Source organism: Diceros bicornis, chromosome 10, assembly GCF_020826845.1.
Source record: "Diceros bicornis minor isolate mBicDic1 chromosome 10, mDicBic1.mat.cur, whole genome shotgun sequence".
Taxonomy (NCBI): Eukaryota; Metazoa; Chordata; class Mammalia; order Perissodactyla; family Rhinocerotidae; genus Diceros; species Diceros bicornis.
Genome location: NC_080749.1, coordinates 68,992,880 through 69,281,237, shown reverse-complemented (window position 1 = coordinate 69,281,237; position 288,358 = coordinate 68,992,880). Strand labels below are relative to the sequence as shown.

General features: G+C 38.0%; 4 protein-coding genes across 10 annotated transcripts; 2 read left to right on the top strand and 2 right to left on the bottom strand.

Annotated features, from left to right (window-relative positions):
• Positions 1-24,646: 24,646 nt before the first annotated feature.
• Positions 24,647-59,352, bottom strand: INPP1 (inositol polyphosphate-1-phosphatase). 3 transcript variants are annotated; one of them, XM_058549431.1, is made up of 6 exons: positions 59,200-59,352; positions 37,601-37,868; positions 34,994-35,054; positions 29,831-30,031; positions 26,975-27,149; positions 24,647-25,390 (listed from the first exon to the last, which is right to left on the bottom strand). In XM_058549431.1, exons 2-6 carry the CDS (start codon positions 37,802-37,804, stop codon positions 24,823-24,825), a joined length of 1,209 nt encoding a protein of 402 aa, XP_058405414.1. In that variant the 5' UTR covers positions 37,805-37,868; positions 59,200-59,352; the 3' UTR covers positions 24,647-24,822. The 3 variants fall into 3 exon arrangements, with proteins under 3 accessions (XP_058405414.1, XP_058405413.1, XP_058405415.1); XM_058549430.1 differs by lacking the exon at positions 59,200-59,352 and adding an exon at positions 52,340-52,620; XM_058549432.1 differs by lacking the exon at positions 59,200-59,352 and having other exon boundaries at positions 29,831-30,047; positions 37,601-37,665.
• Positions 59,353-68,627: 9,275 nt separating this feature from the next.
• HIBCH (3-hydroxyisobutyryl-CoA hydrolase) lies at positions 68,628-165,691 on the top strand. 4 transcript variants are annotated; one of them, XM_058549425.1, is made up of 14 exons: positions 68,628-68,707; positions 75,258-75,300; positions 91,886-92,023; positions 93,533-93,617; positions 99,269-99,349; positions 108,749-108,801; positions 131,064-131,142; positions 138,826-138,971; positions 141,795-141,881; positions 146,732-146,790; positions 147,502-147,583; positions 158,587-158,706; positions 162,603-162,636; positions 165,558-165,691. In XM_058549425.1, exons 1-14 carry the CDS (start codon positions 68,673-68,675, stop codon positions 165,671-165,673), a joined length of 1,158 nt encoding a protein of 385 aa, XP_058405408.1. In that variant the 5' UTR covers positions 68,628-68,672; the 3' UTR covers positions 165,674-165,691. The 4 variants fall into 4 exon arrangements, with proteins under 4 accessions (XP_058405408.1, XP_058405411.1, XP_058405409.1 ...); XM_058549426.1 differs by lacking the exon at positions 68,628-68,707 and adding an exon at positions 74,960-75,029; XM_058549427.1 differs by lacking the exon at positions 68,628-68,707 and adding an exon at positions 82,944-83,084 and having other exon boundaries at positions 75,259-75,300.
• Positions 165,692-167,302: 1,611 nt separating this feature from the next.
• C10H2orf88 (chromosome 10 C2orf88 homolog) lies at positions 167,303-252,061 on the bottom strand. Of its 2 annotated transcripts, none has more exons than XM_058549424.1 (2): positions 252,009-252,061; positions 167,303-171,881 (listed from the first exon to the last, which is right to left on the bottom strand). In XM_058549424.1, exon 2 carries the CDS (start codon positions 171,721-171,723, stop codon positions 171,436-171,438), a length of 288 nt encoding a protein of 95 aa, XP_058405407.1. In that variant the 5' UTR covers positions 171,724-171,881; positions 252,009-252,061; the 3' UTR covers positions 167,303-171,435. The 2 variants fall into 2 exon arrangements, with proteins under 2 accessions (XP_058405407.1, XP_058405406.1); XM_058549423.1 differs by lacking the exon at positions 252,009-252,061 and adding an exon at positions 187,096-187,549.
• Positions 252,062-270,185: 18,124 nt separating this feature from the next.
• MSTN (myostatin) lies at positions 270,186-275,190 on the top strand. Its single transcript, XM_058548651.1, has 3 exons — positions 270,186-270,558; positions 272,396-272,769; positions 274,810-275,190. The coding sequence occupies exons 1-3, from the start codon at positions 270,186-270,188 to the stop codon at positions 275,188-275,190; spliced, it is 1,128 nt and encodes a 375-aa protein (XP_058404634.1).
• Positions 275,191-288,358: the final 13,168 nt, after the last annotated feature.

The window sequence follows — 288,358 nt, the reverse complement described above, 5'->3', positions numbered from 1 at the left end:
CGCCACAGCATGGCCTGACAAGCAGTGCATCGGTGTGCACCCAGGATCCAAACCCGGGCCACCAGCAGCGGAGTGCATGCGCTTAACCACGACACCATGGGGCCGGCCCCATGAATTTTAAATATATAAACAGGATAATTTTGCCATGAACTTTGCCAAAATATCTTCTAAAATCAATCCTCATGTTAGTTGCTTCATGAACTTATTTTTTTTAATAGTGGTAAAAAATGTATAACATAAAATTTACCATTTTAACCATTTTTAAGCATATAGTTCTATAGCATTAAGTACCTTCACATTGTTGTGACACTATCCCCACTATTCATCTCTAGAACTATTTCATCTTCCCAACTATGTACACATTAAACAACTCCCATCTTCCCCTCCCCCCAGCCCCTGGAAACCATTATTCTACTTTCTGTGTGAATTTGACTACTCTAGGTACCTCATATAAGTAGAATCATACAGTATTTGTCTTGTGTCTGGCTTAGTTCACTTAGCATGTCTTCAAGGCTCGTCCATGTTGTAGCATGTCAGAATTTCTTTCCTTTTTTAAGGCTGAACGATATTCCATTGTATGTATATAGCACATTTTGTTTATTTCTGTGTCTTTTTGATACGCCTATTTATTTATTTATTTATATTTTTTAGGGGCTTTGTCATCACAAGATGCTCTAAGCTCGTCTTATATATTCTCTATCCCAACATTAGTATCAAATCCTTCTCCAAAGAGCTCTGGTTCTTTTTATTGGAGGATGGTATTTAGAAACCAACTGATTGCACTCATCATAACTGGCATGTCACAGCTTCTAGGCCCTGTCAGTGGACAGAGTAGGAAATGTATGTATGTATACTAACCCATTTATACATACATATTTGTATTTATTTCTGTACCTATTGAACTATAGATATAATTAAAAACAAAACAAAACATGAGTACATACTGATACTTCCAACTCCAATCCAGAATCAGAGTGTTCATTCTAGCATTCTACCTTTGCTTATTTATAACTTTTCTCTACCAGTGAGAAAACTGGCTTGCATTGTCTACAATACATTTACTTATTTGTTCAAACCCCCATACATGTCAAGTAGTGTCAGAATTGCTCACTAATATCCTTGTGATAAATAAATTTACAAAGTAGAGTACAGTGTTTTAGAATTTTCTTTTAGCATAACAATATCCAGTCAAAATACTGTTTTCCAAAGCTACTTAGGTCAGCTCCTTTCTAACCCAACCCTTCAATGTGGTCACTCATGTGTAATGCAATTAGATTAATTTGTAATGCAGTTAGAGTCATTGCCAAAATTCTGCATTTCTTCTTGATTGCCAATCCCACATCCTGTCTATTTTTTATTTGCACACAATAAAATTCACTGATTTTGGTGTATTGTTCTGGGAGTTTTACAAAACACATGGAGTCATGAATCTAGCGGCTTAGTAACATAAAGTACAATTCTATCACCTAAAAAATTCTCTTGTGCTGTGCCCCTGTGTAGTTAACACCCCCAACTCCTGGCAACCACTTATCAGTTATCTGTGCCTACAGTTTTCCTTTTCCAAAATGTCATATAAATGGAATCATGTAAAATGTAGCCTCTTAGGTGTGACTTCTTTCACTTTGCAATATTCATTTAAGATCCACTGATACTGTTGTATGAATCAATAGTTCATTCCTTTTTATTGCAGAGTAGTATTCCATTATATAGACAGAGCAGAATTTTTTATCCATTCACTGATTGAAGGATATCTGGTTGTTTCCAGTTATTGGTTGTTGTTAATAAAGCTTCTATAAATATTTGTATACAGGTTCTGTGTGAACAAAAGTTTTCAGTTTACTTGAGTAAATACCTAAGAGTGAGATTGCTGGGGCACGTCATAAATGTATGTTTAACTTTTTAAAAAACAGCCAAACTGTTTTCAGTGTAGCTGTAACATTTTGCATTCCCACCAGCAATCCATGGCAGCGCTGTGCCAGCACTTGTTATTTACAGTGTTTTGATTTTAGCCCTTCTAATAGGTGTACAGTCGTATGTCATTGTGGTTTTCACTTGCCTGTCCCTGATGACTAAAAATATTGAACACCTTTACATATGCTTATTTGACATATATCTCCTCTTTAGTAAAGTATCTATTCAGATATTTTGTCCATTTTTATTGGGTTGTTTATATTCTTATGGTTGAGCTTTGAGGGTTCCTTATACATTCTGGATACAAGTCCTCTACCAGATATGTGATTTTCAAATATTAGTCTAAATCCATGGCTTGTCTTTTCATTCTCTTAACAGTACCTTTGCAGGGCAAAGGTGTTTAATTTTGATAAAATCCAACTTATCAACTTTTTTTATTTTGTGAGTAACACTTTTGGTGTCAAGTCTAAAAGATCTTTCTCAAATCCGTAAAATTAAAGGCTGGTTCTTTGAAAAGATGAATAAAATTGAGAAACTTCTAGCCAAACTGAGCAGGAGATAAAGAGAGAAGATACAAATTACCAATAAAAAAAAAAAAAAAAATGAGAGAGAGAATATCACTACCAATTCTACTAAAAGGATAATAAGAAAATATCATGAACAATTTTGTACTAATAAATTTGTCAACTTAGATGAAATGCACAAATTCCTTCAAAGATATAAACTATCAAAGCTACTTCAACAAGAGATAGGTAACATGCATAGGCGTATATCTACAAAAGAAATTGAATTTGTTGCTTAATACTTTTACATGAAGAAAACTCTAGGCCTACATGGCTTCATTGGTAAGTCCTACCAAACATTTAACTAAGAAATAATACCACTTCTATACAAACACTTCCAGAAACTGAAGAGGAGGGAACTCTTCCCAATTCAATTTATAAGGCCAGCATTACCCTGATCTCCAAACCAGACAAAGACATTATAAGAAAAGAAAACTATAGGCCAATACCCCTAACATAGATGCAAAAATTCTTAATGAAATTTTACCAAATTGAATCCAACAATATAGTAAAAACCATAAGACACCATGACCCACTGGGGTTTATTCCAGGAATGCAAGGTTTATTTTATTTAAAATTCAATCAATGTAATTCACCATGCTAACAAAGTAAAAAGGAAACATATGATCATCTCAATAGTTACAGAACAAACATTTGACAAAATCCAATGTCTATCCAACGTTGTACTAGAAGTTCTATTTAGTATCATAAAGCAAGAAAAATAAATAAAAAGCATCCAGACTGGAAGAGAAAAAGTAACTGTCTTTATTCACACATAACATGTTTGTCTATGTAGAAAACCATAAGCAATCTATAATAAAAGCCGCTAGAACTAATAAGTGAAATATCAAGTTTGTAGGATACAAAAATCAATTTAAAAATCAATTATATTTCTCTGTACAGGCAGTGAACAAGTAATTTAATTTTTAAGACATTATTATTTACATGACATCAAAAATATAAGTATTTTTGACCTGTTATATTTTTGACCTGTTAAAAAGTTTTAGTCGAAAAAAACTTTTTAGTGTTAAAAACTACAAAACATTGCTGAGAAAGTAAAGCCTAAGTAAATACAAGTGATCTACTATAATACAGGATTAGAAGTCTCAAGATTGTTAAGGTGTCAGTTCTCTAATCTACAGATTAAACACAATCCCAGTCAAAATCTCAGCAAGCTTTTTTGTGGGAATTGACACACTGATTCTAAAATTTACATAGAAATGCAAAGGGTCTAGTAGGCAGAACAACTTTGAAACAGAATAAAGTTGGAGGACTTCCACTATCCAATCTCAAAACTTATTATCAACCCACAGTACAGTGGTTCCCCCTTATCCACTGGGAATATGTTCCAAGACCCCCGGTGGATGGCTGGAACTACGGATGGTACCCAACCCTGTCTGTACCATGTTTTTTCCTATCCATACACACCTATGATAAAGTTTAATTTATAAATTAGGCACAGTAAGAGATTAACAACAATAACTAATAATAAAATAGAACAATTATAACAATATACTGTCATAAATGTTACCGTAGATCTTAGCAACCTCAGCATAGGATGTTTTTTCTTTCCTTTTTGTGTTGAGAACTTGCACCTTTTCGTTTAATGGAAGCACTTTACGGCTTCTCTTTAGCACATCCAAATTGCCAGCATTGCTACCTTTGTGCTTTGGGGCCATTATTAAATAAAATAAGGCTCACTTGAACACAAGCACTGCCATACCCCAACAGTCAGTCTGATAACCCAGAGGGCTACTGAGTGACTAACAGGCGGGTAGTGTATGCAGCATAGATACGGTGGACCAAGTGATGATTCACGTCCTGGGTGGGATGGAGCCAGACGGCTCAAGATTTCAAATGTTCATTGTCTTGATTGTGGTGATGGTTTCAGGAGTGGTTTATATAAACTTATCAAATTGTACACTTTAAATATGTGCAGTTTATTATATGTCAATTATAACTCAGCAAAGCTAGGGAGGCAGGGAGGCTGTAGCTCATGCGCTGTGTCAGTGAGTAAATCACCCCTTCCCTCCTGGCCACTACTGACTGGATCACATCTTATTTCGTAAGCCAAACACAACTCTGCAGTACTGGACTACAAGGAAATCAGTGCCTCGGAGCATTCCGGACCTAAAACTCTGCCCAGTAGGAGTGCCCCATTTTGGATGCTAACAAAGGACCAAGATATTGTAGAGCAAATTAGGAAATTTCCCTTCCTTGTTATATAAAGTTACTGTATATTTTTATAATAAACTCTCATTACTAGGGATAATCTGTGCATGTTAAGGAGCTGGAAAAGTACACCTACTTACACTCATCCTCCACACACTTGAAGCATTCTTCCAGAACTTTTAGCCAATGCAATAAGAAAAGAAAAGATGGGTTAAGTTGGAAAAGAAGAAACAAAATCATGTTATTTGTACTGTTTGGTTGTTTACCTAGAACATTCAAGAGAATCAAACCAAAGATTTATTAGAATAAATAATAGGTTTATGTAATATGGCAAGGTACAAAATTAATATACAGAATTCAGTATTTCTCAAATATCATGTAAAAAACAAATACGATAGGATGGGAGGGAAAATGACATCAGGCAGAATAATAAGAAAATCTTTACCATCCTGGTCACTTCCTTTGAACATTTTCTAGTTCTTCAGTATCCTTCTCAAAGTGTTATCTTGGGAATCAACTAAAATGTGTTTACGATCATGATGCCTTTCCAGAGAAGCTATCACTGTGGTATCCAAAGTGTCTCATTTCCTCTTGATTCAATGTAATGCCTTGGTTTCTATTTCATCAGCAGATCAGTTGAAAACAATGTTCTTCATGCCACGAGCATTGGCCTGATCCCTCTTAGCATTTAGTTGTCTAGGAATTTACTAATGAGTTAATTTACACAAAATGATCCTTCTTCACTGGATATTTTTCTATATGATAATAGACTCACATAATTTGGGAGAGCTGTGTGGGTAAATAATGTGTTTGTAATTGTAGATTTAAGTTAAAAAAAACAAGGCCAATGAGGAAATATTTGTGTACTCACCGACTTGTACAAATAGAATTTAAAACTTTTGCTGTATGGCATTTAAAAATATATCTCAAAATAAAAGTATGAAAAAATTAAAATGTTTTTGATTATTTAAAGTCAAATAGTGTTTATGTATTTATTTTTTTCAGTGAAAGATTCGCCGCCCTGAGCTAATGTCTGTTGCCAATCTTCCTCTCTCTCTCTCTTTTTTTTTCCTCCCCAAAGTCCCAGTACACGGTTGTATATCTCAGTTGTAAGTTGTTCTAGTTCTTCTTTGTGAACTGCCACCGTAGCATGGCAACTGACAGACAGGTGGTGTGGTTCCAAGACCAGGAAGTGAAGCCCAGCCGCCGAAGCGGTGAGCACCGAACTTCAACCACTAGCCAGTAGGGCTGGCTCCAAATAGTGTTTGTTATTAAAAACATCCCAACTGTTCACTGTGGGCCCCTGAGTCCTGAGGGCACTGAGCTCCCTCACTGTGTGCAGATTATTGAACCTCTCTAAGTACAAGAGTCTCTTATATAAAATGAATGAACTGGAAATTGGTAATTTTAGGTCTGTTTAGCTAAATATTTTTGTGATTCTCTATAATCTGTACATGTCAAGTGTTTTCATCTTCTGGCTTTTAAAATATTATGCAGTAAGCAAAGTTTCCCTTTAAAGCAAAAAGCACTATGGGGTAAACATAAGTTTTTGTGCTGCTATTGTTGAAAATTTGATTGTAATATTACTATTCTTCTATGTATCCTATATTAAAAATATTATGACATGGTACATAGAGAAAGCAAAAGGAACCATAACTCTATCTTCACTTAACTAGATTGAAATTTGACTCTCTACTAAATCTGATATTGCTAAAATAAAATGGGAATTAAGTTTACATCTTTAAATACCAGGTCATCATTTTTATCATTAATAATGAATAAGTAATGAAATATCAATAATTGAGCGATTATTCAGTTAATATTTATGAGGCACTCAAAGTCCTGGTACAGTCCTTATTGAAATGAAGTGATAAAGAGCAAAGAAAGACCAGTCCATGACGTTAAGGAGCTTGCAGTCTTAGCAGAGAAATAAATATATTTAAAGCACATTTCAAGAATGTATGTTATTTGAGGAAAAGTACATGTCTATATTCAAGCAATATCCCTTGAAATAGTTTTCCATGATACCATATGCAATACTCCTTTGGAGATAACTAGATATAGGAAACTAGCTCCAGTGTCTTAACATTCATGTCAAATATTTTGGGGCATATTTATTCGGTCAACCAATATTGACTAACGCCTGCTTTGTGACTCACACTGTTCTAGGCACTGGGAACACAGCCTCATATAAAAAAAGACCTAGTCTCATCAAGCCTACATTTTAGAGGGTATATATAACTTGTAGCCCAAATGTTACTTTTTTCCTTAAAGAAATGTATCAACTTTATTTCATTGTTTTCCTTAGTTATAAGAGTAATTCTTGTATATTGGAAACAAACTACAATGATACAGAAATGAAGATCCTTTTGTATCCCTTGGTATAATTACCATGAATAGTTTGGTGTACATACTTCCAGACTTTTAAAAGTATTTTTGAAATTTGCAAACTGGATCACTCTTCTGTAAATTGTTTTTTTTACTTAGCAATACAGTATATTATTACAGTATACCATGAGTGTGTTTTCATACCAATGCATCTAGACCTAATGCTTCCTTTTTATTGGTTGCATAATATACCATTATATACATACTACATTTATCTTAACCGTTCTTCTGTTGATGATCGTTGAGGTTATTTCCAGTTTTTCCATTATGATTGGTGTTTTGTTTAAGAAATCTTTGCTTAGCCCAAGGTATTTTCAAATTCACATCGTAGGACCTAGAGACAGAGAGAGCTCCAGCTTGCAGCTGTCTCACGGGACTGGGGAGACGGAAATGGGAGTTTCAATACTTTGGGCAGCCATGTCTGAGAGCTTAAGATCCCAGGGAAAAGAGGAACATAGAGCAGTGAGCCTGGTGCTCTGTATGCAATCTCCCTGCAAGGCTTTTCCAGTTCCTAAGTCGTTCCAGTTCTAACTCAGAGTAAAAGGCCGAGAAACTCAGCAAAAAGCAGCTAGGTGCTAAGAGTCTCAAAAATCTAAGGAGAGCTTTTGACAGTCTCACTTGTTTTTCTTTCCTCATTTCCTTTGTGTGTGTGTATGTGGGGGGGCGTAGATTGGGGGAACCAGCAAGAAGAAGGCCTTAAATGCCAAGCTAAAGCCTAGGAGCTAGTAGAAAGTCACCAAAGGGTTTTAAGGGAAATAAGGGCCTGACCAGGAATCAGTTATACAATGTTGGCTCTGGAAGGGCCCCTTGTGACTATCCTGCCAGTGAAGAGACTGCAGCACAGGGAGTTGTACCCCACTACAGTCACACACAACCCATAGCAGCAGAGCTAAGACTACGACCCCTGGTCTAGGCTTTCTTAAACTACCACAGGTACCTCAAAGCCATGTTGGCAGTGTGTGTGCAAGAGCTGTTCAGAGGCAAGGAGAGGTCTGGCCAAAAGTGGTGACTTGGAAGTTTGAAGGATGAAAGGATATTGGAGGCCAGGAAACGAGGAGAGAGCGGGGAGAAAGAACTCAAGCATGAACAACAGGACCCCAGAGTTTTCTCTCAGAGAAGGATGTGGAAGAGGAGACCTAGAATCAGAAAATTAGAATGCTGGAGGAGTCTAATGGAGGAGGGAGGGGGCAGGATGGGAAAGATGATGACTTTGGGAGCTGTTGAGTTTCGTGGACTGGCAAGACCTATGAGTCTGAAGTTTAAAAGAGATTAGGGCTTTTCCCTATTCCATTCCTTGCCTTCCTTTATTCCTTCCTCTTTTCTGTCTTTATAAATTTGAGAATCAAATATATAGTTGAAGTTGCAGAAATGAATGAGATCTTTAAGTGAAAAAGTGCATAAAGAAAAGAATTTCCTAAAAGCATGGTATATTAGAATTTTACAATTAAATAAAAAAATCCCAGGGGCTGCCCAGTGGCATACTGGTTAAGTCTGCATGCTCCGCTTCGGCACCCTGGGGTTCGAGGGTTCAGATCCTGGGCGTGGACCTACACACCGCTCATCAAGACACGCTGTGGTGGCGTCCCACATACAAAATAGAGGAAGATTGGCACAGATGTTAGCTCAGGGCCAATCTTCCTCACCAAAAAAACAAACAAACAAACAAACAAAACAACACCCAGTATAGATAATCTGTCTCATCATGACAACTAGATGTCATGGCTAGAATCCCAGAAAAAGGGTCATCTAGATTTTACTGAACCTGTGTCATGCCTGTGGGATTAATAGTAGTTAGAATGCAGTTTATTCCATGGCCAGACATCTCAAATCCTTTGAAAACTTCTTGTATTGAGTTGAAACTTGCTTCTCTATAATTTTTGCTCATTGGTTCTGTAATATAAATACTCAAACTTTTATCTACTTTCCATGATAAAATGGTACAATTCAAGGAACACAGTAGGTCTCACTAATTACTTACAATTGGCCAACTAATCATCAGCATATAATTAGATCTATAAAAGAGCAACAGAATATTAAAACAATCTGATCTACAATTTTCACATATTAGATTTGAAAGATTGATGCTACCTAGTGTTGGCAAGGATGTAGAAAAACATTCTTATCCTCTGTTGATGAGGTATCAATCGGTACACCTTTTCTGGAGGACTCTTTGTCAAATAGATACCCAAATTTTAAATGTCCATTTTTGATGTAGCAATTCCACTTCGAGGAATTTATCTTAATGACATAATTAAAGAAGTGTTTAAGTATGCACATTCATCAAGTATATTCATTGGCTTATTTTTTATTGTAAATGTTTTAATTGAAATATACATATAGTAAAATATACAAGTCTTAAGTGTGTAGCTCAATGAATTTTTACAAAATAAATACTCCTGTATATCTGCCATCAAGATATAGAACATTACTGGCACCCCAGAAAGCTCTCTCCTACCCTTTTCCAGTCATTACTTCCCCAAAGGTACTCACTACTCTGACTTCGAAGATTAGGTTCTCAGGGAAACAAACTCTGAGATTACGGTGCAGCTGGGGCCAATACTTCTGGGAGAGAAGAAAAGAGGAGGGAAGGGGTGGAAAGAAGCACAATTGGGCAAAGGTAGAGGTTGGGCTGAATTGCAATATTAACAGAATCTTCAACTACCTCTATAGGGAGCTATGAAGCTGGGATGGCCCTTCACAGTTATCCCAAATTGGGATGAGGACCTTTATACCAAGCCCCAGGGTTAGGGATATAATCTTGGGCCAGGTAACTCTCTTCAGCTGAGATACTTTCTAAGACCTTTATTCTGAAGGGGGATCTTGATGGTGCATTCCATTAATTCTGCTTGGTTTTGAACATCATGTAAATGGTAGCATAGAGTATATACTCTTTTGTGTGTAGCTTCTTTCATTCAATGTTATGTATGTGAGATTAATCCATATTGTTTCATTCTATTTTGGTATACCATCATATATTTATTAATTCTCTTGTACTTGAGCATTTGCTTAATTTTCAGGTTTTGGCTATTATGAATACTGTTGTTACTGAACCCAAACACACATTCATTTACCCACCACACAGTAGGGCCAATAAGGAAAAAAACTGAAACATCAGGCTTGTGGCAAGGAAAGAGGTTTACTATCAAAAGGCAGCCAGATGAGGAGATGGGAGCTAGAACTCAGATCCACCTCCTCAAAGGCAAAAAGGTAGGGGTTTTTATCTGGGGTTTTAGGTAGGGGAGGGAGAGCATGTGCTGGGGTTTTGGTAGGGGAGGGGGAGCATGTGGCCGTGCTGGTTGGCACCTTCCCACCAGCCTGTGTTTGGCCTTGAAGACTGAATTTCTTTTCCCTTGACTGTCTGGACTTTTCTGGTTACTTTTCCTCTTCAGCCTGCTTTTGGCCTCGTGAGGCTGAATCTTGAGGTCTGGACCTTGACTTCTTGGGAAAGATAGCTCACTCATATGCTGAGGAGGAACAGAAAGATCTGGTTAGTTTTAAACAACAGTTGATTACGCTGAATATGCACAGGTGCAGTTAGCAAAGCTTATCTCAAAGTTTTTTGCTCTAGCGAAGATTTTTTAACTTCTTCATGCTCAGCTTCAGTGTTGCTATGGATATTTTTGTACATGTCTTTTTTGTGTTTGTTTTAATTTTATTTATTTATTTTTTTCCCCCAAAGCTCCAGTAGATAGTTGTATGTCATAGCTGCACATCCTTCTAGTTGCTGTATGTGGGACACGGCCTCAGCATGGCCGGAGAAGCGGTGCGTCGGTTCACATCCGGGATCCAAACCAAGGCCGACAGCAGCGGAGCGCGTGCACCTAACTGCTAAGCCACGGGGCCGGCCCTGTACATGTCTTTTGATGTATATTTATGTGCATTTCTGTTGGGTATATACCTAGAAAAGGGTCATAGAATAAGCATATGTTCAGCTTTATTAAATATTGCCAAATAAAAAGTAGTTGTACAAATTTATACTCCCACCAGCAATGTAACAGACTTTTAGTTTAGTTCAAGTATCACCAATACTCAATATTAAGTTTTAGCTATTCTGGTGGGTGTAATGGCGTCTCTATGTGGTTTTAATGCATTTTCCTGATGACTAGTGATGTTGAGCTCCTTTTCATGTATTTATTGATCATTTAAATACTCTTTTTAGTAAAGGGTCTTGTGGCCATTTTTTAATTGGGCTTTCTGTCTTTTTCTTGTTGATTTTTAGGAGCCCTTTATATCTTCTGGATACAGGGCCCTTGCTATATATATATTACACGTATCTTCTCCTATTCTGCCACTCATGTTTTCATTCTATTATGCGTAGAAGGAAAACAACTCTAGGGAAATTGACTAAAATGTCAACAGTAGTTTTATTTGGATGTTGGATTTTCCTCCTTTTCACTTCACATTTTCTAGTTAAGAAGCATGTGATGAAAAGAAAAATTAAAGCACAATAAAAGGAATGAGTTGTTTAAGGAAAATGGCATACGTAAAACATGATGATGTAGTTGAAAAGCAACTCATTGGAAAAAGTCAAGACAGGAACCCGGCCACAATTTGCCTTTAATGTTACCTACATGCCTACTCAAATCTGCTAGAGACACCTGGTGGAGAGTGTTAATAATTTTACAGCAAATGTTTGAATATGCTGAAATGTGCTTGAGATGTGACAGCATAAAGGGCCAGCTTACTCATCAGGTGAGAAATGTACGCAAAACACACTTCGGTTCTCTTAACATCTCAGTTCTCATATAACTAAAAAGACCCTTCAACTCCCAGTTGGGGTAGACCTAGCTCACCAGTGGGCTGGGTTTAGGCCTGAGCAGCAAATATGACAAAAATTCAGAAAGAACATGTGAGATTAGAAGTAGAAATGGGACCAGTTCAGGGTTGGCTATATAATTTGCAGCACCCAGGCAAAATGAAAACGCAGGGCCCCTTGTTCAGAAAGCAGGAGAAAAGGTGCCATTAAATATACTGAAGTAAAAAAATTTTTCCTTTCTTCCACAATCTCTCTCTCAATCTGTCATGGTATTATTTGCTATTTAATGTCATTCTAGGTAAAGAAAATTTTAAAACTTAAATTATTAGCATGAATTTTACCACTCATCTTTATACTGCACAATGCCAGTTTTAAGTGTAGATATAAGGTGGAATCACCAAAATTACACGATTCATTTTTCATAGCTCGTACATGGGTATGTATTTTATTCTTAACAGAACAGTGGAAACAGTGCACAAAACTAACTCAACTGTTTTTATTTTGCTTCTTGACACACACACATTCTGCCAACCCTCTCTACCTTCAACTTACTGGCAAGGAAGGACTGGAAAGAGAAGGAACTATGAGTGGCCCTATCTTTCCCTTTCCTTCCACGCCATCATTTTCAGCCTATGTGATTTGTTAATACAGGAAAATAGCACAAATAACAAGGGTGTGTTAGGTTTCTTCGGTCGTTCGTTTTCTTAGAATACCATTGCTTTCTTTTTTTGTTTTTTTTTGTTTTTTTTCCCCCTTTTCCCCCCAAAGCCCCAGTAGATAGTTGTACGTCATAGCTGCACATCCCTCTAGTTGCTGTATGTGGGATGCGGCCTCAGCATGGCCAGACAAGTGGTGTGTCGGTGCTCACCCAGGATCCGAACCTGGGCCGCCAGTAGCGGAGCACGTGCACTTAACCGCTAAACCATGGGGCTGGCCCCCTACCATTGCTTTCTTTTTGCATTGGAAGCAAGTTCTGATCCTGCGGGCTGTCAGTACCCCCACTTCGTGATAAATGTAATACACTTACCTTGTGCTTGCTTTGAGTCTCATCGAACTCAATCCATCACGAGTCCAGGGGAATTCTGTGCTCACCGGGCACTGTGACCACTACGTGAATGGAAAGGGGCTGCAGGGAAAGGGGGGGACACATATTGTACATCGCGCCTCCGTTCACGCGCACACTCCACTGTCCTTTCGACTTAACTTACACATTCAAAGATAAAATTTTTAAGAATGTCAAAATGGCAATAGCCGAACCAATCACAGTGAGCTTCTGAGTGAGGAGCCTTCCGCAACTGTACAAGTCACAAGTCAATGAAGCCAGCCCGGGAATGGTTGTTTTTCTTCTTTTAATGAGTAAAGGGAGACAGCTCTTAATCCTGCGTGATCATGGCTCTTTTAGGATCAGGAACATTGAAAATACAGCCTAGAAAAGACAAAATGATATTTAAAATTATAGGCATTTTGTTACAGAGCCAGAATTTTGGCTAGCCTGATTATCAGGTAGTAATAATAAGCAAATAAAACTTTTTAAGAAAGAGGTCAATTCTCAAAACAGCCGCTTCCCCTGGAGCAGTTTCAAAGATCTCTTTGTGCACATACTAGGCTTTAATTGAGTTCCTGCCATTCTGCGGGGACATTGCAGTTGTGTAGGCTTGCTTTACAAACATGTGTTTCAACCAAGTACCAAGCCAGACACAATTAGAGGTGTTAACTACTGATGTGAAAGGTTACAACTTGCTGTTTCTACTCTCTCTTTGCTTTTAGCACTTAGAGAAAAAAATGGAAAAAAAACTAAAGGACAAGAAGGAAAGTGTTGGAAATTTTGTTTGCGTGTTTCCCCTCTGGGAAAGCAGCAGATGTGTGCATCCATGTTTGACTTTTTCTGCCGTGGAACGGGCAGTGCTGTTTTTGTGCAGTAGCTGTGTTTAAGGCTGGTTCCAGTAACAGACTCGGGGCTAGGGATGCAGGACAAGGAGTTATGACCAGCTGCTGTGGACTGGGCTGAGCAGGCTCTGTAAGTGGAATGGCTAAGCAGGGTCTATAAAGCAGACTTGACACAAGTGTGTCTGCATGCTGAGCACTAACAGACAGAGGCAGAAGGTGTGGTCTGATAAGAGGGGTCAGTAGGCCTCTGGGTGAATTGGCAGGATCAAGAATGCCAGAGATTTCTCACAGGTCTCAGGAGAGGAATAACTGTGCTTATGTTTGTCTTATATTTTCATCTGTACTTTTGCTGGCAGGATTCCCTTTCTTTATCATCTTGATGAATGTATGTATTTATGGCACTTTTAATTATTTGGGGGATGAGTGGGTAAGTACATCATAAGTAGATAAGTGGGTGTGGCTAAGGGTTGGAGTAATCTGGCTATGAAGGTCCTGAGACCTTAGTGATAAGAACAAGGGCTGTACGATCAGAGGTCAGACCCAGGCCATGGCCTGGACAGCTCAGGTGGACTGGGTGATAGAGATTGCTGGTTGTCTACCAATACCTGTTTCCCATCTTCCAGGGGGATAAAGTGCATGATTTTTGTCTGGGTGCATGGCTGCCCAAAATAGAGACTACATTTTCCAGCTTCCCTTATATGTGTAGTCAAATAACTAGGTTCTGGTCAATGAGGTGAGAAATCACTCATCCTTTCCTTTTTCTGTCTTTTCCTCTATCTTGCTGCCTGAAATGCAGATCCTGTGGTCTTAGACCATGAGAAGAAGAGCCATAGTCTGGGGATGGAGGAGCGGTGAGAGGGAAGGAGGCTGGGTCCCTGAGGACTTTAGGGTGGAGCCCCCTTTCAGCTCTGGACCACTTACCAAACCACTTTTATCTTATCATGCCATTGTTATTTTGGCATTTTGCCGCTCATGGTTAAACCTAATGCCTACTGATGTAAAGTGTTACCGCAGACATCTGGCTGGATTTCTTCTGGACAGAAGGGCTAGCTTATGGATTTTACACATAGGTGCAAAAGTCTGTTTTTTATACGCCCATCATTATAACATAGCAGAAAGCTCTTTATAGAATACTCATCCCTCGGCACTTCAAAATCTCATGCAGGGAGCCTATAACTAAGAGGTCAGAAGCCAGAGCAGAAGATTGACAACATACAAAGTGCATTACAAGGGAATGATCTTTAGGATCCTACTCAATGTGGGAGCCAATCCTTAAAAACAGTTGGGTTGAGTAGAAGGTGATGGTAAATGGAAGCAAACGGCTGACGTAGAGAGTAACAGGTGAAAGGAAACTGTAGTAAATGCTTTACAAAGCAGATCTTGAAAAATTATTTTATTCATTAACTACTTTAGATTTTTAAAATGCAAGCAAAACATCTAGTCAGGAGGAAGAGACAGTGTTATGCCATGGCAGCTGGGGATACACAAATTTTGCTCATTATTTTAAATAAAATAATGCAAGTAAATGTCTAACACAGCACTTGGATTATAGTACTCAATATGTGTTGGCTGTTAATATAATATTATATATGTTATTATATTACAATAAAAGAATTAAGCCTATTAACAAATTGTCTGAATTACTGACTGAATAAAATGAGGTCTCTTTTAACTTATTTTGTCATGATTTTGTTTCCTGATAATTTTTAGGCTGACTACATTATACATGAATAATAAAAGTACCAGTAGCTATGTTTTATTGAGCATCTACTATGTTAGAGGTGTTTTACATACATTATTTCATTTGCATCTTACAAAGTTCCTGAGAGATGGCATAAATCATTTTACCAGATGAAGAAACTGGGATTGAAAAAGGTTACATGACTTAGTATCTAACTTAAGATCACATCACAGGTGGCAGTGAATCCAGGTCTGTTTATGCCAAAACACATGCTCTTTCTCTTACACCAGTTCTTACTCTTTCCTTGGTAGCAAGGTATATGTTAAGTTTCATTTGTGGTTCACTGTGGCCTATTGAACCAAAATGATGGACAAGAATTTTCCTGTAGTCATGTTGTTTTTAATAGATTTTTAAATCAGTGAAGATACTGATATCTTCACTGATGCAAGTAGTATATGCTTGAATGAATCAGTAGTTATAACATGGGAAATGTGAGAAAAAAACAACAAAATGTAAATGAGTAACTTACAGATACGGCCTAGGAAATAAAACTATTATTAAATATTCACTAATTGCTTTTATTAGTGAACTTAGTGCCTTAGTGAACTATTGCTTTGTTATAATATTCATCAAGTGGCAAGTCAAGGTATTTTATTCCAAAATTTAAAACTATTATCCCATTGCAAAAATTGAGTTCTAGAGATGTCTACAATGAATTATGAATATTTTAGGGTTTTTTTTCCCATAAAATTCAGTATGCATTTCTTCTTACAGCATATCTAAATTCAGACTAGCCACATTTCAAGTGCCCAATAGCCACCTGAGGCTAGTAGATGCCATTTGGGCAATACAAGTCTAGACTACCTACAGATTGGATCATGAATCTCAGAATAATCTGGATAATTAGATCATAATCATTAGAATTTATTTTAAAAAAACAACTGTAGAACCAACCTGCCACATGCATGACCTAGTTTATGATATATTAGTATGATAAATTGATAAAAAATATCTGTCCTGGGGAAAAATAATATCCAAGCTACAAATTTCCCACTTAATGGCACTCCTTCCTATGTCCTAAGGATAAGAATACATTAACTCTCCCTGGCTTTTCATTATTTTGCCTTCGTCTATACTCCAAGCCTTGCTATATCAATTTAACCATGTGATAAGTTTGTCCCCGCAGCAAGCTGTCCTAATACACCATGGGCATATTAGGTTGGGCTTGTTTGAAAGGGTGAGGTTGATAGGCTGTCCTGGTATAGATCTCCATGCTTTTAGAAATACTTGCCCTAAGGCAGACGCATCTACACAGCATCGAATCTCAAGCTACTGATTCCCAAACCCAGTTGAAAGGGCTTAGCTTTTGCTGTAGGGAGAGGTGGCCAGTTTCCTTCAGATTCTAGCTATTGCAAGTTCTCTTTCCTGCCCTATTATCAAAACGACATTAGAGTGAAGGAAAAGTGACTTAACCGTTATTTTCTCCCTTAATGCCTAATAGAGTCGATATCCAGGACTTGAGTATGAGCTTGGGAAATGTTTCAATGTTTATTCTCTAACACAGGAGTCTTAGGTTACTTCAAGCATTAAAGTGATTGTTTGAGAATTGAACCAACCAACTATAAGGACTAATTCTCAGCATTGCAGCAAAATTTTCTGAAGCCTTTTGGAAATAATTGATATTAGATTTGGAAATAGTTGATAATGCATATTAATTCTTGTCCAGTTTCTGAGCCCAATTCATTCATTAAATCAACATTTAACACTCGTTTTGTGCCCAGGTGCTTTTCTAAGACAAGGCGATATATGATACATGAAAATCCCTGCCCCTGTGGAGCTAACATTCAAGAGTGGGGACACAGATGAAACAAATTCTACCTTGTGTTAGAAGGCAATAGGTGCTATGGAGGGGAAAAGGGAAGCGGAGAAGAAGTGTGGGATGGGTGTGGAGAATGTGGGTTGCAATAGAGTGATACGTAAAAATCATACTGACATAGTGACATTTGAGCAAAGTTTTGATGGAGATAAAAGAGGAACCATGCCAGTATCTGGAGAAGAGCTTTCCAGTTAGAGAGAACAGCAAGGGCAAAGAACCTGAGGAGGGCGGAGCATGCTTGCCAAGTTCAGGGCACAGCCAGAAGGCAGTGTGGCTGGAACAGAGTGAGCAAGGGGGAGAGTAAGAGCAGATGAGTTCTTACTCCACAAAGGAGCAGGAAGGGCGGATGGTGGGCCTGAAAGGCTAGGAAAGGACTTTGGCTTCTCCCCTGGGATTGTTGAGGAATTGTTGGAAGGTTTTAAACTGAACAGAGACATGAGCTGATCTACGTTTGAAAAGGATCACTCTGGCTTCTGTGTTGTGAATAGACAGTACGGAGGCAAGTTATTGGCATAGTCCAGGTGAGCTTAAAGAGGGCCTGACACAGGGTGAGGGTAGCAGAGTGATGAGGAATTGTTGAATTCTGGAGCCAAGAGTGTTTCCTGAGCGATTGGATGTGGGTTGTGAGAGCAAGAGAGGAACCAACATTGACCTGGCTTCCCAGAGACTGCTCTTAATGATGTGTAGTGGAAGCTCCCTTATCACCCTCCATCTAAGTGACCTGACAGATTCATCTCTCTATCCAGTCTCCCGTAAAACACATTGGCTGATGCACAAGACACCTGATCTTCGTGACCAATAGGTAACTCGCTGGAACACCATCACTACCTGGAACTCCCATTCCCATCAATTCAGTTGTATGTTTACCAAGAGCTTTTGACTTCTTTCCAAAACTGCATATTCTGATTGTACTTTTAATAGTAGATTAATTAAAAATGTAAAATAATGGAACATGAGTTTGAAAACAAAGAATTGAAGGCCTTGGAAAGAGTCGATAAAAGCAAGTCAAAAAATTACTATCTTTTTTTTATTGATTCCTTAATAGTTTATAGCATTGTGAAATTTTGGTTGTACATTTTTGTTTGTCCATCACCACATATATGTCTCCCTTCACCCCTTGTGCCCACCCCCCACCCCCAATGCCCCTGGTAACCACAATACAGTTTTCTCTGTCCATGTGTGGGTTTATATTCCACATATGAGTGAGATCATATGGTGTTTGTCTTTCTCTTTCTGGCTTATTTCACTTAACATAATACCCTCCAGGCCCATCCATGTTGTTGCAAATGGGATGATTTTGTCTTTTTTTATGACTGAGTAGTATTCCATTGTATATATATACCACATCTTCTTGATGCAATCATCAGTCGAGGGACACTTGGGTTGCTTCCACTTCTTGGCTATAGTGAATAATGCTGCAATGAACACAGGGGTGCATAAGCCTCTTTGGATTGTTGATTTCAGGTTTGTTGGATAGATTCCCAGTAGTGGGATGGCTGGATCATAGGGTGTTTCTATTTTTAATTTTGTGAGGAATCTCCATACTGTTTTCCATAGAGGCTGCACGAGTTTGCATTCCCACGAGCTGTGTATGAGGGTTCCTGTTTCTCCACATCCTCTCCAACATTTGTTGTTTTTTGTCTTGGTGATTATAGCCATTCTAATGGGTAAGGTGATATCTTAGTATTGTTTTGATTTGCATTTTCCTGATGATTAGTGATGTTGAACATCTTTTCATATGCCTATTGGCCATTTGTACATCTTCTTTGGAGAAGTGTCTGTTCATTTCCTCTGCCCATTTTTTTTTTTTTTTGTGAGGAGATCAGCCCTGTACTAACATCTGCCAATCCTCCTGTTTTTTTTGCTGAGGAAGACTGGCCCTGGGCTAACATCCGTGCCCATCTTCCTCCACTTTATATGGGACGCCGCCACAGCATGGCTTGCCAAGCAGTGCGTCAGTGCACACCCGGGATCCGAACCGGCGAACCCTGGGCCTCTGCAGCAGAGAGCACACGCACTTAACCACTTGCGCCACCAGGCCAGCGCCCTCCTCTGCCCATTTTTTGATCGGCTTCTTTGTTTTTTTGTTGTTCGATTGTGTGAGTTCTTTATATATTATGGAGATTAACCCCTTGTCAGATATATGTTTTGCAAATATTTTCTCCCAGCTGGTGCGTTGTCTATTCATTTTGATCCTGTTTCATTTGTCTTGTAGAAGATCTTTAATCTGATGAAGTCCCACTTGCTTATTTTTTCTTTAGTTTCCCTAGTCCGAGTAGGCATGGCATCCAAAAAGATTCCTGTATGACGAATGTCAAATAGTGTGTTGCCTCTATTTTCTTCTATGAGTTTTACAGTTTCAGGTCTCACCTTCAGGTCTTTGATCCATTTTGAGTTAATTTTTGTGAATGGTGATAGCAGATGGTCCACTTTCATTCTTTCGCATGTGGTTGTCCAGTTTTCCCAACACCATTTATTGAAGAGACTTTCCTTTCTCCGTTGTATGTTCTTTTAGCTCCTTTGTCGAAAATTAGCTGTCCATATATGTGTGGTTTTATTTCTGGGCTTTCAATTCTGTTCCATTGATCTGTGTGTCTGTTTTTGTACCAGTACCATGCTGTTTTGATTACTATTGCTTTGTAGTATGTTTTGAAGTCAGGGATTGTGATGCCTTCAGCTTTGTTCTTTTTTCTTAGGATTGCTTTAGCTATTCGGGGTCTTTTGTTGCCCCATATGAATTTTAGTATTCTTTCTTCTATTTCCGTGAAGAATATCATTGGGATTCTGATTGGGATTGCATTGAATCTGTAGATTGCTTTAGGTAATATAGACATTTTAACTATGTTTATTCTTCCAATCCTTGTCCATTTCTTTATGTCATCATTGATTTCTTTCAATAATATCTTGTAGTTTTTATTGTATAGGTCTTTCACCTCCTTGGTAAGATTTATTCCTAGATATTTGATTCTTTTTGATGCAGTTGTACATGGTATTATCTTTTTGAGCTCTCTTTCTGTTAATTTGTTATTAGCATACAGAAATGCAACTGATTTTTGTAGGTTGATTTTGTACCCTGTGACTTTGCTGTAGTTGTTGATTATTTCTAATATTTTTCCAATGGATTCTTTAGGGTTTTTTGTATATAAAATCATGTCATCTGTAAATAGTGAGAGTTTCACTTCTTCATTGCCTATTTGGATTCCTTTTATTCCTTTTTCTTGCCTGATTGCTCAGGCCAAAACCTCCAGTACTATGTTGAATGGCAAGAGTGGGCAGCCTTGCCTCGTTCCTGTTCTCAGAGGAATGACTTTCAGACTTTACCCATTGAGTATGATGTTGGCTGTGGGTTTGTCATAAATAGCCTTTATTATGTTGAGGGACTTTCCTTCTATACCCATTTTGTCAAGAGTTTTTATCATAAATGGATGTTGGATCTTGTCAAATGCCTTCTCTGCATCTATTGAGATGACCATGTGGTTTTTATTCTTGGTTTTGTTGATGTGGTGTATCACATTGATTGATTTGTGGATGTTGAACCATCCCTGTGTCCCTGGTATAAATCCCACTTGGTCATAGTGTATGATCTTTTTAATGTATTGCTGTATTTGGTTTGCCAATATTTTGTTGAGGATTTTTGCATCTATGTTCATCAGCGATATTGGCCTGTAATTTTCCTTCTTTGTATTGTCTTTGTCTGGCTTTTGTATCAGGGTGATGTTGGCCTCATAGAATGAGTTAGGAAGTGTTCCATATTCCTCTATTTTTTGGAAGAGTTTGAGAAGGATGGGTATTAAGTCTTCTTTGAATGTGTGGTAAAATTCACCAGAGGAGCCATCTGGTCCTGGACTTTTATTTTTTGGGAGGTTTTTGATTACTATTTCAATCTCTTTACTTGTGTTTGGTCTATTCAGATTCTCTATTTCTTTTTGGTTCAGTTTTGGGAGTTTGTATGAATCTAAGAATTTATCCATTTCTTCTAGATTGTCCAATTTGTTGGCATATAGTTTCTCATAGTATTCTCTTATAATCCTTTCTATTTCCTTGGTATCCGTTGTAATTTCTCCTCTTTCATTTCTAATTTTATTTATTTGTGCCTTTTCTCTTTTTTTCTTAGTAAGTCTGGCTAAGGGTTTGTCAATTTTGTTCATCTTCTCAAAGAACCAACTCTTTGTTTCATTAATCTTTTCTACTGTGTTTTTGGTCTCAATTTCATTTATTTCTGCTCTAATTTTTATTATTTCTCTCCTTCTGCTGACTTTGGGCTTTGGGCTTTGTTTGTTCCTCTTTTTCTAGTTCTGTTAGGTGTAATTTAAGGTTGCTTATTTGGGCTTTTTCTTATTTGTTAAGGTGGGCCTGTATTGCTATGAATTTCCCTCTCGGGACTGCTTTTGCTGCATCCCATATGAGTTGGTATGGTGTATTTTCATTTTTGTTTGGTTCCACATATTTTTTGATTTCTCCTTTAATTTCATTGATGATCCATTGGTTGTTCAGTAGCATGTTGTTTAATCTCCACATCTTTGTCACTTTCCCAGTTTTTTTCTTGTAGTTGATTTCCAGTTTCATAGCATTATGGTCTGAAAATATGCTTGTTGTGATTTCAATCTTCTTAAATTTATTGAGGCTTGCCTTGTTTCCCAACATATGGTCTATCTTTGAGAATGTTCCATGCGCACTTGAGAAGAATGTGTAGTCAGCTGCTCTTGGATGGAGTGCTCTGTATATGTCTACTAGGTCCATCTCGTCCAGTTTTTCATTTAAGTCCACTGTTTCTTTATTGACTTTTTGTCTGGATGATCTATCCATTGATGTAAGTGGGGTATTAAGATCCCCTAGTATTATTGTGTTGTTGTTAATATCTCCTTTTAGGTTTGTTAATAGTTGCTTTATGTACTTTGGTGCTCCTATGTTGGGTGCATATATGTTTATAATTGATATGTCTTCTTGGTGGAGTGTCCCTTTTATCATTATATATTGCCCCTCTTTGTCTCTCTTAACTTGTTTTATCTTGAAGTCTACTTTGTCTGATATGAGTATGGTAACACCTCCTTTCTTTTGTTTGTCATTAGCTTGGAGTATTGTCTTCCATCCTTTCACTCTGAGCTTCTGCTTGTCTTTAGAGCTGAGACGTGTTTCCTGGAGGTAGCATATTGTTGGGTCTTGCTTTTTAATCCATCCTGCCACTCTGTGTCTTTTGATTGGAGAGTTCAATCCATTTACATTTAGAGTAATTATTGATATACCAGGGCTTAATGTTGCTATTTTATTGCTTATTTTCTGGTTCTTTTGCATTTCCTTTGTTTCTTGTCCCATGTGTTTCAGACTGCCAATTCAGTTTGGTTGTTCTGTCTTATGACTCTTTCAGTTTTCTCTTTACTTATCATATGTGATTTTGTTCTGATTATTTGTTTAGTGGTTACTTCGAGGTTTGTATAAAAAATCTTGTGTATGAGATAGTCCACTATCTGGTGGCCTCCTATTTCCTTATACTAAGTCAACTCGATCTCTTTCCTCTTCCCCTTCTAAGTTATTCTTGTCACAACTTATCCTATCTTGTGCTGTGAGTGTGTGTTTAAAGTGATGAGGTTATATTTATTTTTGGTGTTTTCCTTCCTTTGATCTTTGATTTTGGTATTTAAGTGGTTGCTAATCTATTGCAGTAAAGATCTACTATTTTTCTGATTTTTTCTACCTATTTTTCTCCTTGCTCCAAGCTTTGTGTTCCCTTTCTCTTCTTTTTTTCAGGCCTGAGGGCCTTCTTGAGCATTTCTTGTAGTGGGGGTCTCGTGGCCATTACTGAGTATTTTTAAGTTTTTCCTCTAAAGAAATCAAAACTAGGGGCTGGCCTGGTGGCATAGCAGTCAAGTGTGCGCGCTCAGCTTCAGCGGCCGGGGTTTGCAAGTTTGGATCCTGGGTGTGCACAGAGGCACCATTTGTCAAGCCATCCTGTGGTGGCATCCCATATAAAGTAGAGGAAGATGGGCATGGATGTTAGCCCAGGGCCAATCTTCCTCAGCAAAAAGAGGAGGATTGGCAACAGATGTTAGCTCAGGGCTGACCTTACTCACACACACACAAAAAAAAGAAATCAAAACTAGAGATCACACTCACTTGGGTATGGTTTATGCAAGAAAAACAATGCAGACCTATCAGCAGACACATGCTTAAAGAAGGGCCTTGGCTGTCCTGCAAAGATTGACAGTGAATGTGTATAATAGATGTTCACAGAATAGATGCGATTCCCTGTCCTACCCAGCTTTTTCCCCAATTGACAAACTGCCTGTTCAGATCACATTGAAGATGACTGTTTTCACTGCATTTTATCGATAATTTACATACTTTATAAATGTTCATGTTGACAAAAAATGCTTTTTTCTTGAACTATATTCTATTTCTCCATTCTGATGCATATGAGCAAGACTAGTTTGTGGACTTTCATTTTTAGTGTGTTTTGTAAAGAATGAACTTGGACTTAAAATCAACCTTTAAAATTAGACTAAGTGGTAAGAACATACAGCTTGAAGAGCCCACAATCAATCACGAAGAACAATGAAGATTTTAAAAACTATAACCCTATCACTAAACAAATCGTTAATCTGCTGTATGCAAGAAAACACTATTAAAAAAAGTTTGTTATTTTCATCCGTTTGTAGAAAAATAGAGGATGCTGCAGAAATACCCTTTGGCCCCCAGAGGGCGCAAGGTGGAAAGAAGTCAGAGCTGAGTCCGATCCCTCCAGATGGCAGCACTATCTCCTTACTGGGGCTGCTGAAGAGAATACCAAAAGTGGTTGATGTCCACCTCAGAGGATATTCAATATGGGATTCTGCTAGACACAACAACTGTATATATTTAACTCTACCTCTGGTTTTTGAAGTGTAATAAAAATGCAAAAATTGCAGAAACCTCTTTATCCCCTTCTGCCTTGCCTACAGAAATGGAGTGTGTATGTGAGCGTATGAGAGAGTATTAGAATGTGTGAGAGTATTAGTGTGTGTGTGTATGTGTGAGAAAGTGTGTGTGTGTGTGCGTGCGCATGAGAGAGAGAGAATGTGAGAGAAAGTAGGAGGGAGCCCACAGTGCTCCAGGCTTTAATTCTTTTAAGAAACATAAGAATACTGTTGAAAGTACATGAACTTGGCTGGATTATGCATCAGATTCACAGTTCTAAATGTTCTGCCAAAGGCTAAAGCTGCAGATTTTTCCTTCAAGACAGGAAACAAAACCCAGGCACAGCCCCCTCGGTGCTCTCCCTAATATTTCAGTAACATTTTACTCATCGCTTAGATGTTTAGAGGAGTTTTACTACTTGAGCAGGAATTTTTCCTCTTTCTTCAACATTTTATTGAAGTGTTTCAAGCAGCTCTAATAGCACAATATCCACTATTAAGAATTTCATACATCTATTTAATTGCTGCATGAATATCATTTATTGAAATTAATATTATTATGAACACATAATGGAAAAATACTCCTCAAAAGAGGAGGTGAATGTTGACCATCAATAGGACAAAGCTATCTTCAAAAGATAGAGATGTGGGAGATAGTTTCACAGCTTGGTTTACAAGTACATGAGGACAGAGTCCATCTATGTATGTGTATCCACAGCTGCCAGATTTTGGATGAGGAGGCTCAGGAACATCTCCAGCTGCTTCCTTGATCTGTATGCAATCAGTCCTCCCTTGTTGGCCCAGCGATCCACTCCAGTAGCACCTTCGTTTTCCATGTGATATACCAACTGTGGTAAGTCAAGCCCCGCTTCTGGATTTCTTTCCAAGCATTCTTTTAAATCTACCATTCCCCCACCCATGGCCCTGAGTATGGCATGAGCAGCACACGAGTCCCACTTGAAGGTGGTGTCTTCTGAAAAGATATAAATGTCAACAAGGCCTTGGACAACACAGAGGCTCTTGTAACCCGCCCCGGCTGCCGAGAACACGCGCTCTCCACACACACGTGACAGTGCGGCTTTGATAGTCTCCTTTTCACTAGTACTGATGACGGCTGAAAACAGGCAGGAGAATTCCGCCTCAGACCCGGTGTTTGCGGTCAGCTGGCTCTGTGCGTCACTGCTGTATTTTTTCGAGTTGGGAGGCTGAGGGGAATAGATTTGGGTCTCCATGTAAGAAAGGCCCCAGTAGCACTGTCCTTTCCACCTGTGGAAGAGAACTTTCCGTTAGTGGTGGTAGGTTATCACATTTGTTTATTGCTCATGTTGCTTTCTAACTTAACGATATGAAAAAGATATAATGAAATGAGTTTCAATGTCCTTAAGCCTAGAAATGGATGTCAAGTAGCTAATTCATTTCTAAAAGGTACTCCTGTGCATGCAGCTGCCTGTGTTGTTGCAGGTTAGGAATGCTTTGAGCTCTACGGCATTATCACACAGATCTAGGACAACGCAAAAATGTGTGGGATTTCCGGCCTCCCGGAACACAGCAAAATGTCATTGCCACTTTTGGCATTTAAACTTTAATAGGGAAAAAGATGAACAGAGAAATCATCTCTCTTTTCAATCTGCAAATCTTTTACAATCCTTACAAGCTTTTCTTCATTTGGTTACCTCCTTTTCACTCTCTTCTTCACTAGCTCCACTCTGGCTTTTACACCAAGAAAGATGGACTTGTTATTTTTGGCAACAACAATAACAGCACCTATCATTTCTCAATGTTTAAATTACCATATGTGTTGGGTAATTTACTCTATTTACAGAGGAGGAAACTGAGGCGAAGACAACATAAGGGTGAGAATGTCAGTCAGTGGTTGAATCTCCATTCAAACCCAGGAAGTCTCACTGCAGAATCTGTGCCCCTAACTACTTGATCAACCACTTCTAGGCCACGATTATGTCTGTGTCGTCTCTTACTGAGAGTCCCTTTAAAGAGAACAGAAACACATTTTCATTTGGAAGAAGACAGGTGTAGAGGGAAAATGTCAAAATTCCAGAGGTGTAGTTTATGACTATTAAAGAGCAAATAATTCTCAGTTGCCTACAGCAACTCAAAGTTTAATAAAAATATTTAGTCCTATACAAATGGAAAAATATGATCTATTTCAATAAAAACTGAAACCATAGGAGAAAAGCTGCTTGCTTCCTCTTGGACTCTGCCATGCCCTGGAGTGAACCAAAGCCCAGGCCATGATCAGAGGCAACTGGTGGCCTGGCCACCCTCTATGCTCTGTGCAGAAGTCCACGGAGGGCTGAGGATGGAGGAGGCAGAAGAGGAAGTGATGCTGACAGTATTTATAGGAAGAGCACCTCATAGGCAGGTTCTAATCCTGGCCATGCCTACTCATCTTTTCACTGGATAATTTTCACATTTTGTTTTGAATTTCTTCTACAACTGTATAAATGTTCAACTGGCTATATAGTGATGGCATCTATCTTGTTCCAAATGTATTAGAAGATAGTGTTACCACTGCTCTATTAATCTGGTTGTGAGTGGATTCTAGAAAACAGGGAACAGGACTGCTATATTCCAAATGCAAAACTATGATTTCTCCAAGGTAGTATTTCTTTTAAAAGTTTCTACCAGCATGCACCTAGCCCCAAATAAAATTATGCCAAACCCAAGATTGAAAATAGAAAGAACTTTAATTCGAACATGTAGACTTTTAGTAGAAACACCCCAATGTACTGAGCCACAGGAATGTCACGTAGAGTGGTAGTCTTGACAAGAAGCAAAGCTGAGGCTATAAATTCTAAAAACCATGATATACCAAAAACGATCATTTTTTACCTGAGGGTGTTTAAGTCTTGTGATACAAAAGGTTGGTTGATGACTCCCATCAGGGGCACCCCTGTCTGTATGTCATAGACACCAATTAAAATGGTGACGCACTGAAGTCCACTGGGGAAGATTCCTTGGTTGGATTCAATGTCTGACGAACCTTTTATATATTGATAAGTTGAATCTGAAAAACGAAGCAAATTTGTTTGGATTCATGCAATGATTATTTAGAAGATAATGATGAATACATCTATAAACTCTGTCCTATATCGTCTCTGTCTTCTACTAATTTGGTAACTGCTATGGTCTGAATGTTTATGTCCCCCTAAAATTATGACCCCCAAAAGTTGATGGTATTAGTAACTGGGGCTTGGGAAGTACTTAAGTCATGAAGTGGACCCCTCATGAATGAGATTAGTGCCTTATAAAAGAGGCTCCTGAGAGATCCTTAGTCCTTTCCACTATGTGAGGACATGGTGAGAAGGTGCCAGCTATGAACCAGGAAGAGGGCCCATGCTGGCACCTTGATCCTGGACTTCTCAGCGTCCAAAACTGTGAGAAATAAATTTCTGTTGCTTATAAACTACCTTTGTTGTTAGGGTTGTCAAGTCAATTCTGACTCCTAGTTGATTCCTAGTGACCCTGTGCACAGCAGAGGGGAACCCTGTCCGGTCTTTTTGCACCATCCTCTCACCTTCTAGTGGTATATCAGACAATGCTCCACTGCTATTCACATGGTTTTCATGGCCAATTTTTTCAGCAGTGGGTGGCCACGTCCTTCTTCCTAGTTTGTCTGAGTCTGGAAGCTCTGCTGAAACCTGTCCACCATGGGTGACCCTGCTGGTATTTGAAATACCGGTGGTACAGCTTTCAGCATCACAGCAACATGCAGCTGCCACAGTATGACCACACACAGACGGGTAGTGTGGTTCCTTGAACAGGAAATGAACCTGGGCCAATGCAGTTGGAGCACTGAAACTTAACCTCTACATCACCAGGGCTGGCTATAAGCTACCTGGTTTGTGGTATTTTGTTACAGCAGCCTGAACAGACTAACTCAGTAACCAATCAAGTTTTACCGTTGGGTGTCAGTTGTACTGAATTGTTATTTAACCTCTTGTACTTCACTTTTAAGCTGCTTGTGTTTCATTTTCCCAACTATATGGGAACTCTTGAAGGAAGAGGACATGTCCATAGTTCCTGTGGCATCTAGCATAGCACCTTGTATATGATAAGCACTCAAATATCCATCACATGTCAAAAGCATTTAAAAGCTAATGACTCAGGATAAGTGGTGGGATTCTTTAGAGCTCTTACTCATCAGAGGACAACTCCAATGTGGGTGGGAAAGCCTCCTTCTGGAATCTGTCAGGAGTGGAATTACCTTTTTTTCTGTCCCTCAAATTAGAAGGAGGCAAGAGACAACGATGGCGGCACAAAAGGAAGAAATTGATGGTACTCTTGTGAAAAAGAAGCCAAGGAGCTAGGTTTCTCCTTAAGAGATGTACACGCCAGCAGCTGACCGCCAACATCCAGTGAGTTAACACCCAGTTAAGGATGTGCTGGGCAAAAGATCCAGAGAGCTGGCTAACAGAATCAATTCAGGATAGAACCAAGAAACAGGAGATCATTGTCCCTCAGCAACCTTAACTGAGGCTGATTTACCCTTAAGTGATAAGAGATTTGGGGAAAGGTTCTTAGTTTGCATACATAATCCATTGGCTGGATGTTCATAATTCTCTGATGATTAAAGGCATTTTTTTTTTTTTTTTTTGTGAGGGAGATCAGCCCTGAGCTAACATCCATGCTAATCCTCCTCTTTTTTTTTGCTGAGGAAGACCAGCTCTGAACTAACATCTATTGCCAATCCTCCTCCTTTGTTTTTTCCCCAAAAGCCCCAGTAGATAGTTGTATGTCATAGTTGCACATCCTTCTAGTTGCTGTATGTGGGACTCGGCCTCAGCATGGCCGGAGAAGCGGTGCGTCGGTGCGCGCCCAGGATCCGAACCCGGGCCGCCAGTAGCAGAGCGCGAGCACTTAACCACTAAGCCACCTGGCCAGCCCATAAAGGCATTTCTATAATGTGCTTGTAGGAGGGGGAGGGTGGGAGGAGTTTACCTGTTCAGCATAATGAACGGTCTCAGTTGTGTTGGGTGGATTATGCCAGGCAGGTGGGAAAGAAAAAAAGAAGAGACTTCTGAAAATTAATATCTAGGGCATTGTATTAATAGCATCATTGAGATAGGCCCATCCTTTTAAAACAATGAGCTATAGATTATGGTTCTACCACAATCATGACCAAAAAAATAATGAGTGAGGTTTACACGGGGTTCACAAACTGACTGCTAATGAGTCACATTCAACTGTGTTTTACCTGACCTGTACAGTGGTTTTGATTGTTTGCTTCTTTAATTGAATTAGTAGCCAGTGGTTAAAAATTGGGAGATCTCACTTAAAAACCTGGATTTTGGTTTTCCCTTTAAAAATCTGAAGATCTGGACTGTACTCCCATATGGCAACAATCTGCTGGAGTGGAGTGTTCTTTAAATGGCACGTGTACTCAATTAGTTATAGCTACTATCACTGTACTCTTCTCTCATATTTACCAGTCTGACCCGTGAAGTCTTTCAAAGATGAGTTAATTCAGCTTTGTATATGTGCCTGTATATGTGTGTATGTATATCTATAGTACACATCATAACACATACACTTCAACACTTCATTTATCATTTTAAAACTTTAAAATTTTAAAAACTTCTAGAAGAGTTAAACTACACTTTCAATTTTTATTTTTCTAAGCCCCTCCTCCCCCAAAAATGGATTACTAATAAGAATAAACAAAAGCAAATGCTCTCCTCTACTTACCTATGGGATCCACCCAAATTCCCAAAATGTCCTGTGGAATGTTGATCTCCATCGAATCCAGAGTTGGGTCAGTAAAGGCGACATCCTGGTGAACCACCTTGGCTAATGCTTCGGATGCCAACTTGTTACCATTAAGGACTTTGCTAAGAAGCTCTACTGTTTCTTCCTCTGTTGGACACAGTCTCAAGATAATCTTTTCCCCTAGAGTAAAGACAAACTAAAAGCCATTACATTTCAAGAGTTTCAGGGGAGAAAGAACCACAGAGCAGTGGGAGGAGCAGAAGCCGTGCACTTCGACTAGGGGAGGGCAATATATCCAGGGCAGGGGGTCCTAACCTGGCCGACCACCAGCAGCACCCAGGGGGCTTCAGAAAGCCACAGCTGCCCAGTGGTCACTCAGGCACCTCATGTGAATAGTGAGAGATGGATTCCAGGTATCAGAGGAACTTCTCCCCAGAAAAATGTCCACATGGGCACATGCACACAATTTTGTATCCAGTTTAAGGGGGCTCATGGACCAGTTGAGAACCCCTGAATGCTGAGTTCTTGATAACTAATCTTTTATTTATGTTTTTTGCCTTTTGCCTTTTAATATACATAGGTCACAAAACTGAATCAAGAAGAAATAGAGAACCTGAATAGAGCAATCACAAGTAAAGAGATTGAAACAGTAATCAAAAAACCTCCTAACAAATAAAAGTCCAGGACCAGATGGCTTCTCTGGAGAATTTTACCAAACATTCAAAGAAGACTTAATACCTTTCCTTCTCAAACTATTCCAAAAAATAGAGGAAGATGGAACACTTCCCAACACATTCTACCAGGCCAACATCACCCTGATACCAAAGCCAGGCAAAGACAATACTAAGAAGGAAAACTACAGACCAATATCCCTGATGAACATAGATGCAAAAATTCTCAACAAAATATTGGCAAACCGAATACAACAATACATTAAAAAGATCATACACCACGATCAAGTGGGATTTATACCAGGGACACGGGGATGGCTCAACATCCGCAAATCAATCAACGTGATACACCACATTAACAAAACGAGGAATAAAAACCATATGGTCATCTCAATAGATGCAGAGAAGGCTTTTGACAAGATCCAACATCCATTTATGATAAAAACTCTCAACAAAATGGGTATAGAAGGAAAGTACCTTAACATAATAAAGGCCATATATGACAAACCCACAGCCAACATCATACTCAATGGGGAAAAACTGAAAGCCATCCCTCTGAAAACAGGGACAAGACAAGGGTGCCCACTCTCACCACTCTTATTTAACACAGTACTGGAGGTTCTGGCTAGAGCAATTAGGCAAGAAAAAGGAATAAAAGGAATCCAAATAGGCAACGAAGAAGTGAAACTCTCGCTGTTTGCAGATGACATGATCTTATATATAGAAAACCCTAAAGAATCCATCAGAAAACTATTAGAAATAATCAACAACTACAGCCAAGTGGCAGAGTATAAAATCAACTTACAGAAATCAGTTGCATTTCTATATACCAACAACGAACTAACAGAAAGAGAACTCAAGAAGACAATCCCATTTACAATTGCAACAAAAAGAATAAAATATCTAGGAATAAATTTAACCAAGGAAGCAAAAGACCTACACAATGAAAACTATAAGACATTATTGAGCAAAATCAATGATGACATAAAGAAATGGAAAAATATTCCATGCACTTGGATTAGAAGAATAAACGCAGTTAAAATGTCCATACTACCTAAAGCAATCTACAGATTCAATGCAATCCCAAGGAGAATCCCAATGACATTCTTCACAGAAATAGAACAAATAATACTAACATTCATATGGGGCAACAAAAGACCCCGTATAGCTAAAGCAATCCTGAAAAAGAAGAACAAGGCTGGAGGCTTCACAATCCCTGACTTCAAAACATACTATAAAGCGATAGTAATTAAAACAGCACGGTACTGGTACAAAAACAGACACACAGATCAATGGAACAGAATTGAAAGTCCAGAAATAAAACCTCATATCTATGGGCAGCTAATCTTTGACAAAGGAGCTAAGGACATACAGTGGAGAAAGGAAAGTCTCTTCAATGAATGGTGCTGGGAAAACTGGACAGCCACTTGTAAAAAAATGAAAGTAGACCAACCTTCTTTTGCCATACACAAAAATTAACTCAAAATGGATCAAAGACCTGAAGGTGAGACCTGAAACTATAAAACTCCTGGAGGAAAATATAGGTAGTACACTACTCGCCATCAGCCATAACGGGATCTTCTTGAATTCCATGTCTACTTAGACAAGGGAAACAAAAGAAAAAATAAACAAGTGGGACTGCATCAGATTAAAGAGCTTCTACAAGGCAAATGAAACCAGGATCAAAATGAATAGGGAACCCACCAGCTGGGAAAAAATATTTGCAAACCGTATATCTGACAAGGGATTAATCTCTATAATATATAAAGAACTCACACAACTGAATAACAAAAAACAAACAACCCAATCGAAAAATGGGCAAAGGAAATGAACAGACACTTTTCCAAAGAAGATATACAGATGGCCAATAGGCACATGAAAAGATGCTCATCACTAATCATCAGGGAAATACAAATCCAAACCACACTAAGATATCACCTTACACCCCTTAGCATGGCTATAATCACCAACACAAAAAGAAACATATGCTGGAGAGGCTGTGGAGAGACGAGAACCCTAATCCACAAAGAGGCTTATGCACCCCTATGTTCATCGCAGCATTATTCACTATAGCCAAGACATGGAAGCAACCCAAGTGTCCCTCGACTGATGAATGGATAAAAAAGATGTTGTATATATATACCATGGAATACTACTCAGCCATAAAGAAAGCCAAAATCGTCCCATTTGCAACAACATGGATGGACCTGGAGGGTATTATGTTAAGTGAAATAAGCCAGAAAGAGAAAAACAGGGCATGTTTTCACTCACATGTGGAAGATAAACCAACACACGCACAGATAGAACTGTTTGGTGGTTACCTGGGACTAGGGGCTGGGGGGTGGGCACAAGGGGTGGAGGGAGGCACTTATATGGTGACTGATAAACAATAATGTACAACAAAAATTTCACAATGAAAAAAAAGAAAAAATATACACAGGTCACCCTGTTCGTGTTTTGAATGTTATTGAAAAGAATGGGGGTTTTATCAGCACAGTAAGTGCTTCTACTTCCCGCGGTGATACTGCTTTTAACTACAAATCGTTTATGCTCAGTGAAGTAATATCAGATGAAATTTACTAATCTTTAAATGTGGTGAAACTGTATGACTCTCAACAACAGACGTAGAAACAGCTCTCCTCTGGGGAACCCACTGGAGATCAGGAAGTAAGCAAAGCTGCTTCTCAAAATGAAACCACGAGTTACCAAGTCCAGGTGATTTACCATCACTTTAAACAGGCTTCTTAGACCCATGGCTAATTTGGTTTCCAGCTCCCAATAAAAGCGAGGGAAGAGGTTGGCAAAAATAGGCAAACTAATAGCAACAAAAAGTGACAGCAATGGAGAATATAAACTTCTAAAAATTAAGAAAACATGGCACTTCGGGGCTTTTGAGGTATATAGACAAATACTCCTAGCTACCCTAGCCATTCCAGGGACCAGCGGCTCCAGCATCACCTGAGAGCTTCTTAGAAAGTCAGGGCTGCAGGCCCCATCCCAGACCCGAGGAGTTTTAATAAGATCTCCAGGTGACTCATACAACCGTTAAAGTTTGGGAAGCACAGTATGAATCTATTACAATGAGGACTGTGAATCAGCAAGAAACATTCAATTACGTTAAGTTAAATTCCAATTAAATTAGACTGTTCAAGTTGGGGATAATAATGCTAATCACTGCCCCTGACGAGGCATCTACACTGGGCTCAGTAAAACTCATGGGATCATTCAAAGGAGCAAATCATATCACAGCACTCCTTTGCTTAAAATCCTCCAGTGAATTCCCAACACACTTAGAGAGAAATCCAAACTCCTTCCTACGACCTCCCACCATCTGTTCCTGCCTGCGCTCACCTCATCCACCAGTCCCTCCCCTTCTCTTCACATGTCTCTGCCCCTCCAACACGCTAACCCCATTCTCTCCTTCAGTTCTCAGGAAAATGGACGTGGAATGCCTTTTTGCCTCTATAATTCTAGATGAATGAAATATTAAAATAACTGTTTACAAAGTAGTCAAACGTAGGATTTTAAGTGTAGGATTTCTTATGAGTAATCACAAGTTTTGTTTTGTTTTGTTTTTTTTAACTTTAAGGAGTTTGAATGAAATTTCTCTCTCTTCTTACTGAGTGTCATAGAACTAACTGCATCTTAATACAAAGCCCATGGAGGAGACAAAAAATTTTCCAGAGTTAATCCAGAAATTAGTTTTTTTCCTTTGTAAACTTGCCTCTAGACATTTAACTATTTGTCACTTGATCAGTGTTTCAAGTTCACTATTTTAATTTTCTACCATTAAACAAACAAAATACCCAAACTAAAAATAATTTGTTTCTCTGAAGAGAGTCATAGATTTTGATATTTTTCCCTCTACCACAAGGGAACATGGAGGTCCATCAAAGGAGAATCTGGCCTACAGGAAACTCATTAAATAACTTAAAACTTGGTACTGAAAGGAACTTTTAGTTAGTCCAACTCCCTTTACAGAGGTTCTGAGGCCAGAGGAGAGGTGAGGTGATTTGCTCAAGAACATACAGTATTTCAGGGAGAGGGCCCCCTCTGCATTCTCAGCCAAGGCCTTGGACTTCCCAGGGGGTCCACGAATGGGTTTAAACCTTGGACCTGCAATTGTCTGCACAATTGTGAAATGTGAATCTTTCTGGGGGCATCAGGAACTTCCATCAGATTCTCAAAGGGCCGTGCAACTTTCCCAAAGGTTAAGTCACACATTAAATACTACAGATTTATATCTAAAATAATACACGTAGACTTGCTATATAATTCTAAGACATCACACCTCTCTCACTTAAATGGCATGATATTCTGAGGTACTGAATGAAGCTTAACGTTCAAATAGCATATTATGTTATTTACATGAAAGGCTTCCAAACATCCATTTATTTCATGATATAAGTGGAAAATTAGAATATCATATGATAATTAAGTTATAAAAACACATTAAGATTCTTATACTTACCCAAAGCATTAGTAAACTCATTGGATTCTTCTCCAAAAATTTTTTTTTCCAAGCCTGGAAACTGAATGATTCAGAGTATGACAAAAAACCAGAAATAACCACCACCACAAAACCCGACATACATGTTCAGTTCTGAACAGATTTCCATTTTATATTTCAAATTAAATAGCACAATTAGATCTGAAATTTACAATTCTAGAAATCGATCCAAGTATAAAAAGTGAAGTCAGCTTAGTTCAGTACTTAGTTGTCTAATATTTTCCTGTTCCTTTGCCCATCTAGAAAGTCCAAATCATAGAAGTCTGGTTTCCTCATGTCCTGTTGAGTTTGCAGAAGTACTTCTAGAAACTTCAGCCTTCTACTTACGGGCCATAGAACTAGAATGTTTATAAAGGAGATATCTTAACTGTTGCTCTTAAGCAGCACCCTAGTAGCTTATATGAGTCAATATTATTGACCAAGTACCTAAATTATGACTTGAGACTGGAGAGAAGGGATTAGAGGATAACATTAGATTTTGTTTTCATTTTCAGGTGTGTTTCCTGCAGCTGTTGGAGGTATCACTAGCCTTCAGGCTAAGAAGGTAATACAGCAAAAAAAGAAGGGAAATATTTTATTGATGAAAAGAATGGAGCTAAGTAAGAATCTTCTCTCATCTCCATATGACAGGAAGGTTTCAGATATACTTTGCTTCTGATCCTCTCTGTAGTAAAGATAATTTTTCTCAAAATATGTATTAAATTATGATATGCGTGATGTTCTCAGGGAACAAAAGTAAGGAAGAGCTTCGAATATTTGAACTCAGTCATTAGCAGACAGTCAATAGCTTTAATAGTGCCCACAACCACTTGTTATTTTTTCCTCTTATGAAGAGCAGTGCAGGTCAAAAGGGGCTGCAACGAGCCTATTCATCGAGGGCTGAAGCTCAGTCTCCCAGGCCTGCTTAAAGGCCTGTTTCTGAGGCTGCAGGACGTAAAGGGCATGAAACAAAGATATTTTATACAGCCAAAAGTGAATATCATTTATTTGTTCATAAGTCCTGGCGTATACTTCATGAATGAACAATTGCCTGAACTTGTTATAATGCTTTGGGGAAAACATTAGCCCATAAAAATTAACGTTGAGGCCTGGCCCCATGGCTTAGCGATTGGGTGCACACGCTCCGCTGCTGGCGGCCTGGGTTCGGATCCCGGGCGTGCAGCGATGCACCGCTTCTCCGGCCATGCTGAGGCCGTGTCCCACATACAGCAACTAGAAGGATGTGCAGCTATGACATACAACTATCTACTGGGGCTTTGGGGGTAAAAATAAATAAAATCTTAAAAAAAAAAAAATTAACGTTGATACATTTCTAATCCAGTTGCTCAACCATCCTTTGCACCCAATTATCTTGATCAGTAACAAAAATAAACTTGCTTCACTTGGTTTATTGGAGCCAGATATTATAGGGCATGAAAAAGTATAGTTTGTAGAGATTTCAAGGAGTCCTTTATTCTCTCTTCCTGCCTGTGGTCAAGAATTCACTTAATTCTAAATGATTCCCAATATTTTGAGAATTTCTTGGAAACTATTCTAGTATTTTGTAGTGCTTTCTGTCATAAAGTTCTATCCTTCCAAATCTAAAAAAGCAGGTAATTATTAGCTCATATAAAAGGCAATGTAATATTGCAAAGAGCACAGACTCTGGAGCCAGTTGGCCTGTGATCAAAAATTGGCCCTGCAATTCACTAAGTAACCTTGGGCAAGTTACTTACCCTCTCTGCGCCTCCCTTTTCTCATGCACTACATTGGCATAAGAGCACTTACCTCATAAAGTTGTTATAAGAGTTAAATAAATTAATATATTTAATACCCTTAGAAGAGTGCCTGGCACACAGTAAGCATTCATAAGTGTCTGCTAGTGCTATTGTTTGCTATTAATACTTATGAATATAATTTCTCTTCCCCAGTCAGCTTAAGAAACCTGAATCACAATCATCGTTAGTTATAAACATAAACAATGTTTTTCTACTAAAATAAAGGGGGACTTTTAAGCTCCAGGACTGTATGAGCCCATCACAGAGGCAGCCACCAGATAAATGATTATGTCAAAAAGGTGGAACTTAATATAGAGAGTGAGGAAAAAAAAAAGGTTATAGAACAGCATGTTCTCATTTCTGTTGAAATAAATTAAATGTGCCACGCACACACATACACATAGAGGGAAAACGTTCTAACAATATTTAGCAAAACATAGCTGTGCTTTTCTCTAGTGGTGGGATTAAGAGGATTCTTATTTTTGCTTATTTTCCAGAGAACATGTATTATTTATTAAAAAGAAACTCATTAATAAATAAAAAGTTCTACACCAAAATGTTTCTCTCTACCTTTAAAATTGTGAATGATTTTTATTTGCTTTTCTGTCTTTTTTAAATTCTTCTGCAATGAACATCTTAGTAATATTGTACTCAAAACAAGGTGTAGGGGGGCACCCCAAGGTGTTTATTTGGGTCTAAGGTGCTCGTATTCTGAAGGGAGAAAGAAAGGAAAAGGCATGCTATTCTATCTGCGGACAAAAACCACAGGGGACAAATATTTTGCAGTTACCTTGGCTGTGACCTTTCTTACCTTGTTCTCCATATTCTGTTTTATAACTTCCTGTACCAGTACATCAGCCAGGGTCTTGAAGTCAACTGCAAACTTCTTGTTCTTGTCTCCCTCTTTCTTTTCTTCTATCAGCAGCTGGAAGAGGGCTTCCTGCTGCCTGCACGCCCGGGCGATATTGGCAGCTTTCTCAGAGACACGGAGCAGCTCCCGGAGGATAGCTGACATTTCTGAACCTTGCTGTTCAGTTGCAGCTGCTGGTGGAATCAGGACCCACCCTCTGGGCCGTCAGCTGGAAAAGTACAAGAATGTGAAAGAGAAAGCAGTTCAGAGAGTGTGGTCAGGATGCTCCAGCACACTACTAACAACTCATCTGGCAGCCAACCTGGTCAGCACGGCTGAACAGCTAATATTACATCACAGTCTCATCCTCAGTGTGGAAGACTCGAGATCATCTAAAGTTTGAAACATTTTTTTTTTAAATCTTAAATATTTATAGCCTCAAAAGTCCATTATGCAAAGAATTGAATTCTCAGTGAAAGAACGTCTTTGAGAATCTACAGTATATTTATAAATCCCTAAACAGACAGGCAGGTGGACACACAAGCACCGTATTAAAAGGAAAGTCAAATTCTTGTAACGACCTTAGAATGACCACACGGGCTTAGTGGCGGTATTGAAGTAGTGCTCTTTCTTTTACCCTAAGAAGGGAGAGGTGGGAGAGGATTTATCTTATTAGTCCTGGTCCTTAGCACTTTCTAAAGACTAAGCACCACACTAGCAAGCACTGTTGTGTCCTGCAAGACTCTGAGGCCACTCTTGGGCTAGCAGCCCAAGCAAGCTCCCAGCCACCTCCCCCCATTAAAAAAAAGTCCCACTCTCTGTGCTGCTCTTCTACCAAGTTTAAACAATAAAATGAAGTAAAACATGCAACTTATTGGGATTTGAAAACATCGGGCTCTGCAAGTGTTATGCAATCATACTTTGGTATAGCTACTGTATCTATTTTGCAATTAAGAGAGAAACATTTCTCATTTTTGCATAGTAACTTCATTTTATCGAAAGCTTTAATAATTCCTATCTTATTATTGTGAGGATTATCAGCCCTGTTTTACAGTCGAGGAAACTGAACCTTAGAGAGGTTAAGTAACTTCTCGAGTTACATAAGACTAAACGGCAGGGCTCAAAATAGGTCTTGCACAGAAGCCCACGCTCTTTGTTATCAGAATCGACAGTTTATTTCTTTTTTAAAAAGTTCCCTTAATGGACTCTAAGAGGCTGAGAATTAGTACAACTATGAAGATGTCAATGCAATGGAGTTAACTGTGAATTGTCATAGCTGGTTTGTCTTAAATAAGTTTGCTGAAAAATTTGCTATCTTTTTAAGATGATGAGTCAACCACCATGAGAAAAAAAGTCCAACCTCAATAGTTATAAAAGGAAAGTGAATTAAAACAATGAGACAGCCTCCTTCACTATTAGATAAACAAAGCTGTTTTTAAAGTAAACATTCATTCTTGGAGAAGCTGTGATGAAACAGGTGCTGATACTCTGCTAATAGGCATGCAACCAAGTGTGTTTCCTGAGGGCAACTTGAGATAAATATATCAAGATCCCTAGAGCTGTCACTACCTTTTAGCCAGTAACTCCAGTCTTACCTTATTTTATGTTAAGATAGTCAGAGTTAAAATATTTCTGCACAAGAATGATTAATATTATTTACAGTAGCAAAATGTTGAAAATAATTTTAACCATTGGTAAAATATAAGATAGACTACTATATGGTCATTAAAATATTTTTTTTTTTTTTTTTTTGTGAGGAGATCAGCCCTGAGCTAACATCCGCCAATCCTCCTCTTTTTTCGCTGAGGAAGACGGCCCTGGGCTAACATCTGTGCCTATCTTCCTCCACTTTATATGGGACGCCGCCACAGCATGGCTTACCAAGCAGTGCGTCGGTGCGCGCCCGGGATCCGAACCATCGAACCCCGGGCCGCCGCGGCGGAGCGCGCGCACTTAACCGCTTGCGCCACCGGGCCGGCCCCGGTCATTAAAATATTTTTGAAGAATATTTAATAAATGGAAATATGTTAATGTTGTAATGTTAAGTGGAAAAACGACCTATGACCATATATACAATATGATAGTATGTTACCACTTTGTGTTTATATACACACATATACTCTCTATATACATATATAGAGAGAGAGATTGAAAGACTAGTAGGTGATGTTTTAATGGTAGTTAAACAGATGTTTAATGGTAGTTATCACTGAGTACTGGAATTGTGGATGGCTTTTTTTCATTATGCTTTTCTATAATCTTCAAATATTTTACAATAAATATATACTGCTTTTTTGTGTGTGTGAGAGGAAGATCAGCCCTGTGCTAACATCTGCCAATCCTCCTCTTTTTTTGCTGAGGAAGACTGGCCCTGGGCTAACATCCGTGCCCATCTTCCTCCACTTTATATGGGACACTGCCACAGCATGGCTTACCAAGCGGTGCGTCGGTGCATGCCAGGATCCGAACCAGCGAACCCTGGGCCAGCGCAGCAGAGTGCCCACACTTAACCGCTTGCACCACCGGGCCGGCCCCAAATATATACTGCTTTTATAATTAGAAATGGCATTTTAAATTAACTTCGGATAATTAAGCACGAAGGACAAGAATTCCTCAATTCCTGGAGACAACTGTCCAAACAAAGTGGTACTATGGTAATAACACAAAAAGCCGCCAGGTGGTACAGAGTATGGAGTTAAAGACTAAACAGAAACACCTGCCTACCTAAATGCCTTTTTTTCTGGAATGAATATGTTCAAAGATTCACTTTGGTTGACTTGAACCTAAACACTAAGAAAAACAGTTACATTAATATAACTGGGGCACTTTGACATAGAAATGCTTTATGGCATCTGTATGCTATAAATTATGAGTTATATATAATATATACACACATGGATGCATGCATATCTTAGTAGAATACACAAGTCCCAAGAGTATAAATTCAATAACCATAATTTTGATTTCTTAGTAAATGTTCTGAGGCTATAAGTGAAGGGAAGAGAATCAATGAACCACAAGTATCTAAATAGCTGCTTATCTTAAAAACAGCACGAAGATTTTAAGGAGTCCAATTTGAAAGCTTTCTAGGTAAACAATATCAGTATCGTCATTTTTCACTCAATTTTGTTAAAACCAATTAAATTTTTTCCCTAAAAGAAACACTGTACTGTTACACTGTGGCTACCCCAGAAACTCCCCCTATGATTAGCCGTCAGAACGCTCAGGTGAGCTACTCACACCGGCCACAAGCTCCGGGAACCACCCCCACCTCTTCCCTCACATGGAAAGCTCGCCGTCTTAGCCTTGATAAGTTTCCACACAGCTGCCCCAGGGATCGAGCGGTTTCTGCCCTTCGGATGGGACCTTTATTTCCTCAGTAATGACCATTCTCACCCCACTTGAGCACTGCAACTTGACCCCTGGGAAAGAAATATCAGCTATGAACTGCAGCCTCTAATTAGCAGGTGTACCAACTTCAGGAATTTGTCATAACGCAAAGTTTTTCAGTTCCAAAATTATCCCCGAGTTCAACCTTAATCACTCTTCCTTCTGACCCTAGGGAACACTATCGTGTTTTGTCAAGCTCCAGGCAGAACGCCCCACTTCAGCTTGGGACTAAGCTTTCTCTCTCATCCTGTAGAACCCAGCTCTTCTTCAGCTATTTACCTTTCTCCAGGGTCCCAGCTCCCTTAAAAAAAAATCTCTCACAGCTTTCTCCTCAACGTGCAAGACTTTCTAATTAATTTGCATGGCTAGCCTGCTACTTTCTGACTGAATGGACCATTTCCTCCAAACGAATGGAACCCTCATTCTCTGTGCTCCTCTGTAAGCTACTTCTGTCTCTCTCTCTGTCCCCACTTCACTCAGGCAGGCCACAACCCCGAGGGGAGCAGTGGACAACGCATCCTCACCTTGAATGACTCAACTTGAGATACATTGTCGACAGAGCAACTGTGGGCTACATCCAATACAGAATTTCTTCAGTTTTATTAATAGCTCTTATTAACACTCGGGGAAATTATCTTTCAGACGATTTTTAAAAGCAAGACTGCAGGGGCCAGCCCAGAGGCACAGTGGTTAAATTCGAGTTGGCGCGCTCTGCTTCAGTGGCCCAGCGTTCGCAGGTTTAGTTCCCTGTTGCGGCCGACGCACCGCTTACCAAGCCATGCTGTGGCGGCGTCCCATATCAAGTGGAGGAAGATGGGCATGCCTGTTAGCCCAGGGCCAGTCTTCCTCAGCAAAAGAATAGGAGAATGGGCAACAGATGTTAGCTCAGGGCTAGTCTTACACACACACGCACACACACAAGTTTGCAAGCTCATTATTGACTTGTTAGTTTTATTTAAATATTTCAAATACTCTAAATGAAAATTATTGTAGACTCATGATTGGTAAGTTATGACATTTATCATAACAATAGCCTTGAATATAGAAGAAATTCCTTTTGATTAGTATTTCTTTCTTTTTTTTTTTTTTTGGTGAGGAAGATTAGCCCTGAGCTAACATCTGTTGCCAATCCTCCTCTTTTTGCCAAGGAAGATTGGCCCTGGGCTAACATCCATGCCCATCTCCCTCTACTTTATATGTGGGATGCCTGCCACAGCATGGCTTGATAAATGGTGCGTAGGTCCACACCTGAGATCCAAACCTGCGAACCCCGGGCCCCCAAAGCAGAGTGCATGAACTTAACCACTATGCTACCAGACCTGCCCCTTGATTAGTATTTCTTAATGCACGTTCTGAGAACCTCCTGTATCAGAATTACCCAAGGTGCCTACTAAAAAGACAGATTCCTTGGCTCCATCCCAACTTAGTGGATCAGAATCTCTGGGGACAGGGCGGAGGAATCTGTATTTGTGTCAGCTTCCTGGATGATGCTAAACACTGAGATTTAACAGCTACTGTTCTTCATGCTGCTTGTTCTTCTTTCACACTATGCTGGCAATTTTGGGGGGGCTGGCACCTGGTGGCAGATGATCTTGGTGGAACCACGTAGGTGCAATGTTTCTGCCATCAGTTATCCATGTGCAGAGATAGGCCCAAGTTAAAACAGTAATAGCTAACATTTATTAGGTGCTTACTGCATGCTAGGTATCCTTCTAAGCACTTTATGTATATTAACTCATTTAATTCTCACACAACCCTATGAAGAAGGTACTATTATCTCCATTTTACAGGAAACTGAGGCATAGGAGGTTAAGTAATTTGCTACAAATCACACAGCTAGGAAGTGGTTGGGGCAAGATCCAAGCCCAGCCAAGCTGGCAGAAGCCCACACTGTTAGCCGGTAGTCTAGCCAATAAAATTCTTTCATAAATTGTTAGCTGCTAACTAAAGGAAGAAATGAGTAATTATTGGATAAATAATCATAAGCAGGTTATTATTATGAGGTATATTATATAGTAAAAAGTAGAGAAACACACACTGAAAGCTGTGGCTAGTTTGACTATTACAAATCACTATTTAATTGACACCTGACTTCCCTTCTACTCAAAAAAACTGTTCTCCTAGCTGGTCCTCAGTCTCACTGCAAACTGTCTTTGCTGGATGGTAAAAGCTCACCCATCACGTTCTACTGATGTCTCTCTTAACTGGCTGTCATGGCATCAGTGCAGGGGGCTCAGCTCATGCCGAACATCTAATACCTCTTGTATTAGTTTGCTAGGGCTGCCATAACAAATACCACAGACTGGGTGGCTTAACAACAAAATTAATTTTCTTTCAGTTCTAGAGGCTGAAAGTCCAAGACCAAGGCGTTGGCAGGTTTGGTGTCTCCTGAAGCCCCTCTCTTTGGCTTGCAGATGACTGCCTTCTTGCTATGTCCTCATATGGCCTTTCCTCTGTGCGTTAGCCTCCCTGTCTCTCCCTCTTCTTATTAAGACACCAGTCAGATTGTATTAGGGTCCGCCCGTATGACCTCACTTAATTACCTCTTTAAAGGTCCTATCTCCAGATACAGTCACATTATGAGGTACTGGGGGTTAGGGCTTCAATATACAAATTTTGGGGGAACACAATTCAGCTCACAACACTTCCCCTGAAAGAGAGACCTTGATAATCTTAGCAAATGCCAACACAATCTATTCCTTTGTCTTTTATTTTCTGGCCAAATAGTAAAAACAGGGTAGGGTTCTCTTCCTGATTTATGTGGTCACTTTAAGAGCCAAATCATTAACGATGCAGTAAGCATTGAAATAACCTCTCATAAGCCTTGCTTTGTGACAACCTATTTCAAGCTACATTTGAGCAGAACAGGTTTGAAGAAGTTACATTCCTCACCATCTCAGACCAAATGCATATCTATATTTTAACATAAGATTGTATCACAATGTTAGATAGAAATATTCTCTCTAGCTTTTGTGGAATATTCACATCCAGTTAAAGAAATATTGAATAAATCGAAGTAGGTCAGAAAAAAAAAATGCTCTTAAGACTTTTCCTGAAAGGCCAAATCTCTCTACAAAGACAAAAAGAAATGAGATGACCATTCCATCATCTCATCAGAACGAACACCAGAATTTTCAAAATCATATCTAAATAACTTACACATATTTCAGACATGATAAACAGTGTAGTGGGAAAGACACAGGTTTTAGAGTCAGATAGACCTGGGTTCAAAACCTGGCTCTGCCATTAACTAGCTGTGTGGCATCAGGTAATTTACTTACCCTCTCTAAGCCTCTCTCCTCATGTGTAATATGAGGATAACACTTACCTTGCAGGGACATTGTGAAGATCAAATAAGATATTTCTAGAAAAGTACCCAGCACAGAGACTTGCATATAGCAGATAACAAATGACAGCTATGACCATTAATTACAACTTCACAGAAACCACAGTCACATGTCCTTACTTGAGAAAATAAGAGGTTGGCAACTTTATATGGGCCACTGAAATCTTTTTTGAAAATTTACCAGTCCATTAAATCCAAAAGACTGGGAACTACTTGTAATTCTCAGAATGACCCTGAATAAATTTCCTTTATGCAGGCCAGTTCTGATTGCTTCAGTTTCTGGGCATCTGGGTGGAAACTTTGACTCCTGGAGGCTGCAAGGCTACTCTGGCTTCATGGTAGACCATTTATGGACGGCTTGGGAGGGTCACTATCCTGCCAAGGGGGGGGTATTTTGTCAGGAGATTTTGTGGATATTCTACGGCCAAGGGTGTCCATTCTTGTGTGCAGAGCCTGGTTGTACCAGAAGCTGGCCATGCCCTTTTGTTGTTCACAGTGACAGACGTGTGACAACACAGTTGAGGGCCCTCAACAAAACAGAACTGCTCTCTAATGAATAGGCAACTGGGTCAAAGCATTTCCCGTTGACATTCCTTTCTTCCTGCAGATAATCTGCTACTTCCACCGAGCACATATTTTTGCCCATTACACAATGACTCCAGCCCAGCCCCACCATTCATATCCTGAATCCAGTCTTCCACTCATCCCCCAAGGACTGGCGATTAGAAGCTATTGTGTGGTCGCCCTGCCTGATAGCTATTGCTGTTGGGGGGAAAGGCCGGACTTCCATGAAATACCTGGGTGTTTTACAAGAAGGTGTTTGTGGTGACTTCTCAAGCAAGTGGAGCTGTCCAGGAGTGTCCCTAGGTGGGCACAGGCTGAGGGGCTGGCCAAGGCTCTGTTTAGCTCACATTGCTGTTGTAGGGGAAACACAGACCTCGTTCCCCTTCCCTTTTGCTCCATACTTAGGGCTGCTTTAAGGAGTAGTTTAAAGAATGGAGGCTGCCCTGGCAGAAGGGACAGGGGAACACAAGTGGGCCCATACAAAATGTCGGGGGCTCAATTTGCTCAACTTCTGGAGCAACCAGGGATGGCTGAAGTGCAACCTGCCAAGAGTAGCGTCCTCTGACATCCCTCTGAGATGCTCATCTGCTCACCTGATTACCTAGGCAGAGGGAAACTGGACCACAAGAATTACTAGGGCCTTACAAATACTACCTTTTAGCTCACTGGAAACGAAATTGTCCTTCAAATGTATAAGCCTTGTTCAATTTTCAGGTATTTGACTGTCAAAGATTTCTCAGAATCCACTAAGTAGTACAGTATGGGACTGCTGGTACTTTTTTGGTGTTATCTTACTTTGATCTGTGTGATATTGCTGTCATCACTTCATAGGCTCTGATTAAGTTTAGCATTTTAGTAGCTGATTGCCCATTATCTGTCTACTTACTCCCATGCTCTGGGCAGACCATTAATTTGCACATGCTGTTCCATCCGGTTGACATGCCCTTCCTCCTGCCTTCCATCCCTAATGTGTCAAGTCACTTTCTCAGAATCAGCTCAAGGGCAAGAAACTTGAACACATTTTCACAAAAGAGGATATTCAAATGGCCAATAAACATATGGAAAGACAGTCTACCTGATTAGTAATCAGGAAAATGCAACTTAAAATCACAACAGGATACCACTGCATATCTAGTGGAATAGCTAAAATTTGAGACTGAAAATTTCAAGTTTTGGTCAGGATATGGAGCAATGAGACTCTAATACAATGCTGGTGTGAATGAAATTGGTACAACCATGTTAGAAAACTATTTGTAATTTGTTGAATATAAGCATCACCTATGATCCAGCAATTTACCTTGTAGACATATACCCAACAGAAATTCATACACATATACATTAAAAGACTTGTACAAGAATATTTAGGAGCAGCATGATTTGTAATAACCTAATACTAGAAATAACCCAAAAGACCATCAATAATAAAATGGAATAAACTGTGGCATAGTCACATAATACTATACAGCAGTGAGAATGAATGAATTACTGCTGTAGGCAACAATGTGGATGCATCTCACAAAAACACACTGTTGAGTGAAAGAAGTCAGACACAAAAGATATATGCTGTGCAATTTAATTTATTTGAAGTTAAAAAACAGGCAAAACTCACTTGTGGTGTTAGAAGTCACAATGGTGGTTACCCTTGGAGAAGAAGGAGGGGTTATTGACGGGAAGATATGAAGGGGGCTTTTAGGCACTGGTAATGTTCTGGATCTGAGTGATGGTTACATTCATCAAGCTATACATTTTGGACTTGCATACTTTTCTGTACATATTTCTAATTTGAAAAAAAGTTTTTTAAAAGGTGTGTGTGGGGCCAGCCCCATGGCTTAGTGCTTAAGTGTGCACGCTCCGCTACTGGCGCCCAGGGTTCGGATCCCAGGCGCACACCGACGCACCGCTTCTCTGGCCATGCTGGGGCTGCGTCCCACATACAGCAACTAGAAGGATGTGCAACTATGACGGAAAACTATCTACTGGAGCTTTGGGGGAAAAAAAAGGAGGAGGATTAGCAATAGATGTTAGCTCAGTGCTGGTCTTCCTCAGCAAAGAAAAGAGGAGGATTAGCATGGATGTTAGCTCAGGGCTGATCTTCCTCACAAATAAATAAAAAAATAAATAAATAAATAAATAAATAAATAAATAAAAGGGGTGTGTGTGTGTCTGTGTAGAGGAGAGTCAGTTCAACAGTTGGCTCCCCCAGGAGCCATTCCCGACTCTCCTTCATCTTGGGTACCTGGCCATGGCAGAACAGAGCAGGCCAAATCTCGATCCCAGCTCTCCAACACATTGTCCATTGGTTTGTTTATCTATGCTCTGTCTGGCAGGAGATTTAAACGTGTGTGGTTTCTTATGACTCTTAGTGCCTACTTCAGAGGTGTTCAATATGTGTTGGCTGATGAATTTCCTTTTAGCTTTGTAAATAGAGTTCATCCTTGCCATATTGTTTATTGCACTTGGATATTATCAGCATTACCCAGGTGCTGTTAGGCATGTGGGCCCATATTTATTTATATAAAAGTCTACATATATACTGTATTCATTTACAAAAACAAACCAAAGCTGTATCTGGATGACTAGCACTGAACTACATTTTTTGAGCACCAAATCAAAATTGGAATCCTAGCTATTAGACCACTAGGGAACTGTTCAGAATCTGAAATTATGCTCTGTCATCTAGAGGTGAACTATCTTGACAAGATTAATTTAGTTGATTAAATAACCAAAAATAGTAAGTTTAATTTTGTTTCATAAGAAAAGACATTAAATATGGGATATATAAATCCATCTATTTAACCTTAACCTTTCTCCCTCCCTCCTTCCTAACCTTTAAATGACATACATGCCATTTCTAAGCTGATCAGTCTACCTCACCCTAGCTTCATAAAAGGTGATTTTGCACAGCAATCCCACTGGTTTTTAATACTTAGATTGCGTCTTTACATACAGAGATTTGGGTGTGGGTGGAGGGGTTAATGAACATTCTGAGAAGGGCTAAGCCCCCCAACCAAGCCAGCTCTTGGGGCACCACAATTCTCTCACTAATAAGCTATAAGTTCCTTGAGAACAGGATACACATTTTTTCCATCTCCTCATGACATACAGTGGGAGTTCTGTAAGTTCACTGACTGATTTTCATTCCATTAAAGATAAACATGTTTAACAGGATTTTCTTGTAACAAAATTAATCTGTAAGGGATTGTTCATTATGCAAATTTTAGGATTACAAGTTAGAAAATGTGATTCAAAGTTCTTTACAGAGCTTTTTAGAAGATGGTTATTATTATTTATTTCTGCAATGATAAATTACACGATCTAAAATATATTCTCTGAATATTATAATAAGAAAGCAAAGCAAACGGCTGGCCTGGTGGCATAGTGGTTACGTTCGTCCACTGTGCTTCGGCGGCCGGGGTTTGCAGGTTCGGATCCCACATGTGGACCTACGAACCGCTCGTCAAGCCATGCTGTGGCAGGTGTCCCACATATAAAATAGAGGAAGATGGGTACGGATGTTAGCCCAGGGCCAATCTTCCTCAGCAAAAAAGGGGAGGCTTGACAACAGATGTTAGCTGAGGGCTAATCTCTCTCACAAAAAAAAAGAAAGCAAAGGGGCCGGCCCGGTGGCGCAAGCGGTTAAGTGCGCGCGCTCCGCTGCGGCGGCCCGGAGTTCGCTGGTTCGGATCCCGGGCACGTACCGACGCACTGCTTGGTAAGCCATGCTGTGGCGGCGTCCCATATAAAGTAGAGGAAGATGGGCACCGATGTTAGCCCAGGGCCGTCTTCCTCAGCAAAAAAAAAAGAGGAGGATTGGCGGATGTTAGCTCAGGGCTGATCTCCTCACAAAAAAAAAAAAAAGCAAAGGTCATAGATTACGTTATGTATCATTTTGGCAGACTGGGTTTAGCAGTATATCTCTTATCATTCTACTTCCACTTTGTAGGGACAAATGTTTATTTTTAACTGATATTTACAAATGTGGAATACAGCAATATAGAATACTGAAAGTAACATTTGCCATTAAAGGAACACAAACTGATAAAACAATATTTATAGTACCTTTTACTTGAAAAGGTCAAAGTACTAAAAAGATATAAACAGCTCTTAAAGCCACACCAATATATAAATGTACTAAACTCTCTTGCATTCTTACTAATCTTGCAACCATAGATAAATGTCTAAGCTGGTTAATATTTATCTTCTTGATCTGATTCTTTATTTCTGTTTCTCCTATTCTTTGCTATTCATGAAGTTTACAATCAGCCATATTTTTAAAATAGACCTTTCATTATTCCCAGATCAAACTGGGATTATATGTGATTATACATGATTCTTGCAAATTCCCAAGAACTAACTAGAGGGGCTCTCTAGAACTTGGAAGATCAGATCCTATTTAAACAGCTACTGATAATGAAAAATTACGGCATCAATTTAACTAAATTAGAGTTTCCTTAAACAATATTAAAACAACAGTTTCCTTTGGTCATTTGAATTTAACTCCTTTGCCATTAATTATAACTCTCATTAGCATTGAGGGAAACCAACCATCATCACTCAGTAAAGAAAAGAACAAATTTAAGAGCCAGCCCTGATGGCCTAGTGGTTAAATTTCAGCGTGCTCTGCTTTGGTGGCCTGGGTTTGGTTCCCGGGCGTGGAACCACACCACTCGTCTGTCAGTAGCTATGCTGTGGTGGCAGCTCACATAGAAGAACTAGAAGGACCTACAACTAGAATATACAACTATGTACTGGGGTTTTGGGAAGGGAAAAAAAAAATTTAAGTATCTATTGATAAAGTTAGCAAATATTTACATTAATTTAAACTTGGATAATTAATTTAGGAGATTTTAAATATTTAGTTGATGAAAAATTAAATAAAAACAAGCAAGCGAACAACCCCCCACACCTTTGAAAAAAAAGAAAAGGAATGAAGAGAGAAGGAAAGGAAACTCTGTGCAAATTCATCTTAATGAATTATTTCATAGATGTTTAATACTCTCTTTTATTAATTTGTTTTATATATAATTGACCATGCTTTGTGCCCAGGTAAAGTTTTTTTTTTTCTTTTTAGGATGGAGTTGGGTCATTTTAATAAAAGCTATAAATAAGTTATTAAAATTTGCATGCTTGTCTTCCCTAATTAGGAACACAAAAGAGGTAACAAACAAATCTGTTATATGAAAGAGAAATGATCGGGTACAATATTTTGCTGTGGATTACTAGTCACAGTAATCTGCATTAAAATTCATTAATAAAATGCTTTTATAACATTAAAGGATTTGAATTAACATTGCACACTACGTAAAAGAGACTAAATACAAAAAAGTGCTCAATAACCAGAAGGCTTGCTTACAAAAGGAATAAATGACTTGCTAAATGGGTGACATCATCATACTAGTAAAACCATAGCTTCCATTTAAGAACATTTTATGTACAGGAATGCTAACAGGTTATGTCAGCTATTCATTCCAGCAACAGTTATTTCTCACCTGTGTTTCCCAATCTTGCCTTTTTCATTTGTTTTGATTTGCCCTTTTTAAATATTATCATTTTGGCCTATTTTCAATATCTTCTTTCCCTCAGAAATTCCGATTCAGGAAGGCCCAAGTTGCAACCTGGGAATCTTTTTAAACCACTATTTTCCACCCCCCACACACTCGCCCACCACTGTAGGTAATTTTTAAAATTAGACAAGTCTAGGAAGCACTATTCTACACTAATCCAGAGAGATGGGTAGCAAAGTGCTGTCAATTCTGCTTTTATTTCTAAACTCCAAACCAGACAAAAACATCAATGTAGAGGATTTTATTAGCTTCATTACAAGATTCAAAATATTTTAAGAAGGACATTTAAGGACACACATCCAGAAAAAGTTCTCATATACACCATCCTTACTTTTAATAAATGAAGACACTCATTTTTATTAATCACTTTATATAACATAATTATCTTTTACGAAATTTATCTACAAGATGATATAGAATAAGACATTTTCAAATTGCTGTCAGAGACAGAAATAAAAGAGGAGATACATATACAATGAATAACTTTATAACTTTTGTTTCACAGGCCTTCTATGTCAAAAAAGACAAATTTTCATTATTTTCAGGACCACAAGGATAGCTATAATTTAAATCTGTAATATTTCACATTAAATGGCACGAGTCCAAGCTGCAATTTCCAAGCAAGTGGTGGTTTAGTTCACAAGCTTGAAAAGAAATGGTAGCTTATTCCACGCAAAAAGTAATGTGTAACTTTACGTATCTTACATAATGCTCTTCATAACTAAGAACTAACTGCCAGAGTAGTATAAAAATCCATAAAAGCTTAAAAATAAAGTAGGTTCTAAATAAGAATGCAAACAAATATCTGTCTTGAAAAAATGAACGCTTCCATTGCCTTTATTTTTCCCCTTATATTCCATATTTTAAAAGGTAAAACTGAGGTCCTTAGCTAATTCATCAGTTGACAGCAGTTCAGGGGGTTATTTTCATCATTAGACTATTATCAGGCTGAGCAGGGCTGATCTTTATCAACTTCTTTGGTTTCAAAGCTAGGAATCACAGGAAAAGGGCCAAAAAATGTTTTATTCAACATGTGAGATGCACTTAAGTAGTCTGTCCATACAGCCTTAACCCACTGCTCTTCTGAAGTGAACACCATTCACACAGTGGGCAAACTTCTGCTTATTCAACGCCTTAAAATTAGCTTTAAAACTGGAAACCTCCAAAATACACACCTTGATTGTTTACACGTATTCTTCATGAATGTACTAAATACTCTAGAGATTTTCTTTCAAGCTCTTTGTGTCTAACAGTATACATGATTCAGCCAAACCCATGTTAAATATTTTTTCCCACCTACTACCCTGGCTACACCAGCTAACTATGCACATCTCACAAAACCACCTTTCAAAATGCAGAGAATTACAAGCAAGGAGGTAGACTTTTCTAAATATAGTCCCATCATGTTTATTTTACACTCATCTAGTAGGTCACTAGCGGCAGCCAACAACTATGGACACTTAAAAAAAAGCACCTCTCAAAGCAAAACCAAGGGGCGCCTGACAGCTCAGCCATCTACCTGTTGAACCTGGGCCACCGCTCTCGACAACTGCCAGATCCCAGCTTCTACGACCTAGAAATGCTAACGATTGATTTTTTTTTTTTTTTTTTTTTTTTTTTTTTAGTTGTTTGCTAATCTTTCTTCCCACTCGCTATTTCTTTCAGGTCGTTTCTGCAGAGCCGAAGGAGCCGCAGGAGCCGCGAGCTCCTCCGCCTGGCTGGTTGCAGCAGCGATGCGGGGCGGGGTGGGCCGGGCGGCAGCCTCGCTGCAGCGGACAGAGGTCATCGCAGGCCGGGCGGAGAGGCAAGGAGCCCTCCCAGGCCAAATTTACTCACCTAGGGTCCGGAGAGGCGATGGGGTGCGGGCTGTTCGCCCAGCCCGGGGATCCAGATCCGAGGAGGAGGGACGCAGTGGCGTCGCGGCGAGGGGGGCGTTAAGCAGGAAAACGTATTACCTAAGCCGGGGATGCGGAGCCGAGAAGGAGGTTGCAGCCTTCCCCTCCAGAAACGGAAGAGGCGTGGGAGGAGGAGGAGGAGGAGGAAAATGCGCAGGAGGAGGTGGCCGGGCGAGGGAGGCTAGCAGAGGGGCGCCAGGCGTCTGGCCGCAGGCTCAGCCCGATGGCGAGGGGCGGGGAGCGCGGCGGCGGTCATCGGAGGGGAAGGCGAGGCCGGCTGGCGCGCTGCCTCGCTCCGCCCTGGATCGCAGACCTCAGCATCCGCCGGGCCGCCGCCCCCGCCTCTCCCCCGGGACCGCGGCGTGGAAACGCGGTGACGCCTCGAGGCTCCCGGGTTGGGCGAGGGCATCCCACGCCTGCCGGAGCCAGGCGTTTGCGACGTCACAAGTGGAGCGTGATGATTAAGAGGGGAGTGCCAAGAAGAAAAGGGCTCTAGGGTCACCTAATCCACTGTTTTTGTTCTTTTCTTGTAGCCGCCCACAAATTCGTTTTTAGAATCTTCCTCCTCCATTCTTCCGCACTCTTTTTTGGGGATTACGGGTTTGACGGACGGGTTGGCAGCTGTGAAGATGGGCCTGCTGCCGGTGGCAATCGGGTCCCATTGTTCTAATAGAAATGTCAAGTGGGCTGGTTGTTCTTCAAACCGTAGCAGTGTCTCCTGGGAGCTTACCTTACAAGGTGTGGGCCACCTTGACAGGAAGCACACCATGGGTAGGGAACTCCTCTCTTCAACCCTTTAAACTGTGGTACTTAGTGTTCCTTAAAGATGGTTTTGGATGGTGGGTGGGGATAGGAAGGGGAGATGATGGGGGGAAGGGTAGAAATTAAAAAGGGCAATATAAAGTTTTGCGTGCAGAGGCCTGGCAGCTGGCCCAGCAGGCTGAATGTTGTTTGTGAGTGCACTGGGCCTTCTAAAGCAGTGCTTCACACACCCTTTCACTTCATGGCACACCTAGGAAATAACCATGTCTGCAAGGCCCAGAATGGGGTAAACAGAAGAGGCGGGAGTGGCTGGGCCCTTCCACCTGGAGGGCCAAGGAGACCAATATCTACATACTTGTAACTCATTCCATGATATGCAATTGGAAGCTCTGCTTAGAGTTCCAGCTGGCAGGTTTTCTCATCTACATTTTCCCAAACCACCCAAGACTGGCTCCTAAGTGGTCAACACTTCAGTCCTCAGGGCAGTGAGGAACCACCAAGACAGAAGCCTGGGGCAATACTCAACTTGTCATACTCCAGGAAGTGGTGCTTAAAACTTTACAGCTCCCACAGTGAACTCATCTTTCTGCTCCCAGCCTGCTTCTGTGGTCTCTAACTTGAGACAGCTCCACTCGCCAACCCCATCCCATTCCCCTGCTTTCACTCACTAGCAAGTGTGCTTGACTCTATCTTCTCTGTCAGATTCATCTTTTGGGTCCATCCCCGTTGCTGCTGTTTATTAATTAGTCTCATAATTGTATCTATGACAGCAAAATCAAGAAACAGTTTAAACATGATATTTAGAAGTAAAGAGGCAGATACCAGAAGAAATAATTAGGGGTGAAAGAATTTGCCTTTAGGGAGCAGGAATTGGGGGAGGGGAGGCTGGAGCAGGGGACTGCCATTTTTGTGACGTTTTTCATACTGCGATATGAATCTAGTCCATTTTCCACTTTACTACCATAGAGATCATCCTACCTCACACATCTCAATGGGTTTCTTGCTTGCCTAAACGCAGTCATTGGCTGCCAATCTCTGATAAGATCAAGAGCAAGCTCCTGGGCATGGCTTTCAAGGCCCATCTCCCCCTCCCATCTGTCAACCCTGCCCCTCACACTTGACACCTCATTTTACCACACCACATCTAGTTTCCTAAATGCACAAACTTGTTTCATACGTTTGTACCTTTATACATGTTATTTCTTTCGCCTAGGGTATTCTCTGGCTGCTGTAATAGCTAATGGCACTATGCTAAGTGCTTTTGTGTTTTATGGCTGTTCATTCTTACCTCAACACTATGGTATTACTGTTATCTCCACTTAATAAAGAATAAAACTGTAACTAGAGAGGTTAAGTAATTTACTCAAATACGTAGTATGTGGTGAGGCCAAATTTGAACTTAGCAATATGACTCATATTATATTACCTATTCATGCTTTAAAAACCTTTCTCAGACACTAAATTGGAGCAGGATTAAAAGATTTAAATTTTTTAAAAGTCCTCAAAGTGCAAGGAGAAAATATAAGTGAACTGCTTTTAATCTCAAAGCAAGCTTGGAACAAAGGGCAAAATTACAGAGAAAAAGTGACAGATTTGACTATAGAATTTTTAACTTCTTTCTTCAAAAAGACCCACAGAAAAAAACTAAAAGACAAGTAAAAATTATTTAAACATTGGCAATATATATGAAAGATAAGAGAGTAACATCCTTATTTAATAAAGAGATCTTACAAAGAAAATATAAATATCTTGTTTAAAAAAATGGGCAAAAATGTAAATTACTTAAGTCATGAAAGAAAAATGTAAATGGTCAAATATATTTTTAAGGGAAGTGAAAACTTAAAACAATAATGCACTGTCAAGGTGACTGAGAATAAAAGAATACTCAGAGGTAGTGATTTGGGCCAGAGACCTTTGAAGCAGGATGCATGGTGAATGACCAGGCTCAGTACTGAGAAGGGCATAAACTGCTTCAGTGTTTCTGGAGGGCAATTTGGCAGAATGCAGTAAAAGCCTCAAAAATGTTCACACCCTTTGACTCAGAAATTACATTTCTGGGAATTCATAATACACGGATTGACAAATGTTTTCCATAAAAGCCCAGATGGTAAACACTTTAGGCTTTGCAGGCCACATATGTCTCTGTTGCTTTTCTTCTTTGTGTGTGTGCTTTTTTTAACCCTTAAAAAATATGAAAGCTATTAACTTGAGGTCTGTAGAAAAACAGGCTGTGGCCTGAAATTTGCCTGAGGGCAGTAATGTGGATAAAAAGTACACTACAAGGAAGGTCATCACAGTGCATTCAGTAATAAAGAAAAAAGAAAGCAAACTAAATGTCTGAGGCTAGAAATTAATTACAACCAAATATGAGGAAACAAGTTTTTAAAAAGTTTTGAAAAGTTACAGAATGATATTTATTGCATGAAATAGTATGCATGATTTAGTAAGTGGAAAAATACGTTCACAAAAAGATATCTCTGTTATCATCCCCTATACAACGTAATCGTGTGTATATGCATAGAAAAAGATCTGGAAAGATAAACACACGAAGATGTTGATAGTGGTCTTGGGGTGGGGTGCGATTGTAGATATTTGGTTTTTTGTTGTGTGTATGTGTTTCCTTTAATGAATATGTATTGTTTTTGTAATAAGTTTTTGTAATAAGCAAAAATACAAGAAACTTCTTGGGCAACAACAAAGCACCTTAGTTGTCAATGTAAGAACATCTTCCCTGAACCCACTCTCCCTGGTGGAGTTGGTCTCTCTCTCTTCTGTGCTCCCTGAATATATAATGGTCTTTTGAGTACCATTATTTACTTAATTGGAGAAGGGTTGATACCATCTTTTAGTTAAGCATTTCCTATATTGGACATTTCGGTTTCCAACATTTCACTATTATAAGTATGCTGGTCATTTTCTCCTTGCTGTCTGCCAGATCCATTTTCCATCCTTCGCTGGTAAACTCTGTGCCTCGGAAGGCAAAACTTTCTAGACTATTGCCTCTGGGCTCTCTTGCCATCTGGCTTCCAGGTAGGATTGACCAATGGGTGACATCAACAATAGCTTGGATGGTAGAAAAAGAAAAGTTTGGGTTATTTCTTCTCACCTCTTTTCCTGATTTGGACCTCCTGATTTTGGCTTCTGCAAGGCAGCGTCCCCTCCACTGTTCTGCTAATTTGATCTCCTCCCCCTATCCTTTCAGTCCTGGCAGTGGTAACAGCTTCTTACTGTTGCAAGAGCCTGGGTACCTCCATGTCTCTTGTCGTCTCCATGTCATGTTGCTTCCCTTTACCCAACCCTAAACCTAACCCGGAACTTCTGTAAATAGTTCCTTCAATAAAATCTCTTCTGTTGAAATCTCTGAGTGGAAGTTGGTTCCTGTTAGGACAGACTGATATATTAAAGAACACTGGGGAACATCATAGAACACAAGTCTTTTATTTCTTATGCAACAGGCCCTGGATATTCTCAGATTTTACCTCTGAGCTTTTGACTTTTTGCAAAGTAATTATAGAATGATTTACAAGTTTCCTGAAGCAGGAATTTGAATTACCAACTGTGAGGCCCGTGTTTGGGAATGTAGCACTCTGACTATTGTTCTCCACTTCTCCAGCAGTTTTTGAGAAGTAACACTCCATTGCATTAAATTGAAGAAATCATATACTACAGTATAGTGGTGGTCAAATTTTGATGTTTTCAGTGGAATCTTTAAGAAAATATTCTTATATCAAGTCAACATGTAAATGAGATAAAAGTCACACGCAGAGTTAGGGGAAACTTCTTCCTCATCTTTGAGGCAGACTTTGGGACACCCTGCAGAATCCAAGGGCTCCTTGGAACACAGTTTGAAACCACAGATTTGGAGAGTCCAAGAGTCTAGGAGATATATTCTTGTAAATATCAGGGGTCTATTGTATTTCTTTAGGTTGGATTCCTAGAATTACATGGTCAACAATGTGACTTTGCCAATTGCCCTTCAAAACACTCCTCACTGTGAATGATGGTGCCTATCTCATTACCGCATCAATTATCAAATACACACAAATAAAAAACCTCTCCTCATTTCTCATCATAGTTTTAATTGCATTTTTGTTATTAATGAGAGAATTTTTTTTCATGTCCACTTGGTCGCCATTTATATTTCCTTTTCTCCTCTTCCTCCCCGCCCTTTTTAGCTGCCTTTTCATGTTTGACAATTTCTCTGTTCATTCAATATGTGTTAATTCCTTGTATTGCATCTGGGCATTATGCTAATGGATATAAAAGGTAAACAATACAGTTATGCCTCTGCCCTCACGGAGCTGACAGACCAGCAATATTGTAGTCTTGTTATTTATCTTATTTAATTCAATTAACATTAGAGTAAGTATGGTAACGCTTTGTCACATTTGTTATGAATAATTTTCTTAGTTTGCCTTGTAATTTTATTGAAGGGTTTTTATTATTTACAAAATTTAAAATTTTCTATGTTGTTAAATCTATGGATCTTTGTTTTTATGCCTAGGAAATTCTTTTTAAACCAAAGATCAGATCAATATTCACTTATATTTCTCCTAATATTTTTACTATTTGATTCTTAAGATTTAAGTCTTTAATAATCTGGAAGTTATTTTGAGAAGCTCTAAATTGATTTCCTCCCCAAATATCTAGCCAATTTTTCTGACAGCGTTATTGAACAAACATCTTTTTCCCACTAATCCGTGATGACCAATGCATCATATGTTAAGTTCTTTTATGCACTAAGGCCATATTTCTGGGTCCTCTATTTTCTTTCATTTATCCTCCTTTGGATTACTGTGCCAATGGTATAGCTTTTTAATAGCAATAGGGTAACTCTCCCCCAAAATTCACTTTTTCAAAATGTTCTTAATATTTATGCTTTCAGATGAAATTTATTAACTATGTCTAATTGACTTTTTTCTGGTTATAAAATTAATGCCATGTGAAGAAAAGTTTGTGGAAACTCTGAAAAAATGTGAAAAAATATAAAGAAGGAAACAAAACTCACCCCAAATAATACAACTGTTAACATTTTCGAGTATAACTTTCTATCCTCTCTCTGTTTGTATGTGTGTATTATTTTTACAAATATTACTAAACATATTGTTTTGTAAACTGTTGTTTAATCATCATATATGAGTATTTTGCCACATTACCAAATATTCCTTTGAAATATGATTTTTTAATGACATTAGCCAAGGCCTCTAGAATAAGGGTCAATAGTAGCAGCGTCAGCAGGCAGCTCTCACAGTCTTTCTAGACTCAGTCATATCCTTTACTCAGTCATATTAAACTAGCATTGAAGTCACCAATTGCTGTTACATAGATCAACATTGCACAGCTGTCACTGCCACACCTCATAATTTGAAATCAGTTGCTGGAAACCTGAAGTTGGGTTTAACTGTAGTTCACTGGGTTACAATGAGTTTTGCAGCATTTGCCACCTACATCTCTTCTGTTAGGCATATGTAACAAATGATTTGACCATAGGATAACAAATACAGGAAAATGTGGGTTACCCACAAAAGGACTAGATTTGAATTGATTTAGTTGTAAGAGATTCCTAGCACCATATTGCACAATCTTATATTTGTGTTCCTTTAAATCATTAACTTAATATAAATCATTTATACTTGCCTTAGAAAAGATTGAATAACTCTCATGAAAACAAAGCATATCTATGATTTTTAAAAAAGATCTGGGAAGGAATCCTTAACATTTGTTATAAAATATTTAAAGCTCTGAGTTTTTCTTAAGTTACCAGTGCAAGTTTATTAAACTATATAAACTAGGGGGAGTTGAATGTAGTATTGAGGACTACAAGTAGCTGAGATATCACAAGCAAAGGATACACTTCTAGAACAAGTCATGCAGATATATTTATAGTCACTTCCCAAGGCATGGGAGTATAGGCTTGTCTCTAACAAGGTTTCACTGGGTCTGAGTATTTATCTTTATTCTATCACACTCTACACACACACACACACAGTGTACATATGTTAAACTTCATAAAAGGGGAATTATCTTTTTCTCACTTACCTTTCCACAGAAATGTTGCTTACTGAATTCCCAGATGTAAAATATAGTAAATGTCAAAGCCTTGAAGTATACGGATTCTTAGGATCTGAGTTCCCTTCTGTCTGAAGTGAATTAAAGGCTGGAAATCTGAGAGCAAAAAGTTCAGGGAAGGGACACTGGATTGCCTTCCCCTGCGCCTCATCTGAACATTCCTTAGTAAAGGGCCCAGCCCAGCCCAGCCACTGCTGATTAGGTGTAGAGTTCTCTGCTGTGCAGTACAAAGGTTACCCTCTGGAGCAGGCGTATTATCAGAGTCACTTCCTTCAATTCTTAAACTTTCCTGAATATTTTCTCGTTTATTTTAGCTATCCATAGAAAACCCTAAAATCAACTAATTGTTGGATCCTCCCTGATACTCTAGTTTGTAAAATCATTTTATTGCATACTTTCTTTTCTCGAATATTTACATTCTGATTGTTTATTCCTTTTGTGTGTTTTGCTTAGGAATAAGTTTGCCTACATTATTTTTAGAACTGTTAATTTTGTATTCTACCTTTTTGATGTTATTCGGCAAATATGAAAATGAAATTAATTTCGTAGGGTATAGTGTGTTAAAAGTCTTTTAATTTCTTAAGCATTCAAAAACAGAACTTGACAAGTCTTCTTTGAAGTGTCTAATACACAGAATCAAATTCTTTTCCTAAACCACACCCATTGTGTTGCCTCCACACCTCACATTACCAAATCATTCTGGTAAAAACTTCAGCCAACAAGAGACTGGAAAGGCAAGAGGAGACAAGAAGTAGATCTCTCATGTGCTGATTATACTGTGTTTTTAATTCGTTAAGTAACTTCCTTCTGTGATATATAAAGTGTCTCATTATTTAGGTAATATTTGGAGACATACTAAATATATTTAAGCATAAGGGACTGTACTATTACTCCTAATACCTTACAACAAAAAAATAATTTTAGCTTTCAAAATGCCATCACACAATGAATCTTTGATCCTAAATTCTTTTCACGAGTTTTTTTTATAGAATATTCTGACACTGAAATGTTTGCTTATTGTGATTAGTCTCAAGTTTCCACAAATGAAATGTGATAAATGGAAAGAAAACATTGGAAAATTAGAACATATACATGTCTCCTGGTTGTATTTTTTTTTGTACTTATTTCACATAGTTTCTTTCTTTATGCACATCTTCCCCCTCTTTTTCCACAAGAAAAGTTAAATATATTACCTGACATATATGGTTAAATTTTATCTTGGAAACAGCAACAAATGCGGTTCAGCAGATGCTTCCGTGAGGACCAAGGAGTTAAATGAAAGTTGCAGACCGTTGCTTGATATCAAGATAAGGAAAAAGAAGTGAATTCCCAGTCACCATTCACTTCTCCACTGCCATGTCTGGTCTCCTGCTCTCCATCCCTTTAGACAGTCTTATCTTCTGGGTGAGTATGGAGGTTTTGACCTCAACATACTCCAAAGTCTAGGAGAACATCAGCATTCAGCAGCAGCTGTCTCTAATTTGTTGTTGTTTTTCCTGTTAAAGTCAAACTTAAGACTTGAAAAAAAGAAATCTTGAACATTACCATTTACCATATACCTTTCATAGCATTAACCTTCCTCATCCACTTAGAATCTTAAAAAGACATACCAAATGTTGTCTTGCCTTCTGCTATCTTTTTGCTCTAAGTGACTCTTGTGCTCCTAAACGTAGGCGGAAATTATACAAGTTTCAATTGATTTTGCCACTAATATCATGGGATGAGAATTTTCTCTTTCCTTAGCTCTTTCTTTATCTTCCATCAGGAAAGCCAATAGGACATTAATAGTAGAAAGCCTCACCAACAAACACCAGAACAATATAAAAGTGATGCTGGAAAGGACTCAAAGTTTTCCCATATGAGGGGAAAAACATACTATCTTGACACTCATTTGATTTTATTTGTGTTCTCCATAATAAATATCAAATTTTAAGGAATCTAATGTTCATCAAAAGGAAGTGTATGCATACTTTACAACAAATTTTAATCTACTTACATATTATTATTGCTATGTACACATGTACGCATACATACAAACAATTCTAGGGAAACCCAGAAGAGTTTAAAGGCCATAATTATTACAAAAGATCTTCCTGATTACACAGTTCCCTGTGGGACTTGCTAACATCACAGAATTTGTAACTCAATTTACCGTATGTGGTAGGATAGGTCAGTTTACTCATTTGGGGATGTTTTAGTGGTAATTTTAAATATTTATTGCTAAAATGAGGTCATCAAGACTGTATCTATATAATATGCATGTTAGAAAATAATGAAGATAATTTGACATTGCATATTAGAAATATGCCCATTATTAGAAACATACAAATAGACATTGTACTATTACTATGTACCAAGGCTTATATTCTTTGAAAATACAGTGCAAAGTCTTTATAATATCAGTGTTATTTCTTAGGTTGTGTCTGTGTTATGTATATATTTTTATTTTAATTAGTAAGGACTCGGGCCGGCCCCGTGGCTTAGCTGTTAAGTGCACGCGCTCTGCTGCTGGCGGCCCGGGGTTCGGATCCCCGGCGCGCACGGACACACCGCTTCTCCGGCCATGCTGAGGCCGCGTCCCACATACAGCAACTAGAAGGATGTGCAGCTATGACATACAACTATCTACTGGGGCTTTGGGGGAAAAATAAATAAATAAAAATCTTTAAAAAAAAATTATTAAGGACACTATTTGGCATGCAATATATCCAAATCAGGCAGTGTATTACAGCTTTTTTCTAGGAAATCTGATCTGGAAGGACTACCTTACAGAAAGACATAAGCCTTTCAATCTTCTTTGATGCAATATATTCATCTCCTGGTGACAACTCAATGTAGTAAAGAAAAAACTTGTCCAAAAGGGAATTACCTATAAAGAAAAAGACAGTAGGTTTTGTGTAATGTTTTTTATTTCCTCAAAAATCACTTTTATTTTTGTTATAAAACAATTATCTATTCTCAAGATAAGCAATAGAAAATATAAATAATTTGAGAGGAGTAGTAAGTCTCTCTTATTTCCACCACCACCCAAGGATAACCACTGTTAATATTTTGGGTAGATATTCTTCTAGAATATTTCTGTGCATATATACACACTTTTTTTTCCTAACAGAAACCATCTTTGTTTTAATAAAATTTCCTGTTTTATTAATGCTGCTATCTTTATCAGCTGCTATTTGAATCAATACTCTCAGCATGGATACTGATTGATGATCTGACAAATAAGCCATCATTGCCTGCCAAACCCACATAATTTTGGAATCCATGAACATCCCCAGTATGCAAAGAGATGATTAAACCCCATGGCCTCTTGATTCAAGGTGGCCCATTCATAGCTCAAAAAAGTTAAATAAGGCTAATCAGAGTGCTCTGCTGAGTTCAGAAAATAAGAAACAGATTGGCCAGTTAGCAAGTGTGACAAAAGCAAAATAAATAAGTAAATAAATAACTATTTAAAAGCCATATTGTGAGATGATGTCATGAAGTAGAGTTGGGATCAGACGAGCCAAGGCAAGTCAATACCTCTTTAAGGTGAAGTTAGTATGAAGTGCAAAAAAGATATAGGAAGGGGTATGGGGAGCCAGATATGTTTTCTCTGATCCACTGGCCATGCTTCAAAGTGATACTGATATAATTCTAATCTGATTATGTCATATTTCTGCTTAAATACCCTTAAAGTTTGCTTCATAGGCCCTTTGTGATCTGATCCCACCCTACCTTTGCAGTGCCATTATCAGAATGCTGGAGTCCCATGTTTTGCTCCATCTATGCAGAGTTTTTCTATATCTAAAACATTTACTTCTTTTGAGAAGACTTCTCTGGTTCCTAGACTATGACAGGTGGTCCTACTACTTGCTTCCATAGCACCATGTAACCTCCAAGGCTGTAGGGCCCAACATCTAACACAACACCTGGATCACAATAGGCCCTCAAGGACTTGACAACACCAAGAGAAAAGCAGACATTCCACAAGTCTGCATGAGATTCCATATGGCCAAGGAGAGAGAGAGAGAGAAGAAATGGCACCCACATGTGGCTCAACCTCTAAGGGTTTTCAGATCCAATTTTGGTCTATGTGATCCTTTCAGTAACTCTGCTATAATGAAGATGATCCAGTCCTGTTTGCTGGGTTGAACACAACGATTAGCACAAGTGCACAAAAGGGCAAGTGTAAAACTCAAAATATTGAACAGCTGTCGTACACTGCAGTGCTGTGAGGGCAACTCTAGGCATGCCAGCCTGCAGCAGGCAGTCTCAGCCAAGGGAGGAGCAACCTGATGGGCACCAGGCAGATGCCTTCTGATACGCAATCACTATTGCCCGGGTTATATCTTCCCTAAAAGGACCTGGCCCACTGTGAACACATGGGGATATGGTCTAGTGTAGATAACTGTGGCCAACTGGCTGGGGTACCAGGTTGGTTTCGTCAGCAGTGCCCACCTGGAGCTCCTTGGGGCCAGAGTGACTGGGTTGGCTGACAGTGGGTAGTGGGTGTTTACTAATTGGGTTTTCAATATCTTAACAATCATACAGCCATACTGATGGCTACTCACTTGCGGAAGGCTTATTGAACTTGCTTTGTGTATTCAGCACAAGGGAAGAGAAAGGATCCAGATTTCATTACTCAATCTTGGTCATCTCCAAAACCTTGGGGTCCATAAAGCCACTCATCCATGCTTGTAATACATGGGAGAACATGGTAAATGCCTTAAGAGAAGGGCTGTTGGGTCAAAGGCCCCACAGTATCCCATACTGCCCACCTTGTTCCATATAAGAAAGGGTGTTGATACCCTTTTGGGATCCATAAGTTGAGATCAACATTGTCTTCTGGAGTCATTGGGTCAAGGTCTTTTTTCTGCACTTCTTGTTAGTCATAGTCAAGTGATGCCTTATTTCTTGGCCTCCAATTATATGACCCAGTTTCTTTTGTTGGGGAAGACACCTGGGACTTCAAGTAGGTGGTCTACGTTCTGTGCATCCTGCAGTTGGCCCTGGCCAAAGGGGTACACTGAGACCACCACACTCACAGCCTTGAGGTAGGGACCGATGAGATCGTTGTAGGCCAGGATCTTGCACTAGGGCTTTGGCAAAGAAGAACACTGGTGTCAGAACGCTCTTCCCACTTTGCAAAGTTTTGGGAAATTCAAGTGTGAAAAGAAGGTGAAATAGGCAGGCTTCGGCACCCTTCCAAGGGGTGTGAAAGAAAGGGGTAGAAGGTTGAGACTTAAGACTTCCAATATTTCATTTCTTTTAATTGCTAAATAATATTTCATTGTATGGATATACTACTTTAAAAAAAGTCAATCAGGGCCGGCCCGTGGCTTGGTGGTTGAGTGCACGCGCTCCGCTGCTGGCGGCCTGGGTTCGGATCCTGGGCCCTCACCGATGCGCCGCTTCTCCAGCCATGCTGGGGCCGAGTCCCATATGCAGCAACTAGAAGGATGTGGAACTATGGCATACAACTATCTACTGGGGCTTTGGGGGGAAACATAAATAAAGTTTAAAAAAAAAATGTTAAAAAAAAAAGTCTATCAGTTGATAGACATTTGGGTTATTTCCACTTTTTGGCTATTATGAATAATGCTGCTATAAATATTTGTGTGGACTATGTTTTCTTTTCTCTTGGCTGTACATCTAGGAATGAACTTGCTAGGTCTTATGGTAATTCTATGTTTAATCCTTTGAGGGGCCGGCCCGTGGCTTAGCGGTTAAGTGTGTGCGCTCCGCTACTGGTGGCCCGGGGTTCGGATCCTGGGCGCGCACCGACGCACCGCTTCTCCAGCCATGCTGAGGCCGCGTCCCGCATACAGCAACTAGAAAGATGTGCAACTACGACATACAACTATCTACTGGGGCTTTGGGGAACAAAAGGAGGAGGATTGGCAATAGATATTAGCTCAGAGGCAGTCTTCCTCAGCAAAAAGAGGAGGATTAGCATGGATATTAGCTCAGGGCTGATCTTCCTCACACACACAAAAAAATCCTTTGAGGGACTGCCATACTTTTATTTTGAAATGGCCACACAATTTTACATTCCCATCAGCATCGTATGAGGATTCTAATTTCTCCACATCTTCATCAACTGTCTTTTTGATTATAGTTATCCTGGTGGGTATGAAGTGATATCTCATGAAGTTTTTGATTTGCATTTCCCTGATAGCTAATCATGTTGAGCATCTTTTCGTATGATTATTGGTCATTTGTATATCTTTGGAGAACTGTCTATTCAGATCTGTTGCCCATTTTTTAATTGGCCTATTTGTCTTTTTTATTACTGAGTTCTAACAGTTCTTTACATACTCTAGGTACAAGCTCCTTATCAAATATATCATTTGCAAAATTTTTTCCCATTCTGTGGATTGTGTGCAACTAGAATTCTTTTTTTTTTTTTTCCTAAGGAAGAGTCACCCTGAGCTAACATCTGTTGTCAACCTTCCTCTTTTTTTGCTTGAGGAAGATTTGCTCTGAGCTAACCTCTGTGCCAATCTTCCTCTATTTTGTATGTGAGTAGCCACCACAGCAGGGCTGATGAGTGGTGTAGGTCTGAGCCTGGGATCTGAACCTGCAAACCCAGGTTCCGAAGTGGAGCATGCCAAACTTAACCACTACACCATGGGGCCAGCCCTACAACTAGAATTCTTAATCCAAAATGATATAAACACTTTTGAAAAAGGTCTTGTGTTCCATGATTTGCCCAAGGTTGTGAAACTAGTAGCGTGCTAGAGACAGGACAGGACTGACCACATAATTTGCAGGGCCTAGTGCAAAATGAAAATGCAGGGCCTCTTGTTCAAAAATTATTAAGAGCAGAGCATTAAACCAAACACAGGGCCCTTCTATGCACGGGACCTTGTGTGACACATGTTGTAAGCACATGAAGCTAGAGGGACAGGGAAGATTTGAACCTCGGGCCAAGCTCTTTCCAATAAAATGCTGGGTCAGATGATTTGTACGTTTATTGTGCACACTGAATGAGACATGATGGCGATGTCAGATGGTGATGTCAAATAGCGATGTTCCATAGCCATTTAAAAACTGGATTTTCGAGCCAGCCCTGATGGTCTGGTGGTTAAAGTTCTGCGCTCTCACCCCCTTGGCCCAGGTTCATTTCCTGGTCTCAGAACCACAACACCCGTCTGTCCAATGCCATGCTGAAGCGGTGGCTTACATAGAGAACTAGAAGGACTTACAACTATGATATACAACCACGTATTGGGGTGCCTTGGCAAGAAGGAAAAAAAAAAAAAAAGAGGAGGATTGGAAACAGATGTTAGCTCAGGGTGAATCCTTCCCTGCCAAAAAAAAAAAAACCCCTGAATTTGCAAAGAAAAAACTACTTATCCTTCAAAGCTCAATGTGTGATACTTTCTCCAGAGGTCTTAGCTAGAATCTCCACAATATTCTAAGAAATTACTCTTCTTTTTTTTTTTTTAAAGATTTTATTTATTTATTTTTTCCCCCCAAAGCCCCAGTAGATAGTTGTATGTCATAGCTGCACAGCCTTCTAGTTGCTGTATGTGGGACGTGGCCTCAGCATGGCCAGAGAATCGGTGCGTCGGTGCACGCCCGGGATTCGAACCCGGGCCACCAGCAGCGGAGCGCGCACACTTAACCGCCAAGCCATGGGGCCGGCCCCGAAATTACTCTTCTTAAAATCATTTTTAGGGGCTGGCCCAGTGGTGTAAGCGGTTAAGTATGCACGCTCTCCTGCGGTGGCCCTGGGTTCGCCGGTTCGGATCCCGGTGCGCACCGACGCACTGCTTGGCAAGCCATGCTGTGGCGGCGTCCCATATAAAGTGGAGGAAGATGGGCACGGATGTTAGCCCAGGGCCAGTCTTCCTCAGCAAAAAAAGAGGAGGATTGGCGGATGTTAGCACGGGGCTGATCTCCTCACAAAAAAAAAAAAACTTTTTTATAACATTTTTAAATCTCCCCATCCTTGAAATGAGTAAGAGTTTAAGGACTTATGAAACTTGTTAATATATATTTTCCTTGAAAATTGCATTTTGATCCATCTCACAACTCATTTGATATGTGATGTTTATCATATCTTGACACGTCAGTCAAAACTTTCAATTTAACATTCTGTCACAGTAATTATCCCAGGGAGAATAATTTATCCTTACGCATGCCTGTCTTATCCACCAGACTACAGGCTGGGACTGTCTCAACTGTCTTCACTTTGCTCAGGTTATCACTAATATACCGCTGTCCCAGAAAGGCCTTTCCTGACCACCTTATCCAAAGTAGTGTTCCCAGTCAACCGACAGAGATAGAGATAGTAAATCAGAGTGGAATATAAATTTCACAACGGCATCATTTACTTTCTGTTCCTTCTGGTATTTCTAGCCCCTTACATTTCCTAGCATAAGTTACAAAAAAAAAAAAAGAAACCCAAAACCAAAAAAACAAAACCACATTGCAGGTCAGGAGTTCCTTCTGTGATGCTTATCGTTTGTGTTCTGTTCAGTGGGTATTTGGTGATTATATCTGACCTAGCTTAGAAAAGCAATTTTTGATCGAAAACTTGACAGTAACTTCCTAAATGTCAAGGAACTAAGACTAACTCCTTTAACTTCTTTCTCTCCAAAATTTCTCACTGAATTCCTTCTTTCTGATGTGTCAATACTTTAGTGGTGATGAAATGTTTGCTGCTGGACATCTGGGTGTATCTGGATGCAGAGGAACATTCTTCTGAATCAACTTAACAGTGGATCCTAGTGGATGGGTTAAATCTTGGTTTTATTTAAGAATAAGCTACTTTCTGAATGTAATTACGCTTTCACTATAACAGTAATTTTTAGTTTAGCTTGTGAAGACGTGATATTACCTCTTAAGGAGACAATTCTTGTCCATCATTGAGGAAGAATGGGGGATTTATAACTTTTCCAAAAAACTGGAAATATCTCAATCCTAACATGAAAGGAGTTCTGCTGTGTTGGGTTAGGAATAAACTACATCAATGTCCTCCTGTTATCAAGTGTATTTCATCTGTTTGATTCTCAAAGAAAAGAATACTAAGTTTATATTTTTAATTAAAAAATATTAAAATTCCATAAAGGTCCTTCAGGTCAACCCCTGCTAGTCAAATTAAGCAGCCCAAGCCCAAGGCTTTTCCTAAGAGAGCCTCCAGAGGGCAATCTCTTACCTCCCAATCGGCTCGCGTCTGCGCTCTGGGGCTCCTTCAGCCCTGCCCCGACGTTGGCCCCGCCCCGCCCCATCTCCCTTCCCCCGCCCTCAACCCATTTCCTCAGGTAGCTGTTCTCGCTCCGCCCCTCAGCGCCGCTCAGCGGAAAATCCCGCCGTGGGCCGCTCTGGCCCGCTGGAGGACTTGCCCTCTGTGTCCGGCTGCGCACGCCGGCGGTGGGCGGGTCTGACGTGAGGCGCGCGGAGCCTGTCAGAGGCGCTGCGTCGGGCGCCCTTAGGTGGCGAGTATTTTGGCCATGGGGTCGCGCGAGCTGTGCAGGCTCATGTCGAGGTGAGTGAGCGAGCGGCCTAGGGCACGCTCGTCAGCTGCGCTCGCCGACGTGGAGAAAGAGTCGGGGTGGGGCCGGCCTGTCCTCGAAGTTTCGAGTCGCCCTTGGAGGCGCAGCTCTCGGACCCGCGCCCCGGCCGGCCCGGAGCACCCCCGTCCCGCCTCCGTGTCTCGCCCTTACTCCTTCTAGCACCTTCTTTGAAGCACCACCTTCGTTTTCTGCCGCTGTAGCTCTTAATCAGCCTTGAGCCCCATTTCTTTCTTCAAAGTTGAGTACAGTTTGGGGGACACGCAGGGTTTCAGCGTGGAGGGATTTTGTGGCGTGTTGTGTGCAGCTCACAGACGCTGGAGCGTTGCCAGTTGTTGCAGCTGTGCTCGGTGTGTGACTTGATCGTTCCATCGATCGGATGGCCCCGCCTTAATACAGGTGTCTGGAGATTTCAGCCCCGTGTTGCGGACACACAGCGCGGCGTGGTGCAGCAAGCGTGCAGACGTCCTGTTGGACTTGTGAAAGGGCTCCTCGATGCGGCCTGCGCTCAGCTGAGGAGGCCTGGTAGCAGTCGAGTTAGGAAGTTAGGCTGCATCAGTCTTGAAGTCTGCTGCCTGCCCCCCTACATTACCAGGCCGAGCTGTGACCACGTGAAGGGAGAACCGTCTTATTTCCTCGACAACTTAAATTCCTCGGTTCTTTAGCTCACGGAGACACTTGGTAAATACCAAGAAAACCAGGGCATGTAATCATTGCTGCTGCTGCTTTGAAATTGTGAGCAAATGCCAAATTATTTGAGAAAGAAATTGGAAGACATGTTTGTTAACGAAGTTAACTGACCCAAGAAAGAATCTGTCATTCCCAGAGTTCAGGCTGGCTCTATTCCACCCCGCATTTCAAGGGGTAGACTGGCTGGGTGAGTCCTGGGCCAGTTTGGGAGCTTTGATCAGAGAGGCCTTTTTCAGGGCCTGCCATTACCCTAGCAAAACAGGCGCCCGAGACCAAGGCCATCCAGTCCACAACAGCCTAACCTACAAGTGTGTTAAGGAATAGGGGGCCGCAGAGAGTGTTTCTGAGAGGAAATAATGCCTCTGTGCTGTGGTTGACATGGTTGGGTAATCCGTCTTGAACTCCGGCCTTCCGTGGCTTCTCTGACACAGTCTTACTTTCCTCCTCCCACTCTCCACTGCGTCTTATTTTGCCACAGTGCCGGTTCAGCTCTTGGACATTTTCTTGTTCCCAAATAAAGCACGTCTCTCTGAAGATAACTCTCAAATTGGTATGTTTGGCTTTGACTTATTCTGAGCTCTAGTGCTCGTCACAACCACCTGAATGTCTCATTTGCACCTCAAATATAAATTTGCTCATAAGTGCAACCGTTACACCTCATATGCTCTTTCAGCTTCTTAGCACTATCATTCTTCTAGGTTCCTAAAGTTTTCTAAGTTCTCCCACACTCCCAATCCTGATCGCTTCCTGCAAATTTGAGTTTTAACAATCCTCTCAAAATTATCACTTGTTCATTTTGCAGGGTGGACTTAGATCTTCCCAGTTTGAGTAGGTCCTGCACAGGACTGCCAGGTTAATCTTGTTCAAGTTTACCTCAGGGCCTGCCATTCCTCCGCTCAGAAGCTCTTCGAGGTGCCCTCCTGCCTGTGGAATTAAATAAAAACTTTCCAGCCTGACTTGCAAAGATTTGGCTGCAATTTACTTCATGAATTCAACGATGCTTACTGTCGTGTTCTAGCTTCCGGGGGTACTGTTCTAGGCACTTCTGTTATCCTGTAGCCAACCTGGACTACTTGATGTTCTTACTGTTTCTAATGTAAGGCCCTCGAAGGCTGAAAGGAGAGCAGCCATGAAACAAATATTTAAGCAAAAGTAATACTTAGTTGCCAACTCTGATAAGTGTCTCAAAGGAAAAGTACAATTATGAGACAGCCAGATTTAGAGAGGAAGAGGGGATCAGGGAGCCTCTTCAAGGAGGCTGATCTTTAAGTTGTTAATTGTACTCATTCCCTTCTCCATCTCCTCTGTACTCTGCCAAACTACACTGTTTTGGTTCTTGCTTCTTGGTGGCTGCCTCTTTTACTTTTATGTGTTGTTTCTGAAGGCTTAATATTTGATTTTCTGTTAAGTTTTTTCCTGTGCTGGGAGTCACAAACCCAAAAGCAGAGGCATTGAGTGATACTGGCTAGATGGCAGCAGTGGGGACCAGTGGGGGCCTAGGAAGCTACAGAGAGCGCTCTGTCGAAAGGAGGTGGCTTCTCAGCCCCAGGCATTGTTGCCGTTATAGAATGTAGATCCACAGTTTCCATAACTACCAATTTTTTTTAGAAAAGCTGAAAAACTGCACTTTTAGATGAGATCTCTTGATTTTTAAATGTTTGTGGTTTTAAAACACTGCTGACCAAGCAAAACACAGTTGTAGACCCGGGTAGCCTTCAGGCGTCTAGAGAGCTGAGTGGTTCTTACGCCTCAGTGTCTCTGCACGTGACTTCCTGATGTGTCATAGCTTTACTTTCAAGCTCATCTCTCTTCTCCACTTGTTGTTGAATATTTCTACTCATGTCACTATAAACTCAAGAAATTTAGAATCGAATTCGTAGTTCATCCTACAAACCAAGTAGTTTCCTTCCCAACCTTTTCAGTACCTGTATTCTCTTAGCTGTCCTGGCTTGAAATCTTGGAGTCGTTTTTGACATAATTCTTTTCCATTGAGTTTTTACTTCATAATAACTTGGTAAGTCATGCCTTTCTGTTTCCACAGCTGCTGTTCATCAGTTCATGCCTGAATTTTTTGGCCTTTGATTTGATTTTCTGCTGTGTTCATTTTCTACCTTACCTACTTCTGCTGTAATAATCATTAAGCACTGTTTTCATTATGTCATCTTCTTAAACAGTTTCATGAAAAGTTGTTTAATTTTGTAAGCCCATGTGTGTTTTATTGGATAATTGCAAAAATCTCCTAAATGATAAGGTTCTCATTCTTCTGAGACAGTTGTTTTTAACTTTAGCATGTATCAGATCACCTGGAGAGCTTGTTAAACACATTTCTGGGCATCACCCCGAAGTTTCTGATTCAGTAGGTCTGGGATGGGGCCAAGAATTTCCATTTCTAATAAAGTCCCAAGGGACGCCCCTGGTGCTGGTCCAGGAACCAAACTTGGAGAACAACTGCTCCATGCAGCCAAGCTGACCATCATCTGAAGGAAATAAGCCTTCAGATGATGAAGTGAACTAGTAAATTAGCAGCAGCTGGGATGTGCATGCTCTCTTCCCCTCCACCAGATGGCAGTTTTGGAGCCAATAGGAAAGAGAAGCCCAGAAATTCAGAATTGCTTGGGGACTCTGAATATGCAAATACATTTTTGAGATATAAAAGTTAATATCAGATTTTAAATAACAGCTGAGTATGAATTGGAACAAATAGAAGCAATATGATTATATAAAATCTGGCAAGGAATTTAGTTGTATTTAGGTTTGTTTGTTTTCTCTTTTGTTTGTAGTAATGGGTCCAGGGATTTTTGTGACCTATAAATGCCATGCACGGTGCTTTGCCCTTGGATTTGGTAGGTTTACATTGACTTTCTTTGAATGAAATAAAATTCTATCTCATAAATGAAACTGGGACTTGAAGCTAGGCCTGTGTTTTCTCTCTCTCTATTCTTTATGCTGCAGGTAGTACTTAAACTGTTATGTAAGAGTTGTCAGTCTGGCAGCACCGTCTTGAACCTTGAACTGGCATTTGGGTACTAGCCTCATTAAGGAATTCAGAGTTATTCTGGATCTAAAGAAACTAGCACTTAAATTTTTTGATACTTGAAAAAAATACCAAAAAGATAAAAGTGAGTTAAATTGAAAAAATTTTTTAGAAATGGTGCTTCAGGGTAAGTATAGTTCACATTTTAAAAGTCTATGAAATCCCTATTTAGAAAATACTCCTAGATAAGGTAGGATCTGTCACTTCAGGTTACTTTTTAAAGTATTGATTTTAATGACAACTGGCCTGCACTTTGGAATCATTTGGGGGAGCTTCAAATAAAATACCTATGTTTGTGTCCCACCTCCAGAGTTTGATTTAATTGGTCTTGGAGATGACCTGGGCTTTGGAATGTTTACAAGAGCCCTCAGGTGATTCTAATGAGCAGACAAGTTGTGGAATTAATGGGCTATGATAAAAATAGGTTACTTGTGGTAAGGCAAATTCAAAATATGCTAGTCTAGGAATGTGAAGTGTGACTGATTTAGACAAATTAGTGATTTCCCTCTTTTTTGTAGTAGTATTCAATTTGAATGTAATATAAAAGGGAAGTAATATAAATTTTGAAAAGTAAATTTTATTACAAATATTTTTATAAATTCAGTCATCTAAGATGTGGTTACAAGTAGTAACAATGGTCATATTGCCTTTTTAGAAAAATGCCTTAGCTAAACTATTGCCCCTCAAATAATGTCAAAATATTCTTGAAAAATTAATAAGTTGGTAATTTATCAGTGCCATCAGATAGTGTATGTATCTACACACGTGCACAGTCCTTATCGGGCTGCTGCTGCTACTTATTCCAACTTGGACCTCTCTCTATACATCTTCAATTTCACTTCTTATTTAGCTTGCATCCCAGTATATTCTAACTACAGTATTTTTGTATGCCTCTCTCTCACTATACTCTGAGTTTCTCAAGGGCAAGAGTCATTTCTTTTTGGGAAAATTTTAAAAGTCATTTCTTTTTGGGAGCATAAAGATACAATCTGATGAGTTTTCACAAACCGAACATACCCATTTCACTGGCCCCTGGATCAAGAAACAAGATAGTACCAACATCCAGAATCCCTTCTCATGCTCCTTCCAATCACTACCCTTCCTGTGTTGCTTTTACGTACTTAGTTAATTATAACATACATAAAGTACTTAAATGTGCTATTCTGAAGTCTATAGCTTAGTGAACTTTTACTTGTGTATACAGTCCTGTAACCATCATCTGGATGGAGACAATTTCCAACAGTCCGCGTTTCGTCATGCCCCTTCTCCACTTCCCCCCTCCACTATTCTTTTTTTTTTTTTATATAATTTTATTTATTTTCCCCCAAAGCCCCAGTAGATAGTTGTATGTCATAGCTGCACATCCTTCTAGTTGCTGTATGTGGGACGTGGCCGCAGCATGGCCGGAGAAGCGGTGCGTTGGTGTGTGCCCAGGATCCAAACCCGGGCCGCCAGCAGTGGAGCGCACGCACTCAACCACTAAGCCACAGGGCCGGCCCTAGATGACAGTTTTTAAATTATTGCTATATTGTTAGATATTTACTTCATTTCCACTTTTTCCCTTAGGTAAATAGTTGTGAACATCTTTATAAATCAAACTTTGATCATATCTCTGAGATTTCTTTAATACAAATGCTTGCGTAATTATTAGGTCTAAGGGTATGATCATTTTAAAGGTTGTGGATCTGTATTTCCAGATTGTCTACTGGAAAGACAATACCAATTTACATCTGACAACAATATCTGAGGATGCTGTTGCATCTTTACCAAACTTTTTTTTTTTTTTTTTGTGAGGAAGATCAGCCCTCAGCTAACATCCAGTGCCAATCCTCCTGTTTTTTGCTGAGAAAGGCTGGCCCTGGGCTGACATCCGTGCCCATCTTCCTCTACTTTATATGTGATGCCACCACAGCATGGCTTGACAAGCAGTGCGTTGGTGCACGCCTGGGATCCGAACCTGCGAAGCCCCGGCCGCTGAAGCGGAGTGCACGCACTTAACCACTGTGCCACCGGCATGGCCCCTACCAAACTTTTTTTTTTTTCAATTAATGGATTTATTTTTTAGAGCAGTTTTAGGTTTACAGAAAAATTTAGCAGAAAATTTTGACAAATGTGTAATGACATGTCTCTGCCATTACGATCGTACAGACTAGTTTCACGGCCCTGCATATTCATGTGCTCCACCTGTTCTTCCCTCTGTCCCTTCCCCACACCACTGGCAACCACTGATCTTTGTACTGTCTCTAGAGTTTTACCTTTTTCAGAATTCTGTAGTTGGAATCATATAATGTATAGCCTTTCCAGATTGGCTTCTTTTGCTTAGTATGCATTTAAGTTTCCTCTGTGCCTTTTTGTGGAATGATAGCTGATTTGTTTTTATTGCTGAGGAATATTCCGTTGTATAGATATACCACAGTTTGTTTATTCACCTATTGAAGCACCTCTTGGTTACTGCCACATTTTGGCTATTATGAATGAAGCTGCCATAAATATTCGTGTGGAGGTATTTTTGTGGATGTAGGTTTTCAGCTCATTTGAGTGAATGCCACGGAGTGCAATCGCTGGATCATGTGGTAAGGGTATGTTTTAGTTTTGTAAGAAACTGCCAAGCTGTCTTTCAAAGTGAATGTACCATTTTGTGTTCCCACCAGCAATGGAGGAGAGTTAAACCCTTCTTTTTTTTTTAAACTTCTGTTCTACTACCGTTTAGAAGATGCTAAAGTGAAAGGGAATATAGTATGTATAGATTGAGACATGACTACCCACATTATTGTGTTCATTGTATTCTACATTTGTTTCAGGTTTAATTCCTTCAGAAGGACTAATATCGTACTGCAACATTTGGTAAGTTTGGACTTTGTTTTGCTGGCATTATTAGGTTATGATGTATAACTTAAAATGTCGTTGTTAGGGAAGTAGAAATACTGGCATGTTTTCTTGACCTTGGTACACTATGGTTCCCAATTTTATAGGGTCAAGACACACATAAGTGGTAGGAGGTGACGTAAGGTTATGGATAAGAGCATAGATCTTCAGGTCAGAATGGCTGGGTTTAACAATGGGTCCACTACGTAATCTTGGGCAGATTACTCAGTCTCTCTCAGCCTTCTTTTTTTTTGTGTGTGAGGAAGATCAGCCCTGAGCTAACATCCGATGCCAATCCTCCTCTTTTTTGCTGAGTAAGACTGGCCCTGGGCTAACATCCGTGTCCATCTTCCTTTACTTTATATGGGATGCCGCCACAGCGTGGTTTGACAAGCTGTACATCAGTGCATGCCCGGGATGCGAACCTGCGAACCCTGGGCCGCCGAAGTGGAGCACACAGGCTTAATCGCTGCGCCACTGGACCAGCCCCTCAGCCTCCTTTTTGACATATATAAAATATGGATAATAGTATCCACCTTAGAGTGCTTATGGATAATAAATAAGATAATTCATTAAAAAATCTAGCACAGTGTTTGGTAAATAATAATCATTTTATACGTGTTAGCTACAATTGTACTAACAGTACCCTTCCAAAGCTTAGGTGTCCTTAGTTTATCACATTGCAAGGAAGACATAATTTTTATTTTTGTATCTCTCTGCTGCAGACTGGATTTTTGTGTCATCTCCAAATTCCTATGTTGTAATCTAATCCCCAGTGTGATGGTATTTAAAGGTGGGGCCTTTGGGAGGTGATTAGGTCAGGAGGGTGGAGCTCTTATGAATGGGATCAGTGCCCTTATAAAAGAGACCCTGGAGAGTTCCCTCACTTCTTCTACCTTGGGAGGAAGGACACAGTGAGAAGATAGCCATCTGTGAACCGGGAAATGGGACCACACCAGACACCGAATCTGCAGATCCCTTGATCTTGGACTTCTCAGCCTCTAGAACTGTGAGAAATAAATGTATGTTTTATAAGCCACGCAGTCTGTGGTATTTTTGTTTTAGTAGTTCCAGTGGACTAAGACACCCTCATACAGCCTGACAAGTACCTTGAACAAAAAAGTGACAGGTCACTCTGATATAGCACTTACTGCATGCTAGGTGCTATTCCAAGTACTTGATATGGATTAGCTCAGTTGATTCGCATTAAAGTTGTATGGAGTAAAAACTACAGATCTTTTATCTGCAATTCTGAAACCTCAAAACTAAAAGTTTGATTGCCTGGCAAAATCTCAGCTAAACATACTTGAAGCTCTTTTTGTCTTTATCCTCACTAGTGCAAATATTCATGGTTTGGTGCAGAAGTATTAAAGCATTTGATTACAGTGTACTGACCCAGACTCCACTTGAGGTGTTTTACATAGTATGTAATATGTACTGTGTTAGCTTTTGAAAATCTAGAAAATTTTCTGAATTCTGAAATGCATCTGGACCCAAGAGTTTTTTTTGGTTAAGAGATTATGGCCTTATCCCTATTTAATGGATCAGAGATTGAGGGACAGAGAGGCTAAGTAATATGCCCCAATGTCACACAGCTAGTAAATAGATGAGATTTGAATCCAGGCGATCTGGCTCCATAGACTTACCTTCTGCACTCTACAGCCTCTGGTAGCGTGGGCACTAAGTGACTATGCAGACTGTTTCTCAGGTAAGCCTAAGTAGAGATGGGCATGTGAAGACTGGGATATCCTTTCCTACCCTTATTTATTTTAGTCAGCTGATATACATGGGGGCTGAGGAATTTCCTGGAAAAAGAACTTAAAACAATGTCAGTGATTCATATTTAGACATATGCACACAGATGAAATAGAAAGCCATAACAGAATCCAGATCACTTGGGGGCTCTGGTGACCTGGGGCATAAACCACACTGAGGGAAGGAAGATAAACCTGACTCTCATCGACAGCCTGAGGACTGAGTGGTTCTAGGTCCCAATGTTGGTTTTTCACATGTACTTCAGAGATAGAGAGGCCATATCCCAAACAGTCCTTCTGTGACCCTTCTAAGAGAGCCAGTAGAGAGCAACAGCCCTTTTTATTTCATAGTGGAGTGATGGAAATGTGGCATTGATGGCAGTATTGTAGGCAGACTTATGATTTGTGATAATAGTGTGACATTTCTTGTGACCCTTCCAAGATACTAGATGAAGAATAGAACCTTAAAAGGAGGCCAACATTCTGCATTTCTGCAGATGGGGTTTGTCAAGCTAATGCAAAGTAGTGGAACCTATTAAGGAGGTGTCATTTGTATCCATAGCGGATCTGGAGGTATTTTTACTACAAAGATATTCACAGAAAGACTTCTTTCTCCATAATGTTCTATTTTAAACTCTTATACAGCATTTTAATTTAACTTGCAAAAGCTCATTCCTTCCACATAGTTTTGAACTGGACATGGAGAAAACTTCTTTTTTCTTTCAGAAAGTAGTTCTCTTCAGTATGAAAGTATACCGATTGGACTCATGAAATGATACTGCACATATTTTCATGACAGCAATCGTGTTCTTATGCTCTATGTCCAGATGATGATCTAGAATCAGTATCAACCAATTTATAATCTGTGCCATCTGAACAGACATTTATTGTTTGTTTCGTGTATGCAAAGAACTTGACTAAGCACTTTGAAATACTGTTATGGAAAAGACAGTTCCTGACCCTAAGAAATGAATAGTCTAATGAAAGAGAGAAATATGTACTAATAAAATGTGGTAAAAAGGCCAAATACATAAATTAAAGGTGTGAACAAAGGTGGGATAGACTGATGTTGACTTTGAAACCAATGAAAGCTTACTGGAGGAATATAATTTATTTCGTCTGGGCCTTAAAGCATGATCAAGGGTTTCAACAAGTAGGGATGGGAGGTAGTGGAAATTCATATAGTAACCCTAAGAGTTGATTCTGTTATCTCCATTTTACAATTGCAGAAATTGAGGCTCTGAGAGTAACTTGCCTGAGGGTGTACTGTAGTGAGTGGCAAAACTAATGTTTGGGTTCATCTGACTCCAAAATGTGTTTTCTTTCTATTACACAATATGCTTATTCTTTGGTGGCAAGAACTGCAAGATAGGAGAAAGGAGGTCACATTCAGGGCTTTCTGAGTATCCATTATAAGGAATGCAGTGAGTGTGGCAGTGGGCCGAGAGAGTTTACCTGGGCAGATGTGGAGAGACTTGAAGCCCATGTCAGGTAACTTGGATGTTTTTGAAGTTAGTGGGGAGTCACTAAATATTTTTGATTGGGAGTGACAAGATTAGAATTGTGCTGTAGCAAAATTTCTCTGATGGCAGTGTGAAGGATAGACCATTGGGCAAAGATTCTGGAAATCTGCAAAAAAGGAAAATTATAATGCTGTGTGGCTAGGGCAATGAGAATGGAAAGTAATGGATAGATAACAGAGTCATTTTAGAAATAAGATTCTTTGGTACTTGGTAACTGCCTCAAGTTGTTGGCAGAGAGGAAAGGAGAACAGGTAGAAATCAAAGACCAACATTTTGAGCTTTGTTGACTGAGAAAATGTGATGCCTTTAGTTGTGATGTGTTACCTTAGGGAACGGAGGAGGAGAGAGAGATTTTGTGGAGAGAGATTTGTGGTAAATTTGGCTTTTAACAAGTTGAGTTTGGGGTGCCGTCTAGTGACTCCCGTAATTATAGCAGGTATTTGGAAATAAGGGATTGGGCCTCTGGAGAAGTAAAGATATAGATGCAGGTTTGGACCAGCTGCTTACAAGTAATAATTGAGGATGGAAAATAGGTGATATTACAAAAGGCGAGAAAACAGAGCCCAGCTAAGGACGATTTGAGAGACTCTCTAAACTAGTGCCGCGTGGAGGACTTCACTGACCCAGTTTGAAGTCAGGAAGGATTGAGTGAAGCTTGAGTAATCAGCATTTATTAAATGTTTTTTGATCCTAAGAATCATACTTGTGCTTTGGTGTGTCATATTTGTGTTATAATAATTTAAATTTAATGGTATTCTTCAATATTGGCTAGAAGTTGATGAAAATCTTAGTAGTAGGAAGGATATGAGACTGGATAAAGAGGAAAGTCAGTAAGATGGGTTAAAAGAAATCATGTTCTGCTAAACGTAGAATATTTCCCTGAGTATGTCTTTGAGTTGCAACCCTGTTCAATGGCAGTGGATGTTATATATCGTGAAAGGTGTATGCTTAAGATTGGGACTTGGGTATCCACAGTGTAAAGCTTGTCTCAGGCTTGTGTTACAGCAGGACTGCATCAGTAAAATGATGGATTATTCATTCAACTTATTAAGCATTTTTGGGATACCTGTTATGTACCAGGCACTGAATTTTCCTCAATGGAAAGGTTCATTTCTCACAATGTTTTTATGAAGTCTCTAAAGTGTTTTCCAAAATATAGCCTGCAAAATGCAAGTCCCAAGAGAGATTCCATGAAAAAAAAAGAAAGTTCTTCGATCAAGTAAGAAATATGCTGCTTATTGTATTTTAAAAGTTTGCATTGTGTATTTGCATGTTGAAGACTGCAAAGTCTTATAGGAATGAAACTTATTTATATTGGTTTAAGTTTGTCCCAAAATGATTTGACCATGAGTTTTTTTCCTCCTTCCACGTAGCAGCAATAAACATCTTTTTGTACACTTCGGGGAACGTTACTACTGTGCATTTTGCCAGAATAGTTCCGTGTTCCAGCAGAGTAGATATTCCAAGTTATGTGTGTCTCATGGATTTTATTTTGGCAAACTTCGTGCATTCAGTTCAGCACAAAGCTGTGTGTTGATGGTGTCCATACATTTTAGCAAGTTTCCTTCACATTTCTTCTTTGAATGGGTGGAAATAATGGGTTACCCAGTCATTACAGGAGTGGAAAAGGTTCTGTGGAGTGGGTGACAGTAGGTGGGATTATATAGTTTGAAGAAGATAATTGGGAGAGTCAGTTTATGACCCTTAATAATACTTAGAGCATTGGCTTTGGAATGAGATAAACCTAGATTTGAATCCTGCTCCTGCCCCAAAGCTGTGTGAGGACAGGCAAGTAATTGAACTTTTCCCGGCCTTAGTTTCCTTATCTGTGGAAAGGAGCTCCAGGTATTGAACTGATAAAGTTGTTTTGAGGATTAAGTGAAAAGTTTTTATGTCAACCTCTTAGCATAATGCCCATGGAAAACCTTAAATGGTAAGTTAAAATAAACAGTTTTTTCTAATTAAGAAAATATAAGCAAATGTGAACCTGTTGTCTTTCCTTAATGTCCAATAAAGATTTAAGCAAGCCTTAATTTCCACCTTAAATCTCTTTTCCTTCTTTAGAATATAATGGCTCTGGCTAGAAACACTTTGTCTTTTCTTTCTCTGTTTTCCTTACCCATTCTGTCCTCCCCCCTTCCTCCCCCCCAACACACACACACTTTGGATTATATGAGAAGTTCATTTCTGACTCTTGTCTCTATAATCTTTCCTAATATGATAAATTTCTCTTCATGGAAACCTTTTCTAGGTTTTAGTTAAGAGTTTGTGATATTTTCAGAAAAGAGGTTTAATTTTTCTGTAGAATTAATGAACATATATATAAATGAGGCTAATACTAGAGACTTCATCTTTTTCCCTTCTGTCCTTTTGCATGAATGGTTTTGATTAATGAACCAATAGTTGTTTTCAGGCTTTGAGAAGGCCCTGAATTTTTTAGATAGGAAAAAAAATCATTCTATTCATTCACTCATTTACATCATTCTATTGGCATTAACAGTAGAAGATTCCATAATAGTCTTTAGTCAAAGTCTGGCCCTCTGTAATTACATACTTGGCCTAAGTGCTCAAAGAGCCCTGCTTAGAGATATTCCTGCATCACCGTTAATAGCAGAAATTGGAAATTACCCAATGCTTATCAGTAGGGGACTGATTAAACTGATATTTAAGAATGCATAGCCGTTAAAAATAAGTGGGTAGCATGAGTGTGCAATCAGCAAAATTCATACAGGGAAATTGTATAGGTTAAATGGTTTTTCCAATAAATTGTGAGGAAAAGAAAGGGATGGAGGGAGAACCTGTAGATTAAAAGACTTGAAGATATATCCAATTTTTAAAAATGAACAGACTGTGTTTATGGATGCACACTGCATTTTTAATTAAAAAATGGATAGTTGTTACTGTTGTGGGGAAGGAGAGGGCTGTGATTGGGATGGGGCAAGTGGAGGGCTTTTGGGCTGCTGGACAACATTGGATCTGGGATTTGATTTTATCCCAATTACAAGCTCATGGTTAGGCTGTTATTATTTCATGGATACTGGCATAAGACACACAGCTCTTGAGCTAGAGACAAAGTTAGAGACTTGGCTTCTCCTTAGCAGCCAAGTTGGAAATAGGGTCATTGCAGATGTAGTTAGTTCAGATGAGGTCATATTGGACTAGGGTGGGCCCTTAATCCAATATAACTGTTGTCCTTATAAAAAGGGAAAACTTGGAGACATACCCGGAGAGAAGGCCATGTGAAGATTGGTGTTATGCTCCCACAAGCCAAGGAACTATCAGAAACTAGGAGAGGGGCCTGGAACAGATCCTTCCCTAGTGCCTTCAGAGGGAGTGTGTCCTGCTGACATCTTGATCTCAGACTTATAGTTTCAGAACTGAGAGATAATAAATTTCTGTTGTTTAAGCCACTTAGTTTGTGTTACTTTGTTACGACAGCCTTAGCAAACCAATATGATTATCATGATACATTTGTCAAAACTAAGAATGTTGGTGTATATTAATATTAACTTGAGACTTTATTTGGATTTCACCAGGTTTTCCATTAATTTCCTGTTCCAAGATCCAATCTAGGATACCACATTGCCATTTCCTTGTCATGTCTGCTTAGTCTCTTCTGGTCTGTGACAGTTTCTCAGTCTTATTTTTCATGACCTTGACAGTTTTGAAGAGTACTGGCCAGGTAGCCTGTAAAATATCCTCTATCTGCCCTTGTGTCTGGTGTTTTTTTTTATAATTAGACTGTAGTTAAAAGGTTTTTGGAAAGAAGATCACAATGGAAAAGCCCCCTTCTCATCACATCGTATCAGGGAGTATCTGTGAGTTTTGACACAGGTATCAGGGAGTACGTGACATCCACACGGCATAGCTGGTGACATTTACCTTCATTGCTTGGTTAAGTTGGTGTTTGTCGGGTTTCTCTGCTCTAAAGTTACCATTTTTCCCTTTTCATACTTTATTCTTTGGAAGCAAGTCATTAAGTTCAGCCCATGCTCAAAAGTTGAGGGGAGTAAGCTCCACCTCCTGGAAGGGTGATATCTACATACATTATTTAGAGTTCTTCTGTGAGGAAGATCATCTCTTCTCCATTTATTTATATATTCAGTTATTTATATCAACGTAGACTCATGGATATTTATTTTATTCTTTGGGTTATAATCTAATAGCATATTATTTATTTTGTTACTCAGATTGTTCCGGCTTTGGCCGTTAGGAATTCCTTCATTTTGACTCCTGTGTCCCTTTGATATGACCCCATCCTTTTAATTTTTAATTTTTTTTAACACCTCCTTACTTTCTGATAGAAGGTATGTTCTGATCTCATCTTGTGTTTTCTGTATCCTAGCCCTGGAATCAAGCATTTCTCCAAGAAGCCCTGGTTGCCTTTATTGGAGAATTGCATTTAGAAATCAGGATCTGAGCTCTGGGAGTGCTCTTTGCTACTGGGATGTCATGGCTTTCTCTCCAGGAATAGAGCTAGAGTAATGTATGTATGTATATGGTAGAACATATATATGCTGTATGCTAACTGACATGTACATACATATCTATAATTGTTTCTGTATTTATCCTACGTATATATATTAAGCTAAACGTGAGTTCATACTGATTTCTCTGACTTTAATCCAGTACCACAGGGCAGAGTTCATTCTAGCTTTCCCTTCTTATCTGTGACTGTCCACCATCCGTTACTTATTTAACCCCAGTATACATGTAGAGCAGTTTCAGAATTGTTAACCACTCCCTAGGAGAAATAGATTTACCAACTAGAGCACAGTGTTGATGTACAGTTCTTTTTGTATTTATTCTTACCGTTTCTAATCAAACCACTGTTTCCCAAAGTTACTTAGGTCCACTCCCCTGCCACCACCACTACCACAATCACTTCAGCGAGGTTATGCCATATGTGAGTAATTTAGTTACATTCATTTGTCACAGTCTGCATTCCACGTTGGAATCCCCTGACATCCTGGCTGATTTTTAAAAAATATAATTTGTGTACATTAAGTTCACTCTTTGTTATGCATGTTTCTGTGAGTTTTGACAAATGCATAAATCGTGCATCCACCACCCCAAGACCATGTAGAGCAGTTCCATCACCCTACAAATTCCCCTGTATTTCCTCTTTGTAGTCAACCACTTCTCCCACCCCCAACCACTGATCTGGTATGCCCATATAGTTTTGTCTTTTACAGAAAGTCATATGAATGGAATCATACGTTATATAGGGTCTGGCTTGTTTCACTTGGCAAAATGCATTTAAGATTCATTTATGTTGTTACATGAATTGATAGCTCAGTCCTTTTTAACACTTAGTAGTATTCCATTGTATGGACGTGCTACAGAGGTGATCCATTACCCTGTTGAAGAGCATCTTGGTTGCTTCCAGTTTTTAGACAATATGACTAAAACTGCTAAATATTCATGTATAGGTTTTTATGTGAATATAAGTTTTTAATTCACATGGGTAAATACCTGGGAGTGTGATTGCTGGGTTGTATGGTAAGTCTACATGTAACTTTACAAGAGTTTGCCAAATTGTCTTCCAAAGTGGGTGGACCATTTTGCATTCCCCCCAACAATGAATAAGAGTTCCTGGGGGCTGGCCCCATGGCTTAGCGGTTAAGTGCGCACGCTCTGCTACTGGCAGCCCAGGTTCAGATCCCAGGTGCACACCGACGCACCGCTTCTCTGGCCATGCTGAGGCGGCGTCCCACATACAGCAACTAGAAGGATTTGCAACTATGACATACAACTATCTACTGGGGCTTTGGGGAGAAAGAAGGAAAAAAAAGAGGGAAGGTTGGCAATAGATGTTAGCTCAGAGCCAGTCTTCCTCAGCAAAAAAAGAGGAGGATTGGCATGGATGTTAGCTCAGGGCTGATCTTGCTCACAAAAAAAAAAAAAAAAAGAGTTCCTGTTGGTCTGCATATTTGGCAGCATGTTATTGTCTCTTTTTGGATTTTGGCCATTTTAATCTGTGCATAGTGGTATCTCATTGTGGTTTTAATTTGCGTTTTCCTAATGGTAAATGATATTGAGTGTTTCATGTGTTTATTTGCCATCCCTATATCTTCTTTGATGAAGATCTTCAGGTTTTTTTTTTTTTTTTTTTGGCTGAGGAAGATTAACCCTGAGCTAACATCTGTGCCAGTCTTCCTCTACTTTATATGTGTGTCGCTGCCACAGCATGGCTGGTGAGTGGTGTAGGCCCGCACCCAGGATCTGAACCCAGGCCACAGAAGTGGAGCATGCTGAACTTAACCACTACACTGTAGGGCTGGCCCCAAGATCTTCCGATTTTTCGGTCCATTTTAATACTGGGTTGATTGTTTTCCTATTGAGTTTTAAGAGTTCTTTATATATTCTGGATACAAGTCCTTTATCAGATATGTGATATGCAAGTATTTTCTTCCAATTTTTGGCTTGTCTTTTCATTCTCTTACTAGTATTTTTTACAGAGCAGAAGTTTTTAATGTTGATGAAATTCAGTTTATCAATTTTTTCTTTTATAGATCATGCTTTTGGGGTTGTATCCCATTAAATGCTTTCATATTTGGAAGACACTGTGAACCGGAGTCTCAGGGGTGTGGCCTTCAGAAGTGTTCCTGTCCTTTCTCTGGGGATGGGCTACCTTTGCCCCCTGTTCTCCCCACCCCCTGGCCACCCTCCCCCCGCCCCCCATGTGGTGATTAGTAAACACTAAGGTCCTTAGGCTATGGTTTTGAAGTGCTTCCCCCTTGAGATTAAGGCTTTTATTTTATAGGCCTCCGTTCACTTCCCTCACTGTAGTGGGACTCCACCAGAACCCTGGGCTACAGGCTTTGAAGTCATTTCTTCTTCCACTGTAGGTTTAGCCTTTTGTTCTGTATGGAATATGAGGGGAGAGGATTTAGCTGTGCCTGCAGTTTCCCTCCCCAAGCCAGCACCATGCAGGGGAGCTTTCTCCAATCTTCTCTGGGAGAGCCTGGTTGGGTTCTAGGAGGAAAAGGCGACCAGAGTAGGAAATCCCCATGACTGTGAGTCTCAGGAGTTTCCTCCTATTACACTTGCCCACACTAGGCCTGCAGCAAGTCATCAAAATTCTGATTATTCTTCTTTAGGGCTTCTTGCCCAAGTAAGCAAATATTCTGTTCCTGTGTCTCCATGAAGGCACCTCTCTCTAGATTTTATGATGTCTGTTTGCCCTGAGACAGTTTTCTGATTGAGTTCACCAGAAGTCTGTTCAGCCTTTTTTCTTGTTATAAGGTCAGGAGGAGCATCCTTTCAGCTCTCAGCGTCTCTGAGCTGACACCAAATAATCGAGTTTTAAAGGATTGCCTCTGGTATTGGGTGATTATTTATGTAAAGTTGTTCAGTGAAATAGTCAAGAAGATTTTTTTTTTTGACGGGCTAATCTGACTTGGTTCAAGCAAAAAAGAAATTTACTGACTATGGAAAGAGATCAAAGTTTATTAATACTTGTATGTGTGGGAGATCAAAATTGGCCACCTCAAAATGTGTCTCTTTACCTTGATTATTTTTTCTGACGGACATTTGACCTCCCCCACTAGCTGACTAAAGAGTTTAACATAGAAGGCGTGTTACAGGAAGGAGCCACTACCATATGATGGCTGTTGTATAATGTAGAATAGAGGGTGATAAGAAAGGCACCAACAAGCCTATCTTACCAAAAATTCTGTCTCTCCAGCCACATTCTCTATAGGTGGCCCTATAAAGAGTTGTGTGACAAACATTTGCATTTCCATCTCCATGTGAGATCCCAAACCACTACCCCCCAGCACCTTCCTTGCCTTTAGCTGAAAATACTTAAGTGAGCAGCTTAGTCAAAACCATGAGTTGCTCAGTTTCTGTTTTCTGAGTTTCTCCCATGTATTATACATGTTATTAAACTTTGATTTTCTTCTCCTATTTGGTCTCATGTCAGTTTAATTTGTAGCCCAGCCAGAAAGGACCCAGAGTGGGTAGAGGATAGTCGTCTTCTTCCCCTTCATATGTAACGTGTTTGTATAACAAGAAAACTTTTATCTGTGTTTTAAAATTTAGAATGATGTAGGTATCTGAAAATGCACCTTTTGTCTGTCATCTGTCATCTTATATGAGTCAGAGTTTAATCAGGGAAGTAGAACCCCTATGAGTATTGAAGGGGAACAGAATATGCCACCCCAAAATGTGCCACTTTGACATGTGGATTATTTTAAGCTGAAGGCAGTCATGATCCAGCAGACTCAGGAAAATCTTTTTACCTCTGCCTTAACTGCCTAAAAGAAATTAGAAAGGGGGCCTGTACCGGGAGGAGAGCTATTACCAGAGATAACTTTTTATATTTGAGAGACTTAATCTGCGTGGCAGGGCAAACATTTGTTTACCAGACGTCTACTCTTCTCACCTTCCTGTGAATTATCTTCCTCCCCGTTGAAGCCCAAGACCCCTATCCCTTTCCTTAGTTCAGGATGGCATATAAGCCTCAGTTGCCTGAATGCCTTTGAGTCTCATATCTTTGTGGGGGCCCTGTATGTACAAAATTAAATTTGTTTTTCTCCTGTTAATCTATCTTATTACAGCGGGTCTCAGCCAAGAACCTAGAAGAGTAGAGGAAAAATTATTTCTCCTCCCCTACAGTGTCATGTAATAAAAGATTTATTATGGGAACAAGATCTTCAATACTGACCAAAGCTATGAAAGGGTCTAGAGGAGGAGTTGTTGTAGGAACTTACAAGAAAATCTGTGAAGCCAGGCAGTTCCAGCTGCTGGAGTGAGACTGTGAAGGAGAGGTGGTGGGTGAGTCTGTGGAAGGCTGTATTGGCTGGTGGGCCTGGTGTCTCTGTTGGTCAGCAGGGCTGGCAAGAAGAAGAACTGGACATAGAGCATGAGAGTAAAAGGACAAGCTGGAACTTGCCAGCACTTTCAGAGTAATGGCTGCTGCTTCACTTCTATTTCCAAAGTTCACTTATAAGTTTTTTTTTTTTAATCAACTAACTCATAACCAATCAGAGAAGGAGATTCCAGGAAATATAGTTTGTGTACCCAGGTGCTCACAGTACAAAATGACCACGGCTCACTTTCTGGCCTGGGCTTGCTCTTTGCTGTGGTTTTTCTCTTGGCACACTACTTTCTTGTAGGCTTCGTTTTGGTTATAGGTTATGGCACTACCTAGGCTGGGACTGCATATCTCCCTAGGGGATGTGGGGAAGCTTCAGACTTGGTCCTATAGACCTGGGATGGATTTGAGTGATACTGAAATAGATGATATTAATTCTGCTGTCTTGGAGATATTTCCTATACTGTTGTAACTATAAAAAAAGTCATGACTGATACTACCTATGTATAGAGATTTCCCTTTGTTTTTTTTTTTTTTCTGGTGAGGAAGATCAGCCCTGAGCTAACATTCATGCTAATCCTCCCCTTTTTGCTGAGGGAGACCGGCTCTGAGGTAACATCTATTGCCAATCCTCCTCATTTTTTTTCCCCAAAGCCCCAGTAGATAGTTGTATGTCATAGTTGCACATCCTTCTAGTTGCTGTACATGGTACGCGGCCTCAGCATGGCCAGAGAAGCTGTGCGTCGGTGTGCGCCCGGGATCCGAACCTGGGCCGCCAGTAGCGGAGCGCACGCACTTAACTGCTAAGCCACGGGGCTGGCCCGAGATTTCCTTTAATTGGGGTAGAATTTATCTGCTAAATTCCATGAAATGAGAAATTTTCATAATATTCTAGCTGTCTAGTACAGGGACCAGAAACATCATCCAGAACTAACTAATAGGTGGTCACTTTTAACCTAATTTTCTTAGCAGTGTTAGTTCTGAAATCTTTCCCCAAGTCATTTAGGTTATGTTTTGCTACACTCATTTTTTAAAAATATTTTTCTGAAAAGTTACAAAGTGACCAAGGTTGTGTATTGAAATGGGTATAACTCCTAAAAACAACATTAAAATTATTTTAAAATTGTGTGAAAGATCACTGCTGAAAATTCAGAAATAAAGCATAGTACAAGGGAGAAAAATTAAAATAACCAATAATCCTATCCAAGTCTAATCAGTAAACATTTTGGTATATTTCCTTGTGATTTGTCTCATCTTATGTATCTTTGCTGTTTTGACTCTTCTTTTTTTTTTTGTGAGATCAGCCCTGTGCTAACATCTGCCAATCCTCCTCTTTTTTTGCTGAGAAAGACTGGCCCTGGCCCATTTTCCTCTACTTTATGTGGGACACCACCACAGCATGGCCTGACACGCAGAGCGTCAGTGCGTGCCCGGGATCCGAACCGTCGAACCCCGGGCCGCCGCAGCGGATCGCGCGCACTTAACCGCTTGCGCCACTGGGTCGGCCCTTGACTCTTCTTTTTTACTTTGCATCATATTATGAAGCTTATTATTACCATTAAATATTCAAACACATGTTTTCCAATAACTCTACAGTATTATCATATGAGTAACATGAATTAAATCATATGAATATCATATATTAAGTATTGTGTATTTTTGATATTATAAATAATTGTGTCAAGCATCCTTTTTTTCCTTTTTTGTTCTTTGAGGCATTCTTGAGTAACCAAATATTCATTATGCTTATGGCAGAAAATTTGAAAAATACAGAAAATCACCAAGAAGGTGACCCCAAATCATTGTTTATCATTTGATGTATATATGGCCATTATTTTTATTTCTGCGTATGTGTATATATTTTTAACAAGATTATACTCTAAATATTTCACTAGATTTCAGCTTATTTTCTGAGGATAAATTTCTAAAGAATTATTTCTTCAACATTAGAATATTTAAAAGACTCTTCCTACACATTGCCAAATTGCTTTCCACTTACACTTTCCCCTGTAAATGCTTTCACTTTTAAAAGTTATTTGTTGTCAGTTATGTGGCCAGTGCAGTTTGCATTTGTTGACATAAATTATAGTTCCTTGTATCCTGGACTGTATCTGTTTTGGATCTATTCTCCTTTAGCTGGTCAGTAAACTTGGCTCATATGTTTCATCAACATTACAGAAAATGAAGCTAGACATTTGAAAGTCTGGTTTCTTTTGTGATTTTTGTGTATAGTTTTCTTTTATCATAAATTTTTCTTTAGTATCAATAAGGTAGGAAAATGAAGAATACAGTTTTCTAAGTCATATAGTTTAGTACCTTTTAAATGTAATCTATTGCCCTTTTTAGAAAAAATTATTTAAAATATTGTTTTGAATAGGAAGTGAGTACATATGGTACAAAATTCAAAAAGTTCCTTGGAGCCATACAGTAAAAAGTCTTCCCACCTCTGTCTCTCAGATGCCTGATTTTCTTTCCTGGAAGCAACTATTTTGGCAATGTCTTACATAAGCATCTAGAGATAGATTCTCTCTATAAATTTGTGTGTGCCCATGTACACGGTGGGTGGCATAGTAAACACACTGTCTGCACTTGAGATTGTTCCATCACAGTGTATGGAGAGGTAGCTGCCTCATTTGTAAAGGCTCCATAGCATCATTTGTATGAATGACTATTATTTAACTAGTCTCCCACAGATAACATTTAGGTCATTTCTAGTCTCTTGCCATTAGAAATGACAATGCGGTGACTATCCTTGTGTGTATTTCATTTTGCCTGTATGTAAAAATATCTAGAGGGTAAATTTCTGGAACAAGAATTACGGTGTCAGCAAGTATGCTTTTAAAAATGTGTTGTCAGATTGTTTTTCCTGGGTTCTGTAATGGTTTATGCTCCCACAGTATGTTTGTTTCCTCATACTGTAGACATCACAGGATATCAGACTGTTTGGTATTTGTCAATTTGGTTAAAAAAATAAGATCTTACTGTAGTTATAGTTATAAGTTTTAATCTGAATTGTGAAAGGATGCAAACGTTTCTGTTTTCCTGTAACCCTTTTAAGTGAATATAAATTATTTTTATTTTATGTGATAATGAATTTTAGTAAAAATTAACTCTAACATTAAATATGCAACATTATTTTATAAAAGAGGACTCAAACACTGTGTAAAGATGTTGCTTAATGTTATCAAAATATGGACTTCTGGGTTTTATTAGATTTTAGTTAATAAATGTGTTGTTGAATTTTAATTGGCATTCTCCAGTTAAAATTTTCCAATTTAAACTGACTTTGAATTTTACATTGCACACTGTCCCAATGTGAGGTTTAAAGTATTGTCCTTAGATAAAGGAATGTATTAAGTATGGTGGTGCTATTAGCCCTGATAGTTGTGTATAGCAGTGTCCTGGGAAACTGCTGTGTAGTTTAAAATGTTTCCTTAGGGGCCGGCCCAGTGGCGCAAGCGGTTAAGTGCGCGCGCTCCGCTGCGGCGGCCCGGGGTTCGCTGGTTCGGATCCCGGGCGCGCACCGACGCACTGCTTGGCAAGCCATGCTGTGGCGGCGTCCCATATAAAGTGGAGGAAGATGGGCACAGATGTTAGCCCAGGGCCGTCTTCCTCAGCAAAAAAAAGAGGAGGATTGGCGGATGTTAGCACAGGGCTGATCTCCTCACAAAAAAAAAAAAAATAAAAAAAAATAAATAAATAAAATAAAATGTTTCCTTACAGCTGTTATATTAGTATTTTATGTTACATGAGCAGTGAGACTTGATGATTAAGTTATGATGTGTGAGGCCCTAAGTGAGTGTCTAGGCAACTTCTTCACAACTATATGATATGTAAGTTTGTCATTTTATAATCTGGCCTCAAACTACTTATTCTGCCTACCTTCCCATCATTTTCTCAACCCACCTTTATTCCATTCATTTTTAACATCTTAATATTTCCAAATATTCATTGCTTGTGTTTTAGCATGTGCTATTCTCTAGGATTCTCACAGCCGTTTTTCTTGGCATACATTAAGGCCCAACTCAAGTGTCACCTTTTTTTTAAATTGTCAGTAGCTACTATAGTCAGAATTATTTGCCCTCTCTGTTCATCTTTGCTTTCCAAGCACCTAACATATTGCTTGGTATACAGTAATAAATGAAAAGATTTAAGAGTATTTCATAGTCTGGGTAATTCTAGGATTGGGTTCTATTCTAAATCAGTTGACTCAGCTTACTCAGAAATAAAAATCAAAAGATTTAAGAGGTATGTATAGTTTGCTTTGGAACTGTCCATCTACAGTCTAGATGACTTGAGAAACCTTTGTCAGATATACCTAGTTATTCATTCAATTAGTTACCATTGTTATTATACTTTTAATGTACCATTGTGTAAAAGATTTGCATTCGATGTATATGTTTTGATGTTGGCTTGTGACAAAAACTTAATGAATTTTATCCTCAAGTTATTCTTTGTTTACACAGAGAATGTCAAAGCACACGGATGCAGCAGAAGTACTGTTGGAAAGAAAAGGTTGTGCAGGAGTGATAACACTAAACAGACCAAAGTTACTAAATGCACTGACTTTTAATATGATTCGGCAGATTTATGCACAGCTAAAGGTTTGTAATTTTCTTAAAGCAATTATATGGATCCTTTTAGTAGTATATCTTCATAGAACATTTCTGTTATCTCTTCCATAGAATCGCTGGAGTCTCTGGGATCAGTGCCCAAGCCCCATCGATTTTTGAGTCCTCAGTGCTTTCCCTATGTGGTTTTTCTGGAGCATCCCTAGTGACAGGGAGTTCGTTGTCTCATGAGACAGCCCCTTCCACTTTTACATAGCTCGAAGTTTCTTCTTGTGTTCTGCCGCTCTTTATTTCTCTGACCTTTTAACCAGTGATACTGGTTCTGCCTCTTGGGACATAAGTGTACTAATCTAATCTGCTTCCACATGACAGCTTTTTGGTTTGAGGACACCAGTTTTTGAACTGCGTGCCCAACGTTATCTTAGAGAAAGCCGTAAGCTTTTCTATTCTAAGCGAACTGCATGGTGCAATGGAAAAGCATGACTTAAAGTCAGACTACTTATGTTTGAAATTTGGATTTCTATTTATTAACTGTGTAGATTGGGGACATCCATCTCTCAGTGCCTCACTTTCCTCAGCTGTGAAATGGGGATGATATTTCCTAGGATTTTTGTGAAAATGAAGTGAAATAGTGTACCTAATATTGTCAGCCACATAAGTGTTAAGCAAATAATAATTCTCCCCTGGTCACCAGTTCCTTAATTCTTCATTTGATGAGTTTCTTTTCCATTCTGCTGTGTCTGTTTGGAACACCTTATAGTATGTCCTTAAGTGTGATATAGAGAAATAAGCCAAGTGTTCCAGATTAGAGTTGGATGAGAGTGGAAGAAAGTAGAAAATTCCATGTTAGTATACCATATTTCTGTTAATGTAATCCAGTATTCCATTAACCTTTTGAACAACCACATCTGTCCAGCTACTTCTCTTCCTTGTACATGTGTTTTTATTCTCGAGTGTAGAATTTATAGAGCCCCTGGTAATTTTTCTCTGTCTGGTTAACTAGTTTTTTATTTGGTCCTTTGTTCTAGCCTTTTGAATTTTCATTGGCTCTTGATTCTTTCATCACTTCCAGATTTGATCACTATAGGTGGTTTCACTGTTAATTGTAAATTTGTCGGTAGGACAGAGCTCTATTTCACCACAGTAGAAAGGTTAATGCTCTGTTTATCAACTATCTTTGGGTTGGGTTGATTTATTCACCAGATTTATAAGCTTATGTAACATAATATTATTAAGCCCATATTTTTTCATGTTGGTCTCAAAGTGATTTCAGATGCCGTCATGAAATTTGAATTGCAAAGTGTACTCATCTAGCAACTTTGTTGGAATTGCCTCTAATTTATGTCAGAAAAGAAAATGAAGTCGAGATCTATTCTTCTAGATATGCTTTATAAAGTTTATGCTTTATATATGTATATCCGTATAGATCTATATATATACATAGATGTATATGTGTATATATGTGTATATGTACATATGGATATATCTTTAATGAGTTTGTATTTATAATATGCTTATACATCTTCTTTTGCATTTGGATAGAAGTGGGAACAAGATCCTGAAACTTTCCTGATCATTATAAAGGGAGCTGGAGAAAAGGCTTTCTGTGCTGGGGGTGATATCAGAGGTAAAAACTTTTTTCCCTCTCACCTGAATGCTTTTTTTTCCAATAGAACTGATAAAGTGTTAGCAAATTTTTGTAGTACTTTGTAATTTTTTAGAATTGTTTTTGTTATAAAGTTAATACATTCTTATGTAGTTAACTTAGAAAACGGAAAAATTTAAAGACTTACCATTTGTAGTTAATATTAGAAAAATGAGGAGAATAATGATTTTTTTTAACTACTTATATGCCTTTCAAATATCTTGTCTCTCTCCATTCATTCTAAACAAAATGTCCGGTTACGGTATGAATCCACTTTTTATTTTAGAAAAGCTGATATGAAGCAGTTCAGTTTGTCACCTCACCTGACAATCTGGCCATGTTGAGTTACTTGCTGTTCTCCAAACATAACATGCTGTCACGTGTTTCTGTGACTGCCTGTGCTTTTCCACTGTTCATGGTCCCAAAGCAGAATGTACTTAATTATAGCATTTATCCTATTTTATTGTCAGTATATTTTTACATAAGTTTAAATAAACATGCTGAGATAAAAAGATTAATTCTTCTTATCTTTCTAATCATTTAGGTCAGTCTGTCTGTACACATTTAACTATTAAAGACAAAAGAAAGAAATGTTTGTTCTCAGGATCAAAGTCATGTACTTATTATTACCACCACTGGTTGTCAGTATTTTATATATACTGAAAACTATTTTTACTTTTTGTATTTTGTTTCTTATGGAATTGGTAGAGTCCACGTATGGTTTTTCCCTTGTGTTTTTATTTTGTATATTTGGTTTTTTGTATTGTGTTAAGATAATAATGTTTGGGTTGATCTGTTTACCAAATTAAAAGTTTATGTAAACCATTATATTTGGAGTAGGAAGAAACAAGCTTGATTCAGTACATAATTTCAAATACCTATTAAATTTAAAGTAACTGAATCTTAAAATTGCAACTAAAATTTTTTGATTGCTTAGACTGATTTGTTAACTGAATTGTTTTTGAATTTATTGTTTTGCCCACAACATGAATATTTTTAAAACATCACTTTTCGGCCTGGGATTAGCCTTTCCTCTGGAGTTGAGCCTATGATCTTATCAGTTTACAGATGGGCAGAGCCTTATGTATTGATTTTAGCTTATTCTGACTTTGAGCTATTTTTGCATATAGGCCTAACTTCATATTGATGTTAGAAATACACTTAGAAATTCTAGAATTATTCCTGTTTACATGTATAAAGCAATGGCAATTCCAGGAAATGTAGGTTTTTTCTTTTTTTTGCTGAGGAAAATTAGCCCTGAGCTAACATCTGTTGCCAGTCCTCCTTTTTTGCTTGAGGAAGATTAACCCTGAGCTAACATCTGTCTCAATCTTCCTCTATTTTATATGTGCATCGCCACCACAGCATGCCTGGCAGTGGTGTAGGTCCGCGCCTGGGATCCAAACCCACGAAACCTGGGCCGCTGAAGTAGAGTGTGCCAAACCTAACCACTAGGCTGTGGGGCCGGCCCCTAGTTTCTTTAAAGATTGTAATCTGAGACAATAAGTGGGTACTCTGAAAAATTTTTTTAAATGATATGAATGTCATTTAATTTCAGTGTATATGGAACTAATTGATTAGAATAAGATTAGAAGGAAACCTAAGAATATTTTTGAGGTAAAAGAGCTTCATTTCACAGGCAATACAATTTGCATTCCTTTCCTTTTAAAATTGGTAAGCAGCTGTAAGGATTGAATAAAAGGCAATAGACTAGGGGGGTTTTTTTGGGCATATGTCAGTGAAAGCCTCATAATGGCAAAACTAGATATCAAATCTTTCTTTTAAAAATGAGGAAAAGAGGTCAACATTTGGAACATTTTGAAGGAAGCTATATCAGAGTTCTAGAGTTAGTTTAAAAATCTATAAATAGTCAACAATTTATTTTTTATATTTTATTTTTTCATTGAAGTCACGTTGGTTTATAACTATATAAATTTCAGCTGTACATCATTATATTTTGTCTTCTGTATAGACAGCATCGTGTTCACTACTAAATGTCTAGTTGCCATCTCTCATCATGTGACGTGCACCTTTACCCCTTTCGCCCTCCCTGTATACCCTCCTTCCCCTTTGGTAACCATCATTTGTTTTCTGTATCTGTGTGTGTGTGTGTGTGTGTGTGTGTGTGTGTGTGTGTATCTTCCACATATGGGTGAAGTCATATCATAATTTTCTTTCTCTGGCTGACTTATTTCACTTAGCATAATAGCCTCAAGTTCCGTCCATGTTGTTGCAAATGGCAACATTTCGTCTTTTTTTGGGCTGAGTAGTATTCCATTGTATATGTATGTACCACATCTTCTTTATCTGTTCATCTGTTGATGGGCACTTACTTAGGTCACTTCCAAGTCTTGGCTATTGTGAATAATGCTGCAGTGAACATAGGGGTGCATATATCTTTATTCGTGTTTTCATGTTCTTTGGATAAATACCCAGAAGTGGAATAGCTGGATCTTATGGTATTTTTATTTTTAATTTTTTGAAGAATCTTTATAATGTTTTCCAAAGTGGCTGCACTTATTTACATTGCCACCAGCAGTGTACAAGGGTTCCTTTTTCTCCACATCCTCTCCAACACTTGTTATTTCTTGTCTTTTTAATAATAGCCATTCTGACAAGTGCGAGGTAATATCTCACTGTAGTTTTGATTTGCATTTTCGTAATAATTAGTGATGTTGAACATCTTTTCATGTGCCTGTTAGCCATCTGTGTATCTTCTTTGGAAAAACATCTGTTCGTATCCTCTGCCTGTATTTTGATCAGGTTGTTTTTTTGTTGTTGAGTTGTATGAGTTCTTTATATATCTTAGGTATTAACCCCTTATCAGATATATGATTTTCAAATATTTTCTCTCCCAGTTGGTAGGTTGTCTTTTTGTTTTGTTGGTGGTTTCCTTTGCTGTGCAGAAGCCTTTTAGTCTCATGTAGTCCCATTTGTTTATTTTTTCTTTTGCTTCCCTTGCCTGAGGAGACATGATATTCAAAAAGATACTGCAAAGACCAGTGTCAAAGAGTATACTACCTATGTTTTCTTCTAGGAGTTTTATGGTTTCAGGTCTTACATTCAAGTCTTTAATTCATTTCAAGTTAATTTCTGTGTATGGTGTAATATATTGGTCTACTTTCATTCTTTTGCATGTGGCTGTCGAGTTTTCCCAACACTGTTTATTGAAGAGACTTTCCTTTCTCCATTGTATATTCTTGGCTCCTTTGTCAAAAATTAGCTGTCCATACAGAGAGAACAGTTTGGTGGTTACCAGGGGGAAGAGGATTGGGGAGTGGGCACAAGGGGTGAAGGATGCATTTATGTAGTGACTGACAAACAATATAATGTACAACTAAAAGTTCACAATGTTATAAACTATTATGACATCAATTAAAAAAAAATTAGCTGTCCATAGATGTGTGGGTTTATTTCTGGGCTGTCAGTTCTGTTCCATTGATCTGTGTGTCTGTTTTTGTACCAATACCATGCTGTTTTGATTACTATAGCTTTGTAGTATATTTTGAAATCAAGGAGTGTGATACCTCCAGTTTTGTTCTTTTTTCTTAGGATCGCTTTGGCTATTTGGGGTCTATTGTTGTTCCGTGTAAATTTCTATGAAAAATGTCATTGGGATTCTGATTGGGATTGCATTGAATCTGTGGATTGCTTTGGGTAATATGGACATTTTAACTGTGTTAATTCTTCTATCCGTAGGTGTGGGATATCTTTCCATTTCTTTATGTCTTCTTCAGTTTCTTTCAACAATGTCTTATAGTTTTCAGTGTATAGGTCTTTCACCCCCTTGGTTAAATTTATTCCTAGGTATTTTATTCTTTTTATTGCGATTGTAAATGGGATTGTATTCTTGATTTCTCTTTCTGCTAATTTGTTGTTAGTGTATAGAAATTCAAATAGTCAACAATTTTAATATAACTCTTTCCCCTAAAAGAAGAAATATATATATTAGGCATTTAATTTGTATTTTAGTATATAATTGTCATAGGACTTAAGGACAGGAAAGGCATATGAGCTTGCAGTATATGAAAGAGAAAGGTTTGATAGCAGTCTTGACATTGACTCGAGTAGGAGTACAGTAGATGTGAACTCTGGATAATAGGAAATTGCAATAGAAATGAAAGCATTTGATAGTATTTATTGTTAGATATTTACTGAGCACCTGTTTATTAAGCCAGGCAGTAGTATGCTGTAGCAACATCTTTCAGAAGTTATATTTCCATTGATATTATTAATAAGTAAAGATATTGCAATCTCATTTACCTCTCTATCCTTGAAATTCATTTTTTTTCAATTTCTTTTTCTTTTGTGAGGAAGATCAGCCCTGTGCTAACATCTGCCAATCCTCCTCTTTTTGCTGAGGAAGACTGGCCCTGTGCTAACATCCATGCCCATCTTCCTCCACTTTATATGGGGCGCTGCCACAGCACGGCTTGACAAGCGGTGCGTTGGTGCGCGCCCGGGATCCGAACCGGCGAACCCCAGGCTGCTGCATTGGAGTGCACGCACTTAACTGCTTGCGCCGCCGGGCCAGCCCCCTATCCTCACCTTTTATCATTCTCCTTTAGTCTTTTAAAACTGCTTATTTCTTGTTTTATTCTTTCTTGCCTGTGTGCCTTTGTAGGTATTCCTTCCTCTAGTTGGAACTTTTCCTCCTGTCGTTTTCTAGGAAATCCCTACCTATTGTTTGAACTTGGCTCAGATTATCTCTTCTAGGAAGCCTTCTTTTAATTACATCTCTCCTGCTTCCATTCCTACAGCATCTCAACCTTATAGTGGGCATAGCACAGGAAGTATATTTTAATAGTTTGTCTTGTTAGTTTGAACTTCAGGGCAGCCATTTTACACTGCTGTCTTGTTATCTGCAGCACCTAAAACAGTGTGTAGTACCTAGTAGATGCTCAATAAATGTTCCATGGTGAAATTAATGTGGCAGAAACATTTAATTAGATGGAAGATACTATAGAACTGTGTGTGTGTGAACTCATGTGCATATATTTCTGTGTGTGTGTATGTATAATGTACTTTGTGTTAAGATATGTTACCAAAGGATATATATATCCAGCAAATGTTTATTCAGGTGCTGCAAAAAACAGTCAAAAGAAAATGCTTTCTGTAGCAATATATAACTTCTTTTTTTTTTTTTTTTTAAAGATTTTATTTATTTATTTTTTCCCCCCAAAGCCCCAGTAGATAGTTGTATGTCATAGCTGCACATCCTTCTAGTTGCTGTATGTGGGACTCGGCCTCAGGATGGACGGAGAATTGGTGCCTCGGTGCGCGCCCGGGATCCGAACCTGGGCCACCAGCATCGGAGCGCGCGCACTTAACCACCAAGCCACGGGACCGGCCCTATAACTTCTAATTTAAGTGTAACACTTTGTAAGAAGTTCTTAATAAGACTTTTGCCCAGAGGTTTTGACATTGGACTATGGATCTGGGGCTAAGTATAATATATATGTGGCATGGGCAACTTCAAAACTTTAATAAATCATTCTAGAATTTCCCCCTGGTACTTAATGTCACAACATGTTAAATTTATTCTATTTGCCTGTATTGAATGGAAAACACTTCTTTTGATTTGTAATCCCGTCTTTTATTCCTTTTCTTTTCTTTTTCTTTTTTTTTTGTAGTGATCTCAGAAACTGGAAAGACAAACCAGAAGATATTTCAAGATTTCTTCAGAGAAGAATATATGCTGAACAATGCTATTGGTATGTCTGCTCTGCTGAGGGCTTTGAATATGGAATCAAGATATAAGCTACATGGGCCGGCCCCGTGGCTTAGTGGTTAAGTGTGCGCGTTCCGCTACTGGCGGCCCGGGTTTGGATCCCGGGCGCGCACCGACGCACCGCTTGTCCGGCCATGCTGAGACCGCGTCCCATGTACAGCAACTAGAATGTGCAACTATGACAACTATCTACTGGGGCTTTGGGAGAAAAAAAGGAGGGGGATTGGCAATAGATGTTAGCTCAGAGCCGGTCTTCCTCAGCAAAAAGAGGAGGATTAGCATGGATGTTAGCTCAGGGCTGATCTTCCTCACACACACAAAAAAAAGATATAAGTTACATAGTATGAATTGTTAAAAATGTAGTCAAGAGGCATTCTTATTTATTCTTTTATATACTTTGTGTCAGACATAAATAAAGTTGATTAAACTATTCTGACTGCTCATTCCAGAACAATTCACACTTTAATATTAGTAGGCTATACTTAACTACTGCTTGTCATACAATCAATATGAAAACATGGATTCTGATGATATGTCTAGCTTTCTTGGAAAACATAAGACTTGGGTCCCAGTTTTCTCTATAAAGTGAAGTATCATTTCCTAATTTTTGAGGAACTCTGAGATGAAAATTTCTTTATAATTGCTGTTCCAGGTTTCCCTGGAAGTGAAGCAGTACTTTTTTTTTTTTTTTTGTGAGGAAGATCAGCCCTGAGCTAACATCCGTGCTAATCCTCCTCTTTTTGCTGAGGAAGACCGGCTCTGAGCTAACATTTATCGCCAGTCCTCCTCCTTTGTTCCCCCAAAGGCCCAGTAGATAGTTGTATGTCATAGCTGCACATCCTTCTCGTTGCTGTATGTGGGACGCGGCCTCAGCATGGCCAGGGAAGCAGTGTGTCGATGCACGCCCGGGATCCAAACCCGGGCCGCCAGTAGCGGAGCCTGAGCACTTAACTGCTAAGCCATGGGGCCGGCCCCGTGAAGCAGTACTTTTAGCAAGCATGTGTTTCAGATGTTAGATAACAGGGAATAATCTAATGCATACTTGTGTAGCCACCAGCCCAGAGTGAATAGACACCAATATTTTGTTTTTGCTTGATGTTTTAAAAATTTATTTAAAAGAAATATAATACTACATGTTTTTTTTTTTTTTTTTTGTGAGGAGATCAGCCCTGAGCTAACATCCGCCAATCCTCCTCTTTTTTTTGCTGAGGAAGACGGCCCTGGGCTAACATCGGTGCCCATCTTCCTCCACTTTATATGGGACGCCGCCACAGCATGGCTTACCAAGCAGTGCGTCGGTGCGCGCCCGGGATCCGAACCAGCGACCCCGGGCCGCCGCAGCGGAGGGCGCGCACTTAACCGCTTGCGCCACCGGGCCGGCCCCAATACTACATGTTTTAAAATTACCGTTCCTCAGTGCAACCCAGAAGCAACCATTGTCATTAACTTGTAGAGTGTATCCTACTAGGTCATATTTTATATTTTTACTACATATTTATGAACAAAAATAGTATTACCTTGTGTTTTTGAAATTTACATGAATACTCTTACCATATATACCATTCCATAAGTTGTTTTTAATAACATGGAATGTAACTGTTCCACATTATTCAGTATTATGAATATACCCCGCATTACTTATCTATTCTATGTTAATGAATAGGTTATTTAAAATTTTTGCTAACACAGATTGTTGCACCCTTATATATGCCCTCTTAATGCCCATGTGCAAAAGTTTCTCTAGAAATAATAGAAGCAGAATGGGTGGATCATAGAGTTTATACATTTTCAATTTGTTTCCAAATTTTTCTCTAAAGTACAAGACTTTATTTTCTGCATGTCTTTTCATCATTTTTTGTTTTTAAACTTTGCATATTTAACATATTATTGTGGCTTTAAGTAGAAGGTGTTTTCTTGTGTTAATCGTTTAGATTAGATTTTCTTTTCAGTTTTATCTTTTTCATCTTTTTATTGGATTATTTGTCTTTTTGTTACTGATGTTGTAGGTCTTTATGTATTCTGGATTCTTCACTTTTGTAGATTATACATATTACAAGGACACTTCTCTCAGTCTGCTAATTTGTTATCTTCTGATACATACAAGTTGTTTTTTATTGTGAAATTTTTGTTGTACATTATTGTTTGTCAGTCACCATATAAATGCATCCCTCCACCCCTTGTGCCTACCCCCACCCCCTTGCCCCTGGTAACCACCAAACGGTTCTATCTGTCCGTGTCTTGGTTTATCTTCCACGTATGAGCGAAATCACGCAGTGTTTGTCTTTCTCTTTCTTACTTATTTCGCTTAACATAATACCCTCCAGGTCCATCCCTGTTGTTGGGAATGGGACGATTTTGTCTTTTTTTATGGCTGAGTAGTAGTCCATGGTATATATATACCACATCTTCTTTATCCAATCAGACAAGTTTTTATTTGATGAGATGAAATGTTTCCATTCTTTTCCCTTTATGATTTCTGATTTTTGCATTAAAAAAACCCCGCTTAATAACACTGAAGTTATTAAGCTTATATTTTAGTAGTTTGAATATTTTGTTTCTTTATACTCTAATTCTTTAATGTACTTGGAATTTTTTTGCATGTGACATCATCTAACTTGTATTTTCCAGCAAGAAAGCCAAATGTTGCAATGTCTTTTATTGAAAAGTCCATGCCTTCACTGATTTTAATGATACCTCTGTCATATATCAAGTTCTTGTATGTGACTAGGTCTGTTTCTGGGCTACTTGGTTCATTGGTCTGTTTGTCTCTAGTACTTATGTTAAAACTTCAGTGTCAAAATTATTATAGCTTTAAGATATGTCTCTACCTGGTAGGACAAGTTGCCCTTGTTTTCTTTTACAGTTGTCTTGGCTACTCTTGGACTTTTGATCTTCCATATGAATTTTAGAATTATTTTGTCTGGTTCCACAAAAGCTTCTATTGAGATTTTGATTGGAATGACAATGAATTATAGATCAATTTGGGGGGAATTGACATCTTTTCTATTGAGTCTTCTCATCTACGAATGTGGCATATCTCTGTTTATTCATGTAGACTTAAAGAAAAAAACTTATGGAATTATAGTTTACATACCGTAAAATTCACCCATTTCAAGTATATAGTTCAATGATTTTTAGTCAAGTTGTGTAGCCATCACCATAAACCAGTTTTAGAACATTTTCGTCAGATTGACTTGCGTGTCCTTTCATAATGTTTTGTAATTCTCCCCATAAAGATCTTGCTTCTTTTTTTTTTTTTAAAGTTTTATTCTTAGGTAGTTTATTTTTTTTTATGACTACAGTTAATGGTTATTTTCCTATTACGTTTTCTATTGACTATTTCTGGCATATAGAATTTTTTTTTCCTGAGCGTCTGGCGTACCATAAAGTGTAAGGAAAAGTGATTTCATTACCCATTAATTCATTATTTATAAAGTAGAGTTTGTTCAGGCATGTCTTTCTAAGGCATAGGTAGGCTAATTATATGGCTTGACCAATTTTTCTACTAAATTTTTGTATATTTAACATAGGACATCTGAACTGTGCAACAGTTATCTCACACTTACTGAGAGACCTTTGCTATATTATTTTATCTTCTGTTTCATGATATTCTTATTAAGAAAGATTATAATTTAGAAGTGCATTTTTTTGAAAATAGCTTTTCTGTTGACACAATTATTATATGTTCATGAAACCAAATTTGGAAACTACAAAAAGGAGAAGAGATAAAAATTGCTGATAAACCTATCATCCAGAGATAAGAACTGTTAATCTTACATCTTTCTAATCTGTTGTTTATTTATACTTTTACTGCATATGTAATTAAGAAGGAATTTAGCTGCAAGTAACAGAATACCTAACTAACAATGGCTTAAACAGATAAAAGTTGTATTTGCTCAGCAAGTCCAGAGATTGGTAGTCCTGGGCTGGTGTGGCAGCTCTGTAATGTCACTGAGGACTCAGGTTAGCCATCCTTAGCTTAAGGTTTTTCTTTTTTTCTATTGTGACATGCTTAATTTTCATGTGTATGTATGTGATGACATTTTGAGACAATTCTTGGTGTTCTTGTTCAAGTCTCAGTGACACTGGGTTTGAGTTATACCTAAAGCTTTTCCTTCCCAAATTACAACTTTCCATATATAGAGAGTCCTCTGAAGGAAAGGAAGACTATCCTCTACCCACTCTGGGTCCTTCTGGCTGGGATAGGAATTAAATTGACATGAGACAGAGTAACAGGAGAAAATCAAACAAAGCTTTACAACATGTATACGTGGGAAAGACCTAGGAAATTGGGTAACTCGACAAAATGGCGGAGGTTCTCTTCTTAAATAGCATATTCAGGTGAAGACAAAGGAGGATGTTGGGGGTGGGGGGAGTCAGCTTTGGGAGATTACCAGAAAAGCACAGTAAACAAGAGTAAGTTTATTATGTGGATTTAAGGCCTTGCCTTCTACATTGACAAGTTTCTAGAGGTGAGATCATCCCCCCTCTTTCCAGTACAGTGAAGGAGAGTCCTTTACAAATGGAGATTTCCCTTAGAAATGTAAATGTTTGGTAAACAGAACTTGGATAAGAATGGGCTTAGCAAGGACCCTCCCAGTCTATCTGGACCCAGCGTTATCTATGGTGATGGCCTGTCCTGGGGACAGGCCTTCTATCTTAAATCTTTTTTGACAGTTAGTTGAGGGGAAGGTCAAAGTTTCTTTCAGAGTCTTCTGAGTCTTTATTGTCTTCAGCTCAAAATAATCTGCATATGAGAGTGGCACATCTTGGGGCAGCCTGCCCTGAACTCCATCACCTCTAAGCAGGAGAAGTATATAAGAAAATAAATTGAGTTCATTCATTCAATAAGTATTTAGAGCTTATTTTCTCTTAATAAAGAACTTTTTTTCATTACAAAAGTAGTACATGTACGTTGTAGGAATTTGGAAAATACTCTTTAGAACACAGAAGAATATACACTTCATAATTTTACCATCCAGAGATTTCAACATTCATATTTTGGTAATTTATTAATATTGGTTGATGTATTTCTAGTTTTTGCATCTATCTAATTTAATCTATATCTATACATATATCTGTCTATAAATTGTGATCATGTTGTGCATACTATTTTGTAAATGACTTCTCTCCCATTTTTCCTTGCAATTATATATTCTTCTACAATATAATTTTTAATGGCATAAAAGTGTTTTGTTGTTTGGACAGTTTTGTGTTGGTTTTTTTTTTTTTTTTGATGAGGAAGATTGACCTTGAGCTAACATCTATTGCTGATCTTCCTCTTTTTGCTTGAGGAAGATTGTCCCTAAGCTAACATCTGTGCCGTTCTTCCTCTATTTTGTATGTGGGACATCTCCACAGCGTTGCTTGATGAGTGGTGTGTAGGTCCGTGCCCAGGATCGGAACCCGTGAACCCAGGCTGCCAAAGCAGAACACACGAACTTAACCACTATGCCACTGGGCCGGCCCCTGCACAGTTTTTAAAACCAATCCCCCGTGTTTGGACAGTCTTGTAGCTATCACATCATGTACATTCATAATTAGTTCTTTAGGATAAAAATTGTAAGTGAAATTTTTAGGGTCAAGAGTATGACTATTTTTAAGGCTCTCCGTTTTGCAGATTACCTTCTTATCTTTTAAAAGTCGGTTTACACTTATTTCTACCAGCAGTACACAAACATTCCTGGGTCTTTGCAGTGTTGCCTTAGGAATCTTTTTTTGTGTGTGTGAGGAAGATCAGCCCTGAGCTAACATCTGATGCCAATCCTCCTTTTCTTTTTTCTGAGGAAGATTGGCCCTGAGCTAACATCTGTCTCCATCTTCCTCTACTTTATATGGGACGCCGCCACAGCATGGCTTGACAAGCAGTGTGTCAGTGCGCCCGGGTTCCGAACCAGCGAACCCGGGGCCGCCGCAGTGGAGCACGCGCACTTCACTGCTTGTGCTGCCAGGCTGGCCCCCTTAAGAAGATTTTTATAGTGACTTCCAATGCTTTCCCCTAATCTTCTTAGTAAAAAAAAAACAAACAGGTTTGTTTTGTATCAGCCTTAAGATAAATGCCTTAGCACATCAGTAAAGGAAATCTTAGATTAAAGGAAGAGCAGATAAACAATAAAAAGTAATAGTATTGTATCTATAACTTTGTGCATTTATTAAAACAGGAACAGTTTAGGGGCCGGCCCGATGGCGCAAGCCGGTAAGTGCGTGTGCTCCGCTGCGGCGGCCCGGGGTTCACCGGTTTGGATCCCGGCATGCACCGATGCACTGGTTGGCAAACCATGCTGTGTCGGCGTCCCACATAAAGTGGAGGAAGATGGGCATGGATGTTAGCCCAGGGCCAGTCTTCCTCAGCAAATAAAGAGGAGGATTGGCAGATGTTAGCACAGGGCTGATCTCCTCACCGAGGAAAAAAAAAAAAAAGGAACAGTTTAGTTTTAATTACTGGCAATAAATACTTCATAATCTACTAATAAACATCCTGCACTATATCTTGAAAAATGGAGTAAACTCTTTGTCAGGTGAGAATTCACTTTAGTTCTTGGCTTCTAAATCTCTGTTGAAAAGAAGGATAAAACTACCATTTTTCCTGTGAGAATTATTGGAAAGACTGATAAGGAAGTGAGAATTAACAAGGTTCTGAAATAATTACTGTCATCAGGACAAAACTGGGAAAATACACCTGCATATTAATGTAGCACTAATATTAGGTCAGTGCTTTTTTTTTTTTAAAGATATTTAACAAAACCAAAAACCAATTCCCCCATTTCTCCCACCTCCCCAAATGCTTTTGATTTTAATATTTTGTTCTTATATCCAGCAACCCTGCTGAGATTTATTAAGTTTAATGATATTTCTGAAGATTCTCTTGGCTTTTCTACATAGGCAATTCTACCATCTGCACATAATTTTTTCCATCTCTTTCCAATCCTTAAATATTTATGACTTTTTTGTTATATTTTGCCTAGGACCTCTATTATAATGTTGAATGTAGTGTTGTCTTATTTCTGATATCCATGGGAAAGCTTTTAAAATTTTGTTCTTTAGCATAATCTTTTTGTAGACCCTTTTTAACAAATTATGGACATTACTTCTGTTCCAAGTTTGTTAGGCATGTTTTGTTTTGTTTGTTTAGTGGTAGTGGTGGTGGTTGGTGTCTAGTGCTTGAGCATCTACTTTTCTCTGGCTTTTTCTCTCCTCTCCTGGGCAGGACCTTATTAAGTTCCTGGATCAGCAGGTGGAGTTTTCTAGTCATGTTTTACAAATTGAATAGCTCTTGCTAACATGAGGCTTTATGTAGGTAGCTCATTGCATAAGATATGCATGGCTTTTTTGTTGTTGTTCGTGACTGCAAAAGATACACAAACTCACTCATAATCTTTGGCTGTAGCTTCCATTCAGCTATTGACTTGGAGTTTCTTATTTGTTTCTGGCACCTGGAGATTTCCCTTGTTTGGCTTTGAACTTGGATGTACATTAAAAAAAATTGGGGGGGCTGGCCCAGTGGCATAGTGGTTAAGTTTGCACCCTCCGCTTCAGCACCCTGGGGTTTGCAAGTTCGCATCCTGGGCGCGGACCTACACACCACTTGTCAAACCATGCTGTGGCGGCATCCCATATAAACTAGAGGAGGATGGGCACGGATGTTAGGCCAAGGCCAAGCTTCCTCAGCAAAAAAAGAAGAGGATTGGCAACAGTTGTTAGCTCAGGGCTAATCTTCCTCACAAAAAAAAAAAAAAAAGAAAAAAAAATTTTCCAGAATTTCTGTCTTTGAGGTAGGAGTGGGGAAAAGAGGCTGTTTCCCACTTTAGCTCATTAAGCCAAATTGAATGGGTATCTTTCACTTCTTTAGGTCTAGAATTCTACACATGAAATTTACGTAGACTGTTTTCTTTATTCTGAAAATTTGTACCAGCACTGTCCAATAGGATTTTCTGCAATGATGAAAATATTCTGTATGTCTACTGTCCAGTATAAGAGCCGTTAGCCACATGTGGCTAATGAGCTCTTGAAATGGGGCTAGTGTGTTCAAGAAACTGAATTTTAAATTTTATTTGAGTTAATTTTGATCTAAATAGTTACATTTGGCTACTATATTAGTGCAGTTCTATACTAGATAAAGGGAGGTGGGAAAAAAACCTCTAAGCAGTTTGAACAGAGAATTTGGTAAAATGTTAACATACAGAGAGAAAGTCTTCAACGTATAATTTCTGTACGTTGTAATGTCATATTTTAGTCAGTAAGGAATTTGAAAGATTTATGTTCTGCATTATTAGCTTCTATTTTATGTCTGAAATATATGTATTTATAGCTGGAATGGTGTGTGTGTATGTGTGTGTGTGTGTGTGTGTGTGTGTGTGTGTGTGTATGTATGTATCTCCATCCCAGTCAATAGAGAACTTTCCATAGTTTCTAGGGAATTATAGCTCAGAATTGAGGGCTATGGAAATCCTTGTGAATGTGAAATTAGAGTTGTGCTTTGGTGGCTCATTTGGCAAATTGGGAATATTTACAGAATTGCTAGATGGATCAAAACTGCAGTTTTATATTGGTCTACCCTAAGGAAGTAATAGTGGCAACAAGCTGTAACAGAAGCTCAGTGATTTATGGTTTTGTGTTGTGGGCAGTTGCCCCGCTTAGAGGAAAAACAAGAACGGGAAAGGAACAGAGTAAAAGTTTACAAAAATTTTTGAGCTGGAAAGGACTTCTGAGGTTATATATTAAGTCTGGCCATTTAATAGATGAGGAAACTTATCTGTATAATGTATGATAGACACGTGTGACATACATATATACATATAACAGATATACATATATGTATACGTATACATATAACATACACACATAAATATCTATATATCTAATGCCAGTATATATATTGAATTACCAGTATATATAAATATTTAACGCCAGTATACATTATTGAATAAAGTTGAGTTGCCAGTTAATGACAAAGCTGAGGCTAGAATCTGGGTCTTCTGATTCCCCGTCCATGCTTCTTCCTGTATGCTGCACTTCGCTTTGTATTCAGATACTTCTTTAGATATATAGAAAACAAATTATGTTCTTTAAAATACAGCTGTGTACATAAACATCAGTGGCTTATAAAGCAAATGTTAGTTGTATTTCTCAATAGCTGAGTTATACAAGACTTTCATTCATTTCAAATTGGAGTGTTAAGTTGTTAACTGATAATGAATAGGTGATCGGGATTGTGTATGGATTGACATTTAAAAAAGAACATATTTTATAAGCCATACATTTAGTTTTGGTATTTCTTGCAAAAATTTACTGGGGAAAATACTCAAAATTCATGTAATGTGATTTTTGGGAAAAGTGAGTGTATTTTAAACATTGCAACTAATTATAGCTCTATTTCTTTTAGATTCTTGTCAGAAACCATATGTTGCACTTATTCATGGAATTACAATGGGTGGGGTAAGTAGGCTGTTTTACTCTCATTGTTGATAATGTGAGTTGTATTAAAAATAAGTTAATAACTATTAAACGGAAGTGAGGGGATAAGTGTAATACAGTAGAACTCAGTGAAACAAAGTCATGTTTGGGTTTTGGAGCCTTGCAGTTTTGGGATATAGTGTTTGCTTATAACACTTTCATTAGACTATCTCCACCCAAAAGAATATGTTCTTAATTATGTTATATGCTATTTTAGCTTCTTGAGTTAGCAAGCTTTTTTAAACCAACAGAACTGATTGAATCTTTTTTTTTTTTTAACGTAGAGCCGTTTTTTTTTTTTTTTTTTTTACTTATAAGTAAACTGATTGCTTCCAACAGCCCCAGAAGAAGCAACTGGAACGTTGAGTATTTTTAGACCCTGCATAGAGGGAATGTGGCTGCCTAAAGCGTATCTCTTGCGCAAAATGTCATCTTAGTGAAAGTGTTTGGATACTTTATGAAGTTCTCTGAAACTACATTTCTGTCAGTTGACAAATATTTATTTTGCGTCTGTGCTGTTACAAAGAAGTCTTAAATGTCATCGGCCTTGAATAACTTGATAGGGAGTTGGAGAAAAAATGAAATAATTATAGAAAAAGTGGTAAGTCGTATGGCACTGACTTATAATAAAGACAAGCCTTTAAAGAAGTGAGAGGTCAGAATAGGTCTTCAGTGCAGGAAAAGGTAGGATGTAGGTAGGTAGTAGGAGGCCAAAGCATGGAATTTCAAAAATTCCACCTGTTCAGTGTTTCAGAGATTTAGTCATTGAGAATATAAGTCCCTTCTTTTTCTGGTAGAACTGCACTAGATGAAGCCTCTTGGGCGCTGGGAATTGCTTAGGTCTTGCATATCATTTTGGGAGGGGATTCCACTAACAGCTATGGTCAGAAAACAGGATCAAGGGCAATCTATACCTCTTTGCTTGTTGGCAGGAACTAAGCATGAGTTGATTGTGCTTTCTTTGTCAAGAAAGTGTGAACATGGGGAAAACAAGAGCTCCCTGAAAAAAATACTGCAGAACAAAGGGAAGGAGAATAATCTGAAGCATTGAAGGAAGCGCTTCCCTGTGACTGTGAAAAGAACCAGGAGAAAAATGAAAACAAAAAGCATTGGGCATACTTAATAACATGTAAAAAGATATGGCCCCAGTAAAATAGGAAAGACAGCCCATAAGGAGACAACCAGCTCAGCTGAAAGGGCAACAAGTTGAAAAGGGGAATAGGTAACATAAGGAAGGATGCCTGGACACCAAAGTGCAGTAGCAGAACTGACATTCCACTTTGAAGGCAATAGATTAGAAGGAGTTGAATTTAATATTACAGATAATGAAATTTATCTGTGGAGGACAAACCTGGGAAGTTATCACCAAAAAAAGACAAGGCTAAAAATGAGAACGAACATTTTGAGGTAATGAATGTGAAAGACAGATACTGGGAACCCAGCAAAGGAATGATAAATATTCCATGGAAAGTAAATCAAACACTTGGAACAGAAATGATGGTCAGATATAATTAAAGATGACTTTCTTTTATTTAATTAAAAACAAAAAACTCTCAAACCTGATGTATGTATAATTAAAGGAAACACAGCATTCCAGATAAAATTGATGAAGAGATCAGCATTCCTAGATAAAAGCTCACGTTAAGTTTTTTTTTAATTAGAGTCTTTAAGGAAAAAAAAACAAACAATTGCTCAAATGTTCCAAGGTGCGGATGAAGGGTGGTTAGTGACTACAGGTTATGTACAAAGGAACATAAGTCATTCTGGTTTCAGACTTTGTTATACTAAGTGCCAGAAGTCAATGGATTGAGGAAGTTGTGAAATAAAGTAGTTAAGACTCAAGAGTTTTCTACCCAACCAAGTTGTCATTTAGTATAAATGTAAAAGAAAGATGTTCTCAGAAATGAAAGGGCTTGGAAAATATATTGCTGACATACCATTGTTGAAAATATTTCAATAAATATTTGGTCTAGTTGACCAAGAGATCACTCTAATAACACAAGACTAGTTTTGATATGAAAGGATTGATGAACTGCCCTTTGTTGTTATCAGTGGGCAGAACTTTCATCTTTCCGTAGGAGCCTGAGAAGAATAATTATTGCTCTAGCATACCACATTTGGATGAATTGGCCATGCATTTTGGTCTCCATGACATGTATAGGTTGATACAGTGTTTCCGCACATTCCTATATATATTACAGCCAAGAATACTCCATTTATTTCTAAAGAGAAGACTGCAGTAGAACAAACCAAGATAATGTTGTCTTGAATAGAGGGAGTAAGGGCGATGCTGCTTCTTCCCGCTGGTCTCTGTTTTCTGTATACTTTAAAGAGTATGAATGACTTTCAAAATGAAAATGAAAATGTACTTTATATTAGCCTTTCTTACCCAGAATACCACCAGAGAATGGAGTCTTAGTGCCCTAAGGCACTGATTTTCAAGGTGTTATCCCTGTACCAGCAGTATCAGCAGCACTTGGGAATTTGTTAGAAATACACATTCTTGGGCCCGACCCCAAAGTCAAACTCTAGGGATGGGACCCAGCAGTGTGTGTTTTAACGGGCCCTCCAAGTCATTCCGAGTCGTGTTAAATGTGAGAACCAATGGCCTAAAGCATCCATTGTTTGTAATGCATTAACATTTCTTCTATTTCTGTCCTTTGCTTCTGGAATGATACCAGTTATGTACATTTTTGGGAAAATTGAAAAAATAGTTAAGTCATTTGCAGTGATCTGTGGTTCAGATGAGGAACCCCTCAGTGAGAAAGGTTCTCTTATATTACATATTGTCAACCTCTCCTAAAAAACCTGTGTCTTTTCTCCCTTCAGGTCTGCCCACCTACATGCCCCATATATACTCTATATCTAATTCATCCTTAAAGACTGAAGTTCTACTCTATTTTTTGGCAGTCTTAAATACTACTATGATTAGATGTGATTTCTTCCTTCATTGACTCAGTGCATTCAGTCTGTACTCCAAATTTGACTTTTATACTTTAATTGCTAGTTATTAGGAAGTAAGTTCAATTATATTAGATGGTGTAGGGGAGGAAGAAGTATTCCTCTGTCCTTCTAGGTTCTTCTGACTGGTCTAAGAATTAAATTGACATGAGACAGAATAACAGGAGAAAATCAAACAAAATGAGTAACTCGCCAAAATGGCTGAAGCCACCTCCTTAAATACCATCTTCAGCTAAAGGCAAAGGAGCATGTTGAGGGTAATGGTTTGGGATTTCAAAGGGGAGGTAGGCAATTCACATGGAGATGGAAAAGCAAATTTTTAGTAAACAAATGATTGCCAGGCCTTGCAGAAATAATGAGACGTGGAGAGGACTTTGATCAAAGTTAGGACTTAATCCTAATATGTAAGTATGAGAATAAGATAAGGCAAATATGGCTTAAGATAAAGTGTACAGATAGTAATTATCTCTGTCTCTGTCTTGATTCTGATCAATAAATTGTTTCTTATAATATAGGAAAGAATTTTAAGAAAATGTGGATAATCCAAAAGATGGCGCCAAAGAGTTTGTTTTTTTGTTGTTGTTGTTGTTTTTTTAATACCATAGAAAATGTTTTTTTCCAGCAAGGAAAATGACAGTTTTATTGTCTCTTTTATCCACCAGGAAGAGTAGCACAGCACTTTGTAGAGGAGATGGCTAAATTCTATTTATGTTTCATATTTAAGAAATTTGAGCATTTACTCAATATTTTGGTATACAGTAAAATAAAAATGAGTGTTTCTGAATGGTTCTCTACTTGGTTGATCAAAATTGTGTAAGATTATGTCATTCCAGTGTTTCTGAAAGAGGTAAAATTTTTTTTTATGAATAGCAATTTGAAAGAATAGTTCATTCTGTGTCCTAAGAAAACAAATTTTTAATTTCCTTTACCCTTTATTTTGAACATTTGAAGTCATATTTTCTCAAGTTAATATATAACAGAAAGGCAAATTTGCTTAAAAAATTAAAATTAATTTTAAGTAGGTATAGAACAGAGAAAAATCCTTAAATTTTTATTCCGTATATGTGGTACCACCCACATTTCCCTGAATTGGATTCAGAGAACTTTTAAGTTTCTTTCTTTCCTCCCTCCCACCCTCCTTTTCTCTCTCTCTCCCTCTTTTCCTTCCTTCCTTTTGTCTTCCCCCAGTGCATTTAACAACAGAAACAAAGTTAGCTCCCCCAAGCCACTTCAAGATATGGGTGCAATGTGGTATTGTTTTTGTGTTTCTCAAAGTATCCCCAAGATGCTGCTAGCAAAAGTGTTTTGTGATCAATATAATGGAAAATTAAAAGTTTTAAGGCATATTTGGAAGGGTATGTTCTAATGAATAGAGAAGTGGGAATTGGAATGGGGAGTATGTTATAATGATTGGAGAAGAAGTGGGAATTGGAATGGCATATACAATACCCAAATGACTTTGTTGGGACACAAACCAGCCACTTGGAAAATTGACTAGTGCTCAATTAAATGGAAGCTACTGAATCAGATTTAATGTCATTGAGATGTGTCCTTTTCTTATGAAAAGAATGAACAGTCTTCAAAGATTGAATTATGTTAATGTATTGCAAAGGTCTGTAAGACATAACTATGTCTTTGTTCAGTTTTAAAAGGTATTTTGTTTTTGCTGCTGTTAGTGACAATTGAGTAGATTACATTTTAAGAAACTAATTTTTATTATAATAAAATGTTGGGGTTTTCTTTTTTTTTTTTTTTTTTGGTGAGGAAGATCAGCCCTGAGCTAACATCCATGCCAGTCCTCCTCTTTTTGCTGAGGAAGACTGGCCCTGGGCTAACATCTGTGCCTATCTTCCTCCACTTTATATGGGATGCCGCCACAGCATGGCTTGACAAGTGCATCGGTGCATGCCCGGGATCCGAGCCGGGGCTGCCAGCAGCGGAGCGCATGCACTTAACCGCTGCGCCACAGGGCCGGCCCCTATCATAAAATGTTGGGGTTTTCTTAACAGCATTTAGTTACTTAATAGAACCCGAGAGCTTATGAAAGAAGAGATGAAATAATTTTAGTAACTAAATTAAAGACATTTTTAAAGGAACTTCTGAGTTCAGCTCACTTTGGTACACTCGCCCCCCCCATGTTATTTAAATCTCTTGATTTTTTAAAAAATAGTTGTTATAATACTCTTGAATGTGTTTACATTGTATAATGAAAACACCGAGACATGCATGGGCCATGCCATTTTTAAGAGAAAAAACAGCCAAAAAGCTTTCAAAAGATCAAATATGAAGTCATTAACAAAGCCTGAAAAAAATTATAACTTTGCATTTTGCCATTTCAGTTGCCCATGCTTGAGACTTCCCTTGTAAAGGCTACAATTCACCAGCCAAAGAATGTTCTTTTGTCATGCAGTAAAGGTAGGAACGGCTGTGTGGAGGAAATTGATCATGTATTTGCTCCTGCACACAATTTGTTGGTGATGTTCCCTTCAGTTTCAAAGACTAATTGAGTAGCTTAGCTATATTAAAAAAAGAATGATTTTAGAATGACCAACCTTGTCCAGTGATTGGGAACATTCTTATGATAAACATAAGAATCATAATCATTATTATGATTACTCATAATGTCTAATGATAGACATTCTTTTTTTCCCCAGCTTTATTGAGGTATAATTGACAAGTAAAATTGTAATATATTTAAAGTGTACAACGTGATGATTTGATATACAATACATTGTGAAAGGATTCCCTCCTCAGACCTTGTTCATCTCATCTTATAACTGAAAGTTTGCATCCTTTTACCGACCTCTCTCTATTTTCCCCACCTCGTAACCCCTCATAACCACCATTCTACTCTGTTTCTATGAGTTAGACTTTTTTTTTTTAGGTTTCGAATATAAGTGGTACTGTGCAGTATTTGTCTTTCTCTGTCTGGCTTATTTCACTTAGCCTAATGCCCTCGAGGTTCATTGATGTTTTTGCAAATGGCGGGATTTTTTTCTTTTTTTTTAAAGGCCAAATAATACTCCATTGTATATATACACCACATTTTCTTGATCTGTTCATCTATAGACAGACACTTCGGTTGTTTCCATACCTTGATGATTGTGAATAATGCTGCAGTGAACCTAGGAATACAGATAACTCTTACAGATAATGATTTCATTTCCTTTGGAGATATACCCAGAAGTGGGATTGCTGGATCAAATGGTAGTTCTATTTTTAATTTCTCGAGGAACCTTCATACTTTTTTCCGTAGTGTCTGTATCAGGTTGCATTCCCACCAACTATGTTCAAGGGTTCCCTTTTCTTCACATCTTCACCAGCATTTGTTAACTCCTGTCTTCTTGATAATAGACATCCTAACAAGTGTGAGGTAATATCTCATTGTGGTATTGAGTTGCATTTCCTTGATAATTACTGATGTTAAACACCTTTTCATGTATATCTGGCCATTTTGTATGTCTTCTTTGGAAAAATGTCTGTTCAGATCCTTTGTTCACTTTTTAATGGGATTTTTTTTTGTTATTGAGTGGTATGAGTTACTTGTATATTTTGGATATTAACCACTTATCAGATATATGGTTTGCACATATTTTCTCCCGTTCCATAGGTTGCCTTTTCATTTCGTTGATGTTTTCCTTTGCTGTACAGAAGCTTTTGGTTTGATGTAATCTACTTGTTTATTTTTGCTTTTGTTGCCTTCGCTCTTGCTGTCACATCCCAAAAATCATTGCCAAGATCAATACCAAGGAGTTTTATAGTTTCAGGTCTTACATTCAAGTTTTTAATCCATTTTGAGTTGATTTCTGTGTATGGTGTGAGATAGGGGTCCAGTTTCTTTTTTTTCCATGTGGATATCCAGTTTTCCTAACACCATTTATTGAAGAGATGATCCTTTCCTTATTGTATATTCTTGGCCGCTTTGTCAAAAATTAATTGATCGTAAATGTGCATCTTTATTTCTGGGCTCTCAGTTGTGTTCTATTGATCTATATGTCTGTTTTTATGCCAGTTGTGTTCTGATTATTATAGCTTTGTAATATAGTTTGAAATCAGGAAGTGTGATGCCTCCAGCTTTGTTCTTTTTCAAGATTGCTTGGGCTATTCAGGGTCTTTTGTGGTTCCATACAAATTTTAAGACTGATTGTCTATTTCTGTGAAAAATGCCATTGGAACTTTGAAGGGATTGCATTGAATTTGTAGATTGCTTTGGGTAGTATGGACATTTTAGCAATATTAATTCTTCCAATCCATTAGCATGGACTATCTTTCCATTTATTTGTGTCTTCTTGAATTTCTTTCATCAGTGTCTTACAGTTTTCAGTGTATAAATCTTTCACTTTCTTGGCTAAATTTATTCCTAGGTATTTTATTCTTTTGATGCAACTGTAAATAGGATTGTTTTCTTAATTTATCTTTCTGAAAGTTTGTTTTTAGTGGATAGAAATGCAATTGATTTTTGTGTATTGATGTTGTATCCTGCAATATTAGTTCTAACAGGTTTTTGATGGAGTGTTTAGGGTTTTCTATGTATAATATCATGTCATCTTCAGAGATAGTCGTACTTCTTTCTTTCCAATTTGGATACCTTTTATTTATTTTTCTTGCCTAATTGCTCTGGCTAGGACTTCCAGTACTTTATTAAATAAAAGTGGCAAGAGTGGGCATCCTTGTCTTCTTCCTGATCTTAGAGGAAAAACTTTCAGCTTTTCACTATTGGGTATAATATTAGCTGTGGGCTTGTCATATATGGCCTTTATTATGTTGAGGTATGTTCCATCTATACCTACTCATTTGTTGAGGGTTTTTATTATGATATAATATTGAATTTTGTCAAATGCTTTTTCTGGATCTATGGAGATGATCATATGATTTTTATCCTTCATTTTGTTAATGTGGTGTATATCATTGATTTGCATATCTTGAACTATCCTTGTATCAGAAATAAATCCTACTTGATTGTGGTGTGCTATACTTTTAATGTGTTGTTGAACTTGGTCTGCTAATATTTTGTTGAGGATTTTTGCATCTGTGTTTATCAGGAGTATTGGCTGTAGTTTTCTTGTAGTGTTCTTGTCTAATGATAGACATTCTTATTGCTAAACCTGCTTATGTAGATCAAGGTGACCTGATTTCAGATACATGAATATAAGTCATGTATGAATTGAACTCTGATCCTTATTTGTCCTGTAGGGGTTTAGAGTGGAAGCAGCCAGTCTCAAGTGTGATGAAACTAGGCTTGAAGTGGATATGCAAAGATAAAGGAAGACCAGTCAGAGACTAAAGAAAGGTATTGGGGTGCAGTTGCCCTGGGAAGTAAAAATAAAAGGACTTATTGACAGATAAACTTGTCTTAGAGAGAAAGCAATAAAATATACCAAGAAAGGAAGAATAATCAGACAAAGAAGGATGTGAAAAAGAGCCTCATTCAAGACTGAAATACTAGTGAACCAGCAGCGCCTGTGAAAGGAAGAATACAGAGGAAATTTTCCTTGGATTTCTAAGTGTGTAGAGTATGTGCTTATATGCATTCATTTTTATCTGTATTGACTGCTGAACTTTTTCCAAGTTGTGGATGGATATCTTCTTTTTCTTGATAGAGAGGGTTAGGTTCCCCTCTTCCCCCCATGGGATTGTCTCTACCTAGATTTCCTTGTGTCTTATTAGGGGAGCGTTAGGATTGCTTTTAGTTGCAGAATTTCTCATAGTAAATTTTTAGGGTCATTTAATTTCTAAGTTAGTCTGTCTTATTAGGTGAAGCCCTTTATTCTCCAGCCTTCTCTACTCTTTTTCCTCTGACTTTTAGCCCAGGGATATCTAAGTACAGAATTGGAATTGCTTCCATTTCCTTATCAGGAACTTGGCTTCACTGCCCGGCCCCCGACCCACTCATCCCCCTTAAGATACTGAGTTCTGCAAAATAGAACTGTGACTTTCTAGGAATATGGGTATTCTTGGCAACTTTCACAGACTTGCAGATTCTCAGATCTTCAGGGAGTTCTTCTCCTTTTTCTAGGCCATTTCCTGTGGTCGTATTGGCCAGAATTTTGGTTCATTTTGTTTTTAACTGTGAAAGCATCCTAGGTTCTCAGTCAATTGGCAGCACCTCTCCCCTGTGCCAATGTCACCCTGCCTCCATTCCATCCCCACCTTGTGGGGTTGGGTGATTTGTGGTCTAGAGGGCTCTGTTCCTCATTGAGGCAGATTATTTCACAGAGAAGAAAGTGGGAGGGGATCTCCTCTTGCCCATAAAATGAGCTCGCTCTCCTAAGGATATATGGACTCATGAGGTTTAAGACTAATTAGAGGTTCATTATGATTTTAGCCATTATTTGAGATTGTTCTCAGGTGTTTTACCCAACCAGCAAAACTTACTGGATGTCTGCTATGTGCTTGATACTGGTTAGGCTCTGGGGATAAATTAGTAAACAAAGCAGCAAGTAGGTTTCTTTCTTCATAGAGCTTACTTTCTAGAGAGGCAGGTACAGGGTGGTCTGAAAATAATAAAAGAGTACCAGCCTCAACTGTGTGTGAATATGTGTGTGGTTTAGTGTTGTGAGTCGTGTAGGGAAAGCATCTTGGACAAAGTTATATTTAAGCTGAGACTTAAAGAAAGAGGAATCAGCCAGAGAAGAACAAGTTGGGAGTAGTGGAGGAATGCAGTATGGTTGGTGCAAGTTTGTAAGGGGTTGATGCAGTGTAGAAGGATAGTGTGCAAATGAGAAGATAATAGCATATGTGAAAATGAGATGAGGAGAGAATGCATATTTGGGGAAGGTTCACTGTGCCTAGATTTTGGAGTATGAAGGAGATAGTGGTTAAATTCTGAGGCCAGAGAGGTAAGCAAGAAGCCAGATCAGTAGTTTATCCTGAGATAAATAGAACCCTTTAAGTGCTTTTAGCCGAGGACATGATTTGAACAGATTTGCATTTTAGAACGATAACTCTCTTGTGAAAAGAACAGATTGGAAGGGGTTAGGATTGGAGGTAAAGAGGTTATTTAGGAAACTATTGCAGGGAGCCAGGTGAGAGATTATGGTGATTTTGAGCTAGGGCTGAGATAATGAATGGGGCAGAAAATTAGATAGACTTAAGGGAGATATTTAGGAGGAGACTTGGTGGAATGTGTTGGTGGATTGAATATGAGGGATGAAGGGGAGAAAGGCAAGGATGACTTCCAGGTTTCTAGACTGGCAGTATAATGGATGGTGGACTGTTTACTAAGATTTGAGAAGAAGAGTGGCTAGGGGGTGGGTTGGAGAGGGTGAAGAGAGAGAGCTTAATTTGGGGCTTGTTAAGTGTGAAATGCCTGTGGGCTATCCATGTGGGAGTGTTTTGTCTGAATAAAAGTGCTTTATCTGTTATGCAGGTCTGAAACTCAGGGTGCTGTCTGGGCAAGAAGTATAGCTTTGGGACTCATGTAGGCACAGTATGCTCTACAGTGTGTGCTTCTATAACGTGAATTAGCTCATAAGTGGTTGATAAATGGAAAAATGATGTTAGGATAATGCAAAAGTTGTATTGGTTCATATGCAGTTTTTTTCTAGGCAAGGGGAGGTAGGATAGTGGTAATAGATATATAATCATCAACTAGACAAGAAAAAAGTGCATAGCTCATGGTGTACTGTGAATAGAAATTCTCTTGTATTTTAAGAAAGTTAAAAAAAAAACCCAAACAACCACTCAAACAAATGCTGTTCCTGAAGTGACCTCCACTATAAGGTGAACCCCCAACTCTTGGCACTTGGGTGTTTAATGGCAGCCCCCCTGGCTCATAGCTGCCCTTCTGCCTGCTTTGTCTCAGCACTTGCCAGCACCTGCTCTAATTAAAGTATTACCATTCTTTCCACTTTATTTTTGTGCATTTTAAATATCTGCTCTGACATTCTTTGTTCATACTGAGCTGCCTAACTTGCTGGTCTAAATCAGGTACCTGGACTATTTATAGTTTTAATTACCACTCAAATTACAAAGTTACATAGGTTTTGAGCAAAACTGCAAAACTCTGTTTTTCCTATAAGCTCTGTGCAGTTTTGTAGAATCTGAGGATTTTTCCAGAAACTCATTATGTTATAGCAGAGATGCCTTATATTGAAAATTTGTCAGTAGAAAAGATTATGCAAGGAGATGTTGTAACCGAGCAAGGGCTTGTTCTGCTTGCCACAACCCTGAAGCCAGTCAATTGCAAGATGAGTTAGTGGTTTAGAATGGGATTTTTTCAGTTAGTCAGCACAGTTGGAAGATAGTGGACTCATGTGCCAAAGATAATCTTAAACAAGCACAAAGTTTAAGCAGTTATATAGGGCTAGTGGGCTATGAAGGAAGGGCTCAGGGATGTTGGCCATCTGGCATTGGTGACTGGAGACGCCACACCAGGTCTTTCAGTTGTCTTCGATGGTGGATGCCAGCATAGATGTTCTTCTCTAAGGCGGTCGTCATAGTCCTAAGAAACTCACAAGAACACAGTTATCATCTGTCACTAAAGGGATGTACATGTGTCAGCCCGGATTATAAAATCTACAGAGCGTGCTTATTCATCACCTAGACTACGTGTAAGTTAAAACATATACAGTGTGAGTGAGTGAGTCAGAGGTCATTCTGAGTTACAATATGTCTTCCCTCATGTTAGCCTTGTCCTAGACTGGTATCAATGTGACAGAAATAGAGTGACAACCAAAAGAAGTCCAGAGTGGAATCCTAAATCCCTATGTTTATTGGCCAGGGGCAGAACAAGGAGCCTATAAAAGACACTGGAAAAAAAGGGTCCCAGAAGATAGGAGGCAAACCAGAAGAGTAGACGTGCCGTGGGCACCTTCGGGTTGGCTTCTGTGCCCTAGAAATCTTTGACAATTTCTTTGCTTTGTGGTCAAGAACGTATTCCAGGTTCATCTTGTACGTTTCATTTCCCAGACCTAAAATCAGCTGTTTCTTCAAGGCAGCCCTGGTTACTTTTAGTAGGAAATGGTAATTAGCAGTCACAGTCTGGGCACTAGTTAAGTTAGTAATTGTTTTTAGTCATTTTCAGCGAAGAGAACTAAGAATAGGTATTTTGTTTTTAAGAGAAAATAGATCCTGAGTTCAATACTTCATTTTCAAAGTTAGATTTTTACTTCTTTAATATTTCTGTCTTTTTTCTCTTATGTATGTTGAAAATCTTGTTTTTTAAATAACGTTAACATTGTTACAAGTTTGCTTTGTCCTAATGTGTATAATAGTTTTAGAATAATAATACCAATATTATTACTAAGAATAAAGTCACTTGCAATAATCATTTTCTTTGCCCTATATTAAATTTTTTTAGTGCCTTAGCTTTTTCATATTTTTCCAGAGTATTCAACCGCATTCTCATAGAAACAACTCTTTATTTTTATACTCATGTCTGTTTACAATTAATAATATTTGAAGTACATACTTAACCATAATAAGTACAACTGGCATAAACAGTTTGGAAATAAATATGACTGACATTTGGTAAACTCTGGACTCAACAGATCAGAGAGGTATGCAGGTGTATGAAAAAATAAGTGGAACTTTCAGAATGCTAGTTAATATGGACATTAGTTAATATGTTTTGCAGAGTTAATGGAAATCCTTGGTAAATCAGAGGTCAATTAGGAGTACTCCTGTTATAATAACCATTCTTGAGTATATGCTGTAAGACAGTGGTTTCTTAGAACTTCTTTTTTTAAACTTCTATTAAATATATGGATATTTAAATATAATATGCAATATGTTATATGTTATAGTCTGGTGACACCTGTATATATATAATTCATGAATAAATATGCATATATTGGGAGAATGTGCTCATTTAGGTAAAAACCTTGAGTATGAATCTAGGAGGTATGTATTTTTAAGTTATTTCAAATTTATGTCTTTTTTTTTTTTTTTTGGTGAGGAAGATTGGGCCTGAGCTAACATCTGTGCCAGTCTTCCTCTATTTTATATGTGGGACACATGCCACAGCATGACTTGGTGAGTGGCGCATAGGTCTGGGCTCGGGATCCAAACCTACCAACCCCAGGCTGCAGAAGTGGAGTGTGCGAACTTAACCACTATGCTACTAGGCTGGCCCCACAAATTTATGTTTTAATGTGTGATGTAACAGAATTTATATCTCTACTCCCTGGCTTTTTTTAAATTGAGATATAATTGACATATAACATTGTATTAGTTTTAGGTGTACAACATAATGATTTGATATATGTATATATTGCAAAATGATTACCACAATAAGTTAACATCCATCACCACACATAGTTAGCAGTTTTTTTTCTTGTAATGATAACTTTTAAGATTTACTCTCGTAGCAATTTTCAAGTATCTCCCTGGCTTTTTTTATTTACGGTAAAACTATACCTCCAAGAATGGTGGACTGTTAATACAAAAATAAATATTTCTACTTCGGTTATTTGTTTCTGTTGAATATAATTTTCTTCCAAAAGTAACGTGAATTATGTGCATCCAAAGCAGGGTAAAAAAATGTGTTTGCTGCTGATCTCTGTATATTAGTCTATTAAAATACATTAATATTATATAATCAGTATATTAATAGCTATTAATATGCAGTATTAGCCTATTAATATTAATGTGAGAAGCATAATAAAAAGTCTGTTTTTACTGTGGACCCTGCTGATCAGACTGCTAATCTAATGCATGTGGTGCCAGAGATACATTTATAAAACTTATTTTATAGTTATAATATTAACTTTTATACCATAGTGAGATAATGTATGATGAAAAATCTATTTGAATTTCTAACAAAAATATATACCTATTTCAAAGCACCCTTTGTAATCCTGAATGATGGTGAGAGAAGACTCACACATTCGCTGATACTGTGGTGCAGTATTCATTCTGGGCAGGAGCTTGCTCATTCTCTCTAATTAGAATTTAAATACATGACTCTTTGTGTAAGCATTAGTCACATCACCCTATTGTGTGCCTTTCTGAGTTTGTTGTTTTCTTAACTGTGGTTGTTGGCTTTGTTTACTTTGGAACATTTACTTTTTATTTATTTTTAATTTTTGAAAACTTTTAATGGTGAAACAGTATCAAACTTACAGAAAAAATGCAAGAATAGTACAAAGAACTCCAATATATCCTTCATCTGTATTCCCTGTTATCATCTTCCACATTTGTTCTATCATTCTTTCTTCCTCTCTCCCGCATCTATCACATCTATCTATGAATAATTTTTTTCTGAACCATTTGAGAGAAAGTTGAAGACATGATAACCCTTTATTGCTAAACTCTTCAGTGTGTATTGCCTAAGAATGAGGACATCAAAATCAGGAAATTTGACACTGATGCAGTACTATTATGTGGGACATTTCTTTTTCAAGCACCAGATTAAATTGTTTCACATGTCTCCTTGTTTGTGTGTTGGGGGCTTAATCTTGCCATTAATATAAATCATAGAGGGTGGCTGACTGTATCTTAAACCACCTTAGAATTATCAATTTAAAAAAATTAATGTTTTTTATCTAGAATATCTGGAAATATAAAAGTGAATGCTTATTTCTAGCTACTGATTCACATATTTGCATTTTGAAGGGTTTAATCATGCTTTTTAAGTAATTATAATTAGATATTCTTTAAAAGCCTTAAATAAAGCTGTGCCAGCTTTTTTCTCCTATTGAACAGTCTGAAAATTCATCTAGCTATGTTGCTTAATTAAAAAGAAAGTCTTAGATTGCCTAAGTTTTGCCTTAGGCGATGCTGAAATTTAAATACGTTGTCATTCTTGTGACAGAGTATGAGTTTAACTACATTCATATATTCTATTTTTGTTCAGTTATTTATGCTTACCCATATTAGCATTCTTAATAGTAGATTATAGATATGGATCAAATTCATTTTACTTTATCTGCACAATATCAGCACAGTACTGCAATGATGATTGTTTAATAATAATCCAAGTAAAAACAAAGGATGTCAGAGTCCTTGAGACACCATAAAATATAAGGCACAGAGGGTTAAATGTAAAAGAATAGAAAAAGATGCCAACACTAACTAAAAGAAAGCTGGTATAGCTATTTTAATATCAAATGAAGGTACATTTTGTGGCAAAAACTTTTACTTGATATAGAAGGACCTTTCATAGTTATAAAATGGTTAGATATAACAAATCTAAATTTATATGTCCTCTGAATCTGTTTTTATTGTGTATTGTTTCTCTTTGGTTTTAGTCATGTGGTCTTTTCTTATATGTTGGATAATTTGTAATCGAATGCTAGTTATTTCTAATCGAGTTATTTCTACTTGAGTATTATTTGAGCCCTAAGATGACATTATCTTCCTCCAAGGAAGATGTACTTCTGTTTCTAGTAGGTGTCTAGACTAAGGGCGCTAGTAATCTCAGATCATCTCTATCCAGTCAAGAGTAGGAGGATTTGAAGCAAAGCTTCACCCTTCACTTCAGTGAGGGCTGGGCTGAATCCAGGCCACTCTAACTCCAAGGTTGTAGCATTTAGGGGCCCAATTTGGCAAGCCCTAAATTCCGATTTTTGTTTAATTGGTTGAAAACTCTGTTCGGCTTTTCGCCCTCTTAAAATCACTGAGGTCAGATTCTGAAAATAATTTTATTGACTATAGTCAACTGTAGAAAGATATTTTATAAATACTTGTCTAAAACTCTCAGTTTATAAGTGAATATGAAGCTGAACTGAATTACTCAATGAGTTCCATAGCATACAGTATGACACTAGTACTAAAACAGAAACCATGGGAACAAACTTCTTCCTATGTGAAATAACTCTACTGGTGTGATATTTTCAAACGTTTAAGTGTTTTTTCTCTCAAAAAAGTGGAAGCCCTAAAAAGGGAGATAGACAAAACCACAATCCTAGGAGAAGATTTGAACATACTTCTTTCAGTAACAGGTGGAACAGAGACATACTCAGTATATGTACATATATACATATATATATGCACATGATTTAAACATTGTCCAGTAAACTTTATCCAGTTAACATGTGTTCAGTAACTGCAGATTTCATTCTCATTTTATGTGTGCATAGAACATTTTCCAAAATTTTCCATAGAATTAGTCTCGACATATTTCAAAGGATTAATCTTACAGACTGTTCTCTGTCCCCAGTGGAATTAAGTTAGCCATCAATAGTAGAAAACTAGAAAATCCTGAATGTTTGGAATATATGCTTATGCTACACCTTGAGGATAGGGAAGGATTACTTAAATAGTACACTAATGTACCATAAACAAAAATAACAAATTAGACTGCGTTAAAATTGAGAACTTCTATCCATTCCAAGATATCATTATGAGAGAGAAAAGAGAAAAGACAGACTGAAGAAAGGTATTTGGAATACATATATCTGACAAAGGAATCATATCTAAAATGTATAAAGAATTTCTACCAATCCATAAGAAAATCCAATGGAAAAATGAGCAGTGGAGTAGAATAGACATTTCCAGAGAGGCTATCCAGATAGCCAATAAATATGACAAAGCACTCAACTGCATTAATCTTCAAGGAAATGCAAATTGAAACCACAATGAAATATTAACATATACTCATTAGAATGGCTAAAATGTGAAAGACAATTTCAAGTATTGGTGAGGATGTGGGATAACAAAACTCATATATTGCTGGTGGAGTAGAAATTGATACTACTGCTTTGGAAAACTGTTGAATATTATCTTTTAAAGTTGATTGAATTGATACTCTTTGACCCAATAGTTTTATTCCCTGGTATATACCCAATCAAAATGTATGCACTTATGTACCAAAAGATATGTATAAGAATGGTCATTGACTCATTATTTGCAAAGCCCAAAGCTAGAAAAATCTAATTAGCCATTTACAGTAGAATGGATTAATAAGTTGTTCTTTATTCATCCAAAGGAATGCTATGCAATGAAAAAAATTACTGTTACACAACAACAACACACAAAAACTTGAATGAATCTCACAAACATAGTGTTGACTGAAAGAAGTCAGATAAAAAATAAGTACTCTATGATTCTGTTTACATCTAGATCAAAACCAGAAAAAATTAATCTTATTTTGTTAGAAGTCAGGATAGTAGTTACCTGAAGGATGGAGGGAGTAGTGACTGAAAGGGTGTGTAAAGGTATTTCTGATAATTTTTATCTTATCTGGTGTGTTCATTTTGGGATAATTCACTGGATCTGTATACTTACTATTTGTTACTGTTTGTATACTTTTGAATGTACATTATATGTCAATTAAGAAAGATTAAAAAAAAAGAAAAAAAGCCAGTGTGGCTGGAGTGAAAGTGAGGAAGGCAGGGAATGTTAGACCATAAGATGAAGGAGATCAGATCAGGTAGGGCCTTATCAGCCATGATGAGGAGTTTTGGTAATATTTAATATGATGAGAAGTGAGTGGAGAACTTTGGGCAGGAAAATAACATGAACTGATTTACATTTAATAAGCTTACTTAGCTGCTGTGTAGAGGATGGATTGTGGCAAGAACAGAAGCAAGAGAGACTGGCCCAGGCAAGAGAAGATAGTGGCTTCACCTAGAAACGGTGGAGATGATGAAAAGTGGCCTAGTCCAGGATGTATTTTGAAGTTAGAGCTGTCAAAACAGTTCATAGATTTAGATTTTGAGGTCAGAAAGAAAGAGGAGGATGCTGAGATTTTTGGCCTGAGCAGCTGGGTGAATCATGGTGCTATTTACTGAAATGGAAAAGACTGAGAGAGCAGCATGCTTAGGGAGAAATCAAGAGATTTACTTCTAATGTGTGAAGGTTGAGATACATATTAGACATTCCAGTGGAGATGTTAAATAGACAGCTAGGGATAAAGTCTAGAGAAATCAGAGATGGGAAATGATTTAAATCAGTAGTGTTATAGATAGCGCTTAAAATCCTGAGGCTCTTGGAAGAGATCACCTAGAGAATGAATGTGGAAAGAACAGAGTACAGATGAAGTGGAGTAGAGGGATAACATCTCATCGTTGGGGCAGGCCAACATTTTGATGTCGGGGAAGAGAAAGAGCTGCTAAAGAGATAGAGGAAAACTAGGAGAATATGGTGTCTCAAAGCCAAGTGAAGTTTCCTGAAGTAAGGAGTGAGCAACTCTGTCAAATGCTCCTGAGATATCCAGTTAGGTGAAAAATGAGGTTGACTACTGGGTTTGGTAGGATGCATAGAGAGTATTTGAGGAGAGTTAGGAATTGGAATAAAGTCTCGCATTTGGGGAATAAATCTATATAACCTTAGTTAATACAATAAAACTTGAAGACGTTGAAGCCTTTTCAGTCTTGTGAAGGAGTACCAGCTAAGATTAATGGTTAAGTAGAATATAACGGGAAGTTTTGGAAGTTTTGGTGGGGGGCCCTTCTTACAAGCAACCTATAAGGGTTTCTTTTATGTAAGGAACAAAAAGTAGATATGAATCTGCCACGAGGGTGCTACACCCCTTTCAACATGGATCACCATTTATCTTCTTATTATCTCTAAGTCAGTGGCTTGATAAAAGGCTTTTTAAATTGGCTCTGAATGGTACTTGTGTCAGTGGTCTTCTTTTTTTTTTTTTAAATACTTTTTTTTTTAAGTTTTTATTTATTTTATTTTTTTTTCCCCCAAAGCCCCAGTAGATAGTTGTATGTCATAGTTGCACATCCTTCTAGTTGCTGTATGTGGGACGAGGCCTCATCGTGGCCGGAGAAGCGGTGTGTCGGTGCGCGCCCGGGATCCGAACCTGGGCCGCCAGCAGCGGAGCGCGCGCACTTAACCACTAAGCCACGGGGCTGGCCCAGTGGTCTTGTATTCTGAAAGCTTTTCATTAATAACTTCTTACTAAAATGTTGAAGCCTTTGATTTCATTCATTTTATCAGCCATCACTGAAACAAAATATAATACAAAATAAAAGTGTAACGCAAATAAAAATAAATAAAAAATAACTGAATCAGTGAATATAGGATCTGTAGTTTCTGCATGAAAGAATATGGGGCTTATAAATTTCTTTTTCCATTGAGTTCAGGAGGTAGAGAGGGCCCTCTGTAGAGAAGTTGGGCTGTTTGGTGGTTTTTTTTGCAAAGAAATGAGGGTTCCAGAAAGTAAAATGGGAATAGCTAGTCAGGGAGAGCAGTATTAGGAAAAAAAAAAAGCGCAGAGCAGTATTGGGATGAATATGTACTAGAGGCCAAAGGACTAAAGTGGCTCATATTGTGTGATGCTGAAGTATGACAGGATACAGATCTGGTTCTAATTGAAAATGTGGTGAAGAGACTTACCTTTTAATTGAAAAGAACAGAGACTTACTCCTACAGATCCAGAAAAGAAAATGGAGCAGTTATTAAACAAGTGCGGGCATCAAATGGGAATCCAAAGACAAAACCATAGCATCGCTTGTTTTCCTGAAAATTGGCCTGAAAGTGTGCGCTTAAGGCAAATTTAATTAGTGTGTTTGTTGTTCTGCCTCTCAATCTCTGCTTTTTTTTTTGTACGTTTGCTCTGTTCTCTGTGTTGTACAGGTTGCCTGTAGCCTTCTCAGTTTTTTGGTTGTTACCTCATATAATTTCAGCTTTCTCTTGGCTGTTAGGTCTTCTGCTCAAATTTCACATTTAAGCTTCTTTGGCTGTCTCACAGCTGGCCGCTGTGTTTTATTTTAAATACCTAAGAGTGAGAATCTTGTCTAATGTACTTTTGTTTCCCCTTTGCTCCCTGGGCCTTAGATTTCTGGTTAGCCTCAACTGTCTGCCTTTGGGTCTGGTGCCCATCCCTGGTTCAGCCACTGCTGGGGGAAGGGCGAAGTCTCTGGGCGGAACAGATTCTCATAAAGGGCAGTGATGGGGCAGGCAGTGGCTTTCTCTATTCTGTCTTCCTCACTTTAAAATTATATGATTAATTGAAATTGTAAAGGCTTGGAATTTTGGAGGAACGGCACAAAGGTCCTGTGGCTAGTAGAATGAGCATGGGAAGAGTGGTGGGAGGTGAAGTCAGAGAGGTAGACTGGGCCATGTTAGGTAGAGCCTTGCAGGCCATGGAATAGAGTTTGAAGTGTGTGTGTATCGCAGATAAATATCTACATTTGTTCAAATACGTATTACAGATACATACGGAAAAAAATCTGAAAAGTTACATACTAAATTCATAATAGCTGTGTGTCTCTCGGGGGAGAGAGGTGAGACTAGGATTGGGTGGTTGTGGTCAGACTTTACCTTTTATATGTAAATATTTAATAAAGGGGAATATAGCCAAGTGCTGATTGTGGAATTCATACCTAATTAAAAGAGGTAGGGGGCAATAACCAGAGGAGTATGGTTGAGGCAGCCAGCCCTTGTGGTCTAGTGGTTAAGATTCAGCGCTCTCACCACCGCAGCCTGGGTTCGTTTCCTGGTCAGGGAACCACACCACTTGTCTGTGGGTTGTCATACTGTAGCAGCTGCGTGTTGCTGTGATGCTGAAAGCTGTGCCACCAGTATGTCAAATACCAGCGGGGTCATCCATGGTGGACAGGTTTCAGCAGTACTTCCAGACTAAGACAGACTAGGAGGAATGATCTGGCCACTCACTTCTGAAAAAACTGGCCACAAAAACCCTGTGAAGAGCAGCGGAGCATATGGGTGGTATAGCACCAGAAGGTGAAAGGATGGTGCAAAAAGACCGGGCAGGGTTCTGGTTCAGGTACACAGGGTTGCAAGGAGTTGGAATCAGCTTGATGGTACTAACAACAACAAATGTCAGGGTCAGTCAGTGAGGCCTGGATATCTTACCTGCTGTGCAGCCCCAAATGGAGGCAGCTCTTCTGAGCCCTAGGACTCAAAAGAACATAGTGTGAAAACTGAGAATCCAGTCCAACTCTCTCTTAGCAAGACATTCTTGAAGACTAATAACTTTGAGCTCCAACGTGAGAAACTAAAAGTGGAGAATAGAATGTGAGGCAAGGGTTCTTAAAATAATATAAGAAATTATTAATAAATTACTGTTTTATTTTTATTAAAATTTGTAAGATTTCATATAATCTTGAAGTATATATGATCTAATTTGGGTTAATATTATCAGTTGGCTGTGTCCTAGTAGAATACCTATAGCAAGATGATATTGCCGGTACAGAGTGTCAGACATTGTGGATTTAGCTTATAAACGTTGACACCAAAGGATGTAGGTAGTGACTGAAGAATTTTATTCATTTCCATGTTTATTTCCACGGTCTTTTAAAATTTAAGCTTAGCATACAGTACATAAAATTTATAAGAAATTGCATGTGTTTTTGAGTATTTTCTTAGAAGCTTTCAAAGTTTCAGGAACTTTTAAATGGCTGAACTGAGTGTGAAAACACTTAAAGATTTGAGGAAATTGTAATGAAAAATTAGAAGAATCAAATAGAAATGAGGCTCTTTCCATCTAGCTAACACTTATAGAACTCTTATTAAGTGCCTAACGTTGTTCCAAATACTTATATTTTAACTCTTTTAACTCTGTGATGTCAAAGAGAGAACACTGGTTAAAAAGGATTAAGAATGAGAAGAACTGAAACAGTCTAATAGAAGTTCTGAGTAATGTGAAAAGAATATATCATAGGAAATATATGTTATAATGTGAGCACTGACCTAAACTTGGATACTTTGTCGTCACATGGATACCTCTTATTTCATTTTATTCAAATATGTCTGTTTGTTCAAATATGTTTATTCAAAGATTACTGTTAAGTTTGCCCTTTTCAATGACATTCAACAAGTCAGAGAGGCTTTCAGCCAAATTTTTTATTTTTAGAAAATAAAAATTATTATATGTAATACTTGTTATTTCTAAAACTTGTGTTTAGTAACCAGTTTTTTTAAGAGTTATCTAGTTGGCCCCATTAAATGTATCTGAGAAAAATGATGTTGCTAATTTTATTTGATGAAATATATGAATAAATAAAATGCATTAAAATTCTATTTAAAGCTACCAAAATTTGCTAGAATAGCTTGGTTGTGCTTTCTTGATGATTGATGCCCCTAAGAACAACACTCAGTGGTTCTGGGAAGAGTCAGTATTTTGTTATGCTGCAGCTAGTTTGGAATGAGAAGGAATTGGGGAAGAGGACATGAAGCATAACACAGAACACTGAATGAAAACGTCTTAGCTAAAACACATCTATTCCCGATCTCGGAGATACCCATATGTTTTTTGCCCAGTAAATTCTGAAATTGTGTGGTTTAGCATTTCCCTCCAATCTGTCTCCTGAAATAAATTCCTGTGGAATATAAAAATAATTTACTTGGTTTATAATGTTTGCGAGCGTATAATTTTATTTTTTTACAGTAATTTTAAACACGTTTTTGCCTTATTTCTCTAGGGAGTTGGTGTCTCAGTTCATGGGCAATTCCGAGTGGCCACTGAAAAGTCTCTTTTTGCAATGCCAGAAACAGCAATAGGTAAAAAACCCAAAATTTTTCATAATTACTTTGAAGAATCATCTTTTGATACATTTCAGATTACACTGTTGTTGGAATTGATAGAATCTTGTGTGTTACAGCAGTGAAAGAAGTTTTAAAAAGAAATTAGAATAGGATGATATCTAGAAGTTTATATTAGCTCAATAATTGTGTCTTAAAACTCAAAAGCAAGAATATTTAACTGGAGACACACTATAGTTAATTTTAGATAAAAGATTATTAGGGGGAAATATTCTTGTGTTCAGATCTATGATCATTTTGAATTAATTTTTGTGGTGTGAGGTATGGATCAAAGGTATAGATCAAAGTTTATTAATTTTGCATATGGAGATACAATTGTTTCCACACCATTTTTTGCAAAAGCTATTGTTTCTCCACTGATTGCCTTTGCGTCTTTGTCTATGTGTGTTGATCTTGCTGCCAACACTACACTGTGTTGATTACTGTTGCTTTATAGTAAGTCTTGAAATGAAGTAGTGATAATCTTCCAATTTTGATCTTTTTTTCCCCCAAGTTGTCTTGGCTATACAGATCTTTTGTATTTCTATATAAATTTTAGAGAGAGTTTGTCAATTTCAATAAAAATGCCTGCTAGGATCTTGATTTGGATTGACTAGAATCTATCAATTTAGGGAGAATTGACATCTTAACAACATTGAGTCTTCAGACCTGTGAGCAAGTTGTGTCGCTCCATTTATTTAGGTCTTTAATTTCTTTAAGACAACTTTTATAGTTTTCAGGGTATAGGTCTTGCACATCCTTTGTCAGATTTATCCTTAAGTATTTCATATTATTCGATGCTATTGTAAATGATATTTAAAAAAAATTCAGTTCTGATTTTTAGTTACCAGTTGTTTTGTGCCGGTTTTAGCCTATTGATAGTAATGCTATTGGCTAGAGATGCCTGGGGACGCTCACCTGGGTCCCTGTGAGCTTCCCACAGACATCTTCCCTTTCTAAACCAACGTTACAACTGGACTTACCTTTTTAGTTCTTATGTTATGATTGCAAGAGGCCCTTCAGCAATGGCCATTAGGAAACTTTGAAGAAAAAAAAGAGTTTATTGCTTACAAGCCCTGGAGCATATAAGCCACACAGTGGGGTCATGGGTAGAGAGAGTGCAGTTGAGCATGGGCCTGGGGTTCTACTTTTATTGGGGTTTGGGAGTCTAGAGTTTCACAGGCTCACTCTTTATTGGTGAATTTAAAACATAAGAGCAGGAATTTAAAGCACGGAGAAGAGGAAAAAAAAGTAGCCCAAATGGTCAGTTACTAAAATCAACCAAGATCTCTATGACAAAGGAGCCTCAGCTGGGGGAGACCGGCTGGCCCTTTATCTAGTCCTGTGGCTGGCAATGTGCTTGAGATAGCCCTCTTTGAAGTGGATGCCTCTTTGAATTGGATGCCTCCATAATCAAAGCTTAAGTCATGCACGCACTTGCATTACAAAAAGAAAAGCCAACTGTCAGTCAGGCCTTACACTACATCAGTATATAGAAATACAACCGATTTCTGTATTGACTTTATATCCTGCAAACTCGCTAAATTTACTAGTTCTTGTAGATTTTTTTTTTTGTAGATTGCGTTGGATTTTCTAAATAGGTAATTATGTCATTTGCAAATAAAGTCAGTTTTACTTTTTCCTTTCCAATCTGGATCCTTTTTTTTCTTTTTCTTGCCTTTTTGCACTGGGCGGAACTTCCAATACAATGTTGAATAGAAATGTTGAGAGTAGACATTCTTGCCTTGTTCTTAATTTTAGAGGAAAACGTTCAGTCCTTCACCGATTAAGTACAATGTTGTGTGTAGTGTTTTTATAGGTGTCCTTTATCATAATGAGGAAGGTTTTTTCTCTTCCTAGATTGCTGAGGGTTTTTATTAGGAATGGATTTTGAATTTTGTCAAATTTTTTTCTGCATCTGTTGAGATGATCATTGCTTTTTCTTTTTTAGTTTGTTAATGGTGAATTACTTTGATTGGTTTTTCAACATAAACTAACCCAGCATTGCTAGGATAAATCTCACTCTGGTATGATGTGTTATACTTTTTATATATTATTGGGTTTGGTATACTAAAATTTTATTTGGCACTTTTGTATCTGTGTTCATGAGGGATGTTGGTTTGTGGTTTTCTTGTAACATCCTTACTTCATTTTGGAAGGCAGCTGTGCTCACCACTATACCAGCAATGCCACTCCTTACTTCATTTTGGTATCAGGGTAACGCTGGCTTCATTTTCTGGAAGAGTTTGTGTAGAATTGGTATTATTTTTTTTTTTCTATGTTTGGTAGAATTCACCAGTGAAGCCATTTGGGCTTGGAGTTTTCTTTGTGGGAAGGTTTTTAACTACAAATTCAAAGTCTTTAATAGATGTAGGGCTGTTCAAGTTATCTGTTTCTTCTTCACAACAAGTAATCTGTTTTTTCTTGTACAACCTTGGTAGCGTGGGTCTTTTAAGGAATTTTTCAATTTATTAGCATAAAGTTCATAATTTTCCCTTATTTTAGTATCTCTAGAATCTGTAGTGATATCAGGCTCTCTCATTCTTGATATTAATAATTTGTGTCTTCTCTCTTTTTTCCGGATCAGTCTAATTAGAAGCTTATTGATTTTATTGATCTCAAAAAACAGTTTTTTGGTTTCATTTATTTTCTGTTTTATTGATTTCTGCCCTGATCTTTATTACTTCCTTTCTTCTACTTAGGTTTTATCTCCTCTTTCTCTAGTCTCCTAAGGTGAAAGCTGAGGTCAGTGATTTAACACTTGGGTATAGGATTCTATTCTATTCTGATTTTTAAAATTTCAGTACTTTAAAGATGTTGCTATACTGTCTTCTCGTTTACATTGTTTCTCATGAGAAATCGCTCATCTTTCCTTTTCTTTGTTCCTCTGTAAGTGTCTTTTTATTTTCTCTGACTGCTCTTAAGATTTTCTACTGATCACTTGTTTTGGGCTATATGATTGTGATGTGCCTTGGTGTAGTTTTCTTCATGTTTCTTATGCTTGTGTTTATTGAGCTTAGGTTTAATTTGACATTATTTTTTCAAATATTTTCCTGTCCCCCTACTCCCTTTTCAGGAACTCTGTTTAAACTTGTATTAGGCTCACTCATGCATTGTTCATTTTTTAGAATTTTCTTTTTTTCATTTTAGATAGTTTCTATTCCTGTGTCTTCAAGGTCACTAATCTTTTCTTTTGTAAAGTCTAATCTGCCCTTAATCCCATTCAGATATTTTTCAGTTTATACATTCATCTTAGTTTTCATCTACAGAAGTATCATTTGGATCTTTTTTTTAAAATCATTGTTGGGGAAGAGAGAGAATCCATTCCCTCCACCCTTTCCCTTAAAGTTCTTATGGCTGGCCAAATAATTAAAAGACAGGTTAGCGGGAGAAAATCAAATAAAATTTAATAACATGTATACATGGGAGAAACCAGGGAAACTGAGTTTCTTCACAAAATGGCCAAAGCCACCACCTTAAACATCATCTTCAGCTAAAGACAAAGGAGGTTGTTGGGAGTGGGGGGAGTCGGTTATGGGAGATTACCAGAAAAGCACAGTAAACAAGAGTAAGGTTATTATGCAGACTTAATGCCTCACCTTCTGCATTGATAAGTTTCTAGAGATGAGGTCATCCCCCCTCTTCCCAGTACAGAGAGGCAGGGAGATACCTTTACAAATGGAGATTTCCCTTATAAATGTAAATGTTTGTCTGGCAACTCTTTTCAGGGCCACCTAGAGAATGTGGCCTGGGAGAGACAGAATTTTTGATAAGAGAGGCTTGGTGCATTTCCTATTGTAACATCTATTTTACATTATATTACAGCCATCATATGGTCATGGCTCCTTCCTGAAACAGGCCTTCTATGTTCAATTGTTTAGGCAGTTTGGGGGAGGTCAAATAGCCAAGGTAAAGAGACATATTTCAGGGTGGCCAATTTTGATCTTCCACATCATCTGTGTTTCTGCTTTCCTTTTTGAACATATAAGATATGTTTCTTATGACTGTGTTAATGTCCTTGTTTGCTAATTCTTATGTTTGTGTTAGTTCTGGGTCAATTTTGATTGATTGTTTTATCACCTCATTATGGGTAATATTTTCCTGCTTTTTTAGATGCCTGGTAATTGTTGATTGACTTCTAGAAGTTGTAAACTTTACCTTGTTGGATGCTTTATATTTTTGTATTCTTATAAATATTCTTGAGCTTGCTTCTGGGATGAAGTCAAGTTACTTGGAAACAGTTTGATCCTTTCAAGTCTTTTAAATTTTTTTTTTAAATGCAGGATTGGAGCAGTGCTCAGGCTAGGGCTAATTATTTTTTACTACTGAACTGAGGCCCTTCTTTGTATTCTACTCCATGAATCATGAGTTTTCCTAGTCTGACTTGTGGGAACAGGCACTACTTGCAGCCCTGTGTGGGGTCCCAGTACTGTTCTCTGTAATTCTTTCCTGTGGTTCTTTCCCTAGCCCCAGGTAGTTTCTTCGTATACATGTATTGATCAATACCAAGCTGAATACTTATAAGAGACCCTCTGCAGATCTCCAGTTTTCTCTCTGTGCAGCTCTGTCCTCTGTGATACTCTGTTCTGAGAATTCTAGCTGCCCTGGTCTCCCTGGACTCTTAGCTTCATTCCCTCAAATCAAGGACTATGCAGGGCCCAGAAATTCTCTCAAGGCATTAAGCTGGAGCTCTTGTAGGGTTTACCTCACTTGTTTTCAGGTATTCAGAGATCATTTTCCTCTATTGCCTGATGGTCCAGTATATTGAAAACCATTATTTTGTATATTGAATCTGTTTTTATATTTGTTTCAGGTAGGAGGGTAAATCTGGTCCTGTTACTCCATCTTGTTCAAAGCATAAGTCTCCTGGTTGGCTACTTTAGATTAGATAGTTAAAGAGGCTCTCCAAGGAGGTGTCCTTTAAGCTGAGATTTGAATGACAAGGAGGAGTAGTTTTATTAATATCTTAAAGCAGAATACTGTGGCATTAAGAAAAGTTAGTCCAAAGACCCTAAAGTAACAATGAACTTCACTTATTCAAGGAACCAAGTAGAGATAAGTGTCTGAATCAAGGGCAGGAGTGATACACTATGCTCTTGAAGAGGTGCATGGGGGTTCTTGAAGAGGTACACAGGGGCCTTTGGTGAACAGCTTGGATTTAAACCTAAATATGATGGGAAACTGTAGGGGAGTTTAAAGCAGGTAGTGGCATGATCTGGCTTATATTTTAATATCATCATTCTACCTGCTTTAAGAAAAATGGATAGTGGGGGGGATACAAGAGTTGTAGCAGGGAGACTTGTTAGAAGGTCATTACATTAATGTGGAGCTATGCCGTCTAATACGTAGCCATTAGCCACAGCTGGCTATTTAAATATTAAATAAATTTAAAATAAATTCAGTTTCTCAGTCGCACCAGCCACATTTCAAGTGTTTAATAGCCACATATGGCTAGTGGTTTCCTTATTGGACAGCATAGATTATAGAACATTTTCATCATCACAGAAAATTCTATTGGATAGCACAAGTCTAGAGAAGAGAGGATTTTGCCTTGGAGTAGTGTGGAGGTGTAGAGTTGCAATAGAGTACATAGTTTTGAAAAATGTTTTGGAGTTCACAGGCTTGCAGATGTGATTAATCAGGAATGATTCTAAGATGTTTAGCTTGTGTTACTAGATGGATGAGGCCAATTAGGGAAGGAGCAGTGTAGTTGGAGGAATGGGAATCAAGAGTTGTGTTTTTGCCGTGTTATATCTGACTTGCTTATTATCCATGTGGTTATGTTTAGAATGCAGATCTAAGAGTTGGGTATTCAAGGGAAAAGGCATAACTAGTTATTTAGATTTGGGAGTGTATTAGTCTGTTAGGGCTGCCATAACAAAATACCACAGACTGGGTGGCTTAACCAACATTTATTTCTCACAGTTCTGGAGGCTGAAAGCTGACGACCAAGGTATTGGCAGGTTTGGTTTCACCTGAGGCCTCCCTCCTTGTCTTGTAGACAGCTGCCTTCTCGCTCTGTCCTCGCGTGGCCTTTCTTGTGTGTGTGTGCGGCTGGTGTCTCTTCCTCTTCCTATAAGGACACCAGTCATATTGAATTAGGCCCCCGCTCTTATAACCTCATTTAACCTTAATTACCTCTTCAGAGGGCTTATCTCCAAGTTGTCACATTGTGGGTTAGCACTTCAGCTTAAGAATTTTGGGGGACACAGTTCAGTCCAAAACAGAGACTAATCAGTATATAGAAGTTATCTAAAGCCATAAGAGCTAAGGAAATGTGTGTGTGGGGGGAGGAGGAAATAGCCTAAGATCAGGTCCAGGCACAGCAGCATGTAGAGGTCAAGCAAAGGAAGTGGAGCCAGCAAGGGGGACTGGAAGGAAGCAGCCATTGAGGCAGGGGGCAGAAAGAGCGAATGTGGTGCCCTGGGAAAGATGAGTGTTTCAGGATAGAGGGTGTTGTCACTTCAGCAGAGTGCTGCTGAGGTTCTGGGGCAGGTAGGCATGTAGAATGTTGGGGATGGTTGGGCACTTTGAAGACTTTGATAAAGGTATTGGTTTTAATGTAAAAAAAAAATGGGGAGTCTTGGAAGAGTTTTAAGCAGTAGAATGCAAGACTCTGATCGAGGTTTGTATTAATAAAAAGATCACTCTGGCTGTTGTATGGAGAACTGTTTGGAGGAGGAATCAACAGGATGTAGTCACTGATGGGGGTTAAGGGGATGGTACGAGAGAAGGTGTCGAGGCTGGATGGTTGTACCATTTATTGGGGTGGGTGACATTAGAGGGGGATGATGGCAGTTGGGGGAGGTCATGAATTCAACTTTAGACCTATCTTGTTTGAGGTGCTAAGAGATATTTCTGTTTACAATAGCATGCTGCTAATTCTTTCGATTCTAAAAGTAGAACTGGAAAGAATTTGAATTCTTGTGTTTTTATCTCAACTTCATTAAATGAAGCAGTGTTAGAATAGCTATGGATTATAAAACTAGAGGGTCTCAATTGTTTAAGGAGCTCTTAAATACCAGAAAGTAGTGTACTGGCAAGTATTTGCATATGTGCTATTTTCAGTTGTTACCTGTAGAGATAATAAGAGAATTTAAAAAATACTGGTGGTTAAGAAAAAAGTAAATGCAAGCAAGTGATTTTATAAGGTATAAACTTGTTCATTTAGTAGGACTAATTCTTATTGCATCACTTTAAATATCGTGAATATTAGATAATTTTCTATTTGAAATGCTTTAAATAATAATCAATTTTCACCTAATAGTCTTAGATTATATTTTTTCCTATGCTTATCATTTGGAAAGAAAATATTTTTTCCATATTTGCCTATTTCAGAGATTCTTAAAAAGTAAATTAGTGGTGAGAAAATTTAGGTAATATTTATTGAGTACTTTTTATATACATTATGCCATCAAATACTTTAAAATGACTTCTATAGAAATGAGACATGAAAATTTTGAAAAGTACCCAAATTAAGTTAGCATAATTTATGGCAAATCTTTTGTGATATCGATTGCATTGTATAATACTTAGTTTAATAATATTTCAATAGAGATTCAAACTCCAGAGAGAAATAAGCTATCTGATCTAAAGTAAAGAGAATTACATTCATCTCTTTTATTTGAATCATTGTTATCTCTTTTTGTTATTCAATTACAGGACTATTCCCTGATGTGGGTGGAGGTTATTTCTTGCCACGACTTCAAGGAAAACTTGGTTACTTCCTTGCATTAACAGGATTCAGGCTGAAAGGAAGAGATGTGTACACAGCAGGAATTGCTACGCACTTTGTAGATTCTGAAAAGGTAATTACTTGGATGATTGCATTTTGTGTTGTTGGAATAACATATTGCACAGGGAGGCCTGTGAGTGGTTGAGATCACAGGCTTTGGGTAGACGTGAGTGTGAATCCTGGATCTACTGCTTAAAGCTGTGTGACCTTGGGGATGGTGCTTAAACTCTCCAGTCCTCAGTTTCCTCATATACAAAATGGAGATGATTGTATCTGGATTCAGGGCTATTTTGCTGGGCACCTTCAGTGAATGAATAATTACAGTCTATTTAAAAAAAAAATACCTACTTTAAGAAAGTCTAATATATAAAAATCTAAATTTATATATAAAAAGATAGGTTTTCGTTTTATAAACTTTTTTTTCCTGTTTTTTTGGTGAGGAAGATTTGTCCAGAGCTAACATTTGTTGCCAGTTTTTCTCCTTTTTTGCTTGAGGAAGATTAGCCCTGAGCTAAGATCTATGCCAGTCTTCCTCTATTTTGTGTGTGGGTCACTGCCTCAGCATGGCTGATGAGTGTAGTATAGGTCCGTGCCCAGGATCTGAACCCAAGAACCTGGGCCACTGAAGACCTGGGCCACTGAAGCGGAGCCTACTGAACGTAACCACTATGCCACGGGGCTGGGCGGGGCTGGGCGGGGCTGGGCCCTATAAAGACATTTTGTGTGTGTGTGTGTGTGTGAGGAAGATCGGCCCTGAGCTAACATCTGCCAATCCTCCTCTTCTTTTGCTGAGGAAGACTGGCCCTGGGCTAACATCCGTGCCCATCTTCCTCCACTTTATATGGGACGCCGCCACAGCATGGCTTGACAAGTGGTGCGTTGGTGCGCGCCCAGGATCTGAACCGGCAAACCCCAGGCCGCCGCAGCAGAGCATGCACACTTAACCGCTTGCACCACCGGGCCGGCCCCTATAAAGACATTTTTTAAAGATTCTCTTGGTTGTGAGTTTCCCTAGTACATTTAAAAGTTACATTTGTAACATATGGTCTTAAAAACTTTTCATAAGGATATCTGTTGCAAGGGATACATGTTACTTATCTTTGTCTTTTTTTTTTCTTTTTAATAGTATGGTCAATTTTCTTAGCACAGGATAGCGTGATGGCAAAGACTTTGCAGCCAGCCAGCCTAGGTTTAAATCCTAGCTTGAATTTAGCCTCTTTTGCCCCCAGTTTTCCTATCTCCAAAATGGCACAGCAGATTTACCATAGTAGTTGAAACTCCTTGTGTTAAATGTAATAGAAAACCTAATTCAAGGTAGTTTGGCCTCAGAATTCCCAGCAAGAGGTTTGGGGTTTATTCTCCTTCATCTGGCTTAGCTCACTCTGATTGGACTGGCTTACATCTCCCCTGAACCACGTGAGTGGGTGGAGTACACCAACTAGCCTGTCCTAGCTAATGTGCTCCATCTGTGGAACTGTGGGGTGAAATCAGCTTCCCAGGAAGCACATGGATCTCCAAATGAATATCCGATCTTGAGGGAGGAGTGTTTGGGGATAAGGAGAAGGAATGTTATAAAAATGAATGAAGTTTGTCTCCTCTACATTGTTATGAGGGCTTTCCATCACATTTGCTTAAAGTTTCAAATCTTTCTCTGCATTATGGGCATCTTCAGTCACACTAAGTAGGTGGCTGTCTCATCCTTCCCTTGAGCTGTAACAGGAAGCAGACGTGGGCACTCTATTGTCTGCTCTGGAGGTACACCTTTGATTATAGTGGAATTTAGTTAAGGATGGGAGAGAGAGCTGATCCACACTCTTCTCCCTTCTTTGTCAGCTTGCCCAGTAATAATATCTGCAGTGCGTAGCCTGCCATTCACAGGGCCTATATAGGGATAACAGGAAGGAGTAATACTCATTGGGGATGGGGCTAGAGATGAGTACAGAATAAATAACCATGTGTCTCATCTGACAGAGTAAAGTATGATAAGTGTACAAACAAAATACAAAGAAAGTACTCAATGGATTAAAAGGAGGCAGAGCGTACTTGTAAGAAAGGACTGGAAGTTTTCTCATAGAGATTGCAGTTCAGCTGGGCCTTAAGATGAGGATTGTCAAGAAAAGGCATTCTGGATAGAGGAAACATTTGATGAGCAAGCCCACAGGGGCAGGAAAGCATTAGCTATGTTTTGGAAATAGTAAAAATGTCCCATTTCGGAGCCGGCCTGGTGGTGTAGTGGTTAAGTTTGCGCGCTCCACTTTGGTGGCCCAGGGTTCGCAGGTTCACATCCCGAGCACGGACCTACACACCGCTCATCATGCCATGCTGTTGCCAGTGACTCCCATACAAAATAGAGGAAGACTGGCACAGATGTTAGCTCAGCAGCAGTCTTCCTCAAGCAAGAAAGAGAAAGATTGGCAATAGAATGTTAGTTCAGGGCCAATCTTCCTCACCAAAAACACAAAGTCCCATTTGGCTGAGCATAAGATAGTTATGTGAAGGACATAGGTGGACAGTTAAGTGTGGCTGTATTATAGAGCTGTGCGTTGACTATAATAGCCATTATCACGTGTCAATTTTAGTTAATTAAAATAAAATTTATAATTCAGATCTTTGGTTGTAGTACATTTCAAGTGCTCAATAGCCAGAGGGAAACAAAGAATGAATGTCTCTACTTCTCTCGTTTAGTTTCTTCCATCTTTATTCATTCCTTGCAAGGCAACATTTGCTGTGTGGGAACGTGTGTGCATTCAACTTCAGTGAAAATTTCCTTCACTGACTCAGCTGAAGAGAGAGCATGATAATTTTAAGACAGAGATTTTGAAAAAGAATATAAGATTTCTAAAAAAAAATTTCTGTGTTTCTAAAAATCTGTTTTCCTTTTTTGTTTCGCCTTTAGTTGGGCATGTTAAAAGAAGATTTATTAGCCCTGAAGTCTCCTTCAAGTGAAAATATTGCAGATGTCTTAGAAACTTACCATACAAAGGTAATCTTGTTTCTAACCTCAGATTTTAATTCATGGGAAAGTGGAAATGATTGAAAAATTAGCAGTTGGTGAATATTATAGTTTATAGATATAAATAAATGTACTGGGATTTATTTACTTTAAAGCTTGATGGGGAGGTTCAGTGCTTCATAGTAGTTAGGATAGCCGTTTAAGAAGATGACTTCTTTACTGTGCACCGGTACAGCTCGTCTTCTCACTGCTGGTGAATTTCAGTGCATAGCCTTGTGATTGGCCTTTACGAGGCTTTTTACAACATTAGGACATTTCCGTAATAGAGGTTCAGTGTTGATGCTATTTGTGCAGCTGCTAAAGTGAAACTCTGGTATATCTCTAAATATAATAATAAAGTTTATTGCAATGTTTACTTTTAATTCTTGCTTACGTTGCCTAACTTAAATTTTCTTTTAAGAGCCAAGAATCTATAAAAATGCTACATGATCTCTAGTTAAACATGATGGATTGAATACATGCTCCCTCCTAAAACCCCGCTAAAATTTTAATAAAGGAATAAAAAAGGCATGAGTCCACAAAGACAAATAGAACAAAAGAGGAGACAGTGGCAGACGTGAGATGTCAATATTTTGGAACTTTGAAAGCAGAAGGATGAGGGCAGCTACTTGAGGTCTGAGAACACTCAGTGGGGGCAGCCAATAAAAAGCAAGCCAGTTCTTGCTGTAGACCCTTTTTAAGGTACCAGGTCCCTCTGAAGACTGGGGTGTGGAGTAGGGCAGAAAAACAGGAAGATCTCTGCAAATTTTTATCAGGAGCAGCTAGGCCTCCAAAAGTCCTCCTCCTGTAGGAGCAGCTACTCTCTCATAGCTTGGCAGAAAAATAGAGACTTACTTCTTAGAGAGACCATCAGCCCCTACCTGGCTGAGGGCAGGGGTAGGTGAGGTGCTCTACTGAAAAGAGCAGAACATACTCGATGGGAAGACCTCTAGCCTCTCTCTAGTTGGCTTCCTGAACCATTACATACCGTCTATCTTAGTCAGTTTGGGCAGCTATAACAAAAATACCATAGACTGGGTAATTTAAACAACAGAAACACTTCTGACAGTTCTGGAGGCTGAGAAGTCCAAGATTAAGGTGCTGGCCGATTAGGTTCCTAGTGAGGGCCCTCTTCTTGGTTTGCAGGTGGAAGCCTTCTTGCTGTATCCTCACACAGCAGAGAGAGAGAAAGTGAACTCTCTCAGGTCTCTTCTAAGGGCACTAATCCCATCATGAGGCTCCACCCTCTCGACCTAATTACACCCCAAAGGCCCCGCCACCAAATACCATCACATTGGCGATTAGGGTTTCAACATGAATTTTGGGAGAGATGCAAACATTCAGCTCACTGCACTATCCCTCTCCAAAGCAATACATTGGAGGAAAGAAAAAACCTGTAGATATTGATATTGGAGGACCCCTCTAATAAAACTTCCAGGTCCTTGCCTGATCATCTTATCATGCATCAGACATTGACAGTCCTAGAACTGCAATTGACATTACACACAAAGCTTCTTAATTTTAGTGCTTCACACAGAAAAATAAGAATTTCCAGGCATAAAAAAAATAGTGATTGGCCAAAACAAAAAAGGCACTTGAAGGAAGCAGACAATGCAGGGAGAAGAAGGAAACTTTAAAAAAAAAAAAAAAAAAAAACCTTCAGATCAGAGGAAAATATTTAGTCTGTGAAGTAAGAACAGCTGTTATAAAGAGAAGTAGTCAAAGAACAAAAAGAAATTTAAAATATGATAGCAAAAGGGAAAAAAAAACCCGCAACAGATTAGGTTAAAATTGATGGTTGGGGGAGACTGTAAGAGGACAAAAAGGATAATAAGATGGAAAATGGACAGGAAGGAAAATTAGAAGTATTATTCTAGGAGGTCCAATATCTAATGATTAGGAATTCATAACAGGGAAGATATGAGGGACTGTTTAGAGAAATAGTACAAAAAAATTACCCAGAACTGAAGAACATGAGTACAGATTGACAGGGCCCCTGAATGCTCACTGCAATAAATATGAATACAGAGCGTGTGAGGATTTCATCAAAACATTTGACAGTCTCTCATGGTGTCAAGTTGGGTAAATATGGGCTGGATTATAGTGTGTGGAGGTTGAAGGTCCTTACCAAAGAGTTCTGTTAAGTGTGTAGTGTTAGTCTGCAGGTAAAGTCACCTTGGCTTTGTCTTACTCAGTATTTTTCTCAGTGATTTGGATGAGAATGTTGACAGCATTTTGATCAAGTTGATTTGAAACAAAGAAAATAAATTAGGAAAGGAATATGGATGAAAACAAAAAACCTTCGAGTTTAGGGGGCCGGCCCCGTGGCTTGGCTGTTAAGTGCGCGCGCTCCGCTACTGGTGGCCCGGGTTCCCATCTCGGGTGCGCACCATCGCACCGTTTCTCCAGCCATGCTGAGGCGGCGTCCCACATACAGCGACTAGAAGGATGTGCAACTATGACATACAACTATCTACTGGGGCTTTGGGGAAATAAAAAAGGAGGAGGATTGGCAATAGATGTTAGCTCAGAGCCGGTCTTCCTCAGCAAAAAGAGGAGGATTAGCATGGATGTTAGCTCAGGGCAGATCTTCCTCACAAAAAAAAAGCCTTCGAGTTTAGAGTGATCTGTTTAATAGTAACAATGTGAAATTTAATAGATGGTTGGAGAAAGCAATCCTTGTATTTTCCTTTACTCGTGTTTTCCTTTACTCGTGTTTTCCTTTACTCTCACACTATTACCACTTCTCACACCAGATGTTTGGGTTTTCCACACATCAAGCAATTCTCTGCAACACCAGCTGGGTGTCCTAAGATTCATTTCAATACTGACTCTATCTACCTAGAGTTAGCATCAGATCGATCCTACAACTTAAGGGCTCAGTCCCACCTGACCCCACTTCAGACATCAATCACAAGTTCCAGGTTGTCACCTGTACTTCTGACTGACTAGCTATAAATTGGGGTTCTCATGACCCCCTCCTTGGGTTCGATAATTTGCTAGAATGGCTCACAGAAGTCAGGGGAACACTTAACGTTTATTGGTTTATTATAAAGGATACAATAAAGAATATGAACGAACAGCCTGATGAACAGATACATAGGGTGAGGTCTCAAGACGACAAGACCAGAAGAGTCTCAAGCACAGGAGCTTCTGTCCCCATGATGTTGGGGTGCACCACTCTCCCAGCATATGGATGTGTTCACCAACCCGGAAGCTCTCCAAACCCCATCCTTTTGGGTTTTTATGGAGGCGTAGGCATGATTTGTCATAGGCATGATTGATTACATCATTGGCCATTGATGATTGAACTCAATCTCCATCTTCTTTTCCCTCACTGGAGGTGGAGGGAGGGAGATGGGGAAGTGGAGGATGGGTTGATGGTGGGGGATGGGACTGAAGGTTGCAACCCTCTAATCACATGGTTGGTTCCCCTGGCAACCAGCTGCCATCCTTTGGTACTTTCCAACAGTCACACCGTTAATATAAACAATGGTGTCGTTGAAAGGAGTTTGTTATGAACGACAAAAGACACCCATTTCACCTTTGTTTCAGGGGTTCAGGACAAAAGGCCAAATATTATGACAAAAGATGCTCTGTTTAGGAAATTCCAAGGGTTTTGGGAGCTGTGAGCCAGGAACGAAAGACCAAATATATGAGCCAAGACCAAATATATATTTCTTATTTTAAATCACAGTGTCACAATAGAGATAAGTGAAAATCTTGGATTTCAGTCCAAAGAACTAAATTCACAAGGACAGGTTGGGAGAAATGCAGCCTACAGTGGCACCAGTTAAAAAAAATTTCTAACTGCTGAGTGTAAATCTGCAGCATAATAGGATTGCCCCAAAACTAACCCAGAGTTAGTCCTGTTAGTAAAAGCATTGTATCCAAAACAAATGAGGGTTTGTGGAGCCCTGTTGTACTTTGCTGTGATTCAGCCACACCTGTAGTTAAGGTATGTGTTTCCACACTGTAAGAATGACCTGGATGAACTGGAACTTGTGCGTAAGAAGGACCTGGATCGTGAAGGGACACAAAACTGCACCGTGAGAGAAAAGATTAAGGTGGAAAAGGAATTAACTAGAACCGTAAACATGAGAGGGCTGATTTTCGGTCCAGAATGTTTTTTTTTTTTGAGGAAAGTTGGCCCTGAACCAACATCTGTTGCCAATCTTCCTCTTTTTCTTTTTTCTCCCCAAAGCCCCGGTACATAGTTGCATATCCTAGTTGTAGGTCCTTCTAGTTCCTCTATGTGGGATGCTGCCTCAACATGGCTTGATGAGCGATGAGTAGGTCCGCGCCCAGGATCGGAACTGGCAAACCCCAGGCCGCCAAAGCGGAACGTGCGAATCCAACCACTACGGCACTGGGCTGGCCCCGGTCCAGAATTTTTTTTTAAAAATCCTAATTATAGTTGCTCAAGCGCTTGTGAGTTCCTTTGTGAAGTGCTGGTTTCTCTCCCTGGAGGTCAGTGCTGCAGGGATGTCAGGGACGTGGTAGGGATTTCTATACCAGATGGAAATTTGGGCAAGATGATTTCTCTGGTCCCTTATAATCCTTACATTTATTGACACACTTTAATGATAATGCATTATGATATATATATATAAAAATACAAGAACATCTTTTGCCTTTGACACTTTTAAGAGCTAGTCTGGAATAATACATACTGTCTGAATTTTGAACATACGGTGGTGGTTATTTATGAGACTGTTAGATGTAATTTGACTGAAAGTGATAATCTATCACAAAGTGTATCATTAAATATGAAATTTTAAGGGATTTTTAGAAGATTTGAGTTACCGTAAATTAATTAAAAGATTTTTGTTTTCAAACAGTCCAAGATTGATCAAGACAAGTCTTTTATACTTGAGGAACACATGGACAAAATAAACAGGTACTTAAAGAGAGATCTCAATTACATCTATTCCTTTGGAAAGACTATATTAAATAGAATTTGCTAACATTGTAATTATATTGTGTTTGATAATGCACCAAATTTTGAGATCAGGTAGCATAGTTCTTTTATTTTCACTTACCTTTGAAAGTAGCTTTTTGCCCACTCTTTCAGGGGGAAATAAATCCATTGTGTTTAAGTAATGTATCATCCTGATTCATGTTAGTGCAAAACATCTTTTTTCTTTTTTTTTTTTAATGGAGAAGAGAGGCTAGAAAATAATTGAATTAACTATCTTTTATCTTTGTAAAGTCATCTTCTCTGAAGATCTTAACAAACTGATCAGCAAAAGCTTTTGTGCAGTGATTTGAGAAGTTGACAGACTGGCTTAAGGGACACAAGAGGAGGAAAACTATTGGAAAATAAGACAACTATCTCTACATTTTAGAAGCATCAGTTTTTCACAGTTAAGATATCATTTATTTATGTATAATAGATGCAAGAAAGTAAAAGAGAAAATTTAGGCTTTATTTTGCATTAGTGAAGGTACCCAGAGAAGCAGTGTTCTATTTCTTTATCCTGTAAAATAGGTTGGAAATTTTTTCATTATTGAAATGAGGTTTAGGGGAAGCCTGTGTTTAGATTCATTGCTATCTTGGAAAGAAGAAATTGCTTGCACATTGGTGAAATCATGTGTTTCCTTTTTTATAGTTGGTTCTCGGCCAATACTGTGGAACAGATTATTGAAAATTTACAGCAAGATGGTTCATCTTTTGCCCTCGAGCAGTTGAAGGTAATATAGGGATCATTTCTTCCCTGAGCGTGGTGAATTCTTGTGATAGGGAAGCCTCTCTCAGGGGTGTCAGAGCTCTGTGGTGGTCACACAACCCACTGCACAGTTTTTTTTCCTGAACTCATTTGAGCCTCAGAAAGCAGTTGCCCAAAACCTTTGCCTAAACCCAAGTGCCTAGTCTACTTGTTGGATGTTGATGACAAAGCTAAGCTGTTTTTAGGTCCTTTGAATGTAACAGAGAAGGCCTTTAGTAAGTATGCTTTATCTCCAGTAGTCTCCTTGTGCTGTGGGAGATCGGGCTTTATTAGAAGAGTTGGGTCATTGGAGAATTGTCACCTTATAATATATTGCAATTGTAACATTAATCTATCAGTTCTGTTTAATATGCAGCAGATCACTATATGGTCTTGCTAAGCATAGGTTTAATAAAAAAGTGATTCTTTTTAAACTAACAAGACGCTCCAATCTACAGCCATAGCTGAATCTTAAGCAGTGTTTCTCAGTGTTAGGTACACTTTGATCTTTCTACAATGTGACTCAACTGGTAACAGTGGAAGAAAAGCATTTTTGTATAAATGAGTGCACACTGGGTTACTGACATTCTTGGAACTATCGTATAATTATGAAACTTGGAGTATTTCAGACTTCTAGACAAAGGAAAGAAAAAAGTATGTTTCTTTATACTTAAAAGAAAAGATATTTAGCTTGTCTTTTTCTGATAGTATTTTTCAATTAATACGTCTAATTATAACATTTCAGTTGTCACGAAACTTGTTGACAAAAAATTTAGGTAAATTCTTGTGAAGATGAAAACATTTCCCCATTGTTACTGTATGCTTAAGGGGGGAAATCCCAAGTTAATTCATGTCTTAGGATCTTGTTAAGTATTGGAATTCTATTAACTTTCAAGGATAGGCATAAATTAGAGTAGGTAGACCAGCCGTATAGTTCCCTAACTCACAAAAGAAAATTAATGTTACTGTTAACAACTTTTAGGAATGTTTGCATAAATGTAGTAATAATTTTATGTTTCAAAGATTCTGACTCTATGTTGGTTTTCTTGTTTCCAGAGCAATATAGAAACTAGTATTCCTGTTATTATTTTTTTAGCAATAGGGCCCAATTAAGTATGCACTTAGTATTTTCATTTGAAAATAGTCATGCAGCACATTATCTCATAGGCTGTATGATGTCACTTTAAAGCAATAGAGATATGCAACTTACCATATTATTTTAAAATCACTGGCCTACCCGAAAACTGAGCGATAGGACTCAGATGGTCTTTCAATTTTCCGTCCATTCCTCTGGCAATATGACTGTTGTGCATTCAGAAAAGGGTATTTGGTGAGCCACCCATAGCAGCTAGGATCACCATAAGCACTCTCATTTTAAGGACAGATTTTCATTTTTATTTAGTTGACCTATAGCTCTTGTGAATGAATGTGGCTCCAAAATATTAGTATCTGCTGGAAATAACATGATGTGGGGATCAAAAAATTCCCACTGAGGCTTCCCTGACAGAGCTTAGATACAGAAGTCCTAATTATGACATAATTATTAATTATGTCAACCAGAAACATACACCAAAAAACCCTGAGAGAGAAGATAGTTGATAGTGCTTTGGTGAAAGATTTGCAGATTAAATTTTAAAGAAGATGAAAGTATGTCAGTAAGCCTCTAGGATTGCTCCTAACCCCTGTGCGCTCTTCAGGGACTCCTGTCTTCCTTCTGCAGGTCTCAAGGATCTAGTTTATGTTCCAAGTTGCAGCCATCTACTCGGTGCCTTAGGGGGAGTTTCCTTTCTCTCCGAGATTGTTCATGGGGAAAGACATAATCTTTTCAACATACTTGCTAAACATTAAATAAAAACATACGTTTTTTAAATCCTTTCTTTAGATTTTTAAAGTTTTTACTGCTAATCACTGTAGGCTAACATATGGCGTTAAAAAAATAACAAATATGGGGAGATTGTTAATTCTTTACAACTTATGGAATTTTTATAGTACCTTATTTTTATGGCTTCTCATTTCTCTTCTTAGATTTTCCTTCCAAGTTCTAATACAACTTTTTTTTTTAATGCTTAAGGTTGGAATTAATCAGATCTTTTAAGTCCCTCTTTTGGTGTAGGTTGTTCATGGTGCCAAACAATCCATGTAAGCTAATGGGCTATTTAAATACCCTGGTGGGTAGCTTACATTAGGGAAACCTTAACCAAAGACTCCAATTGTGGTGCTTTCATGTTTTTTATTGTGGTAAAATACATACAACATAAAATTTACCATCTTAACCATTTTTAAGTGTACAGTTCAGTATTGTTAAGTATATTTACATTGTTGTGCAGCCAATCTCCAGACCATTTTCATATTGCAAAACTGAAACTTTATAACCATTAAACAACAACTCCCCATTTCCCCTTCTCTCCAATCCCTGACAACCACCATTCTACTTCTGTTTCTATGAATTTGACTACTCTGGATACTTTGCGTAAGTGGAGTCATACAGCATTTGTCGTATTGTGACTGGCTTATTTCACTTAGCATAACTCTTCAGGGATAATCCATGTTATAGCATGTACCAGAATTTTATTTCTTTTTAAGGCTGAATAATACTCTGTTGTATCTATATAATACATTTTGTTTATCCATCCGTCAGTAGGCATTTGGGTTGCTTCTACCTTTTGGCTCTTGTGAATAATGATGCTGTGAATATGGGTGTACACATATCACTTCAAGAACCTACTTATAATTCTTTGGGATATATACTTGGAAGTGGAATTGCTGCATCATTTGGAAATTTTATTTTTAATTTTTTGAGAAACCTCCATATGGTTTTCCATAGCAGCTGCACCATTGTACATTCCCATCAACAGTAGTGCACGAAAGTTCCAATTTTTCTGTATCCTCAACAGTTATTTTCTGTTTTTTGATGGTAGCCATCCTAATGGCTGTGAAGTATTATCTCATTGTGGTTTTGATTTGCATTTCTCTAATGATTAGTCATATTGAACATCTTTTCATATGCTTGTTGGCCGTTTGTATCTTCTTTGGAGAAATGTCTATTCAAGTCCTTTGCCCATTTTTTAATTGAGCTTTTGATTTTTGGTGTTGAGTTGTAGGAAATGCTCTCCTGTTTCAATCTCCCTTTTCTGGTAATGAGACTAGCAGGCTTGCCAAAGTAAGGAAGGTTCTTCAGGGCCAATGAGAGAGAAGTATTTCTTTTCCAGAATTATAAGTGATATCAATAATCAAAGGAGTACAAATAGAGGAGATTGAGATTCCCCCCATGCCCCTCTTACCCCCAGACTCTCAGCAAGGACCCTAGGCCAATGAAAGGAATTTAAATGGGTTACCAATCCTTTTGGGACGTGAAGTCCCTGCCAGAGAGACAGAGAAACGAGAGCAGGGAGCAGTGGGTCCCGTTAGTGTCCAGGAAGGTGGTCCTGAACAAATGTCCAGGGAAACCAGTGTTGCTTTTGACTTGTCTTTTAGGTATTTTCTTGGTTATTGTAGGATAGCCTATTGTGTTAAAGGCTTAGAGAGAGGGCATATACGTTTCTTTTCTAGGTACTAGAGAACTCTTAAAATTCTTTGGAATTTCTTCTTTCTAATCACCAGTATGAGATTTAGTATTTGTTTGGTTTTAAAATATTCATTTTGTGAAGAGTAAATGAAACTCAGTTTTATACTTGAAGTTAACATGCAAGAATATGACAGCCCTCTGTAAAGAATTCATGCACTGAAAAATTGAGGAAGAAATAGGAAAACTAAGAATGATAATCAGCGCATAGATTTTAAGAAATAAGTACAGCAAAGTATTAAAAAGAGAAATTAAACCTAGAAGATTGCTAATCTTTCTGTAAGCTTTGAGAATTACCCATATACTGTACTATTTAAAAATAAAATGACAGACGTTCATGAAGAGTTAAGTGCTACAGGATTTGTTCTCCTGCTGTAAACAACTGGACAAAACATATGAAACAAGTGCTTGCAGACATTGGACAGTGCAGGCAGCACAGGGCTGTAATTCCTGAGAGAAGGGAAATAAACGACAGAGCCCTAAGATTGACTCAGCTTTCTTCATGCAGGAATTTCCAGAATATTGGTCTATACATGTTTTGGGTGAAACTCCACAAGACCAGGGAAGGAATCACAGGAAAGCAGTAGTCTGGACAGTTAACAAGACTCATACAGGTCTGGGAAGAGTTCATGTTCCCATCAGCCAGAAGGTTTACACTTTAGTAGTAGCGGAAAGTTAATACTAGAGTAAAGGCTGCTTTGAACTCTCAGTGAAATTCAGTGGGGAAAAGATGTTCTTTTCAACCAGTAGTTCTGGAACAATTGGACATCCATATGCAAGAAAAAAAATTACTTGACTCTTACCTTGCACCTATAGGGGGAAAAAAAATTCTCCTCTACCCTCTCAGGGTCTCCAGCTGGGCCTAAGAATTAAGCTGACTTAAGACAGATTAACAGAAAAGCATACAAATTTTAGTAATTTTTTTACATGTTCATGAGAGAAGGGAAGAATTCTGCACAAGAGAATGAAGACCTGAAGAAGTGACCAGAGCAAGAAGCTTTATACCTTTTAGACAAAGAAACAATAAATTTGTGAAAAATTGACAAGACAAAGGAGTTTGGCCTGGGATGGTAAATGGTGAAGAAGTAACTAGGAAGATAAGGGTTAGTTTAACAAGGTCTGTACAGATTTCTTGGCCCCAAATTCCCTGTCTCTGGTGATAAGGATGTCTTCCTTCCTCCTGGTACAGGGCAGGTACCTTTCACAGGAGTTTTGTCTCCTGCTTTCAGGAAGGAAAGGGGGCTCAGAGTGCTCTTCTCACACCTAGTGTTTCTCAAGTGCCTTTAACTCAAAATAATCAATATGCCAAAGCAGCATATCTTGGAGTGACACGCTCTGAACTCCTTCACACCATATGCAATTCAAGATGGATTATGCACCTAAATGTAGGAGCTAAAACTGTAGCACGTCTAAAAGAAAACATAGGAGAAAATCTTTGTGACTTTGGGTTAGCCAAGATTTTTTTTTTTAATGCAAAAAGCGGGAGCTGCAAAAGAAACAAATTGGTAGGTTGATCTTATTATAATTAAACACTTTTCCTCTTTGGAAGACACCGTCAAGAAAATGAAGAAGCCACAGATTGGGAGGAAATATTTATAAAGCATATATCTGATAACAAGACTTTAATCCACTATATATAAAGACTCTTAGAATTTAATAATAAGAATACAAATAGCACAACTAAAAAACGGGAAGTCTAGACACTTCACTGAAGAAGATGTATGAACGGCCAGTAAGCACATGAAAAAATGCTGAAGATCTTTCATCATTAGGAAAATGCAAATTAAAATCATGGTGAAATGTCACTGTACATCCATTAGAACAGCTAAAATTAAAGGTTGACAGTACCAACACGAAGTGTTGGTAAGGATGTGGAGCACATACAACTCACACATTGCTGGCAGGAAAGCAATTTGAAAGTTTCTTATCAAGTTAAATGTACACTTACTGTAAGACTCAACAATCCCACCCCTAGGGATTTATCCAAGAAAAATGAAGATGTGTTCACACAGATGCTTGTACTCACATGTTCATAGTAACTTTATAATAGCCCAAAACTGGAAACAACCCACTCCCTGTTAGTTATGGAACACGTAAGCAGATTGTGATGTGTTCATACGGTGAAATACTACTCAACTGTAAGAAGGGACAAGCTACTGATACATGAAACAGCGTGGATGAATCTCAGAAGCATTATGCCAAGTGAAAGAAGGCAGACACAAAGGACTACTTATTATATATTTTATTTATATGAAATTCTAGAAAAGGCAAAACTTATAGAGACAGAAAACAGATCAGTTGCCCAGGAGTAGAGTTGAGGGAAGGAGTACCCTTTAGGGTGATGGAAATGTTCTGTATCTTGATTGTGGGTTTAGTCGCACAACTGTATTCATTTATCAAAACTTATAGAACTGTGCACTTAAAATGAGTGAATTTTATCATATGTGAATACACTTTAGTAAAGCTAATTATTTAAAAAAATAAAATGACATACCAAATTATGTTAAAAAACAGTTTGACCTATAGAAGTGGGTATTATATTTGCTGAAGGTACCCACTACACTCTTCTATTAATTGCTATTAATAAGAGTAATGGTGTAATTTAATGGCAGTGTTGATAGATACATTGTGCTTTTGGGGAAAGAGTATACTAAACCTTAAGGGGAAAATACATCAATTTATGTAGACAGGAAGAGAAAACAGTTTTCCAGTCTACTCGTGGATCTTAGTGACCCTTAAATGCTATCATGAGCATTTAGGATATCATGAAATAGGAGTGCTTGCATCTTTATATACTATCTTCATTTTATTTAAATTGTTAATGCTTTTAAGAAATTACTGGAAAAGTCTTAAGGTAGCAGAAAGAATTCTTGGACTGGCTCTAAGCCTTTTACTGTAGATAAGGAAAAAAAAAATACTAGCACCCATTTCTTTAAAGTGCTGTTTGGTCTTTGTGTAATAATATGACCCTTCAGAATGGTGAAAATATATTTAAAAATAAAATATTTCTGTGAAACTGCAGTATTCAGTGAAGTAGGCTGACTTGTTCAGTTTAGTTATTTTGTATTTTTGTTGGTTTGTTGTCAATCTGAACACTTCTGGAAAAGATTTATAGATAAAGTACATAATGTATAAGGTGATTATTTAGAAACATAATCACAATTCATAGCAAAATGTAACTCTTAACTATGGTTGATTTAAACTAGTTAAAAAATCAAAGACCTATCTAACGCAGGCTGTAACAGTGGCTTCCGCTGCTTGATTTTAAAATAATAGGTGATGTAACTTATTATTGTGGATTGAATTCTACCTTCTATTTAATTTCATTCAACCCCAAGTACAAATGCTAAGAGATATTTCCCATTTAAGCCTTAAAACAACACAACACAGCTTCAGATCTTTAGTAGCAACGTTGTAAAACACCATAAAAATGGCAGTGTTATTCCATAAAGATCTGTGCATCTCTATCTGCTTGTCCTTGTCTCATTATGTGTTCTTGTCTCTCTACTGCTTCTGTTTTTTGCTTTAATGAGTGCTATCTATGGCAGACCATAAGCTCCTGAGAAGCTTGCTTACTCGTATTTCCAGACACCTATCACAGAACATTTCACATGGTAGCTATGATGAATGAATGAATGGGTACTGTGCTGGCCACTGAGGTGCAAAAATGAAAATCTGGTACCTGTTCTCAGAGAGTTCACAATCAAGTAGAATAGACACAAACAAACAATTGTAATACAGTATGGTACATGCTGCTAAAATAGAGGCTTGCACAAGTTATTGTGGGTGTCCAGAAAATGATGGAAGGAGTCTGAAACAGTCACAGAGGAGACATCTGAGCAGAGTCTAAAAGATGGAAATGAGTTGTCAAGTGTCAAAGGGTATTCCAAGCAGAACAAAACACATACTCAGCGGACAAATGTTTGGAAAATGCAGAGCAGGGAACGAGGAGTTAAAGTATCAGAAAATATGGCCAAAAAGATGATTGGAGCCAGCTTGGGAGGGGCCTTGTCTTGTACTCAAGAGCTTGAATTCAGTGAGTTTTTTCCCGAGTGTATGTATATTTTAAGAATTCATTTTTTTGAAGTACAGAAAAATAAAGTGATACATAGGTAGCTCAAAAATTTTCACAACATGACCATAACACCCAGAATAAATTATGAAGCACTCCACTCGTGTCCCTTCCAGTCACTGCCTCTCCCCTAGGATAGCCATTATGCTGACTTCTAACACCATAGATTTTGTTTTTGAGTTTTATATAAATGAAATCATATAGTTTGTGTCTATTTTATTTTGCTCAACATTTTACTTTTGAGGTTCACCCATGTTATACGTAGCAGTAGTTTGTTCATTTCATTGTTACTATATCTTCCATTGTGTGATAGGTCACATTTTATTTATTCATTTCTACTGTTGATGGACATTTGGGGTTATTTGCGGGTTTTTACTGTTACAAATAGTGCTATGAACATTTTTGTTTATGTCTTTTGGTAACATAGATACGCATTTCTGTATATACCCAGGAGTACTACTGCAGAGTTGTCAGATATGTTGTTAAAAGATAAACTGAGGCATATTAAAAATTTTAAGAGTTTGTTTGAGCAAAAATTGATTTGAATCCAGCAGCACCAAACTGGAAATGGTTAGAAAAGCTCCACTGATAGGAGCTAGGGGAAAGACTATTATACAGAAGAGGCGTGAGCAAAGCAGGGAAATTATTTGATTGGCTGTAGCTTAAATGGTTGCATTATTTGGGAAAGCCTAGTTGGCTGTTTATGATTGATTGTCTTTAGATTTTGATTTCTTAACCTTGGGGCATTATAGGATTAGGTTTTAGTTTGCTTGTAGGCTAGTAAAACATTAAAACCAACTCAGTGGAGGGGCCAGCCCCGTGGCTTAGCGGTTAAGTGCGCGCGCTCCGCTGCTGGCAGCCCGGGTTCGGATCCTGGGCGCGCACCGATGCACCGCTTCTCCGGCCATGCTGAGGCCGCGTCCCACATACAGCAACTAGAAGGATGTGCAGCTATGACATACAACTATCTAATGGGGCTTTGGGGGAAAAAATAAATAAATAAACTGGTGAAATCCTCACAGAGTGGGAACACTAGCAGAATGGGGTGGGAGCCAGTAAACTATCAATTAAGAAACCTGAGCATGGTAAATCTGAAGCCAGTACTTCTGAGCTGCTCTTTGCCTGGCCCAGCCCTAGTCAATCCAGTTCATTAAAAAAATAAATAAATAAAATAAAACCAACTCAGTCTAATCGGCTCTTTGTTCAATTAATTTAATAATGCATTCTATTCATCTTGGTAGTTACTGTCACATAGTTTTCTAATTTAGTTGTACTGATTTACATTCATGTAGCATACTAAGTTGCTCCACATTCTCACCAACACTTGGTAATATTTGTCTTTTTCATTTTAATCATTTTGATGTGTATAAAACAGCATTGCATTGTGGTTTTAATTTGCATTTCCATGATGGCTAATATGTATCATTTATGTATATATAACATTATAATATATAAAATATATTCATATATTTATTGGCCATGTGTGTATCATTTCTTGTGAAGTGCCTGTTAAATCATTTTTATTATTACTTTTAATTTGTAGGAATTATTTATATATTTTGGATATAAGTCCTTTATCTAGTATATGTGCTACATATATCTACCTCCTATCTGTTACTTGCCTTTTCTCTCTCTCAATGGTATCATTTAATGAAAGAAAATTTTTAATTTTAGTGTACAGTCATGCATCACTTAACGATGGGGATACATTCTGAGAAATGCATCAGGTGATTTCATCATTGTGCAAACATCAAAGAGTGTACTTACACAAACCTAGATGGTATAGCCTACTACACACCTGGGCTATATGGTACTAATCTTATGGGACCACCGTCATATATGTGGTCCGTTGTTGACTAAAACATCATTAAGCGGTGCAAAAACATCATTAAGTGGTGCATGACTGTAATCCAACTTATTCTTTTTTTTCCATTATGGTTCTTTTATGTCCAGTTTAAGAAATCTTTGGCTACCCCTCAAGCTTTCAGAGAATAAAACATGTCACATACTAAGGCTTCAGATTTCTCAATAGCATTGGAAGCTAAAAGGCAATGGATATTTGCCTTCTATGTCAAGGGTCCCCAAGACCATCCTTGGGTTTGATGATCCACTAGAAGGATTCACAGGACTCAGCATATAGTCATTTTCATGGCTAGGATTTCATACAGCGAAAGAATGCAAAGCAAAATCAAAGGGAAAAGCACATGGAGGAAACAAGGTGCAAGTTTCCAAGAGTTTTCTCCCAGTGGAGTCACACAGAACTTGCTTTAATTCCTCCAGCAACTAGTTGAGACAACACATGTGAAAGTTTTCATTGTAAAGTGGTTATGTAGGTACTCTCTGCCTAGCACATAACAAAGTTCCAGATTCCAAAAGGAAAGCAGGTGTTGAATCCTCCATTTCATAACTATGGTATGTTGCTCTGTTTATTTAGGTCTTCATTAATTTCTCTCCATAATGTCTTATAATCTTCTTTATAGAGGACTTGCATTTGCACATCTTTCATTGGATTTATTCCTAGATATTTGATGGCTTTTGATGCAATTGTAAATGCATCAAATTTAAAATTTCATTTTCTATTTGCTGATCTATAGAATATAATTGAAATTAAATTTTGTGTATTGACCTTGTGTCCAGTGACTTTGCTAAACTCACTCTAATGCAAAAGGAAGTGGCATAGCATTGTAGGCATATAGTCATATTCATGGCTAGGATTTAATACAGTGAAAGAATACGAAACAAAATCAAAGGGAAAAGCACATGGGAGTCAGGCCTATAGTTCTTATTTTATTAAATATTTAAGTACTATAGAAGACCACCTCATGGTACTTGGACTTGTTTTCTCTCCTTACTTTCAAGGTAAGTGGCTTTATTTACAGGTGAAGACTGTAATTCAGTTAAGATACTTCTCGAGAGTCACATAGTGGGAAGGAAGAGCTACTGTAATTCCACGATTTCCCCTTCTTTATATTGTAAAGTGAAATGTCCTCTGATATATTAGTGGTTTTGTAAGATATGTATTAATTTTACTTAAGCATAATCACTGCTTGCCTAGTTGGGAACATAATTTATGTTAGGCAAGCTACAAAATGTAGATTTATTACTTAAGTGATAGGTATAGAATTTATTCCACTTGTGAAATGATCTGTTTTGTTATTGTAGCAGGTTAGAAAACTTTTGTTTGGTGCTTTGGCAGGATTAGGCTAAAGCATAATCTTACTTTTATGAGACTTTGTCATATGAAAGTACTGTTAAGGAGCAAGTTTTAATATGATTTTTATCAAAACTCAGCTAGTTTATTATAGACAATAAAGGAACTGTTGGGCTAAAACTAGTAAATTTTTTTCTCTACTAGGTGATTAATAAAATGTCTCCAACATCCCTAAAGATCACACTAAGACAACTCATGGAGGGGTCCTCAAAGACCTTGCAAGAAGTATTAACTATGGAATATCGGCTGAGTCAAGCTTGTATGGTAAGAATTTTTTTTAAAAGTATTGTCATTTTCTAGTTATGAAAGTAATGCATGTTCATTGTGGAACATGTAAAATACAGAAAACTATAAACAAGAAACTGTAAATCTACTCTATGAAAACACAACAGGCCAGTTAGCTTAAGGTGTGTGGAAGTATTGCTCCCAGATTGTTGTTAAGCCTTTATGAAACAGCAGTTATGAAATTGCATGTAAGTGTAAGAAGGCCTCTAACCTCATGTGGAATTCAAAATAGAAATTAGCCATTTTTTCAGGCCTGGTCTCTGACCTTGGGCGAGAAGCATAAACTCTCTAAAGCTGAATTCCCTCATTAGTAACATAAGGAGTGTGTTTCTGTGTGTGTGTGTGTGTGTGTGTGTGTGTATAAAATAATTGCACGAATGGAAGTTATTAGTCTGTTACATGTTTTAATTAATAGATTAGCATTGTAAAGTACCATTGTAAATACAATTAAAATAGACAATAATCACACTGAATATTATTGATTTCATGGAATATTTCAGAGTCATAGTGATTTCTTCTTCCAGATGATAAACTCTTAGCAGAATTGTCCCTTTTGTATCCTGTGTAGAGGGTCCTTAGATTAATAAAATTATGGCCTAAAGGAAATATTTTGTTTAGTAACTAGAAAGCAGACATCCCTAATGGACTTTCATGTCTTGAAATATTTATTAAGATATTTGAAGTAGTTCATCTAGCCATAAATAAAGCTCTGTTGGTTATATCTTAAAGTCACTCCTGGTAGGCTGTAAATGGCAGCTGAGATCTGTTTATTATGAGCAGGTACTATGGTAGGCACTTTATATGCGTTCTCTCCATTAAATCTTACACTATCTCTAGAAGGATAAGTACTATTGTCTTCATTTTACCGATGAGGAAACTGTGGCATAAGGTGGTGCAGCTATTAAGTGACAGAGACACAGCGTGTGAAACTGGGTGGTCTCACTCCAGGGCCTGCACTCTTGACCACTGCCCAGTATACCTCACACAGTCTGTGTTCTTCACTCTACATTTAGTGCACTGCCTAGATTGATTCCCTTCCTTCATTCTCTCTGCAAATATGTTAGCTATGTGCCAGGCACTGTGCAAAGTGTTATGTTGTTGAAAGTAAGACGTGCTCCTTGTTCTCGTGGAATTTATAGTCTACTGAGACTCTAAAGAACAAGTAAAATAATTACAAATTGTACTAAGTGCTCTAAAGGAAACATACAGGGTTGGTGATAGAAGAGAATGATGCTGGGACAGGAGGGAGTGGGGGAGGCAAAGGGAAACCTGCTTTAAATTAGTAGGTCAGTAAAGACATCCCTGAGATGTCAGCTCATCTGTGACTGGAAGGTTGAGAAGTGAGTATGTTGAGAAGGCTCTTGAGTTTCAGCAGGGGGTGGTTTGATTTGATTTGTTTTAAGAAGGTAATTGCTGCTGAATGGAGATGGGGTTGGAGGGGTTCAAGAGTGGATGTACAGACCAGATATGAGTTTATTGCAGTAATCCAGGTGCAGAATAGTAGTGGCTTAGACTAGGATGATGGCAATGGAGAGAAGTGAATGGATTTGAGACATATGTAGGAGATAGACTTGATAGGCCTTGATGATGGATGTGAGGGAAAGAATGCATTTAGGAGTTAGAGATATGGGTTAGAGATTTAAGTCTAAAAGACATTAGCACCATTTACAAAAAATTTGGAGATTTATTTATTTACAAATAAGATGGCTAACCATGTGCTAGGCACTGTTAGAGGCACCAGGAATACATAGGTAAACAAAACGGACAAAATCCTTGCCCTCGTTGAACTTACTTTGCAGTGGCGGAGATTGACTGTAAACAGATAAATTTGTAAACTATGTAGTATACGATTATATGTACTAAGGAGAAAAAGTAAAGCAAGAAGGAGGATGTGGAATATAGAGGGACAAGGGGTTGAACCTGTAGCTAGTTATGACCAGAGAAGACCTCACTGAGAAGATGTTGAGTGAGAACCTGAAAGAAGTGAGGGAGCAAGCCGTGCAAGTGTCAGTGACGCTGCAAATACAAAGCTCGGAGGTGTCCAGGAACCTCTGGGAGGCCTTGTGGCTGGAGTGGGGCAGGAGTGGTCGGTGAGGGAGAAAGAGACGAGGTCAGAGCTAACAGGGTAGGGAAGGGCTGTGCAGAGCCTGTATGGCCTTGAAGGTCTTTATAAGACTCTGGCTTTTGTTCTGAGTAAAATGGGAAGCCACTGGGTGTGGTTGAGTAGAGGAGTGACATGATTGTGTGTATTACAGAATTGATCCCTCAGGCGCTTATGTGTGGAGTATAGAATGGATAAGATAGTAGAGAAGGAAAATTAGAGAGCCTGGATCTGAGCTCTGAGGGACTCCAACATTTTTGAGGTGGGCTAGAGGAGAAAGAGCAGTGGAAGAGAAAAAGGACAGAGGTGGGAGAGCCAGGAGAGTGCGGTGTCATGAAAGTAAGAGAGGAGTGTTTCATGGAGGAGGGAGACCTGCCAGAGTGTCTAGTAGGTGAGAGTAAAGGCATCGTTTGCATTTGGCAACATCGAGGTTATGGGTGATTTTGGCAAGCCATTTCTGAGGAGTGTTGGGGCAGAAGTTCTAGTGTGGTAAGTTGGGGAGGAAATGAGTAATGGGATGTGAAGAAGTGGAGACTATGTGTACACAGCTCTTCTTGAAACAAATAGGATAGAACCTGGGACTGTGGAATCAAGTGAGGTTCCTTTTTTATTTTGTAAGCTGAAAGATACTAGAACATGTTTTATAAATGATTGGGAATGATCCAATAGAGAAAAAACATTGTTGATGGTACTAATAATAGTTAACATTTACTGAACACTTACTATGTGTCAGACACTGTGCTGGGATGTGGATTAAGATAATCCTATGATGGACATATTGATACTGCCATTTCATATAAGGAAACTGGGAGTTAGAGAAATTACCAGTCCAAGGTCACATAGTTACTATGTAGTAGAGCCAGGAGGTGAACCCAGACATTGGACTGCATGCACTCAGCCACTAAGTTCTACTGCCTACATTAATGATGCCAGGAAAAGAAAGAAATGAAGAACCTTCTCAAGCACTTCCCTTGAGAAGGTATGAGGGGATGTGAACTGGCATGCAGGGGAGGACTGGCCCTTGAAAGAAGGATGGATGGTCCCTTCCTCCATAGTCTGCAAAGGAAAGGCAGTGTGCAGATGGCTGTAGTTGGGTTGCAGGTGTTTTAGTGGTGGGAAGAAGAGAATGTTTATGTCTTAGGGCTTCTCTTTTTTTTTATGAAGTAGAAGTTTAAATCCTTAGCTGAGAATATGGTGAGAGTACAGTTTGCTAGGGGTAGAGGCTGAGGAGGCAGAAGACAGTTTAAATCATTATCTTGGAGAATGGAGAAGAGAACATGCCTGTTTGAGATTTGTGATCATGAATTTTAATGAAACCAGTCACAGTTGTATGATTTTTCTGCAGCAAGATTTACCTGCTCAAATGCAGGCAGAGGTAAATAGTAGGGCTCAGCTGGTGCTGGGATTTTGCCAGGACAGAATAAAGGGGAGAAAAAGGCTTGAGGGAGTGAGGGCATTTTCAAGGAAAAATGACCACATTAATGCACTGGGGAAACTGGGCTGGGTGAAGAGCAAAGTGAAGCCAAAACAAATGGTGAGAAAGTCCGATCAGCGGTGCTCAGTAAGACCAGGGATTTGCAGCATTGGAGATACTTGAGCAAATAAGAATAGGAGGGGGTGATCAGAGTGGGCTATCAGAGGTGGTCCAGTCTCTGAATGTCATGCTTCAGGTTGTGGACATGGGAATGGGAGGCTAAAGTGGGTGGGAGAGATAGGAGATCACCAGCAATAAGGATGCCTGGAAATCTCCCATTTAATCTCGATTTTCTTTCAGGGAGGCCATGACTTTCATGAAGGCGTTAGGGCAGGTAAGTGATAAATGGTTGTTTCCTTCCTGGCTATTATGGAAATAGGATTTGTGAGCATATACTGTTAATCAAAGATGATAGTGGTTTTATTAGTGAAGATTAAAGTTCTATAAAGATTGTAAAGTTTGGTTTTTTTTTTAAATATCACCAACTGACCTATAAGGGAAGATCAGTCTTGGAAACCAATATTGTTTAAAAAATATACATAACCTGGTCATTGCTTCCTAATTTGTATGTAAGAGGCAATCCTGCTCCTACAGTTGCATGGACTGCCTCTGCTAAATGCAGCATGAGCTTGTAAACTCATTCTGCTGCTGAAGCCTTTGAAAGGTGCATTTATTCCCTTGAATGAGGGAGGCAGAAAGCCCTCAAGTCCCCTGCCCTTCCTCTCTCTTTTGTACTGGCCTGGCAGAATCCCAGCAGTGTCGAACCCTGCTGTCCACCTCCTTGCCTGTACCTGCACAGTTAAACATTGACGTTGAGGAAAACCATATGACGTAATTAGTAACATCTGCTAATGTTCTTATTAATTTCTGTTTTTGCTTCTCATCTCCAAAGTCTGCATATTTAGAAAAAGCAAGTAAAGCAGTTGATTTTTTTGTTCCTAAAATTTGCAATAATTTCTTTTTATGTGTAAACCCATATCCCTATAAATAATAGCTGTTATTTATGTTGTATAAAGTAAGTTCTTTCCCTCTGCATGTATTTTGCATACCAAATTTTCTTGTGTTTTTAATGATCACTTAGTATAGTACACACTCTGGATATACTTTATCTGAATAGAAGGTTATGTTCTCTGAGTTGTAAGCTTCTATAAACAGTGGCCACTGTTGTAGAATTCTCTTAATTTTTGGCATGACATATCATCAGAAGCAAGCAGTGGATTCAAATCCTTTTAGAGAGCACATGGAGTTGAGTCAGAGGAGATGGTTCTATGTTTTATAGAAACCAAGTAAAATATGCATTTTTTTCCACCAATTCCCTGCAAATTCTTGCTGCATGTGGATCAGAGCCTAGACCTCTGATTTTAGGAGGGTATGTTACATTGGGTTACTTGGTTTGTGAAAGTATTCATTATATGTTATAGCAGCCCTTCTTAAACTTAAAAAAGAAAAGTATTGTTTTTAGATACACTGTCAGTTATTTTAAGGAAAACGAGTTGAAACCAAGCAGCGTCAGAGTTCTGCTTCATGACACTGGTGCTTATCAAGCTACTTTTTAATGACACGAAAGTATATTGCTTCATCTTTCAGCATAACCTCTTTATTCAGAGAGCAGTATCTATTCTGGGTAAAACTGTTTGATGTTCTTACATAACCAAATGTTTGCTACAATTTGCTAATTATAGAATATGTTAGCATATTAGATAAAACTAGCAAATTAGGGGAATGGTTGTCACAAATTCTTACTCTTAATGTCTAGAATAAATTTTTTCCTGGTTATAGAAGGAAAAAAAAAATATCTTAGCAGAACTAAGAGCTACCAAATGGAATTTGAGTGGGTGCCTCATGAGACCTTCTGAAAAACCTGAGCTGCCTACATGGCAAGAACTTGTTATATCTATGCTAGGTAAAAAAGTTTGTTACTTTGAAATAAAATAACATGCAGATTTGATAAATATTCTTTTTCCTTTTATTTTCCAGTGGACTGTCAAGGAGGTAGATACCATCGGCCAGAGAGCTTAGAAGGGAAGAGATTCTTGTAGAAAAAATGTTCCAGGATTGTTTTTATTTATGCTGTCCAGGGAATGTAGAATTTTCACATTGGCAGAGATCATAACATCGGTGTTCAATATCACCACTGATGTGATACTGCAATCTCTTAGTTAGGAGGCCAAACCTTAAAAACCTCCGGTATCCACACTGAATTATGCATGAAGCCCCCCTTCCCTCTACCTCCTGAGGCAGCCTACTTCCTTGGCTCCCAGATTGCTTCTTTAATTATTTAGCCTTTTAGTACTAAATTTGGTTTTTAGGTTCACTGAAGAGCTTGTATGTTTAAATATTTTCATTCTTCACAAGAATTATGCACGTTTTAAGCGTGGTTGAAATTCCCTGCCACAACCATAGTAAGTATAGGCTCCTTCCCTCTTCTTTTTTTTTTTTTTTTTTGAGATAATTGTAGATTCACATGCCGTTGTAAGAAATAATGTAGAGAGATCCTGCATACCCTCCACCCACTTTCCCAAATGGTAACATTTGTATGACTATCATATACTATCACAACCAGGAAATTGACATTCCCTTCCCTTTTTTTTGAGAGGTTACAGATAGTATTCACACTAATAATCCTGTGAGGATACTATGTGGGTACACTAAGTGATGACTACACTGAAATAAGAGAAGTAGAGTTTCCTGATAACCTGAAGGTGGTCTGGTATTTTAATTCAGAGCTGTGTGAACTAGAGGATTCAGCAAAACGGCAGTATCCACATTTAATTATGTATCAAGTCCCCTTCCCTCTACCGTTAAGTAATTTTCCTCTCAACTCAATGTGGAGGAGGTTAGAAGGCAGATCTGGGCTCTCCATCTTCCCCCACCTTCCCTTTAAACCACACCAGCTCTGGTTTTAGCTGTTTTATAACAGGGAAATTTCATTTAGGATTTTGTTTGAAGAAGAAAAAAGAGTTCTTTGGTTTAAATTACTGGATCTGTTCAGTAGGCTGTATTCAAGCTAGAGGCATCAGGCTTAGCAGGTTAGAAAGTTACCACACGTGTCATCATCAGTACATTGCTATCCATCCAAATTCTATGGGGGCCTAATTTAGAAGAAAAATTGAACATGTACAAAAATTAAACTTTGCAGAAAAAAATGTGCTATAGAAAAATATGCCTAGTACAAGATAGTTTTTGTCAATTCAGTAATTAAAATTTAATACCAGATAGACATGTACTAACATTTCTTATGTCTTCTCTTGACAGTTTTAATAGATAAAGACCAGAGTCCAAAGTGGAAACCAGCTGATTTAAAAGAAGTTACTGATGAAGATTTGAATAATTATTTTAAATCTCTGGGAAGCAATGATTTGAAATTTTGAGGTGACTGGATTTTTAAGGTAATATTTTGGAGCAGGGGTTGGCAAACTACGGCACGTGGTCCAAATCCAGCCTGCTGCCTGTTGTTTATATATCCCGCAAGCTAAGGATGGTTTCTGCATTTTTAAATGGTTGGGGGAAGAAATCAAAGACTGATATTTCATGATATGTGAAAATTACCTGAAATTCAAATATCAATGTCCATAAATAAAGCTTTATTGGAACATAGCTGTACTCATCTATTATTTACACTCCTCTATTTACATATTATCTATGGCTGCTTTAAGTAGTTGCAACAGAGATCATAAGGCCTGCAAAGCCTTAAATATTTACTGTCTGGTCCTTTTCAGAAAAAGTTTGCCAACCCGTTTTAGAAGATGGGAAAATTTGAAGGTCTTCAGAGATTCTCGAGTTAGTAGTCATGTTCCACATAACGACGTTTCAGTCAGCGATGGACTGCATATATGATGATTGTCCTGTAAGATTAGTACCATATAGCCTTGGTGTGTAGCAGACTATACCATCCAGGTTTGTGTAAATACACTCTATGAAGTTCGCACAATGATGAAATCGCTTAATGACACATTTCTCGGAACGTATCCCTGTCATTAAGCCACCCCTGATTGTATATCTAATTGAAATGGGAACTTCATGTTTTGCCTTTGGGTAGTGATTTATATGTATGTGGTTTATATGTTGATTAAATAAACTTATGTATAGATTATAAAAAATAAAAATCCTGAAATTTTTTTGGATACCATGTTAATGCTTCGTAGAATTTTCTCCATAATCTATTTTAAAATAATTATGAGTTACTATAGCAGAAGTGTTCCTTTTATAATATTAGAAATCTCAAAGAGAAAAGGTTTTATGAGGTTGTCTCTCCATTATTATTAACTCAACTTTGGCCTTGCCTAAAGTTAATCAGAATCCCTTCCTATGGCAAAAGTGAAAGCATTCTTTCTTCTTGTTCGCAAGATTTGCTAATCTGGCAGAATGAGGAATTAGGAAATTCCAGTCTCTTAAGATAGAGACACTCTGCTTTCTGCAATTTACATCAGACTTTTGTGTGAGAGTGGTTATTTGTCCGTACACAGTTCAGATCAGGAGAAAAACATTGAAAACAATAGGACTTTTGTTCAAAATAGAAATACCTTCAATAATTGGTACTGTTGACAAAATAAGTTTTCTTTAAGGTACACAAGAAACTGCAAGGTGTTCCAGACTTGGGACCTTAAAGTCTAGGTAAGAATAATTTTTAAATTAAAGGTCATCTTATCATTTATTTTATAATTTTTTATAGTTTTTCCTTCACCCCAAACCCCTCAAACTAAGAGAACTTCAGATAAGAACAAAAAGCGGCAGAACTGAAAGAGACTCCAAAGACTATATCCTACACCCTTCTCACAGATGTGGAAATTGCAGTCCAGAAGGAATTGCTTTAAATTTTCTCAGTTCTGAAGCATTTTTATATTCTTAAAGCTCCTAAATTGGACCTGAACGATCAAAGAAATTATTTGTATAAATGGGTTTTTATTTACTTTGTATTTGTTAGAAATGCAGAAAATGTCCTTTATGTTAAGAAATTTGGAAGTACATAGTGTTACTACAGTGTTACATTTGCTTACTTTAGTTAAATAAGAACTCATAGCTAGTTAATTGCAACTAGACTTTTATTGTATAGTTACAAAAAAATGTTTTCACAAAAATATTTGAAAAAAATATACCATTTCATAGGTAAGTCTTACACGGAAGAGAATTCGCTAACAAAACTCCAGTTTTGCAAAGTAAGATGTAGGGAGTGCATCTGAGTATCATGCCCACTGCTCCAAGGAAGACATGTCCTATTTGTTTACACAAATACTGGATGACAGCATTATGATTGAGCAAACAATATGTTTGTTAGAACTTTGTTTTTAAATTACTGTTCCCTGACTTTATGATGTGTCTCTAATTTTTGATTTCTAAAACTATACGATACAAAAGTATAGTTCCCCTGTCTCTTTTTTTTTTTTTTTTTTGTGAGGAAGATCAGCCCTGAGCTAACATCCATGCTAATCCTCCTCTTTTTGCTGAGGAAGACCAGCTCTGAGCTAACATCCACTGCCAATCCTCCTCCTTTTTTTTTTTCCCCCAAAGCCCCCCATTAGATAGTTGTATGTCATAGTTGCACATCCTTCTAGTTGCTGTATGTGGGACGTGGCCTCAGCATGGCCAGAGAAGCGGTGCGTCGGTGCGCGCCCGGGATCCGAACCCAGGCCGCCAGTAGCGGAGCGTGTGCACTTAACCACTAAGCCACGGGGCCGGCCCCCCCTGTCTCTTAAGATGCCAATGATATTGAGTAGGATATATGAGCATCATGTTCTTCATTCATTCAGTGTGTCTATTTTTAATACTAATAAGGCAGTTTGACACAAATTATTCTTTTGAGACTAAGATCATTTTTATCTCCTTCAAAATTGTGCTTTAAGTGCTAATAACCATAGGTAGTTTGCAAAAGAACTGATAAGGCAGCTGACAGTGGACAACTCTCAGATCAAAGGCCTGTAACTGAAAGGTAATCGTACACAAGAGAGTTCACTGGGGAGGGAGCAGTGAGGCACACGTGTGGGTTATGTGAGTCTTGGTAAATGATCTGCCGCTTCTACAGTCGCTTCTTTGTCATGCTGGTGGCGGCTCATCTGCCTCTATGCTGGATGTTCTTGCGGGAAGAGATTCAGTGGATGGGCACGTGTCAGTGTGGTAAAGAAAGGAACTTGCTACTGTGTCCTTTCCCTCAGCTGAAAAGACTGGAAACTTGTTTTTGCAGTGCATCTTCTGATGGAGCCTGACATCAGTGCTGTTGCTTGGACCACATTTTCCCCACTTTCCCTTATAATTTGGCCACTATTCTTACTTCATCTGTTTGTGATATAAGTTGGAACAAATGTTTCCCTTTCCAGTAGCTAATGGTTCTTATAGTCTTCTGTTTTATATGTCTCCTTCCTTGTCAAACAGTCCGTCTACTCTTTTATTGTTCGTGAAAGACCTTCAAAATGAAGTAAATCCAATATTTATATATGAAGGTATGATAGAAGTTGAATTATCCTATCAAAGAAGTTCTCATCTTGCTTGTCATCAAGGCCAAATTATATCTTTTTTTTTTATATATAATTTATTTATTTTTCCCCCAAAGCCCCGGTAGATAGTTGTATGTCATAGTTGCACATCCTTCTAGTTGCTGTATGTGGGACGTGGCCTCAGCATGGCCGGAGAAGCGGTGCGTCGGTGCACGCCCAGGATCTGAACCCGGGCCGCCAGCAGCGGAGCGCGCGCACTTAACTGCTAAGCCACGGGGCCGGCCCCCCAAATTATATCTTGATAACTATCACATGCAGTACAAATGGGTTTATCCACCTCTTTCTCATGCCTGCCTCCAACTTGGTTCATCCACTAACTCACTGATTATGCAATCCTTGTAGTTCCTTGTTCATGGTTTGACATATAATACAGCATATATTTCTAAGGTAAGTCTCTGTATGTCATAAGATATTATACTCTGTTAAAATGATTCAGGGGCGAGGGGGTGGTGCTCCACTACAAAATCCTAGCGCCGTAATGTCAGAGAGGGTGGCAACGGAGATTAGAATTCTGGCTAGATACGGATCTGACAGGCATCCCTGTTATACCCCTGAGAAATAGGGGCCCAGGGCAAAGGAGGGACCTGAGGTTAAAATATTTAGATATAACCAAAACCCATTAGTCTGTGTCCCTGTGTATGCTGGAAAATTTAGTATGATGTGCTGCTTTTATATGGCTTTGTGTTCTCAGCATAATATTATTATTTTATATACCTAATTATAGCTTTTAAACAGCAAATGACCTTGCAGCAAAAGTGTCCTGATGTGAGATATAACATGAATGAAAAATGGCAATATCTAGGCTTCCATCTGAGTCATTAGTGTAAACACTCAAAAACCTAAATTTTTCTTCATGAGCTGGAAATATGTTTTGCACTTTTGAGAAACTTTCTGTTTGTAGCCTTACGACTTCAGATCCTTGTATGAAGAGGGGTGGTGGTTTTTCTGTTTTGTAAATTGCTAGACTGCAAGTACAACAGGACAGTACAAATCCTGGGATTAGGTGAAATGAAAGTTGAATGACCAGGTGTCCAAAGGCAACTGAAAGATGGCACATCACTCACCTCAAAGAACTGTCTTTGCCCATGTAACTTGGAGAATTTACTCTATTTGATTGTAGGTTCCAAAGTATAATTGTTGAAATTAGAGGTAACATTTCTGCCTGCTTACAAGGCCAAATACATACTTATCTCATTAAAGAGGTCAGAGCCTTTTTCTGCCTTCCTTTAGATTTCAGTGACAAGGATCTGTTATCTTAATAAAAAGAACTAATGCACAAGGACTTAAATAATTCCCTTTCCGATTAAACTAAATATGTAGCAAATCTTGATGAAAAGATAATTCTAATCTAGAGACTCAGTCCCAATTTTCCTACAAGTTATGTCTTCTCAGTATCATCTTCCCTCTCTCCTAAATTTTCTGTTACTATTGATCTCAAACAGTACTTAATTCTTTTAAAAAAAAAAAAGTGTGCTTGACAGTTAAAAAAAAAAAAAAAGGCCTCCCCAAAAAGGTAGCCAAATTTATGAAAATAGTATAGTATATGGTTGTAAATGCCCCATGGGCATTACCACCATAATACAAGAGTGCTCTCTTTGGAGGAGTGTTTGATCTTTTGTTTTGTAATACAACTATAAATCCTCAGGTATAATCTGGTCCCACAGTAATCTGAATGGTGACTGCTCCACTAGTCAATAAAAAAATGGGAATGAGTGCCCATATACCAGCCCTCTGCGTCTGGGAGACAGTAAAGCTTAATACACATTCAGCACTGAGACCAGGTTCTGCTTTCTACCTTGCTGACTAGGGCTTCTGTTATTTTAAAATTTACTGGATTGCTATTTATACAAGGTACCTATACTTGTTTTCTTGTATAGTTATATCACTGGGCTTCTTAATGCAATAAACATGAAAGTCATGACTTACTTATAAATTGTATCTTGTTAAGATGCCTATACTCAAAGTATGAGTCATTCAGTGACAGCTGTGGTTAGTTAGGGCCCTGAGGTTCAGGGTGACAGCTATGCTTTTCATCTACAAAAATAAATAGCTTATTAAGGACAGGGTGCAAGGTGGACCTCTTCTACATGGATTGCTTTCTAGTGCTTGATCATTTGTATCAAGAAGTAGGGATCCTTGACACAAATGGTTTTGACAAACAGGACTCACTGTTAATCACCATGGCTTGAGTGCAATTCCCTTGCCAAGGCATTTCAAGAAAAATTCTTTTCATAGCTTGGGTTTTTTGTGTAAAATAACAAATAGTTATTTTAAATGAGTGTCTTTAAAATAACCCTTTGGAAACTTAGGGCACTTGTTTATTTTTATTTTTTTGGTGATACCATCACTGGCCTCAGGAAGAAAGTGGTGTGACAAACAGCTGATTACTGTGGTGCCACAGGACAATGTTTAGCCCTTTAAATGACTAAAATCCAAGAGCAAACCGATAGAAATTGCTGTTAACTTATAACTGCTTAAAACACATTTCATTTTAGGTTTTCCTACACTCGTGATATTATCATAGACATATTTTTACATCCAGCTGGAGTTATTTGTATTTATCCACACCAGTTTTTGCTTTTGTTTCATGTATTTAAACTAGCACCAACTGTATCCACAGTTCAAGAAAGTGTCATCCTACAGCGTCAAGGCCCCTCACTCTCAATGTATGGGATGTCATGATACTTGATGTTATTGCCTGCCCACTGCTGCAAGGCATCATTCAGGATTTCCTGGGACAGGCGGTGTGCAAATTCGAAGACCACAACTTCTGGCCCTGGAGGTTCCTTCACTTCCTCTTTATCGATAACTGGAGAAGGCATCCTAGGTAGAAATCTCTCTTCCGACACAAAGCTTTCTTCATCCGCATGCCGCTTCTCACTCTCAAATGTGGTAGGAAATGGGAAAGTTTGCTTTGATTTCATGCAGCCCATGTTCTGAAGAGAAGGAAAGCAGTAGCAAAGACTACTTCAAAGCATTTTCGGAAAACACTGAGCGTTTGTCCACGTGACACTGACCAGAGCTTTTCCTCTGAGGGCCCCCCTTCAGAAATCAATGTTCCCTTTCACCAGTCTTCACATGTAGTGTTTATCTGTCAAGAAAAGGGAGGTTTCATTTTGAAGTTATAGAATGCAAAATATCGTATGATCAGGTAGTATGTAGAAACAGTAATGACAGCTTTATCTTATCAATAGAAAAACACTCAATAAAAAGGCCAATTTACAAAACAGGAAAACATTTTTTCACGATCTTGAAAATTTTATAAAACCGGAAACACAGTTAAATTTTTGCCAGCTTAGATTTATGTTCATTAGGGGTTAGCAAACTATAGCTTTCAGGCCGAATTCTAGCTGCATATTTTTGTAAATAAACTTTATTAGAACACAGCCATACTCATTTGTTTACACAGCATCTATAGGTACTTTCCTACTACAATGGCAGAGCTGTAGTTGTGACAGAGACCATGTGGCCTGCAAAGCCTAAAATACTTACTATCTGGCCCTTTACAGAAAATGTTTGCCAACCTCTGACCTGTACTGTTAAGAGAAACAGGCATATCAAAATTTGCTCTTACCTCAAACCTCATGAACCTACACAACTTGCGCTGTTACTAGTCAGGCATTGTCCCCTGGTCAGATGTTTACAACTCAAAGAGTGGGACAGAATGATGGCCTTTACACTAATGCCAACTCTAAGCAACGCAAGTTAGATGTGGCAAAGCCACCTATTTTTCCTTCTAAATTAGATATTCCCTATGACATGATAGGAAAGCTCAGATTAATTTAAAATAAGGTTAAAAGTTTCTCCCCCTAAATATCTCATTCTTCCTTTTGTTTGATAATTGGACAGTAAGTAGGCTACAGTGCTTGTGATGTGCCTTCTAAGCTTCCCAACTGGGTGTTGGCACTGAATGACTTCTCTTAAGATAGGACTTAAGGGTAACTAAAACAGTACAAAGCAACTTCACTGGAGGGAGGTTTAGCCATAAGAAAGTGCAGGCAAAGTCTCTCTGAATGAGGTTATGGTCCCTAATTATATCTTAGTTTTGGGGCCAAAGACATAGCTCTAAAAATTCACAAAACAAAACTGAGTTGATTTATTTCTGAAACCACTGATCTTAGGAAGGTAAAAACCAGCCTGCATTTAACCCATTTCTCAATAGTTTGTAACTAAAGAAAGAAGCCCAGAAAAGGTGATCTTTGCCTAGGTCTTATTGCTAAACATTTTTTAGATTTCTATAAATTCTACCCAATTTCTCCCATAATGCTAGATTTGTTTTCCACCTCTACCCTAAAAAGGATGATAGGGGAGGTTAGAAAGGAAATCTAGCCTTCTGTTTTTAATTACCTTTAGTTCTGTATGCTCTGCTACATGCTCAGAGATGTATTTCAAAAAGCGAACAGGGATGTGTGTGATGTTTATCTGGTTTACAAGACTGAACTCCTTGAAGACAGGAAATGTCCTGGTTGTGCATCTCCTACATGTAATGACTTACATAGTATCTGTGTTGTATTATGAGAGATAGTTAAAGGAATTGGACATAGTTAACCTGAAAATGACTACTTAGAGAATTCAGTGAGTACCAGTAAATAAAAAGCCATGAGTAGAATCAACAGAATATTCTGTTTTCTAGGATCTTTCGTTTTGCAACAGCAGCTTTATCTTACCATAACAGAGTAACTAGTGCCAAATTTGCCCTCTCACCAAAACAACATTAAGCCTGGCAAAATATATGTGGGCAGGTATATTTTCAGGCATTGAACAATAGACAGCACAGTACTGTGATTCCTGAGAGAAGGGAGACACAGGATGTTAAACCCCACAGTTGATCATCCTGAGATTCTGCCTGGGGGCGTTTTCCAGCATTATCACAGGGAGGTTGAGCCTAAGCAGAGTGGCAGTCCTGCTGAGCCGAAGAGGCAGAGGTTGGGTTACTGAGGCAGGTGGCAGTTCAAGAGAAAAGGGATCTGTGGGGAGGGAGGCAGAAATTTGCATGAGGTCTCATCAAGAGTACTTGTCTGAGGGCTGGGATATGCATGTACAGGAAAAGGATCTGCAAGACCTAGCAAAAGATTACCTGCTCTGGGACCGAGAATTGAACAGTGATACCAGAAGTTAGTGCTGAGAAGGCCAGCCTAAGTGGAGAGACCTCACTGAACACCTCAGCCATTTAGCTACTATTACAGAAATGTGACTAGGAGTCAGGAGTGTATCCTAGAGCAAGAGTTGGCAAACTTTTTCTTAAAATGCTAAATAGTATATAACTTAGAGTTGTGAGCCATATGGTCTATGTCACAACTACTCAGCTCTGCTGTTATAGTGCAGAAGCTGCCATAGACAATATACAAACAAATGGGCAATGGCTATGTTTTAACAAAACTTCATTTACAAAAACAGGCAGCCAGCCAGGGCCGTATTGCACTAAGTTCAAACAAATAGTCCCACTCTAACAAAGAATAAAATTCAATACCACTTAAAGAAAGATGACATAATTCAGACTCCTAAAAGGTATTATCCACAATGTCCATCATACAATAAAAAATTACTAGCTATGCAAAGAAGCAGGAAAATGTGTCCCATGATCAAGAAAAAAAACAGTTCTTAGAAACAGACCCCAAGATGACCCAGCATGTGGTAATTAACAGAACTTAATAAAGCTTTAAAGCAGCTATTTAAATATATTCAAGGACATAAAGGAAAAATGGTCATAAAGAGTGAATAGAGAATCTCATCAAAAAAATGGAAATTGTAAAAAAAAAAAAAAAAAAGAACTAAAATGAAAAGCTCATTTTATGGGCTACTGGACATTGCAAAAGAAAGGATTAGTGAACTTGAACATAAATCTACAGATATATCCAATCAGAAAAATGGGGGGGGAGGTGCTTTTTAAAAACTGAACAGATAAACCATTAAAAAGCTAATGTAAGTATGGCATAAAAACAATGAGGAATTAGACACACTAAGAAGGAGGCAGGAAAGGAGGAACACAGGAAGGAAAAAAGAAAAAATGGGGCAATTAGAAAACAAACAGCAAGTGGCCAACTTAAACTCATACATATCAAAATTATTTGAAAGAAATGGACTAAAAATTTCAGTTAAAAGGCACATTAGTTAAAAAATAAGATCCAACCCATACAAAGATAATCAATTGAACTTTGACAAAGGAGCAAAAGTAATACAATGGAGCAAAGATGGTCTTTTCAACATGTGTTAGAACTGGACGTCCACATGTAAAAAAAAAAATCTAGACCTTACACCCTTTACAAAAATTAACTCAAAATGGATCACAGACCTAAATATAAAATATGAACTATAAGACTCCTAGAAGATAACATCTAGTAGTTAAATCTAGATGACCTTGGGTTTGGCCATGACCTTTCAGATAAAAGACCAAAGGCATGGTCCAGGAAGGAAATAATTGATAAACTGGACTTCTTCAAAATTAAAAACTTCTCTGTAAGACACTGTCAAGAAAATGAGAAAGACAAGCCACAGACTGGGAGAAAATATTTGCAAAAGCATATCTGATAAAGGATTGTTATCCAAAATATACAAAGAACTCTTAAAACTCAACAATAAGAAACAAACCAACTGATGAAAAAATAGGCAACAGATCTGAACAGACACCTCACTGAAGAAGTCATACAGATGGCAAATAAGCATACAAAAAATTTTCATCATCATATATCATTAGAGAACTGCAAATTAAAACCACAGTGAGATACCACAACAACCTATTAGAATGGTGAAAATCCAAACACTGACAACACCAAATGCTAATGAGGATGTGGAGCAAAAGAACTCTGATCCATTGCTGGTGGAAATGCAAAATTGTACAGCCACTTTGGAAGACGGTTTCTTACAAAACTAAACATTCTTTTACCATGAGATCCAGCAATCACGCTCCTTGGTATTTACCCCAGTGACTTGAAAAATTGTGTTCACAGAAAAACCTACACATGGATGTTTACAGCAGTTTTATTCTTAATTGCCAAATTTGGAAGCAACCAAGATGTCCTTCAGTAGGTGAATGGATAAACAGTGGTACATCTAGACAATGGAGTAGTATTCAGTGCTAAAAAGAAATGAGTTATCAAGCCATGAAAAGAAAAGAAAGAACCTTAAATGCGTATTACTAAGTTAAAGAAGCCAATCTTTTCAACTATATGACATTTTGGAAAAGGTAAACTATGGAAACAGTAAAAAGCCCAGTGGTTGCCATGGGTTAGAGGGGAGGGAGGGTTGAATAAGTGGAGCACAGAGGATTTTTAGGGCAGTGAACTACTCTCTGTGATACTATAATGGTAGATACATGTCATTATGCATTTGTCAAAACCCATAGAATGGACAACACCAAGAGTGAACTCTAACATATAAACTATGGACTTTGAGTGTTCATGATATGTCATTATGGGTTCATTGATTGTAACAAATGTACCACTGGAGTGGGATGTTGATAGTGGGTAAGGCTGTGTGGTGAGGGGGATGGGGTAACTATACTTCCTGCTCAATTTTGCTGTGAACCTAAAACTGCTCTAAAAAATAAAGTATTAAAAAAAAAAAAAAATCCAGGGACTGGCCCCATGGTGTACTGGTTAAAGTTACAGTGCACTCCACTTAGGTGGCCCAGGTTCATGGGTTTGGATCCCGGGCATGGACCTACACCACTTGTCAGCCATGCTGTGGCGGTGACCCACATACAAAATAGAGGAAGATTGGCACAGATGTTAGCTCAGGGCTAATCTTCCTCAAGCAAAAAAATGAGGAAGATTGGCAATAGATGTTAGCTCAGGGCGAATCTTCCTTACCAGAAAAATGGCAAATTCAATCCAGCATATATAAAATGGTTAATACACCATGACTAAGTGGGATTTATACGAGGAATGCAAGAAATGCAATATCACATTCAAAAGTCAATAAATATAATTTACTATCTTAACATAAAAAAGAAAATCAGATGATCATCTCAATAGATGCAGAAAAAGCATTTGATAAAATAACCCCTCATGATAAAAATTCTCAGCAAACTAGCTATAGGAGGGACTTCCTCAAACTAATGTTAAACAATGGTGAGAGACTGAACACGTTTTCCCTATGATAAAAACAAGACAACAATGTTCATTCTCAGTATTTCTATTTAATAGTGTACTGGAGGGAGGGTAGAAATATAAGGCATAAAGACTGTCAGAAAGAAAAAGAAAACTGCCTTTATTTGTTGGTGACATGATTATATGTGTAGAAAATCCTAGATTATATAAATTACTAGAACTAATAATTTTAGCAAAGTCTCAAGACATAAAATTGATATACAGTAACCAGCTGTATTTCTGTATATTTAGGCGATGAGTAATTGGAAGATGAAATTAATGCCATTTACACTAGCATGAAAAGTATGAACACTTAGCGATAAATTTACGAAAATAAAACTGCATTGTATATTGTGTATGCAGTACATAAAAAATACGAACTGTTACTGAGAAAAAATTAAGAACCTAAATAGTGATAAACAGTGTTCATGATCTGGAAGACAATATTGTTAAGATGTCTGTTCTCCTCCAAATTGATATGTATATTCAGCCCAATTCCAGGAGGCTTTTTTGTAGACATTTATAGACTGGTTCTAAAATTCCAATCAAAATCCCAGCAGGATTTGTTATACAGACATGTTGATTCTAAATTGTATATGGAAATGCCAAGAAACTAGAATAGCCAAAACAATTTTGAGAAAGAACAAAGTTGGAAGACTTGCATTACCCAATTTTAAGAATGATTATAAAGCTACAGTAATCAAGACAGTGCTATATTGGTGAAAGGCTAGACACAAATCTATGGAACAGAATAGTCCAGAAATAGACCCACAAAAATATATGGTCAAATAATTTTTGACAAATATGCAAAAATAATTCAATGCAAAAAGGATAGTCTTCAACAAATGGGGATTGGAATAATTGGACGTCCATATAACAACAACAAAATGACCTGTACCGTAACCTTTATACAGAAATTAACTCAAAAGGGATCGTGGATCTAAATGTAAAATAAAAAAAACTGTAAGACTTTCTTTTACAAGATGACATGGAAAATATTTGTGATCTTCGGTTAGGCAAAGAGTTCTTAGATATGACACCAAAAGCAAGAACCATAAAAAAAAAATTGATAAATTGGACTAAATCAAAATTGAGAACTTTTGCTCTGAGGAGAACACAGTTAAGGAAACAAAAAGACTAGCCCCAGACTGGGAGAAAATATTTGGAAATCATTTATCCAACAAATGACTTCCATCTAGAATAGATAAATGACTGTCAAAACTCAACAGTAAGAAAACAACCCGATTTAAAAAATGGAAAAAAGATCTGTACAGACTTTTTACCCAAGACCACCCATGGATGGCAAGTAAGTACATGAGAAGATGCTCAACATCACTAGCCATTAGGGAAATGCAAATTAAAACCATGGTAAGATACCTCTACACACCTATTAGAATGGGTAAAATAAAAAAATACAATACCAAGTGCTGGAGAGTACGCAGAGCACCTGGAACTTTCATACATTGCTAGTCCGAATGCAAGGTGGCACAGCCACTCTGGAAAACACTAGCAGTTTCCTGTAAAGTTGGAACATCCATTTGCCGTATGACCCAACAATCCCACTCCCTAGGTATTTACCCTAGAGAAATGAAATTTGTGTTCACATAAAAACCTTTACACAGATGTTTATCACAGCTTTATTCATAATTGCCAAAAGTTGAAAACAACAAAGATCTTGATACCAACATGGATGACTCTCTAAATTTATTTATTTAGTGTGTGTGTGTGTGTGTGTGTGTGAGGAAGATCAGCCCTGAGCTAACATCCATGGCAATCCTCCTCTTTTTGCTGAGGAAGACTGCCCCTGAGCTAATATCCGTGCCCATCTTCCTCCACTTTATATGGGACGCTGCCACAGCATGGCCTGACAAGCGGTGTGTCGGTGCGCGCCTGGGATCCGAACCTGGGCCGCCAGCAGCAGAGCGCGAGCACTTAACCACTGCGCCACCGGGCCCACCCCATAGCTTATGTTTTTAAGTGTTAAATATCCTCCCCATCTTGAATTTATAGAACTTCCCCCCCACTCCAAGTTTTGAAGTTAATTCTTGCCAGTAAAGACCAGTGTAGCTCCTTCCCAGGGTCTCTTGTTACTCTCTGCTCATTGCCCCAGTCCTTGAACTGGTCTCCATCAGCAGGGACATTGTGGCCCAGAGCTTCCCAGGCCACACCCTAGGACTAGCTGTCAACTCTGGCCTTCAGGTCCTACCCTGGGTAAAATGACACTAATATGTTGACATCGTTAGGTGATCAGCTGGTCCAGTAACTGTCTGATGGAACTGCTCATCACAGGCTCAGAGAAGATGCAGTTGCTGTGCCAGAATGGGACTGGTAAACTGCCCCACGTTTTTGTTAATAAGATTTTAGTTCGGTGGTTTGTATCCCACAGAAGCTTCTTGAGATTCATCCTGAATAAGGAAGTATGATCCTTAAAGCAAAGTTGGAGCCAAAAACAAAAAGTGTATGCTACTACTGTTCATAGTAGCAGCTATTTAAATACTTGATAGACATCTTAAAACGCAATTACAATCCCAACCTGTACACCGCTGAAGAATAAGCTCTGTGTAATTTTAGTCTGCCCTAATAAGATAGTTGATTCATAATAAAGTTTCAACAGTGTTAGCTATTAACGCAAGTCAGTAGTTGAGCAGATTGTGTGACTGGCCTTAGGTCAGCATGCACGATTAGCTGTCCTGAGTTAACTCTTAGACTGTATTATTCATCTGTCAGGTTGGGAAGTTACTATGGCTATCAGTTGAAGGCATAATACATTAAATGCTGGATATTAACCAAGAAAAGTATTTGGGCTCTCTTGTCATTTTAACTGGCTGATTACAGAAATATAAAATGTTTTAAAAATACAATTTTCAAAAATATTGAAAATCAGTTTCTTTTATACTTTATAATCTTCAGATTATAAATATTAAGAGCTATCAGTGAGAACATTCCTTAACCATCCAGCCAGTCTATTATAGAGTCTATACTATGTGTTCAAGACTGATGTTCGTCAATATAAGTGCTTTCAAAATTTACTTAACAAAATCAAAGGGAGAGTGAGAACGAGATGACAGCTTATTCAGGCTTTAAGCGGTGTAGATGCCCAAAGAGGGTCTTTAATTTGTTTCATCCTTGCCCTAACAGGTGAAGTGGCCATACCACTGCCAGCTAAAAATAATAAAATGTAAGGCTGCCTTTCCTCCCACCACTTCTTCCCCTACTTCCCCCGAATCCCAACACACAGACACACATACATACACATCACAGTCATACGTAAAGAAAAGAAAGCCCCTTTTATTTGTTTCCCTTAATGTTACTTAAGCACTAAAGTGTGTCAGGCCACAGCCCTGGCACTTCCCTCAGGAATGGGTCTGGCAACTACTGGGTCTTCTATTGGGTCCTTCAAACAGAAGATGCAGTTTACTGCAGCCTGTCCTGTGTAGTTCATTTTGGAGCTGTGGTCCTCCATCCTGGACCCAGTGTCATCAGATTGAGCCTGGTGAGCGAGCTCCTTGGGAATGTGCCACAGAAGATGTCACCAAAAAGCCATCACTTAAATATGAGTTGGGTCCAAACACAAAGCCCTAGCAAAAAAGAGGTAACTTCTAAAATCTGCTCTGGAAATGAACAGGCTGCTATGTCCCTCAAAGTCCATCTTAAATACTAGATTAACAGAAATGATTATTACTGTTGTCCTACTTTGTATCATATTCTAAGCCTTTAAACAGGTTTCTAAGATGTTTTTATCTCAAGTTATGGCTTAAAATGGGCCCTAGCCTGAATTAATGCAAATCTCTATATGATAAAAACCATGTTGTAGTCTTAAAAAAAAAATCTTATGCATATATATTACTATCTTTCAAATTTCAATGTAGATGCAATTAATAAAAATGCCAATTTATTAAAAAATAAGACTGATTTCATTAAAAAAATAACAGTTCCTAATAGCATGTTTGTCATTATTTGTTCTCTAATAATAAGTACTGAGAGTATATTTTCTTTCTTGTAGGAGTCTATGAAAATTGGACATTAAACAGGTCTTTCTCCTGGTAATATTGAGAATCACTGACTTAGACTATAAATTCACAACAGGGTCAAATGACACCAGTTAAACTGGCAAACAGAAATGAACTCAATTTAAATTTAATACTCTCACCAAAAAGTAAAAGCTAGAAGATACGGTGTGACTTTGGTCAGTCTGAAGGTCACCTAAAGAGCCCTACTGTATGGTCTTTGGAAACTGAGTAGTTGTTTTCATCCTCGGGCACACAGAACACACGCAGTGTGCAGCTGCTCACCCACAGGGCAGTCTCAACACGACCTTCATGAGGTCACATTTGGGGCCAAATTTTCTCAATGGAGAGGCAGAAAAAATAACATTGTTAAGTGGAAGGATGACATCTGAGATTCTAATAAACCTGAGTAGAGCTGTGTGGTATGACTTCATCTGTAAACTTGGAATCGACCTCAGAGGTTCATCATAAAAATTGTGAGCTTCCGTATGTAAATCATCTAGAACTGTCTTGTAACATAGAAGGTATTCAGTGTTATTTCCTTTCCTTCTCTCTCTCAGATTGTTCCCCAGACCTACAAACATCAAATTATTATTATTTTAAGTGCTTTATTATATCTTTATTATATCTGAAGATTATAATTAAGGAAAGAGAATTATTATAATCTAAGAATGCTGACAGTCATTTAGGATTCTGAACAGTTAGAATCAGGTACTAAAGTCAGGTGTCAACGCTTCCTCTCATTTACCAGGTCCTCCAGGTGGAGAAGAGAAACAAGCATGCATTTCCCTCAGCCCTTCTGGGCTTTACCCTGGGTACATGTCTGGCTTCACCTGACCACTCCTATTTATGACTATGAATACTGAACTTCAGTCTGCAGTAATCCCTCCAGCACTGTAATATAAACCCTTGCAGGAAAATGAAGAGTAGCTTCTGACCAACTAGTTGAAAAGGAACTAGTTGAAGAAAACCTGATCTAGATCACCACTAAGATTGTAAAACATTTCAACTTCATATGCTACACTCATTTCTTAGTCATGTCATGTCCTAGATAAATGACACTACTGTACTCATGACACACGAATTAAGCTCTGTAAAATTCTGAAGCCCGTTCCTTAAGCAACTGTTGTTAATTGGATGTTGGGGGGCGGGGAGAACCGGGAAACAATGTCAGAATATTGTCTTTAGTTTGTTACAACTGGACTATTCTTTAGGTCTTGTAGCTGAAACTAGGAATCTGAGCTTGAATCAGATCGTGAAACCAAAACTAATGCAAAAATGAATGCTTAGTCCTCAACTCTGCAATCTGAAAATCAAGCTCCAATCATCCTTATACGCTAAGCTGATTATTTATTCCACAGACTCCTACTTCACATTTGTAAAATGCTTTCTCTTTTAAAAGGGCTTTCTTATAAATTTTTTTCCTTCTCTCTAGTATTACTTCACACAGATTTCTTCTCTAAAAATTTCCCCATTCTTAAGTGTCCATCTCAAGTATACTTGCTGTGTAAAGGCCATCTCCCTACCTAATATTACTCTATCGTCACTCCCTTGGGTTTTCATAACACTTCTCTCCTTCACTACACTTTGCCCATTCTGCCTGGTTTACATACTAGACAGACTCTTGAAGGCAGGAACACGGCCATGCCAGTTAAATTCTTTCTAGGGAAGACTGGTAATGAGTAATTGTTATTCATCTTTGTATCTCACTTCTATATGCCTAGTATAATGAAGGTCCTCAGTAAATGTTAATTGATTTAAATAATTTAAAAGTCTAGATATTTGAAATAAATTTCTATATTCTTACAAAGAGAGCAACGGAGTGTGTGAAGCCATAAATTACAAGTGATAATCGAGTATCTGGAGCTTTTCAGAGTAAATTATCCATCTATCTCTGTCTCTGTTAAGCATATCTCATTTCCATTTTTCCCTTTCCTCTTTCCCTGGTGTCTTATAATTATTTTAATACAACAGAAAGGAATTATTTTTCCTCATTTTACAGAATACATTGATGTAGAACTGTGTACTTAAATATCCTGCCTGGGGAGGCATGTGGCCTTGATGACACTGGATGAGAGACCAATTGCACTGCCTGTTCTGGAACCCACATCTTTTGATTCTGGTTTCAGGGATCTTGCTGCTGTATCACACTGCTTTCCTTTCAGATTTCATGAAATATGCTACTTCAAATAAACTGGTACATAAGCCCCCAATTCTCACGGTCTCTTTGAATCACATTTCTTTGTGAACTCCCGGGCATACCTACATAATTAAATGTTTTTTCCTCCTGTTAATTTATTATCAGTTTGATTTGCAGGCCCAGCCAATGAACCTAAGAGGATAGAGGAAGAGGTTTTTCCTTTCCTCCAAATTCAAGATTAGTTATGTAGCAAAATCACCTCAAATATTTTAGAACAAGTAAGAGGCATAAATAATAAATTGTGTGTTAAGTGCTATGCACTGAATTAAATTCCAGGCAGCAGTATATTTAATTTTGAATACTTAAAAGAACTATTATTCTTATGTGGAGACATGGGAAAACACAGTGTCCAAATCCACTTGGACTCTAGGTCAAAGAGGCAGGAATTCAGAAAGTTCTGCTATTTACAGTTTAGTAATTCTTTCATGGTACATATACCACACTCCTAGGGAGTCATTATAGACTTCCTATTCCCTGTAGCTGATGGTACAGGTTTGGGGGGTGGGGAGTGAGGTGCAGGCAGAGGTACATTTAATTTAAACATTTTTTACAGCCCTCTTTTTACCTATGGAATTCAATTTCTCACTAATCCAAGGAAATTTCCTCTCCCATCAAGCTGTTAACCTTACCTCACACATCCTTGCTCCTTTTCTCCTTCTGTCCCTCTCTGATGTTGAGATACACCACTTCTCCCTTATTTCTGCTTAAACCATATCTGTAGTATCTTCAAGGCTAGGGCAGCCCCGTCTCCTTTGTGCAGAATTCCTGGAATTCCTCCAACCCTTACTCAGAATTCTCTCCTTGAACTGATGTCCAGTCTCTTTCATTTATAAATCCTGTCTTCCCAAATGAGATTAAATATTCCTGAAGGGCAGTAGTCATTTCTCCTTTTGTTATCTGCACAGAACAGTTCTCCACATCGAGGCACTTAATGAATGCTAATTACAGTTTGGCTGTTTATCAAATTTCCATGTGCTTCACAGCGTGTTAGATGTTGGGAATAAAACAGTGAGCTATACAGAGTTCTACCTCCTTCAGGGCACTTACAAGCAAAGGCCACACACTTGTAGTATTTGGGCCAGTGTTTTGTTTGGCAAGTGCAAGGTGTAAACTGTTCTGAATTACAATAGTTCTAAGCTGGGCATTCACTCCCCAGGTCACAGGACTCGGTCACTCCCTCGTGTCTGGCGTCCATCCAGCTTCACTAATTTATGTTACCTTCAGTCCCTTGTGAAACACCCTTAATTTCACAACTCTTAATTTATAAGGAATAAATTAGTTCTTAAAGTACAGGCTCTTCCCATATCAGATACTGACTAGAATTATTTATCACTCCCCAGACTTTCAACATTATAATGCCACGACTGGTTGTATTTCTCCACCACTGACTTGCTGCATGCTGTTCCTAGTGCACGTACTATGGAAAACCGGCTCCAGTTAAAAAAAATCCCCAAACCCAAGGGCAGATGGAATATTAATTAATTAGAGAAAGTAAACAAAACTCCTCAGCAACTGTTTTGTTTTCTTAAAAGCAAATGATCGTTAAGCTGGAAAGGACAGAGGAAACCTCACAAGAGAGAACCAAGGTACAAGCAGAAGAGGTCACTGTAAAGGAATTCATGTCTTCAAATGCTGGTGAATTACACTCCAGGGAGAACAGGCAACATGAGACAGAGATATTCTGACCACCTCTGAAAAACATGGAGGAGGTGGGAGGTGGTCTCAACAGGCTAGAGACTCAAATAGCCTTTTTTCCCCAAATTTTTTAATTCAAAACTGAAAAAAAGAATTAGAATTCCTAGGCATTACAGACCAGTTAGTTGGATACCAATCTCTGGCAAAATTCAAGATCTAATCAGTAAACAGGGAACAGTTAGGAGGAAAAAAAGATTTGGTATTTCTAGGAACTAGCAGTTCACTAAGAATCAGTCATTTTTAAAAGAATGTCATTTTCTTTTGTGACATACCAGGGAACACTCAAGATCTTTATTTTTAGCAAAGCATTTGATTAAAATTTTTATCCTGACGTCCTTATGAAGAAGACGGATCTATGGGCTAGAATAGTTTGATAAAGAAGGACAGTGCTGAGTTCAGCTGATTCGTTAATTTGTCTCGGCAATATCTGCTGAGGGCCACCTAGATCCCCACCCAGTACCCTACTTGCCACTTTCAGTACTGAACGTCACTCTGAATCCCAACAAGCACCCTCAATGGTAGATGTTACTACCCTCATTTTATTGATATGGAAAAGAAGCTTCTGAAGGTCACAAAACTAGTAGGTGTCAGGGCCAGGCTCCAAAAGTCCAGGACCATTTCTGCTGTGCCACAGGCTTCCACATGTGCCACCATGGCAAAAGGACCTGTTCCACATATCATCAATGACTTGACTGTCTGGTGAACAAACTCACCAAAGGTGCAGGTGACACAAAACCACAAGGGAGAATTAACATGATGAATGCCACAATCGAGATGAGAACATATCTAACAAACTGGAAATGGGGGAGAGGCTTACAGTAATACAGGACAAGAGAACTAAATGCTCATGTTCAAGAAATTTTTAACTGCATAATTAAAAAATACGTAAAGCCTACCTTGACAGCAAAGTGTGTGTGTGTGTGGTGTCGGGGGAGGGATGTAGTGGTGCAGATTTTAGTCCACTTTGGTGTATTTACTACAAAGCCAATTAAACATTAGACAATTTTGTTTGAAGATAGGATTGAATTATTGAATTCGATTTGGGGGTAGCACAGAGAGGGGTCTTAGGTAAGGAAGGAAACATAAAAGCGATTATTGTTTAGTGAAGATAACTAACATTTACTGACTTCTAGGCAACAATACTAAGTGCTTTATGAACATTATCCCATTTGGTGCTACAATAATCTAACACCCCCATTTCACAGATGAGGAAGCTGAGGCTCAGGGATCTGAAAGGCTGTCAAGTAACGGAGACAAAAGTCATTCTCTGTACCACTTGAGACTTTTCATTTCTTAACTATTTTTTGGTCATAGACTCTTTTGAGACAGATGAAAGTTTTAGATCTTCTCTGCTGAAAAATTCTACATATAACTTTAGAAGCTGGAGGGCTTTTGGCAAAAGTAGGACTAATGAGCAACAGGTCCAAGGAAGCAGCTGTCAGTTCCGTGTAAACAAGGCCTTGCTGACAATAACAGAAGGGAGAGACATCTCAAAATGTAGTGAGCTCCCTGTCACGGAGGTTGGTGACATGCGGCTGGTCTGTCAGGAGTGCTACAGAGGAGATATTAAAATGGATTGGAGGTTGGTCCATGATTTTAAAGTATGCTTTTGCTATAAGATTGTAGGCTTAGTAATTTTTGTTTGATGGTAAAACAAGGAAGTTAAAAACTGAAGTTACTGTTTTTTCAAGGCATTCTGCTGAGTATGTCAAGCAGAATACCTAAATAATGTTATTTCCCATCTATATATCATAGCTATTTCAGGTGCTGGAAAACCTCATCCAAAGAAAAAAAGGCATAGTCAACTGTTGATCCGGTTGTGATCTATACTTTGTCATAATAAAAGTAGTTTCCTTATTCTTCTGAATCCTTAACTAAACTTTTCCTTAAGGTAAATACCATATACACCAGATCCTAAAAAAGATGGAGTCTTTGATGAGAACATTTACTAGTTTATAATTTTATGTTAAGCTGCTTCCATAAAAGATGGGGAGGGGGCAGCCCGGAAACAAGAGAAACAGCCCCAATTGTTCTGCTTTGCTCCTCAGATCCCTTCGCTAATGGCTGAAGGATCTTACCCGTCTACTCCGATTTATTTTCCATTTGCATCAAAATTCACCTCAAGATTCCGCCTCCCACAGCTATGAAGAGCACAAGAGCGAATACTTTGCTCACCACACGCCATTCAGAGCACCAGCCTGACAGCTTGGCATACAAATTAAATGTTCACAGGCAAATCTTTCACCTGAAAAATCTTCATTCCCGCTTCAGGTAGGAGGAGGAAGGAGGGTAAAACTGCAGCTCACAAGGCGATACCTGTAATCTGGGGGCTCAGGACCCGGTGGAAGGGGCGGGGGCTCCCTCTCCTCAATTCCGACGCGGAGACGGCAGGCTCGGTCGGCGGCGCTGGCCGAGAGGAGCCGCCTGTAACTCACAGGTGCCGCCGCTGAGAAATCAAAGGGCAAAGCTGACGAGCAGAGGCCGACGAGCCACACACCGTCGCCCACCTCCCGGTGTCCCTTACCCGCCCGCGCCGGGGCAGCGGCGCGCCCATCGCCCCTCGCGGGGCCGGCGCTCGGCGGGCTGCGGGGCTGGCCGGCGTCAGGGGGCCGGGCGCCCGGGCCGGGACGGAGCCGAGCGCGGCCCAGCTGCGAGGGCAGCTCCTCGCCAGCGCGCGGCTCAGCCAAGTGGCAGCATTTGGAGGACGGGGTGCCCTTCGGCCGCGCTCCGGGCCCCTCCTCCCGCCGTCGCCGCCGCTGCCGCGCCCGCCGCGCGCTCCTCGCGGGTTCGCGCCCCGCACCCGGCGCCTGGGCCCCGCGGGTGGCGGCCGCGGGCGCTCGGCTCCAGGGCGCGCTTTCTGCCGGCCGCACGCGGGTACGGGGGCCGGGGGCCGAGGGCAGGGGCAGAGCTGGGCTGTGCCCCTGGTCGGTCCCGGCCACCGCCTCACGCCCACCCCAATGCACTATCCAGAGTGCTGCCGCCTCCCCAGCAGGAATCAGACCCCCAAAGGTCGAAGAAAAGATGAGCGAGCAAGTCACTTCCCTGCCCTGGCCCCTCCTCCGAGCCCCCTGGGCTGCCCGCTCTCCCGGGCTCTGCGCTCCGAAGCGTCTCCGCGTCCGGGCCGGGCCGCCTGGGGACGGACAGGTGCTGGCGGCCCGCGCCGCTGAGCACGCGCGCGGGGGACTCGCAGCAGCCTCCTTGCCGCCCTCCCGGCCAGGGGTTCTGGCGCTCCGTCCCCGCTTAGCAGCCGAAGCTGCTTTCACCTCCAACCGCACCTTTTGCAGGGCCAGGCCAAGGACTCTGCCCCTCCTAACTAGCCTGCGCCGTGAGCATGCACAGCAACAGTGCTTAAAGTACTTAAACATTTAAAAGGACACGTCCATTTTATACTTCCCTATCTAAAAACACTCAAGAACATTTTTCAGGCTTGTTTCTCCTTAAACCAAACAACTTAAAGGCCATTTTCTCTCTCTTTACAGCATTGAGGTCACTACCTCAAAGCATGGCCATTATTCAGGTGTGTTTCCCTGCACATCCCTGTGATGCCCGCATCTGCCCGGCATGATTCCTAGCAGTAGTAAAAGCCCCCAAAAGACTACAAATGAACCACTATTTTAGTTGTGTTCTACAATGGGTTCGTCATGTCAAATTCATGCTCGAAGGGATGTTGGTGATAACTTCACCTGACTCCCTCATGTTCCAGATGAGGACTCTGAGAACCAGGGTCCAGCCGCAAAACCAACGTGAAAAAGAAAGATTGGAATCTAGCAAACTCACTATCTGTAGAGGAATATGATGTTGTAACATGGTAAAGAATATACCGGGATTGCAGAGGAGTTGAGAAGCATAAATTGTACAAAATCTAGCTCAGAATCTTTTAGATTTTAAATGAATCAAGCATTCTTATTTTTAACTACGTTTAACTAAAGTCACTCTTATATACAAATACAGTAGCCTAGAAATGTAATTTTTCTTCATGATAATATGATTAATGGAATTGGAGTGGGTACATTCTGACAATCATAGAATGTGTGTACACTTATATTAATTGATTTGTCTGGTAAGTATCAATTTTTAATGTATACAAATTGATTATACTAAGATAAAACAAATATTTAGTTCTACGTATTTCAGGCATATCGTGCTAAATAATTAGGATCAAATGCAAGGTTCCACCTTTAGGCCTCACTGTTCACTTCAGGCATGTCGTTTACTTGTCCCTTCTGCAGCTTTAAGGCTTTACCAACCTAGTGCTGGAATAGTCCAGAAGAGACCTCTGACTTCCACACTGAGAGATCAGTGTCAGTCATTGATGCACTCAAGATGAGAAAGGAGAAGCTTTTATTTTTTACTTCCCAGAATGAGTCTCTGGCCTCCACCAGAAGAGAAATAACTTGTTTACACCTACATTCCTGTCTTTCACTCAGTTCAAAGATCCACTGGATCAGCTTCACCAAGTGTTAGTTCCCCTCCACCTCTTTAGTCTAAGGAATGGAGGAGTCCACAAGAACCATGTGTTTATGTATTTTATTTACTCATTTCTAGCCCCTGGTGTATGGAAGGAATTAAATATTTGTTGAACATTCTATCTCTGCTTTGGTGCTTTCTATGATTTCATTCCATTTTCAACAGAAAAAAACATTACTGCTTAGGCCCATAAGTCCAAGCTTCTGTAAGTCGTCTTTACCTTCATTTATTTTGATAATCATTTCTGACATTAAGATGGGGCCAATTTCTTTCGCATACAATGTGGATATAAGACATTGTTAAAAACCTGATAAATACTACAGCAATCATTGCTCCAAAATTTATTATTTCAGACTTCATATTGTAATTGCACGTTTTGTTTTTTACTTAGGGCATATGTGCCTTTCAGTATGACTCACTTTCCATTGTCTTAATACCCTAGTTGTTAAAAACAATCTATCCTGATCAGATCAAAATAGTTTAGCTCCCCCTGGAATTCTGGATTTTCACATATTTGTTTATTAGCTCATAATTTTAAATTAAAGCTAAATATTTGATAAATATACCCTGAAAATGGGCACAGCTACATAATTAAAGACATTAGGATGTTTATCCTGGAGAAGTTCCGGGAATTAGAATAGATATCTAAGGGGTATTCGTATGTATGAGGGAATGTACTTGATCTCCCTTGCTCTGCTGGGCAGCACTACAACCCTGGGGAGAAGTCATGACAGGCAGATTTGGGTTTAATTAAGAAAGGACTGTCCCCATTAGTCTATTGGTTAGAGCTTACAACAGGATGGACTGGTCAGTGAAATAGTGAGCTTCCCCTTAAACTAGGAGTTAGATGATCTATCTGAAATGTTATAATGGAGATTTCTAAAAAGAATAGCAATATTCCAAATCCTCTTAGAAAATTCCTCCAAAGCCAAGATTCTATAATCTTAGGAGTTGCTTTGCAGTATGAATACACATGAGCTCGGCCTCTGGACTGCATCCATTCCCGCACCACAGGCGTTATCTTGATGTCTTCTGTGTGTGCCATCTGCAAGGACAGAGAGAGCCCTGTTGTGGTCCTTGGCTAAGGAGGCAGTTTAGGATCTTTTTAAGATTTTTCCTTAAAAAGCAATCAACTATGAAATGTTGTATAAATTGGTACTCAAAGAAGAATTCCAGCTAATTCAACATAAGAAACTGTCTATCCACGTGGGGATATTTTATGGCTTGTGATATTTCACTTAACTGCTAGCCTCATTTGATGGAGTGGGGAGCTACTATAACTTAGAAATAATAATGATAATTACTATCTATTGAGTACCTACTATGTGCTGGGAACCATAATAGTCTTCCGCATGCTATCTCATTTAATCCTCATAATAGCACTATGAGGTATGTATAATTTCTGTTTTAAATATGAGGACATGGAGAAGACCAGGTAACTGTTAATATGTGGTAGAACTTGAATTTGAACCCAGGCCTGAGTCCAAAGCTAGTGTTCCTTCTACTATTCTATGTTGTTTTCCAAGATCTCAGTTGTCCACACAATGGCCTGTTAAATCTGGCCGTGGATCCATGCAGCAGACCTCCTATCCAACTCCTAACCCTCAACTCTGATGGGCAGTATCCATTGCCAAGATATTGAGATCCGGAAAGAAGACGGTTGCTACCAAAACTGATGAACCCCTCGTGGCAGAATATCGGACTAGAATATGTTGCTAGGGGAAGTATTCTGAAGAATTATATTTTCCATGGCCTCTATATTTCTGAGCAAGGATCTATTCCATGGACCCTATATTTCACATCACACATGCAATACCTACATAGACCCAGCTCTAGAGATAAGAGAGTCAGGAAATAATTAAAGGATAGCTATAAGCAAATCAGCTAGTAAATGCAGTCAGATATTTAAATTAGAATTCTTTCTCAGGAGAATGGTTAGCTCAGTTCGAAAGAGTTCTGTAACTGAGACATTGCTACTTTTTCAGATCTAGGATTACCCAGTCTTTATGTACAAGGAAGTTCAATGCACATCGTCTCCAGTCAACATGCCGGATTCCCAACCAGCCTGATCTAAGAACTGAGATTAACTCTACAAGTCTGAGTAAGAGATCAGAAAATAGTGAATCTAACTAGGGTAACGCACAATAGAACATCTTTACTATAATTACATCAATTGCATGGATCTCAGCTCCTATTTGCTTCCTTCCATAAGGCCATGACCATTCCTCCTATTATTGTGAGTGAATTAAAACCTCATCTCATAGGCTTTAGGGTCTGTTTCTGGGTGTGATGACCCCCTGCTCTTCTTACCCACTCATACTCCTCCCTTGGTGTCAGCTCCTGGGCATACCACTCTAGTTTTCAGTTTCTTCTTTTTGGGGAGGTACCTAGGAATTTCTGTTTCTTTCTTGTGAGGCCACTATATATTTAAATTTGTTATTTGAATTTAGCATGTCTAGGGGTTTAGAGAATGATAAATTGTGTATTAGTTCAGTCCTCATTTTGCTAGAACTGGAAGTCCCCATATGCTCTTCAGCATACTCTAATGTGGCTTCTATCCCCTCCACTCTAAGATGCCTGTTCCTGTCACAGTCACCACTGTTTTCTGTATTGTCAAATTCAATGGACATTTCATAGTTCATATCTTAATTTTTCATGTGTTCATAAGAGCTGACCAGTCCCTTCTTCCTGAAACACTGTTAGCTTATGTGACGCTGGTTTTCTTCCTGGGTCACTAGCTGCTCCTACTCTTCTGTTTAATTCCTAAATATTGTTGTCCCCCAGGGCCTGGTGTAGGTTCCCTTCTCTTCTTTCTCTACAATATTTCTTCAGGTGAGCTTACCTATTCTCATTGCTTTAACATCATCCTTATGCCAGTAGCTCCCAAATTCACATGTCCTGCCTCAGATGCCCAACAGGCAGCTCAAACTTAAACCAGAAGTCTTAATACCCATTCTCCAAATATGCTCCCCCTGTGGTCTTCTCAAATTCAATAAATGGTGGCTAAATAGTGGCTAAAGTCAGAAACTTAGGAGTCATTTTCAGTTCTCCCATTTATGTTTCCCCTCCTCCCATCATATGTAGTTCACTAGCTGTTACCTGGACTCTCTCTTCTTCTTTTTTTTTTTTTTTGAGGAAGATCAGCCCTGAGCTAACATCCATGCCACTCTTCCTCTTTTTGCTGAGGAAGACTGGCCCTGAGCTAACATCCATGCCCATCTTCCTCCACTTTATGTGGGATGCCGCCACAGCATGGCCTGACAAGCGGTGTGTCGGTGCGTGCCCAGGATCCGAACCTGGGCTGCCAGCAGCAGAGCACGTGCACTTAACCGCTATGCCACGGGGCCAGCCTCAAGGACTCTCTCTTCAATCTCATCTCGTACAACTAGTTTCCATTCAGTCCTAGCCACATTTGCCTTTTCTCCATCTCAGGCCTTCATACTTTCTGTTTCCTCTGTTTTTCCTAGTTTTTCACTTGGCTGTCTTCTTCACATCTTTCATGTCTCAGTTCAAATGTCACCTCTTTGGAGAAGACTTTCTTGATTACTCTATCTTAAAGTAGCCTTCTCTCTATAACCACCTACTCTTTTACACATCCTTCCTTCATCACTACTTGAAATTACCTTATTTGTTTTTATTTTATCTGCCGTCTCTAGAATGTGAGCTCCATGAAAAAACTTATACAGTATTTAAACATTATCTATCAGTGCCTAGAATAATAGTACCTGATATACAGTAGGCACTAAAAATACTTCTTGAACAAATAAATAAAAAGATAATTACACTTACAATTACAGCACACTAGTTTGTATTACACCAACTCTCCTAATGAGAACAACTATAAAATTTGGATAGAAAGTAAAAAAAAAAAAAAAAAAAAAATCAGACTCAAAGTATCCAAGAACTATCAAGGCAGCCAAGACTCAAGGAGCCAGGATCCTGATTTGAATGGAAATGCTGAGAAGTGAGCCTGATATTTTATGTGGAATATCCACTTGAGGCCTTTGCCAGTTTGTAAGCAACAGCCCAGAGGCTGAGAAGCTGAATAGGGCTTTCAGCCATTTCATAGAGTTTGGGAGAAAAAAATTAGTTCAGGATCCATCAAAGTGGAGGGCCCCAAACAATCACCCATGGCTTTCAGTTGGAACTGCTGAAGAGGTACACTCCAGGACTAACCAGAATAAACCAGGAATAAAGTAGAAATAAATCAACTCCCACAAAGACTAAACCCAGTCTTTGATTAGCTCAATCCATTATGTAGTCTTTCCCAGCCTAACAGGCTGCAAAATCATCATCCACAGTCTCAAATTATTCCTATAATTTTCAAATCACAGTGTCTAGAATTCAATTAAAAATTACTACACACACTCTGAAGACAAGACTAAGAGAAAAGTGGGAAAAACAAAAAGATCTACAAGAGTTTCAGACACAAACTATAAAATAACTATGATTAATATAGTCAAAAAATAGAAAACCACATAGAATCTGTTTTTGTAAAAAAATCAGATGGAAATTTGAGAACTGAAAAATGCAATAACTAAAATTAAGAACTCAGACAGATTGAATGCAGACTAGATACAACTAATGAGAAGAATAGCAAAGAGAAAGATTGTACAACAGAAGATATCTAGACTGAATTACGGAATTTAAAGAAGATGAAAAAATGTAAGAGACTTATGGGACAAGATGAAAATATTTATCATAGGTGAAATTAGAGTTCCAGAAGGAGAGGAGAGAGAGAATTGGGCATAAATATATTTGAATAGATAATGGTGAAGAATTTTCCAAAACTGATGAAAGATATCAAGCCACAGATTCAAGATCCTCTATGAACATCAAGCAGGATAAATTCCAATAAAATCACATATAAGCACATCATAGTAAAACTGCTGAAAACCAAAGGCAAATAGAAAATCTCAGAGCAGCAGAGGAAAAAGAGACACATCATCCTCAAAGGAGCAACAATAGTATTGACAACAGAATGACAACATCAAAGTACTGAAGAAAACCCTGCCAACCTGTTAGTGTTTATTCATGACCCTGGGCAGGGAAGTATTTCTTAAATAGAATACAAAAAGCATATCCATAAAGAAAACATTGATAAATAGTATTAAATTAAAAGTAAGAACTTCTTTTCATTGAATGATACCATTAAGAATGAACATGCGGGCCGGCCTCATGGCTTGGTGGTTAAGTGCACGCGCTCCGATGCTGGTGGCCTGGGGTTCGGATCCCGGGCGCGCACCGAGGCACCACTTCTCCGTCCATCCTGAGGCCGAGTCCCACATACAGCAACTAGAAGGATGTGCAGCTATGACATACAACTATCTACTGGGGCTTTGGTGGGAGAAAATAAATAAATAAAATCTTTAAAAAAAAAAAAAAAAAAAAAAAAAAAAAAAAGAATGAACATGCATACCATATCACAGGAATATTTGTATTATAAATATTGTAAATACAATACACAGATATTGTATTTGCAATAAAGATATCTTATACAGGACTCATGTATAAAATAAAAAGAACTTCTGCAAGAAAAGGACAGATAACCCAATTTTTAAAATAAGCTAAAAACTTTAGTGAGTACAAAAGAGGATTTTTAAATGGCTAACAAATATATGAAAATATGCTCAACATTAATAGTCACTACATAAGTGCAAATTAAGAGCATAATATGACACCACTATACACCCACCAGAATCACTAAGACACCAAGTATTGGTTAGGATGATGAGCAACGGGAACTCTCATATACTGCAAATGGGAGGAACAATGGGTACAATCACTTTGGAAAATGTTTAGCATTATTACCTAAAGCTAAATATATGTCTATCATATGGTTTGGAAATTACATACCTAGAAATATACCCAACAAAAATATGTGCACATGTGTACCAACAAACAAGAATATTTATAGTATCATTATTTATGATAGCTCTAAAACCGGAAATGCTCATCAGTATTAGAACCACATCTGGCAATTATTGTACACTCAATGACTGTAAGTTTTATTATTATTCTTTTTAGCCTATGAAAGTCTTTGCATATTTTGTAGATTTCAAAAATCTGCCCAGCTGAGAACCAATAACATCTACTCAGAAATATCTAATTACATATAGTAATTGAAAATGCCTAAATAAAATAATTCTCACCTCAAGAATTGTTAAAAAAACTTGCGGTAGATTTAATCACTGACTTTTTTTTTTTTTTTACTTTCAAGTACCGGAATTCTAATATTAGGCATAAATTAAATTCAATTTTGTTTTTAAGAGGCATATTCTTTTTTTTTTTGTGAGGAAGATCAGCCCTGAGCTAGCATCCATGCTAATCCTCCTCTTTTTGCTGAGGAAGACCGGCTCTGAGCTAACATCTATTGCCAATCCTTCTCCTTTTTTTTTTTATTTCCCCAAAGCCCCAGTAGATAGCTGTATGTCATAGTTGTACATCCTTCTAGTCGTTGTATGTGGGACGCCACCTCAGCATGGCCAGAGAAGCGGTGGGTCGGTGCGTGCCTGGGATCCAAACCCAGGCCGCCAGTAGCGGAGCGTGCGCACTTAACCGCTAAGCCACAGGGCTAGCCCCTAAGAGGCATATTCTTATGACACTGGAATAAAGCCTCTTCTCCCTATTGAATTGCAGAACTAAGTTTTTCAAATAAATATCTTGCAAGGAGACAAAGCAACTTTTTTATTTATTATTTCACTATGAATCATCAATTAACCTATTCCGTCTCAAAGATAAAAGTTGGAAAACTTTTGTGATCAGGGTCTGAAGTGATCAGGTTCACTGAACCTCATCGTCAGTCTCATTGAGCAGCTGTGAACCCAACTGTATGGTTTCTGTATAGATCTTGGAGCCTGCTTTTTCAAAGCCTCTCATGCTCCCTTTCTAACTGATGGCTGAAAAAGATTGAATAGACGCAATCCTAATCCTAAAAAGCATTGGTTTAAAAAATTATACATACACAATGCAAACTGGAACTTGGTATAATGTGATGGATTAAAATTCTTACATATTTTTTCTGAAAATGGGGAAACGAGTCCACAGTTAGTGGTAAAGGAACTAGTCATAATCTAATATTGATTTAGGAGATTTGTCCCCTATTTTCCCATTACATTTATATATGTGTCCATAATAATAAATACTTAATTGTAATGAATAGTTTGTATTTATGTATCCTCACTCAAATAACAGAAATGATGTCTTTTCACTTAAGTATCCCCAATTCCTAGTTGAGTGCCTGGCACTTAGTAGGAACTCAGATATGTCAAATAGATGAAAACTAAAAGAAGCTGTAAGTACGTTAGGGAGAACTGTGAATTCCAGGCCAAAATCTCAGATTTGTAAATCATAAGGGAAGAGAAAATTTTGTAGGACTTCATATCCCCCGGATGATCTAATAGAAATCAAATTTCTAAAACTGTAAAGTCAAAAACACACCAGTTGGATGATGTTTACCTCAAGATGATCCAGTAATTTGTTTCAACCCTGAAACAGGCTTACTCATATCTATTATAATGCATTCTTCTGCTTATTTTTAACAGTATTTGCTTATATAAGAACTTTTATTCTCTCATTTCTCGTAGAATTAAAAAAATAAATCTACTCTCAAATATCTAGACAAATATCTAAATTTGACTCAAAATTATAAATTTACTATTATTGTTTTCCAGACAAGAAATATCTTCATTAAATTGTCTCCTAAAAAAATTGTTCCCATGTGCCCAACATCTTAAGTAAGAAAACTCCAAAGGAGTCCTCTGATATGTCAATCGGAACTTAAGTTTGGATTATATTTATTATCAATAAACCTATACAAGGTGCTTATATAGTCATCTTAGTTATTTTTCTGGTATTTTGTTAAGTAAACATGGGGATATCATCATTCCAATTTTACTGATGGGGAAAAAAGAGGTCTAAAGCCCACTGCCTTCTCTCAGCTGTCAGAAATGTGGTAGTGGAGATTAGAATGGAACTTGTTCTCCCAGCTGTTGCCTTTGTGGCCCTACTAGCAATTCTATTTTCTTTTCCAAAGCTTCTTTTCACAGAGTTTTAATTATAAGTTTCTCTTCTGTATATGTTCCACATTTAGGGCTTGTTTTCCTTTAAAACATTTTCACTCCACTTTTTCCCAACTGCTTCATCGCCTAGGGTGGTTGAGGAGAAGAATATTCTGCTTAAACAGAAAGTTATCATAAAACCAACATATGCATAACTAATTTTTTAAAAGTTAGTGTATTAGAATAAAAAATTTACTCAGATTTTCAAAGAAAGTAACTCCTTTCTTTCCTACAACCTATCGTAATGAATCTCTACTCCACTAGGTAGCAGGCGTAGAGAAGGTGAGGGTGGGATTTGGGGAAGTAACATGTGTGCTCAGTTAGCATCTTGATCCAGAGAGTCTCTGGATTTAAATCTCATGTCCTCTGCACCAGAAGGGAGCATCCTAGGTAGCAATGAGTTTGAGGAAACTTGATTAATAGGGCTGTCAACTACAAACCAGGTGAGATGTCTACCAATGACCTTGGTTTTGGAATAGTTGATCTGATACCATTTTTTTCCCTGGCAGTGACTAGAGAGCAGAACCAATAGGCTTCTAAGATCACTCCTGGTTCCTCATAATAAACTCATATTATCTGATTATAGGTCTTTCCTGTTTGGAGGCTGAGAGAAAAAAAATGTAACCTGTTTATCCAAAAGTAAGTCCAGAACACATTCCTATTTTAATGTACTGGCAAATATTTTCTTATATAAAAAGACAATACTTCCTCTGCTCAGTCCTTGCTTCTGCATAACATCTGTAACGAGGCGGGTGTGTGTGTGTGTGTGTGTGTGTGTGTGTGTGTATTTTGAGCTGCTGCATTTTATCTCATAACTGATTCCTGCCCCAGGAGTCAAAGGCTGATGAAAGGTCAACAAAAATAGAAACTAATAACCTGTTTATAGCGAGCCTAAAAGATCTTTCCACAAGATGACAGGACCATAGTAAAAATGGAATGGTTATGCCTAGAGTGCACTTGCTACTTGTTTAGAATGTAGGCCTGAGAAGCCCAGATGTGTTATTTATGGAAAATAAATCTAGTATAATTTTAGATGCAATGTCTATTAAATTAATAGGTGTGTTACTTGGATAAAGTAAAGAAATGCCTTTTAAAGACTGGTTCAACCATATTGGACCATCCATGTGGGGCTGATAAAGGCAAACAAAATGACTAGTTAATATGTCACCATAGGAAGTGTCATTGGTCATTTCTGGAGGCAAGGATTTCTCCGTGTAAGGTGTTCCCTCAAGCACCAGCATGATCACTGAAATGAGCGGAAACCTCTTCTCAAGAGCAGCTAACATGTAGTTTCTCCTCCACAGCTGGCTCCCTCCTGTTACGGCAGCTTACAACACTGGCACATAACTTTGGATACCTGGCTGTGCCCTCAACAACTTTAGCAAGAATGAGAACAGCAAGCAAGAGTTGTATTTTAGAATTATCCTCAGCAAGGAGCAGCATCAGACAATTACCCTTACTATAGACAGAAGATGATTAGAGAACTCAGAAACCATTGATGGTTGATTAAACTGTTTCCCCCTCTCATATTTGCCTTCACTTTTCCACCATGTATATTTTTAAGAAAAAAGTTTAATTTAATTATAAATCTAATAAAAGAGAACTGAATTAAAGCCCTGGTTTTGTGAAGCTTAAAAATTTCCAAGTCTCTTAGAGCCTATTTGCTCATCTATAAAAGCAAGGATTTTCTCATGAATCATCTAAGACCAACTAAAAGTTACATTTTAGCATTCTTCATATGTCAGTGTTTTATTAACTTTACGTTTCATTTAAGACTATAAGTGATTGACCAGAAGCTAAATTAATTCTACTATTAGTTCTTTTAAGATTAAGCAGAATAAAAAAATCAATGTCTTTCAAAGATAAAATCTTTTAATATTTTGACATATTTCCTTTCAATCTTTCATATATTTTATAGTAAATGTCTATAGACTCATATTTTATATAGTGGGTCTTATACAAATAGTGTTCCATAACATGATTTTTATTTCATATAACATTAAGTAGGATTGAGTTTTTCTATAATTATTGACTATAAATTTACAGATTTAACTAATGGAACTATGGCTACATTTAAAGAAATAATCTGGAATATGATATATTTCTGTCTGATTTAAAGCAAGCATAACTAGGCTTTTATGTAAGTACAAATGGACACGTAGCATCATTAAGAAAATTTTATTGTTACCTTAAGAATTAAAAGTTACTTATCCATGGGATTAACACAGTTTATCTGTCTTGGAATCTCTCAAACATTTATCATCCCTCATGCTGGAATCCTTTTGTAATTATTATTTAATATCTATATTTAATTTTCAAAGCCTATTCCTCTTTTAAAAAATCCCAAATGAAGAAAGAGAGCTAATTACATACATAAAACATTTTGCCTTAATGTCACTTTACCCAGTGTAGATCAAACATAAAAAGCCTAGTCATACTTGCATTAAGTGAGAAAGAACTATACCCTAAAATTATAATTTGTTTCCTATTCCATCAATCAACACACAAGCTTCATTTAATCATATTTTGTAAACATCATTGGAGAAAACAAATTTCAAAGTATACCCTTTCAGCATGGGACATGGTGAGCTATGCAATTTTCATAAGAACTATAAATAATAAACCAATATTACCGTAGTAAAAAATAAATAAATAAAAATAAAGAAAAGAAATCTTAAACCACACACACACACACACACACACACACACACAAAAGAACTATAAATAAAAGGCCAAGAAACTAATATTCTAGGCTTGGCATTTTGAGGCGGGGGATCCCTAGAGAGGAACATGGACCGATATGCCTATGGCTTAAAAAAATCTTCTTCTAGCACTAGTGCTATTAAGGCAAGTAGGAAAAACTGGATAGGAGCAGAGTGTAGGGATCACAGAATGATGCCCACAGGCAGTTCATAAACGGCCATATCATCAGCCCACTCTGAGGCCTTTGAATGTAGTTGTTTGCAAAGCAACTTGTTTTAAGAAACAGAGATCAAAAAGATCAAAGTAACCTGAGATTGAAAGTCACATCAAAACTAGATCCATGAGGGGGGCCGGCCTCGTGGCTCTGCTTCGGTAGCCCAGGTTTAGTTCCTGGGCGCAGACCTACACCACCCCTTTGTGGCCATGCTGTGGCGGCGACCCACATACAAAATAGAGGAAGACTGGCACAGATGTTAGCTCAGGGCCAACCTTCCTCAAGCAGAAAGAGGAAGATTGGCAACAGACGTTAGCTCAGGGTGAATCTTCCTCAGCAAAAAAACCCCAAAAAAACTAGATCCATGAAAACGTCAACTATTTCCTGATTGTCTTTCTTCAAAAGTTCATAATTCTATCTTCAAAAATGAACCTCCACTGCCAGTGTAACTGCCTGGATCTAAAGAAATGTCTCAACTTGATACTAAAACATTAAAAGTAAGTGTTTGATAAAGTTTTATTCGCAATGAAATTCTAAACTCATAAATGACTTCCAGTTTGGCATTGGCAAATTCTAGTTCATAATAGCTTAATGTTTTCAGATGAAGACAGCAGTTTCAAAAGTTAAAGAGCAGAAATTTAGAAGGGGCCAACAATGGCTCTTAAGAATGGATTACTGCAACTTGAACCTTTTCCTATTTTTCTTCATTAGCTTCCTTGATATTTTCCCCTCCCAAGTATGCCAAAAGTCTGGTTTTGTGAGTCACTGAATTCAGCCTTTTTACTTAAAGTGATCTCTCAGTCTGAGATATTGAATGTTACTGGCAAGCTCTATTACTTTACGTCATGTGGGCTACAAGAAAGTGGTTACAAAGCAGTCATCGGCCCAGGACCTTAGCGACAAGAGAACTTGGAACGCCAAGCTTCACAAAACAAAGGGAGCTCAAAGAAATGAGTCCCACTCACAGCCAAATATGGCAGAACTGCAACACTCACAGCCCTACTTCACAAATCAAAATAGGGCATGTCCTAAATTCAAGGCAAAAACCAAAGATCTCCAGAAATTGAGTCCAAACAGTTTAGCTCATGATCAAAGAGTGAATATTTTAGTCACAAAAAACACCATTGTTAATAGTGATTTATATAGAAAGAGAGACTACAACAGCTCTGCACAACAGTACTCATCAACCTAGAACTCCCATGAACCTCCCAGGAGGTGGTGCCCTTCAGCTCCACCACTGTCACCAGGCCCAGGGACACAAGACTAGGCCAGATTGCCTGGGACCCCAGGCAGTTACAACACCAATAGGATTTACGCCAAATTGGGTAGAGATCAATCACTGCTAATTATAACTCTCCTGTACAGGGAGAAAGGCAAGTGCTCAATCCCACCTCGGACCACCTCCCTTCTCTGGTTCCCTTAGGCCCGTCCTTCTCTGCTTTCTCAGCCCTGGTGAATCCCTCTATTGTCCTTCATCTCAGCCCCTTTCACTGCAGCCTTTGGAATCCTAATCCCATTCTAATCAACCTCCTACATCTTCATCTTGTCCTAGAAGTCTCTCCACCTCTAGGCCCTAAGGTAAACCTGCTCCAGCCCCAGAATAGCCCTTCTCCTGCAGTTTCCCCTAAAATGGATATAAGATTCTCCCACATGCTTCCGTCTCCAAACATGCGCATTTCTCCCGCTTCTTGAGGCTTCTGCCTCGTGGTCGCCCTCTGCTGTGCTTCATCACTCTTTTAGATTGTGGGTTCATCCTCGTCTCTACTCCACTTTGGGCATACTGCTCAAGATGATGTTACCCATGGAGACAGCCATTAACTTCTTTAATCATATTATAACACTGCGGATCCCCCCAGGAATTTATAATTTAATCAATACTATTAAAAGTAGTGTGTTTACAATTTGTGTATAATAAAATTCATTTAAAATATATAAATATTTCTATAGAATTGTAAAAACAAATTCTTACCTGTTTCTATTCAATAAGTGAACCACTGTTTAATTTGCTTCAAATTACTGTAAGAAATAGTACTGTTACCAAATATTTTAATGAAACTGCTTGTTTGAGGGGTTTGCATACATATTAAAACATAGATTAAATTTAACTTCTGCTAAAAAAACTCTGCTTTCATGACCTGATGTTTAGAGTCTTATATATTAAGTTATCACTTACATTTAATGTCATCACTATACCTTCTCTTGCTGGCATTAATTTTTTAAATTCTAGAGATGTGGGGGAAATAATCTTGAGGTAGATTTATAGAATTATTATCATTATTATGTCCCCTTAACTTAGATTTTTTCCCCCATAATGGATATAGCTTTCCCTTCCCTCGATCATGCATGCTCATTTAAAAAATATATATAATTAAAAACCAAGGTAAAAATAAAAATCACATAGAATCCACTCTTCCCCTCAGATAATCATTCTTTCATAAACAGCTGTATGGGATTATCCTACATAATTTTTTTTTTAGCATGAATACTAAATTTACCTCTTCCATAAGGAATAATAACCTCATGTGTAACCACCCATACTTTTCTGGTATACAAACATATTCTAGATATACAGCACACTATGGTGTGTGTGTGCAAAGTTTAGGGGGTCATTTGTTTTTATAATAATGTGATCTTATTATATATACTTCTCTATATTAAGATTTTCATACTGAACGGCATTATGAAAACATCTCCAAGTCAAACCGGCATAAGGAGAAAATATAGTGATTTTGAAGACAGTTCTGTAAGGCCCTGGGTAACTTTTTAAAAACTATTTCAGTTTCCTTACCTGTCAAATTATTACCACCTACCTCATAAGGTTGTTGTGAGGATCAAATGAGAGCCCAGCTCAGGGGAAGTGCTTCACAAAAACCCACTTTATTTCTTTTAATGGCTGCATAACACCACATGATACGGGTGTGCCATCAAACACTCATTCACCCACTGAGGGGCACTCACTTTGTCTTCAGTCTTTGACTGGTACAAACAATGCCACAGTAAACATAATTGTATGTATACTTTATCTAGTAGTGATTTTATTTCCATGGGATAGATTCCTAAGAGTGGGATAGGTAAACGTATTATTAATTTCAACAAATAATACCATATTTCTTTTCAAAAAGGCTGAAACAATGAACTTTTCCACATGTATGAGAGTACTCTTCTCCCTGACTCTCTTCAGCAACAGGTGCTTTCAGTTTTAGCTTTTGCTAAAAATGGCCATAAGATGCTGTATCATTGTTACTCTATTTGTACCTCCCTATCTCCTAGCAGGGTTGAACATGTGTTCATGTTTATTAGCCACTTGGATTTGCTTTCTCCAAATCTCATTTGCCCGTTTCTTTCTTTTTGGTAATTTATGGTTTTATCCATTTGTAAGCACTTTTGTATAGTTTAGATCTTCTCTATCATGTCTTTCAAATAATTTCCCCTCAGTTATTACAGAGTTGCCCCTTATTCACTGTTTCAGTTATTCACAGTCAACCAAAGTGTGAAAATATTAAATGGAAAATTCCAGAAATAAACAATTCATAAGTTTTAAATTGCCCGTTGTTCTGAGTATTGTGATGAAATCTTGCACTGTCTCGGTTTGTCACACCCGGGACGTGAATTACTCCTTTGTCCAGCATATCCATGCTGCATACGCTACCCACCCATTAGTCACTTAGTAAACGTCTGGGTTATCAGATTGATTGTTGGGGTATCGCAGTGCTTGGGTTCAGGTAACCCTTATTTTACTTAATGGCTCCAAATCACAAGAGTAGTGATGCTAGCAATTTATAACAGTATATTGTTATAATTCTTCTTTTTTACTATTAGTTGTTGTTGTTAACCTCTTACTGTGCCTAATTTATAAATTGAACTTTATCATAGGTATGTATGTATAGGAAAAAACAGTATATACAGGGTTCAGTACTATCTGCGGTTTCAGGCATCCACTGGGGGTATTGGAATGTATCCCCTGCAGATAAGTGGGGACTACTATATTCCATTTTTTAAAGTAAAGTTTTCATTGAGGCACAACATTCATTTCCTTTTGGTTTACACTTAATCCTTTGTAAATGGATTAAATTTTTAAATCATGTGTGTCTTTTCCTTTATAGCTTCTCAGTCCTGTCTTGGTTAATCAACAACTTGAGGGATACTGGCATATATATAAAATCTATTATTTCCTCTTTCTTTTCTTCAGTCAGTCTGGAACTTATCTTGATATGCTTTTTTCCAGATGAATAGGCTGTTGGGTCAGCACCATTTTAAAAATAACCCATCTTTTTCCTTTTAACTGAAATACCATTTTTGTTATATATCAAATATCCTCATGTACTGGGATCTATTTCTGAGCTCTCTAGTCTGTTCTCTGACTTATTTCTTTCTAAGTCAAAACCAAAGCCAATAAGGAGGTCAAGATATACTTCAGTCTTGTGAGGCAAGTCATTCCATATTGGTCTTCTTGTTCACATTTATTTTTCCATATAATCCTTAAGATCACTTTATCCAACTCCCCCCACAACCAATGTAATTCAAATTTAAATTACACTTGTATTACATTTGCTTAATTTGGGGAGAATTCATGTTTTTATGATATTAAATCTTTCCGTCTAAAATCAGATATTGTTTAATGTCTTTATGTAACTTTTTTTTTTTTCAGATGGTCCATTGTTATTTTTTCCCTCTTTTGTAACTGGTTGCCAGTACAGAAAAAAGTAATTTATTTTTATCTATCTACCTTAGGTCAATTTCAACATTAGTATTTCAATGAACATTCTAAACCTTCCTCACTGTTCAAGCTGTCCTCATTCTCATCAGACATCCTTACTTCCTACTTCATTAAAAAAACTGAGGTTATCAGCTTTCTAGACTCCTGTGTGCATAATCACCTACGTTCATAACCATTCTTAACACATTTTCCTCCACTCTTGGAAGATGAAATTTGTTTCCTCCTGTTCAAGTCCAAGCTCTACTGACTCCAACCCTTTCAACTTCCTGGAGGACTTTTCTCCATTAGTTATGCCCCCTCTCTCCTGCATCTTCCACCTCTCTTTCTTGTTTCTTTTCCTCAGTCTCTACTCTATGCTCTGTTAAATTCCTCCTTTCTGTTGTAGAGAGACTCCCTTAATTAGCCTGGCCATTCAGCCATTTCCAACCATCAGAAACACATTACTCTGATTGTTGGCTCTCTTCCTACTCTCCCTTAACTTAGGCTAAAGCAATGGCTCAATGAGCTTAGAGTGAGAAGGAAGGGCAAGGGTCTGGCTCCCAGATACCTCCTCCTCCTCTCTCTTGCTCTTCTGTATTTGGGGCAAAAGTAGGGGACAAGAGGACAGAAAAATGTCTCCTTCCTTGACTGGGGAAAATTGCATTCCTCTGTGTTGGCTGTCCCTGCTTCTGTGGCTAACACTCAATGGCCATCAATGTTCTCTGGGGAGCACATGTTCAAATGCTGGCTTTCTCTTCTAGTACATTTATGGATTCTTAAGTAAGCCCTGGAAAAGGGTCTCTCTACTGCACAGTTTCCTCAGGTGGGAGATCTGCCCCATAAGATATGAATATCTACGCACCAAATAACTTAGCAATAACTTTCATGAAGTAAAAACTATAGAATATACAAGGAGAAACAGAAACACACTAAAAAATAGGACACTTTAATTTACTTTCCAATCCAAAACAGACCAAATAGTCAAAAAAATAAGATATAAGAAGATGGAAATAATCACAGAAACAAAAGGGATTATGAAGGTACTTTGCACAACTCTACGAAAATAAATAAACATAGATGAAATGGATAATTTTTCAGGAACATGTAATCAAAGGAAACTCACCACAGCAGATTTAGAAATTCTACAGAGCTCGATTTCCATGGAAATTGATAAATTAGGTTGTAGCAGCATAAGCATAATTAAGAATATCAAGGTTAAACATTGTAAGATAATACTAAAGCTGTATGTCAGAATTAGGGAAATCCTAAAGAAGTGGTTGCAAACTAATTTAACTGTTGCTTATATATGGTGCAAATATCTATTCTACCCCCAAAAAGTACCATTATCTAGTCTCACAGAGGAATCTTTAGAGGGTAGGTAATTCTAATGCTAGTTAAATTGTCCCAGATCTTACAAAAATGAAAAATTCCAGATTATTTTATAAATTATAACACTGATACTAATACCTGATACATTGCAAAAAAGATGATCAATTTTACTTATGAATATCAATTCAAAAAGACAATAAAATATTAACAAATAGCACATTAAGAGAATAATGCGTCTTAACCAAGTGGGGTTCCTCCCCACTACTTGTGCAAGAATGCAAGACTAGGTCAATAGTACAAAATTTATTCATGTATTTTAGCATATTAATAAATCCATGGAGAAAAACTGTGTTTATATCATAGTCATTGAAAAGAATTTGAAAAAAATAAAATCTGCTCTTATTTTTTAAAAAAACACTCAAAATAAGAGTTGAGGAAAACTACCCTTATATAATTATACATATTTTTATCGCAGCCCTAAGGCTAGTATATTTCCTAAAGCGGAAACACTGGAGGTATTCCTCCTAAAGTCAGGAACTGGACAAAGATGCCCACCATCACCACTACTACTTCACATTGTCTAACTGATTGCCTAATACCTCCAAAACTATAGAAAATTAAAGGTATAACAATTGGAAAAAATAACGATGATCTCTATATTTGCAGATGTCATGATTGTACACCTGGAATATCCAAGAGATAGCAAATGAAACTGAGTATTAATAAGAGAATTCAGCAAGGTAGCAGGATATAAAATTATTAATATATAGAATTTGTACATATATGTATACACACAATGACAGAAATAATGGAACAAGTAGATCCCATTTCAATGACAACAAAAGACAAATACTTAGGACTTCAACAAGAAATATCCAGAACCTAAAGGAGAATCTTTCTAATATACACAAAGGATGCAAAAGTTAACTTGGGAGGATGTGGAGAAAAGGGAACCCTTGTGCACTCTTGGTGGGAATGTAAATTGGTACAGCCACTATGGAATATAGTACAGAGGTTCCTCAAAAAATTAAAAATAGGACTACCATATGATCTAGCAATTCTACTTCTGGGTATTTATCTGAAGGAAACAAAAACACTAACTCAAAAAGATACTTGCCTCCCATGTTCACTGCAGCATTATTTACAAGAGCCAAGACATGGAAGCAACCTAAGTATCCATCGACAGATGAATGGATAAAAAAATTTTGGTTTATATATACAAAGGAATATTATTCACCCATAAAAAAGAAATAAATCATGCAACAACATGCATGAATCTTGAGAACATTATGCTGAGTGAAATAAGTCAGACAGAGAGAGACAAATACTGTATGATCTCACTCACATGTGGAATCTGAGGGAAAAAAAACAAACACAGAACTCATAGACACAGAGAACAGACCGGTGGCTGGGGTAGAGTGTGGGCAAAATGGGTAAAGGGGGTCAAGAGGTACAAACTTCCAGTTATAAAATAAATCCTGGGGATGTAATGTACAGTGTGGTGACTATAGTTAATAATACTGTAGTGCATATTTGAAGGTTACTAAGATAGCAGATCTTAAAAGTTCTCATCACAAGAAAAAAAATGTGTAACTATACGTGGCAATGGATGTTATCTAGACTTATTGTGATGATCATTTTGCAATATATACATACATTGAATCATTATGTTGTACACCTGAAACTAATATAATGTTATATGTCAATTATATCTCAAGAAAATAAATAAAATTTTTAAAAAGTTAACTTGGATAAATGTAAAGATACACTATGTTCTTTGATAGGAAGACTCAATATCATTCTGAAAGTATCTACCAAAATTTCAGAAGCATTTACTCTTGATGTAATAATCATATTTCTAGGAATCCCATATGTGTGTGTGTGTGTGTGTGTGTGTACATATAGTGTATATAGACAGATATAGATGTCATATATAATATATATACATATATACATGTATATGCACATATCTATATCTATGCTAATAGGAAATGTCAGTTATGCAAGGTTATCCTTTTCAGGATTGTTTGTAAAAGCAAAAGATTGGAACACAAGTACCCAGCAGTAACGGACTAGCTGAATACATCATGGTAGATCCATACAATAGAAAACTATGCATCCACAAGACAGAATAAGGAAGAGCTCTATCAACTACTGACTTGGAAACATCTCCAGGATAAATTTTCATGTTAAAAAAAATAAAAGAGTGCATATTTTAGGCTATCTTTTATATTGTCTCCCAAATGAAGAGGGGCTTCTCATGAAAATAAAAACGAAAGGTCTGGAAGTGGCATAGGCAGCTAAAGAGGATGATAACCTGTCTCCTGGCTCTGGTTTGGGAGGTTATGGTCATGGACAAAGAGCTGGCTCTGTTTGAGCGGCTGAAAATGAAGTAAGGTCCTTGGGGTGTCGACTAAAATAAAGATGTGATGGAATATTCTGTAAATAGGTTGAGGGAAGTGGGTTTGCAAAGGAATAGGGCTTTCAGAGGGTCCTGTGGAATTAAGAGACTGGACAGCAGTAAGAAAGTGAGCAAGCAAAGGCGGTGAGGGTTCCAAGCAGCCATGGGGATAAAAGAATGAGTAGATGGCTCACTGATGCAAGTGAATACTCTGGGAAGTGTGTGTGCCCTCTGGGAACAAGCAGCTTGGACAGAATTAGAGGGAGGGAACCAGAGGAAGTATCAGGAGAAGCTATAGTATTTACTACCTTCCTCTATGTTTTCTGAGCACACTTCTCCCTGGAGAGGCTTCTACTCCACCAATATGGCCTGCCCGCCCCTCATCAAGTTCTAGCATAATCCCTGGTTCCTTGGAAACTCCTGCTTCACTGCTATTAGCTGAGCTATATCCTGCTGCAGGGCCAGGGGCAAGAAAATAAATCACGATCAGTGTTGGAAGTAGAAGTAGAGACTACATAACAGGGCCAGGGATGGATTTTTCAGGATATTTAAAAGTTTACAGTTTCTGGGATATGTTTAACACTACATCTTACGCTCTCAGAAGTGGGTGTAAATCTGGGTGTGGTCCTAGACCACTTAAGAATATGGCAGGCTTAAAAGGAACGGGCACGAAAGGTTTTTAAAAACACTAAAGCTCCTGACTCCAGACATATTCCATTATAGTTAAAATCTGTATACTTATTTTATATTCAAAGATGGATAAAAAGTAATATTAGGTTTATTGTGTCAATCACTAAAAAGCAAAATATTTGCTATTAAGAGTGGCTAAGAAAAACTATACCTTAAAACTGGAATCCAAATCATTCAAAACAGATATCCTATGAAGTGTGTAGAAACAGGCTGATGGCTCCTGACAGGCAACAATAGCTGGCTCCCAGCCACCCTTTGCTTAGAAACAGTTGCTAGGCAGTACTAGATTTGCTCACAAATGCACTTTCCACCCAGTGATCAGTATTATGAACACACACGCCTCCTCCCAATCAATTTTTCTGTTCCTGTTTCACTAAAGGCAAGAGACTGATAAACATTATTGATGATGGCTCACTCTCATGGACACTGACTCATTCTAGAATATTTCCTGGACAAAAAGATGAAGATCTGTGCCTTCTATGTCCAGGAATATTTAGAAAAGCCTGAAAGCTACATATTTCTTTTATTCTTAACTTCTTTGAGACTGAGTGTAAATGTTGTCCAGGGACCAGAATAATGGAATAATGGATCTGAGACTCATTCTCTTTCAAGTTCTTTTTTGATTCATAAAAAATCAATACTGCAATTCACTTAGTTTAAACTCACTTTACAAGTATTTAGTAGACAGATTCTGAGAATTTGAATGATATAAAGAAAACAAAGATGTCATCATTCTAGAACTTTAAGGTTTTACCTTTGTTTTGTATTGAGGCTAGTGATGTGCTCAGTAATACAAGAATAAAAGGTGAAAGTATGATTGGCCTTGTTCTGAATGGAGCTATTTCTACTGCATCTGCCAAATCATTTACTGGATGTACTGCCATCACCAGCACTCAACACTTCCAAAAACAAATATATCTTTTCCTCAAAGCAGCTATGCTTCTAATATTTCCTTTTAGCAAAAAGTACCATCACATTCCTGGTTCTTCAGACTTAGAATCCTGGAGCTATGATTGCATCCCCCCAACATCTTCTCCATGTCTCAACCAAATCTTGCTTCTTACTCCTTTTGCTCTCTCTTCTACTGAACTGTCCTGTTTATTAATGTTTTCTTGTATCACTTTGTTCTATTTGCCAGCAAAAATACATATATAATAATTCTCTATTCCTCACAGGTAAAGCTAACATTTTTTTTTAGTCTGGAATTTAGAGATCCAATCTTAGCCCCTTAACTGTCTAACACGCCCTCTGCTCTAGTCACCCTGTGCCTTCCTCAAAATTTCTGGCACCTAGTAGACACGCGCCTTGCTTTCCACTGTCACTCTCCAAATGTTTATCCCTCCTTCTAAGACTGTTTCATCTGGAATGCCCTTAATGCTTTTTGTCTCTAATCATTCCCAAATTTAGTTATCCCATAAAATTATTCTAAATTCCTACTTCCTCCATGGAGCTTTCCTCGGTTCTTCAAACTCACATTAGCAGAATGCTCTCATTAGTACTTTCAAGTCAGTCATATATATTCTAGAATGCTAGTCAATCAAGAATCTTAACTCAGTGATGAGAGTTGATACCTGTATAGTGCTTATTCTGTACCAAGCACTAATATAATACTTTACATACATTAAATTCAATTATTCACAACAACTTCACAAAGCAGAGACTATTATAATTCCTAATTTTTCAAATGAGGAAATTGGGGCACAGAGAGGCTATAAAATCTGCCCAAAGTCACACAGTAAGTGGCAGAGTTAGGAATCAAAACCAGACATACTGGTTCCAGAATCCATGCTCTAAGCCACTAATCCTTATTATAGGTTCCTTCCAGTTTTAAAATTCCTAAACATTATCTAGGTGAACCTCATCATTTGACTGAAGACAAACCAAGGAAGAGAGATTCAGTTACAAGTTACAAAAAGCACTGTTTTTCAAAATTTAATATGCTCTGTGAATTACCTAGTGGTCTTTTAAAATGCAGATTCTAATTTAGTAGGTGTAGGATGAAGACTGAGATTTTATTTTATTTTTTTGCTACGGAAGATTCAGCCCCGAGCTAACATCTGCTGCCAATCTTCCTCTTTTTGTATGTGAGCCACAGGACCGCATGGCCACTGACAAATGACTGGTGTAGGTCCATGCCCAGGAACTGAACATGGCCTGCTGACCCAGAGTGCGCCGAACTTAACCACTAGGCCACTGGGGCTGGCCTGAGCTTTTCCATTTTTAACAAGTCCCCACACGACACTGATTTTACTAGTCCATGTACCAAACGTTGAGTGGGAAGAAGAGAGAGAAATGCTAGCTGAGATTGGAACTCAGTTCTGACTTATTCCATCCAGTGGCATCCCAAACATTATGCTCATAGGTAAGGAGGGAGAAATTGTGACTGAGAGAATTTACCAGGGAAAAATTCACCTTATTTTGAAACACCTTCTTGCTGATCATGAGTGGTGAATAAATTTTGTGGTGCTTTTTTCCACATGTATTTTTATTTTGTAGTAGTATAAAAGGTACATTTAGGTAGCTCTAAGATTTACCACCTCTCTCAGCTCTGCACAAGCATTGAGCTTATCCAAGACTTATCATCCATAAATTCATTATTCACTTCTCTATATCCCATCAATTTATTGCTCTGGGTAGTGATTTGGGGACATGGGCTTGAAAGAGGAAAGCGTATGTGGGGAGAAACAGGCTTTCCAGGACCCCAGAGAGCTGGAGTCAGGACACCACTCGTGGACATTCATTCTGCTTTTTCCTCTGCATGAGATCACTGCTGAGTTAGGCTACAGAACCACAGTCCCAGATGTCTGAATTTTTTTTCCAATAAGGGCATATATTGCCCAAGTTCTTTCTAAATAGTAATAGATGTCCCTGGTATAAAAAGTACAGGAAAAAATTAAGCTTCCCAGATCTAGAAAGACATACCTTGTGCAGCTAGTGTTAGCAGTTGTATTTCCCTCTTTTGGGGGCTCTGGTAGCGACAAGAAGCTGCACTGAGATTTGCTGAGATATGTGGCCAGCTGGCTTCCACTAAGTCTGCATGTCCTTGGCCAAATACACAAATACATCAGAAACTTGAGGAATGTGTATATTTTCTTTCTAGCCATCTACCATCTATTTAAACCTATAAAGTAAAAAAAAAAAAAAAAAAGGAGGATGACAATTTTTTTTTTTTAAAGAGGACAATGGCAGGTTTTACTTTAATTTGCACCCTTTTTTTTTATTGATATTTTAATAGTTTATAACATTGTGAAATTTTGGGTTGTACATTTTTGTTTGTCCATCACCATATATATGTCTCCCTTCACCTCTTGTGCCCACCCCTCACCCCCATTGCCCCTGGTAACCACGATACAGTTTTCTCTGTCCATGTGTTGGTTTATATTCCACATATGAGTGAGATCATACAGTGTTTGGCTTTCTCCCTCTGGCTTACTTCACTTAACATACCCTCCAGGCCCATCCATGTTGTTGCAAATGGGATGATTTTGTCTTTTTTTATGGCTGAGTAGTATTCCATTGTATATATATACCACATCTTCTTGATCCAATCGTCAGTCGAGGGACACTTAGGTTGCTTCCACTTCTCGGCTATGGTGAATAATGCTGCAATGAACATAGGGGTGCATAAGCCTCTTTGGATTGTTGATTTCAGGTTCGTTGGACAGATTCCCAGTAGTGAGATGGCTGGATCATAGGGCATCTCTATTTTTAATTCTTTGAGGAATCTCCACACCGTTTTCCATAGAGGCTGCACCAGTTTGCATTCCCACCAGCTGTGTATGAGGGTTCCTGTTTCTCCACATCCTCTCCAACATTTGTTGTTTCTTGTCTTGGTGATTATAGCCATTCTAACGGGCATGAGGTGGTATCAGTGTTGTTTTGATTTGCATTTCCCTGATGGTTAATGATGAACATCTTTTCATGTGCCTATTGGCCATCTGTATATCTTCTTTGGAGAAGTGTCTGTTCATTTCCTCTGCTCATTTTTTGATTGGGTTGTTTGTTTTTTTGTTGTTCAGTTGTGTGAGTTCTTTATATATTATGGATACCAACCCGTGTCAGATGCATGTTTTGCAAATATTCTCTCCCAGCTTGTGGGTTGCCTGTTCATCTTGATTCTGGTTTCGTTTGTCTTGTAGAAACTCTTTAATCTGATAAAGTCCCACTTGCTTATTTTTCCCTTAGTTTCCCTAATCTGGGTAGGCATGAGGATGACAATTGTTTTGATGTCATTTATCTATCTCTATCATTTAAATAAAAACCACCTACTTTTCCTCCTTTTCTCCTACCGCTCTTGCCCTCCCTAAATCTGTGATTTTGTGGGCCAAAATCTCTTTACTTTGTCTTCCCTTACCTCAAGTCCTAGTTCTGTAACTCACTCCAAAGGACCCTTAAACAGTGATGTGTCCAGGAGCTTTTATTATGGATTTTAAGTAATATTAACCACCAACTGAAGATATTTTTTTGTTAGAGAAGGACGTAACACAGAACAGTATAGCTTACATTTCTTTTAGATAAATTTAGAATGCCAGATAAAATAGCTCTTTGAGTCCTGAAAAATAAAACTTGTGGGTTTCTCTCATAAATGAGAATTAAGGTATTTATTCAAGGATCAAGCGTTTTTTTTAAAGGACACTTTAAAGATGCTTTCATGTCACTATAGTATTTTTATACATATTTATACATGATTTTCTGTTAATAAAATTTTAACTATATAATGATTCTTCCCAGTCTACAATGTATCCTCATTATTAATATATTACTTCTGGAGGAATTAATAAATCTTAATTATTAAAGACATTATTGCTTTTAAAAAGATTTTAAGGATCATCAAAAATATCTCATCATATATTTTTCATAGCTTTATATAAGTAACCTGTTGAAAATCAATAGCTCTGAGACCTGCTAGGCTATTTTATTAATTTGCCTCCTCCTTCCAAAATATAATTAAGTGCATGGGGAGGGGGGATTTATTTTGTTTCCCTCAGCATTACACTTATTAATTTGTAGAAATGCATTTTCTCTCATCAACTTTTTTTTTTTTGGTGAGAAAGATTGACCCTGAGCTAATATCTATTGCCAAGCTTTCCTCTTTTTTGCTGGAGGAAGATCGTCTCTGAGCCAACATCTGTGCCAGTCTTCCTCTATTTTTTGTGTGTGGGACACCACCACAGCATGGCCTGATGAGTGGTGTGTAGGTCCACGCCCAGGATCTGAACCTGCGAACCCCAGGCCATGCAAGCAGAGTGTGTGAACTTAACCACTACGCCATGGGGGCAGCCCCGCCGTGAAATTTATTTTAGTAGAAATTGGCTTTCAAGTGCCCATGTCAGCCACCATGATCTTTGTGTGACAGATTTCCCAACATAAATCTCAAAAGAGTGGTAGGAAAAGAGAAACCTATCTCAGATAATTCACTATTCCAGCATTGATATCTGCATTGATATGGAGTGGCTGATTTCTTGGTTCACCCCATTTAAATCAAGTCCAAATTTGCACTTTGTAGAAAGCTATTTTAAAGAGCACAAGAGAATCTAAAACAGTTTCATCAGGGTGACAATGGAGACAAAAAATCCTCTGAATTATGTAGAGGACATCGTCTCACACCAAGTTGGGCGTCATGCAGTCAACTTACTGCAGTGAGTTTTGTGATCACGAGCTCTCTGCATTTGGCAATGCTGCGGATTCACATACTTCAAAACTTAGGTGCATACAAATTTGAAAGAATTAAGACATTTTCTGAAAATGCACTTGAATTAAATGCAGAAGACCTGAGGTGGAGAAAAATTTAAAAGCTAATGGTATTTCTTTTGACAATCCTTATGAAAACACAAAACTGATTTTACTGCATACGGAATAACCATACTTCACATCCAAAGACCAAGCTTTGCCAGAAGAAAAGATTTGGGAAGAGCAAACAAAGAAAAGAGTCACAGGCAAAGTTTTGTAGGTAAAATAAAACTATATGAAAGGGAGGTTAATATAAGGTAACAAAATTAGAGTGCTAGGAAACAAGGATGATTTGACAACAAAAATCAAGTAACAGTGATTAAACTAATTTTTAATTGTATGCTTAAAAAAGATTGATGAGAAATAAGGGAAACTGAGATCAGGTCCAAGTGGACTTTAAAAATGAGATTAAGATACACAATCATTAAAAGATTCAGATTCTTATACAGTGATATTTCTTGGATATTTTATATTGTGTAAGGGAAGTGATCATCTTAACAAGAACAAAGCCTGAGCGTTACTATGTCAATAAATTTTTCCACAGTAATACAATGTAATATGAAATAGTAATCAATACAATTGGTAATAAGCATTTCTAAGAAATAAAAGCTACAACAAACTGTAAAAAGCTGAACATTATTGAGTCAAAGAATAATGAGAATGATATTTAGAATCATGTTACCTGAAAAACTTAACTTGGATTAAAGATTAGTATGATCTGGATTGCTTCAATCACAAAAATAAATGCAAGTAAAAGTCTGCCCTACAGTGGAACTGATTAAACAAGGACATAAAATAAATTAGTCCAACTAGTCTGAGAAGATAAGCCACAGCTTAAAGATTTGTCATGGTGTTACTTCATCTTTGAAGAGACAAATGAAGAGAAGTGAGCAGAAGCTTCAGATACAGTAGAAAATGCTACATAAAATGAACAGCTTCGGGGATCCGATTGCAGTCATCCTTTCTCCCTCTTTAGCCCACCTACAACATGATTTGAAGATCAGTCTTCACAAGAAGGGCACAACCACACTTCTCTTGTGTCTTCATTCTCACTTCGAATTCAAATGCAGCATTTATCATGGCCTAGAATGAGTGCAGCCAATTTTTTTCAGTAACAAACTCACCACTAGGTTGCAGTCTTCGCTCAACTGCTTCTTTAAGAACATCTATTCACAAGCAGTTAACCACTCTAATGGTTAAACACTTATTACTTCTCCCTGTGACCAGAGCTGATATAAGCCACACTCGGTTTATCTACCAGTTCAGTAGCAGCAGCCTACCTAGATTCCACAACAGATAACATTGTTTTTCAAGAGCATCAAAACTCACAAATTGCCCATCAAAAAGTTGTCACTCATCAGCAGGCAGCGTCTTAAGAGCTGTCTTCCATTACAAAGCATACGATCACGTAGCTAAAAAAATCATTCCTTGGGTATTTTAAGCTACTAGTTTCAACATAAGACCAACAGTTAAATAACACGTACATAATTACCTTTCTCTTTGTTTCCCTTGCTTTTCTTGGGTCCTAAGACCCCCATATATGATGCAGTTTGGCTGTGCTGATTCCTTTGAAAAGTCCACCTTTCTGTCATCATTGTAGGCACTTCCACCAGCAGTTCCCCAAATGTAATATTTATTCTTTAATCCCTAAAGCCATATTTTTAAAGGAGCTTGACACCTTTTATTTTTAAAGGGAAAATCCATAAATAAAATAAAGGAAATAAAATAAGGAAATGAAACAATAATGTCTTATTTGTAATGCACTTGAATCCTTATGAATACTTTTCTAATGGAAGTGCCAATAAATGTTGTAGTGTTTTGCTTCTATGAATGACTCATAAGTTTTGTGGATGTTTTGGAGGGAGGGAGATAGCTATCACAAATGTTTCTGGAGAAACGCTTAGATATTTAGTTTGAAATATATTTTTATAGATAATAAAGCATCCAATTATAATTTTAAATAAGTCATATACAACCACACCAACTCCCCAAAATTCCTGAAAGATAAAGCATCTGGAATAATCACATAAAACAGACAACATTCATTCAGAACCTAATACATGCCAGACCTCGTGGTCGGTGCTTGACATGCAGTGTTTCATTTAATCAGCCTCCAAACCCTGTACGGTACATTCTTTTACTATACAGGCAGTCTTCCTTGTGCATGGCAGTGCAGGACCGTAAAAATGACTGTGCACACCAAAACCACGCAAAAAGATCTTACAATAAGCAAGGGGAAAATTATAATTGTTCCATGACTTTAAAAAAGTTTTGTCAGAACTTTAAAAATTATCCTACTGTCGATTCTAAATGCATAGGGAAATTTACAAATTCATAAAACTAGTAAATTAGCATACTGTAATTTAAAACATTAAACATACAGAACTAAAGTGTTTTATTTCTTTGTAAAAAAACTTATAAGGAGTAGTTTGAACAGTTCCAGCCTCCTTCTTTTTGTCATGTAACTTACAGTACAGAGCAAGCATTTTTTCTATTCCTTGACAAACTGTCATACTCCTTTCTCAGTTTAGATAGGCTTATCGTAGTTTATCTTTGTGCTTTTCATTGTCATGAAATAACTGAGACTTCCTTTAATGGGAAGTTTTTTGCCAGCATCACTTCCTCTGGGACATCTTCCTCTTTTTCATCACAACAGCTTTCCTTCTGTGTGTTGATAGGTAGTCTTCACTAAGTTCCCCTGGTTGCAGGTCTAGGGTCTCTCCGATGGCAGCAATGTCAACTTTCCCCTGGTTAGCTATTCCTGCTATAACTCCATTTATGTTTGATATGAATTTCATTTCCAGCATCACCACTTTTCATTTCTTTGCTGCATTACATCTTTTTGGCCAATTTCTTCTTTTGGCCAGTCATTGTTTTGTAAAATGTCACATGTGTTTATCACAGGAAGCCAAGGAGGCAACACAACTAGAGGCTTTGTTGTCCGGGCATGAGCTGAATAACAGATGCACAGCGACCAATCACTGACAGACTCTGAAAAGTGATGCAGTTGGTTACCGACCAGGATGTGCATCTATTATTTACATAGTGATTTGAGGACTGAAGAGCTAGTATCAAAATTTGTATAATGTGTAATTACTCACAGTTACTAGATGTGGTAAGCAAAATTTGAACTGTGTTGTTGGGGAACTGGTGTTATTTAACTAACCTGTGGTAACTGTAATGTGTACAGATTGGAACCGTGCATAGCAAGGACCGCCTGTACTCATCTTATGTATAAGGAGGACTAGAGGGTTTAGTAATTTTCCCAGTGTCAATAGCAAGTAACAGGCTAAGCTAAGATTCAAGCCTAATTTTTCCTAGGTTTAAGACTCAGGTCTTAGCAGTTCTGAGTTGTTTTGATGACAGTTGTCTTTTGTTCCTACAAGTACTTGTGTTCTGCTTAAGGATGTGCATTTTACTTTTCAGTTTAACAAAGTGACAATATCTCATTATATTTTGAGGAATATTTAAGTACTTACTAGTCTATATTTCCCAAACTGTGTTCCAAAGATGTTGCTGATAGGTGTGGCAAAGGCCCTAGTGCAGTGTCCCTGGGGGCTCAAGGGACATTCAGGAGGCCAGTACGAATGGAGGAGTGAACAGGGGAAGAGCTAGAGATGTGCATCTGAGAGGACCAAGAGGGCAGCCCATGTAGGATCTTATAGGCTTGTCTCAGGATTTTGGCTTTTATTCTGAGTGAGATAGGAAACTACTAGAGGATTTTCAGCAGAGGATTATGGTGTAGGAGAAATGAAAGAAAATCCTTCCCTTTCCTCAGACCTGGTAATTAATGGGAAGGAGATGCAGGAGAGGTAGAGAGTGAGAAAAGCAGACATGAGAACCACTTTCTGCTCTCCTGGCTTTGGCCTGGAGATGGGGAGAAGTGTTCAGTAAGTGAGGGACATACCAAAGGTAGAGGAGCAGCTCTTGCCCATTCTCTGGAAGAAAGTTCTCTCAGACTGCCCCCAACACCAACATGGAGCAGTTGCAACATGTTGACACCACACGGTCAGAGGGAGGCCAAGAGGTTTAGCCTCTCTGGCTAAGAATCTTTTCAAATGGTAGCCATCACCAGAAGGTGGCTACAGGGTGGACTTCTCAGGCAGGACCATACGGCAGTCACAGATTTCAGAGGGGAGCCTTGCTAAGTCAAAGTGTGGTCCCTGGATGGGCAGTGTCAGCATCACCACCACCCAGGAGCTTGTTAGACATTTAAATTCTCAGGCCCTACCCTAAACCTACTTACTCAGAATCTCTGGGCATAAGGTCCAGGAATTTGTGTTTTAACAGGCTCTCTGGGTAATTCTTATTCATGTTAAAGTTTGAGAAGCACTGGTCCATTGTGCCATTAGGAGCTAAAAGTGAGGCTGAGTCCATCAGCGAATCCCACGGGAGGCTTTGCCCAAGCCAAAAAACCCCAGCAGCCTCCTTCAGCCACCAGGCAATAGGCAGCATTACTCAGCATGCAAAGGAGGCAGCGAAGGTACAGCACTGGGGTCCCAGGAGCTTGTCTTGCCCCCTTGCCCACATCATAGGAGCCACATACCTCTCTCCCCAGGTATCTGGCCCACTTGAGGGAGGGAAGAGGAAAATAAGAGACTCAGTATTTTATGCAAGAGAACCTGAGCACTACCTACAAGAACTATTTAAAATATTGGATAGAACTTCAAACTGGATTGGACATTATTTTTTTGTTTTGTTTTTCTAAGCAGTGGATGGTGAGTATGGGAAGAAGATCAGACCAGCTGCTTAGTCAAGAATCTACAAGTTATCTGCACATTTGAATTCTAGTGTTACAGTTACAATACGTTAACATGTGCTGTGAATCTCCAGGAGTGAAAGATGGTGTGCAGCACTTCCACACTTATTTCAACACAGAACCCTGTTTTTTTCCTCCAAGAATAATAAAAGCTAACTCTGATTGCACACTTACTATCTGCCAGAGACCATATTAAGTAAAAACACTTCCCAACGACTCTATAGAATAACACGAAAATGGATTCTGCATCATTCCCATCACAGCCAAGGAGACTTGCAGTGAAGCTAATACAGCTTGAGTCACAGGAGTCCTCACTACCATAGGCCCTCCCGAGGCCCTGTCTCTAAGTTTGTATTTATAATTTTGCTTGTATAATTTTGTTCAAACAAATTACAACAAAATTTAACAATATCAAAGTTAGAGAAAAATTCCAAAAGCTTCCGGAGGCAAAAAGAAAAAAAAGGAAACAAAATTTAAAAAAAGAAAAGAATCAGACAAGCATTAGATTTTTCAACAGCAATACTGGTTAGAAGAAGACATTGGGGTTATATTTTCAAAATTTGGAAGGAAAATACGTTTCAACCTAGAATCTTATTTCCAGCTAAACTATAATTTAAATGCAAGGAGAAATAAATATTAGAGAAAGTTTCTCATACATCCTCTTTGAGATAACTATCATAGGCCATACTCCAAGAAAAAGGGAGATGAATCCAGGAGCAGGCAGTGAGATATGTATGAATGAGTAAAGAACTGTGAACTTTATTATCATTTAAATGAGCAATTATTACAAATAGACCCATTTGATAAATATGAATCTGGAATTAAAATGCTAAATGATACAAATAGGAGCTTGGGGTATATAGATGTAGGTCAAAGTGTACTAAGAACCAGTTAAGGGGGCCGGCCCGGTGGCGCAAGCGGTTAAGTGCGCATGCTCCGCTGTGGCAGCCCGGTGTTTGCCAGTTCGGATTCCACAGGCGCACTGATGCACCATTTGTCAAGCCATGCTATGGCGGCATCCCATATAAAGTGGAGGAAGATGGCCATGGATGTTAGCCCAGGGCCAGTCTTCCTCAGCATAAAGAGGAGGATTGGCAGATGTTAGCTCAGGGCCGATCTTCCTCACACACACACACAAAAGAACCAGTTAAGATTACTGGTTTGTTAGGGAAAAGACTGAGATATTGATAAGCTTTAGATAGTGCCCCTAGGTTCAGTAACTTAGGGGTAACCACCAGAAGACTAAAAGTAGAATGAGTAACTTTCAAAACAGCAGAAGCAAATTTGATTATCCAATAAATAGTAGGAAAGGAGAAAAAGAAACAAAACTCAGGAAGAAAGCCAGGTGTCTCAGCTTCCTTCAAAGAAGAGAGCCTGAATCAAGGTGTAGAATCAAGGTCTAATATGCAGGCAGTTTACTTTGGAAAAGAATCCCCAGGAACAGGAGTATGGGACTGGCAAGAGTGAAACAGAGAAGGAGGGAAAGCCAATTTAGGAGTGTATTTTCAAGTTGATCACCATGGTGGACAATGGGGGCTCAACCCACTAGGGACTTCTGAGGAGCCATGTAGAATGTACTTCAGAATTATCTACTCAAGGGATAGACAAGAGGCACATTCTTCCTCTGGCTCCTATGCTGCCATTGATCAAGGGTGGTCCATGGTTGTTAATTCGTCTGTACTTCTTGGTTCTCCCGTATCTCACAATGGCGAGAGGTTCTTGCAGGCATCCCAGACAGTGGTGGTAGAAAAACCCTGGAGTAGAAAGCAAGAGATCCATAGCACAGCTGAGACAACATGCTCTCAGGTTATACCTGTATGCAGGTGGCAGCTTCAACAACGGCTGGAGTAAACAGATGAGCCAGAAGATGGCAGCAATAATTGTAATAATAATCATTGTAAATGAGTTCAATTCACTAGGTTAAAGAAATGTGGTACTATGTTATTTAAACTTCAAAGGATGCATACAGAAATATTAATATACTACGCCTCCAAAGACTTGACATACAGTCTATATTCTCTGACTCGAATGCAATAAAATTAGAACTAAAAAACAAGGTTCTTGGGGAACTTCTTTCTTTTTGGTATAGAAAACTACATTATCTGGATGAGTCCTGTTGAAAACAACTAAATATATTGAAGAAATTATTTTAAAAAATCTTAAAATTAATGAGGAGCTGACAAGATTGCAAGGAATTACCAGGTAAAACATGAAGTAGACAGAAGAAACTAAAGAGGTAAGCCAATACAGAGCCTTCTTTTGGCCTGAAAGTGTTTGCCAATCCCAGTAAATTTGAACTTTCATTTTGAGAACTTTATTGGGTGAGGAGATCAGAAAAAAAAATGCACAGGACCACACAGGTGAGGAATCTAATACTAGACACTTGCTACAATAAGCTGGGATCTCAAAGAGTTACACCCTGAGTCCAAGAGTTAACTAGAAATGAATCAGCACTTATGTGGTATTAAACTATGGATTTTCATTACTGAGGCAGACCAAGGGACTTCAAGTCTTAAACTTGGATTAAGGTGGCCCTGTTATGGTAACATAATGAAGGTGATGTCCCCAGGTATCTGGCAGAAGCCAATTCACAACTTCTGTGGAAAAAGGTAACTTCATCCTAGATCTCAGAATATTCTTGCAATTTTTTTTTTTTTGGTGAGGAAGATTGGTTCTGAGCTAACACTCTTGCCAATCTTCCTCTTTTTGCTTGAGGAAGATTATTGCTGAGCTAACATCTGTGCCAATCTTCCTCTATTTTGTGTGTGGGACACTGCCATAGCATGCCTTGATAAGCAGTGTGGAGGTCCATGCCTGGGATCTGAACTGGTGAACGCCAGGCCACCAAAGCAGAGCACGCAAACTTAACCACTACACCACCAGGCCAGCCCCCTGTAATATATTTTTTAAAATATTTTTTTGGTGAGGAAGATGAGCCCCGAGCTAACATCTGTTGCCAATCCTCCTCTTTTTGCTGAGGAAGATTGGTCCTGGGCTAACATGCATGCCCATCTTCCTCTACTTTATATGTGGGACATCTGCCACAGCATGGCTTGATAAGCGGTGCGTAGGTCCGTGCCTGGGATCCGAACCTGCAAACCCCGGGCCCCCGAAGTGGAGCACACGAACTTAACCACTACACCACCCAGCCAGCCCTTGTAATATTTTTTTAAGTACAATGACTATAAGGCAGCCAAAGATAATGAAGCTAATAAAGAAACAAAACACTACAAACAAGAACTGGGAAAAACAACAGACAAAAGAAACAGACTTGTAAACCTTCAGATACCAGAATTATCAGCCATAGACTATAAAACAATTATGCTTAAATAAATAAAAGACAAATTTTGGGGGAGGAATCTGCAGGGAATAAGAAGCTATAAATACTAATAGATTATATTCTAAAAGAAGCAAATAAAACCTCTAGAACTGAAAGATATAATGTCCCAGATTAAGAACTCAGTGGATAGGTTAGAAAGTAAATTACATACAGTTGAAGAGAAAATTTGTGTACTAAAAGATAAGTAAGAAGAAAATATCCAGAATGCAGCACTGGGAGATAAAAAAGATTATATAAAAGAGAGAGTAATCTGTTTAAAGGATAGAATAAGAACGTCTAACATAAATAACTGAAGTCTCAGAAAAAAAGGAGAGACCAATACTTTAAAAGATAATAGCTGAGAAATTTACAGAATTTATGAAAGTCACTAGTATGTAAATTCAAGAAACCCAAATAACCAATAGGCAAAACTTATAGTTGACTTCTTTACAGCCGCAATGGAAGCTAAAAGTAAGTGGAATGGTATCTTTGTTGTGCCAAAAAACAACAGCCAAGCTAGATTCAGCAACAATACTTTTCAAGAACAAAGACATTTTGTGACAAAAATGAAAGCATTTACCACCCATATACTCATGGTAAAGAAAATTCTAAAGCATCTCTAGAAAAAATGAACAATAAAGGAAATGATAAATATGTAGGTAAACCTATATAAACAATTGGTGATACAAAACAATAATAATAATGTCTTGCAAGGTTTAAAAAATTATATATATTTCCTTTAACGGTGAACCTAGAAATTCCAACTAACGCACCTATTGAGAATACCTAGAAAAGCTGGTATCAGAAAGCCTGTGAAGAATTACAGGGCCAAGGTCCAGAAGATAAAAGAAACACAGATAGAAAACCTGATATTTGGGACATCTATTGATTCCTGAAGAAGCAGTTGATAGCCTAAAATCTGAACTGAGTTTTTCACAGACTCAGAGGTTAGCAGGATAAAAACTGGAGTTCAGGACCAATTAAGTGGTAGTGTGGGGCTGGTAACATCCCCACTATCAGCTGGCATCTCAAAATGCTACATTCTAGGAGCAAGGATGAACCAAAATAGAACAGCCAGCTTCAAATCACCTTAATAACTGGATTGCATTAAAATTGCTAGTGCTCCTACACACAAAAGTAAATCCTCTCTAGAGGAAAAATAGCATCATCTTGGTCCTCAAAATATTTCTACAATTTTTCATATTCAATCCCAGCACTCAATCTAAAACAATCAGGCAAAAAAAGGAAACATGCAAAAATAGTACGAGAAACAATAGATAATAGATTGAGACACACAAGGAAAGGTATTCTCAGAGATGGGTACTTAAAATAACACAATATTTTCAAGGAACTACAAACAAGATTTAGAATTTTGTCAGGGAACTAATAACTATACAAAAGAGCTGACCAGAAACTCCAGAACTGGAAAGTAAATAACTGCAATTAATAACTCAATGAATTGCTTTAAAGGCATGTTAGACGCAGCTCAAGAGAGAATTAATGAACTAGAATACAGATCAGAAGAAAATATTCAAATTGAAGGACAGAGAAAAGAAATGATGGAAAACAGAGAAAACAGTGTAAAAGACAGAAATTATAGTGAGACAGTCTGATATATACGTTAACTGGAATTCCAAAATGAGAGGAGAGAGAAAATGGTACAGAAGCAATATTAGAAGATGTGATGACTGATAATTTGTCAAAAATGATAACAAGCCACAGATTTAAAAGAACTATGAATCGCAAGCAGAATAAACACAAAGCAAACACACGAAGGCATATAATTGTAAAAATGCTAAAACAAACAACAGAGAGAAAAATCTTAAAAACAGATCACCTACACACATACACACAAAGCAAAATGATTCACAGCTGTCTTCCTGACAGAAAAAAAAATAAAGCCAGAAGACAATGGAATTATAGCTTTGAAGTGCTGGAAAAAATTCTATAACCAATGAAAATTTCCTCAAATATGAAGGTTAAATAAGGACATTTTCAAACAAATAAAGCTGAGAGAACTGGTCACCAAAAGACCTATTCCAAATGCAGAAGGAAGATGATCCCAGATGGAGTCTTGGGGATGCAGGAGAGAATGAAGAGCAAACAACAGAATAAATAAATGGGTAAATTAAATTACAAATAACACTGACTAAATAAAACATATTACCTTTTGAATGGATATATATGTATGTACAAGTATGCATACATACATTATATACACATATATGTATGTGTGTATGTATGCATGCATGTTTATGTTTATAGGCATATACATACAAATATATACATATGTATGTATGTATGTTGAATATCGTTTTTGAGACTCTTGCCCATTCTATCGGGTTGTTTCTCTCTCAGTAACCGATATAAACAAATTAAGGGGAACATCATGAGGAAAGTTTCAAAATATTTAGAACTGAATGAAAAGGCTTATTAAGAGAGAAAGGGAGGAAGATGTAAACAAACAATATACAGAACAAAAAAAATGAAAATAGCCAAAAGAATAACAGATTTTTTTGAATTATGAAAGAATACCAAGAACTACTATAAGTTAATACATTTGAAAAACCTGATGAAATGAAAACAAATTTGGAAAAAGATAAAATTTCAAAATTTCCCAAGATGAAAGAAAACTTAAATAAACCAATAGGCACTAAGGAAACCTAATTAATTATTTAAAAGAAAATAAACACCTTTTAAAACTGGCTAAGTCTAGACTGTTTTACAGGTAAGGTCCACAAGAAACTCCAAATCCCCAATTAGTGGGAAAGCTACTTAATTTTATAATGCTAGTATAGTCTTCATACCAAATCTGATAGGACAAGAGAAGAAAAGGAAATGATGGGCCAGTTTCACATATAAACATAGATTCAAAAATACTAAACAAAAATATGAGCTAATTGAATCCAACATGCTATAAATAATAATAATAACACCAACAAAAGCAACAACACATTATGATCAAGTAGGGTTCACACCAGGAAGGTCAAGTCTAAAGGAGGGAAGGCCAATGACCAACTCAAATGATGAAGAAAAAGAACTTGATAACGTCCAACAACTATATATGATAAAAAGCTCTTAGGAAAACTAGGAATGGAAGGAATTCCTTTACTTTATCATAGCAAGAATCATACTAATGGAAAAACTTGAGACGCAGTCCCTTTAGATTCAGGAACAAGATAAAGATCATTATTGTTGACACAGAACACCATAGGTCCTGGCCAATAAAAGACAACCCCAAAAATAAAGAAATAAGAAGTAGAATATGCGATTAGCATATAAAAATTTGTAGTGTTCCTCCTTTCAACAATTAGAAAATAAGATATCATTTACAACAGTAACAAAAACATTAACAAGTCCCCCTACATAAATCAACAATGAATACATAAGAAAAATGTATTCTTTAAAGGTTACAAATAAGGTTACAAATTTCTATTAAAGGTTCCAAATAAGGCCTGAATAAATGGAGGGATATACCATGTTCATGCTTAAAACCATGCTTATGCAGAAGTGAGAAGGAAATAACTTATCCTAAATATAGGAACATGAAGAAATCTAAAAACATAATGTTGAGTGAAAAAATAAACAGAAACAAATTTGTATAATTCATGTAAAATTTATAAAGAAACACACAAAACTATACTATGTATTTTTTTAGGATATGTATTTTTTTTAGGATATATATGTGTGTGCATCCACACACATACACACATTTGTGGTATGAACCCTATTTCTCGATCATGATGTATTTACATATATATATATACACACACACACATATACACACACACACATATATATACATACACATATACATACATACATATATACCATTTTCAGGACAAACATTAAAGACCTAGGGAGGCTTATTACTGTCTGCACATGTGCCTTAAATGGTAACCTAGGCTGCTCCTGAAAGACTTAATCTCTCTAAATACCTAGCTTAGTTTACCTAGAGTTGAAAGAAATGATGCTGGCACACTCACTAAGTTAGAATAATAAAAATCCTCCAAATGCATTTACAGTGTAATATCATACCTCTACTTGGGTTTATTAATGCAATACCACTTGATGGCTAATGGACACTGGGCACTCTGAGGCTCAGTCTTCTTCTATTTGCGATGATGTACTACTCAGTAATTCAATTACCAGCAATGGGACTCAGCCATGAGAAGGAATCTGATCTCATTTCTGGGGTGGAAAGAAGCAAAGCAACAGACTCCAATTCAAGTTGTGTTTTGTTTTGTTTTCAAAGTAGGCATGTTGATGAGACATCTGCATCACCTGGCAGCTCCCATTCATCCCCTAATTTGTAATCTTGCTGTTACCAATCTCCTTGCTGAGCCCACGCCCAGACCAGACCTTTCCCTGTGTTTTGTGGGGTTCTCTGCTCTCCTGGAGGCCTAAATCACCCACCCTTAGAAAAGATTTAGAACCACTGCTTCCCAATTCTCTACCAATGCTATTTAGAAAGATTAGGAGTCATAAAGAAACTGTTCTGATCTTGTACCCTGTCTTTAAATTTCTAGTGCTCTGAGAGCAAGCACCTGGGGCCATTGGAAGCTCTCCACCTCAATTATGTGCCCCACATTCTTACTCTCCTCCTTACGTAGACTTACATATGTGTAACAGGCTAAGGACGGTTCTCAGAGACGGTAAACATAGCAGCAGAAAGTGCCAGCATCCATTAATAGCTATAACAAATGGCCAGAAACATTTCATCCCCCAACTTTATCTTCCTAAACATCACTGATTACAACTTCTAGATCATTTTTGAGATCAGGTGAAACTACAATAATAAATAGTGATGTTATTTAAGTTACACAGTCATCCTATATGAGAGAAGGAAATAAATCGCTGTTTATCTTACCATTCTATTGTATTATCCACTACTGTGTTTGTTTACCTTACTTGATGTCATTATTATCAATTCTCTTTATTGTAACTTTGATTCAATTTACATCTGAGCAGATCCTGGGCTAAATCCAGGATTTCAAGGAATTAAAGAGCCTTTAGAGGGCCGGCCCGGTGGCGCAAGCAGTTAAGTGCGCGCATTCCTGGGCAGTGGCTGGGGGTTCACCGGTTCGGATCCCGGGTGTGCACCGATGCACCGCTTGTCAGGCCATGCTGTGGCGGCGTCCCATATAAAGTGGAGGAAGATGGGCACGGATGTTAGCCCAGGGCCAGTCTTCCTCAGCAAAAGAGAGGAGGATTGGCATTGGATGTTAGCTCAGGGCTGGTCCTCCTCACACACACACAAAAAAGAGCCTTTAGAGAAAAAAATACTTAACTCACTCCCTGATGTCCAAGCTGAAATAATAGTGTTAGAGCAAGATGCAAAGACCACTGTTGCATATGGGTCTGGAAAACAATGCTCTTTATTCTCTGTGAGAATTTGAATACGGTGATGCCATGGGGATGCTTGGCAGTTTTCTAGGTGATTTGCCATCTTAGAATGTGATACTTTGTCTGAATGTTGTCAATTTTCAAGATAAAGGTAATTTTCATCTTATTGAAAAATAGCTTAACATTCATTGGCCAAATATTCTTATTATGTGATATGTATGGGTGCAGTATGTATGACTGAGTGACCCAGACATTCTGATGTTGGGCTACTGTATTTTTTGTAATTTTCTCTAGATCTTATCACACTCTAGGCTAGTGGTTTTCAAAATGTGGCCAGTAGCATCAGTATCACATGAGACCTTGTAAAAACGCAAATTCTCAGGCTCTAAACCAGACCTACTGGATCAGAAACTCTGGATTTGGGGCCCAGCAGTTGCTGTCAGAGAAACTCCAAGTGATTCTGATACTGATCCAAAGTTTGAAAGGCACTGCCCTAGGTCAATCATACCCTTAATATGTAGCACTCACGGCAGTACCATGGATGTCTAAATGAACCAGATTTTCTGATACTTGGCTACTGCATTTTGTTATAATATTCCCTGGGGCTCATAGTGCAAGTCCACATCTTGAAGTTACAGTTTTTTTCAGAAGAAGATGGACAGCCCTATCTTGAGAACTCTAGAAAGAGGTAGATCCTGAGATAGGTAACAAGGACTCAGGGGGACACCTCATCTTGCAGGTGAGTGGTGATTATTTTCTCTTTTCTAGGAGAAATTTTCTAGGCAGGTGGTGATTATTTAGGCCTTGGGGAGTGGACGGAATGGTCTGTTTCTCTTAGCACAGAGTGGCCAAGTGGAAAAGAGTGCCCCTCCCCAATATCCCAGTGGAGGATCTGCTGGAGTTCTGGAAATGAAACTGTCTCCCCCAAGCAGAGGGATCTCCTGAGACCATTGTGAGCAGAGGTGGTGGCATAGAGGCCTGATGCAGAAGGAACTTGTGTGACTATTCTTGGGACACTGTTAGAAAAAACCTGAGAAAGTAGTGTAGGGGCTAAAGGCAAGTTGGGTGGTGTAGGCATTGCAATGTTGGCAATACAAATGAGTGTTACACCGCAGGCTGGTGGAACCTACATACATGCTTACACCTGCTGGACTGCCTTGTTACCACAAACTCCTTCCCACCTAGTTTGCTGACCTATAATTCTAACTCTGATTATCTGGTTTTCCTATATCTCGGAATACACCTACCTTTTCCCTTACCCTAGCATTATAATATACACAAATCAATGAAATTGGAAAGGCAGGAAATACAATTGCGCAGTTAAGTCAAGGATATTGTAAAAACACATCTTATTAATGCTGATTCTTCCTCCATTTCTTCTATAATATTATAAACCAGCACCTATAAATTAATCAGAAGCTAAAGAAAGCAGAAATTCCATGTAAGAATTCTGAGAGGGGCTAGGCTTTGCCCTTCTCCAGTAAGAATTTGAGAAAGTGAGGCAAACTTCAGGTAGAGTTTCAGTCAACCTATTAGGCCTCTGACTTTTTTTTTTTTTGAGAACTAGAATACTATGTTTAAGCTTTTTTAGAAGAAAATATTTTCTTCTCCTTTATCTTGAAATGAGGCCTTCATAGAATTTGATAAAGAATCCTAAGGAGTTCAGAAGAAAAGAACCCGCAGACGGGCAACATAGCCTCTGCCACCTGCTCCATCACTTGCTTTCTCTTCTCTCCAACTTCTTAACCTCCCATTCCCTTTCTGACCCCATAGACCACTCCAGACTTTTCTTATGGGCTTCATATCCAGGCTGCCAAGATGAATATCTTGTTGAGACCTTCCCTGACTCGTCACCCCTGAATCCAGTCCCTTCCTTCACCTCAGCTTTCCTTAAGGGGATATCCATACTCTACAGGCAGGAGTTGCCATTTAGGCACCAAGAATCATTCCCAGCTAAATCACAGGGAATAGCTTGTGGTCCTTCCAAACATTTTTGTAGGAAATTTTTTTATAATAACAAATTTAGCTTTCTTTATATAACTGGAAGCAATTACATTGGTTAATATATCTCTTTGAGCTGTCCTTGTGTAAAATTTGGACAACTTCTCCCTACATTTCTATGTGGAGCAGAAACTGTGTCAACTGAAGAGTTTAGTGGCAAATGTACTGCGATTATCAGTAAAGAGAGTTGGCTTTGTTAACTTGGGTGAGTTGCTTAACTTCTCCAGGCCCCCGTTTCTTCATTCATAAAACGAAGGAATTAGACTTTGATTTTTAATAATATTTAATAGTCTTTAAGGTCTAGTCCGGACATAAATATTTTTGATGCTGTATAATTCAATTTGATCTGTTCTTTTGCATCACCTCACATTGTCTAGCTGAGTTGCTTTGCACAGAATACTAATAAACGTTACTGGATGACTATTAGACTATGTTTCCAAAACTGTGTCCTGGCATTGCTTTCTTGAGACAGCCACGCCTGACTTTGTATACTCCACTCTTTCAGCAACGCACTTCTGGAACAAGCAGTACTCAGGCTGCTGAAGGATAAGGCTGGACATCATCCTGAAATCAAATAGACTCATCTAAATAGCTTACTCCTATTGGCAAACCAGCCCAACTCCATATATCTCAAACTAAAATAAGAATCCATTTCACTTCCTTCTCCAACTTGAAGTCCTGAAACCAATTACATGTGGATGAATAAGAAGACAAAAAATAAGTAACAAAACAACTTTAATAAAAACTTGTTTAAATAATTGCCTATTTTATGCTAGATGTTCTGTCAGATACTTTAAATATCTTTTTTATTTATTATCTTAACAACTCAGTGAAGTAAGTATGTTCTTCCCATTTTACAGATGAAGACATGGTTCCAGAAAAATTTAGTGACTTGTCAAAGGTCACACAACTAGGAAATGACAGAATCAATCAGAACCCAGGTCAGTTTGAATGCTCTTTCCCCTATATTTCCCTGCCTCTCACATTTTAGATACTGACTAATAGACACATAATACTAGAACATAGAAGCATAATAGCATAGACATTTGAGTAAAAACAACATTATTCCATATAAATGTGGCCCTTCTCTCCAGTACACCTAGATGTGGCTCACACAGTTGCCAAAGATTACTTAGCAGTCTCTAATTTCAACTCTTCCCTCTCCAGCTTATGTTTCTTGCTGGCAGAATAGTAGGATCTAGGAATAGAATCTCCTCAGTTGGGTGAATTTAAGCTGTTCCTCAGTGATGGTCATCACTTAACATTACCATAACAAAAAACATACCTTTTGAGTTGCTAGACAATTGTTTACCCTAAATCCTACTGAGAAAATAAGTTTAGTGAACTATTAGTCCATTTTTTTTTTGAGAGAGAGAGACAAAGAATATAGTCTTTAAAAGCATTTTGTTGAACTGGTTGCATTTCTTAGATAATTAGGATGATAATGATGACTGCTATAAGGTACCTCAGTTGGCTTACGACTAGGATTTACCCAGACAAGAATTAATTTGGATCCAAGAGATAAAGATTTTATGACTGTCAAATTCAGAATCATCTAGAAGTGTAGAAAATAAGTGATAAGGAGAGAGGCTAGAAAGTTTTAAAACTACCAATGTTCAGGAGCTAGATGATTAAGAACAGAGAAGTCAGCAGAAGCAGGATAGGGCAAACAGATATTGGCTAAGCAGAATTAGGATTAGGATGAGTACTTCCAGATAATGGCACAGATGGTTGGAAACGTAGGAAGGAGCTTTTCCTAGGGTAGGAACTACAGCAACTCAGTAAAACTGAATATATTTTATAAGGCTGAGAATATATTTGGAATATATAAACTGACAATCTCCAGTGACAAAATTTTCAGATACTCTTGGATCTCAGTGCCATTTTGGCTCCTCAGAACAGATACTATTAGAGGCATATCAGGCCAGTTAGATGTAACCATAAAAATACAATTAAATCCTAGTATGGTATATCTATAGTTTTTTTTTTATATATATAATTCTTTTTTCTTTCTTTTTTTTTGGTGATGAAGATTGTCCCTGAGCTAACGTCTGTACCCATCCTCCTCTATTTTGCATATGGGATGCCACCACAGCATGGCTTGATGAGTGGTCTGTAGGTCCGTGCCCGGGATCCGAACCTGTGAACCCCAGGTCACCAAAGCAGAGCATGCGAACTTAAACACTATGCCACCGGGTCGGCCCCATAGTATGGTGTATCTACAGTTTTAATTATTATGATGTCTCATATTATATACCTCATAAAGAAGAAACACAATGTACACTTGTCTCCTTTGCCATAGTTTAAGAAGTTTACAAGTTGAGTGCTAATCTTGTCACATAACATGAATATTGCAGTTAAGTTCCATTGTTCCTATTTATGCTTCTTGCATTAGTTCTTTGTCATTCATTCCAGTCCTCATTCATTCATTGATCAAACACTTATTTCTATACTTACTCTGTGCCAGGAAATCTGCTGAATGCTAGAGTAAGAGAGATGAGTAAGAGAAGGGCCCCATCGCCAAGGAATTCTGTTCAGTGGGATAAAGAGATTCACAAACACAAAACCCCAATACAATGTGACGACGCTAGGGCAGAGGGCTGTTTGAGATTTGCCAGGATTTTAGAGACAGGAGCAGCTTGGGAACACTACTAGCTAGGAAGCCCTGAGGGCTGAGCTAAAAATGGAGACAACGAATTTGCAGTGGCAACAGCTCACTCCGCTGCTAGAGAAAAATCACAAAATATATCAATCCAGGTAAAGAAGCAAAGAATCAAGTGGATTTGCTAGAGACCTAGAGATTTGCAAGGTTGTAGGGCAGGAAAAAAAGGGATAGAGAGATTTAGGGTATTTTTCTTTTTTTTTTTTTTTTGTGAGGAGGACTAGCCCTGAGCTAACATCTGATGCCAATCCTCCCCTTTTTTCTTGAGGAACACTGGCCCTGGGCTCACATCCGTGCCCATCCTCCTCTACTTTATATGGGACGCCACCACAGCATGGCTTGACAAGCAGGGTGTCCGTGCATGTCCGAGATCTAAACTGGCGAACCCCGGGGCCGCCACAGCTGAGCGCGCGCACTTAACCGCTTGCGCCACTGGGCCGGCCCCTAGGGTATTTTTCAAGAAAGAGCTCAGTCTAAAGTAGCTAGGCGAGAAAGAAAGCTAAAAGAGGTCAGGGGATAGTTTGTAGGTTAGAAGAAAAGAAGAAGGATCAAAGAAACTAACGGTTGCAATGAGATGTTAAGGGCAGGAACAGAGGAAGACAGGGAATCTGGCATTTTGGTTCAATAAATCGATCAGATAATACTCAAACTGGGTGAAGGGGAGTGAAAGAGATTATTAATAATCACTCCAGGGAGCGGGTGTGCACTGGGATGACCCTAAGCTGTGCAGTTGTCCTGTCAACAATCTGTGTGCTAGACACTGTGCTAGACACTGGGGATAGGGGGCAAAATGAGGCGGAAGTGGTGCCTGTCATCATGGAGTTTACAGTCATATGGGAATGACAGACATTGAACAAGAAATTATAACTGTGATGAGTGTTGCTAAAAAGAGAGGTGAAGGAGCCATGAGAGTTTATTATAGAGGAAACCCATGTCTTCTCAGAGGTCAGCAAAGGGTCCCCTTAGGAAATGACATTTAACCTGAGACAGCAAAGATCAGTAGAAGCTTGAAGGTGAAGACGTGAAGTCCGAGTGTCCAGCAGAGGGAAGAATATTTACTGAGGCCTTGGGATAGGAAAGAACATTATGTTTGATTTCTAAACTCTAATAGATTTTTTTCAAATCCTTATGGTCTTTTTCCTGTTGTTTTCTTCTCTTATGGTTTATATTCCTTCCTTCATGCCTTTGAACATTTTAAACACACTTTGTAAACATTCTGTTTGGGTTGTTCTACTCTTTCAAGCTTTGGCTCCTATTTCTTTCTTCTGCTGACTCTCAGGCGTAGTTGTTTGTTTTACGGTATGATTTATAATTTTTGATGACGAGCTCGTCATCAGAAGAGAGTTCTCTGTGGGGGAAGCAGGCTACAGGGTGCTTTTCTTTTGTCTCAACTTGAACAAAAGAATTGGATTCCTCTTTAGGTTGATTTCTCAGCTTCAGGTCCCTCTACACAGGCAATGTGATTTCAGATTCTCCATCTGTGCCTGGCACAGACCTCGGGTTTTAATATTTTGCAGGTGATGTTTTCTCATTTATGATCCTGGGATACTATAAACCTTTTTGTTGTTTATCTGGGCTGATGGGCAGAGTTCCCTTAGCCTTCATTTCAAAGTCAGCACAGCCCTTTGTGATTCCCAGATTTATCTAAACGGCTCAGTTCAAGCTTTCCTCCTACAGTCTGCAGCCTGGACCCTCCTTCCAGGGCAGTTAGAACCAATTCCAGCTTTCAAGGCCTGTATCTGGTTGCAACAATTCTCTGAGCTGTTTGAGCATAAGATTCTGCTTAGCACTCTGACTTGGCGTTCCCCATTTAAGTCTGATACTTTGGGGACTCTCTTTCTTGCTTTCAGCCTCAGCTACATACTTAAAGAAGTTTTAAGCATATTTTATTCTGTGTTTAGAGCAGAAGATTGAAGAATTCCTTTGTATCAGCTCATATTATAACATGCTAAATTCTGAGAAGTGTTTAAAAAACATATTCATTCATCCAAAAATATTTATGGAGCACCTATGATGTTCTAAGTATTACAGGACTGAAGTGTAGAAGGTGAGGGCAGAGGGGCATGAGACTACATTGAAGAGTGAGACAGAGTTGTGTAAATTATGCTAAGAATCTGGATTTTTATTCAGAGCAAATGGAAGCTATTGAAAGAATTTAAGATAAGTTTGCACTTTAAAAATGCAGAATGGAGAATGGATTGGAGCCCAAAAAGAGTAGATGTGGGGGTAAGTGTCCAATAGTCCAGTGAGTGATGATGGTGGCTTGATCCACACAGTGAGGACAGATAAAAGTGAATGGACTTAAGAGATATTCAGGTAATTAATTTAGTAATAATTGCTTATGGACTTAACTGGGAAAGGGATAGGAATGAGTCTCAGATTATTCTTAGGTGCTTGGCTTGTGTATCTGAGTAGTTGTTAACACTATCTAATGAGATAGAGAGCACAAGAAGCAGGAGCAAATTTGATGGGAAATATCTCAAGTTCAGTTTTGAGCATACTGAGTTTTAAGGCACCAGTCAACCTAGTAAGCAGTAGGTTATCTGGGTTGGGGACTCAGAGCATAAGTCTGAGCTGGAAATAAAAAGAACACTGAATTATTTGAAGTAAAAGAGATTTCCTGAAGAGAGAGGGTAGAGCAGAAAAAGAAGAGAGTCTGTGATCCACCTGGAGGGATTCCATCACCTAATGGTTGGGTAGAAGTGAAGAAGAGCCAAGAAAAGAACAGCTGGAGGGAAAAGTTATATCAAGGATGACTTTTTTCCCTTTACCTGGGATGGATTGAGAATATTTATTTACTGATGGGAAGGACACCAAAGAGAAAGACTGAAGTTACTATAGAGAGGAAGGACGATGGCCAACATGAAGTTCCTGAGAAGTTGGAAGAAGATGGGGATTAAGGGCAGAGGTAGAAGGATTGGCGTTTGACAAGGCACAACATTGTAACAAGAGGGAAGGAAGACAGGATGGGTACAGATGCAGATAGGTTTGTAAAGTTGATTTTTGAAAGATTGTGGTCATTCTTCTCTGACAATGTGTTATTTTCTCTGTAAAGGAGAAGGTGAGCTCATCTGCGTCATGTATTAGGGTAGGTAGAAGGACAGAGGCTTGAGGAGATGGAGAGTGTACAACTGAATTGACTATAAAGACACAATGACATTTCCAGGCAATGTTGACAGCTCAGAAATCTGCTAGTTCATATGATTTTTCTAACTAGTGTTCTTCAGCCTGGGTACAAACACAGAGAAGGTGGGTAGCTGGATTCATCCAGTTTGGGCTTTGTCAGGCTTGGGGCTTTGCCAGACAGGTGCTACAAAAGGACAATGAGAAAAGGTAAGTTGGAATATTAACAGGAAAGTGCCTAAGATGATGGATTATGGAATATAGACTGACTAAAGGAGGAAACTAAATACAGGAAGGAGATAATGAGAAGATAGTAGAATGGCGCTATAGTCTGAATGTTTGCACCCTCCCTTCAAATTCATATGTTGAAACCCTAACTCCCGAAGATGATAGTATTAGGAGGTCCAGGGCCTTTGGGAGGTGCTTAAGTCATGAGGGTGGAATCCTCATGAAGGGAATTAATGTCCTTATAAAAGATGCTCCAGAGAGATTCCTAGCCCCCTACTGCCATGTGAGGACACAGAGAGAAGGTGCCAGCTATGAACCCAGAAGAGGCCTCTTACCCAACTATGCTGGCACCCTGATCTCAGACTTCTAGTCTCCAGAACTGTAAGACATAAATTTCTGTTGTTTATAAACTACCCAGTCTGTGATATTTTGTTATAACAGCCCAACAGACTACGACACACGGCCAATGCACTTAAAGTTGCAAGTGAAGTACTGATAGATCCAAGTGAACTAACCAAAATGATCAGGGTCTATATGAACTAAGAATGTGAAATTTGTAGAAGTGGCTTCAAAGGTGGTTTCAAAACTCATCACTTTCCAATGATGAGTTCCAGAGTCTGATTCTGGGAATGGAAGCTGCATTAGTCAGAATAGCATAAGCTATTCTTCATTAAAAGATTGACTCCAATCTCAGATAAAAACCTCAAATAAAACAAAGTTCTATTTATCACTCACACATAGCTTCCATGTTTCAATGGCAGGGGATGAGAATACTGCACTACGTTCTTAAATGCTTTGGTCTGGAAGCAAAACATGTTACTTCAGCTCACAGTCCTCTGTCCAGAAGTAGTCATACGGCCCTATATATTTGCAGAGGGGCTGGGAAATTTGAAGGAGCACATGGATATTCAATGAGAAACGAATGTCTCTCCATAGTAGCTGAGATGGATGAAGGAGGAGACAATTAAAAATAAAGTGATTATGGAATGTCATTCTTGATGATTGCCAGAGTTGCAGTGGAAAGGAAAACTGAATGAGGCGCTTAGCCTTCAGTGAAGGGGAGGGCAGTTGCAAGCTGGTAGATGAGAGCAATGAAAAGTAAGAGCGTTAGATGATGAGTCTTAAAGAAGAGCAGGATTTTGTCCCGGGTAGAGAAGCAAGTGCCCAGGAAAATGCATTTGGAACAATAAAGAAATCTATCACGTAGGCAATAGGAATCCAGCCATTCCACTAGACCCCATGGGAACTAGGACTATTGCCCAATAAGGTCTTGTAGGAAGATAAGAATGGCCATACAGCTGGTCCTCACAAACACAGAACATTGTTTGGGTGGTAGGAAATTATTTCTGAATAGTAATTGATATTTTTCCTGGTATTTCTTTTTCCTGTTTTGTGTTTGCCCCTATAAATACCTAGTTTGTGCTCATTGCCTTAGGGTCTGAAACCCTACCCCTAACTTCTAGTCTACAAATAATCTAGGGCGTGAAAAGAATGGAAAGGTGTGGTACACAGAACAAAGATGCCCACGTCCTAACCCCTGGAACCTGTGAATTTGTTAGGTTACAAGGCAAGGTGGAAATGAGACTGCAGATGGAGTTAAGATTACTAATCAGCTGACCTTAAAATAATGAGATTTTAATGTAATTACAAGGGTCTTTGAACGTGGAAGAGGGAGGGCAAGGAATCTCAATGTCAGAGGTATGCAACGTGAAAAGACTTGACTGGCCATTGCTGGCTTTGAAGATGCAAGGGGGCCATGAACCAAGAAAGGTGGGCCATATTTAGAAGCTGGAAAAGGCAAAGAAATGCATTCTCCCCTAGAGAGTTCAGAGGGAGCAAAGCCCTACCAACACTCTGATTTTAGCCCAATGAAACCCATTTCAGACTTCTGAACTCTAGAACTATAAGATAAATTTGTGTTGCTTTAAGCCACTATATTAGTGATTATATGTTACAGCAGCAATAGGAAACTAACACAGAAGGCAAAGAAAAAGTTTTGTGAATTAGAAATTTGAGAAGGGAATTATCTGTGAAGAAGAAAGGGTAAGCAATATCAGAGTACAAGTGATGATAAAATGGATATTAATTAACAGCAGAGGAAAAAGTCCAGTACCCTGCTCTCTGGGCCAACACACAGGCAGGCAGCAAACTCCCTGAAATGAGGTTCTGTGATCTGTGCTTTATACCTGGTAAAAGAGCAAAAAGTCAGAAGGCTCCTTTATTAGTCTCACGAAGAGTTCATTATATTTTGGCCAATAGTACTTTGTCCTCTTTTCCAGTGCTATACCCATAATATCGTTTTTGTTTAGTGTGGTAATATTGTAATGTGTCAACCTGGCTACCCTGAACTAAATTTCTTGGGTTTTCCTTTCCTGTAGGTTAGGATGGACCCCAGAAGAGATTCTTATGGGCTATGTGGAGGGCAGAAGTGAAGAGCGGCCATTTTGTAGCTCAGCCACCTTGTCACTTATCTAGTGACTCTCCCTATTGGTGTGAGGCAGCAGCTGCTGCCGAAACTGCTTCCCTTTCCCCGAGATCTTCTTCGGCTTCTCTGACTCCTGAGTCAGGTGTGGTTGTTTAGCTCCATCAAGTAAGACCTGGCTTCTGCAGGCCACCCACACCACCGAAGTCAGAGGCAGCAAAACTGACGTGGGTTTCAGTCCATCTCAAAGCTGTGGGTTCTTGCTGGTTCTTGCTCTGTCCCACATTACATCCATCTCTCCTTCCCAATCGCCTGTCTTGTGGACTTCCAGCTCCAGTATCAGATGTGAAGACAACAGCCTGACAGAGACTGCTTAACCAGCTCCCCTAGTTATGTAAGGTCAAATTCCTGTAATAATCCCTTTGAATATGATATGACACAATATGATATGATATGACAAGAAAATGTATATATATATATACACCCTGCTCTTCTGAACCTTTGAGTTCCCATCATATTTGTTTCAGATATTACCAAAAATTCTTTTCAATGTCTTTGATTTGCAGGAATTATATTTAGTGCCTCCATGGATTATTATCCTGGTCATTTACTCTTTTAACTTGTCCCTCACTGTCTTTGAATACTAATACTAATACTAATACTTGCACCAGCAGAATTAGAATGACTCATATTCAGATAAAGTAATCATTTGTTTCCTACTTAAAGCTATCTATAAAATGCCCCTCCTCACCTCTCATTTAACCCCCTCCCAAAAGCCTCGAAAGGATCATTCAACATACATAACTCGGATATAATGCTAATAAGGAACCACTGATCCATGAATAAATTATGAATAGTGACAGAAGGCACGGCAGTGTTTGTGATTCAGCTAAATAGACTCTGCTGGCAAGAAAACATCCTGTAATCAATCCTTTGATTGCTGGAAATCATGGTTCAAAATAAAAACTGAAGTAATCCTGTACATGCAGCCAGAAACAAAAGAACAAACACTTGCAAATTTAGAACTCCAATTCCTGGGCCCCTCTTAAACAAAACTTAAGTTGCATGGAAAGAGTGGGGGATTTCGTAGTTAGACCGGCCTGGGTTTAAATCATGGTTCTGGCATTCATAGCTCTGTGACTTTGAGCCAATGATCTAACTTTTCAGAAGTTTTCTTTTCTACAAAATGGCAATAATAGTACCAGCCTCAAAGAATTGCAGAAAAGATTAGAAATAATACGTAAAACTTCTGGCACATAAAAGGCACTAGGGGATGCTACCTATTATTATTCAACACCTCAAATAGCACACTTATCCCCTTTGTTAATAACTTTAAAAAATATATCTCTGAAAATTATGTCTGGAAAATTCCTGCAGGTGCATACATACTTTCAATTGCTTAAGCCTACTCATCTTCCTTTCCAGTCGCAAGATCCACATTCACCAAACCTTTTTCTACAGTTTGAGGTCAAACTAAAGCAATGGAGGAGCTCACCCTCTTCATGGATGGGGGAAGATGGAAGCTCTGACAGGAACACTGGGGCCTTAGAGAAAGCAAGGCCCTAGTCCATAATCAGAGAGTTGCTGCTTCAGTAGCTGCACCAAGCGCTCAGTCACAAGACAGGGGAGGACAAAAAGAGGGCAGGTCCTTCCTTCCTGGCCTAAGTTGGAGGTGGGTGGGTGAGTAGACTGCTTTCCTCTCTGACTGCCTCCAACCGTTTTCCCACCTTCTTCCGCAGGTTCCCACGGTCAGGCTACCACGCCAGAGAATTCCCAAAGTGAAAATACACTGACAGCTGTGTTTGGAATCTATTAACAACATTTTAACATTTGGCCCTGTGTGTTGAATGGGCCAAATTTGACCTTGAAATTACAGGAAACTTATTCCCAAAAGACTGAATGAAAATGAAGAGATCACATAAATAAGAATGACCCCAATATGAAGTGAAATTATGGATGAAGAAAGGAAGACATGAGAACAAAACATTATCTTTTTACAGGCAATAGTTTAAAAAACTCTGGGGCCAAAGTACAAATCTTTACTTTTATAATCTTAAACAAAACTCTGTTTTCCTCTACTTATGCTATAAGGCATCCAAGATGCCTTCTGATTCTTGCCACATGTTTTATTATTATTTTAGTTTAGTATTTAATGACTTTTTTATTGTAAACATTCATTTATTGCCCTGATATGCATATCTGCACTATCTGTATACTTTCTACCTGTGGTCTGAAATTTCTGTAGATGCATGGTCCAGAAGAGCATCATCTTTATGAATAGAGATGGTATTATAGTCCTAAAAATGAAAAACTGACAACAGAGTAATTCTAGTACTTTCCTTTCCTTCTGCTTATAGCAATAAGCCCAGTATAAGTGAAATTCTCTTCACAGAAGTTAGAATTAGACAATAGAACTCTGGTTTTAATAGCCAGTCCTCTTCTCTGATCAGGTACAAAACTATCCCCAGAACAAGAAGATTACATGTTTACAGATCAGATGGACAATGATTTCTTAAAAGGCTATTATTCTAGGTTGGCAAGGATTTTGGGGAAACAGGCACTTTTGAACACTCCTGTTAGACATCTAAATCAATACATCTTTCTGAAGAATAATTTGGAAAAATGACTCAAATTCTTAAAAATATATTTATTAAAAATGTGTGTCTTTTAAAAATACATTTATGTATTTACAAAAAGATTTACCATCAAGGATATGTTTTGAAATGTTATTAAGACAGAAATTTGAAAGAACCCAAATGTCCTACAATGGAATATTGGTTAAATAAACTGTCAAATACGCAATATGGCATAATACTATATAATCATTAAACGATAATGTGTAGAAAATATTTAGTGACTTTGGAAAATATTCACATAGTAGTCAGTTAATTTTAGTTTATTTACAGAGTAGATAAATCAAAATGTTAACAGTAATTATTACTAAATGAAGGGATTATGAGTGATTTTTAGTTTATTTTTTGTACTTACTATATTTTATAAATTTTCCCTGATGAATATTCATTACTTTGTAATCATATTCTGTCAACTATTAAAGGCTATTTTAGAAATCCAGAATTTAAAGCATATTTATATTTCTGTTTATGAAAATTATGAAAATAAATTTATGGAATTTATTTATATTTGTGTTTATTATTAGAATCATGAAATTTCATAGTTGGAAGGGTTCACAGGGATATTCTGGTACAAACTCTAGATCCAAAGTTTGGCCTCTAGAAATTTAAGAAAGATAATTTATATCATCGATCAGGCTTTTTGTAGTCACTAATGTAAATTATTACCTCTTTAGTCCTTAAAAAGGTTCCACTTAGGCCACTTGTTATTTTTTTTTTAAATAAAAGAGGATAAACTCTACTGGTTTGATAAAAATAAATTATCTTTTACTCTAAGAAACAGAGGAAAGAGTTTCTTACCTTTGATAGCAGGTCACTTGTAACATATATCAGTACAGCCTGAATATATTCTTTTGAATTGTTATCAAAATATCATTGTGTTATGATTTCTGAGAGAGAGATTTTCTGGAATACATTCATATATGATGTCAAACTGGAAACTCTGGTAATAATTTTTTTAGTCTTTTAGAAATAAACTTAAAATGAACTTCTGTTTTTGTCCCTGAATGCAAATATGTACCACTGATAAGTTATCTGACTTACATGGCATTAAAAGATTTCTTTTTATTTATTTTTTTGTGAGGAAGATCAGCCCTGAGCTAACATCCATGCTAATCTTCCTCTTTTTGCTGAGGAAGACTGGCCCTCAGCTAACATGTGTGCCGATTTTCCTCCACTTTATGTGGGACGCCACCTCAGCAAGGCCCGACAAGCGGTGCATCAGTGCGCGCCTGGGGTCCGAACCCGGGCTGCCAGCAGCAGAGCGGACGCATTTAACTGCTACACCATGGGGCCAGCCATTAAAAGATTTCTTTTTAAATGCAATACAACCTTGAACTTTCATAGGCATTTCCTATTCTTGGAAATACTAAGCAAAAATTCAGTTTTCAAATTGTGTGGATGGTTCTTCTATTAACGGGGTAGCAACTGTACAGTAAAAATACCAAAGTCTTTTCATAAAGGATACACCTTCAAAACAAGATTATTCATTTATTATACATTTTTTTTTACTACCTACTATGTGCCAGGTACTAGACGGTGGGGATACACCTGTAGTAGGCCAGAGTCTCTGCTCTCTAGGAGCCTACAGAATAGAGTGGATAAAAATTAGCAGGCAATTAGATGATAGTGTGAAAAGTACTATGCTAAGATAAGTACTAGTGCTAGAGGAGAAGTAGGATAGGACACTGGTAGAAACCATTTGCAGGACCTGTTCAGCTCATATACTTTTCCCTGGGAACTGCCTTCTACCTTTGCATCACAGCCTTGTCTATACTACACACCTCCAACTCCAGCCACGGATCACTGGACAAGGGGTACATACCTGACCCAGGCTGGAACTCATCCCAAGAGAAATCTGATCAGTTAGCTGTGGCAGTTGAATAAGTATGGTTATGTAAAATCAGAACCAAGGTGGTTGTTTGAGGTGAAATACAAATAGAGAAAAGAAGGCTGCTCTGCAGAAGTCTGGAAAGGAAGACTCAATACACTTGGGAAGAATCTGCTTCCAAGGTGGCTCACTACTGTGGCTGGCAAGTTGGTGCTGGCTATTGTCAGGAGGCCTCAGGTCCTCTCCACAGCACTGCTTGAGGCATGGCAGCTGACTCTCCCCACAGTGAGCAATCCAAGAGACCAAGGCAGGAGCTGTAATGCCGTTTATGACCTTGTCTCAGAAGTCACATACCATATCTTTTGCTATATTTGTCACCAGGCCATCCCTGACTCACTGTGGAAGGACACTATGGAAGGCTTTCCTCACTTGTGAACAACTGGCAAGAAACCCAATTATCTGCCTAGACTAGGACTTTAAAATAATAATATTGGCAATGACAACAGCAGCTAGTGCTGCCATTGAAAGGGGCAATATCAATCTCTCTCAGAGTGGCAGGTAGGTATGAATAGGGAGGAAAAAGGGAGAATGAAATTAAATGTGCCCACCATACACCTGTTAAGAACTACTTTGGCTAAGTAGTGTCATGACAGGGGTGCCATACAATCAGGCCAAAGGCCCAGAGTCACAGCTCTTCATGGCATGAGAAGTTCACTTTCTTTGGTTCTTGGCAAAATGAAACCATTGTCAGGTTTTGTATAAGCATATGGAGTTTAAGGAGAGGCTTTAGGGCAGACTGAACCCCTTTGTAGTAGTCCTAAATTGAATCATAGTTCTCAAGAGTTCTAAGATTTAGGATTTAAGACTAAGGACTTGATCCTAAAACTTAGGAATCTGGGGAGTTTTATGACTTTCCGGGAGTAACACTGATTTTTTGGATGCCTACCTTTCAGCATCATAGACACAGTGATCCTCAATTCTCCACATTATGTGCACAGTCACTATGTTTTCAGAGCAAAAATATATGATATGATTTGACAATGGACAGGATATTCGAAATTAGAACTGTCACTGAAATCCTTACCCTGCTCTTGGATATATTAACTAGTCCTTTTACAGTTTTATGTACATAGAAAAACAACTATGGGAGAGTATAAACAATTAATAGAATTCCACAATTTTCAGGGATAGATGGGTTCTAAAGGAGCTCAATACATTTTTTAGGTGTTCATAGACAAAAAAAAAAAAAAACCTTCAGGATAGGATTGAATTTTGTGTGTTTTGTTTAAATATAACCCATTATATTTAAAGAAATATACACTATTTTATATTTATCACAATTCTCAGAGGTGAAAAGTCTAAAATAGTTTATTAAATAACATAAATTCTGAAGGACTCCAGAGTCAATGGAGGTAAACGATCTCCAGTGACAGGAAAAATAAATAAAAAAATAAAGGAAAAGAAACAGAGGACAAGAAAACATTTGCAGTGGGTTTCCTGAGTACACTGGAAGATCAGTTCAGATGTCACCTGGGTCCTGAGAGGGTCTGTGAAGTCTCAAACAGAAAATCAAGACAAAGGGCGGATGCGGTGTGCACAGTCAACTACATTAGACTCAGATTTAGGGCTTGATGTGACTACAGTGACCCCTGCTGGAGCTTATCTTTTTATTTTTTAACTCAGGAACCTAAATCAGGGCTTGTGTAAGGATAAAAACAATTTTCATAGAATAATTGCATTTGAAAGATGGGAGAATATTTAGAGAACATTTAGCATTATCTCTTTAATTCATAATTGGTGAAACAGGCCTTTGGGCTGGAGAGGTTAAATGCCTTGCGCTTTACAAGCAAGGTCACAGAACTAGAATTACCAGGAAATAATGACATCTGCCCAGTTCTTAGGCCTGTTTATACAGGCAGAGTTTTCTATCACAACAAGTAAAAGTATCTATAACATATAAAATGAGGAGGCCGAGCAAAATCTCAGGAACTTACACTAATTTTAAAATAAATTATTTGCTTGATTTGGTTAACTAGGACTTAATTTTGCTGAAAAGAGAAATTTCTAATTGATACTAACTTTTGACACTTACATTTTTCTTTCCTCTTTGGCCTTTATGAGTTTATACAACTTCATATCAGACTCAAATTTACGCTTGAGAAATGTTAAGTTGAATGTTGTTGGAATGTTAAGTTGTTCTGTCCTTCACTAGGTTACCTATGTTCTCCATCTCTCCTATTTTGATATTTCTAAAATATTTCTTTGGGCTTGACTATGCTTTTTATGTCCTTTCCCATTCTTCACCTCTAAAAAACTTTTGATAATGTACTAAGAAAAAGGACAAAAAGGAAATAACACAATGGTAATGGTTCTTATACTGGGATTTTCTGGAAAACCTGACTCTGATTCTTACCCTCTACTCAGTACACTGAGGTCACCCATTCCTGAGTGCCCTTTGCTTCTTCATCTTTCTTCCCTCAGTCACCTTCTCTCCTTCCCCGCTCCATAAGTCAGAGTTCCTCAGACATATCGTGACCATGGGGTTTGTGCATTCATTCTCCTGTTACTAAACTAGAAGGCAAAATCCTGGTCCCTGCTTATATTCTTAGGTAGTTATGGAAGCTTTGGCAAAGCCACTTTACTTCTTCCACATTTCAGTTCTGTCATCTTTCAAATGGGTATAATAATATTAGCTATATTTACTTCACAGTGTTTCAGTGAGGATCAAATAAGATAAAGCATTTGAGAGAGGTTTGAAAAATATAAAAAATTATGTGCAGATTAGTTTTGAGACATTATTTTTATTATTTTCTTTGTAATTTTTTTCTCTCTCCAACTATTCAAGCAGCTAATCAGATTATTTTCTATTTTTTTTGCTTCTGGAATTTTTTGCATGGAGAAATCTTCAGCTATCTGAGGTTAAAAAATTTTTCTTACCTTTTATATAAAAGATTATGTTAGGAGCCCTGAAGAAGGAAGGAAGAAGAGCATTTTAAGTAAAGAGAATAAGATAGAAGTTTGTCCCATTCAGACTAGAAAGATTATAGAGGTTTATTGGCATCATGACCAATGAGGACACTGCAGAGCCTACTCTGAGGCTGCCCCTGAGGAAGGTGGCAAGACCTCAGGGTGGAAGACTTCATGACGTATGGTTTAAAACATGACTGTCCACTTTGCCTGGCAGAGATAGACAAAAGTACAGATCCGCACTGATTCACCGGCAAGTGGCTATTTGGCCATGGAGTCAGGGGCTTGAAGAAACAGGATTAGCAGATTGGTTCAAAGGAGATCTGAGGAAGAGTTACATGGATGGGCCTCTCAGAGTGGGCAGAGTGAGAATATTTGTGTCCCATAAAAATGATTACTACAAGGCATCCACAGAAGAAGAGATTCTCAATAATCAAGTAAACAATATGACCAAGCCTGTGGATGTCAGTTAGCTGTCTTCCCCAACCATCCTGATGCTTGTACAATGTGCTTATGAACATAATGGTCCGGGCAACAGTGTGGGCTTAAGAACATACGCTTCCCCTCAGCAAGGCTGATCTTGCTACTATCACTGATGAGTGCCCATCGCACCAACATCAGAGAACACCACCGAACTCCTAAAATGGCACCTATCTCAGAACCTGCTAGCCACCTGATGGCAGATGGATTACACTGAACCTCTATGATCATGGAGGAAAAGATACTTAACCTGGATATGAATTTGCCTTCTTTGCCTATAATATTTCTGCTAGCACCACTATCTATGGACTTAGGGACTGCCTCGTTCACTCTCCTGAAACCCCATAAAATATTGCTTTTGACTAAGGAAATCCATTTAAAGAATGAGAGTTGAAGAAGTGGTTTTATGTCCATAGGAAGAAGCTGACTTGATAAAATGGTGGAATGACCTACTGACAACTCACTTATATTGCCACTTGTGGTACTGGAGAGCTGTCACACAAGTTATTCTATATTCTCTGAGCCAGCAACCAATATATAATGCTATTTCTTCCAAAGCAAGAAAATTTAGATGTAAGAACCAAAATGTAGAAGTAGCGATGGTTCCTTCTTTTTAATTCCTAAAGACGTATTCACACAGCTTTTGTTTCCATCCTCACAATATTGTGCTCTTAGTTTCCAAGGGAGGAATACTTCCTCTAGGAAACAACAGAAGGGTTCCATTGAATGGAATCTGAGACTGCCATATCAGCCACTTTGGGTTCCTTACACCACTGAACCAACAAGCAGAAAAGGGGATTACTGTATTGGCTGGGGCAATTGATCCTGATTATAAACTAGAAAAAGCATTGATACTACACAACAAAGGGAGGGAGAACTCTGTCTGGAAGCCTAAGGATTCTCATAGCAACTCTTAGTACTCCCAAATCCATGGTAAAAGCTATTGGAAGATAAGAGCAACCCAAGCAAAGCAAGAACCACTAATGGTTCAGATCTTTCAGGAATGAAAGCCTAGGTCACCATGACTGATAAATAATCACAATTAGCCAACGTTAGCTGACAAAGGGAATAAGGGAAGGGTAGTAGAAGAAGGGAGTTGCAAATACCAACTACAGACCATAAACTGTATAGAAATCAGGACTGTAATCATCATGCATATTTTCCAGTTTTTCTCTTTTCCCATTCTTTCCTGAGGTTTTCCAGGATTTGAATCTAATTATGGAATAGGCCTGGATCTAGAAGCAATGAGAGGTACTGGGGATTGACCTTGAGGGGATTCATTATCCTCCGACAAATCAACTACCTCAGGTACTATTATAACAGGTTATCAGGCAAAGAGAGACTAAGATTATCAGACAGAGGAGGAAGGATTGCTTCTACTGACAACTAAGACTCAGTGAGATTTGGGGACTCAAGGTAGCTGGATTCATTAGAGCCTACCCAAGTATTTCCATTCTCAGGATCTCACGCTCCTAACTGATGCCTAGAAAGTCTGCATTACAATGCATAAAATTCACAAACTTAGGTTTGTCTTTTGGGTACCCCAGTCACATTGGTACAAGACATTTTTTTAGAAACTTTTTGATTCTGTGACAGTGCCTTGAGCTAAAAATGTAAATCCTTGAGTTTGTCATTTCCGCAAGCTTTCCAGTGCAATCAGAACCACCCCCACAGCCCTTATACTCATAATTTTCACCATGATATTTTACAGACATTTACTGTAACAGCCAGTCTCCTAAAGTCTTGTCATTGAAAGGCATTTGATTCCAGGAAACAATTGGTGAAAATCTGAGGAACATTTTGTCACTGCATGGTATGGACTCCCAGTGTCCTGTGTTCCATTGACAGTAAGGTCATTACTGATTTCAAATCTAATCTATGTGTACATTAATGCCCACTATATGCTTATATTATATGATAGGTGGCTTGGGTGGAAGAGGGATACAAATGAAGGCAAGAAGTGGCCCTTGACTTCAAGTATGTTGTGATCTTATAATTAGTAGCTAATGGAGTTCTGTTAAATTCCAGAGAGCAAATAGCATTCTCTGAGCTGCCCCATTCCCTCTTCACTAGATGACCAGTGGGTACTATATTTGTGAAGTTGAGTTAGGGAGGAAAGAAGCTATTTCTTGGAGTCCCAAGTAGTGGCCTCATATTTCTCATAGAAACAATGTTATAAACATAGGTTATGCTTCCACACTAATTCCTCAAAGCTTATTGAACCCAAAAGATTCCTGAAATACAGTCCTATTTGTATATAAAATATAGTACATTTCTGGCAAGATTATGAGTAGGTTTTAATTAAATAACATAGAAAACTAATTACCATCCAGATATTGTTTCTATTGTAAAATGTATTTCAAATCTAATATAAGACCTTAAAAACGTCCTTCCCCTTTCCCTTCACCCGAGCATACATATCCCACTCTGGCCTCCAGCTAAAAGGAATCCTCCTCTCCTGGTCACCTCCCAACGATGCAACATGGTCTGGCAATAAAGGAATTCCCCGAGTAGCTGTAATGAGAAGGGCCCCTGGCGGCTTGGGGAATTTTTGGCAGCAGGAGTGGGAGGCAGAAGATGGGCTTTACAGTCCATTTGACTAGGAAAACCAGAGTTGTCCCAAGGCCTCTTCAATGCATTGCGTGCACACTGATCCCCAGTAGGAGGCCACCAGAGGCAGCATTCACTCCCTTTGTTCCAAGAGAGAATCCTCTTCTCAAGGATACCTTTCACTTCTTTCACAATCAACATTTTACAGAATGCTAAGGAACTTGCTGAGGGCCACTCAGCAAGAAAGTGTCAAAGCTGAGGTTGAAAGTCAGGTCTATCTTACTCCAAAGCCCATGGTCCTTCCTCTACATTCTTCAGTACTTTCCAGGAAAATACAATCACTTTAAAAATAGTCTACAAGTGGCATTTTCCACCAGTTTATCAAGATAAATGAAATTGAGCCTTACTTCAAGCTTTCTATTAACTTTTGAGAACCATGGTCTCAAACCAGACAGCACATTAAAATCACCTGGAAGCTTTAAATCACCTGGGCTCTAGTCTAGACCAATTAAATTAGACTCTCTGAGGGTAGGGCTTTTTTTTTAGGTTCCTCATTTGATTCCAATGTACGCCCAGGGTTGAGAACCACTGGTGCAGTATAATAGAAAGAAAACAGGCTCCCAAGTCTCAGACCAAGGCTTGAAATCGGAAAGTATAATTTGCCGGCTGTGAGTTCTAGTAAGGTATTTAATTGCTTTAAATGTTCTATTAAAGAAAATTCATGAGGATTAGAGAGAATGTATTTGAGCATCTCACATTGTGTCTGGCGTATGGTAGATATACAATAAATGGTAGCATTTAAATTGGACACTGCTGTAGTGGGAAAGAAGTGGGGTTGGAGTTGGATAGACATGGTTTCAAATCCCAGTGCCACCATTTTTAGTTTTAGGTAAGTTAAATGTTCTGTGCCTTAGTTCCCTAATTTGTATAATAGTTAAAATAATTCCTATCTTACAGAATTGCTGTGAGAATTAAATAAAATGTTTGTGAAACACTTGGAACATTCCTTCCATTGTCTGTAACTGCATTATGCTAGTAATACTGCCATTGAAAACAGTCATAGAATGTTCCTTACATTTAGAAATGTCCTATTTTAGATGTGGAAATGTATAGGTTCTGTGTTTAGTATAATAAATTCAGATAACAGTATAGATTCTATATTTATATATAGAATAAATATATATCTATTTATTCTATACTATTTTCTACTCTACTGTAAAATAAAGCATCAAGATTTGGTGGTTGGGTTTGATAAAAGGGCTTATTGAAAAGAGGGAAAGTGAAACCTACTGGGTCAGTGAGCAGGAATAGAAATGTAGGCACCTGGATTCTTTCATCCACGCTATGAGGAAGAGCAGTTTCCTGGACCTGACCCAAGTGCAGATCAAAGTGGCCCAGAACACAGGTGGAAGCCAGGCCAGACTGTCACCACTGCTTTCACGAAATTAAGTCTGGAACAGTCACTAGCTGCTTACATCTCAGTGTAGCCAATGCTATTGTAGTAGGGAGTTGCAATCAAGATAGAATGTGTCAGCAGTGTTAAAACAAACATCTCTGCTCCATGTTGAGAGCAAAATCTATAAATAGTAGATCTGGTCACGGCTCACACCAGACCCTTGTGTAATTATCTGTCTTCAGAGGATGTGCCTGGCACACAGGACTAAAGAACCTGGAAGCATGCCTGATATATACAAGGTACTCAATAAGTGTTCCTTGAATTGAACGGACCGGTGTCCTCTGCCTGGAACGCTTCCCCGACTGGAACTAGAGGTTAACATTTATTGAGTCTTACCAAGCCCTGTACTAGGCACTTTATATAGAGATCATCTCATTCACCTGGCAAACTCCTGCCCATCCTTCAAGATCTAGCTCAAATGTCACCTATTCTGTTAAACCTTCCTGACTCCTCAGGGAGAGTCTGCTGTGTGTCTGCACTGACAGCTCTTTGCTCAGTCTTCAGAAGAGCACTTACCATCTTCTACTTTAACATATCTGTTTACAAGTCTGTCTCCCCTACTGGAATGTGAGGTCACCAGGGGCATCATGTCTTCATTAATTTTTTTGTTACTGGTACTTAGCCCAGGACCTGATGAAATTAATTTCCAAAACACTCCTGCAATTCTGCTGACTAAATAATAAGTCACATTGAATACATTTATTGAAAAAACTATATCCTTCTACACATAAAGCCAGCTAATATTTTTATATAACTGAGGAAGAAGGACAACTTTTTTTGGGGTGAGGAAGATTGACCTTGAGCTAACACCTGCTGCCAATCCTCTTTCTTCTTGAGGAAGAGTGGCTCTGAGCTAACATCTGTGCCCATCTTCCTCTATTTTTGTATGTGGGTCACTGCCACAGCATGGCTTGATGAGTGGTGTAGGTCTGCGCATGGGATCCAAACCCACGAACCCCGGCTGCCAAAGTGGAGCATACTGAAATTAACCACTACACCACTGGGCTGGCCTCAGGACAATTTTTATATAACTGAGGAAGAATAAATTCTATATCATAGAATTTGAACTAGTGAAGAAGTGGGATATAAGGACCCATTGGCACCTACCAGCTGTGAGAATCAACACCTCACAGGACGTGCCTAATATATTTCCCCTAGCACCTACCTTGGGACCAAACTAGTGTTCTCAGGATATCTGTATTACCTGGTAACCATCTTCTGGCAGGACCTACAGGCTGCAACAAAGAAACAGAAGCATGAGAGAATTTATGCACAAACACACAAACACAGAGCTCCTTTTTTATCACCTGAAATCTTAAACTATTATAAAATGGTGAAATAACACTTGCCTTATAGTTGTTTGAGGATTAAAGGAAATAATGTATATGAAGTACCTGATACAGTGACTAATTTATTGCTAGCTAAAAAAGTGGTAGCTATTTTATTATCCTACAACCAGGCAATACTCTATGAACCTTCCAGCTTTCTGACTCCTTTATTCCCACTGAACGGTGTGGAGTGGGCAGTTTGGTGAGAAAAATTCCTTGACTCCCAGGTGTTTGACATGAGCAAGTGGTTGAACGGTGGTGTCATCTATTGAAATGGAGAAGACTAGGTGGGGAGGAGAGGACTGGCAAATCAAGAGTTCTGCTTTGGCTATGTTAAATTGGAAATTCTTATTAACTATCCAAAAGGAATGTGAAGTACACTGTTGAGTATGAGTCTGGAGTAAACATCAGCAAATATTTAATATTAAAGGTCATGGGATTGGATGAAATATCTATGGGGAAAGTATACATACAATGAATGTAACTTTTCTTTTTTTCATAGTTATAAAATCTACTCTGTTCTAAAATCTGCTTTTTCCATTTAGTATATTATATTTATCTTTCTACGTCAGTACATACATATAGATTTGTCTAGAGATACTGCAACTTATTTAATTTATTTCTAATTTTTGGATATGTAGATTATTTTCAACTTTTCAACGTTATAAAGTCCACAAATATTTTTGAGAGTTTGGGCAAGTTGATCTGAGGTCAAAATCCTAGAAAATAGAATTGCTGGATCAAATGGCATGGCATGTTTAAAATTTTGAAAGACAGCGTGAAATTGCCCTATAAAGCGGATAAAAATTAACATTTACACTCCCACCAAGAGGGAAGGAGGGGGCTATTTTTCTGTGCTTATTCCTCACACTTGAAAGAGAAATAGTATTTCACTAATATTTTCATTTTATTCTAACTTACCGGTGAAATTGAACATCTTTTCATAGGTTTGTTGGAAATTTGTATTTCTTTTTTGCCATTTTTCTACTGGGTTAACTTTTTTTCTCATTTGGGGTTCTGGATTGAAGGTAAGAAGAAATTTAGCCTTTTTCCTGCCATAATTGTTTCATTTTCCCTTCTTTGTTCTATTGTCTTCTAAGGGGACTTCTACCTCAGGCCAAATTTGGTTATCTGGTACTGTACTTGCCTTCCTGCTGTAAACAATGAGAAAACAGGATAAAATATACAAAGCAACTGCTTCAGAAATTGGACACAGGCAGAATAAGACTGTGATCCCTAAGAGATGGGAAACAAACGATGTGATCCATAGAATTGCCCTGGAGGCACATTTTGGATCACAGTGCAGAAAAGGGAAAGCCAAGCAGAGTACAATAATCTTGCTAAGTTGAGGAAACAGAGATCAGAAGTTGGGGAAGGTGAGGACACTGGATATTGTGGGGCAGAAAGGAGGAATCTACGCAAAGAAAGACTCTAGAAGTCTTCAGTCTCCTTGAACCTGAAATAGGCTGCAAATGAATAGAGTGAAACTTCACGGGCTAGGCAAAGAACAGCTGGAGAACTGTAAGTTGAACACATCTTCAACGTCACAAAGGGCTCCAAGTTCTGACCTGCCAGAGTAGAAAGACTTGTTGAGTACCCAGGGCATTCAAAGACCTTAGAAAGGTCCTATATTGGTAATTGGACTAAACTAGGCCTGCAGTAAAGGCTACTGTAGATCCACCCTAGCAAAGCTTGAAAGTCAGCCTCAAAAACATCAAGCTGATCTACAAGTAACTTAACTGCTTGTGTAAACCAACTTCAACACTTTTAAAGGAAGAGAATGAAATTCAGACAGTCTACAACATAAGATTCACAATTCCCTACACCCAATAAAAAATTACCAGACATATAAATGAGCAAGAAAATGTGACTCCTAACCAGGAGAAAAGAACAGTCAATAGAAATAGATGAAAAAAAGACATAGTGATGGATTTTGAGGACAAAGATTTTAAAACAGTCATTAAAATATGCCCAAAGTTTAAAGGAAAACATAAACATAATGAGGAAAGAGATGGAAGATATAAAAAAGAACCAAATGCATTTTCTAGAGATGAAATACAATATCTGAAATGAAAATTTCACTTGATGAGATTAATAGATGATTAGAGAGTTCAGAAAGAAAATTAATGAACCAGAAGAAATAGCCACAGAAGCTATCAAAACTGAAGCACAGCAAGAAGAAGAGAGTGAAAAATAATACAAACAGAGCCTCTGTGACCTATGGGACAACATCAAGTTGTGTAATTAACATATGTCCAATTACAATCCCAGAAAGAGATGAGGAAGAAAAAATATTTGAATAAACAATAGCTGTATTTTTTTTCCAAATTTGATGAAAACTATAAACCCCAAAATCTAGAAAAGCCAGTGAATACCAAGCAGGATTAACACAAAGAAAACCACATCAAGGCACATTATCATAAAATTGCTGAGAACCAATGATAAAGAGAAAATCTTAAAAGTAGTCAAAGAAAAAGACACACTACATACAAGAACAATAATAAAAATTACCATTGATTTCTTGTTGGGAACAACGCAATCTAGAGGACAATGAAATAAATAACGTCTTTAAAATGCTTAAAGGAAAATGTTAGTAATAGAGAATTCTACAGCCAGTGAAAATATCCCACAAAAATAAAAGTAAAATTATGCCTTTTTCAGACAAGCAAAAGCTGCCAGAATTTGTCACCACAGTCCTGAAATAAAAGAAATGTTCAATAATTTTTTTTAGGCTGAAGGAAAATTATTTCATATAGAAACTTCCATCTACACCAGTGGTTCTCAACTGGTGACAGTTTTGTCCTTCAGGGAACATTTAGCAATGTCTAGAGACATTTTTGGTCAGCACAACTTGGGGGAGAGTTGTTATCAGCATCTAATAAGCAGAGCTAGGGATGCTGCTAAACATCCTACAGTGTACAGGACAGCCTCTCAAAACAAAGAATTACCCAGCCCAAAGTCTCAAGAGTGCTGAGATTGAAAAGTCCTGGTTTATACAAGGGAACAAAGAGCACTAGAAATGATAAACATATGCATAAATATGAAGACTTTATAAAATTCATAGAAACTTGACTGTATAAGGCAAAAATAATAACAATGTATTAGGGAATTTATAAAGTAAGTAGAGGTAAAATGTATGACAGCCACCACACAAAGGATGGGAAGTATATTGTTATGAGGTTCTTACATTATATATGAAACAGTAAAATATTATTTGAAGGCGGACTGTGATAAGTTAAAGATACATATTATAAACTCCAGAGCAACCACTACATGAATAAAACAATCAGGTATAGTGAATAAATCAATAGTGGAGATAAAGTGAAACACTAAAAAATACTCAATCTGAAAGAAAATAGAAAAAGAAGAAAAATGGAACATAGAACAAGTGGGACAAATAGAAAACAAATAGCAACACACTAGACTTACACCAAGTCATACTGATAACTGTATTAAATGTAAATAGTCTAAACACTCCAGTTAGAAGGCAGAGGTCGCAAGGCTGGATAAAAAAAGCAAGACAATTATATGTGGTCTACAAGAAACCACTTTAAAAACAGAAACATGGGGCTGGCCCAGTGGTGTAGTGGTTAAGTTCACTCACTCCACTTCGGCGGCCTGGGGTTCACCGGTTCAGATTCTGGGCGTAGGCCTGCTCATCAAGCATCAAGCGCACTGCTAATCAAGCCACGCTGAGGCGGCGTCCCACAAAGATCAACTAGAAGGATGCACAACTATGACATACAACTATCTACTGAGGTTTTGGGGAGAAAAAAGGAAAAAAGGAGGAAGACTGGCAACAGCTGTTAGCTCAGGGCCAATCTTCCTCAAATAATAAATAAATAAATACATACACAAATAAATACATACACAAATAAATAAAGAGGCATATTAAAAAAATAAAAAAAATAAAAACAGATAGGTTGAAAGTACATGGATAGAAAGATATACAATGAAAACACTAATCCTAAGAAAGCTGGAGTGGCTATATCAATATCAGACAAAGCAGATTTCAGGACAGGGAATATTACCAGAGATAAAGAGGACATTTCAAAATGATAACAGAGTCACTTTAATTCATCATGAAAGTATAACAACCGTAGACATGTATGCATCCAATTACAGAGCTTCAAAATACATAAAGCAAAAACTGACAGAACTGAAAAGAATAATAGTCAAATTCATCATTATAACTGGAGGCTTCAACACTCCTCTCTTAGTAACTAATAGAATAAGTAGACAGAAATAAGTTACCATATATAAAACTTAACCCTACTTGACCTAATTGACATTTATTGAATCATACACACAACAAAAACAGGATACACATTCTTTTCAAGTTCTCATGAAACATTCACATCTGCTGGGCCATAAAACCAGCTTTAATACATGCAAAAGGATTGAAACCATACAGAATATAGTCTCTGATTAGAAAAGAATTAAACTAGAAATCAGTATCAAAAATACATCTAGAAAGTCTCCAAATATTAGGAAACTAAACAATATATTTGTAAATAACCAATAGGTAAAAGAAATAATTAGAAAATATTTTGCATTGTGCATGCCTTTGAGGTTTTCTTTGCCATGCTGAAATTTAAAATTTTGATCTAGGCACATTTATCAAGCCACAATAGAAAAGATTGATAAACGTACCTACTTAATTTTAAATTTCAGTGTGGCAAAGAAAACTTCCAACAAATTCATGCACATATACATGATTAGAATGTATGACATCCACTTCAAAATTTACATCATGGTATATAAAAACCAGTCACATTTTCTTCTCATACTTTTCTGGTTGCATTTTTGAGATTTAAATTTTTGATGAATATGAAATTATCCCTGCCTTCACGGAGCTTACAGTCTAGTGGCCAGTAGTCCATGTGGCTATCTACCTGTCCCAATACCAATACATAATCCATTTATTTAATGGTCTACTTAAAATGACACTTTTATCACTTACGTAGTTTTCTTACATGCTTGGGTCTAATTTTCACTCCTTTTTTCTGTTTCACTTCTCTTTTCATTTCCTGTCAATACCTTGATATTTTAAATTGATATTTTAAATTACCAGTCTTTAAAATGTTTTCATATCCATTAATGCTACTCCTCTCTCACTTCTCTTCCTTATCAAAATTTACCTAGCTATTCTGAAATGTTTGTTATGTTTAAAAATTGATTGCTATTTTAATCGGAAATTATATTGCATTTAAGGACTAAACAGAATGACATTTATACAACACTGAGTCTTCCTATTCAAGAATAGGGCATGTCATTCCACTTATTATGAGTTTTAATATTTTCTGCATATGGAGCAAGTGGTTCTTTACCCTGGTTGTACATTACAGTTACTTGGATGGTTTCAAAAAATACAGATGTCTGGGCTCCATCACCAAAGGCTTAATTGGTTTGGTGTGGAGCACAGGCATTGTGATTTTATTAAGAGCTTAACCCCAGCCAGGGTGAAGAACTACTAACATAGGGCCTGCACATTTGTAGCTAAATTCTCTTTACGTGTTTTTATTTGGTTTGGTTTAGTTTTGGCTGTTATTTTGAACGGCATCTTTTTTGTTCATTCTATTTTCTAATTGATTATTCTTTGCATAAAGAAAATCTAGGATTTCAGAGTGTATTAATTTTGTAACATGCCACCTTACCAAATTTGTTTCATATACTTTTTTTCAGTTGACTCTTTAAATTTTTATAGGCATTAAATTATATCATCTGCAAAAATAAATGACAATTTTGCCTTGTCCTAAATTTATGCCTCTTATTCTACTATTTTGTCTACTTGTATTGGCTAATAATTCCCTAGAAACAACAAGTAATAGTTATGATTGAATGTATCCTTAACATATTTCTGATTTTAATGAGAAGATGTATAGGGTTTCATCACTAAGCATAATACTGGTTTATCACTTAAAGAAAACATCCATCTACTCATATTTTACTGAAGGTTTTTAAATAAGGTATGGTCCTAATTAAAGGACTCCTATTTAAATTCTGTCAAGAGCTTTATAGGAATCTCCCCTCCTTTTACCTATTAATATGTTGAAAGACGTGAATAGATTTCAGATACTGAACCACATTTGCACTCTTGGAATGACCAGGCTTGGTTACAGCATATTATTCTTTCAATGTACTGCAGAATTCTACTTGCTAATATTTAATTTAAAAATTTGGGTCAATATTCTTTTCTTGCTTTCATTGCCAGGTGTTAGTATCAATATTATGTTAGCTTAAAAATTTTTGCAAGCTTTCTGTATTCATTTTTATTTTTAATTTATTAAAATTCTATAACAGTGGTTTTCAGAGTATTTAGATTGTGACCCAAAGTGAAAAATGCAGCTCTAAAAGGAGACCTGGTATAAATATATACATTGAAACAAAAGTTTCACGTAATAATACTTGCCTTCTACTGTGAGTATGCACTCCATACTATTCTATTTCAGTAAAAAATGCTAATCTCAAAACACTATTTTGAAAAATACTATCTATCCTTTAAGGATTTGGAAGAATCATCTATAAACTGGCACTTTTCAGAGAATAGCTCTCTGGTAATTATTTCACTTTCTTCCTTGGTTATGTTTTTTCTAGAAAATCTGTATCACCTTAATTTCACACAGGTCTTCAAATGTATTTGCACAATACTTTTGCAGTATGGTTTTTTGTGTGTGTGTGAGGAAGATTAGCCCTGAGCTAACATCTGTTGCCAATATTCTTCTTTTTGCTGAGGAAGATTGGCCCTGGGCTAACATTGTGCCCATCTTCCTCTTCTTTATATGTGGTACTCCTGCCACAGCATGGCTTGATAAGTGGTGCGTAGATCTGCACCCGGGATTTGAACCTGCGAACCCCGGGCCGCCAAAGCGGAGCGCGCAATCTTAACCACAACGCCACTGGGCTGGCCCCTGCAGTATGCTCTTTTAATTCTTTAATTCTCTGACAGTGTCTGTAAATCACTTCTCTTTCTCCTAATTTAGAATATTTGTGCCTTCTTTATATTGATTAGCTTAGCTAGGATATTATGGTTTTTTTTTCTCCTTAAGGAAACAGGTCATACATAGATTTATATTATCTATTCTGCTTTGCTGTTTCTGACACAATTTCTGATTTTACCTTTTTATTTTTCTTCTGCTTTTTAATGTTTAATTTGTAGTCCATTTTGTATTTCATTTTCTAATTTTTGGAGTTAAATAGTATGCAATTTTCATTCTTTCTTATTTAGTAATACACGTTTGAAGCTCTGAATATCTGCTGAACACAGAGGTAGTCGTGTCCTACAGCTTTCAGAATGTAATGTTTTCATTATTATTTTCTGCATAATGTTTTAATTATTATTTTGTACATATTCTGCAACATCATTTTTATTTCCAATTTGAACCAAAGGGTGTTTTAAATAATTTTTATATTTCCAAGTGGTAGACACGTTGATTTTATTTTGGTCATTCATTTTTGTTTAATTACACTGTTATCAGAGAATGTGGTCTGGATTATTTCTAATTCTTGGAATTTATCGAAAGTTTTTTTTTTTTTTTTTTTGTGGGCCAACATATAGTCGATTTGGTAAACGTTTCATGGGCTTGTAAAAATAAGATGGATTTTCAGTTAACAGGATATCTGTTCATCTATTCCATCAATGAAATCTGTTTCATCAACGTCACTGACTTCGTCGTTCAAATATATTCTTACTAACTTTTGACTGCTTGATCCATGAAGTGAATTAAAGTAGGCTGCTACTGTTTTGTTTCTGATCATTTTTCCTTGTAGTTCTGCAGTTTTTCTTTATGTATTTTTATTACTATATTACTCAGTGCTTTAAGATTTATGAAAGGTATATCCTGTCTGTAGATCCTTTACCATCATAAAATTTCCCTCTTTGTCTTGTTTTATACTTTCTGCCTTAAATTCAAACCTGCCTGCAACTAATATCATGACTCCAGCTTTCCTTTTGTTAGCATTTGCTTGGCATATTTTTTCCCACTTTTTTCTTTCTAGTTTTTTAGTCATTTTGCTTTAGATCTTCCTCTTGTGTACATCATATATACCCATCCCTCACTTTACAAAAGTTCAATTTATAAATTTTCAATTTTGCAAATATTTCCAATATAAATCCATATTAATGACATGAATATTGTTAGGTAGATGTTGACAATGATTTTAATATTTAATATTTATTAAGGACTTATTTGGCACCAGACACTGCTCTTGGCACATTACATTATTACCTCATTTAGTCCTCACAACTTGACTAATGTTTCCATTCTGCAGATGAGTAAACGAAGGTTACCTAATTTGCCCAATGTCAGAGAGCTCGTAGAGACTGCTTGGGCACAAGTGTTTATTTATTCATAGATTTGGAGAGGGGAGGTTTAATAATCTTGTTTCCAGTCTCCCATTTGTCCTCCACTCCCCACTCCTAAGTCTCCCATGTACATAAATCTTTCCATCTACACGCAAGAAACTGTTGGTTTGTCCTACAGTCCATACTCCATTCCACAATTTCACACTTAGCTGAAGTGCTGTTTTACAACTATTGCCCCCTCCCCTCTGGGGGTAGGGCAATATACCCAATGCCTACCCACAACCAAACAGTGGCTGTTAAATAAATATTTGATGAAATGAAATTCTAAGTGAGTCTTTACCACACTTTATCAAGTATTTAGATTTCATCTGTTATCTCATCAGATTTCTCCTCTGAGTTTGAGTGGAGATGAAAAATATTAGATTTCTTTATATTTAGATTTAAGGTAGAAAATTTGATTCTATTACAGTGGACTTACATTCATTGTGTCATATAAAAATGCCCAATATTTAACAGAGATTTTGAGTCTTAATAATAGTAATGCCTTACTTATAGATTTTGGTCAATAAATTTCTGTATATTACAAAAAATAGAGAAGATATATAAAACCGAATTCAAGGTTTAAACTGAAGTCCTTATGACCTTAGAAAAATTGGTAGTACAAGTGATGTAGTTCTTAGAGTTCCCAGTAGGGGCCAGAATGTTCATGTTAAATCTAATTAAATGAAAATGTTTTTACTATAATTCAAGGCTGTATCAATTTTAAACCAATATAAAAGTCAGATAAAACTCGTTATGGTTAAAATAACTAGAAACTCCTGACTTATTAATTTTAAGTTTCCAGAATGTAACTATATGACTCAAAATATTGAAATGTGAGTTTAACAGAAATAGTGATGTTCTATAACAAAGGCTGACCCCCAATATCTGAGCAAATGGGCATCCAAAGTACGGTTAGTCAGTAGACACTAAAACTCCTATACTAATTGCCAAATGCAGGTCATTGGGTCTTTCAGTTGCCAAGCCAGACCATGGATTGGGTCCAAGAACAAAGGGCACCACAGTGGCACGGACCCAGGAAATTGAGCACTGGCCTTATTCATTAATTTTAGAGCATTAAAAAAAATTCCTAACTCAATATAAAAGAAGCACTTGGTGTTTCGAAAGTATTTCAATGCAAATCGCCTTTGTAAAACAAATAAACTGTTTTTAATAATTCTAATTTAAGTCATGTAACTTCTCTCTGGGCCTCAGTTTCTCCATCTGTTCCTGAGTAGATGAGATACAATAATCTTAAAATTCTCATGTTCCTACAATTCAATTTTTTTCCCTTAGGCGAAAAGCATCATTTTTTTCATGTCTCCAATTCCTGGCATAGTATCTATCACAAACCAGTTGCTCAATAAGTGTTTAATAAACTAATAAATGAACCAATGAATACATTTTAAAGGGTTCTTTCTATGAATTTACAAAAGAATTTGGAAACAGAATGCCTCTGAAAGCCAATCCTCTGTGAATTATTAAAAACAATGCTTTAGGCAATTCCAAGGAAATAAGAAAATATTTTCTGAACACTCTTGGAACTGATTTGTTTTAAGGCTATCATTACTTCCAAACCACTGAGTAAAGAGGGAGTTAAATGTTTTAAAAAGAGTTTTAAGACTTTAAATTTTAAAAATCTAAATCTAAAAAAAAATTTTCTTTTATTTGCACAAACATACTCTGTATTGAGTCGATGGTTTCCAAAGGTCTCCAAAAACAAAACCCTGAAAATTGCAAGATTTTCTCTTGGCGAGTGGTTGTTTACTGGAAAACTTAACTCTTAATGATAAGGGTAAAGATTTTAAAGCTAAAGATATGATTTTCCAATTCAATCTATATTGTCACCTGCTCTGGAAACCACGTGCTTGTTCTAAAGTAAAACAAAACATCATTAAGGAAATCAGTCATCAAAAATAAAGAAAAGGAAGGGCTGGCCTGGTGGCGTAGCCATTAAGTTTGCACACTCTGCTTTGGCGGCCCGGGGTTCGCAGGTTTGGATCCTGGGCGTGGACCAATGCACCGCTTGTCAAGCCATGCTGTGGTGGTGTCCCATATAAAGTAGTGGAAGATGGCCATGGATGTTAGCCCAGGGCCAATCTTCCTCAGCAAAAAGAGGAGGATTGGCATTGGATGTTAGCTCAGGGCTAATCTTCCTCGCACATACACAAAATAAAGAAAGAAAGAAAATGAACTTATGATACCCAGTTTCTCATTTGTAAAAATTTTTTTTTTTGAGAGGAAGATTGGCCCTGAGCTAACATCTGTACCAATCTTCCTCTATTTTGTATGTGGGTTGCTGCCACAGCATGGCTTGATGAGTGGTGTAGGTCCACACCCATGATCTGAACCTGCGAACCTCGGGCTGCTGAAGCAGAGTGCACGAACTTAACCACTCCACCACCAGGCTGGCCCTTCTCATTTGTAAATTTTTAAAATTTGACTTCTTCAAATTTGGAAAAGAAAGTGTATAGCTGCAGGCAGAAGTTTATGTCTTCTTAATCCAGGGAGGTAGGCAACGGTGTGGAAGTGAGGGTGTGGCTGTAGAAAATTTGAGAGGCCAGCTAAAGACTGGTATAACTTAGGCAATCTGAAACATTCCTACATGCTGTCTCACTGCATGTACACTCCGCATAAACAAAAAGAAAATCTAAATCCAGTAAAAAGGGCTACTTTAGCGAAGCACAGACTTTTTCCAAACACCAGCCAATGCCGTTGGGCAAAGGACTTAAGTAGCTATGTTTATTTGCTATTGATAGAATGAGGAAATTATTTGAGCCAGGTTCTCAAGCTTGAATAATGTAAAGATTCGTTTAAAAGGAAAAACAAGTTTTTTTTGAGAATTCCCATGAATAAAAGTCAACCCCTATCACTTTTGGTGGCACTTGAAGCCAACTTGATTATAGTAAAAAAAAACTCAACTATAAACACTGTATTTGTAGACAATGTAGAAAATGAAGACATTGAAGTAGTACTCAGATGTAAGGCGGTTATATGGATGAAACAGAATATACATAAAGAACTAAGTTTTATGAAATTACTTATGGTACTCAAAGACCATAAGGGAGAGAAGGAACTCAGTTTGAGAGAGCATTCTGGGAAATAGGTTGACTTCTGGCCCACCTTGGTTGGCTACTCAAAGAACTATGCCTTCTTGGCTTAAACCGAGGCAATAAAATTCCATCCCAGTTTCGAGAGAAAGCTCCTTTCTGCTGGTATGAGGAGACAGCAGGGAGGGAAGGTTCACTGAGAAACTTAGTACTTTATGAGAAAGAATATGAGGGAGAAGGAGAAGGTTGTAATGCATATAATCAGTTCACAGTTCTCCCCACTGGGTCAAGGCAAAGAAGACTGTTCTGCCTTTGCCTTGCTTAAACACATACATACACACACACACACACACACACACACTTCTCTTTTGAGATTTCTTTTCTCCTCTTGTGCTACCTTTGATGCTCCTTAAACTCAGTTTGACCTATATTTGGGTAAACTGGATTGGGTAAGGGCTCTGGTGGTCTTAAACAGTGGTGTCACAGCCAGCAAGGCCACTTCCTAGCAAGATCCCTGTTAAGTGCCACACAGTGTCTATGGGTAGTCACAGACCATTAAATGCAAAAGCTCCACTGGTATGTTCCAAGTGCTGAGTGCTCTACCAGAGAACCACTAGAGGTGGCAAGGACACAGGGACCTGTAACACCAGTTTCCCCTGCCAGTATGAGTAAGAGGGAACCCAACAGAAATGCTAGAACCATAGTCAGAGCAAACTAAAAACACAACCAGAGTCACTTAGAAAGTCTATAAATGTACTAATTATACCCATTGGAAAATTAGAAAGTCAAAGTTTCTTGTATTTAAGGAGACATTCATTTATTGATTGATTCAATTATTCAGTAAATATCCTTTTGCCAACCTAATTATGTGCCAGGTATTGGACCAAGAGCTGAAGACACAAAAATGAACAAAATAATTGCCTCCCTTTAAAGAGCTCATAGTCTATTTGGGGGATGGAGGGGTAGAGATGGGAGGACAAGTAAGGAAACAAAAGCAAACATTTGAGAATTGTAATAATAGAGGAGGGCACAATCTATACAATTTTAACATTAAGTCTTTGAGTCTAGTATCTTTTTTCAGTGGAAAAATGAGGAAGCCAAATTATAACTTATTTTTATACTCTGTATTTCAAATCTGTAATAAATATACTGGAGTTCCCACTTTGGAAAAGGAGGAGGGGAGAAATCGCATTTTGAAGTATTCCTGAGTTAATTCTACCTCTAAAGGACAGTAGAATACAGAAACTTTATTAACTGGGACATTATTATGAGGCACTGCCATAATATGAATGTCATCATCTCAAGACTGACCTGAAGACCATCTACAAGAAATCCCTCAACACCACAGATTTCAGTCTATACCCTAGAACTCACAAATGTTGTGCAAATGTCTTCTAGATAACCTACAAGTTGGTAGTTGGTGATTATAACACAATAATATTTATATTTCTGCTCTTGGCAATAATTATGTGTCAGTAAATAAATATATAATGTTTAAAAATTACCATATTTGATTTTTCATTAAAAGCAAAGCTATAGGTATTAGGAGGAGGGGACTTCAAGTCAGAGGGAAAAAATACTCAATTCAAAGTAGTATAAAAATTATTACTCTGGGGCATGGTTCTCAAAATGTGGTCTGGGGATCCCTGGAGTGAAGACTTTCTCAGAGAGTCTATAAAAAAAACCTATTTTCATGACAAAGCTAAGATGTTTTTTGCTACTCTCATTCTTTCTTATGTGTACAGTGGGGTTTTCCAGAGGCTCCATGATATGTGACAACATCATCACACTGTCAGCAAATAGAGTGCATGCTTGTGTATGCCTATGTTCTAACATTTCTCATTTTTAATTTGTAACATGTTAAATATTGATAGATATGACCCACACAAACAAAAGCTTCTGAGGATCCTATTAAGATTATAAACAAATCCTGAGACCGAAAAGTTTGAGAATTACTGCTTTAGGGGATAAAACTCAACTGAAAGGGCACACCTAATTAAATTTCCTCAGATTTTATACGTAGAAACTAGACTGTAGGTTTCAGGAAGACAGTGACTACTTCTGTCTGGCTCACTGTTCTTTCCTCAGAATCTAGCACAGTGCCAGGCACATGATAGGCAATAGAATGTTTAATAAAATAATAAATGAATTAATACATACATATATACATACATACACACATTCATAAATGAAGGCTTTGCTAACTGACTCATTCAAGGGCACATAAAATGTCAGCAGCAAAGCCAGAACTATATTCCAGGTCTCCTGTCCTCTATTCCTACTGTTGCTCCCTAGCTCAAGAATACTTTGCTTGTGTTAATTTTTGTTCTATAATCTACTGAAAGCATGTATAATCAGATATCATCAATGTGCGATGACTACCTTCTCATGCTGTTATGTGAGTTGAGCACTATACAGTTTTTTTCTGGCCTTAAGCAGAATCAGCATAGAGTGATACCAAAGGGCTGTCATTACAAGGAAATGGCAAGAGTGATAAGATAAAATATCACTTTCTGGGTTTTTCCCTCAACAGATTTGAATTTTTCAAGATCCGCTCTTTTTCTAATTCCTAGTCTCCTCCTCCTTTCTTTGTCCACATCACTAAACTTCTGGCAAGCCTTTATGTTACTGCACTCAGTAGTTCCCAAACTGCAGAGTAAAACCACAAACACTTTTTGGAAAATATGCTTTATACTCTTAAAGTTGTTCTGAAACACATCCTGGCATTTGTTGTAGAGATAAGAGAAGTTTGCTTGCTGCCTTACTTATGGTTATAGAAATGTAAGGCCCACCCAGCACAAAGAAGAACAAAGGAAAGAATAATACAAGTCTTGTGAATACAAAAAAAAAAATACAAAAATACAAGTCTTGTGAAGTGCTGCATTGGCCACCTAAATGCTGACTCCTATGAGACACTGCTTTTAAAGATGGCCAACCTAAAACAAAACCAACAAGCTGGCTAACCAAGCTCTCCCAGTCAACTACAAGGAATTCTTTTCTACTCTCCCATCTTGACACACTGTCCTACCTCCTTCGTGAAAGCAGCCAAAGCTAGGCCCCCAGCAGTTAGACTACAGGGTGAATCCTCCTACTCTGGGGCCTTGGGAAGGTTGCAACCACTGCCACTGCAGAAGGATGTATGTTCTCAAAATTTCTTGAGTACTTCTTAGCTCATTTAATACTGACTTCTAGAGAAGCTGACGAGATATAATTGATTCTCATTATTCACAGTGGTTATGCTCCATCAAGTCACTGCCCACACTGAATGAGTGGTTACTGAACAATTGCTCCTAGGGGAAACACAAGGTTATGTTCCTGTGAGCCTCTGGTCGTAACACTTTCATCCATCAATATATAATCCTGTTTTATGTGTGTTTCTGTTTAAAGATATCTTATTTAATATATATTGTGGATTCATTAACATTGATCTCATGGCCAACAGCACTATAACTCAAGCCTGAACAGAGCTTATCTAATACATGTATTTTACCATAAGAAATTTTTTTTCCTAAGGCATATCATAACCTTCTTTTTTAAAAAACTGTGGTAAAAATATGCATAACATAAAATTGACCATTTAACCATTTTTAAGTGTACAGTTCAGTGGCATTAAGTACATTTATATTTTGTGCAACCATCGTCAACTTTCATCTCCAGAACCTCTTTATCTTCCCAAACTGAAACTCTGTATCTATTAAACAGCAGCTTTCCCCACTCCCCATCCTTCCTTCCAGCCCTGGCAACCACCATTCTACTTTTCATCACAGCCTTCTTGTGCTTAGGAGCACAGTACTTCAGCACTATGCTTGGGGGTGATTTTAAACAGCAGAATCACCCAAAAAAAGCACACAAAAAAATGTGAAAGACATGATACTAACTAGATTGCAAAAAGGGCACTTGTTTACAGAATCAGAGCTGTCTGTTTGACCTCAGCTGGGAAGGTGTGTGGGAAGACTCAAAATTTTCGCCATTTTGTGCATGTGCATGAATGACGACAAAAGTGCAAGGAGTATTGATTCAGGGGCTTAAAATAAATTTTAGCAAGTGGGTGAATTTGCAAATATGGAATCCATGAATAATTAGCATTGACCACATGTGGAAATGATAACCTTTGTTTACTTTATTCCAGATAGGAAGAATAAAGAGCTGAAACATGCCTTGTAATAGGACTGCCTTAGAAAATTTTACTTGCTCAGAGGCCTGGAGAGGTAGTCTATGTGAACCTGATAATTGGCAGCTACAACCTGAAGCAAAAGCAAGTTCATGTGGAGGATAAATTTAAGCATAATCTCAAATCCCTCTGCAGGCAACACAGACCAAGTGCTCAAGTACCAGTTATCAATCACTTACTACATGACAGGCACTGTATTCAGCAATTTACATGCATTATTAAATTACATACCCCTAAAACTCTATGAGGAAACTGAAGGTTAGAGAAGTTAAGTACCTCATCCATTATTACATAGTTATAATTGGCAAAGTTGAGTTTTGAACTCAGGTCTATCTGACTCCAGAGTCTGAGTTCCCAAGTGCTATCCAATTCTAATCAAGTTAAAAAAAAAAAAAGGTATGACTTACTAAGAAGTGTATAGGAGCATACCTTACAATTATTATAACATTACAAAGATTTATACATTGAAAAATAAATTTACCAAATATGGGCCGGCCCCGTGGCTTAGCAGTTAAGTGCGCACGCTCCGCTGCTGGCGGCCCGGGTTCGGATCCCAGGCGCGCACCGACGCACTACTTCTCTGGCCATGCTGAGGCCGCGTCCCACATACAGCAACTAGAAGGAAGTGCAGCTAAGACATACAACTATCTACTGGGGCTTTGGGGGAAAATAAATAAATAAAATTATTTAAAAAAAAAATTTACCAAATATATAAAACTTTATAAGCCTGATCTAATATTGTCCCACAACAAGGAGTATCTGAAATCTTTCAGGGCATCTGGTTTGTGTCTGGTTTTCCTTAATCTTTAATGATGGGCAAATCTAATGCATTATGTAAGGCCATTTTTTCTCAAGAGATGTAGATACCTCTTAAGAATTTGATGAAAATGCATTAACTTTTCAGGCTACTGAGTTGCATTTTAGTGCACTGAGGCAGTAAATCAGTGTACAATGTGCAAAAGTGGTAGTGACCTAAAAAATAAATATTTGATACGAGCCACTGCATTCTCTTGGGGGAAAAAAAAGTAATGGATTAACTCTCTTAGGAGTCCTTAGCTTCCCAAAAAGCAGTAGGAAGAAGAAATCTCGTGTGGCCTGGAAACAGCTTCTGTTTCTCACTGGCTATGTTTGTTCAGCTCTTTAATAGTTCATTTGATTAGATCTTGTGGCTCCCAAAACTAAGGTTGAGATTTGGTCCCTACAGAGGCCACTTAAATTTAGAGAACAAAAAGCTCTATTCTCTGCTCCCAACCTTACCCCAAATCCCTGCCAGGTGTCTGCCCTCTGGTCAAAATGCAAAATTGGCAAAGGGGTGCAAACTTATCACAGTATTGAGAAACAAAAAAACGGCCACCCCTTTAATATGGTGCTCTTTCCCTTTTACGTGTTCACAATATTCTGATATAATTTATGGAGAAAAGATAGTACACTTGTTACTTCGACCACTGGAAATCGGAGGCAAATTGTGGTAAGTGCTGCAGTGTCAGTCATAACTCCATTATCTTCTTATTCTAAGTTCAGAGATTTTTCTACTAGCTGACATTATGTCCTGGTAATAAACAATGAAGAAACACATCTTCTGAATGATATTAACCTGCAACTTGAGAAGAGGAAATAACTTAATAGTAATCAGTCAAAAATTGAGTATAATTTTCATATTAATATAAGACATTAAATTATTTAAAAATAATTTCATGTGCAATATAACATTATAATAAGTATGATTTTCAACATGTGCTAAGAATTTAGTCAGGAAAACAAGTTTCTCAAATTATAGCTGAAAATCTTTTACTAGTATCACAATCTTAACTTTTCTTTTAACAGGTCTTCCTAATTTAAGTTTATATTGCCCTAATTACACAGCACTAAAAATAATTTAATACAACAAATAAAATTCTTTTTACTTCAAATGCTTACCTAAATAATAAAAAATCATTTTAATTTTTGAGGAAGTAACATTTCAACTTTTTAAGTATGAAGTGTAAATTAAGATTTACTTATTTAAATTATAACAAGAGTTTCACATATAAAGATTAATAAGATTTAAGTGTAGTTTATATTATTGTTAACACAGACTTTAATTTTTCAAATATCACATATATCTTTCATTATTTGCAGATTTACTTCTTTTATGAAGTAGTCAAATGAATCAGCTCACCCTTGACTGTAACAAAATACTGTTTGGTGACTTGTGACAGACAGGGTTTTAACCTCTGACAGCGAGATTCATTGTGGAGCGAGAGCCAATCATAGATCCTGACGACACTTGTCTCATCCAAGTTGGAATATAAAAAGCCACTTGGAATACAGGATAAAAGATTCACTGGTGTGGCAAGTTGTCTCTCAGACTGTACAGGCATTAAAATTTTGCTTGGCATTACTCAAAAGCAAAAGAAAAGTAAAAGGAAGAAATAAGAGCCAGGCAAAAGATTGTACTGATTTTAAAATCATGCAAAAACTGCAAATCTATGTTTATATTTACCTGTTTATGCTGATTGTTGCTGGTCCAGTGGATCTAAATGAGAACAGCGAGCAAAAAGAAAATGTGGAAAAAGAGGGGCTGTGTAATGCATGTACTTGGAGACAAAACACTAAATCTTCGCGAATAGAAGCCATAAAAATTCAAATCCTCAGTAAACTTCGCCTGGAAACAGCTCCTAACATCAGCAAAGATGCTATAAGACAACTTTTGCCCAAAGCTCCTCCGCTCCGGGAACTGATTGATCAGTATGACGTCCAGCGAGATGACAGCAGTGATGGCTCTTTGGAAGATGATGATTACCACGCGACGACGGAAACGATCATTACCATGCCTACAGAGTGTAAGTAGCCCTGTTAGTGTATATCAACAACTCTGCTGACTGTTGTTCTAGTGTTTATGAGAAACAGATCTATTTTCAGGCTCTTTTAACAAGCTGTTGGCTTGTAAGTAGGAAGGAAAAGTTTCTTTTTGCAAGATTTCATGAGAAATACACTAATGAGACTGAAATCTGCTGCATTATTTGTTTTCTTAGAGAGTTAAAAAGCTAAAAAAAATAAAATGCTTGCATAGCATTAATATTATTTTGTTTAATATAACAAAGATAACATGCTATGCTTTCACAGCTTAATACCACCAAGGCAAAAATTGGGAGATACTACAAGCAATTTTAAAAATTTACATGAGATTTCATAATTGCATTTGGTTGCCTAAAATATGCATTTATCATAATAAGTTTTTTCCACTAATAATAGAGAAGAGACTTGTAGATGTTTAAGCCTATTTGAGAATTTGCTGAACACCTACAATGACTTCTGTTATTCAAAACTATTTCTCACAGTGTTTTTATGTTCTTCAGAAATTAAAATATTTAATTTTGAAAGCTATTACACTGGAGGTTAGGAAAAAATATTTTTAAAAATTTAATGTATTAGTAAGAGCAATGATGAAGTAAACAGAGCATAATGATAATCATGAGCTAATTATCAGAAAATGCCTAAGAAACAAACATTATAATCCAGTAGGTTATGGCTCACAGAGTCCTACTTACACCTTGACCATGGTTCTACTGTTGAAAGTACCCGGTCTACGTGTTTCCAGGCAGGCACATTGCTTAATAACCTCCTCAAATATAATTTTATTCTTCATGGGAGAGAGGACTATTACCTGTAGTATCTACATTGCTTCTGAAAGATAATATATTTCATACTATTCCTTTTGCAGTCAGTTCAAAACTATACTCAAGAAAAGGGAGACAGGCACCTTCGCAGAGAACGCATGACAAGGAAGATTCTGTGCCATGTGTCTGTGATCTTGCTTGACACAGTGCTTTACCCACTTTAAACTGGACTCCGAACAGTTTCAAAATATTGTTTTCCTCATTAAGTAATCAGGTTATAATGCAACAAATAATTTTCCTTTAAGACCCTGCTATCAAATAGTCCTAGAGTAGATTTACCTTATTTATAAACAATCTTGGAAAACCAAAATGAAAGAAATTGCTAGTGATTCTGCTTACAATGACAGCCTGGCTCTAAAGACAATATTTTCTAACTTTTGAGATAGGCTGAATATTACATTTAAATTTTTGTGCTAATTACTTGCTTAGTTTTGTTCCTTTAAAAGGCTATTTCAGAGCCAAAACATAACAGATGTACTATATTTTCTCCTAATTCCCAAGGCTCAGTTAGTTGCTCAGTGTGTCTTGTCCCCAGGTAATTCAGGCCTGGGGGAGGGGTTCCTTCTTCCAGACTGATTGGTACAGCTGCTCAGTAAGTGTAACTACTCAGATTCCCAAAGAATTCTAAGTGGATGTTCCTCCACGGTGTCTCTTGTTCTCTCTAATCATCAACATTTTAAAATTTCATCCACAGTTCATTCCTTCATAGAATTTTCCTTAGTCCACAGTTCTCTGGAAAGGAAGTAGATTCCTCATAAACAGCTGAAAAAACATATATCTAAAAAATTCTGAAAAGCTAGAGTAATTATTTTCTTTGATATTTTTCTAACTGAGTTATGAATGAAATTCTACATAGTTTTTCACTTTAAAAGACTAAATATGTATTCGGTATTTCAATGGAAATGGAAAAAAAATGTTCACCAATTAATATGGAGGGGTTTGTTCATTTTTTATAAGAAATAATTTCAATAACTCTTTTTCTTTTCTTATTCATTTATAGCTGATCTTCTAATGCAAGTGGAAGGAAAACCCAAATGTTGCTTCTTTAAATTTAGCTCTAAAATACAATACAATAAAGTAGTAAAGGCCCAACTCTGGATATATCTGAGACCCGTAAAGACTCCTACTACAGTGTTTGTGCAAATCCTGAGACTCATCAAACCCATGAAAGACGGTACAAGGTATACTGGAATCCGATCTCTGAAACTTGACATGAACCCCGGCACTGGTATTTGGCAGAGCATTGATGTGAAGACAGTGTTGCAAAATTGGCTCAAACAACCTGAATCCAACTTAGGCATTGAAATCAAAGCTTTAGATGAGAATGGTCATGATCTTGCTGTAACCTTCCCAAGACCAGGAGAAGATGGGCTGGTAAGTGATAACTGAAAATAATGTTCTAACAACCTTGTTATGTTTTTATTCATAATGTGAATGAATAATAGTGGAAAATAACTACCAGTTTTCTATGCTCATAAGCCAAACAAAGGTGTCTTACCCCAATGGCAGCCCTGTACCCAATAAAAGTAGGTGTCCAATTTCATATCGTAGGAAATACCCTTTTGATACTTCAACTTTGCATGAGGATTAAAAAAAAAAAAGTTATACCATAGTCCTTAACTTCTTAGGTAGTTCTTTTGAATTGGGAATGAAATATAAAATGCTTTTCATTGATATGCTACATGAACAAAAACATGAAATCTTTATAATGGATTCTTGTACATACCCAACAAATTAAACCTCTTTTCCCTCTCAGAAGAGTGTCAAATGTGTTGAAATTTTTTGGCTTAGTAAAGCAGAAAAAAACAAACTTCAAAAATTATAATTAAAATGAAATGCTTTTACTTGTAGCAATTAACTAAGTACAAAATGTTTAGGCTTATATTTTATTAAATATACTATATTTAAGGTCCGTCATGATAAATATGTCCATTATGTTTATTATTTTGCAGGCTGTTGATGCACTGATATATATGTAGATTACTTTGTGAATTACATCTAATAAAATTTAAATTTCCAGGCTAGTTAACCTTTGCCACCTAGCTTTATTTCTGAGCTGCCTTACCATTCTTGTGCAAGAGTTTACTTAGGTAATGCCAACTAATTTAGTATCAGGCCAAGCAGATGACAATACCTTATATATTATAAAAATTACTAAAAACCATTTTAAAACCTACTATAAATTTAGAGTTACTTGTCCGGCTTACCTAGTTTTGTATTTGTTTTCAAAAGCTTATTTAATGTGACCATATTTTTTACTTCCATCTATTGACATAATTTACAACAAAAGATTATACTTGCAAACAATAAATCTATCTTTTCAGTCTTTAAATGGTCTTGGTTAAAAAGAATATATAACTAGTAAATCAGATCTACTTTAAATGAAAACATAATCTTTTAAGATTATACAATTTTCCAAATGATCTATTTTTCTTTAAATATGCAACATAAAATGTTATTATCTCCCAAAATGATGTTATTGGTTTTTATAATCTTAAATAACAATAACTATCAGGTCTATTTTGATTTTGATATAGGATAAGAACTACTATTAATCATTTAATAAAGTGTTCTTTTTTATAGGTAGCATTTTAATGTAAAGCTGGTAATGTAACAGAGGTTTTAATTATTATTAAAGAGATGGTTAACATGACATATTCCTCAGATTTCTCCATATAAAAGGAACAAAATCTCAATGCATTCAAAGATTGTGGCAGGGGAAAGACTAGCAAATTATTGTTTAAATATCTGAATGAAATGAAATTCTTTCATTTTTCAGTGAAAGAATAAAGGAAATATTATTGTATCTTCTTCTGAATCTGTCCCTCCCCCTCTTAGAGCTTTTCTTTCCAACCCAAAACACAGACCAACACCTTCACCACCCTACCTTCCTTTTTCCTGTTACAATCCATACAGTGTTGGAAGGTAACTATTTCGCTCTGGCTTTAATATCCAAGTTTCCCAGAGTAAAGACCTAGGGAACGGAGGATGGATGAGTATACCTATCTTTCCAGAAGTCATCAGACATATTTAGCCAACATATTTAATTAATAAGCATGAAGAGAGGGAGATAACCTCTTCCCTCACTCCTCTCCTCCCTCTTTTCTTTTCTTCCCATAAAGATTTTCTGAACATCTATTATGTGCCAGGCATTTAGATACTCAAAGTGGGGAAAATAAAATTAAAAAGACACAGATCTGACTATAGGGGAATTTGTATTGCTGCTACATTCTTTTGAGCCATAAGGGAAAAATCAAGCCTAGTGTAAATTACAATTCCTTAAAGCTCTAAAATTTAAAAATAAATGTGCTATAAGCAAAATGACTAGTTTCTTTCTTCAATAATGATGTCTTTAGGTGGGAAAGTGTTTCAGGATGTATTAATATAACTCATTCTTCTTTCCTTTTCATACAGAATCCCTTTTTAGAAGTCAAGGTAACAGACACACCAAAAAGATCCAGAAGAGATTTTGGACTTGACTGTGATGAGCACTCCACAGAATCTCGATGCTGTCGTTACCCTCTAACTGTGGATTTTGAAGCTTTTGGATGGGATTGGATTATTGCACCTAAAAGATATAAGGCCAATTACTGCTCTGGAGAGTGTGAATTTGTATTTTTACAAAAATATCCTCATACTCATCTTGTACATCAAGCAAACCCAAGAGGTTCAGCAGGCCCCTGCTGTACTCCCACAAAGATGTCTCCAATTAATATGCTATATTTTAATGGCAAGGAACAAATAATATATGGGAAAATTCCAGCCATGGTAGTAGATCGCTGTGGGTGCTCATGAGATTTATATTTTGTTCATAACTTCCTCAAGCATGGAAGGCCTTCCCCTCAACAATTTTGAAACTGTGAAATTATGTACCACAGGTTATAAGCCTAGAGTATGCTACAGTCACTTAAGCACAAGCTACAGTATATGAACTAAAAGAGAGAATACATGCAATGGTTGGCATTTAACCATCAAAATAAATAATGCAATAAAAAGGTTTATGATTTCCAGAGTTTTTGAACTAGGAGATCAAATTACAACACATGCAGGTAAATGAAAGCAATTCTCCTTGTGTTCTAGTGAATTAAAGGAGTATGCTTTAAAGTCTATTTCTTTACAGTTTCATTTAATATTTACAGAAAAATTTATATAAAGTATTGGTAAAATGCAGGATTGTTATACACCATCATTTGGATCATCCTTATACACTTGAATTTATATTGTATGATAGCATACTTGGTAAGATGAAATTCCACAAAAATAGGGATGGTACACCATATGCAAGTTTCCATTCCTATTATGATTGGTACAGTACATTAACAATCCATGCCAATGGTGCTAATACAATGGGTTGAATGGCTGATGTTATCAGGTTTATCAAATAAAAACATTCAGTAAAATAATGTTTCTCCTTTCTTCAGGTGCATTTTCATACACCTCCAAATGGGGAATGGATTTTCTTTAACGAAAGAAGAATCGTTTTTCTAGAGGTCAGCATTCGATTCAGTAGCATACTTGGAGAAACTGCATTATCCTAAAAGGCAGCCAAAAAGTATTCATTTTTATCAAAATTTCAAAATTGCAGCCTGTCTTTGCAACACGGCAGTTTTTATGATAAAATAATGGAAATGACTGATTCTATCAATATTGTATAAAAAGACTGAGATAATTGCATTTATATAATATGTATACAACATTGTTTTTGTAAATAAGTGTCTCCTTTTTTATTTACTTTGGTATATTTTTACAGTAAGAACATTTAAAATTAAGTATTAAGGCACAAAGACATCTCATGTATGACAGAAAAGCAACTGCTTATATTTCAGGGCAAATTAGCAGATTAAATAGCGGTCTTAAAACTCCATATGCTAATGGTTAGGTGGTTATACTACAATCATTTTATATTTTTTTACACTATTAACATTCACTTATGGATTCATGATGGCTGTATAATGTGAATGTGAAATTTCAATGGTTTACTGTCATTGTATTCAAATCTCAACGTTCCATTATTTTAATACTTATAAATATTATTAAGCATACCAAAATGATTTAACTCTATCATCTGAAATGCAAAATAATAAACTGATGATATCTTAACAAGAATTGTTAATTTTATTTTATAATTCCATAACGAATATATGTGTGCATATATTTCTATTTTGTAAATTAGAATTTTGTTAATCAAATTCATTGTACTTATGACTAAGTGAAATCATTTCTTACATCTAATGTGTAGAAACAATATAAATTATATTAAAGTGTTTTCACCTTTTTTGAAAGACACAACAGTTTTATCTTATTATGACTAGTTCTGGATTTCTGATTTTCACTTTATTATAAAAGTCTAATGGTTTAGCACAAAAGTTTGTTTTAGGAATTTTAGGTCTGCTACTCTAGTTCTCATGAGTGAAATTCCTGTTAAATTGGTTCTGGTCAAGTTGCTTTAAACATACCAAAGCAAGGACTAGTTATATCTGTTTCATTTCTCTTTATCTTGACCTGAAAACTATTTATATGTTTTCATAGCATCAATTTCCAAATGCATTGCAGTTGGCAAGAGTGTATGGTCTTAGAGTTACAAGTTCTACTGAAGCCACAGGGACACAGGGAAGCGGCATCTTTTTTCTAGCACTTAATGATACTGGCACCTTTATTTGAGCTTTGGGGGTACCAATTTTCAAACTGAATTGAAAAATAATTATAAAGTGCCTAGAAATCCTTAAGTGCAACAACGTACATAAATGTTTTTGAAGTGAACTCTCTTCTCCACCCCTCATCAGTTTAGTAAGTTAGCTATAAAGCAGTGACTAAGTCTAATGGAAGAAAGGATTAAAATTCTGTCTAGTGTCATGGTTCCTAAATAAATAATACATAATAAATATAAGTGTGATTTCTGACCATCAGTGATATTACAGCAATTTACACTCGTACAAAGTGTAGTACTTTTTCTAATTTTAATACTGACATTATTTAACACTGACAATGCTGGAGGTGTAAGGGGTTGCCCTTGCAGGGGAAGAAGGCAACTACAGTGATGCCCTTCCAGTTGCACACTCTAGAATCTAATTCTTCCAGGGCCATGAATATACATGACCCAAAAGTCTGGTTAGTAGGCCCATTAACATACTTTAGGCTCTAGAGTACAAATAACTGGGACCTTGACCTCTATGATGGGGACTATGAAAAAGGAACACTCTCAGTTTCCAAGGACCCAGCCACAGGACTCCCCAGTCTTTATACTCACCGTTACCATGGAGCCCCAGGATCACATTACCAACCTCACCATGTGGTAGCCCTCTCTTGAAACTCATATGACCATGAAAGAAAGCATCAGGACTAACCTCTTTTGTGATGGGACCTAGGCAGGTTTTTTTCTATTTTGTCTAGGTCCTTGGAAACGGCAAGGATACTCTGCCAGTCTGTCTACGGGCGCATCATTTTCATTTTCAGCACCCCAAGAATATTCACTTGTGATACATAATACTAATCCTTGAGATTTTCAGAAAACATCATATAAAGTTCAATGCAGTGTATCAATTTTTATATTCTTAACGTTTTGTAATATTTCCCATACTTCCCACAAACCTATGTTAGTTTAAAACAAACAATAAAAATAAACAAACAGAAAACCTTTCCAAACTCTACAGTTCTTTTTGTATTCAAGTTACTTTTTGCACTTCTGCATAGAACTTTATATTCTTAAAATAAAAAGGCAATTTCACATTGATAGCAACTAAATTAGAACTTAATTATTCTATCCCTAAAACAAAAAAAAAATTTATTTCACTTTAAACCATGATACACAAATTTTAGGAAGTCAATGACCTTTTTGAAATCTGTTGAAAACCAGGGAGTGTCTCACTAGAAAAAAACAATACTCACAATTTTGCATATAATTTCAGGGAATTTAGGGTCTCCCTAGAGCTCGTTCATAGACCCTAGTTTACAAACCCTTGGGAGGGATACTGCATTTTCTTTCTAGATAAAAACTATTATTTATGAAGTAAAAATATTTATTTATAAAGGCCTGCTTTCCAATTAATCAGTTTTAGTCATTAAATAATTTGAGTATTGGAAAAGGAAAATAAACATCAAATCAGCCTGGATGTGTTAACATGGCTAAAATCCTTACTATTTACCATAACATTCTACGTTTCTTAAAGATCATCCAATCACCAACTGGCAACTCTGTGGTAGATTAAACTAGACAACTGAATAAAAAGCACTTCAAATTATGAACTTACATTTTTTAATGTGTCAAAAACAAAAGTAAGAAATTATCAGAGCTTTTGATGTCTGGGTGTCAGAATCAGGAGGGTACAAGATGACAGTATTTATTGAGCACCAGATTTGTGCCAGGCACTATTGTGACACGCTCAGTATAAGAGACATTATTGTCTCCAACTTACAGAAGAGAACTCTGAGGAACTGAGGCAACAGGAGGTATCTGTCAGTTGCCAGGCTTGGACTGAAACTAAGCAGTTTGACACAAGGATTCATCACTCCGGTTACAATTCTTCACCAAGCCCTAATGGAGGAGTGAAACTATGTTTTTTAATGTTTATATTTTGTAATATATCGTTATCTGGATCCAGCATTGGTTTTTGCAAAAGGTTGTGCGATTGTATTTTAGTGAGGGAAGGTAGAATTGGTATGAACGAGAAGGTGAATGAAGAGCAGGTGATTAGCAAAGCAGAGAGATGTACATGCAGAGATGGAAACGGGTCAGTGTCACAGAATATGAGAGCCGGAAAAGACCTTACAGATGGTCTAATTTACATATGAGAGAATTAAGGCCTAAAGAGAGGGTTGCCCAAAGTCATATAGCGAATTGGTTTAAGAACTGAGACAAGAGCTCTGAAATGCTAGAGTAGAATCGATGATGGGTCAGAGTGAGAGGAATGATTCCAAAAAACAAAATGCAGGAGAGCTAAAGACAAAAACAGCTCGGAGCCATGGTTTGTTAGCTGGGAACAGTCAATACAGGACATTTATTAAATGTCCACAGGATTATAACAATTTACATCTATTTAAACAAATCTTTTATCAACCTTTTCTTGGACAAATAAACTGTAGTGGGAAATCTATGGTAGTGTTGTGATTAAAACTACTACTCTATTATGCGTAGTAATAAAAATTAAAATAATAATAAATAATTAATAGTTTTCAAAGTGCTTTCACCTAATGAAGTAACTTTTTATCTTCATAATGCCAAAACTTTATACTCATTTCAAAGAGAAAACTGACGCTAAAAGAAATTAATCAAATTGCCCAAGGAAACACAGCATTTATATTTGCATATTAATTATATGAGCAATAGAAATCTAAATCAAATAAATTATACTTGTTTGATCATTCATTCCAATAGTATTTATTAAAAAGGTAGCATGATAAAAAAATCCATTTAAATTATCAAATGATCACTTTTTAAAATAAAACACACGAATATTACCCCATAACATAACTAAGAAATTAAACCATAGGCTAAAATGTGATACGCAAGTTATGACTTGCCTGGCATGTGACGTACAGTGTTGAAATTTCACTTGCATAGTCATTCAATTCCAGTTTACACACTGCAAAACATATCAAAGTCACCTATACCCAATTTGGTCATCCTTGAGTAAGATGTCAAGCAATGCAAAATGGTATTAAATTTAGTTCATTCATGTCTAGATGGAATTTTGCAGAGGAAGTCTTTGGAAAATGAATACATTTTCATTAGATAGCATGCATGATTTACAGCAAGATTATCTTAGTTGCCATTTACAACACTTGTTAGAGGGGATAGTTACATATATTTTACTAGATTACATATCAAAATACCTCAATGAATATCATCCTGTCAAAAACACAGAATGTTCCTGAATGCAAGATTTTACATATGAAGCTGTCCATTTTATCCAACGGGCATAAAATGTATGTGTAATGATGACGACAACTCTCTAATAATCTGTTATAAAGGCTGAATAGTTCACTTCAGCTATAGTTTAACATTACACTAAATATTCCTGATACAGAAACACCGGCGATGAAGCAAAGACATATATGCTTAGTTTTCATTAGCTCCAGTTTTGGATTACTGTAGGACAGAAAATTTTTAACAGTATAATGCTATATTATTTCTGCTCCATAACGAAGGTGATTTTTTAGCAAACACACATATATTTGCTTTCTTAAAAAACTGACTTTAATAAAATTTTCTTTGATTAGTTCTACATATGCACTATAGGTAAAACACTATTCACTGGAACTAACTTATGGAGATCTAAAATATATTCCCAGATTCTGATCTTAAGGAGATCTGTTGGAAAGGTCTCCTGAGAGGAGCCAAAAGATGAATTTGATTCAATTCATCTTAACGGTCACTTTAAACTGAAAATATAAAAAGATTAACCTACTAATTCACATCTTTAATTTGTTTTCCTAACCATTCAAGATTATTCTATTACGAAAACTTTTTTCCTATGAGTGTTATGTTCTTTTATTTTTTTCTAATGCTTTATGAAGGATCCTATTCAGAACAAAATTTGATTATGCGGTTTTGGCCATGGATCCTCCACAAGACTTTCCCATATCCGCTCCCACGGACACTAATTCTGACTAAGAAGCCAAACGTCTCTTGGCTCTATTCCCACAGAACTCAGAATTTTGGCATTACCTCTCCACTAGCCAAAAACAAAACATGTCAATACAAGAGCGTTTGCCTACATCATGACATCAGATCCTCATAATGCTGAGATAGAATTCTGAAAGTGAAAATCAAGCATAAAACACCAATTTACTGAGCACACTGAAGTGACTGTGGGAGAAAATCCAAATTGTTAAATGGAAACAATCAGGCAGTCACTGAGGCAACTGCTTGGCTTCAAGCTCTAAGAGTGTCTTCCTGAAAAGCTGCATACTTCTCAGCAACTCAAGTAAGGCATGAGTTATGTGGCTGCCTGCACCATAAGAAAAGGATTCTACTGAGGAACCTCAGGTCATCTTTGACTCTGAACCAGGCCAGGTGCTATGGGATAGAAATTATAGCAAAAAAGAGCAGATGAGGATACTCCTCCCTACTTGTAGATATGCCTTGGCAACCAGTAAAATTGTCGCAAAGTCTAGAATCTACCAGGACCTGTGTCTTATAGTGAATTTAAGTTCTTACAGCTCCAGAGTCAGAGAGAATTCCAAGGAAGTTGCATAGGACTGATGGAAACCTAGCTAGGTTCCCATCAACTCATAGACCTATGACTGAAACAAATTACACCAAGTGGAACTCTCCTGGGAGAAATAGCCCTGCAGCTGAAGTGCTAGCAGAGCCCTCTCCCTTGCTGACAGAGGTAGGTAGACTATGAATAGTGAGCCCCAGTTTGCTTGACCAGATGTTTGACCAATGACTCCTGGTACTGGCCAAAGAAAGCAGTGTCATTTCAGGGCAGAATTTGTGCTACAGGTTGGAATTTGGCTTCGTATCTGTGGACACAACATACATTGTGTTGACACAATATATTTATTGACCAGGTATATTACCTGGTTAGTGTGCTTGGCCCTCATATATTCTGTTCAGGTTGGCAAAGAATAACCATAGGATTAACCATGGAAACCACCCATGGGAACTTGGACAAGAAGCATGAGCTTTTACTTACAAGAGAAAAGCACATTATATAGATATTATCATCTCTGTTCTTTAAATGAGGAAGTTGAGGTCCAGAGATGCTCATGACTAAGGCAGGTGCATACATGATGGGAAAAATATAAATACAAATATAGTGGTACAATTTTTCAGTCATCAGCTCAGATGTGAAAAAAATATAACTTTTTTTTTTTTTTGGTGAGGAAGCTTGGCCCTGAGCTAACATCTGTTGGCAATCTCCCTCTTTTTGCTTGAGGAAGATTGTTGCTGAGCTAACATCTGCGTCAATCTTCCTCTATTTTGTATGTGGGACGTTGCCACAGCATGGCTTGATGAGCAGAGTGTAGGTCTGTACCCATGATCTGAACCCACTAACCCCGGGCCACTGAAGCAGAACGTGCGAACTTAACCACTACACCACCAGGCCAGCTTCTCAATTGTAAAACTGACGTCAGCTTTTACTTAAACCTGCTCCCCAGCAACTGCTATATCGCCATTTCTACTTTACAGATGCAACACCATGATGTCATTGGAAACTGCTCTAATGATGCTTATCATCTCCCTGGACCTCACCCAGAAAATGATGCACAATATCTCCTTACTTTCAAATCTCCAAACTTAAAGGAGGATTGTAACGTGTCCCTCCTCCTATGTCCAGCTTAGCTTATGAGACAGGGCACCAAAAAAGACCAACGTCTGAAGCTTCTCTCTTCTCATCAAATTCACTTTCATCATCCTCCGCTCATGAGATCTTTATGTGAGAAGATACAGGAATAGGTTCTGGCTGACTGAATCTATTTATTAACTCTTTCTATTTCATACCTGAACCCTAGACTCTTGAACTTAAATGCTAAATAGTTGCTATCTTTTTCTCTGATTCTGATCTGATAAGTACCCCATGGAAAAATATAATGTTTTAATAATCACAGTGTTAATTCTCACTAATAATAAAGATGTAAATGAAAATTACATATTATTCTTTCACCTACAAATGCATGAAATTTTTATGTTACTACCTAGTGTTATTAGTAAGGGTGATCAGCAATGACTACTCTATACATTGCCTGTAGAAAGGCCCTGACCAAATGCCTTCCAATATTTAACAAGATCCTTAAAGGTTCTATACACCGATTTTTACTTTTAAAATTCTATCCAAAGACAACAGAGATGCAAATGTTTATGTAAAATCACAACTTTATTTATTATTTTAAAAATGAGAAATAACATGTATTCCAACAATAGGGAATGGTGACATTGATTATGATAGATTTAGTAATAGCATATTCAAATTTAAAGATATGTGTGTGTGTACAGATATATACATGAGATACACACATGCTATACACATTTATTTATTTAGAATACTTTCAGCTATAAATAACAGAAACCCATATATGACTTAAGCAGTAGAAAAATTTATTATTGTCAAGAAAGAAAGACAATAAAAGCAATAAAGAAAGTTATATCTCTTCACCCCCAGTTTGTGATATTACAAGTCACCTCCATTAGATTTGGGATCACACCATGGATCCTGAAGAAGAAAGAATCATCAGTCTCTGCCGCGTGACTCTCAGGCTCAAGAGCAATACAGAGATTAGCTGAGCCTTGTCTCCTCCAAAGCCAACACAGCTCCACTATGGTTTTCTCTGTCCTTTTAAACTGTTCTTAACTCCTACATTACTAGCTGCAGGTAGTCCTTCCACCCTGGCTTTGGAGTCCATTCTCTAAATATGTACCAAATCACTGTATTTAGGACCTGAGTTGTCTCTGCCTTCTCTCTCTGAAAAGTCTCATTACTTTGAAAATTCAGAGTCCAAGCAAAGGGACAACTCCTTCCAAGCTCTGCATAGCATTTCTTTCAGAAGTTTCTGGGCCTGGCTTTGGGCTGACTTGGAGCTCTAATCTAAGATTTATAACCACTCTATGATGCAGATATAGGCTGTCTAAAATCCTGGACATCCTAGACAGGTTCTGAATGACTACAGCATTTGCTGCAAATAAATATTACTGTGGGACTGTGTCCATCTTCCAGTCTGGGTAGCTATGGCAAGGAATCAGATCAAGTCTCAGAAAGCCAAAAGAAATCAAGTCCGATTACTATGTGCGTAGACGTCAAGGATGTCTAATCCCTGAGGGTTGAGTCATTTCAGGTCTCACTGGAACTTTCTCCCAGTTCAAGGAATCATCAACATCATTATCAAGCAGCTATTTGGCCTTCTCTGAAAATAAAATGAGACCTCATACCGTCTCGGTTTATTTGTTGCATTGTGCCATAAATTTCAAAGGTAACTTATATAAATGTTTCCTTTTACAAATTGCCAAACTTTGTTTAATGCATAAAGTAATTCCTGTGTATTTATATCACAGATTAGATAATGCCTGCACCTTGCTAAAGCAGTCTGTGCACTTGGTCTTCTAGGAAGGTGTTCCGGCAGCATGAATTTAATCTGTTATGCTTACAGAGCGCACTAGATAGAGAGATAGAGATCTAGTATAGGGCCTCATTATCTGTGGCACTTAATTAATGGTAGTTGAAAGTTAAATGTTGATAATAATATCTGAATCTATTCTACATGATACCAAAGCAAGAAATAAATAAAGCATCTTTAATTTTCTGATAAAATTGAAAATATGTAATAGTCTTAAATCCAGGACTTTCCAAAACTCCAATGACTAAAAAAAAAATACTGTCAAGAATCTGGAACTCTTTACTTAATCAAATTATTTCACCAGGTCAAAGGATAATGTACTCGGATGCCATTGTTTACACTTTCTTTCCAAAATACTTAATGGCAATGATACTTTCTTCATTAAAAAAAAACCTATTTTAACTCTACATATAAGGCTTATTTCTTCAGTGGTAGCTTCATTTGTTCTACCTGGCTAAGTTCTTGTTGCTGGCGTGGTTGAAGCTAAATTCACATATATAGACCTGCAAACCATCATAATCCTTTAGCGAGGAAAAAGAAGTTGTTCTCTTCATGATATGATACCAGTGAGGATCAGCAATTTTCTTTCTCTTCCTCTCCATCCTCAACCAACTAGGGAGGGTTGAGTAGGCTTCTTTTATTTCTGACTCTAGTATATAAAGCAACAATTTTGGAATGACAAATATTAACTACACTGAAAAACAATTTCTTTAAGTAATATTTAATTATGAGTGATGTAAATTCTTATACATTCAAGAGCATATTGATGCTTCCAAATTAAATGCCAAGGAGAGAAAAAATGCAAGAAATGGGTCTACTTATCCCTGTGGATGATAGGGAGCAGCAACTTAATGCTTGATGTTATTTGATGATTCAAAAGATAGACAAAACATTTCACCAGAAAAAGAAACAAACTCAGATGTTATAATAAAGGAATCACCTGTGAAAAAAACATAGCTGGTCAATTTTAGGAGTAATCTAGCCACAATGCAGGCCCAAGCACACTTTTCTACTCCACAGGCACACTTGAGCCTATCTAAAAAGGCACATTAGCAGGGTGGAGAGAGTTCAGGCCAGTTAGTTCTTGGCACCTCGATCAAGACTGCCAGCATAGTTATCAATTAATGTTGCAGTGGCTTCAGTAATGCATACACGTGTCAAATAGGAACTATACTGAGTCTGCCACTTCATTTTACACAGGATCCCGAACACCTGTCAGGTCGTGATGATTTTCAGTCACTACTGACCCAGGATAAATTTTAACAGGTGACAGGCTTTGGATCAAATTACCAATTCCCTGAGGCATCCAGTCCTCCCAATCCTAAGTATTTTTGGCATGATTTATAGGTTCTTTAGCTTCCTTTATAATATAATTTAGAGTCATGTCAATTCTAGTACTATTCCTGAAATATGAGAAAATACCTAGTGTTCAGTTTTCAAAACCTCCTTAACAGAAAACTATAAACAATGGAACACCAAGGAAAAATCACAGTTAATGCTGCAAAAGAGGAAGAGAATATCTGGATAATTTAGACCGTTATAGTCAAGCTTATATATAATTGCCTATGAGGGCAGGATTGATGGATATTTTAAAATGTGTGTAAATAAGATATTTAAAAAATTCTCAACAATGATACATACCGAAGTTCAGTCTTTTGAAATGGGCATTAAAAATTCTAAATTTTGTAATTCTAAAAATACCATACAAACTTCAATCCCTTCCTAGCACATCTTCAGAAAATAAAAAACAAAGCAGATCCAGCATTTGTCCTATTTACTAAGCATAAATCATTTTTTCCCTCTAGGACAGTGAAGTCCAGTCATTTGCCAAGCCCTTTTAAGCATGTTATGGTAAGGCTCAGCAATGCCGTTACTACTATTCTTCATTGCTCAAGCGCCCCACTTGACTGGTGATTTGTGGCTGTTTTTCTAAGGTGTTGAAGTTAAGTAACTAGCTTCTGAGTTCCTTTTTTCAAATAGAAGTTTAGTGTTTATTCATTTCCAGCAATTCTTCATTAGTTAAAAAATAAAGTTCTAGGATAATTATAATAATTTCTATACTGACTCTAGGATTTATTTTGTCATCATTGCCAAATGAAAAATAAAACCTATTTTAATAGATCTCTGAGATTTTAAGTAAAATAGTGGTTTTCATTATTGCTTTAATACTTCACAAAATAAAAGCAGGCAATTCTATGTCGGTGTCATTGGATATGAAATTTTAGCAGTCTATGAATCGAAACGTCTGAGCACAGCTAATTTATAAGGATAAAATAAAAATTAGCATGGGATTCAAAACCCTTCACAATCAGGCTTTAGCTTGCTTTCCCAGACTTACTTCTCTATACTGACCTTCCCTATTCCATACCTCACACTACTGAATATTTGAGTATTCACAATTTCCAGAAAATACTGATTGTTTCCACACCTTCAAGCCTTTGCTAATGTTTCTTCTTCTGCTTGAAATGTCCAGCACCCCACCCCCGACCCCCCCAGCTGCCTCGCAAAATCCTCAAACTTCTGACTCCTCACTTCTCTTTCTCAGCAGATGATGAAAGCCTGACAGCTTTTCACTTCATAGGGAAAATAGAAGCCAGTATCCCAGATTTGTACACACCAGAAAACTGTGAGTTATCCTTGATGGACCCTCTCCTTCACCTCTCCAAATTTAGTCCATCACTAAACCTTGTTAGTGTTCTTAAAATCCCAGAATACATTTACTTCTTTTCATTTCCACTGCAATCTAGCTAGTTGGAGCCACCATCATATCTTACCTAGACAACTACAGGAAGACTAACTGGTTTCTCTGCTTCTACTCTTTTCTGTTTCTGAACACATATCCAGAAGGCACCAAAGTGCCTCTTCCAAGGCTGATATTGGAAATCTAGGTTCACAATCTAGGTATACTGTGGTGCCAGATGTTAAAGCTGAGTTAGTAATTAGTAAATCTAAATTTGACACATCTATAGGAGGAGTCTGATAGAAAACTAAAGCCTACATCAGGAGCTGAAAATAGTTATGGGTAACTGGTTATTTTAAGTGGGTGTGGGTTTGAATAAATTCCCAAGACAGAACTGGCTGTCACCTACTTCCATGAATGTCCAGATAAATCCTCACGTGGAGGTGCTATCTGGACCCATGAGAATGCCAAAGGAAACAATGTAGTGAAAGAAGAGAATAAGGACAGAAGCTGGGGGAATCCCTACATTAAGGAGATAGGAAGAGAAACCAGAAAGCTGACCGTAACAGAAATAAGAGAGCCAAAAAAGTAGTATGTGTATTTATATTTATTTTTATTACAAAATTAGATTACTTCTGATAAATTCTAGAAGACCTTGATAATAGAATTCTAGATTCAAAAAAATATGCTTAGGGGCCGGCCCCGTGGCGTAGCGGTTAAGTACGCACACTTTGCTGCTGGCGGCTCAGGTTCGGATCCCGGGCGCGCACTGACACACCGCTTGTCAGGCCATGCTGTGGCGGCATCCCACATAAAGTGGAGGAAGATCGGCACAGATGTTAGCTCAGGGCCAGTCTTCCTCAGCAAAAAGAGGAGGATTGGCATGGATGTGAGTTCAGGGCTGATCTTCCTCAGACACACACACAAAATATATATATATATATATATATATATATATATATATATATATACACATACACACACACACTTAGGCAAAGCTGGCAATTGTGTACATACTAGGAAGGGAAAGGGCTATAAAAACCAGGGTCAAAGATATTATTAAAAAGCAAGTAAATAATATCCGAAATATATAAAGAACTCATACAACTCAATAGCAAAAAACCCCAAACAATCCAATTAAAAAATGGGCAGAGGACCTGAACAATTTTTCCAAAGAAGACACACAGATGGCCAAGAGGTACATGAAAAGGTGCTCAACATCACTAATCA

Bases quoted from the DNA above. Each gene is read 5' to 3' on its own strand.
- MSTN (XM_058548651.1), top strand. From the start codon at position 270,186: ATGCAAAAACTGCAAATCTATGTTTATATTTACCTGTTTATGCTGATT. The intron at 270,559-272,395 runs GTAAGTAGCCCT...ATTCATTTATAG, and splicing joins CATTACCATGCCTACAGAGT to CTGATCTTCTAATGCAAGTG. The intron at 272,770-274,809 runs GTAAGTGATAAC...CTTTTCATACAG, and splicing joins GACCAGGAGAAGATGGGCTG to AATCCCTTTTTAGAAGTCAA.
- HIBCH (XM_058549425.1), top strand. From the start codon at position 68,673: ATGGGGTCGCGCGAGCTGTGCAGGCTCATGTCGAG. The intron at 146,791-147,501 runs GTACTTAAAGAG...CCTTTTTTATAG, and splicing joins CACATGGACAAAATAAACAG to TTGGTTCTCGGCCAATACTG. The intron at 158,707-162,602 runs GTAAGAATTTTT...ATTTTCTTTCAG, and splicing joins GGCTGAGTCAAGCTTGTATG to GGAGGCCATGACTTTCATGA.
- INPP1 (XM_058549431.1), bottom strand. From the start codon at position 37,804: ATGTCAGCTATCCTCCGGGAGCTGCTCCGTGTCTCTGAGAAAGCTGCC. The intron at 35,055-37,600 runs GTAAGAAAGGTC...TGAATCATTCAG, and splicing joins AACAGAATATGGAGAACAAG to TTTCCAGGCTTGGAAAAAAA. The intron at 25,391-26,974 runs GTAAAAAATGAT...TCTCTTCCACAG, and splicing joins CAAGACTTAAACACCCTCAG to GTGGAAAGGACAGTGCTACT.
- C10H2orf88 (XM_058549424.1), bottom strand. From the start codon at position 171,723: ATGGGCTGCATGAAATCAAAGCAAACTTTCCCATTTCCTACCACATTT.